We start from the raw sequence: 288,358 nt of genomic DNA, 5'->3' as shown, positions 1-288,358 counted from the left end.
ATGAAAAAGAGTGGTCAATTAAAAAGTATTCAAGAAATTCTTGTCATATATGTGATACACATGATCATGCTACAAAAGATTGTCCAACATTACCTTCATTTAAAGAATGTCTCCATGAACAAGCAAATTATGTTAACAATTATAAAAAACCAATACTAGATCCTTTTTCACCATCATATAATCCTGGATGGAAAAATCATCCTAATTTTAGTTGGAGGAATGATAATAATGCACAACCGTCACAACAATATTTTCAAAATAACCAAAATCATCAAGGTTATATTCCTTATGTTACACCTCCAAGAAAAAACTTTGAATATGTAATTCATGCATTTATCCAAAAGCAAGAGTCTATCAATATTCAAAACAGTCAATCTATGAGTGATTTGAAAGAAACTATTGCAAAATTTGCATCTGCACTTAATATTCATGAAAAAGAAAAATTTCCATCTCAACCTCAACCTAATCCTAAAAATCAAAATCAAGAATTAAAAAATGAAAAAATTGATCAAATAAAATCTGTTATTACCCTTAGAAGTGGTAAAATAGTTAATGATCCATATAGTAATGAAAACAAGGATCATTTAAAATCAAAGAGTAAGGATGATAATCCTGATACTTTTGAGAATGATGATACCTTAAATTTTAAGAATAATATGGTGAATGATAAATCATCTGAAATAGTAAATAAGTCAAATAAACCTCCACCATTTCCTCATGCATTAACAAATCATAAAAAACAAAAAAGTGATTCTGATATCTATGAAGTTTTTAAACAAGTGAAGATAAATATTTCATTATTAGATGCTATTAAACAAGTACCTTCTTATGCAAAATTTTTAAAAGACTTATGTACTGTAAAGAGAAAATTGCATGTGAAGAAAAAAACATTTTTGGCTGAACAAGTAAGTTCTATTCTTCAAAATAATTCTAGTTTAAAATATAAAGATCCTGGTTGTCCAACAATTTCATGTATTATTGGAGAAAATAAAATTAAAAAAAGCTTTGTTGGATGTGGGAGCAAGTGTGAATTTACTTCCTTATTTAGTTTTTGAAAAACTTAATTTAGGAGAATTAAAACACACTTCTGTTACTCTCTTACTGGCGGATAGGTCAATCAAAATACCTAGAGGTATTGTAGAAGATGTGTTGGTTCAAGTTGATAAATTCATATATCCTGTAGATTTTATTGTTTTGGATACACAACCAATAGAAGTATATAATGAAATTCCAGTAATATTGGGACGACCATTTCTAGCAACTTCAAATGCTTTAATTAATTGTCGAAATGGAATAATGAAATTGTCTTTTGGAAATATGACTTTAGAACTTAATGTGTTCAATTTATGTAAACAACCAAGTATTAATGAAAATGAATATGATAATGAAATTGAAACAATTGTGGAAGAAAATATACAAGAAGAAAACTTAAATCAACAATCTGAAGTTTTTTCAATAGAAAGTTTTGAGTCTAAAAATAATTTTAAAGAAGATGATAATACAAAACTTGAATTAAAAGTTTTACCATTAGAATTGAAATATGTATTTCTTGGTGAAAATAAAACATTTTCTGTTGTAATTTCTTCCACTCTTTTGCCAAATCAAGAAGAAGATTTGATTAAATTACTTAAAAAATATAAAAATGCAATTGGATGGACTTTGAAAGATATTGTTGAGGATCGAAGTTGAGTTTAGAGGGGGGGTGAATAAACTCTACTCGTTTTTCCTTTCTTTTGATGAGGTACTAAAATCCTGTTAGAGATAGTAGTTTATCTTGTTGCGTATATCTTCACCTAGATTACAATTATAGGTGCGGAAACAATCTGATGAAGTAAGTGAAAGACAATAATAACAGTGGGCAGTAGTTGTTTATGGAAGTTCGAAGATGAAATCTTCTACGTCTCCCCTTCTCCTGTTTCCAGAAGGTATAACTAAAAGACTTTGGATATTACAGTACAACTCTTGTATACACCCACTTCAGAAGGACTTACACCTTTGCCTACTGAAACTCTTAGTTACTCGACTCAAAAAGTACGTGATACAAAAGGTTCTGAAAAGACACTTTTCAGATTACAAGCTCTTCCTGATAAAGTATAAGTGTTGTAAAAGATTGTGAAGAGTGTAAGAATCAGTAGCACAAGATGATCTTCAAAAGATCAGATATTTTCTATGAAGCGTGTGCTACGTTTCTTTGTGTTGAACTCAAAGTTATCAAGGAATTTCGAGGTTGTCTCGTTGAGTGAAATAGCGTTGATCCTTGAAAAGATATTATGCGTAGAGTTCTCTTTCTGTAAGGGTTTGTTCCATGTATATATAAGCGACTGAGTTCAACGTTTATGATCAGAAGATGTCTTCAGATTTCTGATAGAGTCAGCTTTATTACCAAAAAAAGGTTCCTGCAGAAAAGCTATAAAACAATCAGTCCTGTTTTATACTAAACTCGGTAAAGTGAATTAAATGACTCTGTATAGTATTTAATGCTGCAATTAATACTAGTACTTGGTAACTTTAACGGTAACATTTAAAGTAGTCACGTTAGGCAACATCTTCTACTGATTCTGTTTTTCTATCCTTTCTACTGCTTTTGTTTTACTAGACCAGTAGCTTCTGATTTTCTTTTTGTCTACTGTTTTCTTAAAGAGTGCTGCTGGTCTGCTGGTTTTTATTTTCATCGCCACAATTAATTCATGTCTATCAATTTCCCCCTTTGTGGTGATGCCAAAACCTAAACAGTAGGAAAGCGTTAAATAACAGATAATCAGTTAGCAAAAGGATAATATCAATGAAATTAACACAGTAAATTGTCAATAAGTTCCAATGTCCCTGTAAATGACTTCTTCATCTTGAGGATCCTGAAATCTTCTATCTGAAGGTTCAGCTTCTAATTGCCTTAGTTCTGCTTCAGATGGATCTCTTCGTTTTTCTTCCCCCTTTTTGGCATCAGCGGCAATCACATGGGCCATAAGATCATTCATTCTTCCATACAAGTTTTGAATGCCATTGGTTAACATCTCCAGATACGGAGCTTGAGTAGAGATACGATCATTGAGAGTAGTGAGAGATTGAGTTTGAGAATCAATCTTGGCATCCATTACTTCCATGGAGGTGGAAAATGATCGAATGAGATCATCATGCTCGGTGAGTCGATTTAGTATATCAGTTTGAGCAAGCACGATGTGACTATAATTTCTCGATACAGCTTGTCTGAAAACAATGGTTTCAGCATGCATTTTCTCCACGGATTCCGCCATTTTGGATATTTGTTTGCTCATTCGTTCTCTGAAGATCTGAGCACCACTAAATTCTGATATGCTTTCACGGGACATCCGCTTGACTAAATCAGACAGGTTATTGAGTTCACTTTGCAGAACGTCAATCTGAAACTCCAAATTGAATGATTCTGATTCAGGTGAGGGGGTTCGCGCAAGCATGCGTTGCCTCATTTCAGCAGCGCGAGTGTCCATAAGAGTTTGAACAGGATCAGTGACAATCAGTGCAGTAGAGACTGGATTGGTGGTGAGGGAAGTGGTGTCCATCACAGCAGTAGAAGCACCAGGGTCAGCAGAGGTTTCATCTTGAATAGCAGAGACTTTTGGTTCGGCAGCAATTATGGTAGGAACAATCTCTTCATCAGGAGCAACCAAGTTGGAGACCAAGTTCTCTTCTGTTAGAGCAACGGCAGTAGGTGAAGCTGATTGTTCTGCAGTTATGGGTTCAGATTGCTGGTTCAGAAGAACTTTCATTTCAGCTTGATGAGCAGCAGAAAATTTCTCTAGATTTGGCAAAAGAGATACAGCATCTGATTCTGCCATATGTTGTTCTGCGGTTGGAGAGGGTGATTGTGGCAATGAAGTAGCTGGAACTGCTTCCTGAGTAGTAGGGGACGTGGGAACAATTGACTCAATGACTTCTTCAACGGAAGCCAGTTCATGCACTGTAGAACCCGTAAATCAGTAGACGTATAAGCCATGCATAATTCTAGATTTTTAAATTTAATTGACTTCATTGCATAATTATTTTAAATGCATTTATTTGAAGTTAATTATTCATTATTTCAGTTCCGTAGATTGATTTTTAGCATTTCAGTAATTTCAGTGAGGCCGGACTGGAGTTGGAGTTTTGAGATAGAATTTAAGATTTGAGAAATATTTCCAGAAGTTAATTTAGCTAGCAAGTAAGTTCATTTAAGTTAAAAAGAAGTTTAAGGAATTATTTAAGTTAGTTGAGGATTTTAATTTAATTATTGGAGGTGATTAAGAAATGAGCTCATTTAAGTTACTTAATTAAGGGGTTAGTTCACTAAATTAATTAAAGGATTAGTAAGGCTTTTAAGGGTTATTAAATTACTAGATAATCAATTTTCCCCCTACCATTTATCATGCATTTTCGGCCATACCCCTAGAAGAACAAACTAGGACTTGCCAACTCACCTTTGACCCATTCTTGGTTGTTTAGCATGCTAATTCTTTTAGCTATTTTTCCACCTTAATTAATTAATACTAGACCACTATCCTAACCCTTGTTTGGCATGATAAAATCGGCCACTATAGTCTTGAATCACCCAAGAGATCATTTGATAGCAATTCAAAATTCAAAATTCAAATGCATGAAGACTTGGTCTTGATATGATCCTTATATCTTGCACCATCCTCCTCACCCCTCATAACCACTCCATCACACTCCCTCCCCACCGAAATCAGACCCATATTCAGTAGAAAAAACGTGAATAACAGCTAGGGAGAAAGGGAGAAAAATCGAGAACTAGAAAGAACAAGAGAAGCGCTCCACCTCCTCCGTGCCGCGTCGTCGTCGTTTCGTTCGTTTTCTTTCGAAACGAAACCAGGCATGTCTAGATTTCTTTCAAACCTCAATCAAGTCATATTATAATTTATTTTTCAGTACATGATCATGTTTATTCAAGCAAAAACCGAGATACATGTCAAAACATTTTGGAACAACACATGCAGAATTTTCGTTTTTCCTTGGCAAGCTTCACGATTTCTTTTGGTTTGTGAGTTTCAGGTATTGGATCGACTCCAGGCTCCCAAGGCGGCTTGTATACATGTAGTAGGATGCATTAGGACCATTTTGGTCCATTCAAACCAGCTCCATGCTTGCTGGAAATTCAGAATGACAGCAAGTCCCCATAGGTGCAGAAAATGTTGTTCGAAAATTCAGTTTCTTGTCATGGAGGAAGGATCTGATCTTGGCTGCCCCAAGGGCCTATAGCCATGGTTGGATCACTTCCCTAGCAAGTCTAAGACGTGACTAAGTTGCCCTTTTGGTGGCTTGGTCCATGGTTCATCGGTTTTTAATAAATACATCACAACAGCCCCTATACTCCTTCGGCTACTTCGGTTGGACAGCTTTTGGTTTCGGTTTGTGTTTGCTTGGTGTGGATCTTGGTTGGCCTATGGCCCTTAGCCACGGTTCATATCATGCTCCTAGATGTCTAGATCATGCCATGGTCAATCAAATGGCCACTGGAACGACGCAAGACATCGATCATAGCATAAACACTACACACGCATGCACGTTGCTCTCGGTTGGACCCTCGGTTGAGTTATGGTGTGATGCGGATTGTGGCTGGCCTAGGGCCCTTAGCCATGGTTCAAATCATTCCTTGGGATGTTGGTAAGAGTCTCTGGTCGGTGGTTCACTCCCCTAATGGCCGATAGTCTCGAAACCAACGCAAGTCTTGTAGTTGCGCAGCTGCTGGAAATTACAGCAAGTTGCTGTGTCGGTTCAGAGGCTCGTTCGAGTTCTTGGTTGGCTTTTAGCCCATGGCCTTGGACTGGACAGTGCCTCATTGAGTTAGGGAGGTCATGTTTTCGACCGTTTGTCATTTGGATCATTTTTGAGGTCGTACGAGAATTTACGGTGCAATGTGCCAAATTGACTCTCGAAAGAGCGTTTCGTGTTTTGGCCTCCATTCCACCTAGATTTCGACCCTATCATTTTAGGAACATTATTTTATGATTTTTCAGCGTATTTTAATCATGACTATACGTCGGTTCAGTGTCGGTTCAGGTTGGCTCGGAGTCATGATTAAATGCGAAGTCATTAGGCGTCATAGTCGCATCTTTTGAACGTAAATTGCGTAATTGGTCAAGTTTAAGCTATTGCATATTTTTCATGGCACAGTTAGGTTGCAGCGAGCCTGGGAACGATCCAATCCAATCCAGTTGGTAAAATTACAGGAATTTTCATTACGCCAGTTAATTATTTTACGTGCATTAAATAGAAAATGATTATTTTTGAGATTTATGCGATATGGCTTGTGGTTCATTCACTATGTGGGAGTGTTATTTTATACAGTCGCCAGTGACCGATCAGTTCAGTATGGTACCACCCGGTCGCCAGTGACCGGCCAGCTAAGTTCAGTTTCAGCCTCCCCGGTAGCCAGTTACCGATCAGTTCAGCTTAGTGCAGTGGCCACAGGCGTAAAACATAATCTCAACAGAAAATTTTACCAGATATTTCAGTACAGGCTCCAAGGAGCAAATATTTTTACAGTGATTTTCCAGTTCAATTATGCACGTATTATAATTGCTCAGTACAGATTATTTTCAGTATGCCTCAGGACAGGATATGTTCACTCATGCATATTTTAAATTCAGATTTTTACTCGTTAGATGCGATTTATGCATGCTGAGTCTTTAGGCTCACTAGACTTGATTGTTGTTGGATATTTTTAAATTGTGATTTTTGGCAAACTTAATTTTCTTCCGTTGCAATATTTTGAAATATTGAACTTGATTCACCAGTGATTTTATGAATGAGGCCATTTAAGTTCTTTTAAAAAGAAAATTTTTAATTTTCCGCAAATTTTCAAGAAAGGAGTTTTAGGTCCTTCACATGCACAGTCAAAAGAGATGATGACTGAAGAGGCCTTGTTGGTGATGCAGGAGTACTGAGAACAGAAGCTTTTGGTGAAGCTGTAGTCCGTTCCTCAACTGTCTGGATCTGTAGAAAGTCTGGAACAAGGCCGACTTGATATTCAATTGGCTCGCCAAAGCCCTTTTCTTGATCAAGAAGTTGCTCACTCATCTGTTTCAATTTGTCAGTTAGAATCAGAATGACGTTTTGATCCTGAACAGCAGTAGGAATTGTAAGATCAAAATTTGATTTAAGAATTTTCAGAACAGATTCCAACTTCTGACATTTCAGCTGTTCGAGGATGTAGCTTCTTCTATGCAATGCCTCGATTACATTTTCTATTTTGGCAAGCTGAAATACCCTCTTCTCAGCGTTCATTATTTTCCCATAGGATCCTTTCGTCTTGAAGTAAGCAAAAGAATGAAAAATTCGGACCTTGTGCCACTCGTCAAAGAAATTCATGTCATCATTGGCAGAGCTTTCTATTTCTGCCAAATGAAGATCAACACCTGTGGTCACAGTTGTTCTGAGTCCAAAAAGTTGTGGTTCTTCAATCATCTTTCCTTTGCCTTTGTCGGTTGATGAGATAGGCAAAATGGGTCGAAATGCAGAAGACACCCTTGTTGGTTCTCTAATCACTATTCCAGACATTGGTCTGAAAGTAGAAGCAGTAGATGTTGCTGGAACAGATGCAGCAGCTTGCACTGAAGTAGGAGCATTGGATCGTGCAGATGGAACTACTTCTGGAAACACCTGTCTGATTGGCACTTTTTCAATTTCAGAAATTGCTGCTGTCTTCTTGATTTTAAGAAAAGTCCGTGCTTTCTTTTTGATTGGAGTTGGTAGGGATGGTTGAACATCAGCAGCAGACTCTTCTGATACTGTTTTATCAGAATCAGTAGAGACGATCACTCTTTTCCTTTTAATCTTTCGTTGAGGTTTTTGATTCTCAGAAAGAGTCTCTCCAATCTCCTTTTTCAAGGCAACAAATTCAGCCACAGTTGTCTTGGGCCTTAAAGCGAGTATATTCTTAGCATCAATCATTGTTACCGAAACACCATCCTGTTCACTTGTAAAAGCGAAACCAGCATCCTTGAGGATTTTGCTGATCTGAACAGCAAATCCAGAACTTTTTTTGATGACCATGTCTTTCATGATTCTGAATATGAAATGACTCCAATCCACTTTAGTTCCCTTAGTGATGGCAGCCATCACTTGAACTTTCTCCTTTGTCAACTTTTCGAACGTGCCAGCTTTGACTAATATAGCCTTCGCCACAATATCAGCCAGAATTTGATATTCCATTTTGAGTAACTTTTTGTGGCAAGAAAGAGACAATTCTTCTCCAATGGCTGAGAAAGTGCTAAGAGCAATAGACATTTTTAGCTTGGAAATATCAGATAGTTCAGAAGTACCTGAAAGTGGAAGGAGAAAAGTTGCGCCCAATAGTGCGGCATCAATGGAGATGGATGCATCTCCTTGAAAGTGGACGATCTTTCCTTCATGCACAGTTGCCTTAGCGTAGAAATCCAGAAGAGCATTTTTGTATATCACAGCTGGTGCTTCCAAGAAGTTTCGAAGTCCTAATTTCTCAAGGTCTTGAAACATTTTAACAAGATTCTTATCTTTGACATTGAGAACTGAAGCAAAGTTGACTTGATGTGCATTAAGAGTGTATGCTCCGGCCATTTCTCTACGATGAAAGGATCAGATAAAATTTGCAGTAGATAGAAGATGATTAAGAGAAAGCAGTAGCTGAGTAGCAACAGTTTTGAAACGGTAAAAGTGAAAAATGAGAAGGTGATATTTTAAAATGAATGTACAGCCGTCAAGTAAACATAAGGACACGTGTCAGTATGTTTATGGTTGAATGTTTGGAAAAAAAAAAAACTTGCAAAGTTTGTCAGAGACGTGAATGATTTAAAAATTTGAAATAGGCGGGCTGTCCAGACGGTTACTAAACATAATCAGAAGAAGATTTGTCGTTTTATGATAACGTCTGCTGGAAGTTTCAGAGTGCTGAAATATTTGAGCACTGTGACAAAATCAGCAGACTTGTTGTTTTATCGAAAAGATAAATACTCTATCTGTTTTCTGAAAAAGGTATAAAAATCTTAGTCTGACTAAGATACTGTTCCCCCTCGGTAAATGCAATTAATAAGTGGATATTAAACACCAAACGACTTTTGGCAATCTTTCAATCTGAATCGTTGAAAATGAACAGTCGCAAGAGTCTTTGTGTCTTCCGAAGATTACTATAAATGCCTGCACAACTTAAACGAAGTTAAACATTCATAATCTAAAATGAAAGCTCAATTTAAAGAAGAGTTAGAGTCTGATCCAGGAGCCGAAGCAAAAATGTTCAGAAGGAAGTTTGAAGATGTCATTCTTTACGTAATGATCCTTGGATCAAACTCCTGGAGTTGTAATGTCAACAATCAAAAAGATTTGTTGCTTCCATTTAGTCGGAGGTGTAGCATCGATCTTTTCCAGAGGCTTTCTAATTCAATAAGAGTATATTTCATTATCCCTAAGCTCATGATAGGGATTGGACCAAATAGATCTATATGCAGTAATTCCAGACAACTTGAAGTTGAGTTGCTATCTTTGTTCTTGAAACTAGATCTTATCTGTTTCCCAAGCTGACAAGCAGAACAAACATGATTTTTAACAAAATTAATATCAGGTAGGCCATCAACTATATTCTGCTTTTTGAGATGATTGATTGACTTGAAATTCAGATGATTCAATTTCTTGTGCCATAGCCAGTGTTTATTACTAAGCGAGGCAACTAAGCATGTAGGAGTGTTGACATGATTTGAGTTCCAAGAGACTCTGTAGGTGTTGCCTTCTCTCTTTCCAGTTAATACAGTAGTTTCAGCAGAATCTCTAACTACACATGAGTGCTTCTGAAAAGCTACAGAATAACTATTATCACATAGTTGACTAATGCTAATTAGATTGTAACAAAGGTTGTCAACTAGTAACACATCATTAATGGTTATGTTACCATGGATAATCTTACCTTTACCCACAGTTTTACCTTTTGAGTTGTCTCCAAAAGTTATCTTTGGTCCAGTGCAACTCATTATCTCGGAGAGTAGGTTTTTCTGTCCATTCATGTGTCTGGAACATCCACTGTCCAGATACCATGTAGAGTTACTGATTTCTGTTTTCTTCTGCTGTTCCTGCAAAAACAAATTTTAGTATCTGGTACCCAAATCTATTTGGGTCCAAGCCTTATCAGTCCTTTGGGGACCCACATTTGTACAATTTTTGTACTTCAGGTATCCATGGAAGTGTGTGCAACAAATGGTCTGTTGTTTTTAACATTGTGCATCCTAGTATGTTGTTCTTCCCTTCTGTTTCTGTTGTCCAGCCTGTATCTCTCCTGAACAGGTTTAGAATTATAGTACTGGTAGTTTTTAACCTTCATCGGAGGTTGTCTTCCTTAGTTGAATCCACTCATGATTCTAGAACTCTGGTCAACTTTTTCCTTAGGTTTAACATAGCCCAGACCATAGTGCATTCTTCTGTTCATCTGATTTACATTCATTTCTACTGAAACAGTAGGTACTTCTGGTTTCTGTACCACGCTGGATTTCACAAAGTGAATATACTTCCCTTTGCACATATCCAGTTTTGGCTTAGTATTTGTTTCAGAGGTGCCTTCATTATTACAAAACCCGAGACCACTCCTGTCTCCAGATTGTTTTTGTAACTCTTGCATCTTTTCCAGTGAAATAGAAGACTTGTTCCAAGCATTTACCAGTAGTGATAACTTCTAGTTTTCAGAAAGCATATTCTGGTAATCTGCTTTTGCTCTTTCATTCTCCGTTTTTAATTTACTCATCTCAACTTGTAAATCATTACAGTTGTCTACTTGCAAGCAAGTTAACTTACTGTTCTGATCCTTTAAGTTCTGATTTTCGATCTTAACTTCTTCGAATGTTTGAGAAAGTCTAGAATACTCTTCTACAATGTCATGTAATGCATTAACCAGATCAGTTCGTGTGAATTCGTTAGAATCAAAATCAAATACCTCACCAGATGTCGAAGTTGAATCAGTGTTTGCCATGAGACATTTAACTTCTTCTGCATCACTGTCACTGGAATGACTTTCTGAATCAGATGACTCAGAACTGGAGTCCGCCCATTTGGATTTGCTTTCTTCAGCAATCATTGCTTTTCGATCTCTTCTGGACTTTTTGTCATTCCTCTTGTAATCCTTTCTTTTCTGGTCATCCTTCTTTGGTTTAGGACAATCAGCAATGAAGTGACCTATTTTTCCACAGTTAAAGCATGCCATATCACTAGGTGATGATTCCTTTTTGAAATTGCGGTTGAGACTTTGAAATGTTCTATGATTCTTTCTCATGAATCTGGAAAAATTCTTAACAAATAATGACATTGCGTCATTGCTTATCTGTTCAGCACTTCTCTCAGAAGTGTTCTCTAAAGCAGTAGCAGAAGATGAACTTGGAGCAACTGTAGTAGTAGAGTTAACAGTAGCTGCGAGAGCTTTGGTTGGTGGATTTGCTAAGGGCTCTTCTCCACTTCGAACTTCAAGTTCAAACTCATATGCCTTTAAATCCGAGAACAAGTCGTGTAGTTCTAACTTGTTGAGATCCTTGGAAGCTCTCATTGCCATTGTTTTGACGTCCCATTCTCTGGGTAGGCCTCTCATTACCTTTAATGCAATTTCTCTATTGCCAAAGTCTTTCCCAAGAGCTGAGAGTTCATTGACGAGGCTGCTAAATCGTTCATCAAATTCATTCATAGTTTCTCCAGCCCTCATCTTCATATTCTCAAACTTCTGCATGGCTACAGACAGTTTGTTTTCCTTTGTTTCTTCGTTTCCTTCACAGATCTGAATTAATTTTTCCCAGATTTCCTTGGCAGTATGGCACATCTTGATTTTGCTGAAGGTATTTTTGTCGAGTGTCTTGTATAAAATGTCCTTCGCAACGTTGTCAAGATTGGCTTTCTTCTTGTCCTCACTTGTCCATTCATATCTTGGTTTTTCAAGCATCTGAGGTGCACCCTCAGTAACAGCAACAGCTGTGTTAGGCTTTAATATTTTCAATGGACCATCTGTGATGACATACCACATGTCATCATCTTGTGCTGCAAGATGAGCTTGCATTCTAATCTTCCAATCATCAAAATCATCCTTAGAGAACATAGGGATCTTGCTAAAGTGTGCCATCTGTTGTAGTTTTTCACGAACAAGAATAACCTGCTCTGATACCAATTGTTGAGGATCGAAGTTGAGTTTAGGGGGGGGGGGGGGGGGGGTGAATAAACTCTACTCGTTTTTCCTTTCTTTTGATGAGGTACTAAAATCCTATTAGAGATAGTAGTTTATCTTGTTGCGTATACCTTCACCTAGATTACAATTATAGGTGCGGAAACAATCCGATGAAGTAAGTGAAAGATAATAATAACAGTGGGCAGTAGTTGTTTATGGAAGTTTGAAGATGAAATCTTCTACGTCTCCCCTTCTCCTGTTTCCAGAAGGTATAAATAAAAGACTTTGGATATTACAGTACAACTCTTGTACACATCCACTTCAGAAGGACTTACACCTTTGCCTACTGAAACTCTTAGTTACTCGACTCAAAAAGTACGTGATACAAAAGGTTCTGAAAAGACTCTTTTCAGATTACAAGCTCTTCCTGATAAAGTATAAGTGTTGTAAAAGATTGTGAAGAGTGTAAGAATCAGTAGCACAGGATGATCTTCAAAAGATCAGATATTTGCTATGAAGCGTGTGCTACTTTTCTTTGTGTTGAACTCAAAGTTATCAAGGAATTTCGAGGTTGTCTCGTTGAGTGAAATAGCGTTGATCCTTGAAAAGATATTATGCGTAGAGTTCTCTTTCTGTAAGGGTTTGTTCCATGTATATATAAGCGACTGAGTTCAACATTTATGATCAGAAGATGTCTTCAGATTTCTGATAGAGTCAGCTTTATTACCAAAAAAAGGTTCCTGCAGAAAAGCTATAAAACAATCAGTCCTGTTTTATACTAAACTCGGTAAAGTGAATTAAATGACTCTGTATAGTATTTAATGCTGCAATTAATACTAGTACTTGGTAACTTTAACGGTAACATTTAAAGTAGTCACGTTAGGCAACATCTTCTACTGATTCTGTTTTTCTATCCTTTCTACTGCTTTTGTTTTACTAGACCAGTAGCTTCTGATTTTCTTTTTGTCTACTGTTTTCTTAAAGAGTGCTGCTGGTATGCTGGTTTTTATTTTCATCGCCACAATTAATTCATGTCTATCAGATATAAAAAGTATGAATCCTTTAATTTGTACACATAAAATTCACTTGGAAGAAAATGCTAAAACATATCAACAATCACAAAGAAGGTTAAATCCACATATGAAGGAAGTTGTTAAGAATGAAGTATTAAAACTATTAGACGCTGGAATTATCTATCCAATTTCAGATAGTAAATGGGTAATTCCAACACAAGTACTACCTAAAAAGTCCGGCTTCACTTTTATAAAAAATGAAAAGGGAGAGTTATTACAAGCTAGGATTCCATCTAGTTGGCGTATGTGTATTGATTATAGAAAATTAAATGATGCAACTAGAAAAGATCATTTCCCACTACCATTTTTAGATCAAATTCTAGAAAGAGTAGCAGGAAATTCTTATACTGTTTTCTTGATGGGTATTCGGGGTATTATCAAATACCTATATCATTAGAAGATCAAGAAAAAACTACTTTTACTTGTCTTTTCGGAACTTTTGCATTTAAAAGAATGCCATTTGGTTTATGTAATGCTCCGGCTACTTTTCAAAGATGCATGTTAAGTATTTTCAGTGATATGATTGAAGAATATGTAGAAGTTTTTATGGATGATATAACTGTTTTTGGAAACTCATTTGAAAATTGTCTTAAAAATCTAGAAGAAGTATTAAAAAGATGTGAAGAAAAAAATCTTGTTTTAAATTGGGAAAAATGTCATTATATGGTTAAATCTGGGATTGTTTTAGGACATGTGATATCTGAAAAAGGAATTGAAGTTGATAAAGCCAAAATTGATGTTATTGCTAATTTAACATCACCAAAAACGGTCAAAGAAGTTCGATCATTCTTGGGTCGTGCAGGATTTTATAGAAGGTTTATAAAAAATTTCAGCATAATATCTAAACCAATTTCAAATCTTTTAACAAAAGATACACAATTTGAATGGACTCAGAAATGTGAAAATGCTTTTAAAAAAATTATTAATCTTTTAGTTACATCACCTATTTTACAACCTCCAGATTGGTCTTTACCATTTGAATTAATGTGTGATGCAATTGATTATGCTATAGGAGATGTGTTAGGATAAAGAAAAGAAGGAAAACCTTATGCAATCTATTATGCTAGTAGAACCTTAAATAGTGCTCAAATAAATTATTCAACTACTGATAAAGAATTACTTTCAGTAGTATTTGCATTAGATAAGTTTCGATCTTATTTAATTGGTTCTACTACTATTGTTTGCACCGATCATTCTGCCATAAAATATTTATCAAATAAACAAGATTCTAAGCCAAGATTAATATGGTGGATTTTATTGTTACAAGAATTTGATATTATAATTAAAGATAAAAAAGGAAAAGAAAATGTTGTAGCCGATCATTTATCTAGAATAATGACTGAATCATCTCATAATGAAATACCAATAAATGAAAATTTTCCAGATGATCAGTTGTTTTATGCTACTATTATGCCCTGGTTTGCTAACATTGTAAATTTTCTTGTGACAAATAAAATGCCTTCTCATTGGAATTCACAGGATAAGAATAAATTCTTGATAGAAGTTAAAAAATTTTATTGGGATGATCCTTACTTATTTAAGTATTGTCCTGACCAAATTTTTCGACGATGCATACCCGACAATGAAGTAAGTAATGTTATTAAATTTTGTCATTCTGAAGCATGTGGAGGTCATTTTTCATCCAATAAAACATCTACAAAAATCTTACAATGTGGATTTTATTGGCCGTCTTTATTCAAAGATACGCATTTATTTTGCAAATCTTGCGAAAACTGTCAGAAGATGGGATCAATTTCAAAACGAAACATGATGCCTTTAAATCCAATCATAATTATTGAAATATTTGATAGTTGGGGGATAGATTTTATGGGTCCATTTCCATTATCTTTTGGATATACGTACATTTTAGTCGCTGTTGATTATGTTTCAAAATGGATTGAAGCAATTGCATGTAGAACTAATGATCATAAAGTTGTTATAAAATTTTTAAAAGAAAATATTTTTAGCCGATTTGGAATACCTAGATAATTAATTAGTGATGAGGGAAGTCATTTTATAAATAAATCATTTTCTTCTTTGTTAAGAAAATATGGCATTACACATAAAGTTTCTACCCCATATCATCCTCAAAGTAATGGTCAAGTTGAACTTGCAAATAGAGAAATAAAACAAATTTTAGAAAAAACAGTTAATCCAAATCGAAAAGATTGGTCTTTAAGATTAACTGATGCATTATGGGCATATAGAACTGCATTTAAAACATCATTAGGGATGTCACCATATAGGTTAGTTTTTGGTAAGCATTGTCATTTACAGGTTGAACTTGAACATGAAGCTTATTGGGCAATTAAAGCATTTAATATTAATTTAGATGATGCATCTAAATTAAGAAAATTGCAAATAAATGAACTTGAAGAATTAAGAAATGATACATATGAAAATTCAAAGATTTATAAAGATAAAATTAAAGCTTTTCATGATAAAAATAATATGAGAAAGTCATTTGAAATTGGACAAAAAGTTTTGCTTTATAATTCTCGTTTGCATTTATTTTCAGGTAAACTAAGATCGAGGTGGTCAGGACCATTTATAGTCAAATTTGTTTATCCTCATGGTGCTGTTGATATTGAAAATCCTAAAAATAATGACGTGTTTAAAGTTAATGGGCAAAGACTTAAGCCTTTTATAGAAAATGAAATTCTTAATAATGAGTTTATGCCTTTATATGATCCACAATAGTTGTTTGATATTTTCATTTTGTTTTGCAGATTCTAGTTCATTTTCCGGTTAAGTGGCGGATAACGGTACTCCGTGACTGTTTAAGTCGGTTTCTTCAGTTTTCCCAAAATAATTGAAATATATATAACAATAATAATAATATGGATGCGTGTACTATGAATCTTCGTAAATATTTTTCTTGTTTACCTGATAATGCGTTGAAAAAAATTTATAAAGCTAGATGTGAGCAGCTAAGGTTGATGATGTCATATGGCATACCGAATGATGTCCGTTTTATAATTGAAGCAAAAGTCTGATTGGTTGGGGAAGCAAGTGAATTAATAATAAGACATATGCCAGGATTTGGTAAAAGCACATATGCCAAAAAGCGAAGAGCTAAACGTATAGGTGGATGTCATAAATGTGCAAGGTGGACTTGTAAGAGAAAATGCAAAAATGTTGGAATGACATCAATGAATAGAGAAGATAAAATTTTATTCATTAAGAATGGTCTGAGTAAAGAGCCTTTGGATAATTTTCTAGAGGTTCTTGATACGCATTCTAGTGGGTACGTGCAAAATGAACTTCTTAAACTATGGTGACAATTTCAACAGGAGGAATATCAATATGGACGGTGGAATCATCCTTACAAAGATCCTACTGTAGTAACGCATATCTATTTAGATAAGTAAATATATATACACAATTTCGTCTTGGGAATCTGACGTTAAAAGACCATGTTTGCCAATTTATAAGAAAATTGGATGGGAAGCATATCCTCGACTCATAGAAGGCGTTGAAGCCGTTACTGAACGTAAAATCAGAGGAAGATGTGAGCCACAATCACAACTACGCTGTATATATTTGTTTTAATTTTGTCATTTTTATTTTCTTTTAATAATAATAATTTCCTGTTTAAATATTGATTTTGGCATGTTACGCTTATAAATTCATATGCTGAGATCTAACAATTAAAAAAAAACATATTTCTCAGCATGTCAACGTCCACGGTAAGTAAAATAAAAAATATTTGTGTTTTGTGGATCTAGTGCAGGAAAAGATTCAATTTATGAAAAAGTAGCAGAAAATCTTGGAATAACACTTGCTAAAAAAAATATTCATTTGGTATATGGTGGTGGTGAAGTTGGCCTCATGGGAAAAGTTGCAAAAGCTGCGCATGCAGGTGGAAGTGAAGTTTTAGGCATTATTCCGATTACCTTAGCCAATCTTATAGGACCAACAGTAGGAGAAGAAATGAAAGTGGACAATATGTATGAACGAATTACTCAAATGATTGAACATTCAGATGCTTTCATTGCTTTGCCAGGAGGTTTCGGTACTTTGGAAGAAATATTTCATACTGTTTGTTGGGCACAATTAAATATCCACAATAAGCCAATTGGTTTGTTAAATGTTAACAATTATTATAATAAACTGTTATCGTTTCTTGATGATGTTGTGGAACATGGATTTATTTCATTAGCTTCGCGAATGATGTTAGTTTCTGCTACAAGTGAAGGTGAACTTATTGATTTACTGCAAGGATTTAGTCATGAACCAGATCCATCCTTATATCAACTTAATTGGCCAACATCCAAAAGTAAGAAAAGAAAATTCATGTGATGCTAAACTTGTGATTCAACGGTATGTTTTAATGTTTTTCTTTAAGGTATGAATAATTTCTTCTTCTTCTCCTCTTAGTTTTTTTATATAAAAATTAAAATATATACTTATATATAGTAATAATAATAATAATTTTCAGTTCAATGTCGAGTAAGGTGTCAGAAAATGCACCTGAGACGCATTAGTTAATAATTATTGGAAATTCACAATACATTAGATTTTAATATTCATTATATTCAAAATACAGACTAAAAGAAAAATTAGTTTTTCATATGTACCAATTTATATATATATTTTGATCAATTAATATAAAATATATAATAGATGTGTTCATATATATATATATATATTATTGTATGTGTTTTCAAATAAAATAATTTCTAAAATTTTTATAAGAATATAGTTAAAAGTTATGGTTTGTATGGTTGTTAACATGTATAATTGAAAGAATTCTTTTGTAAAAGTATAATATATACTCACACATCTTTTGTGAGTGAGTGGTGAGAAATGAGAAAACAATTAATAAACTTTTATTGATTATTAAAAAATAGTTAATTAAAAGAATATAACTCCCCTAAAAAAAATATTTATTGAAAAAAGAAAAAAAAAGTAAATATATAACGGACTGCAAAATACTTTATTCATTGTAATTTTTTTAGATTTGATTGATGTACTATCAATGTGTTCTAAAAACATCAATATTGTGTTCAAAAAAAAAACAATAAACAAACAAACAAAAAGATTTGTTTGTGCTAGATAAGTTTCAAAGGTAGTCGGATGTATCCGTTATATAAATGTTTATATATATACATATATATTTATATATATACATATATATATATATATATTTATCATGTTATTGTAAAATTTTGCAGTCACGTTATTTAAAAAAAACAATAAAAAAAAATAGGGATTTTATATTTTGCAAATTTTCCTATTTTGTTTTCAATATTAGTTTAATTAATTGTCTGCTTTAATACTTAGCATTTTTCAATGAGAGTTAATATTCATTCCAACTCCATGAGTGAAAACTAGCTATTCCTTAAACATTTTGACCTGAAAGAATATATGAAGTTGAGGCTTTTACAATAATATTCTTGATATTATACATGTTATGGTGGGTGGTGTGAATTATCTTTTTGACTATATTATTATAAAAAATTTAGAAATTTTAAAAAAAATTATATATATATATATTGTTACTTTATATATTATGTGAAAATAAGAATAATAATAAAAACACATCTAATTATATATTATTATATTAAACGAAAATATATATATATATATAAATCGGTATATGATTTTATTTTTAATAAATATGTTTGTATTTGAATATATAAAAGGAATAAAGAATCTAGGTTGTGATTTTTCGATAAATTTTATTACTAAGGGACTAGTAATAAGATAGTGTGGGGGTGTGATGAAACTTAAAATTAATAATTTATTATATGTTAAAACCTGTATTTTAAAATTTAAGTTTCATTAAAATTATAAAATTATGTTATTTTAGTGTTGTTTGTTTATATTTAATTGTCTTACTAAATATGTTTTATTTTCAGGTTTTCTACGTGTTGGTAAAATAATGATAACTCAAGCTAGAAAATTCAAATGGAGGTGACTCAAATATGTTTGGAATCCTTGAGAAATTATCTACAACTTTGCAGAAGACATGATTGCCTAAAAAGTTCATTAAGATGATCAAATTGTGCAAATATCAAAAGGAGGACAAATTTACTTTTACTATGACCATCATATAGTAAATAAATCATAACTATTTCAATATTTAACCAAATGAGGTGAACCAAGTGGCCAAATTCATCTACAGACAATTTCCCACATGTTTGCCGTTTTGAGCAGAGTCAAATTCGGTGATTAAAGTCGTGGAACAAAGCATTGAAAGAAGGGACATGAAATTGAACTTGGAGGAGACAAAGAATACTATTGCAACTACATTGCATTAATAAAAATTTTGACCCTTTCTCTCATTTGGCCTATAAATAGAGGCCTTGTGCTAGCTTGAGATTCATTCTATCTCATTGAAAAATATAGTGTGAGTGTGTATCAAAGTTCTAAGTTCCAATATATTTTCTTTCATGTTCTCTACTATGAGTGATATTTTAGTGTTGATCAAAAGTAAGCTTATGACAAGCTAAATCTATTATGTCAAGGTGAAGAGGATGCATTTTTGGTGAAGTAAGATTGTTTATATTTTGTATATTCTTTCTTTATTTCTTTTCATTTAGCTAACTTATTTTTATTGTAGGTATAAAAATGAATTATTTGTTGTTATCAATTTACATCAAATGCTTGATACCACACGGGCCTTTAGTTTTGGGACGATTGATCATCCTTGCTTTGTTTACTTTTTATAATATATGCATGATATGTTATAAATAATGAGTATGTGCGTTATTATTATGATAATAACAAAGTTGCATGAATCCAGCAAACATACGATCAAACATGGCGAGCTTTTAAACAAAATTAATGATGAGACCTTTCAAAATTAAAAACCCTCATTTTGAATAAGATTCAAAATTAATATCAAGCCCGAAAAGGGGAATTATAAAGGTGTTTATAATTTCCATATCTTCCATCGACAATGGGTGCATGATGAACGCTACCCGTGTTCAGGGCTCGGCTAATATTATTGGGGGGCCCTGGACACCGGAAAGCTGTGACATCCATCGACATGGTGATGTGAACTACGTGGAACTCCCATGATTTCGGCTCATATTATTGTGGGAACTCATGGCGATCGTCCATTAAGGTTCAACATCGATGAGTAAGGCTTGACACGTAAAGATGAACAACGTCATATTATTGGGTCCTAATGAAACGTGAGTCAAAAGTTTACGTAGAGGGTTGCATGGTGATGCAATTGGAAACTACCTCTTAGGAATTGTGATTGGCTGATATTATTCGGGATCATGGTTTGCTAATTGGATATTACGTACCTACTGAGGAAAGGAGTTACCCGTTTTTACTAGAGGGTAATGAAAAATGTCAAAATAGTAGGAGCGAAAATTTATGAAGTAAAAGTCCATACTTTATATCTTACTAAATATTTAAAATAGTCATTAACATTTATCTGTTTTACTTTTCAGTACGAGTTTGACAATGTCTTCGATTCACAACCCATTATCTGCAATACTCGACAAACACATATTAACCGGACCTAATTACCTCAATTGGCTAAGAAATCTGAAAATCGTCTTGAATTCGGAAAGGATAGCATATACACTTACTGAGTCGCCTCCTGTTAAGGCTCTGACTAGCTGCACTCCTGAGGAATTGCATACTTACAAGGATTGGTGTGACCATGACTAGCGAGCTAAGTGTTATATGCAGGCTTCTATGAATGATGAGCTGCAGAGGCGTTTTGAGGATGCAAAGATTGCTACTGACATTCATTTGCATCTCAAGGAGCTCTTTGGTTAGCAAACACGGCCTCTTAGGCATGCTACCGTCAAGGAGTTAATAACTTTACGCATGCGAGATGGGGGCTTCGGTCCATGAGCATGGCCTAAAGTTGATTGGGCTCGTGGATAAGCTCGTTGGCATGGATCTTACGTTGCCTTCGGAGTTGACCACCGACGTGTTGCTCTAGTCGCTGCCTAGCTCATTTGATCCTTTTGTGATGAATTTCAACATGAACAAGCTGGAGCCTACCCTTGAGGAGTTGGTGAATATGCTTGTTACGTTTGAAGCCACCATCAAGAAAGAGAAGTCGGTTCTTTATGTGGGCTCTTCATCTTGTGCAAAGACTGGTCCACCTAGGAAGGGAAAGAAGCGTTCTTGCAACGTCCCAAGAAGAACGTGCCCTTGAAGAGGCAAGCTCCGAATCCCGTTGTGGCAGCCATACCAGTAAAGTCTGATAAGACTGCTGATGTTTGTCATCACTGCAAGAAGCCTGGACATTGGAGGCATAATTGTAGAGAATATCTTTCCCAGAAGAGTTCTGGAAACGGTATGTTCTATATTGAAGTAAACATTTCAATTTACTCTACTTCTTAGATATTGGATATCGGCTGTGGCTCACATCTCTGTAATGATTTACAGGTGATGGGAAGAAGTAGGAGACTTAGGGAAGGTGAGACCTTCTTAAGGATGGGCAATGGAGTAAGAGCTGCTGCCAAGGTCGTAGAAGATATTTACTTGCTTTTGAACAATGATTTTAAGTTGATTTTAAGAGATGTTTTGTTTGTACCTGATTTGGTGAAAAACATTGTATTCATTTCTATGCTTGATAAAGATGGATATTCTTGTTTATTTAGCAAAGGTGTTTGCAAAATTTACAAGAATGAATGTATGATTGGTACTGGAGAACTTAAAAAAGATCTCTATAACTTAAAAGTGAAAGATATTTCACTAAACAATATCCAAGCAATAACAACAACAAACAAGCGAATGCAAGATACTCTAAATTAGGCACAATTATGGCATGCTCGATTAGGACATATTTTCCTAAGAAGGATGAACAAGCTAGTGGGAGTGGCCAAGTTTGATATGTCTTATATTAATTCTCTCCCAACTTGTGAATCCTGTCTAAAAGGAAAGATGACCAAAAATTCCCTTTAAGGGCCATGTGGAGCGAGCCAAAGTGTAACATACCGTACTTTTTGCTACTTAAAATTTGCAGAAAAATTAAAAATTTTCTTAAAAGAGTAACCAAACTTCAAAGTCGATAAAAGAGCAAGCTCCTTGGTCCCCACCCCTAGTCTCCTCGAAATCACCTCACCTGCATCGATCAAGTCTAGTGAGTCTAAGGACTCAACACGTATAAACTGGAAGTAACAAGTAATAAATAATAAAATCACAAGCAACTTTAAAATAGGAAGTACATACTGAAACCTGAACTTGCATATCAAAAGCTTGAACATACGTACATACATACATAGAAGTGCCATTGTCATAAAAATTTTCTTAAACATCCTTGCATACTTGAACATACTTGAACATACATAACTTCATCATTTTGCGTAGAGGCATGTTTCAAAGCGAGTGACCCATACATAAATACGCCTGATCAGACTAAACCACAGTACTGGACTGACAGGGAAGAACCACTGCCACATACATGAGATCCCAGTTCATGCTTTAACGGGTTGATTGATCCCCGTTCATGCTTTAACGCTTTCCAATCCTGAACAAACCTGTTCATGCTTTAACGGGGTGGATTGATCCCTGGTCTTGCTTCACCGCTTTCCAATCCCATACATAATTGGTCAAAGACATTTAGCATACCTCAAAAACTAAAAAGTATTTTCTTTGCACGTCGAACATACTTACTTGGCGTTGAGGGATTCGTTGGATCTCGTTCGGGACCTTGCTGCACATGCTAACATGCTATCATGAACTTTAAATTCCACAACTTAATCATGCCTATCGAATGCATCACCCAATGAATTACTAACTTATGACCTTCTACAGATGCTCGGGACTTCACTGTAATAAACAACATACTAACCCCCGACTCAACCCCGAAACAAATTTTGTCAAGAAGTATGAATTTTCTCACCCAATAGAAGGTACGGATCTTGCTTAAAACATAGTTCAACGTTCCCAAATTAAACTCCATGACATCTAAATTAACTTTTAGTATACTAGGACATAAAGACTTAATAGTACCCAAAGGAAGCAAGAACACCTTGATTTAAAGCTAAAAATCTGCCCGAAACAGCGCCTAGGCGCTGCAGTGCCAGATTGGCGCCTAGGCACTGCCCTGCAGCGCTCCGGAGCTGCCTGATGCGTACCAGCAGCGCTGCAGTGCCTAGGAACTTGTTGGCACGAACCTGCAGCGCCGCGGCGCCCGCAGTGCGGTGCGGCGGCGCTAGTCCTGCACTAGCACACCCCAAAATTCTGCACACGAGTTCCCTGTGACTTCTAATGCATGCACAACTTAACCAACCCGAGACAACACCTCAAAATTCACATGATCAACCAAATGGACACTCCTAAACACAGCAAGGAACCTCCGATGATTCCCAACGAAGCCTGCAACAAGAAATTCTAAAGAACACGTCATTAACATAATTTTTCAGAAAATGCAGTTTGAGCAATCCCACAAAAATGATCATATCTCACTCAATTTGTATCCAAATAATTCGAATTTTATATCAAATCGAAGGTATCAAAAAGATCTATGTTTCATATGTTTAAAGTGTTCCCAAAATCTTGACCGAAAAAATCTCAGAAATTCAAAATACAGTGAAAAACGAAATTTCAGATCTAAAAACGGTCAAAAATTGGTTCGACAAGTTTATGCTCAAACTTTCACATAACCTGCACATGTTTTCATGCATATTCAACATCACAAAATGTAATATAACGAGATCGATGCAGAAACAACAGATTATACATGCCTTTTGATAATTAAAAGTACCGAAACGACGATACCGACGCGAAGAAAGATGCGAGGTTGATCCGGGACGAACGTGAAACGATTTTCTTTGAAGAAAACACAACAAAACCTTGCTGGAATTTGAGAGGAAGGGGAGGCTGCTGTAGAGTGGAGGAACCCTAGGTTTTCTCTTTTAAAAAAATCTGAAATAGTGTGTAGAGAATTGTGTGTGTGTTTTGGTCGTGTATAAATGTGTGTAAAAGTGTGTGTGTGCGTGAGTTTAGGTAGTAATTAGGGAATAAAAATTGCTTAATTAAAATTTAACAACTAATTAAATGTTAATCAAACACTAACTTTACTAAAAGTCTTTTAATTAAAAATAAAAATGCACATGTACTAAATCTTTAAAAGTTTTAAATTCTTAAAATTACTTAATAATTCAATTAGACTTTAAAAATGCTAAAAACTTATAAATCATTTAAAAATTCCCCAATCCTAACTTAAAATAAATTACCACGTTTTAAAATTACCAAAAATCGTCCCCGGTCTCTTCTCCTCGATCCCGCATCGAATATTCGCCTGAAACATGAAACTCGAGAAAACATTTTAACGTGCATCAAATAAACATGAATAATTTAAAATAATGCAATTTGAATAAATAATGCATCATTAAAATAACTTTTAAATTTTAAATAATGATATAACCATTAAATAAATGCATGGAATTTACGGGTACTGATTTTGGGCACTGCAGTTCCTCCCGCACTTATATAAATTTCGTCCTCGAAATTACATCTTACCGAACAACTCCGGGTAGCGAATTCTCATATCTGCCTCGGACTCCCAAGTGGCCTTCCCACTGATTGGTTAAGCCACCGTACTTTGACCAGCTTGGTCACCTTGTTCCGAAGTCTACGTTCCTGTCTGTCTAGGATTTGGATGGGTCTTTCCTCGTATGACAGGTCTGGAGCCAACTGCAACAGCTCATAACTCAACACGTGCGAAGGATTATCTAGGTACTTCCTCAGCATTGATACATGGAACACATTATGTACCCCGGCCAGATTTGACGGAAGGGCAACACGATAAGCTAGTGTCCCAACTCTGTCAAGAATCTCAAACGGCCCAATAAACCTCGGGCTCAGCTTGCCTCTTTTCCCAAATCTCATAACACCCTTCATAGGTGCTATCTTAACAAAAACGTGATCACCCACTGCAAACTCTAGATCTCTTCTCCTCTTATCGGCATAGCTCTTTTGGCGACTCTGAGCGGTCTTCATTCTGTCTCAAATCTTGACCACCACATCTGCAGTCTACTGAACTATCTCTGGACCAAGTTCTGCTCTTTCACCAAATTCATCCCAATAAATTGGCGATCTGCACTTCCTTCCATACAATGCCTCATGGGGATCCATACCAATGGATGATTGAAAACTGTTGTTGTAGGTAAACTCCACTAGAGGTAGCTTAGATTCCCAAGTCCCCTAGAAATCGATCATACAGGCTCGCAATAAATCCTTCAAAATTTGAATCACTCGCTCAGACTGGCCATCTGTCTGCGGGTGAAAAGCTATACTGAATAGTAACTTTGTCCCCATGGCTGTATGTAGGCTCTTCCAGAAGGACGATGTAAACCTCGGGTCCCTGTCGGACACAATGGAAACTGGGATCCCATGCAACTGAATGATCTCCATGATATAAAGCTCCACATACTGGGTCATGGAGAAAGTCGTCTTCACTGGCAAGAAGTGCACCGACTTAGTGAGTGATCCACTATAACCCAAATGGCATTGGATCCTCTGACTGACTTTGGCAACCCAGTGACGAAGTCCATGGTAATATTCTCCCATTTCCACTCGGGGATAGGGAGCGGCTTGAGCATTCCTACTGTCCTCTGATGTTCGGCCTTCACCTGCTGACAAGTGAGGCATTCAGATACGAATCGACGGATGTCTCGCTTCCTCCCTGGCCACCAATACAAAATCTGCAGATCCTTGTACATTTTGGTGCCTCCTAGGTGAATGGAATACGGCGATGCATGTGCCTCCGTCAGAATATCCTCTCTGATCAAATCAACACTAGGCACCCACATTCTACATCTGTATCTCACAATACCATCAGACACTGTGTAGATTGCACTGTCCTTGGCCTCATCTTTCAGCCTCCATTTTTGCAACTGCTCATCTGAAGGCTGTCATCTACGGATTTGGTCTAGCAAATCAGACTTGACTGTCAGATTAAATAGTCTGGGAGCTCTGCCCTTTGGATAAACCTCTAGCCCAAATCTCTGAATCTCTGACTGAAGAGGTCTTTGTACTGACAACTGTTTGATGACTGCAACCTTTCGGCTCAAGGCATCTGCCACGACGTTAGCTTTCCCTGGATGGTAGCTAATCTTGCAATCATAGTCTTTCACCAATTCTAACCACCATCTCTGTCTCATATTCAATTCTTTCTGCATGAAGAAATACTTGAGACTCTTGTGATCAGTAAATATCTGGCATTTCTCGCCGTACAAATAGTGTCTCCAAATTTTCAAAGCAAATACAACAGCGTCTAACTCGAGATCATGAGTCGGGTAGTTCTTCTCATGCACTTTCAACTGTCTGGAGGCATAAGCTATAATCCAGCCATGCTGCATCAACACTGCGCCTAACCCGAGCTTAGATGCATCGGTGTATATCACAAAATCTCCTTGCCCTGTTGGCATGGCTAACACTGGCGTCGAAATGAGAGCTTGCTTCAAGGTATCAAAGCTCCTCTGACATTCATCACTCCACTCAAATTTAGCATTTTTCTTAGTCAGTGAAGTGAGTGGCACTGCTATCGACGAAAATCCCTAAATAAATTTCCTGTAGTAGCCTGTTAGGCCTAGAAAACTGCGAATCTCTGAAGCATTCTTCGGTTCGACCCAATCCTGGACTGCTGCTACCTTAGCTGGATCAACCTCAATACCGCTACTAGATATTATATGGCCGAAAAACGCTACCTTCTCCAACCAAAATTCACACTTACTGAATTTCACGAATAACTTACGACTCTGCAAAATCTGCAAAATTGTACTCAAGTGTTGACTGTGCTCTTCATGGCTCTTGGAGTATATAAGGATGTCGTCAATGAACACTATGACGAACTGATCAAGGTAAGGCTGAAATACTCGGTTCATGAGGTTCTTGAAAATTGCTGGAGCATTCTTCAGTCCAAACGGCATCACTAAGAACTCGTAATGCCCATACCTGGTCCTGAAGGCTGTCTTGTGCACATCTGCATCTTTCACCTTCAGCTGGTGATACCCTGATCGAAGATCTATCTTAGAGAACACTGTAGCTCCCTGCAACTTAACAAACAAGTCTTCGATTCTAGGAAGTGGGTATTTATTCTTGATTGTCACCTTGTTCAACTCTCGGTAATCGATGCACAGTCTCATGCTCCCATCTTTCTTTTTCACAAAGAGCACTGGTGCGCCCCACGGCGAGAAACTAGAGCAGATATATTCCTTGTCAAGAAACTCTTGAATCTGTTGCTTGAGTTTCAACATCTCAGCTGGAGCTAATCGGTACGGTGCCTTAGAGATTGGCACAGTGCTTGGCATAAGATCGATTGTAAACTCCACCTCTCTCTCTAGTGGAAGACCTGTGACGTCGTCAGGAAAGATGTCTGGGAAGTCTCTAACTACTGACACATCTGATAATAACGGAGTGGGCATGTCAGGTGTGGAAATAACGCTGGCCAAGAAAGCCTGACGATCCTTAGAAATAAGTATTCGAGCCTGCATGCAAGAGATCATGCGAGGGAAACTTCTCTATCTGGCTGGTTCAAATAGAAACTGCTCCATGCCCAATGGTCTAACCAATACTGATCTCTTCTGAAAATCAATCAGGACTCTGTTCTTTGTCAGCCAGTCCATTCCCAAAATGATATCAAATTCTGGCATCGGCAATACTATCAGATCAGCATATACTAGGTGGCCTGCAGTTCAAGATCAATGTCTCTGACCACACTAGTAGCTGACAACTCTTCCCCTGATGGGACTGTTACTGAATAATTCACATCGAGTCCAATAGACTTGACGTCAAGATGACTAGCGAACGATTCTGAGATAAAGGAGTGAGTGGCTTCCGAGGCTATCAAAGCCTTCGTGGATACTCTCTTTATGAAAATATTTCCTGAGGTACGTTAGCACAACACAAAACTTATATCCCCAAAATTCTACATTAACCTCAAGCATCGCAGGAATTAATATCCCAAGCGACTCAAAATAATACTAGCACATTAATAATCCCAAATAAAATTTCAACATGCAAGGCAAAATGATACTGAGCTTAGGTAGAAAACTTTATCGATCAGTAATGTCGTGTCTGGGTTCGCCTCTCCGCATGCATGGCGAACACCCTGCCCTGGGTCGGCTGCCTCCACTGAGGGCATTCCTTTAGCATGTGGTCACTTGCTCCGCACTTAAAACACTTGTCTGACCCATACGAACACTGTCCCGGGTGCTAGCGATTGCACTTCGGCCACACTGGGTACTCTCTCGGCCTCTGGGGAGGCCCCTTCTGCTGCGGAACAGGTCCCTTACCTTTCGGTGGTCCCTAATAAGGCTTCTTCCCTGGCTGCCCCTGGAACGGCCTCTTAAACTAAGGTCGCTGCTGCTGCTGCTGTGGAGCCTGATATGACCTCTTGCCCTGCCTGTCAGCCTCAATATCCCTCTGATCCTGCTCTGTCGCCAAATCTCTAGACACGGCAATTGCATAAGTCATAGGACCAACAACTCAAACATCTCGGCGCAAGATCGGCCGCAACCCATCCATAAAATGCCTCAACTTACTCTGGGCATCATTAGCTATCAGGGGCACAAAGTGACACCCCCTCTCAAACTTCCTGACAAACTCTACAACACTACCGTCTCCCTGTCGCAGGGTCATAAATTCTCTGGTTTGTCTGGATCGTACTTCTTCAGTGAAGTACTTGAAGTAGAATATCTCCTTAAAGCCATCCCAAGAAAGGGTCTGCATGTTTGCTGCCACTAACGTGGTCTCCCACCACAGTCTGGCGTCCCTGGTCAGTAGAAATGTGGCACACCTGACCCTATCTGCATCTTGCAACTCCATAAAGGAAAAAATCACCTCGATGGATTTAATCCATCCCTCGGCTATCATCGGGTCAGTGGTCCCCGAGAACTCCTTTGGGCTCATCCGTCTGAACCTCTCGTATACTGCTTCTGGTTTGGGCCTCGCTTCTGTATTTGCCGCAGCCTGGTTCCCCGCAAACTGTGCAAAGAACTGCGTCATTCCTGCAAGCATCTGTGCCTGCATATCTGGCGATGGATGAGGAGGAGCGTCTCTCCCCTCCTCTCGAGCCTCTCTATCCTCATCCCTTGCTTCTCGGTTAATTATACGTCTAGGAGGCATACTTGTGATGACTCGTATTTCGTATTAATAATTCTAACTGTGATGACCCGTATTTCGTATTCATAATTTTGCGGAATTATTAAAAATTTTCTTTTTAAATAAATAAACTTGAAACGTATAAAATATTTCGTAAAATAACCCAACGGTTTAATATAAACATAGCAGCGGAAACTGAATAATGTTTTAAACAATAACTTAAAATATATAAAAGTTATAACAAGAGTTTGAACATAAAACTGAATAACTAAACGTGAGGTCCTCGGGTTCGTACAACCGTCGATCCGAGCTAACTCACTGGTCCCCGCCCTCAGCCTCTGCATCGTCAGTACCTACATCAATCAAGTCTAGTGAGTCTAAAGACTCAGCATGCATATATCGTGAATAACAAGTAAATATATCATAAAATCTCATGCCATGTAAAGATATCATATCGTAAAGCGTAACGTGAAAAATCGTGTCATGAATAATTATAAATACATGCATAACTGAAAAATCGTACGTAAAATGTTTGCTCGATAGAGCCCTGTTATAAAATAGCATATCATAATTTTCTGTTGAGATAATGTTCTACGCAAGTGGCCCATAACGTAACATAACATAACATGCTCGTCTGATCAGACTAAACCACAGTATACTGGGTGGTAGAGATCATCACAGCCCTTGGACTTGATACCCGTACCCGTACATAAACATAAACCGGTCGTAGGTCACCGGGTGAATTAATAATCCCATAAGCTGCAATCCCATAAGCGTGAAGTGGCCACAAGACATATCGCATATATCTCAAAAATAAACTTTTATATTTTTATGAACGTAATATAAAAAAATTCCTGTGTTATTTTACCAATTGGGTTAGATCTTTCCCAGGCTCGCTGCGACCTAATTCTAACTGAGAACCATGAAAATAAACTTAACTTGACCAACATATCATAACCGAACCGAAAACGAGACAATTACGCCCAACAACTTAGTATCTAAACATGACTCCGTACCAACCCGAACCAACATCAAACCATCGTTTAGTCATTATTAAAATACACCTAAAATATTGGAAAATAAATACCAAGGGATGTAATACAAGAAAAATTGGGCATGGAGGCCAAAATCATGAAACGCTCTTTCGAGAGTCACTTTGGCACATCGCACCGTAAATTCTCATACGACCTCTAAACTTAACCAATTCACAAACGGCTAAAAACATAACCTTCCTAACTCAATGAGGTACTGTCCAGTCCAAGGTCATAGGCTAAAAGCCAACCAAGAACTCGAAACACACCTCTGAACCGAAGCTCAAAGCTGCTGTCCAAAAATTCCAGCAGCAGCAGCAACTATGCTTGCATCGCTTCGTTTACGAGGATATTGACCATTGGGGCTTGAACCACCAACCAGAGCCTCTTCCCAACATCCTAAGGTATGGTTTGAACCATGGGTAAGGCCCCTAGGCCAACCACAATCCAAGCCAACACCTACGACAATTCCAAGCTTCACCCGAGAACACACATGGCACGCGTGGGGGTGTTGCTTGTTTTTGCTGTCATGTATCATTCCAGTGGCCATGTGATTGACCATGGCATGATATAGACATCACGAGAAATTGTGTGAACCATGGCTAAGGGCTAAAAAGCAACCCAAGATCCACACCAACCTCAAAGAACCGAACCAACTCACCCGAAAGGAAATAGAAACCGAAGGGGCTGCTTGTCTTGTTTCTGTCCGACAACTTGGGACATGGCTCAAGCAACTTAGGGCCGACTTGACCACGTCCTATGCTTGCTAGGGGAGGGTCCTAGCCATGGCTACTAGCCCTAGGCCATCCATGGCTCGAACACCATCCTACGCAAGCCAATGACAGCAAATGACATACGAATATGACACTTGTTTCTTGCGTACCGAGTTGGGCACCTAACTTACGGTTTTGGGGCTTGAACCCTTCATCAAACTTGACCCTAACACACCCTGGGACATGACCATAAGCAGCCTTTGGAGCCTAGGAATCGAGCCACCCTGTACATCAACAAAAACAACCAAACCGTGAGGGCATAGGTGGAAGCCGAAAATCTGCACTATGTTATTTCGAAAATGCTAACATGATTTCGGTTTTTGCTTCAAGTTTCATGCACATATGATGTTATAAAATAATAATATGACTTGATTGAAGAGAAAAGAATTATAGAAACATGCCTTAAGTTGTTTTTACAATAGACAACACGATACGTCGGACCGGGAGACACGGGAACGAAAATGAAGAAACCTTGTTATTGTTGTTGTCTTGGCCAAGAATGGGAGCTTCTAAATCTCTATAATTTCGTGCTAGGTGGAGTGAAGAAAGTGGTGAAGGCTTGTGGTCAAATAAGGTGATGCATGGAGGAGTAAATGATGTCAAGTTGGAGGGAAACATGCATGATGAATGGGTGGCCTTTGTTTTGTTGTTGGGGGAGTTAAATGGTGTCAAGTTGGGATTGTGTGGAGTGGAATTGACCGAGAGTTGTCTTTCCAATTGGTGTAGGATTTGTTTAAGTTTTGCTAAGTAGAATCCTAGGTTAGATAAACTTGATTAAAAGGTTAATTATGCATAATCTTGATGAATTAAGAAGCCTACAATTAAATTGATGATTACTTAATTAAAGTAGACTTAAATCCACTTGATTTTATTAAAATAAATTATTTCTTAGCTCGAAATAAATTTAGGAATATTTTTAGATCATAAAATTCATCTCCGGTCCGGTCTCGCGTATATATCTAAAAAGCTAAAATTTGAAATACACGATTTAAAAATCCTTAAAAATTACGTAAATGATTTAAATGCAATTAAATCAACAATTTCTTAAAATAATAACCATTTAAAAATAAATAATAGAAATTATGCACATATCTACGCATATTGGTTTTTTTTTCGGGTACTACAATAATGTTCCAAAAATTACCCAACACGTAAACCCCATAAGCAAGAACGTGATATCAATAGTATAAGATGTTCGTAATCTGAACTTAAAACATGGACATGCTGAAATCATGACTTAATGCTTAATACATAACATAACTCAAAACTTTAAAACTTACAGACTTGAGGTGTGACCTCGTGAGCTTCTTGCGACCAGCAGTAGGCATAACCCTTAACAAGAACATCGCTCTGATACCAATTGTAACGTAACGTACTTTTTGCTACTTAAAATTTGCGTAAAAATTAAAAATTTTCTTAAAAGAGTAACCAAACTTCAAAGTCGATAAAGTAAACTGTACGTCCCAAAAGTAGCTGCAACAAAAGATCTAAAAATAAAGTTTGACAAAAGTATTTGTTTGAAATCTCATAACCAGTAGTGGAAATCAGAGTATTTGACATTTCATAAAAACTTAAAAACTTGGGCGGTCCTCGGGTCTAGCCTCCTGCTCAGTCCAAGCCAGCTCCTTGGTTCCCACCTCTAGTCTCCTCGAAATCACCCTCACCTGCATCGATCAAGTCTAGTGAGTCTAAAGACTCAACACGTATAAACTGGAAGTAACAAGTAATAAATAATAAAATCACAAGCAACTTTAAAATAGGAAGTACATACTGAAACCTGAACTTGCATATCAAAAGCTTGAACATACGTACATACATACATAGAAGTGCCATTGTCATAAAAATTTTCTTAAACATCCTTGCATACTTGAACATACTTGAACATACATAACTTCATCATTTTGCGTAGAGGCATGTTTCAAAGCGAGTGACCCATACATAAATACGCCTGATAAGACTAAACCACAGTATTGGGCTGACAGGGAAGAACCACTGCCACATACATGAGATCCCAGTTCATGCTTTAACGGGTAGATTAGTCCCCGTTCATACTTTAACACTTTCCAATCCTGATCTAAACCCATTCATGCTTTAACGGGGTGGATTGGTCCCTGGACATGCTTTACCGCTTTATAATCCCATACATAATTGGTCACAAGACATTTAGCATACCTCAAAAATTTAAAAGTATTTTCTTTGCACGTCGAACATACTTAGTTGGCGTTGAGGGATTCGTTGGATCTCATTCGGGACCTTGCTGCACATGCTAACATGATACCATGAACTTTAAATTCCACAACTTAATCATGCCTATCGAATGCATCACCCAATGAATTACTAACTTATGACATTCTACAAATGCTCGGGACTTCACCGCAATAAACAACATACTAACCCCTCACTCAACCCCGAAACAAATCTTGTCAAGAAGTATGAATTTCCTCACCAAATAGAAGGTACGGACATTGCTTAAAACATAGTTCAACGTTCCCAAATCAAACTCCATGACATCTAAATTAACTTTTAGTATACTAGGACATAAAGACTTAATAGTACCGAAAGGAAGCAAGAGCATCTAGATTGAAACATAAAAATCTGCCCGAAACAGCGCCTAGGTGCTGCAGTGCAGCGCTGCAGCGCCAGACTGGCGCCTAGGCGCTGCCCCGCAGTGCTGCGGCGCTGCCTGATGCGCACTAGCAGCGCCGCTCTGCAGCGCCTAGGCGCTTGCTGGCAGGAACCTGCAGCGCTGCGGCGCTAGTCCTGCGCTAGCACACCCCAAAATTCTGCACACGAGTTCCCTATGACTTCTAATGCATGCACAACTTATCCAACCCGAGACAACACCTCAAAATTCATAAAATCAACCAAATGGACACTCCTAAACACAGCAAGGAACCTCCGACGATTCCAACGAAGCCTGCAACAAGAAATTCTCAAGAACACGTCAATAACATAATTTTTCAAAAAACGCAGTTTGAGCAGTCCCACGAAAATGATCATATCTCACTCAATTTTAATTAAAATAATTCGAATTTTATATCAAATCAAAGGTATCAAAAAGATCTACGTTTCATATATTGAAAGTTTTCCCAAAAACTTGACCAAAAAATAGTAGCAATTCAAAATACAGTGAAAAACGAAATCTCAGATCTAAAAACGTTCAAAAATCGATTCGAAAAGTTTATGCTCAAACTTCCACATAACCTACACATGTTTTCATGCATATTCAACATCACAAAACGTGATATAATGAGATCGATGCAGAAACAACAGATTATACATGCCTTTTGATAATTAAAAGTATCGAAACGACGATACCGACGCGGAGAAAGATGCAAGGTTGATTCGGGACGAACGTGGAACGATTTTCTTTGAAGAAAACACAACAAAACCTTGCTGGAATTTGAGAGAAAGGGGCGGCTGCTGTAGAGTGGAGGAACCCTAGGTTTTCTATTTTAAAAAAATCTGAAATAGAGTGTAGAGAATTGTGTGTGTGCTTTGGTCGTGTATAAGTGTGTGTAAAAGTATGTGTGTGCGTGAGTTTAGGTAGTAATTAGGGAATAAAAATTGCTTAATTAAAATTTAACAACTAATTAAATGTTAATCAAACACTAACTTTACTAAAAGTCTATTAATTAAAAATAAAAATGCACATGTACTAAATCTTTAAAAGTTTTAAAATCTTAAAATAAATAAATAATTCAATTATACTTTAAAAATGCTAAAAACTTATAAATCATTTAAAAATGCCCCAATCCTAACTTAAAATAAATTACCACGTTTTAAAATTACCAAAAATCGTCCCCGGTCTCTTCTCCTCGATCCCGCATCTAATATTTGCCTAAAACATGAAACTCGAGAAAACATTTTAACATGCATCACATAAACATGAATAATTTAAAATAATGCAATTTTAATAAATAATGCATCATTAAAATAACTTTTAAATTTTAAATAATGGTTTAACCATTAAATAAATGCATGGAATTTACGTGTACTGATTTTGGGCACTACACAAAGGGTTATTGGGTTTGATCCATACCGATGTGTGCGGTTCGATTAGCATCACCACTAAGCATGGACATGCCTACTTCATCACCTTTACCGATGAATTTTCAAGGTATGGGTATGTGTATTTGATGAAATACAAATCTGAAGTCTTTGAAAGGTTCAAAGAATTCAGAAATGAAGTAGAGAAACAGTTGGGACGAAGCATCAAGTCACTTCGATCAGATCGAGGTGGTGAGTACCTGAGTGCCGAGTTCTGATAGTATCTTAGGGAGAATGGGATTCTCTCGCAGTGGACTCCGCCTTCTACACCACAATTGAATGGTTTTTCGGAGCGTCGTAACCGGACTTTTATGGACATGGTTCGGTCTATGATGGGGTTCACGGATTTTCCGCCATCCTTTTGGGGATATGCGCTTGAGACAGCGGCACTGTTGTTGAACAATGTCCATTCAAAGGCATTTGATAAGACACCATATGAGATATGGATGGGTAAGCCTCCCAAATATTCTTATCTTAGAATATGGGGATGCCTTGCTTATGTGAGGCAGACAGTGGGAGATAAATTGGATAGTCGATCCATTTATGTTACTTTGTGGGATATCCAACGAATTCAGTTGGATACTATTTCTATCAACCCCAAGAAACAAAAGTGTTTGTTTCTATGAATGCAACCTTTTTGGAAACGGAATTTCTAGTGGATAGAAAAGGGGAGATGATAGAACTCGAAGAGGTTCGAGAGACACCCACACCCACACCCGAAGAGACAAGAGAGGAGATACAAGCTCCTAGAAGATCCGAGAGAGTCTCGAGACCACCTATGAGGTATGGTCTACTTCTTGAAGAGGGTCATGATGAGCCTGACCATGGATGTGATCCAAGGACCTTCAAAGAAGCGTTATCTGATGCCGATTCATCCAAGTGGCTTGAAGCAATGGAATCTGAGATGAATTCCATGCATTCGAACCAAGTGTGGAACCTTGTTGATCCACCTGAGGGAACTATTCCCATAGGGTGTAAATGGATTTACAAGAGGAAACTTGGGGCGGATGGGAAGATATTGACCTTCAAGGCGCGAGTGGTTGCAAAAGGATATACTGAAAGACAAGTAGTTGACTTTGAGGAAACCTTTTCTCCAGTTGCAATGTTCAAGTCTATAAGGATATGGCTAGCCATAGCTGCATGGTATGACTATGAGATATGGCAGATGAATGTCAAGACAGCCTTTCTTAATGGGGATATTAAGGAAGAGATTTACATGTCTCAACCTGAAGGGTTTATATCTATCGGAAGTGAGCATATGGTATGCAAACTTCAGAGATCTATTTATGGTCTAAAGCAGGAATCTAGGAGTTGGAACCTCAAATTCGATATTACAATCAAAGAGTTTGGTTTTACTAAGAATCCTGAGGAACCCTGTATGTATAAGAAGGTCAGTGGGAGTGCTGTGACATTCCTGGTGTTTTATGTTGATGACATTCTAATAATTGGGAATGATGTAGGAATGTTGCAATCAACTAAAATATGGTTAGCAAATGATTTCTCGATACCGGACTTGGGTGAAGCATTTTTTGTATTGGGAATACAGATCTATAGAGATAGATCGAGAAGATTGCTTGGTTTCACCCAGTTCACATACATTGATACCATCGTGAAGCGGTTCTCAATGGATGAGTCCAAGAGAGGAAATCTACCAATGTGTCATGGCGTGTCCCTATCCAAGTCTATGTCTCCCAAGACTGATGCAGAGATAGCAGCAATGACACGCATTCCGTATGCATCTGCGATTGGTAGCATCATGTATGAGATGATATCTACACGTCCTGACGTGGCTTTTGCACTAAGTGTAGTGAGTAGATATCAATCGAACCCTGGTCTTCCACACTGGAAAGTTGTGAAAGACATCCTCAAGTATTTGAGAAGGACCAATAAGTTGTTCTTGGTCTATGGGGGTGGAGAATTGAAATTGGAAGGCTATACCAACTCTAGCTTCCAAAGCGATCGATGACTCGAAGTCAACCTCTGGGTTCATATTCATGCTCAATGGTGCTGCTGTCTTTGGAAGATTTCCAAGCAAGACAGTACTGCGGATTCTACCACTGAGGTCGAATACATTGCTGCATCAGTTGCAGCAAAAGAGGCTGTTTGGATAAGGAATTTCGTCCAAGAGTTGGGCATCATTCCTAATGGAGTTGCTCTTGTCCCGGTGTTTTGTGACAACACGGGAGCTATAGCTCAAGCAAAGGAGCCAAGGTCTCATCAAAAATCCAAACACGTATTGAGAAAGAACCACATCCTCCATGAGATTGTGGAAAGAGGAGAAGTGTCGATTGACAAAATTGGCTCCACAGATAATGTTGATGATCCACTAAATAAGCCTTTACCTGAACCATTATTCGAGAAGCATCGCGAATCAATGGGTTTGAAGCATATTGGTAGTTGGCTCTAGTGCAAGTGGGAGATTGTTAGAGTAGGTGCCCATCGAGCCAAGTGTTGGCCGAGTGTTCACAATGAAACTCTATGTATAAACAATGTTTATTTTAATAATATTAGAAATTATTGTTTTGTCACATCTTTATCTGTATACCCATACTAGTTGCATAGATAAAGTCCTTGAATATACAAATAGTAGAAAGAATATGAGATGCTCATATGATGAGTATCATGAAACTCGTATTTGGAATACTGAATATTTTAAACAGTTTCTTGTCGATTCAGCCGCCATTAAGAAGGATATAGGTCGCTCGAGTTTGAGACTAGTATCTGCGATGTGAGTACCATGTTTCATTGGTAGGGGACAATGTGATGTCCGAGCATGCCGATAGGTGCTCCTGATAGAGTGCACTGAACAACCCTCCATATAAAACTTTCCAAGTGGTTCTCACTTATCGACTGGAAACGTCCTAGTTTATGGTTGTACACCATTAGTCCTTATGACTCGGGACAACATTGAGACTCTAGGTGCTAGCATTGCACTTTGACTTGTTTACCGATGTGGGGACCCGGGCGCTAACTCATTTTCTTAACTCATCGTTGGGATTAAATGGATCAATTAAATAAACTAAGTCGAATTTTTTTTTAACTGTTGAAAACTTAAGACACAAATGTTCAAAATACTAAAACAAGTTATGTCCCATCTTATTCAATTTACAAGATCAAGTTCAATATCTACAACATGATCAAAGTTACATAACTTGTCAAAATAAAGTTATACAAACTAATGTTTAACAACCACATAACAAGTGTGGAACAAACAGTTTCTACATCTAAGCCCGGATCACCACTCTAATCTCGATCTTTCATGCTCTTCTCGACACTGATCCTGTCCCACCTGTTGTCATGCACACATACAAACACAACAACAGCCGGATAACTCCGGTGAGAAACATATTTCCCAATATAAAAAATATATACATGCATTTCATGCAAGCATATACAAAAGCATATAACATTTGTCAAGCAACATATATCATAATCCATGAAAGCATAAATCAATACAAAGTTTTAAATCAAACTCTTTAACTCTTAATCTATGACTCGACCTTATCTAGGGATCCCGGTTTGAATAAGAACGTAACAAGTCTCTCATCTACCCTCCCATTCGAGATGGTGGTACGTCCTCATTCCCGGACTTAGGCACACTATATCGAGTATCTAAAATAGGAGTCGATCTGCTCCTAAGCGCATCGATATAAACCAAACGTCCAGTGACTTGGCACCTCTGCCAAAGACTCAAATTACATGCTTTGCTACAACTCAATAGACTAAGCATATTAATCTCAAGAATTGTAAATACATCAAAGCAATAACAATATAGTATGTGGTTTGGGGAAACTCAAGCTATCTCTTACTCGAGTTATCTCTACCGATTTAACATTGATTTATACCTCTCTTTTCGTAGTTCCTGGTTGACGCAACAAATCTCAATCTTGCTTTGTTCGTTCTTCGAAGTCTTCAATACCAAATCTGGAATGACATTTTCGAGAAGTACAATATCAACATACACCTCAAAGCAGGACATGGCATTATCAATCTCAATCTAATTACGTTTCGACGGCATAACAGCGCAATCTCGATATACCCGCCAACTCAAATATCAATAGATACAAATCACAACTCATAATCAATAACAAATACATCCCATAATCTCAAATTCTGTACAATCTCATTCAAACATAGGCTGAAAAATGATAACAATTGCATACACTGTCTCTTCTTCGATCTGGTTTCGATTATAGGCTTACCATAATCTCAAGAACACATAATATCAATCAAATTACGATTTCTCCAATACCAAATTTTCGAACCATACAGGAAATTAAAAAAAAACTTACATCCTTTCGAAGCTCTTGACAAGAGAAACACGGAACTAAACTCGGATTGAAAATCGGACGGCCGGATCTTGCACAATCAAATTCTAAAATATGAAAAGCTTGAGGAATTTCTTCATGGAAGTCTCGGTTCTTAGCTACAACTTCTAAATTGGAATGAGGTTGGAGGGGTTTATACATGTTCAAGTGCATGGCAAGACAAGTTTCACCTTTTCATACATCACTGCTCATGCATATGCATGCCCGGTCCTCGCGCATATGCGCGAGACTTTTTGTCTAAGCTCTTGGCAAATCCATCTGCTCGCGCATATACGCGTCTTGCCTCGCGCATATGCGCGAGACTCTCAGTCTCGGCACTCGGACATTACACCAGCTCGCGCATATGTGCGAGACTTACTGTCTCGGCATTTTCTGCTCGCGCATATGCGCATCTCATCTCCGCACATGTGCGCGAGGTCTGCTGGACTCCACACTCACAATATCCTATGCTCTACAATTTCTTTCTCGGAGTTGTCCTTCCATATTCACATCAATTAATCAATTAAATAATTTTAGATTAAATGATATAATCTCGGGCATTACAATTCTCCCCCTCTGAGACATGATTTCGTCCTCAAAATCGCAAGCAATCAAATCATATAAAATAAGAAGACATAACTGAAGCTAAATAAGGAACTCACATTATTGAAACAACTCTGGAAATTTCTGTCTCTTGTCTGATTCTGTCTCTCAAGTAGCTTCTTCAATGCCATGACGACTCCACTGAACTTTCACTAGCAAAATAGTCTTCGTTCTGAGATGCTTTTCTTTACGATCTATAATCTGAAGTGGTTTCTCAAAATAACTCAGAGTTTAATCGAGTTCTGCCTCGTCATGCTGAAGAACATGAGAAGCATCGAGAAGATATTTCCGCAGCATACACACATGAAAGACGTCATGTATTCTAGATAGAAAAGGAGGTATAGCGAGTCGATAGGCACGATTACCTATTTTCTCAAGAATCTCATAAGGACCAATATATTGTGGAGAGAACTTCCCTTGTTTGCCAAATCTGAAAATGCCTCTGAAAGGAGAAATCTTCAAAAATACTTTATCTCCTTGCTCAAATTCTAAAGGTCGACGTCGAATATTTGAATATTTGGCCTGTCTATCCTTAGCTGTCTTCATTCTCTGTTGAATCAGCTTTACTTTCTCAGTCATATCTCGAATCATGTCACGTCCAAGTTCAGGTACCTCGGAGATATCATCCCAATAGAGAGGGGATCTACACTTCTTGCCGTACAACGCTTCAAACGGAGCCATCTCTATACTCGTCTGATAGCTGTTGTTGTATGAAAATTCACAAAGTGGCAAGGAATCTTGCCAACTAGTGCCAAAGTCTATCACTACCGCTCTAAGCATATCCTCCAATGTCTGTATAGTCCTTTCTGATTGTCCGTCTGTCTGAGGATGATATGCAGTACTCAAATGTAATTTCATACCTAGATCTTGTTGTAAACTATGCCAAAAGTGTGAAGTAAATCGAGGATCACGATCTGATACAATAGACTTAGGCACTCCATGCAATCTGACCACTTCTCTGACATAAATCTCTGCCATCTGGTCGTGTCTGTACGTCATTCTGTAAGGAATAAAACACGCTGATTTTTTGGACAATCTGTCAATAACGACCCAAATCACATCACAACCTTGGGAGGATCGTGGTAGCTTCGTAACGAAATCCATGGAAATGTGATCCCATTTCCATTCTGGAATAGATAAGCTATGCAACAGACCTCCTGGTTTCTTCCTTTCTGCTTTCACCTGTTGGCAATTCAAACATCTGGATACAAAATCTACAATATCTGATTTCATCTGTTTCCACAAAAAATGTTTCTTCAGATCATTGTACATTTTTCTGCCACCAAGATGAATACTAAAACGACTACATTGTGCTTCTGTCAAAATCTGTTGTCTCAAGTCTGAATCATCTGGCACAACAAGACAGTTATTCACATATAATACATTATCACGAACCTGATATTCTGATTGATGCCCTGATCTGACTATCATAATCGAATTCTGAATATTCTGATCGACTTTTTGTGTTTTTTTGATACTTAAAATCAGTTCTGGTTCAACTTTAATGGTATAAAGTCTCAGAGGTTGACAATTTGTCTCAACTACTAATCCAGAAAGACAGCATTCTTCAATCAAATTCGAGACACCAATCGTCGATAGGGATAAAGGACATACCTTTCAACTCAGTGCATCAGCTGCTGTATTTGATTTCCCCGTATAATATTTGATTTCACAATCAAAATCTTTCAATAAATCAAGCCATCTACGTTGCCTCATATTCAGTTCGGACTGTGAAAATAGGTATTTCAAACTCTTGTGATCAGAATAAATTTCCAATTTCTCACCATATAGATAGTGTCGCCAGATCTTAAATGCAAGTACGATGGCAGCCAATTCCAGATCATGAATCGGGTTGCGAATCTCATGTGGTTTCAACTGTCTCGAGGCATAAGTAATAACATGTCCTCGCTGCATCAAAACACAACCTAGTCCTCTGTGAGAAGCATCACAATAAACAACAAAATCACCAGTACCTGACGGGATAGTCAACACCGGAGCACTGGTTAATCTCTTTTTCAATTCCAGAAAACTAGATTCACATGCTTTTGACCAAACAAAAGGGGCATTCTTCTGAGTTAGCTGAGTAATCAGCTTAGCAATACTAGAGAAATCTTTGATGAATCGGCGATAATAGCCCGCTAAACCCATAAAACTGCGTATTTCCGGCACTGATGTCGGTCTAGGCCAATTGATCACGGCCTCAACTTTACTAGGATCAACAGAAATACCATCTCCATATATAATGTGCTCCAGAAATACATTTTGTTTCAGCCAAAACTCACATTTCGATAGCTTTGCATACAGTTTCTCAGCTCTCAGAATCTTCAGTACAGTTCTCAGATGCTCAGCATGATCAATCAAATTCTTTGAATAAATCAGAATATCGTCTATAAAGATAATCACAAAGTCATCAAGATATTTTCTGAAATATACGGTTCATCAAACCCATAAATACAGCTGGAGCATTCGTTAAACCAAACGGCATGACTATAAACTCATAATGGCCATACCTGGTTCTGAAAGCTGTTTTTGATATATCAGAATCTCTGACTCTCAACTGATGATATCCAGATCTCAGATCGATCTTGGAATAAACAGAAGAATCCTGCAACTAATCAAATAGATCGTCAATACGAGGCAAATGATACTTATTCTTTATTTTAGCCTTGTTCAATTGCCAATAATCAATGCAGAGTCTCATGGAACCGTCTTTCTTTCTGACAAAAAGTACTGGAGTGCCCCAAGGAGAAACACTCGGTCTAATGTAACCCTTGGCTAGTAAATCCTCTAGTTGATCTTTCAATTCAATTGGTGACATTCTGTATGGAATTTTAGAAATAGGTACTGTACCTGGTATTAGTTCAATGCTGAAGTCTATTTCTCGGACTGGAGGCAAACCCGGAATCTCATCTGGAAAGACGTCAGCAAACTCACATACCACTGGCAAATCTGCCAATGAAGGGCTCGACTTCAGTACATCTACTGAATACACGAGGAATCCCTCTGCTCCTTTTGTAATAATCGAGTCATAGATAAAAACAGATATCAAAGGAATTCGAGCTCTGGAACCCTTACCGTAAAATTTGCATTCGTCAGCCATCTCAGGTCTGAATCTTACAATTTTCTGAAAACAATCTATGGTAGCTCTGTACGTGGTTAGCATATCGATACCAATAATGCAGTCAAAATCAGACAAGCCGAGTACAATACAATCTAACTCTATCACATTACCATCATACTGCAGCATACAATGTCTAACAGACTTCACTGATATAAGACCTCTCCCCAAAGGTGAAGAGACAGATACTACGGCAGATAATGACTCAAAAGGCAAATCATGTATCAATGCAAATCGCTAAGAGATAAAGGTATGGGATGCACCCTTATCAATCAACACATAAGCAGGATGACCACAAAGAAAACAGTTACCTACAACCACATCATTAGGTGCTTCCTGGGCCTGTTTCTCAGTCAATGCAAACACTCTGGCCTGCTGTCTCGGAGGCTGACTATCGGTCTGGCTTCTTCCTGGCCTCGGCTGTGACTGGGTAGTGGGTGGCTGGAAGGAGTGAACAGCAGATGATCGTCTATCCGCCTGAGCCATTGATCCAGATGATTCTGCTCACTGGGATCGTTGAGAACCTCGCTGTGGACAGACTCTGGCAAAATATCTCGGCTGTCGACAGATATTGAAACTACCAAGAACTCCTTGGCATTGCTCTGTTAGATGTCTTCCTCCACATGTTCTGCAATAGACCCCTGTATATATCTGGCCAGAATCGGTCTGTCGTGAACCACTGGAGCTAGATGAACTACTTCCAGACTTCTTAAACTGTTTCCCTCGGGCTTTCAGATTATCTTTCTTCCCACTACTGCTACCACCACTATCAAATCTGGGAGGTGGTTGGTGGAACTGGGCTGAAGGTTGTTGATCTTTCTGTGTCTGAGCAACATACGAAGTTCCTCGTTGTCTGATTAGGCCCGCTTCAGCTCCTTTTGCTCTGTTCAAGGCATCAGCAAAATTATTTGGTCGCCCTGTATTTACCAGTGTAAAAATATCGGGATTCAGTCCATTGATGAACTGATCAGCCACGGCTTCATCATTCTCAGCAACATGAGGAGCAAAACGTAGCAAGGTAGAGAATTTTGCCACGTATTCTTCAATATTCAGATGACCCTGTTTAAAGTTAGCAAACTCTGCACCCTTGTCTTTTCTGTACAATACTGGGAAGAATCGTTGATAAAATTCAGCTTTGAAGATCTTCCAAGTAATTACCGTACCTCGATGCTCCAAAGCTCTCTTGGTTGTGAGCCACCAGCTTTTTGCAACCTCGTGTAACTGGTGCCCAATCAGTCTGACTCTACGCTCATCTGTGTAGTCAAGTGAATCAAACAACATCTCAATATCATCCAGCCAGCTCTCGCAATCGATAGAATTCTCAGTGCCTTTCAAAATCGGCAGTCTAAATGACTGAAATCTCTTCAACAGTGTTTCCATGGGTGTCACTGTAACATCCATCGAATTATTTGATGTACTACCATGTTCTGGGACTCTTTGAGGAGGCATATCTGATTATCAAAATGGTTAGTAGTCAAATCTAACAAATGTGTCTCAGTCCTCCTCTGATCATCGTACTTCTGATCAAGAATCGGTTCTGATTCATTCCCCAATAATACAAGTTTCCAATCAAATCAGATAATCAGGTAAACATGTATTTTCTAAAGCAATAAAACATGCTGTCATACTAGCATATCATTATGCAATCAACATTACAATAAATCGCATGCTAGTATCATAGAATCAAGAAAGAAAACTCAATGTACCCCGCTCACTCGCTTCTATTTCAGTCTAAGGAATGTACGGCTCTGATACCACCTGCTGTGGGGACCCGGACGCTAACTCATTTTCTTAACTCATCATTGGGATTAAATGGATCAATTAAATAAACTAGGTCGAATTTTTTTTAACTGTTTAACACTTTATACACAAATGTTCAAAATACTAGAACAAGATATGTCCCATCTTATTCAATTTACAAGATCAAGTTCAATATCTACAACATGATCAAAGGTACAAAATTTGTTCAAAATAAAGTCATACAAACAAGTGTTTAACAACTACATAACAAGTGTGGAACAACCATTTTCTACATCTAAGCACGGATCACCACTCTAATCTCAATCTTTCATGATCTTCTCGATCATGATCCTGTCCCACCTGTTGTCATGCACACATACAAACACAACAACAGCCGGATAACTCCGGTGAGAAACATATTTCCCAGTATAAAAAATGTATACACGCATTTCATACAAGCATATACAAAAGAATTTAACATTTGTCAAGCAACATATATCATAATCCATGAAAGCATAAATCAGTACAAAGTTTTAAATCAAATTCTTTAATTCTTAATCTATGACTCGACTCTTATCTAGGGATCCCGGTTTGAATAAGAACATAAAAAGTCTCCCATCTACCCTCCCAATCGAGATGGTGGTACGTCCTCATTCCCGGACTTAGGCACACTATATCGAGTATCGAAAATAGGAGTCGATCTGCTCCTAAGCGCATCGATATAAACCAAACGTCCAGTGACTTGGCACCTCTGCCAAAGACTCAAATTAAATGCTTTGTTACAACTCAATAGACTAAGCATATTAATCTCAAGAATTGTAAATACATCAAAGCAATAACAATATAGTATGTGGTTTTGGGAAACTCAAGCTATCTCTTACTCGATTTATCTCTCCCAGTTTAACATTGATTTATACCTTTCTTTTCGTAGTTACTGATTGACGCAACAAATCTCAATCTTGCTTTGTTCGTTCTTCGAAGTCTTCAATACCAAATCTGGAATGACATTTTTGAGAAGTACAATATCAACATACACCTCAAAGCAGGACATGGCATGATCAATTTCAATCTAATTACGTTTCGACGGTATAAAAGCGCAATCTTGATATACCCGTCAACTCAAATATCAATAGATACAAATCACAACTCATAATCAATAACAAATACAACCCATAATCTCAAACTATGTACAATCTCATTCAAACATAGGTTGAAAAATGATAACAATTACTGACACTGTCTGTTCTTCGATCTGGTTTCGATTATAGGCTTACCATAATCTCAAGAACACATAATATCAATCAAATTACGATTTCTCCAATAACAAATTTTCGAACAGGAAATTAATAAAACTTACATCCTTTCGAAGCTCTTGACAAGAGAAACAAGGAACTAAACTCTGATTCAAAATCGGACGGTCGGATCTTGCACAATCAAATTCTAAAATATGAAAAGCTTGAGGAATTTCTTCATGGAAGTGTCGGTTCTTAGCTGCAACTTCTGAATTGGAATGAGGTTGGAGGGGTTTATACATGTTCAAGTGCATGGCAAGACAAGTGTCACCTTTTCATACATCACTGCTCGCGCATATGCGCGCCCGATCATCGCGCATATGCACGAGACTTTCTGTCTCAGCGCTTGGCAAATCCATCTACTCGCGCAAATGCGCGTCTTGCCTCGCGCATATGCGAGAGACTCTCTATCTCGGCACTCGGACATTACACCAGCTCGCGCATATGCGTGCCCTGTCTCGTGCATATGCGTGAGACTTACTGTCTCGGCATTTGCTGCTCGCGCATATGCGCGCCTCAACTCCGCGTATGTGCGCGAGGTCTGCTGGACTCCGCACTCACAATATCCTATGCTCTCCAATTTCTTTCTCGGAGTTGTCCTTCCATAATCACATCAATTCATCAATTAAATAATTTTGGATTAAATGATAAAAATCTCGGGCATTACAACCGACTCTCATGGGGTCATCAGGTGGCAAGGTTGGGTATTTTGTCGAAACATATAGGAGTCGATGCATTGTAGTCGGGGATTCACCGCTTACCTTCGGGTATGGATATCCTATGTGTATGTAGTTTGAAATCTCTGATCAGAGTATGTGATAATTATGAAAGGGGTTTCATAGATTACACCATCAATGCAACTACGACATGACACATAATATCAATTCTTTGACAGCTCTCGATATACTAATAGTTGTCGAATCGGTCGGGATATATGAGATGAAGGGACCGTACTGTACGCTAACCATAATTGAATGGTTCTTGCAGGCACTATCATTTGATACCTAGGGAATCATGTAAGCGATGCTGCTGGGCATTTAACATGATTGGTTGGGTACTATCAGACTTGAGTTCCGACTTTCTTATTATCAAGGAGTTGATAATTAAGAATGGAGCAATTGAGGTATTCTCTTAGAAGGACATGTTTAGTCCCTAATCACATTGAGATGTGAACCCACGACTAGTTGTATCAATGAACCATTGAGGGCCACACAAGTGCTAACTTTCTAGATCCCGTTGAGAAGCTAAAATAGTTCAATGTATTGAACAGCTTATAATGGATTTATAAGCGTAAATAAAAATAGAAGTATGAGTTCTATAAGGAGAATGTAACTTTTAATTTGAGGAAGTGTTCCTAAATTAAAAGTTGGCCAAATAAATAATGTATTTGAAAATTGTGATTTTCATAAACATTATTATGGATTACATTAAATTAATTCAAGTGTTGAATTAATTAAACACTAGTGAACCTAGTAGAGTCCAAATAATTAAATTAATTCAAGCATTGGGCCTTGTAGAGCCCAATTAGACATAATTATTAAACTAGTTGGCTTGAGTAAATCAAGTAAAGTTTAAATGGTCTCAAATGTGTTTGAGACTTTTAAATAAAAAGTCCATGGGCCTTGTAATTGTTACAAGCTGAAGTAGAAAGCATGCAAGGGAGGTGAAGGATTGGAGGCAACTTTTTCAATATCCAAGGCATGGCATGCACATGCTCACTTTAACTTTTTCAAGCACAAAGAAAAACACTCCTCCCTCTCTCCTAAAACAAGTTGGCCGAAATTTTCAAGTCAATTCCCTTCAATTTTAGCTTCATCAATTGTTGATTGAAAGAAAACTATTCTCAAAGAAAATGCCTTACATTTTCTAGTGCAAGTGTGAGGTGGATTTAGCTTGTTTGTGGTGGACTTGATTTTGATCAAGGAGTGCTCAAGGGAGGCTTGTAGATCAATCTTGCTATTGAAGAGCTTAGTTGTTTGACAACTAAGTTAGAGCCATAATCAATCTTTTAAGATTGATAGGTAATTTTCTAAAACACCTTATGTATGACATTTTGTGTTTTATTGTATTTGCTACACACTATAGTCTTTAGGGTGCTTGGTTTTTGCTAGAAAAATAATTTTGAAACTTTCGTTGCGCAAGCGAGCACCTTAAACGATCCCCTTTCAGTGTATACGTTTTTGTGAAAAGTTTGTCATGAAACTCGATCTCCTTTGCATGATTCTCACGTTTTGTGAAAAGTTTGTCATGAAACCGATTTCTGGTCGATTAGGGTCGAGTGTGCTGCTTTTTAAGGTGTCATGATGATGAGAGTCTAGGGTGTGCTCGGTTTTTGGGTGAAGGCCGATGTTCTTTATCCTAGGAGACTAGGGTTCGAAACTTGTTGGTTGAAAATAGGGGAGGCTCGGCTATGGGAGGACTACATCATGCTGAGGTACGATCCAGGAGGGTCCAACCGAGGCTATGGTAGGTCCATAACCAGCTAGCCTCGGCTAGGAATGAGGTGGATCATTTTAGGGTCGATTGTATCCCGAGTAGGGTGTCGCCATGCCTGCTCTTGGGGATTCGAGTGGTGCACATACTTGGCACTGAGGGTTGGGCTTGGGTTGGTCCATGAGTGAGTCCTCGGGCTGGTCATGGTCCTAGGTGGCCTCGTTTTATGCTGGTCCAAGTAGGTAGATTCTAGATTCGAATAACCCAAGTTTGGTGCACTAGGGTTGGAGTTTCACGCACAAATTTGTTTCACAGCAAATTTTGGCTAGGTTTTTGGGCTTCATAGGTGGTCTGGAAATATTGGTTTAGGGGCTGGTCTAGCATAGTTAAGTCATGGTTCGAGTTTGGAAAGATTTGGTTAAGTTTCGGGTTAATTCGGGTTAAAACCAGGACCCCGGTCTAGGTTTTAAGACGAATCGTTTAAGTTTTGGAAACGGACTCGAGTTTACACCTAATGAAAGCTTATAAATATTTTTTGGGATGTTTTAAGAAGTTTTGTAAATTTCGGGTCGAAATTTAGAGGTCCACGGGTAAAACAGTCATTTTGGGTTTCCAGGGGAAAATAGTCATTTTGCACCCGAGGTGAATTTTAGTCCTGACAGCGCCCTGAGCACAAATTTATCATTTTTTTAAATGTTCATGCATCATGTATCTGATGTTTACGTAATTATGAAGAATACGGTGCGCGCTTGGTTTTAAGGAAAATTTACGTATATGCATGTTTTTATTAAGTGATGAATATGATGACTGTTTTTGAAGGATGAGAGTTGGTTGTGACTAATATGATTATATGAGATATTATGAGCTGAGGCCAAGGCTCAGTGGACAGATAATGTTGTCGCTGATTTCCTCGTCGTCGGGTACGCGATTATATTTGATGGATCCATCGAATAGAGATTATACAATTTTGCATATACGAAAGTCACAACTAATGAACTGAATTCAATTAAAAGAAAAAGGTATACGTATATGATGATATTTTGGGGAATGTTTTTACACGTTATCATTTTATACGACGTTATCATTTTATACGACACGTTTACATTTATGCTTTTAAGTTCATGAAATGTATGTTGATTATACTTTTTTTTTTCACTTCTGTGTGCAATGTATATTTTAATGCCCAAGAATTTTATTATTGTAATATGAAATGATTTATTCATAATTGATGTGATCATAGACGGAAAGGATCAGACCGGGGAAGACCGGAGAAGAAATTGTTATGTGCGAGGACTGAGCCCTCGCGCATATGCATGACCCAGCAGGGCGCATATGCGTGAGGTAGGCAGAGAACCTCGCGCATATGCGCGACCAGGACCCGCACATATGCGCGAGTATGGCAGAGAACCTCGCGCATACGCGCCGGAAGGGGACGCGCATATGCGCGAGCTGAGGAAAGGATAATATGCCGAGACCGAATGTCTCGCGCATATGCGCTGAGGGAGGTCGCGCATATGCGCGAGCTGAGGAAAGGATAATATGCCGAGACCGAATGTCTCGCGCATATGCGCTGAGGGAGGTCGCGCATATGCGCGAGACGTGCTGCACATAGATGAAGCCACCTATCCTTGCCATGCATGATATATATATAAATCCTTCAATTCTTCAGATGGGCAAGAAGAGAGAATCGAGAAGATCTTCAGGGAAGCTTCAAAGTTCTTGAAGTCTAGAATTGTGATTTTGTGAAATCCAACCGTCTGATTTTCAATCCGAGTTTGGTACCGTGTTTCTATCGATGAGAACTTCAACTGGACGTAAGTTTTATTACTTTCTGATATGATTTGAAAATATAATATGGAGGAAATCCTGATATTACTGATATTATTTGTTCCTGATATTATTATCGTTGTATAATTGAAGTCAGATTAAAGAACGGACACCGTATGAAATTGTTATGATTTTCAGAATTTAATGTGATTGAGATTGTACAGATTTGATATCAGATTGAGTTTGTTTATCGATCGATTATGAGTTATTGAGATTGATATCTGTTGATATTTTATTGCTGGGTATATTGAGATTGTGCCGTTATGCCGTTGAAACAGAATTAGATTGAGTTCTGATTATATCCAGTATTGATTGAGTTGTATATTGATATTGTACTCCTCAATATTGTCATTGCTAGATTGAGTATTGATAGACTTCGAATTCGAGACTTCGACTTGATCAGATTGATCTACGAAAAGAAAGGTATAAATCAATGTTGAACCGGGAATATACGACTCGAGTTTGATTTGACTTGAGTTTCCCAAAACCACATACATTACTTTATTGCATTGATATTTACAATTGATGAGATTTATATGCTTAGTCTATTGATTTTTAGCAAAGCATGTATTGAGTCATAGGCGGAGGTGCCTAGTCATTGGCGGAGGTGCCAAGTCTTTGGCGGAGATGCCAAGACACTGGATGTTTGGTTTATATCGATGTTGCGTAGGATCAGATCGGTTTCTATTGCGGAGATTCGGTATATTGTGCCAATGTCCAGGAACCGGGATCCCTAGATTAGAGATGAGTCGAGTCTGAAATGATGAGTCAAGAGTTTATTTACAGTTTTATATTGATTCATGTCTTTCAGATTTTGATACATGTTATTGATATCTGTTTCGTGCTTTTATATCTGTTTATATGATTGCATGTATACATGGTTTATACTGGGATTTATATTCTCACCGGAGTTATCCGGCTGTTGTTGTGTTTGTATGTGTGCATGACAACAGGTGGGACAGGATCAGGGTCAAGAAGAGGATGAGAGATCAAGATTAGCATGGAGATCCGGACTTAGAAGTAGATTTGTTTCATCACCTGATATGTAGTGAATGAACAGTAGTTTTTTATGATTTACTTTCGTACAAGACTTGTACTTTAGATCAGATGTTGATATTGTAAATGAAATAAGAATTATTTCATATGTTGCGCACTCATGTATGTTAAAAAAAAAATTTTAGACCCAGATTAATTAATTGATCCTAATGATGATTAACAGTTCGGGTCCCCACAGATATGTATTTGTTATCGCGGTACATGTGTGTTGAATCTTTAGACTCGCTAGGCATGAATGTTGCAGGTGAGCATGTCGATGAGGGGACAGGAGGTGCCGAATTCTGAATAGGTAAGTTGGAAGTGTGCACACGACCCAAGGACCACACTTTTCCGCACATCACGTTTTATGAGTTTGAGTGGACATGAACATTTTGATACGATGATTTGGTTAGGGTGATGATTATCAGGATGTTTACTTGAGTTATTTTACAAACACATATTATGGCCGTATCGGCAATTTTAAACTGCAATGTCTTATTTGTCAAATATTTTTTAAACTGCAGTATTTTATCTGCCATAGGATTACGATTATTCTTTTTTTTAAAAGTATATTTTTCAGTAGGATTGCATGTACGCAAAATATTTCTATGTTTACTTTCGAAAATTGTGAGCTTTACAACAAATAAATAAAATTTTAGCAGCATTTTAAATTAGTAGAGGTCACAGTTCGAGCCCCCTAGGCCGTGTCTCAGACCCACCAGGGTCTGGTCCATGGCTTGGATCGGCCCTTGCATCGCCGGCTCGGCCCCAAAAACCAATCTACTTTCAACCAAGCCGCAAACCCAAGAAACTCGTTCGGCCTATGCTAGAACTCGAGCCTCACCCGACTCCAGCCCCTTGACACCATAATCCTCGACGTATACATCCCCTTAGCAACATAAAATCGGCAGCCCTTTACACAAACTCTAAGAAAAGTGAGGTATGATTAAAAAAAAACATGCATTAATCCACGTTATACCGTACAAAAATGATAGTACATGCTAAATCGAAGAGTTTTTCATGAAAATATACATATATCAGCATACATAGCGTGAATGATGAGAAAAAGGATGATACAAGGCATGCCTTAAGGTATACGAGCTCAAAAACGTGAAGCTATGCGAGTAGGGCTTGCACCGGAGAGGCGGGGATGCGCTTTTCTTGAAAACTAAGGAGGATTTCGAAGGGGGCTGCTGGTTTTCCTTTTGAAAAGCTGATGAATGAGAGGGAAGGGACCGCCACCTTGAGGGATTAGGTTTAGGGTTTAGTTGGGTAGTGTTTAAGTTAAATAAACATGCACTAATGGGCCCTTAATTAAAATTCAAAAGGGATAAAAGGGTTTTGAGCCCAATAAGCACTAAAATAAACCCACAAGCCCAATAACACTCCCGAAAAATATTTCATTTAGGTACGTTTTTGAAAATATTGCCCGAACCCTCAAAAAGTCCTTCGAATCGATAAAATTTGCGTACCGATTTAAAATACGATCCGACCAGTAAAAATACCCAACCAAGGCCCATTTTTGAAATTCTCCCTTAAATACAACTTATATTAAATAATTAAAATTAATTATTCAATAAAAATATTTTTTCTGATTATCTCCAGTCTCCGATACCCTTTCGAGCGCGAAATGCAACTTAAAACCCTAAACGTATGAAACTTTAAAATTGAAACGTATGCCTTTCTTAATGTTTAAAAAGTACTAGAATTTTTTTTATTTTTAAAACCTAAAATGAAACGGCCGACCACTCACATATACTTAAAAATATTTTCATAAAATATTTTGCACCATTTTAAATGTAAAACATCAACCAACTAATATTTGAAAATCCAAAGAAAATAGTCAAAACATGAAATTGTCAAATGTTTTACCAAACCTAAAAAGAAATAAATGTGAAAAGTATCATCCTCTCAAAACTCACTCAAAAGCATAAATAAATGGTCTTAAAAATCTTTTAACGTAAATCGTATTCATAAATCGTGTGCGGAAAAAGTAGATTCGCTGGCCCTCGGGTTATGTACACCTTCAGTCCAGTCAAGTCAACCATCATGACATTCCTAAAACTCACCTGCATCCATTACACCTAGTGAGTCTAAATACTCAACACACCATAATCTTTATAACAAATAATATGTATAAAATCACAAGTAACAGTGAAAATACTTTTACGTAAAAATAATATTTTCATAACATGCATAACATAAACCTCAACCTTTTTCATTTACTTCAATCATAACATGTATCCTTTTCTCATGATCATAAACATATTTCCTTTTTATTGAATTCAGATCTTTAATTGTGACTTTCCTCAATCCTCAAAAGGTCGATGGATCCATCTATATGTAACCATAGTTCTGGGCGCGGGGACATCAGCGACATATACTCGTCAACTGAGCCTTGGCCTATCCTCAATCATATCCTCATATCCTCATTAGTCACAATTATTTCACTTCCTTCAACGTTTCATATTTTCATAACTTTATAAAATCATGCTTAACATATCTTTTTTTTTTCTTTTGAAACGAAGCATGCGACATTTCTTTCATGTCAACATTAAATCATAAAAATCCAAGGACATTTAAAAATCTTAATTTAACATGTCAAAATTCATAAACATTTGAAATAATCATATTAGCATATAAAACAACATTCAGAGCACTGCCATGACGTTTACTAATCCCGGGTGTAAAATGATCGTTTTACCCATAGACGCAAAATTCCACGTTTTTGAATTTTTCATGATTTAATTGACTCTAACATGTCCCAGATAATTATTTAAATCTAAGTTAAGATTCCCATAATTTTATTTAGCTTAAATACTAGACTTTTAAATTAATATTTAATTAATCGTTTTGAAGATGTTTTAATCCCGTAAAATCCCAAACCTTAGAATAAAATTCCTAAATTTAAAACTTAATCTTTTTATATTATTTTAGCATTTATGAACCATGACTCGACCCCCGTGATCCGTGTTTTGATTATTTTTTAACTTTAAAAAACCTAACATGACCTATGTTTGAACCCCTCAAGCCATGGTGCGAAATTCTCGAGCCACCCTAGAGCCATGGTGGACCCCACCCTGACCATCCCCCTAAGGCATCCTACTGGACCCTTGGAACCCTTAGGAACATTCCGAAAGCAAAACCCAAAGCCCCCCAACCAACCAACAGCTTGGCCGAGAACTCCCCACAAGCATGGGCTCCATGTTGTTGCTACTAGGAGCTAGTCAACAAGCCCAACCCCTGAACCAACCTCTAGTGCCTCTCCTTAGAACCCTAAAGAATCACCCTAGCCCATCCCTTGAGCCCCGAACCGAGCCCACCTCCCTACACAAGCTGCGCGATTTGCGCGCTGCACAAGGGCTTCTCGGGTAGGAGTCCTACTCCAGCCCCCATGACTCGAGCCCCAACCTGGTTAAGACTCACCCCTTGCCTGAACCACGTCCCTGGCTAGTCCTGACCACAAGTCAAGACCAAGCCAGCCCATTATACATGAAACCCGATCACCCAAACACCATGACAACAAAATCGACTCCATCTTTTGTTTGCTTGTTTCCTTCGGTTAAGTAGTGTTTAGGGTGTGGTTCTTGGACTCTAAATCATGTAAAAACTTGGTTTGATCATGTCCTAATCATGGCAGCCTCTAAAATGACATAAAACATGAAGTTGGAACATGAAAACATGAGATTATCACATGAATAAACAATATTACGAAAATTTTCATACAAGCATCATGCTTTCCATACAAACATAATTTAAAATATTAGTACGATGTGATAGACGAGAAAAGGAGATGTATGGCGTGTCTTTGCGTTTTAAACGCACGATTATTCGTTGACAACGAAGAACGATGACAAGGAGGGCCTAGGCTTGATAAACCCTTGAAGCTTTGAGCTTTTCTCTTCAAAAAGATGTGTGTGTGTGTGTATCGTGTGATGCTAGGGAGAATTGGTGTGTGCCGTAATTCTGAATTGGGCGTGACTTGTGCAAAGGTCCTCGAACTACTTGCTTGAAAATTTGCGGAAAATTAAAAAAAATTTTTTTTTTAAAGAACTTAATGGCCTCGCTCATAAAATCACTGGTGAAAAAAGTTCAATATTTTAAAATAATTGCAGCGGAAGAAAATAAGGTTTTCCAAAAATCACAATTTAAAAATATCCATCAACTGATAAAAATTGTTTGCGGAAAAACATAACAACTGCTGCACTGAAGTCCTCGGGTGCCACTACTGCCGACCCAAGCTGGCTCACTGGTCCCCGTCCTCGGCCCTGGCCTCATCAGTACCTACAACAATCAAGTCTAGTGAGCCTAAAGACTCAGCATGCATAAATCGCAGGTAACGAGTAAAAATCTGAATTTAAAATATGCATGGGATAAAATATCCTGTCCTGAGGCATACTGAAAATAATCTGTACTGAGCAATTATAATACGTGCATAACTGAACTGGAAATCACTGGAAAAATATTTGCTCCTTGGAGCCTGTACTGAAATAACTGATAAAATTTTCTGTTGAGATTATGTTTTACGCCTGTGGCCACTGCACTAAGCTGAACTGATCGGTAACTTGCTACCGGGGAGGCTGAAACTGAACTGAGCTGGCCGGTCACTGGCGACCGGGTGGTACCATACTGAACTGATCGGTCACTGGCGACCGTATAAAATAACACTCCCACATAGTGAATGAACCACAAGCCATATCGCATAAATCTCAAAAATAATCATTTTCAGTTTAATGCACGTAAAATAATTAACTGGCGTAATGAAAATTCTTGTAATTTTACCAACTGGATTGGATTGGTTCGTTCCCAGGCTCGCTGCAACCTAACTGTGCCATGAAAAATATGCAATAGTTTAAACATGACCAACTATGCAATTTACGCTCAAAAGATGCGACTATGACGCCTAATGACTTCGCATTTAATCATGACTCCGAGCCAACCTGAACCGACACTGAACTGACGTATAGTCATGATTAAAATACGCTGAAAATTCATAAAATAATGTTCCTAAAATGATAGGGTCGAAATCTAGGTGGAATGGAGGCCAAAACACGAAACGCTCTTTCGAGAGTCAATTTGGCACATTGCACCGTAAATTCTCGTACGACCTCAAAAATGATCCAAATGACAAACGGTCAAAAACATGACCTTCCTAACTCAATGAGGCACTGTCCAGTCCAAGGCCATGGGCTAAAAGCCAACCAAGAACTCGAACGAGCCTCTGAACCGACACAGCAACTTGCTGTAATTTCCAGCAGCTGCGACCTAGCTTGCATCGCGTCGTTTGCGAGACTTTTGGCCATTGGGGCTTGAACCACCGACCAAAGCCTCTCCACAACGTCCCAAGGAATGATTTGAACCATGGCTAAGGGCCCTAGGCCAGCCACAATTCGCCTCATTCCAGCAACCACCCGAAAGTTCTCACCGAGGGCCCTCATGCGTGCGTGTGTAGTGTTTATGCTATGATCGATGTCTTGCGTCATTCCAGTGGCCATTTTATTGACCATGGCACGATCTAGACATCTAGGAGCATGATATGAACCATGGCTAAGGGCCATAGGCCAACCAAGATCCACACCAAGCCAACCAACTCGAAGTACATGTGCTGTCAAAACCAAAGGGGCCGAGAGGGGAGGGGGCTGTTTTGACGTTTTTATTAAAAACCGATGAACCATGGACCAAGCCACCAAAAGGGCAACTTAGTCACGTCTTAGACATGCTAGGGAAGTGATCCAACCATGGTTAAAGGCCCTTGGGGCAGCCAAGATCAGATCCTTCCTCCTTGACATCCAAACTGAATTTTCGAATCACATTTCTGCACTTATGGGGAACTTGCTGTCATTTCGGTTTTCCATCAAGTATGGGGCTGGTTTGAATGGACCAACATGGTCCTAATGCATCCTACTACATGTATACAAGCCGCCTTGGGAGCCTTGAGTCGATCCAATACCTGAAACCATCAAAACTCAGAAAAACGTGAAGCTTGTCAAGGGAAGTCGAAAATTCTGCATGTGTGTTCCAAAATATTTTGACATGGATCTCGATTTTTTTTGCTTGCTACAACATGATCATGTACTGAAAAATAAATGATAATATGACTTGATTGAGGTTTGAAAAAAATCTAGACATGCCTGGTTTCGTTTCGATAGAAAACGAACGAAACAACGACGACGCGGCACGGAGGAGGTGGAGCGCTTCTTGTCTACCTTCCTTGAACTCGATTTTCTTGCCTTTCTCCCTAGCTATGGCTCACGATTTTTACCTCTGAAAAGGGTCTTATTTTCACTCAGATTTCGAAAGAAAGGAGAGGGGGAAAAATGGTTAGGAGGGTGAGGGAAGTGGGTGCAAGATATAAGGAAGGATCAAGACCAAGTCCACTCCCTTTGAATTTGAATTTTGAATTATGGTTTGATATCAAATGAGTTGGTGGATGCTTCTAGGAGGTGGTGGCCGAAATATGCATGATAAAATAAAGGGAAATGTTGATTATCTAGTCAACTAATAATCCTTGAAAGCCTTACTAATCCTTTAAATAATTTAGTGAGCTAACCCCTTAATTTAATAACTTAAATGAATCCATTTCTTAATCACCTCAAATAATTAAATTAAATCTTCAAACCTCCCTTTCTAACTTAAATGAACTTAGTTACTAGCTAAATTAACTTCTGGAAATAATTCTCGAATCTTAAATTCTATCTCAAAACTCCAACTCCGGTCCATAAATCATGCAATGAAGTCAATTAAATTTAAAAAATCTAGAATTATGCATGGCTTATACGTCTACTGATTTACGGGTTCTACAATCCTTCTCCCCTTAAATAAATTTCGTCCTCGAAATTAGAACTCACCGAATAACTCAGGATATCGACTCCTCATCTCCGACTCAGACTCCCACGTAGCTTCCTCCTCTGAATGGTTGAGCCATTTGACTTTGACTTGCTTAACCAACTTGTTCCGAAGTTTCTTCTCCTGTCTCTCTAGGATCTGCACGGGTCTCTCCTCATAAGATAAGTTCGGAGTAAGCTGCAACGGCTCTAAATTCAGCACATGCGAAGGATTTGCCATATACTTCCTCAGCATGGAGACGTGAAAGACATTGTGTACTCCGGCCAGATTCGGCGGAAGAGCAACACGATAAGCAAGCGTCCCAACTCTGTCAAGGATCTCAAACGGTCCAATGAATCTCGGACTGAGCTTCCCTTTCTTCCCAAATCTCATGACACCCTTCATAGGTGCCACTTTCACGAAGACATGATCGCCCACTGCAAACTCTAACTCTCTCCTCCGCTGATCGGCATAACTCTTCTGTCGGCTCTGAGCAGTCCTCATCCTATCACGGATCTTGACTACTACATCTGCTGCCTGCTGAACAATCTCTGGACCCAACTCTGCTCTCTCTCCTACTTCATCCCAATGAATAGGAGATCTACACTTGCGGCCATACAGCGCCTCATACGGAGCCATACCTATAGACGACTGGAAACTGTTGTTATAGGTGAACTCTACCAATGGTAAGTTCGACTCCCAACTCCCAGAGAAATCAATGACGCAAGCACGGAGAAGGTCCTCTAAGATCTGAATAACTCGCTCCGACTGTCCATTTGTCTGCGGATGGAAAGCTGTGCTAAACAGCAACTTCGTACCCAAAGTCGAATGCAAACTCTTCCAAAACGAGGAAGTGAATCTGGGATCTCTGTCGGATACGATAGAAACTGGAATACCATGGAGTCGGACTATCTCTCGGATATACAGCTCTCCATACTGAACCATGGTGAAAGTCGTCTTAATAGGCAAGAAGTGCGCTGATTTGGTAAGACGATCTACAATCACCCAGATAGCATTCGATCCTCTGGCTGACCTCGGCAATCCGGTCACAAAGTCCATGGTGATGTTCTCCCACTTCCACTCGGGAATAGGAAGAGGCTTGAGCAAACCTGCTGGTCTCTGATGCTTGGCCTTCACTAACTGGCAAGTCAGGCACTCGGATACAAAACGCCTGATGTCCTTCTTCATCCCTGGCCACCAATACAATAGCTGCAGATCTTTGTACATCTTCGTACTCCCAGGGTGAATGGAGTACGGGGACGTATGGGCCTCTGATAAGATGTCTGCTCGGATAGAATCACTGCTGGGAACCCATATCCTATCTCGGTATCTCACAATACCGTCGCTGACTGTATACAAAACACTGCCCTTAGCTTCATCTCTCTTCTTCCACTGTGCCAACTGCTCTTCTGCTGCCTGACCGCTGCGAATACGGTCAATAAGAGAGGACTGGATAGTCAAGGTAGATAAACGAGGAACTCTACCTCGAGGGTAAGTCTCAAGATCAAACCTCTGCATCTCGATCTGAAGAGGTTTCTGCATCGTCAAATGAGCCATCACTGCGACTTTCCTGCTCAAAGCATCCGCAACTACATTAGCTTTACCCGGGTGGTAGCTAATGTCACAATCGTAGTCTTTCACAAGCTCCAACCAACGCCTCTGACGCATGTTCAGCTCCTTCTGCGTAAAGAAATACTTGAGGCTTTTGTGGTCGGTAAAGATCTGGCACTTCTCTCCATACAGATAGTGCCTCCAAATCTTCAAAGCAAAAACTACGGCCGCTAACTCCAGATCATGGGTGGGGTAGTTCTTCTCGTGGATTTTCAGCTGTCGAGAAGCATACGCTATCACTCTCCCATGCTGCATCAAAACTGCACCTAAACCAAGCTTCGAAGCATCAGTATAAAGGACAAACTCACCGGGCCCTGATGGCATGGCCAAAACTGGTGCTGAAATAAGAGCTTGCTTCAAAGTATCGAAGCTCTTCTGACACTCCTCGCTCCACACAAACTTCACATTTTTCTTTGTCAGTGCTGTGAGTGGAACGGCAATGGATGAGAATCCCTGAATGAATTTTCTGTAATATCCTGCTAGTCCAAGGAAACTGCGGATCTCGGATGCATTCTGAGGCACAACCCAATCTCTAACTGCTACAACTTTCGCCGGGTCTACCTCAATGCCACTGCTAGAAACAATGTGGCCCAAAAACGCCACCTTCTCTAACCAAAATTCGCACTTACTGAACTTTGCGAATAATCTGTGCTTCTGCAATGTCTGCAACACTGTGGTCAGATGCCTGCTGTGCTCCTCCCGATTCTTGGAGTAGACGAGAATGTCATCTATGAACACTATCACAAACTGGTCGAGGTACGGCTGAAATACGCGATTCATGAGATCCATGAAGATCGCTGGCGCATTCGTCAGACCGAACGGCATCACAAGGAACTCGTAGTGACCATAACGAGTCCTGAAAGCTGTCTTCGAAACATCAGCACCTCTCACCCTCAACTGGTGATAACCAGAACGCAGATCTATCTTGGAGAAAATCGAAGCTCCCTACAACTGGTCAAACAGATCCTCAATCCTCGGCAGTGGGTATTTATTCTTCACTGTAACCCTGTTCAACTCCCGGTAGTCAATGCAAAGCCTCATCGAGCCATCCTTCTTTTTCACGAATAAGACCGGCGCGCCCCATGGAGAAAAGCTCGGGCGAATGAACTCCTTGTCGAGAAGTTCCTGGATCTGCTTCTTAAGCTCTGCCATCTCTGTCGGTGCTAGACGGTACGGCGCTTTGGATATCGGAGCCGTACCTGGCATAAGCTCAATGGAAAACTCCACCTCTCTCTCGGGTGGCATACCAGAGACGTCTTCGGGAAAAACATCTAAGAAATCTCTAACAATCGGAACATCTGAGGCTGACTGGCTGGGTTCCTCGGGGACAGATAAAAAGGTTGCTAGAAATGCCCGACACCCTCTAAGCATGAGCTTCCTAGCCTGAACATAAGGAATAATGCGCGGTAAAGAAAAGTACCTGTCCGGCTCAAATAAGAACTGCTCCATTCCAGGCGGTCGGACAAGAATGGATCTCCGCTGGAAGTCTATCAACACTCTGTTCCTCAATAGCCAGTCCATCCCTAGGATGATGTCAAATTCCGGCATCGGTAACACGATCAGATCCGCATAAACAAGATTACCGGGCAGCTCAAGGTCTATATCTCGGATAACATTGGTAGCTGCCATCTCCTCTCCTGACGGCAACACTACTGAAAAGGCTGTATCTAGCCCAATGGTCTGGATCTTGAGAAAGTTTGCAAAGACCTCCGAAATAAACGAGTGAGTGGCCCCTGAATCTATCAAGGTCTTGGTAGCGGAACCAGATATAAAAATTCTCCCTGAAAGAGCGGAGCTCTAAGTTGAATCCCACTACAAGGTCTAAACTTATAGACATGCAAAGGTCAAGGTTCCTCTAGCTTAATTTCCCCGAAATAAATCTGAGTAGAGCATGCAATCCTATAACAGTTCTAGGTTCAAAATCTAAATCCCGATTCCCAAAACACGGAAATTCAAATAATAACTTAAAGTTTAAAGGTACCTGTCAACAACATAGTCTCCGGGTTGGTTTCCGCGGCATGGAGAGCAAAAACTCTGCCTTGGGTAGGCAGATTCCTCTGAGGACACTGCAGCAACATGTGGTCTGGACTGCCACACTTAAAACACTTTCCTGAGCCAGCCATACATGCTCCAGGATGGCGACGTGAGCACCTGGGACAGACTGGGTGCTCCTGAGTCCTCGGGGCTGGGCGTCCCTGCTGCTGCTGCTGCTGGCCTCTGTTCCTGGGCGGTCCATGAAAAGGCCTCTTATTCTGCTGCTGATGCTGATGAGGAGGAGGGCGGTGCGGTGCCTGGACTGGGCGCTTGCCCTGGCGATCCCTCTCGATATCCCGCAGATCCTGCTCTGCGGCTAAGGCCTTGGAGACGGCAACCTCATAAGTAGCAGGGTCAGATACCCTAACATCCCGGCGCAAGATCGGCCGTAAACCCACTAGGAAGTGCATCAGCTTGGCTTTGGCATCATTCGCTATCAGGGGCACAAAGTGACAGCCCCTCTCGAACTTACGGATAAACTCCGTTACCGACATATCCCCCTGTCTCAGACTCATGAACTCGGTGGTCAGCCTGGTGCGAACCTCCTCAGCAAAATACTTGGAGTATAAAACCTCCGTAAAGCGGGTCCAAGAAAGTGTAGCCAATGTCAGGGCTACCGAAGCTCCTTCCCACCATAAGCGGGCGTCTCCATTGAACAGGTAGGTGGCACATCGGACTCGGTCTGCGTCCCCCAGCTCCATAAAATCGAAGATAACCTCGAGGGATTTGATCCATCCCTCGGCAACCATGGGGTCTGATGCCCCAGAGAACTCCTTCGGGCGCATCTTCATGAATCGCTCATAAACAGCCTCGGGCCCTGTCGGCCTGGCTGCGGCTGCGGCTACGGCTGCGGCATTGCCCTCCGCAAACTGTGCGAAGAACTGTGCCATCCCAGCTAACATCTGGGCACTCATGTCCGGTGGGGGCGGTGGAGGAGGTGGTAGGTCTCCCTCCTGTCTACGCTCCTCCCTGTCTTCTCGGCGATGCTCCTCCTCTCTGTTGCGCTCTAAAATGCGTCTAGGGGGCATACTGTTCCAACATAACCCATACGTAACTAACATGCATAATTCCATAATTTATTACTGAAATACTCGAAATCTGGAAGCATGCTGACAAAATAATTCATGCTATAACTGAAATGCTGAACAAAATGCTGAACTGAAAAAACTTACAGACCAAAGGCGTGGCTTCGTGAGCTTCTCGCGGTCAGTAGTAGTGAAACCCTATACAGAACCACCGCTCTGATACCAACTGCAAAGGCCCTCGAACTACTTGCTTGAAAATTTGCGGAAAATTAAAAAAAATTTTTTTTTTAAAGAACTTAATGGCCTCGCTCATAAAATCACTGGTGAAACAAGTTCAATATTTCAAAATAATTGCAGCGGAAGAAAATAAGGTTTTCCAAAAATCACAATTTAAAAATATCCATCAACTGATAAAAATTGTTTGCGGAAAAACATAACAACTGCTGCACTGAGGTCCTCGGGTGCCACTACTGCCGACCCAAGCTGGCTCACTGGTCCCCGCCCTCGGCCCTGGCCTCATCAGTACCTACAACAATCAAGTCTAGTGAGCCTAAAGACTCAGCATGCATAAATCGCAGGTAACGAGTAAAAATCTGAATTTAAAATATGCATGGGATAAAATATCCTGTCCTGAGGCATACTGAAAATAATCTGTACTGAGCAATTATAATACGTGCATAACTGAACTGGAAATCACTGTAAAAATATTTGCTCCTTGGAGCCTGTACTGAAATATCTGGTAAAATTTTCTGTTGAGATTATGTTTTACGCCTGTGGCCACTGCACTAAGCTGAACTGATCGGTAACTGGCTACCGGGGAGGCTGAAACTGAACTGAGCTGGCCGGTCACTGGCGACCGGGTGGTACCATACTGAACTGATCGGTCACTGGCGACCGTATAAAATAACACTCCCACATAGTGAATGAACCACAAGCCATATCGCATAAATCTCAAAAATAATCATTTTCTGTTTAATGCACGTAAAATAATTAACTGGCGTAATGAAAATTCCTGTAATTTTACCAACTGGATTGGATTGGTTCGTTCCCAGGCTCGCTGCAACCTAACTGTGCCATGAAAAATATGCAATAGTTTAAACATGACCAACTATGCAATTTACGCTCAAAAGATGCGACTATGACGCCTAATGACTTCGCATTTAATCATGACTCCGAGCCGACCTGAACCGACACTGAACTGACGTATAGTCATGATTAAAATACGCTGAAAAATCATAAAATAATGTTCCTAAAATGATAGGGTCGAAATCTAGGTGGAATGGAGGCCAAAACACGAAACACTCTTTCGAGAGTCAATTTGGCACATTGCACCGTAAATTCTCGTACGACCTCAAAAATGATCCAAATGACAAACGGTCGAAAACATGACCTTCCTAACTCAATGAGGCACTGTCCAGTCCAAGGCCATGGGCTAAAAGCCAACCAAGAACTCGAACGAGCCTCTGAACCGACACAGCAACTTGCTGTAATTTACAGCAGCTGCGACCTAGCTTGCATCGCGTCGTTTGCGAGACTTTTGGCCATTGGGGCTTGAACCACCGACCAAAGCCTCTCCACAACGTCCCAAGGAATGGTTTGAACCATGGCTAAGGGCCCTAGGCCAGCCACAATTCGCCTCATTCCAGCAACCACCCGAAAGTTCTCACCGAGGGCCCTCATGCGTGCGTGTGTAGTGTTTATGCTATGATCGATGTCTTGTGTCGTTCCAGTGGCCATTTGATTGACCATGGCACGATCTAGACATCTAGGAGCATGATATGAACCGTGGCTAAGGGCCATAGGCCAACCAAGATCCACACCAAGCCAACCAACTCGAAGTACATGTGCTGTCAAAACCAAAGGGGCCGAGAGGGGAGGGGGCTGTTTTGACGTTTTTATTAAAAACCGATGAACCATGGACCAAGCCACCAAAAGGGCAACTTAGTCACGTCTTAGACATGCTAGGGAAGTGATCCAACCATGGCTAAAGGCCCTTGGGGCAGCCAAGATCAGATCCTTCCTCCTTGACATCCAAACTGAATTTTCGAATCACATTTCTGCACTTATGGGGAACTTGCTGTCATTTCGGTTTTCCAGCAAGTATGGGGCTGGTTTGAATGGACCAACATGGTCCTAATGCATCCTACTACATGTATACAAGCCGCCTTGGGAGCCTGGAGTCGATCCAATACCTGAAACCATCAAAACTCAGAAAAACGTGAAGCTTGTCAAGGGAAGTCGAAAATTTTGCATGTGTGTTCCAAAATATTTTGACATGGATCTCGATTTTTTTTGCTTGCTACAACATGATCATGTACTGAAAAATAAATGATAATATGACTTGATTGAGGTTTGAAAGAAATCTAGACATGCCTGGTTTCGTTTCGAAAGAAAACGAACGAAACAACGACGACGCGGCACGGAGGAGGTGAAGCGCTTCTTGTCTACCTTCCTTGAACTCGATTTTCTTGCCTTTCTCCCTAGCTATGGCTCACGATTTTTACCTCTGAAAAGGGTCTTATTTTCACTCAGATTTCGAAAGAAAGGAGAGAGGGAAAAATGGTTAGGAGGGTGAGGGAAGTGGGTGCAAGATATAAGGAAGGATCAAGACCAAGTCCACTCCCTTTGAATTTGAATTTTGAATTATGGTTTGATATCAAATGAGTTGGTGGATGCTTCTAGGAGGTGGTGGCCGAAATATGCATGATAAAATAAAGGGAAATGTTGATTATCTAGTCAACTAATAATCCTTGAAAGCCTTACTAATCCTTTAAATAATTTAGTGAGCTAACCCCTTAATTTAATAACTTAAATGAATCCATTTCTTAATCACCTCAAATAATTAAATTAAATCTTCAAACCTCCCTTTCTAACTTAAATGAACTTAGTTACTAGCTAAATTAACTTCTGGAAATAATTCTCGAATCTTAAATTCTATCTCAAAACTCCAACTCCGATCCGGCCTCACTGAAAATACTGAAATGCTAAAAATCATACTACTGAACTGAAATAATAAATAATTAACTTCAAATAAATGCATTTAAAATAATCATGCAATGAAGTCAATTAAATTTAAAAAATCTAGAATTATGCATGGCTTATACGTCTACTGATTTACGGGTTCTACAACTTGTGTATAGGGTTTGGGGTGATTTTTAACATATTATACAATAATTAAACCATTAATTAAACTTATGCCTATTAAGCATACATCTTAGGCCCATTAGTGCTTAATTAGAGTTTAATTAAAATATTAAAATAGTTTTGTTAAAATAGTTTGTGAATTTATTAGCCGGGTAGCCAAAAAGTTTGTATTTTTTGTTGAAAAACCAACATCGATAAAATTTTACGTCCCGGCGTATATAATCACCTCAAAACACCTTATTTTCAAAAATATGAAAAAGCATCACTCATATTTTAAATAATTAAAATTAATTATTTAATAAAAATATTTTATGTTTTTCAGCCATCGGTCTCTGTTCCTCGATCGCAACTTGAATAACCCTTAAAAATATAGTTTTATGCATAATGATAATGAAATCCTATTTAACATAATATCATGCATGTCACATAATAACTTAAGTAATTAAAATCATTTATTTAGTCATTTTTCATATTCCTAGATTTGCATGCAGTTGAGTTACGTCGTCTTAATTTTGGACCTTACAAAATAACCATGAAATAACACATATCCATGCAATACTCATGAAATAAAATACATAAAAATCTTTAAACACATAATTTTATAAAACCCTAGATTGCATGCCGTCGGGTTACGTCGTTCGATTTTCCTAGACCCTACACTAGTTTTAGGTTTGGTTTCACGATTTACGATTTTACGTTTTGCACCGCGTTCTTTTGGATTTTTAAATAATAAGATTGGTTGTTTTATTTTAAATGGTGCAAATATATGTATATATATAGACACACACATACACACACATATATAAATATGTATGTATGTTCAACCGAATGGTATAAAGAAAAAATATTTCTAGTACATTTTAAAGAAAAACGAGTAGTAAACGTTTTAATAGCATTCAAATCTTTCAGATGATTGGCATAAATCGCCCCAATAAGAGAAGCTAACACCTAAACCATTACTATCCCAAACTCAATTGTCTTTATTTCAAATATGATTTGAGTTCAGAGGAATAGTTTTCCCAGCTAGATGCTTTACGACTTTCCTTTAAAGTTTATTTTTTATGTTCCCTTCTTAGCGAAGGGGTTGCTTGCTAGTTGTAGCGCAAGCGCTAAGTAAGCAAACCACTTTATGTAAAAATTGAGGAAGTTAGTAAAAATCGATACACTGAACCCCAATCAAATCGTAATCGACATCTTGCAAATGGGTAAGTCCAGATCAATTCGTCGAAAGAGAAGCCAACTAAGCCAGATATTACGAAGTGATGGGTTGGTTTTCACTGATACATGTATTGAAACTTCATGAAATTTGTGAATATTCCGAAGTTGAGTGCTAAGGAAAGATTTATATTTAAGTTTTGGTGATCATAAACTAAACCGAGATAACTCAAGCTCATATTAATGCAAACTATTAAACTGAAATAAACAAGATACTAGTACGATGATCAACCTACTATGTTATCAGCTAAACTGAACCGACATATCGAGATTGTGAGAACCCAAATTTAATTAACCAATATTTGGCAAGAATTAGAAATAATTCTTTTAAAGTGCAAAAGTAAAATAATTAAGCCAAATAAATTTAATTGTGTGTTGAAAATATGTATTAGAAAATATCGCAATTATAAACAATATTAAAATATATATCACAGTTTAGTGGCACACGAGAGTTTTTATAAATTGGACCGGGTCACATTTTAGAATTTTTGCTAAATATTAAATACTACATATCATGTATATGTTTATATATGTGTGTATTATTGGATAATGAGGAAAACCTTCACCCCAACGTCACGTCACACCTCTCTTCCCCTGCACCTTGCTTCCTCACTTCATGTCCAGCGCTGCCCAGCTCGCCTCTGGAAACCTTTGAACAATCTTCTTTGAAGCTAGTCAGTAGTCCCTCAGCTCTCCTTGCCCATAATCATTGTAGAAAATCTTCTTCTTACTGCTGCCCTGTTCTGCCGAGCTATTGCTTCGTTTTCTAGCTTCTTGCTTGCCATTTTTATTGGTTCCTTAGAGTGTGTAGAGTTTGTTTCTAGCTTCATTTCAGTTCATAGGAAGCTATTGAAGGTAATCTCTAAGCCTAGAGGTTCAATTTTTGTTCATGGAATTCTTATTGAGTTCTGTTATGAGTTTGCAGCTTTTCTTCTGATTTTCGGGTTTATGTGTATTGTGTACTAAGAATCTCGCTTGTGGTTCAAATAGAACTCGTATATCTATTTGTTAGCTTTCTGTAGCCATTTGGAAAATAGAATTCCAATTAGAAACAGATTTGATATGATTTCTCGCCCAAAATGTGTCCAAATCAAACTCTGTGTTTGAGTTGTGTATAATGGGTAGTGTAATTCAAGCATATGGCCTTTGTGAAGTTGGATTCAGGACCTTTGGTTAAAATAAAAATTGTAGATCTATGTGTTATCTTTGAAATGAGACTCGAATCATTAAATTCCATTAAGAATTGAATAAGTTATGCGCGTTTCACTGAAACTGCTCAGTTACATACTTCTGTCCACGAATTGTGTGAGTAGCATCTTGTTCTTGTTAATTCTGGGATTAATAAACTGCGATTATGAATCTTTTAGGAAAAAGTAGATATTTGAGCTATCTTTCATTTACAATTAGAGTATTTATTTGAGTCAATAATGAATTAGATATGAATTTTATACTTATAAATGTCGAACCAAAATCTGTTACAAAATTAATTTTTCATGGTTTCTGGTTTTGGGCGTATATCATTGTGTAGATTATCAAATCTTTTTCTGATGTCTTCTGATGAAATATGAGATTTTGAGTTAAGATTCCAGCCATGTATGATAAGTATATTTTGGTTACGTTTTGGTTGAGTTATGACCTTAAAACCAAACTTCTATTTGGCCAAGAGTTGAATATTTATTTGATGGAAATAAATTATTTTCCATAGGTTTTAATAGTCAGGAACTCATAACATGTCTCAAGCAATAAAATCAATACGCTATAAAAATTTCCTACAACTAATACATAAAGACATACAAAATCAAAAGCATTCCATTTGATTACCAAAATAATTGAGACAAATTTAAACTCCCAAAATATCAGGTGTGTTACAACAAAATATATTAGTCAATTCCAACCATTACAAAACAAAATACTTTCTTTAACCATCCATTGACAAAATAATCATTTCATCCTTCCTCCAAGCTTGGCATATTTCCTTCTTCCCTCTCGACACCACGCCTTATCAGTCTCGGTTACCTGCATCTGCATCTCATGAACATAACTGAAATGAGTTATAAAAACTCAGCAAGTAGACCTTTAAATAACAAGTACATATACCATAGTGCAAAGAAGAAATCCATACCATTTCTTAACCGTAATATGCCATCAGTCAATAAAATGCGTATATAACAATTATAAGATGACATCTATAGAACAATTCATTTCTTTTCATTCGTATGGCATTGATAGGTCATCAGCCAGTGGTACACATGTACGTCTCAGTCAAAATCAGTCACAGTACATGTCATTATGTTGATCAACTTCAGTCAAGTGGGTTTAGAATTACCATAGATAACACAACAATACCATATAACCATCAAGCCATAAAAACATTAATTGAAACATTTTATCAAACACGTGGTGTGCGTGCTAAAGAATTAGCTCCTTTACTTTGCTCTTGTCAACAATTTCATTTCTTTTCAATATATCATTACATACAATATACATAATCAATTATTTAAATGAGCTAAAATCAATAGAAACTTCATTTATCATATACATAGCTCATGAGATGCATTCAAAGGAAGAATCTACTTACAACCCTATATACAAGTAGTTGCTTAGTTCTTGAGGGATTCTTACAACACAATAATAATAATAATATCATCAATTATTATATTAACAACTTTACCTCAACACCCAAACCAAACAATCCAACATCTTCCCTTCAATCACTAACCCAAGGAAATAAGCTTTCTTACCTTGTTCCTAGACTCTTGAGGAGAAGAACTTCTAATCTCCAAGCAAAGATTAAGGTTTCAATCAAATATTAATGTCTTGGAAAAAGTTGGATTGAAGGAGAAATGAAGAACCCTAGCTTCCAACCCGATGGAGAGAAGAGAATAAATGAGGAAAAGTGAGTAAAAAGTGATCCCATTCGATTTTATGCCATCCCAAACCGGCGGTCACATATTACCGCCCTAGCGCCGAATTTACTGCCCAAAACTCAAAAATTCAGAATGGGGCGCGCTCGGGCGGTCAAATCTTACCGCTCTGCGCACAGCCACATCAAAGATCGCTTCCGAAACGCCTTTTTCTTTCGGAATTAGAAAACGTGGTAAACATGAAAGTTGTAGCCCTATGTCTTGGCCTTCATCTCCAATTAGCCTCATGTCATTTGAAGGTCTGAGTAAATATTTATTCTCATTCTCCCAACATGTGTCATTGTAGGAACGACGATACGCACTACACACTTCGGGGCGCTTTTGGTTTGTCTTCCACAATGATTTGAACAAAACTCAAAACATGAAAGTTATAACCTTATGTCTTATCTTTCTAATGAAAGTAGCCTTACATCAATTGGATCAATATACAAAACATTATGCTAAAAACCACAACTACTGCCACAGTTTCATACCGTTTCAGCACTTCCATTACCTATTTAACTCAAATTCAGCCTTCTATTCTACCCATCCATTATCTATTCCATTCTATAACATTCATTACCATTCATATCATAATGTAAAGCAATAAACCATGACAATAAAAATACCGTAATTCATAATAAAAGACATGAACGATCGGCTATTACAATTCTCCTCCCCTTATAAAAATTTCGTTCCCGAAATTTACCTCAAGACGTAAACAAGTCAGGATAACGTTGCTTCATCTCTTCCTCGGGTTCCCATGTTGCTTCTTCGATTATATGATCACTCCATAACACTTTCACGATCCCAATATCTTTGTTTCTAAGCACTTTAACCTTTCGATCCAGTATTTGTACCGGTCATTCATGATAACTCAAATTTGGCGTTAAGTCTAGTGGTTCGTGACGAAGTACATGAGTTGGATTCGATACATATTTACGAAGTATTGAGACATGAAATACATTATGCACTCTATCCAAATCTGGAGGCAAAGCCACTCGATAAGCTCGCTCGCCAATTCTGTCGAGAATCTCGAAAGGTCCAATAAAACGAGGACTCAATTTCCCCTTCTTTCCAAATTTCATAACTCCCTTGAGAGGAGCTATCTTAACAAACATATGATCACCTATCTTGAATGCCAAAGGCCTTCTTCAAACATCTGCATAGCTTTTCTGTCGAGACTGGGCAGTTTTCATTCTTTCTTGAATCAATGCTACAACATCAACCATTTGTTGAACCAACTCTGGTCCTAACATCTTTCTTTCACCTACTTCATCCCAAAACAAAGGTGAACGACACCTTCTCCCATACAGAGCTTCATAAGGTGCCATGCCAATCGAGGACTGATTGCTATTATTATATGTGAATTCCACAAGAGGAAGCTTCAAATCCTAACTTCCAGGAAAATCAATAATGCATGCTCTTAACATGTCCTCAAGAATCCAAATAACTCGTTCTGATTGTCCGTCACTCTGAGGATGATAAGCTGTGCTGAAGGCCAACTTTGTACCCAAAGCTCTATGCAAACTCTTCCAGAATTCAGATGTACACTGGTATCCCATGAAGTCTAACAATCTCTTGAACATAAGCCTCAGCATATTGATTCATCGAATAAGTTGTCTTGACAGGAAGAAAATGTGATGACTTGGTTAAACGATCAACAATAACCCAAATGGAATTATAACCTTTCTTCGTCTTCGGAAGTCCGACAACAAAGTCAATTGTGATGTGTTCCCATTTCCACTGAGTTATCGGCAATGACTGCAACTATCCTGCAGGTGTTCGGTGCTCAATCTTAACCTGCTGACATGTTAGACATTCAGAAATATACAGCGCAATATCCTTCTTCATACCTGGCCACCAGAAAAGTCGACGAAGATCTTGATACATCTTGGTATTACCTGGATGTATCGAATATGGTGAGGTATGCGCCTCAATCAAAACATCTCATCGAATATCATCGCCGATAGGAACACAGATTCGACCTCTGAAAGTCATCAACCCATCACTGTTTAAACCAAACTCAGAATTTCCTTTCAGCTCAGCAATATATCTCATTTCCAGTAATTGCTTATCATTCTGTTGTCCATCTTTAATCCTGTCATTCAAAGTAGGTCGAATAACCAAAACTGAAAGTCGAGCTATCATACCTTTCTCGACCAAAGCGATCTCATTCCTTTGCAAGTCCAACAATAAAGGTTTTTGAATCATAGAACTCATCAACACAACTCCTGATTTCCGACTCAATGCATCTGCAACTACATTCGCCTTCCCAGGGTGGTAACTAATAGTACAATCATAATCCTTAACAAGTTCCAACCATCTCCTCTGACGCATGTTCAATTCCTTTTGAGTAAACAGATATTTAAGGCTTTTAGGATCTGAGAAAATTTCACACTTTACTCCATACAAATAATGTCGCCAGACCTTCAAAGCGAATACCACAGCTGCCAACTCAAGATTGTGATCCGGGTAATTCTTTTCATAATCCTTTAGCTGATGGGAAGCATAAGCAATTACTTTACCACGCTGCATCAATACAGCACCAAGTCCTTTCTTGGAAGCATCAGTGAACACTACAAAGTCCTCAACTCCTTCAGGAAGTGACAACACTCGAGCCGATGTTAATTTATCCTTCAACTCCTGAAAACTTAGTTGACACTCATTTGTCCATTCGAATTTAACTGTCTTTCTTGTCGATGCGGTCAATGGCAAGGCTATCTTTGATAAATCGGCTATAAAACGACAATAGTAACCTGCCAAACCAAGAAAACTTCGTACCTCAGAAACTGTCGTAGGAATAAGCCACTTTTTCACTGCTTCTATCTTTGTTGGATCCACGGTAATTCCATCTTTAGAAACAATATGGCCTAGAAAAGTCACTTGGTCCAACCAGAACTCGCACTTCTTTAACTTGGCATATAACTGGTTATCCCTCAATTGTTGCAACACAATTCTCAAATGTTCTCAATGAAGTTCTCGAGTTTTCGAATAAACGAGAATATCATCAATAAATACAACGACGAAACTATCCAAATAAAGCTTGAAGACTCGATTCATAAGATCCATAAAAACTAACGGCGCATTTGTTAACCCAAAAGACATTACCAGAAATTCATAATGATCATACCTAGTTCGAAAAGCAGTCTTAGGTATGTCATTTTCTTTCACCTTCAATTGGTGATATCCTGATCGCAGATCAATCTTAGAAACTACCGTTTCCCATTGTAATTGATCAAAAAGATCATCAATTCGTGGCAAAGGATACATGTTCTTAATTGTAACTTTATTGATCTCTCGGTAGTCAATACACAAACGTAGTGACCCATCTTTCTTTTTCACAAACAACACTGGTGCCCCCATGGTGAAGAACTCGGTCTAATAAAGCCCTTATCTAATAGTTCTTGCAATTGGTTCTTTAATTCTTTCATTTCACTCGGTGCCATTCGATAAGGGGCTTTAGAATTAGGAGCAATACCAGGTACAAAATCAATGACAAATTCGAATTCTCTATCGGGTGGCAACCCCAGCACATCATCGGCAAAGACATCCAAATAATCTCGAACAATTTCGATATTATTCACATCCACATCATATTCCTTACTCACATCCATTACTGACGCCAGAAATCCCTGACACCCCTTAACCAACATCTTATTCACCTTCAAGCAAGTAATAAAAGAAGTGTCAAGCGAATTACCTGAACGCTTGAAGACCCTGTTGTCACCTTCCTCTATCGAAAATCGCACCGTCTTTTCAACACAATCTATCACTGCATGATACGATGATAGCCAATCCATACCCAAAATCACATCAAACTCTATCATAGGAATCACAATAAAATCAGCAAATAAGAGTCTCTCACTCACTTGAATAGGACAAGATTTAATCAAACTTGTAGGACAAATCATATCACCCAAAGGAAGCACAATATTAAACTGGAGATGTTCAAATATAGGTGCAATACCCAATGATCTCATGAAAATTTTAGACATAAAGGAATGTCTAGCTCCAGTATCAATTAAAGTAAGGGCTACATTTCCTGAAATCATAATAGTACCTGATATAGCCGACGTATCTGGATTAACACCCTCTTTGGTCAAAGAGAAGATGCGCCCTTGGATTCGTCCTCGGCCCAAAGATTGGGTGCAGTTGATGGCAATGTGACCTGCACCTCCACATTTGTAACATTTGTTGCTCCCTACGAGACATTCACCCCTTGTGTGGCTTGTTGCATTTGGGACATAAAAGCCTATTCATCTCAGATTGAACCACATGAGCTTTACCTCGATGTTCTTCTTTTCCTTTTTCTTTGTATCCCCCTTTCCAACTTTGACTCGAAGTTTGGATCTTTTGATTAAAGCTCTGTCTTCTCAATTGCCTTTCCTTCTCAATCTCTTTCTCGTCATATTCCGCTAAAAGAGCTTTCTCCACGATCTCTTTGTACGTTGTGGCCTTAGACATATTCTGACATCCCTCTTGATCTCAGCTCTCAAGCCTCTCATGAAGTGTTCCCCTCGATCTTTGTCATTCGAAGCAATAAAAAGAACGAACAGACATCCTTCTTCGAACTTCAATATATAGTCATTCACATTCAAGTTGCCATGCTTTAGTTCCAAGAACTCCTTCACTTTCTGTGTCTTGACATTCGTGGAGAAATATTTGTCATAAAATAGCTCCTTGAACTCATTCCATTGGAGGGTTTGAACGTTGACAGTTACCTTCATGGCCTCCCACCAAATGCGTTCAGTCTTGGTCAGAAGAAACACTTCACAACTAACTCGATCATTATCCTCAAAGTGCAGGTAGTCAAAGATTGCTTCAATAGCTTTAACTCATTCCATAGCTATAGGAGGGTACGCACTTCCCACGAACTCAGGTAGATTCATTCTTTTAAATATTTCATACGCTCCCTCTGAATTGGGCTCCTGTCTCACAAGACCTCTACCTCTCCCTTGTACTGGGTTCTGCAATCTAAATAATTGTTGGATCTGATCTCCATGAACTTTGGCTTGCTCCTTGAGCAACTTACTAAACTCATCAACAACTCGTGATGAGGAACTATCTTCTCCCTCTACAGCTTTCCTCTTAGGTGGCATCTCCTACATTGCATCTCAGTTTAAAATCATTTTAAATCATCAACATACCATTAAAGATACTTATCATCATATCAGTACATCAATGAGATGCAGAAATATACATACCGAAGTGTCGCCAATAGAAGAAGTCATGTGCCAAACATTGGTCCGAAAAACGTCTGCTCTGATACCACTAAATGTGACACCCTAACCCATTTTTTTTAAAAATAAACTCTATAATGCGGAAGCTTTAAAAATAAACTTGGAGGAAAGTATGTACTTTAAAAATTTTGGCAAAGTTTCCCCGTAAAAAAGAACTCATAACCTGTCTCAAACAATAAAACCAATACGCTATAAAAATTTCCCACAACTAATACATAAATATATACAAAATCAAAAGCATTCCATTTGATTACCAAAATAATGGAGACAAATTTAAACTCCCAAAATATCAGGTGGGTTACAACAAAATATATTAGCCAATTCCAACCATTACAAAACAAAATACTTTCTTTAACCATCCATTGACAAAATAATCATTTCATCCTTCCTCCAAGGTTGGCATAATTCCTTCTTCCGTCTCGACACCACGCCTTATCAATCTCGGTTACCTGCATCTGCATCTCATGAACATAACTGAAATGAGTTATAAAAACTCAGCAAGTAGACCTTTAAATAACAATTACATATACCACAGTGTAAAGAAGAAATCCATACAATTTCTTAACTGTAATATGCCACAGTCAATAAAATGTGTATATAACAATTATAAGATGGCATCTATAGAACAATTCATTTCTTTTCATTCGTATGGCAATGATAGGTCATCAGTCAATGGTACACATGTACGTCTCAGTCAAAATCAGTCACAGTACATGTCATTATGTTGATCAACTTCAGTCAAGTTGGTTTAGAATTATCATAGGTAACACCACAATACCATATAACCATCAAGCCATAAAAACATTCATTGAAACATTTTATCAAACATGTGCTGTGCGTGCTAAAGAATTAGCTCCTTTACTTTGCTCTTGTCAACAATTTCATTTCTTTTCAATATATCATTACATACAATATACATAATCAATGATTTAAAGGAGCTAAAATAAGTAGAAACTTCATTTATCATATACATAGCTCATGAGAAGCGTTCAAAGGAAGAATCTACTTACAACTCAATATACAAGTAGTTTGAAACGTCTGCCCTTTTTATTGCTTTAAAAGTACTAGAATTTTTTATTTTTTTCTATAAACACTCAATTTTTCGGCATGTTCCCACATGAAAATATTTTTATAAAATATTTTACCCTTTAAAATAAAATACTAACCAACTAGCATTTTGAAAATCAAGTGCAATAGTCATAAAATGAAATCGTCGCATATTTTACCAACCCTAAAAAGCAATAAATTTGAAAGGTATATCCCATACTAAACCTCTCAAAAATCTCTCAAAAGCATAAATAAATAGTCTTAAAATCTTTAACATAAATCCTGAATCATAAAACGTAAATGCGGAAAAGTAGAAGCGCTGGTCCTCGGGTTGTGTGCGCCTTCAGTCCAGTTAAATCATCCGTCAAGACCTCCCTCAAACTCACCTGCACCCATCACACCTAGTGAGTTTAAAGACTCAACACACCATAATCTTGGTGAAAGGGGATCGGTTACGGTGACCGGAAGCGCAACGGAAGTTAAAAATTTTGATTTTTCATCAAGAAATTTCGGCCACCTCTTATTTTGTGTAGCAAATACAACAAACACCAAAAATCATACATATGGTGTTTTGAGAAAATCGTTACCTATCAACCTCTTGAGGTTGATGATGGCTCCAACTTTGTTGTCAAACAACAAAGCTCTTGAATGGGATGGCAATCTACAAGCTCTCCACCTTTCCTTCAAGAATTAGGCCCACCACCAACTTTGTAGATCCACCTCACACTTGCACTAGAAAATGTAAGGCTTTTTCAAAGAGAAGTGACTTGTTTCTCCAACAATTGAAGAACACAAAAATGAGAGAAAAATTTTGAGAGAGTTCCCTTCAAATTTTCGGCCAACACACTTGTTGAATAATGAGAGGGGGAAGACTTGTCTTGGGTGTGGGAAAAGTTGATCCAAAAAAGTTGTATGCCATGCAATATTTTAATCAAAAGTATTCACACCCCTTCACTTCCCAAGCATGCATAACCTAATGAGCTTGTAACATTTTCAAGGGGCCCATGGACTTTTTAATTGTCTCAAACATATTTGAGCCCAATTAGACTTTACTTGATTTTACTCAACTCCACTAGTTAAATAATTATTTCCAATTGGGCTCTACAAGGCCCAATGTTATTTAATTAATTCAACATTTGAATTAATTTGATTATTTGGACTCTATTAGGCCCACTAGTGTTTAATTAATTCAACACTTGAATTAATTTAATTTAGTCCATAATAATGTTTATGAAAATCACAATTTTCAAATACATTATTCACTTGGCCTACTTTTAATTTAGGAAAACATTCATAAATTAAAAGTTACATTTCTCTCATAGAAGTCATACTTCTATTTTTCTCTACGCTTATAAACTCATTTATAAGCCGTTCAACACATTGAACTATTTTTACTTCTCAACGGGATCTAGAAAGCTAGTACTTGTGTGGCCCTCAATGGTTAATTGATACAACTAGCCGTGGGTTCACATCTCCATGTGATTCACACTAAACATGTCCTTATATGAGCATACCCCAATTGGTCCATTCTTACTTATTAACTCCTTGATAACAAGAACGTCAGAACTTAAGTCTGATAGTACCCAACCAATCATGTTAAACGCCTAGCAGCATCGCTTACATGATTCCATAGGTATCAAATGATAGTGCCTGCAAGAACCATTCAATTATGGTTAGCGTACAGTACGGTCCCTTCAACTCATATATCCCGACCGATTCGACAACCATTGGTTTATCGAGAGTTGTCAATGAATCGATACTATGTGTCATGTCGTAGTTGCATCGATGGTGTAATCAATGAAACACCTTTCATAATTACCACCATACTCTGATCAGAGATTTCAACCTACATACACATGATAACACATAGGATATCCATACCCGAAGGTAAGCGGTGAATCCCCGACTACAATGCATCGACTCCTATATGTTTCGACAGAACACCCAACCTTGCCACCTGATGACCCCATGAGAGTCGGTAAACAAGTCAAAGTGTAATTCTAGCACATAGAGTCTCAATGTTGTCCCGGGTCATAAGGACTAATGGTGTACAACAATAAACTAGGACTTTTTCACTCGATAAGTGAGAACCACTTGGAAAGTCCTTTTATAGAGGGTTGTTCAGTGCACTCTACAAGGAGCACCTATCTGCATGCTCGGACATCACAATGTCCCTTACCACTGAAACATGGTACTCACATCGCAGATACTAGTCTCGAACTCGAGCGGCCTATATCCTTCTTAGCGGCGGCTGAATCGACTAGGAACTGTTTAGAATATACAGTATTCCAAATATGAGTTTCATGATACTCATCATATGAGCATCTCATATTCTTTCTACCATTTGTATATTCAAGGGCTTTATCTATGCAAATAGCATGGGTATACAGATAAAGATTTGCCAAAACAATAATTTCAAATATTATTAAAATAAAGATTGCTTATACATAGAGTTTCATTGTGAACACTCGGCCAACACGTGGCTCGACGGGCACTTACTCTAACAATCTCCCACTTGCACTAGAGACAACTACCCATATGCTTCAAACCCATTGATTCGCGATGCATCTCGAATAATGGTCCAGGGAAAGGCTTAGCTAGTGGATCAGCAACATTATCTGCAGAGCCGACTATGTCAATCGACACTTCTCCTCTTTCCACAATCTCTCGGAGGATGTGGTACTTTCTCAATACATGTTTGGACTTCTGATGAGACCTTGGCTCCTTTGCTTGAGCTAAAGCTCCCGTGTTTTCACAAAACACCGGGACAGGAGCAACTCCATTAGGAATGACGCCCAACTCTTGGACAAAATTCCTTATCCAAACAGCCTCCTTTGCTGCAGCTGATGCAGCAATATATTCTGCCTCAGTGGTGGAATCCGCTGTAGTGTCTTGCTTGGAACTCTTCCAAGAGACAGCAGCACCATTGAGCATGAATATGAATCCAGAGGTTGACTTCGAGTCATCGATATCACTTTGGAAGCTAGAGTCGGTATAGCCTTCCAATTTCAGTTCTCCACCCCCATAGACCAAGAACAATTTATTGGTCCTTCTCAAATACTTGAGGATGTCTTTCACAGCTTTCCAATGTGGAAGACCGGGGTTCGATTGATATCCAATCACTACACTTAGTGCGAAAACCACGTCAGGACGCGTAGATATCATCCCATACATGATGCTACAAATCGCAGATGCATAAGGAATGCTTGTCATCGCCGCTATCTCTGCATCAGTCTTGGGAGACATAGACTTGGATAGGGACACGCCATGACAGGGTTCACGATGGTATCAATGTATGTGGACTGGGTGAGACCAAGCAATCTTCTTGATCTATCTCTATAGATCTGTATTCCCAATACAAAAGATGCTTCACCCAAGTCCTGTATCGAGAACTCACTTGCTAACCATATTTTAGTTGATTGCAACATTCCTACATCATTCCCAATGATTAGAATGTCATCAACATAAAACACCAGGAATGTCACAACACTCCCACTGACCTTCTTATACACACAAGGTTCCTCAAGATTCTTATCAAAACTAAACTCTTTGATTGTACTGACGAATATGAGGTTCCAACTCCTAGATGCCTGTTTTAGACAATAAATAGATCTTTGAAGTTTGCATACCATATGCTCACTTCCGATAGATGTAAACCCTTCGGGTTGAGACATGTAAATCTCTTCCTTAATATCCCCATTAAGAAAGGCTGTCTTAACATCCATCTGCCATATCTCATAGTCATACCATGCAACTATGGCTAGCAATATCCTTATGTACTTGAACATTGCAACTGAAGAAAAGGTTTCCTCAAAGTCAACTCCTTGTCTTTGAGTATATCCTTTTGTCACCAATCGCGCCTTGAAGGTCAATACCTTCCCATCCGCCCCAAGTTTCCTCTTGTAAATCCATTTACACCCTATGGGAACAATTCCCTCAGGTGGATCCACGAGATTCCACACTTGGTTCGAATGCATGGAATTCATCTCAGATTCCATAGCTTCAAGCCATTTGGATGAATCTACATCAGATAACGCTTCCTTGAAGGTCCTTGGATCACATTTAAGGTTAGGCTCATCATGGCCCTCTTCAAGAAGCAGACCATACCTCATAGGTGGTCTCGAGACTCTCTCGGATCTTCTAGGAGCTTGTATTTCCTCTCTTGGCTCCTCGGGTGTGGGTTCTACAACTGTGGGTGTCTCTCGAACCTCTTCGAGTTCTATCATCTCGCCTTTTCTATCTAATAGAAATTCCTTTTCCAAAAAGGTTGCATTCCTAGAAACAAACACATTTGTTTCTTGGGGATGATAGAAATGATATCCAACTGAATTCCTTGGATATCCTACAAAGTAACATAAAATGGATCGACAATCCAATTTATCTCCCACTACCTGCTTCACATAAGCAGGGCACCCCCATATTCTAAGACAAGAATATTTGGGTGGCTTATCCATCCATATCTCATATGGTGTCTGCCTTTGAATGGACATTTAATGAAATATCTTTCAATTTTAAGTTATAGATATCGTTTTCAAGTTCACCAGTACCAATCAAACATTCATTCTTGTAAATGTTGCAAACACCTTTGCTAAATAAACAAGAATATCCATCTTTATCAACATAGAAATGGAAACAATGTTTTTCACCAAATCCGGTACAAACAAAACATCTCTTAAAATTAACTTAAAATAATTGTTCATAAGCAAGTAAACATCTCCAATAGCTTTGGCAGCAACTCTTGCTCCATTGCCCATCCTCTAGAAGGTCACACCTTCCTTAAGCTTCCTACTTCTTCCCATCACCTGTAAATCATTACAGAGATGTGAACCATAACCAGTATCTAATACCCAAGAAGTAAAGTTAATTGAAATGTTTACTTCAATTTAGAACATACCGTTTCCAGAACTCTTCTGGGCAAGATATTCCCTGCAGTTACGCCTCCAATGTCCAGGCTTCTTGCAGTGATGACATACATCATCAGTCTTGTCAGCCTTAACTGGTCTGGCTGCCTCAACGGGATTCGGACATTGCCTCATCAAGGGCACGTTCTTCTTGGGACGTTGGAAAGAACGCTTCTTTCCATTCCCATGTGGATCAATCTTTGTACCAGATGAAGAACCCACATAAAGAAATTAACTTCTCTTTCTTGATGGTTGATTCAAACGTAACAAGCATATTCACCAACTCCTCAAGGGTCGGCTCCATCTTGTTCATGTTGAAGTTCACCACAAAAGGATCAAATGAGCTAGGCAATGATAACAGCAACACGCCGGTGGTCAACTCCGAAGGCAAGATCAGATCCATGCCAACGAGCTTGTCCACGAGCCCAATCAACTTCAGGCCATGCTCATGGACCGAGGCCCCATCTCGCATGCGCAAAGTGATCAGCTCCTTGACGGTAGCATGCCTAAGTGGCCGTGTTTGCTCACCAAAGAGCTCCTTGAGATGCAAATGAATGTCAGCAGCACTCTTTGCATCCTCAAAACGCCTCTGCAGTTCATCATTCATAGAAGTCAGCATATAACACCTGGCTATCAAGTCATGGTCACACCATTCCTTGTAAGCCTGCAATTCCTCAGGAGTGCAGTCAGTCGGAGCCTCAACAGGGGGCGACTCAGTCAGTGTATATGCTACCCTTTCCGAATTCAAGACGATTTTCAGGTTTCTTAGCCAAGTGAGGTAATTAGGTCCAGTTAATATGTGTTTGTCGAGTATTGCAGATATCGGATTGCGAATCGAAGACATTGTCAATTTGTAATGAAAAGTAAAAACAGATAAATGTTGATGACTATTTTAAAATATTTAGTAAGATATGAAGTTTGGACTTTTACTTCATAAATATTTGCTCCCACTGTTTTGACATCTTTCACTACCCTCTAGTGAAAACGGGAAACTCCTTTCCTCAGTAGGTACGTAAGGTCCAATTAGCGAATTATGATCCCGAATAATATCAGCCAATCACAATTCCTCAAAGGTAGTTTCCAATTGCATCACAATGCAACCCTCTACGTAAATTTTTGTCTCATGTTTGATTAGGACCCAATAATATGACGCCGTTCATCTTCACGTGTCAAGCCTTACCCATCGATGTTGAACCTTGATGGACGGTCGCCATGAGTTCCCCCAATAATATGAGCCGAAATCATGGGAGTTCCACGTAGTTCACATCACCATGTCAATGGATGTCACAGCTTTCCGGCACCCAGGGCCCCCTAATAATATGAGCCGAGCCCCGAGTACGGGTAGCGTTCATCATGCACCCATTGTCGATGGAAGACATGGAAATTATAAACAAATTTATAATTCCCCTTTTCGGGCTTGATATTAATTTTGAATCTTATTCAAAATGAGGGTTTTTAATTTTGAAAGGTCTCATCATTAATTTTATTTAAAAGCTCGCCATGTTTGATCGTATGTTTGCCGGATTCATGCAACTTTGTTATTATCATAATAATAACGCACATACTCATTATTTATAACATATCATGCATATATTATAAACAGTAAACAAAACAATGATGATCAATCGCTCCAATACTAATGGCCCGTGTGAGCTAAACACGGGCCTAGGTCCAATCCTAGGGTAATGCAAGGGATGCAAATGCAACTATTACATTAGCTTCCAATATTTACATGTCTTCGATCTTCATAATCATCATGGCCAGCATCTTCCAATCTTGATCATCCACTATACTAATATTTACAAATAAATATCCATGGCAAATAGGGATACATCTTATGGGGGTGGGAACGGGCCATAAACCAAGCCCACTTTATAAATTGATAATTATTACAATCATTCAACACAAAATATCCTAGCATACACTTAGCAAATTGGGCTTGGGCTTTTGATCATCCTTCATGCATAATATCACATATCATACACCATCAATTAATTATCAAAATAATTAATTGATCCAATATTATATATCTTGATCCAATCACTAACCGCCGCGATTATAAACTAAATTAACAAAGTACACAAACACCTTTGTCTACTTTCAAATTAATTTATTTATAACCGAATTTCTTGTAAATCACCATTTACTATAAATATTTAAAGTCCAACTTAAAATATTTATTTTATGAGAAAATATTTGTAACTTTTGTAATTTTAAACTTAAGGGCCCAAAAACTTATTTTTCACCAAAAACATTTTGGCCCATTCAAAATTCACAAATATATTAGCCATCCAATGGCCCAACAACTCAAGGCCCATGACACTTTGATAATCCAAAACACTTTTGGAAACCCTAATCGTCATCGCCGTCGTCAGAGCTCCGTCGCCGGATTCCGGCAACAAAAAAATTTTTTTTATTTTAAAAGGGGGGGTTTCGGGCAGCCCAAAGCCCTTGCTGCCCGTTTCGGACAGCCCCTCGGGCAGCTTGGGCTGCCCGAAATGGGCAGCAACAAGCTGCCGATATGTGCCCCAATGTGGCCTTGATTTTGTTGCAAAATTTTGTTCTCATGCGGTTAGAAATCAATCTCAATATAATATCTTGTAAATGCTACACAAAATCGTTACCATAGCTCGGATACCACTTGAAAGGGGATCGGTTACGGTGACTGGAAGCGCAACGAAAGTTAAAAATTTTGATTTTTCATCAAGAAATTTCGGCCACCTCTTATTTTGTGTAGCAAATACAACAAACACCAAAAATCATACATAGGGTGTTTTGAGAAAATCGTTACCTATCAACCTCTTGAGGTTGATGATGGTTCCAACTTTGTTATCAAACAACAAAGCTCTTGAATGGGATGGCAATCTACAAGCTCTCCTCCTTTCCTTCAAGAATTAGGCCCACCACCAACTTTGTAGATCCACCTCACACTTGCACTAGAAAATGTAAGGCTTTTTCAAAGAGAAGTGACTTGTTTCTCCAACAATTGAAGAACACAAAAATGAGAGAAAAATTTTGAGAGAGTTCCCTTCAAATTTTCGGCCAACACACTTGTTGAATAATGAGAGGGGGAAGACTTGTCTTGGGTGTGGGAAAAGTTGATCCAAAAAAGTTGCATTCCATGCAATATTTTAATCAAAAGTATTCACACCCCTTCACTTCCCAAGCATGCATAACCTAATGAGCTTGTAACATTTACAAGGGGCCCATGGACTTTTTAATTGTCTCAAACATATTTGAGCCCAATTAGACTTTACTTGATTTTACTCAACTCCACTAGTTAAATAATTATTTCCAATTGGGCTCTACAAGGCCCAATGTTATTTAATTAATTCAACACTTGAATTAATTTGATTATTTGGACTCTATTAGGCCCACTAGTGTTTAATTAATTCAACACTTGAATTAATTTAATTTAGTCCATAATAATGTTTATGAAAATCACAATTTTCAAATACATTATTCACTTGGCCTACTTTTAATTTAGGAAAACATTCATAAATTAAAAGTTACATTTCTCTCATAGAAGTCATACTTCTATTTTTCTCTATGCTTATAAACTCATTTATAAGCCGTTCAACACATTGAACTATTTTTACTTCTCAACGGGATCTAGAAAGCTAGTACTTGTGTGGCCCTCAATGGTTCATTGATACAACTAGCCGTGGGTTCACATCTCCATGTGATTCACACTAAACATGTCCTTATATGAGCATACCCCAATTGCTCCATTCTTACTTATCAACTCCTTGATAACAAGAACGTCAGAACTTAAGTCTGATAGTACCCAACCAATCATGTTAAACGTCTAGCAGCATCGCTTACATGATTCCCTAGGTATCAAATGATAGTGCCTGCAAGAACCATTCAATTATGGTTAGCGTACAGTACGGTCCCATTAACTCATATATCCCGACCGATTCGACAACCATTGGTTTATCGAGAGTTGTCAATGAATCGATACTATGTGTCATGTCGTAGTTGCATCGATGGTGTAATCAATGAAACCCCTTTCATAATTACCACCATACTCTGATCAGAGATTTCAACCTACATACACATGATAACACATAGGATATCCATACCCGAAGTTAAGCGGTGAATCCCCGACTACAATGCATCGACTCCTATATGTTTCGACAGAACACCCAACCTTGCCACCTGATGACCCCATGAGAGTCGGTAAACAAGTCAAAGTGTAATTCTAGCACATAGAGTATCAATGTTGTCCCGGGTCATAAGGACTAATGGTGTACAACAATAAACTATGACTTTTCCACTCGATAAGTGAGAACCACTTGGAAAGTCCTTTTATGGAGGGTTGTTCAGTGCATTCTACAAGGAGCAACTATCTGCATGCTCGGACATCACAATGTCCCTTACCAATGAAACATGGTACTCACATCGCAGATACTAGTCTCGAACTCTAGCGGCCTATATCCTTCTTAGCGGCGGCTGAATCGACTAGGAACTGTTTAGAATATACAGTATTCCAAATATGAGTTTCATGATACTCATCATATGAGCATCTCATATTCTTTCTACTATTTGTATATTCAAGGGCTTTATCTATGCAAATAGCATGGGTATACAGATAAAGATTTGCCGAAACAATAATTTCAAATATTATTAAAATAAAGATTGCTTATACATAGAGTTTCATTGTGAACACTCGGAAAACACTTGGCTCGACGTGCACATACTCTAACACTTGGTAACAAGTAATATGTAATACAGTCAACATATAACAGTGAAAAATACTTGTACTTAAAATATCGTTTTCATGAAGATGCATAAACTTCAAACATGAACATTTTCGTAAACCTTTTTATGATGCATGAACTTTAAATAGAAATATTTTCATAACGATGCATCAACTTTAAGCATAAATATTTTCATGACATGCATCACATAAACCTTAACATTTTCCTTTCTTTTTCCTCAACATGACAGAACATAATACATTTTTCATGATCATAAACATTTTTCCTTTTCCTTTTCCTTTTTCTTTTCTTATGTTGAATTCAGATCGTTAATTGTGACTTTCCTCAAATCTCAAAAGTCGATGGATCCATCTACATGTAACCACAGTATTGGGCGGCGGGGACATCAGCGACACTCTCACCCGTCAACTGAGCCTTGGCCTATCCTCTTTGGAATAGAAATACGATCATCGGGGCTTCCTCTGGTGCCTTCTCCCATAAGTGGGCTCCCTCTGGGGCCTTCTTCCCTCACGATATTCTCATTCTTACCTCAAACCTCATATCCTCATATCCTCAATGGTAACAATAGAAGTACGATCATCGGACTTCCACTGGGACCATAACCCTCACGATATCTCCAATGTAACCACGTAATAGTCACAATTACTTCACTTCATTCAACGTTTCTTATTCTCATCAATTTATAAAAATCATGCATTACATATAATTTTGTTTTTGAAACCAAGCATGCAACTTGTCTTTTAAATGTCTTCCTTAATTCATAAAAATCCCATAGACATTTAAAAATCATAATTTAATCATGAACATTTCATAATCATTTAAAATGACGTTTTAACCTCAAAATATTTAAAATAACATTTTGATATATTAAATCATAAACATATAAAATTCCCTAAACATTTAAAATATCATTTTAACATATAAAATCCCATAAACATTTAAAATATCATTTTAACATAAAAAATTCCATAAACATCCATAACTATAGAAAATAATGATATTAGCACATAAAACAGCATTCAGGGCATTACCACGACGTTTACTAATTTATAGGTGTAAAAGGACCGTTTTACCCCTGGACGTAAAATTCCTCGAATTTGACTTTTTCTTGAATTTAGTGACTCTAACATGTTCCGAATAATTATTTAAGCCTACATGAATTTTTCCATATTTTTATTTAGCTTAATCGATGACTTTTAATTTAATCTTTAAATAAGACGTATTAACACGTTTTAATCCTGAATTAAACCAAACCTTAATATAAAATTTCCAAATTAAAAACTTAGACTTTTAATAATTATTTAAGCTTAAATATAAATTTTCATAATTTTATAAGTCTAAAACTAGGCGTTTCAATTAACTCGTTAATTAGCGTTTCGTGCGGCGATTAAATCCCGAATAGATCCAAAACTCGTTATTTTGATCCCAAATTTTAAACATAACATTTTAAAGATTTATTCTACCCTTTCAAGTCATGAGACACCCCCGTGGACCCATGGAATCAATTTTAGCCTTATAATTTTCGAAATTGACAACCTAACGAACCCATCGAGCCATCTCCCAATTTACTCGAGCCACTCCCGAGCCACCTTGAACCAAAACCTAGCCAACTCACCTAGGAACCCTATTGACCAAGCCCAGTCCAAAAAACAAGCCCCTAGCTCGCTCAAACTCCCTGGAACCGAGACCCAAAATTCTGCATGTTGTGTGTGTGTTCCTTGATGCAATAGGACTCCTAACCCAACTAGGACTCTCCCAGCCGAGCCACCACCGAGCTCACACGACCCTCACCATCCCTTGACCACGCCTAGACTCAACCCAGACCAGCCCAGCCCCAAGAACCCCAAGCACGAAGCACCTGAATCCAAGGGAACAACCTGCGCGTTCCTCCATCCATCATGCTAACCCCCTTCCAGTCGAGCCAGCGGCTAACCCCTCCACTCCAGCCCCTGCCCCTACCCCTGTCCATGACCCTTGGACCCTGATGGCCCTACCCAGCTCGCCCTTAGCCCCCCTGCAGCCCCCTTCTTCCCGACTAGTTCCTGCGCGTGGCTTGGGGGAGACTCCCACTTCACGTGGACTCTTCCCCAGCCCAAGGCTCGCGCCCCAGCCCTCCTATGACTCTTCCAAGGACCTAACCATGACCCTTAGGACCCAAACACCAGACCTGATCGAGCCCTCTTGCCCCATGCACAACCAACCGAAACTTGCACCTTAAAATTTCAAACAAACCTTCGGCCCCTTATTCTGTTTCTATTCCTTCGGTTTCAGCCTGGTTTTCTTTATTATTTAACATGTTTTTGGCTAAAAACCAACCCATATTAATACCCTATCCATGGCAGCCCCTTAAACAAAATAAAAACATGAATTTGGAAGCAAAAATCACAAGTAATTCTCATGCATGTAGATAGCTACGAAAATAACAATTTGTGTGTCATGTTTTCATTCAAAATATGCTTAAACAATTACTATGGTGTAATAGATATTTGAAGAAAAGAATATGGCGTGCTTTTGCGTATTTTACGCACGAAAAATAGTTGACGATTGCGAAGAACGGAGCAAGACCTTGGCTTGAACTTTTCCTTGGAAATTTCGACTTTTTCCTCTACCAAATTGTTGGTGTGTGTGTCGTGTATTTGGTGATTTGGGAGAGAATGGAAGTTCTGAAAAGTGGGCGTAGGGTTGCATAGATTATGGGGTGTGCTTTACATATTTTATACTAATCAATTCACTAATCAAGGCTTGAGGCCTATTAAGCATAAGTTTAGGCCCATTAGTGCTTGATTAGGATTTAATTAAAATTTTTAAATAGTTTTGGTAAAATAAGTTTGCGAATTTAATAGCCGGGTTGCCAAAAAGCTCGCATTTTTGTTGAAAAACCAACACCGATAAAATTTACGTCCCGGCGTATAAAATCACCTCAAAAATCATTTATTTTCAAAAATAAGAAAAAGTATCACCCTTGTTTTAAATAATTAAAAACATTTTCTATTTTTCAGCCATCGGTCTCTGTTCCTCGATCGCAACTCGAATAACCTTTAAAAATATATTTTAATGCAATCATGTAGAAAAATATAATTTTAAATATGCAAATATGCACAACATAATTAGTTAATGCAATTAAAACATTTAATTAAAATACAAAGAGTTTAATAACTCAAATGCTTGTGGTTCGCGTAGACCTTTAAATTTTCGGGGCGTTACATAGTTGCTTAGTTCTTGAGGGATTCCTACAACACAATAATAATAATAATACCATCAATCATTATATTAACAACTTTACCTCAACACCCAAACCAAACAACCCAACATCTTCTCTTCAATCACTAACCCAAGGAAATAAGCTTTCTTACCTTGTTCTTAGACTCTTGAGGAGAAGAACTTCTAATCTCCAAGCAAAGATTAAGGCTTCAATCAAAGATTAATGTCTTGGAAGAAGTTGGATTGAAGGAGAAATGAAGAACCCTAGTTTCCAACCCGATGGAGAGAAGAGAAGAAATGAGGAAAAGTGAAAAAAAAGTGATCCCATTCGATTTTATGTCATCACAAACCTCAAAACACGCTTTTTAACTTGCTGGGCGCTCGGGCGGTCACATATTACCGCCCTAGCGCCGAACTTACTGCCCAAAACTCAAAAATTTAGAACGGGGCGCGCTCGGGCGGTCGAATCTTACCGCTCGGGCGCCGCTCTGCGCACAGCCACATTAAAGATCGCTTCCGAAACGCTCCTTCCTTTCTTAATTAGAAAAAGTGGTAAACATGAAAGTTGTAGCCCTATGTCTTGGCTTTTATCTTAAATTGGCCTCATGTCATTTGAAGGTCTAAGTAAATAGTTATGCCCATTCTCCCAACATGTGTCATTGTAGGAACGACGATAAGCACGACACACTTCGGGGCGTTTTTGGCTTGTCTTCCACAATGATTTGAACAAAACTCAAAACATGAAAGTTATAGCCTTATGTATTATCTTTCTAATGAAAGTAGCCTCACATCAATTGGATCAATATACAAAACATTATGCTAAAAACCAAAACTACTGCCACAGTTTCATACCGTTTCAGTACTTCTATTACCTATTTAACTCATATTCAACCTTTTATTCTATCCATCCATTATTTATTACATTCTATAACATTCATTACCATTCATATCATAATGTAAAGCCATAAACCATCACAATAAAAATACCGTAATTCATAATAAAAGACATGAACGATCGGCTATTACATCACAACTCTAATAACTAGCGGAAGGGCCAAGTAGTTCTGCAGACTGACACCCCTGACACAGATGTGCAGGGCCGAGAGTGTAACGTGCCGTACTTTTAAACTACTTGAAATTTGCGGAAAAATAAAAATTTTCTTAAATACAAAATAAACTTTCAAATTTGCATTAAAATAAATTTCCCGTCTAAAACATTTGAAATAAAAACAACCACAACCAAATTTTCCAAAAGAAATAATCGTTTAAACATCAAAAACACTTCAAAAAAATCATAGTATTTGAAACAACATGCATAAAAGTATTCATAAAAACATGGGCGGTCCTCGGGTTTAGCCTCCTACTCAGTCCAAGTCGATTCATTGGTCCCCACCCCTCATCTACTTAAAGTCATCCTCACCTGCATCGATCAAGTCTAGTGAGTCTAAAGACTCAACATGTATAAACTGGTAATAACAAGTAATACGTAATAAAACCACATGCATCTTTAAATTAGAGTATACATACTTAAAACTTGAACGTAATAGCATAAACATACTTGAACTTTAACGTAATAGCATAAACGTAGACGTGCCATCATCATAAAACTTTTCTTAAACATGATTGCATCATACATACTTGAGCATACATAGCATCATTTTGCGTAGAGATATGTTTCAAAGAAAATGACTCATACATAAATGCGCCTGATCAGACTAAACCATAGTCTGGGCGGGCAGGGAACGTCCACTACCACATACATGAGATCCCCGTTCATGCTTTAACGGGTGGATTGGTCCCTGGTAATGCTTTACCGCTTTCCAATCCTGATCTAAACCCGGTCATGCTTTACCGGGGTGGAGAGGTCCTCGACCACGTTCGCCGACTTCCAAACCCGTTCATAATTTGGTCACACGACATTTAGCATACCTCAAAAACTTAAAAGTATTATCTTTTACACGTCGAACATACTTACTTGACGTTGAGCGATTCGTTGGATCTCGCTTGGGCCCGCTGCTGCAACATACAAACATGAGTTCAAACACTTATCTTTCATAGCTTAGACGTAGGTACTCGTGCTCACCACCGAAGTAAATAAATAGCATATGACATTCTAAGTCTCTCGGGACTTGACCTCGTGTAGTAATAATCTTACTAAGCCATGATATAGAACCCAAAACAAAATCCTATATTTTTACATAAATAAATTTTAACCATCGTTCTAAACCATGATATAGAACCCCGAAGCAAATAAAAAAAATTTATTTTTATTTTTTTTTTAATTTTTTTTTGAGGGGGGTACACGGACCCCGTGTAGGGGTCCGGGTAGGCACGAAAATTTTGTATTTTTGAAGGAAAAAGGACACGGACTCCGTGTCGAGGTCCGGGAAGGGGTCCGTGTAGCCTATGGACGTGGAAATTCACTAACTTAATGATTTATTCTTCCAACCCAAGCCTAAGGACCATGAACCAACACCTCAAGACTCATCCTAGAATACTATTACATTGATTCAAACCGGTACAAACACCCCAAACATCCCCAAACATCGACAAGAAACTTCAATACAACAATAACCCGTAATTCGACATCGTTTTGCTTCCTACAACTTCTATTACATCCCAAGCCAATCCCGACTCAAACGAACCACCAAATAACACCTAAACACATCCCATAACATACCTAAATGCAGTAGCACAAGCCCGGTGATGCCCAACGAAACCTACAACTCAAAAACTTCAAAACATGATAAACATCATTTTCATAAGATCAAAGGTTTGAACAGTCACACAAAAATAACCATAACTCACTTGTTTCTTGACCAAAAATTTTGAATTAATTATCAAATCGAAGGTATCGAAGAGTACTACGTTTTATATGTTGACAATATTTTCAGAAAACGAACCGAAATTTCACAGGAACCGAATTGAGATCTAAAATATTTCAGAAATCGACTCAATGCATAATCGCTCAAACTTTGCTCATAATAATCAAACTTTTATGCATAACATACATCAAAATATCTACTATTACGAGATCGATGCATAAAACGTAAGATTATACATGCCTTTGGTCTTGAAACGATTGAAGATGACGAATACCGGTGCGGTGGAATACGGGGAAAACGATCGGTTGACGTCTGCTGCGCGATTTCTTGAAGAAAAATGACCGAAAATCTTCTTAGAATTCGTAGGGAAAGGGGATGGTGGCTGCGGAAAAGAAATCGCCTCAAGAACCCTTGGCTTCTCCAACAAAAGAAACGTGTGTGTGTTGTTTATAGTGAAGGGGTGTGTGTGTGAAAACTTGAATGTGTGTGTGGTGTGTATTAAGCCACAAGGTGAGTAAAACGTGTGGGTGTGTTATAGTTAGGAAAAATTTTGCTTAATTGACTAGTTAGCAATCTGATTAATTAACTTACTCATTATTACTTTACAAAAATCCCAAAATTAAAATAAAATACACAATTGATAAACTTTAAAAGTTTAAAACTTAAAATCATCTAAAAAAATTAACTTAAATTTTAAAATGCTAAAAACTTCCTAAATCATTTAAATATAAAATTCTTGACTTTAAATAAAATACCACATTTTTTTTATCGCTTAAATCATCACCGGTCTCTTTTCCCGATCCCGCATCAAATATTCGCCTGAAACATAAAACTCAAGAAAATATTTTAACGTGCATCTTAAAAACATAAATAATTAAAATAATGCAATTTCATAAATCATACATCTCTAAAATCATTTTAAACTTAAATAATTAATTTAACAATTTAAATACATACATGGGTTTTACGTGTACTGATTTTCGGGCTCTACAGAGAGAGTATTTGACACGTCACAACTCTGACACATGTGGTGACAATTGTTTCTATCGTATCTTTGGATCCAGTTTGATACCCGATATTATTTTGTACCCTGCATGCATTGCATTGCATTGATTTCATTGCATGTCATTTATATATGCTGTAATTTATTTTATTTTCGTACTGGGGTTTGACTCATATACCTCGGGACTGCTGTGATTCGTTCTGTGATTCCATAGCAGGTTGTACATGTAGTTTTGATGCAGCTGGCAAAGCGTCTTCCAGTGGAGCCTAGTGAATTATTTTAGTTCAGAGTCCCCGAATATTTATACTATTTATTGAGTCATTTTCCAAGAAAATGCCTCGTGTATTTGTATGGTTGTATCCTTGAATGTTGGATTTTATTTTGGTGTGATCGAGCCTGACCGGCTTTGCATGAGATTGGTATTCTCTTTGGTTTATTGGACTCTATTTTCGAGTATAAACATTTTGTTGTTTTGATTTTTTGATATTCTTTATTTATGTGGAGGTCATGCCGAATTTTTTGTAGGCCCAAAATGATTTTTTTACTCGTTTTCGCTATTTATACTAATAAATCGTGGTTGTTTGATAATTAAAAATTAATCAAGAGCACGTAGGGGTGTCCAAACTTCGGATAAAACCGAAAATCCAAACCGAAAAAATCGAATTCCGAACTGAACCGAAAGCCAAATTTTGTGATTCAGATATAAATGTTAAAACCGAAGTTTATTTGGTTCGGTTTCAGATTATATATGTCAAAATCTAAAAAATAAAAATTTCATTAAATTAATAATTGTTTTATGTTTTTATTTTTATTATATATTTTGATAAGATATTCAGTGAAGAAGAACCATTTTAAACAATTTTTAGTTGATTGTTGTTTGTTTAATTAATTTAGACTTTATATTTAAATATTTTACTAAGAAAACATGTAAAAAGTTAACGTATTGTATTTTACAATATATTTAGATTATTAATTTAAATAATTATACCAAAACAAAATTAACCGACCGAAATAACCGAACGTTTTCATTGAAAACCGAACCGAACCGAACTCAAAGAAAATGGTTCGGATATCGGATTATATATTTTTAAAACTGAAAATCGAAAAAACCAAACTAAAAGACAGAAAACCGAACCGAACCAACTGATGAACACCCTTGGAGCACGGCCCCTCACATAGATGTTCACTATTTCGATCTGATCTAGTATATTAATCAGCACAATTTGAACCAAGCTATTCGAACAGAACAGATCAATTTGAAGGCCGGTCTGTCAACATTCTCTATTATCTATGAGTTTATAATAAACTTTTCAGAAAAAATAGACAAAAGAAGATATGTTGGTTAGTCCTTTCAGCTAGTGTCCAAAGAATTTGAAATAGCCGATATTATATTTGAAAAAACAAAAATGACACGTGGCTATATCAGTATGAATGTTGGACATCAAGTACATATATGAGTACTAGATATATTTGTTGTCGTTACAACACCTATAAATAAGGAATAATCAAGACTAAAGAACTTTCGAAAAAACTACTATTGCTTTATCAATCTTCATCAAGCATTCAAATCGCACAACATACCTCAAAAGATTCATCTTTATGCTGTTCTTGCACACACTCAATTTCCCAACAGATCGATTAAGGATCAATATTGCGCACTTTGTATTCTCACTTTTCTTTTATAAAAGAGTGTTGTTGCATTGTGAGAATCAATTGTAACTGCAAGGTCAATGAAATTCGATCTATGTAACCTGTATGCATTGCAATCTAGAGTTTTATTTAAATGATGTGTTTAATGATTTTTATGCATTTAATGCATGATTATTGCATGGTTAGAGTTTATTGTATGATTATTTTAAAGTTTCATACATTATGATTTTAAGTTGCATTTCGTACTCGAACGAGAAACGAAGACCGGTGATTATCAGGAAGATATTTTTATTGAATGATTAATATTAATTAATTAATTTGAAGTGTTTTAAGGGTATTTTTTGAAAATGGGCATTGGTTGAGTATTTTTACTCGCCAGGTTTCAAAGAACTTTTTGAGGGTTCAGACAATATTTTCTAAAACGTATCAAAACAAAATATTTTTTGGGAGTGTTATTGGGCTTGTTGGGTTTATTTGCTTAATGAGCTCAAAACCCTTTTAATCCTTTTAAAATTCAAGTTAGGGCCATTAGTGTTTTGTTTATTATTTAAAAACTACACTATACTAAACCTAAACCTAATACAACCCTAGCAGCCATCCCTAACCCTCCACCAGCAGCCTCCACGCGAATTTTCAGCAGCCAAAGGCTTGGCCAGAGCTCTTTTTCAAGTAAAGCTTCTCCCTGCCTCTCCGATTCACGTCCTGCGCATAGATATTCAAGCTTTTGATTGTTTAATCGCTAAGGCACGCATGTATCTTCTTTATATCTTCATTCAGACCATATTATTGCTGATATATGTGTAAATAAATGAGGATTCCTTTCGGCTAGCATGAGGGTTCGGTTTTATGCAAGTTTTTGGATTTAAAATGCATTCATGTTTTGTAACTCACGTCTTTTTTGATCTTTGTGCAAGGGGACTGCTGAGAGGGTTACTGAGGTTCTGTTAACGTCGAGTTTTATGTTGTCTAAGGGCTGGATTCGAGTGGAGCTCAAGTGATAGCTTAAGTCGATGGGTTTCTTTCGGTCGCGTTGGTTGTTATTGGCTATATCAGAGGATTCGAGCGCCGCTGCGGTGCAAGAGTCATTCCTTGCCTTGGACCAGACCCTGGTGGGGCTGAGTCATAGTCTGATATGGCTCGGACATAACTGGATGTGACCATGAAACCGATCGAGCAAATGGGAAGGATTTTGAGCAAGTTTTGGGTGTGCCTAGGGTGTACGTGTGTTGTGGCGTGCATGGGGCTGTGTCCTTGAGATGGTTTTGTCCAGGAGGGTCTAGGGTGGTCTAGAAGGTGCTGGTCCATGACTGGTCCTAACTGGTTAGGTCTAGGGTTGGCAAAACGACGAGTTGGTGCGACTAGGGTTTGAGAAGTGCAAGTGCCGATTTTTCCAAAAGCTTGTAGAGGATCTTCGAAGGGTTTAGTGGACTGGTCTAGATGGTTTAAGGGCTGTTAAGACGTGTTTAAGGTGTGGTAAAAGTTGGGAGAAATTTGGTTAGGTTTCGGTTTGATTCAGGTTAAAACCGGGACTTCGGTCCAAGTTTTAAAATGAATCGTTTAAGTTTTGAAACGAGCTCGAGTTTAAGCTAAGAAATGTTTATATCATGTTTTGGGATGTTTTAAGGAGTTTGGTAAGCTTCGGGTCGAAATTTAGAGGCTCAGGGGTAAAATGGTAATTTTAGGTTTCTAGGGGCAAAATGATCTTTTTGCACCTGAGTCGAGATTTTAGTCCTGGCCGCGCTCTGAGCACCATTTGGCATGTTGTATTTAAATGTTTTTGTGTTACGAGCATGATTTTTATGAAATTATGAAAAATATGTTGCATGCTTGATTTTAAGGAAAAATTTCGTTTATGCACGATTTTGATAAGTGATGAAAATGATGAGATTTTGGAAGGATGTGAACTGGTTGTGACTGACGATATATGTATACAATGATAATGAGGTCTAGGCACAGTGGATGGGTAATATTGTCGCTGATATCCGACAGCCGCCGGGTACCACGTTTATTGTAACGTACAGCACTTTAAAATTAATATTACTTACTATTTGCGAAAAATAAAATTTTTCTTGAATAAGTAATAATATTTGAAAATTTAATATAAATAAAATTATTGACCAAATATTTGAAATATAGAAGAGCTTGTAAAAAGTACTTGTTTAAAACCACATAAAGTAATTTCGTTAAAATTAGAGTGAATGAATTGAACATGCATAAACTTCTTAAACACATAAGCGGTCCTCGGGTTTGACCTCCACATAGTCCGAGCCATCTCACTGATCCCCACCTCTCATCTCCTCGTACTCGTCCTCACCTGCATCGATCAAGTCTAGTGAGTCTAAAGACACAACATGTATAAACTGAGAATAGCAAGTAATATAAAATAAATCCACATGCATTTTAAAATAGCACATACTTAATTAAACTCTGAATATACTTAAACTTAGACGTGCCATCATTTTATAAACTTTTTCATAAATGTGCTGCATCATACATATTTAAACATGCATAATCATCATCATTTTGCGAAAAGATATGTTTCAAAACAAGTGACCCATAACATAACGCGCCTGATCGGACTAAACCACAGTATTGGGCTGGAAGGGATCATCACAGCCTTTCGACCGAACGTCCACTCCCACATACATAAGATCTCCGGTTATGCTTTACCGTGTGGATTAGTCCCTGGTCATGCTTTACCGCTTCCCAATCCTGATCGAAACCCGATCATGCTTTATCGGGGTGGAGAGGTCCCCGGACACGTACTTTGATTTCCAAACCCGTAACATAATTGGTCACAAGACATTTCGCATACCTCAAAAACATAAAACATTTTCTTTTTACACATCGAACATACTTACATAATGTTGAGGGATTCATTGGATCTCGCTTGGGCTACTGCTGCACATTTATACTAATACATTATTAATGCAACTTAAATTCCATAGCTTAACCGTACCAATAATACTCACCACCGAATTAATTATATAACTTACGACGTCAAGACCACTCGGGACTTGACCATTTTTAATCATCATACTAGACCATGACATCGAACCCCGAACAGACCCTGATATGGAGTATGAACATATTCCAAGCAATGGAAGACATGAACTTCGCTTAAACCATAATTCAATGATTCCTATTCAAGCTTCAAATCAGCTAATATAACCCTCACCAAGCTAGGCCATAACGATGTATTAGTACCCAAACAAAGCAACAACACTTAAACCTAAAGCTCCTAAAAATCTCGGACCAGCGCCTAGGCGCCTGTAATGTAGCACTGCAGTGCTGGTTAAGCCCCTAGGCGCTGCATTCCAATGCCGCGACACTACCCTACATGAAACGCAGGCATTGCAACGCTAACTCTGCGCGAGCTAGACCCAAATAATTCATCTTCTACCCATTCTCTTCCCTACGACTTCTATTGTAACCAAACTCTTACCGACCCGAAACGAAACACCAAATAGCGTCTGATCACGTCACCTGACATAACAAAATCCTGCAACCAATAAACCTCAAGAAAACATGAAGAACACATTTTGATGACAACACAGCTTGAGCAATCACATGAAAATGATCATAACTCACTCGTTTCTTGTCTGAAAATTACGAATTTACGGTCAAATCAAAAATATCAAAAAGTACTACGTTTTATATGTTGAAAGTTTTTCCAGAACATCGACCGAAAATTCATAGGAGTCGAAATGACAACAGATTCAGTTTTAGAGATCTAAAAATTGTTTCAAAATGGATTCAAAAATTTTCGTTCAAATTTTGCATAACATAACCGGATTTTTACATACAATATGCATCAAAATATTTACTATGACATGATCGATTCAAAAATGAAAAATTATTCATGCCTTTGCGTTATAACTAACGAAGATAACGAATATCGACGTGGTGGATTACGGAAGATGACCGGGAGACGCTTTCTACACGATTCTTGCTCAAAAAAGGATGTTGATGGATTGAAATCATTTGAGCACCCAATACATATGATGCTTCAAAGACATAAATATTCTCAATGAGGTGCAATAGCTCGTGTTCTAAGAATGTATACACTGATAAATTAGATCGAGTTTGGTTACAAACCAAGCAAAAAATACTCGAAGTAATCCTTCGTTAAGAAAAACCGATTGATTTTATAACTTGTGCAACTGAATAACTGAAAATTACATGGGATCAGTTATGGCTTATATCAGTTCAGTTATGGACAGAACTGAACTGATCAAATCAGTTAAGAACAAAAAAAAGTAGTTAAACAGAAATAGCACAAGATATGTTTATGGATGTTCGGAGACTTTAACTGCTCCTACGTCACTCCTTCTACCACCTCGAGTAAGATCCACTAGAAGACTTTGATTTATACAACACCTTGTACAAACTCACGCAGCTTAAGACTTACCCACTGCCTAACTGAACTTCTAGTATAGACTGAAGGAATCACCTTCCAGCCAACACTAGTTTAATGTCTGTGTGTCAAAGACTACATACACAAGTTTTACGTCTTTGTGCAAGACTGTATTTGAGTGGTGTTGTGTGTGTGTGTATGAGAACTGATCTCTGAAAACTACCCGAAAGTGTTCTTTCACACTGAGGGAAATAAGCTTCTAAAACTAAGCTGATAACACGTTGAAGTGTTCCCTCTGGGTTGATTGCTTCTTCAAAGCTGATAAGCATTATGCGTGCCCTTCATCTTTTGATCTTCACCCACTTATCAACTCTCATCATCTTCTTCACTGAGCTTCGGCTTCTATTTATAGGTGTTTGACTGAACGTACAATGAGACTCAGTGAATGAATCCATTGGAGTTTGAATTTGTTCCCACGAATAGATATCTGGAACATTTGGCTTTAAGTGCTACTGCAACGTCTCTTATAGTACCTTGATCGTACAATAGCTTTTGTACTTTTGTGCACGGCTAGAATAAGCTTTTCATATCTGCAAATGGGTTCGCTCCTAACTGATGTTCTAAACTGGTCAGTTGAACTGGTGAGGTGAAATCAGTGGACTCATCGGCTGAACTAATTTCACTGATTCAGTTGAAATGGTCAGTTTGGGCTCTTAATCAGCTGGCCGGGCTTCTGAAGGTCTTCTGCTGAATCACCTATCAGCTGCTCTTAATACTTCATTTGTACTAGTTCAGTTCGATCAATCAGTTGGCACTTTCAGTTTGCGTCTCGATAGCTTCAGTTTAAGCTTGATAACTGATCAGTTTGAAGCCTGATTAGTTTCAGTTTTCGCGCACCTAGGTAAACTCATTAGAAACAAATAAACAAGTTTTGTTTACATAAAAATCAAGATTGCGAACATGAAATGTTCCAAAAATCTACCCCTATTTTGATGATCACAAAACTTGAAAAGTAAAAGCAATTTAAAATAAATTTTAACAGTTAATAGTTCTCCCCCTTGGTGAGAATAAAAACGTTTAAAAACGTTAAAGCGAATAAAAGAATTTTAGTTCGAGGGATAGCAGAAAGAAAAACTCCCCCTTAAGAACTAAATAAAATGATTTGAAAACAATTTTTTCAGTTCGAGGGATAGGAAATTTAAAATCAATTTTAAAGAATAGCTCCCCCTCAAGAACTGAATAAAAAACTCCCTCTCAAAAATATAAGCGTTGTGCGATTTTTAAAATAAGTTAAAGCAATAAACACTCAAGTAGTTAAGACAACATATAAACTAGAAAAATCAGTTCAGTTACATGCAAACTAACTGGATACACATGATGTTAATTTAATCCATTACGCGTCCCTTGTATTAATATAAAGCACACCATCTTATGTAAGGGAATTGATGCTATACTTAGCAAATATCAATAACATCAAGTATCAGTCAGTTTATATAAAATAGAACTTAGTGTACCAACAATTGATCGCCTAGAATGCTTGGAATGCTGTATCGGTTTTGAGTTTCTTTTACAATAAGAACAGCTAATTGCCTTGGACTTGATCTCTGTGCTGGCTAACTGGTCAAACTGATGCAAACTGGACTCAACTGATGCTGAACCGCAACGATCAACTACTAGGATCTGATATGGCAATGAGGCGGCGACACTTATGATGATTAAGCTCCACTTAACTCATCAGTTTCAGCTGGTAGTTGGATTTCGTCTGTTGATCACTTGAACTGGTAAGCTGGCAACTTAAATCTTGTCCGCTGATCTGTTTAGCTATCCTACTATCAGTTGAACTCAAAAATCTTGCACACATCTAAACAAAAAAATAACACAGCAAACATATAAAATATTATCAGAGGGTTTTGAAAACCATTTTAAAACACATTTTAAAAAACAATATCAGTTTTCAAATGTCCTTCTTAGAACAGCAAGCTCTGATACCAATTGATGGATCGAAATCGTTTGAGCACCCAATACATATAATGCTTCAAATACATGAATATTCTCAATGAGCAGTAATAGCTCGTGTTCTAAGAATGTATACATCGATGAATTAGATCGAGTTTGGTTACAAACCAAGTGGAAAATACTAAAAGTAATCCTTCGTTAAGAAAAACTGATCGATTTTATAACTTGTGCAACTGAATAACAGAAAATTATATTGGATCACTTCTGGCTTATATCAGTTCAGTTATGGACAGAACTGAACTGATATCAGCTGAACTGATCAAATCAGTTAAGAACAAAAACAAGCAGTTAAACAGAAATAACACAAGATATGTTTATGAATGTTTGGAGACTTCAACTACTCCTATGTCACCCCTTCTACCACCTAGAGTAGGATCAACTAGAAGACTTTGATTTATACAACACCTTGTACAAACCCACCCAGCTTAAGACTTAACCACTACCTAACTGAACTCCTAGTCTAGATTGAAGGCATCACATTCCAGCCAACACTTTTTTAACGTCTGTGTGTCAAAGACTGCATACACAAGTTTTACGTCTTTGTGCAAGACCGTATTTGAGTGGTGGGGTGTGTGTGTGTGTGAGAACTGATCTCTGAAAACTACCCGAAAGTTTTCTTACACACTGAGGGAAATAAGCTTCTAAAACTAAGCTGATAACACGTTGAAGTATTACCTGTGGGCTGATTGCTTCTTCAAAGCTGATAACACGTTGAAGTATTCCCTCTGGGCTGATTGCTTCTTCAAAGCTAATAAGCATTATGCGTGCCCTTCGTTGGAGTTTGAATTTGTTCCCCCAAATAGATAGCTGGAACATTTGGCTTTAAGCGCTACTGCAACGTCCCTTATTGTACCTTGATCGTACAATAGCTTTTGTACCTTTGTGCACAGCTGGATTAAGCTTGTCATATCTACAAACTGGTTTGCTCCTAACTGATGTTCTGAAATGGTCAGTTGAACTTGTGAGGTGAAATCAGTTGATTCGTCAGTTGAATTGATTTCACTGATTTAGCAGAACTGGTCAGTTTGGGCTCTTCATCAGTTGAACACTTCATCAGCTGGCCGGGATTCTGAAGGTCTTCTGCTGAGACACCTTTCAACGGGACAATCAGTTGAACTGCTCTGATACTTCAGTTGTACTTGTTCAGTACGATCAATCAGTTGGCACTTTCAGTTTGCGTCTCAATATATTTAGTTTAAGCTTGGTAACTGATCAGTTCGAAGCCTGGTCAGTTTCAGTTTCTACGCACTTAGATAAACTCATTAGAAACAAATAAACAAGTTTTGTTAACATCAAAATCAAGATTGCGACTATTAAATGTTCCAACAGATGTAAATATCCAGAAATATGCAAGGGAAAATGTAAAGGCCCGTATTTCGTATTCATAATTTTGCGGAATTATAAAAATTTTTCTAAATAAATAATTATCTTGTTCTGTTTAATTAAAATAAACATGTAAATAATTTTTAACTTTAAAATAACGGCGGAAGCGAATAATGTTTCAACCAACAATTTAAAAATAAACTAACGTAAACATCGATTTAAAATAATCCAACGTATTAAAACTGAATTTGAATAATAAAAAGTGCATACACTAAATCATGAGGTCCTCGGGTTGACTACTGCTGTCTCAAGATCGCTCACTGGTCCACGCCCTCCGTCTCGGCCTCAACAATACCTACAACAATCAAGTCTAGTGAGTCTAAAAACTCAACATGTATATATCGTGAATAACAAGAAAATATATCATAAAATCGCATGCAACTTAAAAATAAAGTATCGTAAGGCGTACGGGGAAAATCGTATCATGAATAATTATAACTACGTGCATATCTGAAAATCATACGTAAAAGCTTTGCTCAATAGAGCTCTGTCATAACATATCATAATTTTCTGGTAGAGATAATGTTTCTAAGCAAGTGGCACATAACATAGCGTAAGCGCCTGATCAGACTAAACCACAGTATATTGGGCGGTAGAGATCAATCACAGCCCTTGGACTGGATGTCCGTACCCATACATAACCATAAACCGGTCGTAAGTCACCAGGCGGAGAGGTCCTCGGTTGCGCCTACCGACTTCCAAACCCATAAGCATAAGGTGGCCACAAGACATATAGCATATATCTCAAAAATAAACATTTTATATTTTTATGCACGTAATATAATTATAACCTTATTTTTACCGGATGAGTTGGATCGTTCCCAGGCTTGCTGCGACTCAATTCTAATATGTGGCACATGCAATAAATCTTAACTTGACAAAAACTTAACAATCGAACTAAAAACGAGACAAATAGAACCAATAATTTGATTTTTACCCATGGCTTCGTACCAACCCAACCCAACATTAAACCGACGTTGAACCATGATTAAAAATACCACAAAATACTGAAAAATATGCATAATAAGTGTAAAACACGAAAATAGGTGAAAGGAGTCCAAAAACATAAAACGCTCTTTCGAGAGTCATTTTGGCACCTTTCGCCGTAAATTCTCGTACGACCTCTAAACTCGACCAAATTATGAACGGGCCAAAAACATGACCTTCCTAACTCATTGAGGTACTTTCCAGTCCAAGGCCATGGGCTAAAAGCCAACCAAGAACTCATACCACCCCAAAAACCGAAACCATAGCCGCTGTCAAATTTCAGTAGTGACAGTTTGTATCTTTTGTAGTGAAATTCCTGAATTTTATGACTATGGGCTTGAACCACCACCCAAGGACTCTTACCAACATCCTAAGGCATGGCTTGGACCATGGCTAAGGGCTAAAAGCCAACCATAAACCAAGCCATTACCTAAGACACTGAAACATCCCAACCGAGAACTCAATTTCTGTGTAGTGATATGTATTGAATTGTTTTATTATCTTGTGTCGTTCCAATGGCCATTTCATCGACCATGGCTCGATCTAGACATGATTTAGTGTTGTATGAACTATGGCTATGGGCTAGGAGCCACCCACAATCCAAGCAACACCCAAAAACCGAACTCATACCCACACCGAAATTCAAAATTTAAAACCGATGAGCACCTTACTTAGTTATTTAAAAATCTTGTGGATCCGTGAACCAAATATTGAAAGGATGATTTGATCACGTCCTAGACATGATAAGGAATGATTCTAACCCTGGCTACAGTCCTTAAGACAACCAAGATTCGAAACCCCACTTTAAACACCCAATGACAGAAACTTGAACATAAAACTGTAACTCATGGAAATGATGGAAATGTTGCTGTAACTTCTTTGTTGTGCTTGTATGGACTTGAACCATTGAACCAAAAACATCCTAACACATTCTAATTTATTCCTAAATGCAGCCTTGTGTGCCTGGAAAACGAGACAACCTCCTGAAGCACCAAACAATTCAAAACCGTGAGTCACCAAGCATAAGCCAAAAAAATCTATGCAGAAACCTTGGTATTGTTGCTGTCAAAATCACGTTTTTGCCTCATAAATCCTGAGCATATGGTGTTTTAAAATATCTATAGTACTTGATTGAAGAGCAAAGAAGCAACATATACATGCCTGGAAATCGTTTTGAAGAAGAACAAACCAATACGACAATACGGCGCGGCGGAACCGAGTTGGATTTCCTTTCTTGTTCTTGTGCTGTTCTTACACGATTAAGCTGCTGATATTCTGATGCATTTTCGAAGGTGAGGGTGTAGGTTTGTTAGGCAATGAAGAAGGGTGTTATAGGAGGTGTTAAGGGGGTAATAATATGCATTTAGTTAGGAGTTACAAGTGCAAGAGTTGAATGGGTTTTTGAATTGTGTCTTCTCCCTTAGTTGCTGATTCCTTTCCTCATTTTGTTGCATGATTTCGTTCAGTTACTAGCATGATGGGTTAAGGAAGACTCTAGGTATATTATTGTGTTTGAATTCACTAATAACTAATGAATTAAAGGTGAGGAATTGTATTCACCTTAAAGGCTAATGAGGTGATTTGAATGAGGTTTACTACAATTTTTGAATTGTCTTAACATAATATTATTACTACCTCTTGCATGGTATGCTAGTGTTTTATTTCTTGCATTTTAAATTCTTAAGGTTTAATACATTCATTATATATTTTTTTTTATGAATGACAATTTAATTTAGAATAGAACATTGCATGGCATACTTGACTTAAAATTTAAGTATTAAAATGTTATGTTTAATTTCTTGACTATTTTATACCTAGATTAATTCATCCTCCATTTATTTACATATTTTTTTTAAGCTTTAATTAAATATTAATCAAAAGAACTTATTTACCAACTTAACTCTAATTAATTTATTAAATCCCAAGGACCTTCTTTTTCTTTAAATTAAATTATTCTTTGACTTAAATTAAATTTAGGAATGTCTTTCTTATTATTAATCTTATCTCTAATTTTCAAACTCCGGTCCGTCCTCGCGTATTTAACTGAAAAATAAAACTAAACTTTTGCTTTTAAAATAAATAGTTATGACTTGCCAAATATCAAAATGAATTAGACCCTTCATATATATATATATATATATATATACATAAAAATCATTTTTAAATTTAAATAGTAATAATTATGCATGGCTTATACATAGTCTGATTTTCGGGTCGTTACAGAAAGGGGTTGAGATGGTGGCTGCTCAAAGGGATCTTAGAACCCTAGCTTTTCCTCTAAAAAAAAAAAAAGAAAACACAAAGTGTATGTGTGTGTGTGCCGATGTGTGTGAGTGTGTGTATAACATGTGAGTGTGTGTGTTGATTAGGGAGTTAATTAGGGGATTAATTAGGGCTAAAAATACTAATATCTAATTAACATGCTAAATAAAATACTAATCCCCCACTAATTACTAGCACCCCTTATGTTAAATAAAATGCACAAATGTTAAATTTTCAAGATTTAAAATCCCCAATTATTCAAATTAGCATTTTTGAAAAGCTTAAAATCTTAAAATCATCTAATAAATTAAATTAGGCTTTAAAGTGCTTAAAATTACATAAATCATTTAAAATACCAATTTTCATGACTTGAATTAAAATACTACATTATTCATAAATCGCCTAAATCGTCACTGGTCTCTTTTCCCGATCCCGCGTTGAATTTCGTTTGAAACATAGAACTCAAGAAAACATTTTAACGTGAATCAAATAAACATGTAATAATTTAAAATAATGAAAATCATAAATCATGCATTGTAAAAATAATTTTAAAAATTAAATAAATAATTTTACAATTTAATGAATGCATAGGTTTACGTGTACTGATTTTGGGCTCTACAATTCCTCCCCCTCTTAAATAAATTTCGTCCTCAAAATTAATTCTTACCAAAAAAATCCGGGTAGCGACTTCTCATATCTGCTTTGGCCTCTCAAGTGGCCTCCTCCACTGATTGATTCAGCCACTGGAATTTGACCAACTTGGTCACTTTGCTCTGAAATCTCCGCTCTTGTCTGTCTAGAATTCGTACATGTCTTTCTTCATATGACAGATCTGGAGCAAGCTGCAACGGATCGAATTGGGTGGTTTAAGGTCTGGTCTCGTGTTACCAAATTGTGGTTTAAGTTTGGAAAGTTTTGGTAGAGTTTCGGGTTGATTCAGGTACCGGGACATCGGTCCAAATTTTAAAACGAATCAATTAAGTTTTGAAACAGGCTCACATTTACATCTAAAAAATGCTTATAAATATGTTCTGGGATGTTGTAAGGAGTTTGGTAAGCTTGGGGTCAAAATTTAGAGGTCTAGAGATAAAATGGTCATTTTGGGTTTTCAGGGATAAAATTGTCATTTTGCACCCGAGTTGAGATATTAGCCCTGGCAGCGCCCTGAGCATCAATTTATCATGTTTTTTTAAATGTTTATGCATCACGTATATGGTTTTTACGTAATTATGAAAATACGTTGCATGCTTGGTTTCAAGGAAAAATTACGTATATGCATGATTTTATGAAGTCATGAATATGATGATATGTTTTGAATGATGGGAGTTGGTTGTGACTAATATGATGACATGACAACACAATGACATGTAAGGCCAGGGCTCAGTGGACGGGTAATGTTGTCGCTATTGTCCTCGCCGCCGGGTACCTCGGTTACACGTAGAAGGATCCATCGACTGACATGATAATACAAAAGTCACATCTGACGAACGGAATTAAAATTAAGAAAATGAACACGTATATGTTGATATGATGATATGTGCTATGATTATTATTATGTTTTGACAGGTTACGATTACGCATACGTTTTTTCATGATCAAGAAATGTATGTTGATTACGGTATTTTTCACTGCTACATGATATGTATATGTATTTGATATCACGGTACAGGTGTGTTGAGTCTTTAGACACATTAGGTGTGAATGATGAAGGTGAACATGAAGATGAGGGGACAGGAGGTGCCGAATTCTTAGTAGGCAGGGCTGGATATGCGCACACGACCCAAGGACCACACTTTTCCGCATATCACGTTTTTATGAGTTTGAGTGGATATGAACATTTTGATACGTTGATTTTTGTTATGGTTATGATGATCAGGATGTTTACTTGAATTATTTTTACGAACGCATTTTTCGGCCGTGTCGGCAATTTTAAACTGCAATATTTTACTTGTCAGCTACTTTTAAACCGCAGTATTTTATCGGGTAATTGGTTACAATTATTTTTAAAAGGCATATTTTTCAGCAGTCCTGCATGCATGCATTTAAATGGGACTCGTGTATTAGCTTTCAAAAAAAAATTAGTAGTATTTTAAATTAGTAGACGTCATAGATCAAGTTGAAGAAAAGAGTACTAGGAGTTTCAGCTCATTAATGTCGTGGAACCGAGCTTAAGTGAGTTTGTACAATTATTATATTGATCAAATCTTCTAGTGGAATTTTTCTCAAAACAGAAGAAGGTAAGACATATAAGCTTACTCTTCGAACTTCTCTAAACAACTTTTAGTCTCTTTATTTCCTACTATTTACTTCTGCTGCTAAGATTAACATATGTGCTGATAAGTGAGTTGAAGAAAATTGAGTTGTTGCTTTTTTATATCATACTCACAAAGTTATCTGAGCAGTTTCTACACTTAGAACATGTTTTTAATAGATCAATTTACTCAATCTGATTAGAATATTGACTTGTGTTAGGATCGATTGGGTGAGTGAAAGTGTTTAAAAGGGGAGGTTGAATAAACACTCTACGATTTTCAAATCTTTTCGATGGGATGAATCAGTTTAGTGATAAACTAAATTCGATAATCTTGTTGTCAATGTCAATCAGTTAACTTAAAGTGCGGAAATAAACTGAAAGACAGATTGAATACTTGAGAAATAAAGAACACAAAGATTTATAGATGTTCGGAGACTTCAAATGCTCTGACGTCACCCCTTCTATCTCAATGATAGGTTTTTCACTAAAAGACTTTGATTAATTACAGAAGTTGTAATAACTCACTTCAGTGGCCAAACTGAAACTCATAGTATCTTTGCAATTTTATCAGTACACAAATAATATATTTTTCTAAGCACAACTGATGTAAAAAGATCGAATATAGTAACAATAAATGCTTGTGCTAGTGCTCGAAATATAGCATGAAAGTTATGAATATGTTGAATAAAGTGTGAGCTTTTTCTAAGTGAGAATGATTTGCTTGTTCTTGTTCTTGTTAACTCGATAAATGTCTCTCTTAACTATCACTATCTTCTTCTCAGCTGATCTTCTTGGCTATTTATAGGATTTGTTCCCAACGGTAATATTGAAAGCGTTTAAATGTCATATATCTATTGAGTTGCCCTGAGTAGACATGTCATCATTCTTCTGAAAATCGTAAATTCTGGCATTCTGATATGTCCTGCTCCCACTACAAGTTGCAGAAGGCTCTTGTACAAATTGTCGGTTGTTGGCTACGCTCTTTAGCTGATGACGTGTCAAGCTAATTTATCAGTTGACTTTATAGCTGATTCGATGAACTGACTGTGTAACTGATTAGCCTTAACTGATAGTTCAGTTCGCTACACAGCTTCAGTTAGCTTTAATCAGTTCAGTTGTCTTCGTTTGTTTAGCGCATTAATTATCAGTCGGGCAACTTCAGTTCAAGTCATTTCAGTTCAGTTACATTCAGTTGAGTTGATCAGTTCTGTAATCTTCAAACGCTCAATTTGTCAAACATCAAAATTCTGATTCCAACAATTTCTCCCTTTTTGGTGTTTGACAAAACTTAGAATTCAAGAAATGATATGAACTGTACCTTGTAGATAAAATAATCTTTCATTTGCAAATAATCTTTCACTGTACAGATTCGTTCAAAGAATGAAAGAATTAAATAAAAGAATTAAAGAATGTCTTCTAACTGATACTCTGCCAAATCAAAGAATGAATGAATAGAGAATGTCTTCTAACTGATATTTATTTCTTGGCTCTTTTACCAGCCGGTTCTTGATCGGTTGGTTGACTTGGTCTCTTCTTTGATTGTTGTTGCTGCTCTTCTCCCCCTTTTTTGTCAACACCACCAACTCGTTTGGATAAAATACGGACTTCTGAAGTGACTTGGGATATAGCATTTAACATTTGTTACTGCATCAAATCAATTCTCTTTGAAATGCTTTTCTGTATGAAATCAATCCGATTGATAAGCATGTCTTGAGTTTTGAAAAGAGCTGGTACTGTCACTGTGTCCTTCTTCAACTGATCTACTTGGAGAAATAAGGAAGTAATATTTTTAGTAACCTGGTGGAGGCTTTTCATAGTATTTTCTTTTATAGAATCAATCTTTAACATGTGCAGCAGTTGGGTTGACTTCATATCAAAAACAGTTGAAATTAAATTGTGCAAACTGGACTGTATTTCTTCAATCATAATATCAGCAGCCATAGGCATCTCACGAGACAGGGTTTCTATTCATTGAAAATAACCATGGCAAACCGTGGTGGTTCAGTCTCAGCTTGAGCTAGTTCATCAATAGTTTCTTCAACTGCTTCCTGATGAGTGTCTTGAGCAGAGGTAGAAGTTTGAGCAACAGTTGAGCTGGTTGGCTCTTCAGTTGGCACTTGCACATCTTCTATTTGGTCTGAGTGCAACTGAGCCATTTCAGCTTGATTCTGTTGTTCAGTCGTAGCAATCAACTGAACTAGTTCTTCAGCTTTTTGGAACACAGCCTCTGAGGCTAGTTGTTCTGTTGTGCTATGGTATTTAACTGATTGATCAGTTATAAGATTCAGCTGGATATCAGTGGCAACTAATTGTATCACTTTCGTTGACATTTTCCAGTGACAACTCTGCATCTGTATACAGCTGAAGACTAACTGGAAGAGATTTTGTAGGAGCAGAGAAAGATGATGGTTGAGCATCTTTAGAAGTAAGAACAGTCACTTTGTAACGCCCCAGATTTGACGACTGTCATCACTGTATCAAACGAGTCTTTCCAGCGTGCTTATGTCCTCACTCACACGCACCCTTGGAAAATTCCCAGGAGGTCACCCATCCCAAAATTGCCCCAAGTCAAGCACGCTTAACTTTCGAGTTCTTATGTGATAAGCTACCGAAAAGAAGATGCACCTTCGTGATATGAATAGTACCAATCAAATCTTTTAAACTTTCTTCAACTGTACAGTCCATTACATTGAACAGTCTAGGAATCCCTCTCATTCCCGTGTTGGATCGGTTCATTCATGTTCACTCCACCTAGAAGCCTGTCAGGAGCCGCTCATTGTCCGTGCAACCTCATGGCACCGGCGATCACCCCCCGCCCTCTTCGGCCCCGGGCCTCACATGCCCACCAGCTTCCGCTTGGTTCGTCCCCCAACCACACCGTACTAAGAGAGGTCGGCTCTGATACCAACTGTAACGCCCCAGATTTGACGACTGTCCTCACTGTATCAAGACGAGTCTTTCCAGCGTGCTTATGTCCTCACTCACACGCACCCTATGAAACTTCCAGGAGGTCACCCATCCCAAAATTGCCCCAAGTCAAGCACGCTTAACTTTCGAGTTCTTATGTGATGAGCTACCGAAAAGAAGATGCACCTTCGTGATATGAGTAGTACCAATCAAATCTTTTAACCCTTCTTCAACTGTACCGTCCATTACATTGAACAGTCTCTGAATCCCTCTCATTCCCGTGTTGGATCGGTTCATTCATGTTCCCTCCACCTAGAAGCCTGTCAGGAGCTGCTCATTGTCCGTGCAACCTCATGGCACCGGCGATCACCCCCGCCCTCTTCGGCCCCGGGCCTCACATGCAGCTCACTCCTTCGCATGTCTTGAACTTCGAGCCGTTGCAGCTCACTCCGAACCTGTCTTATGAGGAGAGACCAGTGCAGATCTTAGATAGACAGTAGAAGAAGCTTCGGAACAAGCTGGTTAAGCGAGTGAAAGTCAAATGGCTTAATCATTTAGAGGAGGAAGCTACGTGGGAGTCTGAGCCAGAGATGAGAAGTCAGTACCCCGAGCTATTCGTTAAGTTTTAATTTCGAGGACGAAATTTCTTTTAAATGTGGGAGAGTTGTAGAACCCGTAAATCAGACTACGTATAAGCCATGCATAATTTCTAGTATTTAAATTAAAATGATTTTTTATGCATGAGGATTTAAATTCTTTTCTTTAAATTTTATTATTTTACGCAGTAGCTTAGTTACTATCTTTTCAGTTAAATAAGTGAGGCCGGACTGGAGTTTGAGTATTGAGATAAAATTTAATATTAAGAAAACATTCCCAGAATTTATTTAAGATAAATAATAAGTTATTTTATTGTAAAAAAAAGTTTAAGGAATTATTTAAGTAATTTGAGATAAGTAGTAAATAAGTTCTTTTAGGTTCAATAATTAATTTATTAATTCACTAAAATATTTAATGGGTATATAAAACAAAAAAGATTTAAAATTCAATAATTAAGAAATATTTCCCCCTCCATTTTATTGTAATTTTCGGCCATCACCTTTTAAGGATTTAATTAATTTGTCAACTCTCCATTTTTGATATCTTTCCTTACCCCTTCATGGTAGAATAATTCCTTCAACTTTAAATCCCCAATAATTATTAATTAAACAATTTTTCTACCCATTTTATCAAGTAAGATTTCGGCCACCTCATTAAAAGATTTGAATTAAATTTGACAACTCACAAACTTTGATTCCTTTCCTTATCCCTTTTCTTGGTAGATAATCCCTCACCTTTGAATCAACTAAAATTATTAATTAAGCAATTATCTACCCATATTTGATAAGCAAGAATCGGCCATCACCCCTATCAAATCATCCCTCAAGCAAATAATATCAAATCACACTTCATTCCTTATCTACCAAACACAAGGATAGAAAGATTCATTTCCTCCCTTTTATCTTGCTAACTTCCTCATTCACCTCTTAGCCATTTCCCTCTCCATTCCACCAAAAATTTCAGAGCATTCAACAAGAAAAATCGTGTGAGGCTTGAGAGAAAGTAAGAGAGAAAAGCAAGCTAGAAAAGCAACTCCGTCTCCGCCGCGCCGCGTCGTCGTATTGATTTGTTTTCGTTTCAAAAAAATCCAAGGCATGTTTATATTATTTCTTTGCTCTTCAATCAAGTTATATAAATATTTTAAAACATTACATGATCATGATTTCCATGGCAAAACCGAATTTGGACAGCAACTTTCAAAGAAAAATCTGCACAAAATTTCGGTTCCCACATGCACTTCACGTTCTTTGTTGTTTTTGTGGTTGCAGGGTTGGCTCGATTTCCAGGGGCTCAAGGCTGCTTTTAGACATGATATAGGGTGTGTTAGGAAGGGAGTTGTCCATTGGTTTCAGCCTCTTTCCCCCTTGCATCACATTTTGACAGCAACTCCCCAGCATGTCATTTTTGTGTCTCGATTTGCATGGTTATTGTCTACGGTGAAGATTCTGATCTTGGCTGCCCTAGGGGCTGTAGCCATGGTTAGAACATCTCCTTGTATGTCTAAGACATGACCAAGTTGGCCTTTCAAGGCTTGGTCCATGGTTCCCTCGGTTTTTAAATAAAACAAGACAAGTGCCCTTCGATCCCCTTTATTTTTCCTGCATGTGTATCTTTCGATTTTGGTGGTGGTGTGGATATTGGTTGGCTTTTTAGACCTTAACCACGGTTCACACAATACCTCATGGGGTCTAGATCATGCCATGGTTGATCCTATGGCCACTGGAATGATACATGACGACAAGAACAAGTGAGACATCCCACGCGTGCAGTTTGGTTCTTGGTGGAAGCGTGGTGATGTTTCTGGTGTTGCTTGGATTGTGGCTGACCTAGGGCCCTTAGCCATGGTTCAAGCCCCACCTTAGGATGTTGGTACGAGGCTCTGGTCAGTGGTTCAATCCCCAATGGCCATTAGTCTCGCAAACGTTTCAAGGAAGCGCAAGCGCTACTGCTGTAATTTTGGACAGCAACTTGGTGCTTCGGTTCGGAAGCTCGTTTAAGTTCTTGGTTGGCTTTTAGCCTATGGCCTTGGACTGTACAGTACCTCATCAAGTTAGGAAGGTCATGTTTTTGGCCGTTTGTGATTCGGTTAAGTTTGGAGGTCGTACGAGAATTTACGGTGCAATGTGCCAAAGTAACTCTCGAAAGAGCGTTTCTTGTTTTTGGCCTCCATTCACAAAATTTCGACTTGTAAAATTTTAGGAGCTTTATTTCATCATTTTAGGTGTATTTTAATCATGGCTAAATGATGGTTCGATGTTGGTTTGGGTTGGTACGGAGTCATGGTTAGAAATTTAGTTGTTGGGCTAGTTGGCCCCGTTTTTGGGTTCAATGACTAAGTTATTTTCAAGGAAAAATCATTTGCATATTTTTCATGTAAGAATTAGGTCGCAGCGAGCCTGGGAACGATCCAACCCATTCGGTAAATTAATACTGGACATTTTATTATATTACGTGCATAATAATATAAAAGTTTATTTTTGAGATATATGCGATATTGCTTGTGGCCATTTCACACTCATGGGATTGCAGCTTATCATGAGATTATTACTTCATCCAGTGGTCACTGACCGGTTCATGTTCATGTATTGGTACAGATATCCAGTCCAAGGGCTGTGATGATCTCTACCGCCCAGTATACTGTGGTTTAGTCTGATCAGACGATTCAGTTCATGTTATGGGCCACTTGCATAGAACATATTCTCAACAGAAAATTATTATATGCTATTTCATGACAGGGCTCTATCACGATTTTCAGTTCAGTTATGCACGTATTTATAATTATTCATGACACGATTTTCAAGTTACATCTTACGATATGATATCTTTTCATGGCATGAAATTTTATGATATATTTACTTGTTATCTACGATATATGCATGCTGAGTTTTTAGACTCACTAGACTTGATTGTTGTAGGTACTGATGAATTCGGGACCGAGGGCGGGGACCAGTGAGCTAGCTTGGGTCGGCAGTAGTAGAAACCCGAGGACCCTCATATCAGTTTATTTATCATTTTTATGCAAACTCATTTTTATCACGACGAATTATTTTAAATTGTTGTTTTGAAACAGATATTTACTTCCGCTGCTATTTTGTTATTTGCACTTTTATTCCGCTGTTACTTTAAACATGGAACCTTTTTATCAGTATACTTTATGAATGAGGCATTTTATTCATTTAAAGAGAAAATTTTAAATTATTCCGCAAATTTTCAAATACGAATTTCGGGCCTCTACACACTTGCTCAGAAATTTGTTTAGCAACTGGTTCATTGGATGACTCTTGCTGAGCTATAGATGTTACAGCCTGCTCCGCTGATGTTGGGCTCTGGGAATTAACTGGTATGTACAGTTGTCATCATTTGTAACGATAAGAGTTCAGAGTCCAGCTACTGAAAAACTGCTCTGTCATTGTAGGAAGTTGGACTGATCGGATCATAATTCTTTCTCACCTGAGCTGCTACTTCAGCTAGTTTTTTCACCCGCATCAGATCAAAAAAATAGGTTCTCCTCTCCAGTGCTTGAGCGATTGTGACAGCTTTAACTGTCTTTAGGACTATTGTATCCAGGGTGATGAACTTGTTTAAAACTGATGTCTTCCTCAAACGCTTGACAAACACTTCAGTCCTATATCTGACCCATTCATCACAAGTTTCCAACTTCGATTCAGAAAACTCATTTATTTCATTCCATACAAGATCGATGTGAGCTTGAATCGGGTTGGTAGGTCTGGGCTCTTCAATGAACTTGACTTTACCTTTTGGATCAGTTAGGACGTGAGAAATGCTCAGCCCTGAGTTGGTGTCATCCACCTTCTCTCGAATGACCACACCCTTAGGTCGAGCAATTGGTAGAACATTTGGTATGTCGACAATGATGGGTGGTGCGCGAAGTCCAACCAATGTCAGCTTTTAACCAGATTCGCTGATAATTTTTTTTGGAGGAGCAGTTGGCTTCGTTTGTTGAGTTTTTCAGCTGATGATGCAATTGGAACTGCTCGAATTGGTATAGTGGTGTTTCAGCTCCAGTTTGCATGCGATCAGTTGGAATAGCTTCAACTTCAGCTGGCTTGGTCTTCTGAGACCTTGGCTTCTTACCAATTTTCGGAGATGGAGTTTTCTCCAATTCAATTTCGCTGACAATCAATTTCCTTTTGATTTTCTTTGTCTTTGCCAAATCCTTTGTTCTGGCCTTCTTGACTGATTTGACAGCTCCCAATCTCCTTCTTGATCTTGATAAACTGCTCAGGAGAGATGTCCAGCTTTGTCTTTGGTTGCTGAGAACATTCTTGGAATTGAAGACATTGAATTGGATGACTTCTCAGCTGAGTCATCCACCAAACCAGATTTATTCAGCAGGTAGTTGAGTGGCACATGAAAACCATTTGATTGTTTGGAAGACCGAACCATATTTTTCAGTATGTTGAAAATGATGGTCGACCAGTTCAGTCTCCTGTCATAACCTGAAATTTTTCAAGGGTGGGGGCAGCAAATGAGCCTGCCTTGACAAAAACACCCTTGGCAACTATGTCAGCCAGCAATTGTATCTGAAACGTCTACCCGTTTTAAAAGTGCGAAAATATTTATATTATTTCTTTTTAAAACTCTCATTTTGAAAATAATCATTTAATTAAAATCGCATGCATGCATTCCTACTTAAAAACATCATTTAAAAATCATCACGAGTAATTACCAATAAAATATTCTGGAGTAAAGACGAGTAAAATCCTAACAACAACTGTAAAATAAAACAGCGTATAAACTCATCGTTTCCTCTCCAAAACCAAAAATCATAATGTGCGGAAAAATCATAGGCCCTCGGGTCGTGTCGCCCACCAGATCTGCCTACTCAGAGTTCGGCACCTCCAGTCTCCTCATCATCAATCTCACCTGCATCACACATGCCTAGTGAGTCTAAAGACTCAACACACCTGTACCAAGAATAACAAGTACATATACATAGCACACAGCAGTGAAAAATAGAATAATCACCACACATTTCGTGTCTGCAGTAAAAATCGTATACGTAAACGTGTCCTGTCAAAACATGGTAATAATCATAGCATGTATAATCGTATCAGCATCTACGTGTTAAATCATGTCATCTCATGTCATCATAAACGTATACATTTTCTTTTAATTGAATTCAGTTCATTAGTTGTGACTTTCGTATCAGCTCTATCGATTGATCCATTTATAAAACTGTGGTACCCGGCGGCAGGGGACATCAGAGATAGCATTACCCGCCCACTGAGCTCGGGCCTCAGCTCATCATATCTCATGTCATCGTATATATATACATTGTCAGTTACAACCAATTCTCATCCTTCAAAAATAACATCATTTTCATCACTTAATAAAAACATGCATAAACGTAACATTTTTCCTTAAAACCAAGCATGCAACATATTTATCATAATTGCTTAAAAATCGTAAACATGATGCATAAACATTTAAAATATCATGAATTTGTGCTCAGGGCACTGTCTTGACCAAAATCTCATCCCGGGTGCAAAATTACCATTTTGCCCTTGGAAACCCGAAAATTATCGTTTCACCCCTGGACCTCTAAAATTGACCCGATGCTTACCAAACTCCTTAAAATGTCCCAAAACATTTTTAAAAGAGTAAACTCGAGTCCAAACTCAAACTTAATTGATCCGTTTTAAAACTTGGACCGGAGTCCCGGTTTTAACCCGAATCACCTCGAAATTCAACCAAATTTTTTCCAACATTTTATCATATCTTACAAACACTTATAAGTCCTAAACCAATGTAACAAAGCCCCTAAACCCACGGCTGAAAACGTGAGTAGCAATCAAAAGAATGCAAGAACATAAGTAGGAACCAAAAATTCTTCATGTACTAAGCTAGATTGGAATTCCCATTCAAGAACACAAACATCAGTATAATAAAACATGTATGATGAGAAAAAGGATGATACAAAGCATGCCTGATGATGTTGCACGCAAGGGTAACGAAGATCGAATGCACCGGGGAATTATTCTTGCAAGAACAAGTACTGGCCGAAGCCCTTCCGTTGCTGGGGGTGTTGAAAACGAGAGTATGCTGTGGGGATAAGGGGTGTCGGCTGATGGGAGAATAGATTTAGGTTAAATGGGTGTTTAGGTACTTAATTAAATAGCAAACACAAACCTAATGGGCCCTAAATTAATTAATTAAAAGAGTTTTAAGCCTAAAAAGTTCAAAAGTAAGCCCAATAAATCCTAGCACACTCCCGAAAAATATTTTGGGTCGGAAAGATTTTGAAAATATTAGCCGAACCCTTGAAAAGTCCCCCGATTCGATAAATTTATGTACTGTTAAAAATAATATCCCGCGGGTAAAAATATCTAATAAAATCTCATTTTTGAAAAATACTTTTAAAACACCTTAAAATAATTAATGAAAATTAATCATGTAATTAAAATATATTTTCTGATAATTCCCCAATCTCCGTTCATCGTTCGGGCGTGAAATGAAACTTAAAAATCATAGTGCATGAACTTTTAAAATTTCATGAAATAATTACTATCATACATGAATTATGCATAAAATGCATAAAAATAATTAAACATCATTTAATGAAATAAAAAAAGCATTTAATGCTTTAAAATAAATTAAAAAAATACCAAAGAAATTTAAGAACTTGCATACATGTGGTTCACATAGACTTTTCAATTTTCGAGACCTTACAATCTCCCCCCCTTAAATTGAATTTCGTCTCCGAAATTCGCTTATCCTTGATAATCACAAAGTTTAAACTTAGTTCTAGTATCCCAATGGTCCACGCTTCCGCGGAGCTACTCTGATAAAATAATAAATCTTAAGATGTCCTTATGTCTCCTCGATCCTAATTATATTGCCTGTAAAAATCCTCGTTTGTGAACCTCAACTTAAGACGATTTATAGTAACTTAGTTTTATTCTACTATGTCCTCTAATTTTGAAATTTGTTTGTCGTAATTCCCAATATTAGAAATGACAGTCCAAACTTATCCTATCTTACTTTCTTTATAATATACCCAAGATGTTCATTGATCTATTATATCTCAATATTGAAATCTTAGCAGCATCCTTTCTTAAATTTATTGAACTCAAGATATGTTAAGGCTTCAAATCCAAGTATTGGCCTTTATGTAGTTCCACTTAGGAGATCTTAGCACCAATTTTTTTTTTTTTTAATGAACTTCTATCTTGGGTAAAATACTTAAAAGTTAAACCTTATCTCAACCCCATAATAATATTAGACTAAGATCCTTGAATCGAATCTTTATCTTACCGCACAAAACTTACATAACCTAACTATTTAGAAGTACATCCCAATATAACGCTGTTGCAAATCTTAAGTTCGAGTAGTGTTAATCCATAAAACCCAAAATATACGATACCTATATTCTATCTAAATAATAAAATCAATCTAGCAACAATTACATGCTTAAACTATTTCCTTTTCAATTACAATAAAGTTGAGACCTAAGACTTTTGGATTTTCCTCATTGAAGCGAATGTCGCATTCTTACGCATCCTTAATACTTAATTAATACTAACGTATAAAACTTAATAAATTCTCCGATAATGATGGACTAACTCTAAATCAACTTCAATTATAACCTATAAATTCTAGAATCCCCATATCAAGAATTTAGATTTCTTATTCGATAAAAATCTTAATATTCATTCATTGATAACCTATGATGAACACAACTCGTTTCTTTTGGTTTTTATTTCACCCAAAATTTTTGTACGAACACCTATTTCATAAACTTAAAATTCTAGCTTACGCAACCCAAATATTATTAGATAACATAATCCCAACACACATATTCACTTATTCTCAAGTTTCTCGATGACTTTCAAAAATTTCTTAAAACCAGGTGTCTACCTCAATTCTTATATGCGTCTATCAAGTAATCAAACCACCGATCATACCCAATTTTTTTTAAGAAAAATTAAATTCCAACAAATGTATAATTTTAACTTTTAAGATCATGATTAAAAATTATGATTCATCAAACTTAAATTTCCAAAATTTTTGTTAGATCCATGTCTACTCTTATAACTTAACTAACTGATCAACTTTATCTTAAATTGTTATCACTCTAAATTCTTAATTTGCTACAGTATTAATTCACTAGCAGTTAAACTTTCAAGCCAAATTTTGATTCGTCTTATAATGCTTTTGGTTACCATTCTTTATAACCTTATAACCCAATTGTTTCAAGGTTCTAGATATCCCTTCAAACATAAATCATCAAATTTCATATCCTTTAAACCGTCGAGCCGAGTGTTGGCCGAGTGTTCATAATGAAACTCTATGTATAAACAATGTTTATTTTAATAATATTTGAAATTATTGTTTTGGCACATCTTTATCTGTATACCCATGCTAGTTGCATAGATAAATTCCTTGAATATAAAATAGTAGAAAGAATATAAGATGCTCATATGATGAGTATCATGAAACTCATATTTGGAATACTGTATATTCTAAACAGTTCCTAGCCGATTCAGCCGCCGCTAAGAAGGATATAGACCGCTCGAGTTTGAGACTAGTATCTGCGATGTGAGTACCATGTTTAATTGGTAGGGGACATTGTGATGTCCGAGCATGCAGATAGGATCTCCTGGTAGAGTGCACTGAACAACCCTCCATAAAGGACTTTCCAAATGGTTCTCACTTATCGAGTGGAAACGTCCTAGTTTAAGGTTGTACACCATTAATCCTTATGACCCGGGACAACATTGAGACTCTATGTGCTAGCATTGCACTTTTCCTTGTTTACCGACTCTCATGGGGTCATCAGGTGGCAAGGTTGGGTGTTTTGTCGAAACATATAGAAGTCGATGCATTGTAGCCGGGGAGTCACCGCTTACCTTCGGGTATGGATATCCTATGTGATATCATGTATATGTAGTATGAAATCTCTGATCAGAGTATGGTAGTAATTATGAAATGAGTTTCATAGATTATACCATCGATGCAACTACGACATGACACATAGTATCGATTCTTTGACAGCTCTCGATATACCAATAGTTGTAGAATCGGTCGGGATATATGAGTTGAAGGGACCGTACTGTACGCTAACCATAATTTAATGGTTCTTGCAGGCACTATCATTTGATACCTAGGGAATCATGTAAGCGTGTGGGGACCCGGGCTCTAACTCGATTCCTTTTGGGATTAATATGATCTTTATTCAAAAATGTGGGTCAAAATTTTGCTTTTAAACATTAAATCAAATGTAACCACTACACATAATATCTTTCTTTATTTAATTACAACACATATAATATACAAGTCATGTCTTACTACCAACACATCACTAGGGTTTAATACAAACCATAAACTACGAGTAGTACAAATCTAGTACAACATCACTAGTGATCTTCTGCGCCCGTGATCACCACGCTATGTCCATCTCTCATCTCTGTCGTGACCCTGATCCTGCCCCACCTGTTGTTATGCACACATACAGACATAACAACAGCCGGAAACTCCGGTGAGAACAAATCCCAGTATAAAACATGTATACATGCTGATACGAAATCATAAAACATGCATGAAAGCAATAACAATGGCTCCATAGTCTATGAAATCGATCTATCTAAACATGCAACTCAAATCAAATCATGTCTTGACTCGAATCGACTCTACTCTAGGGATCCCGGTGTGAACAAGACGTCATTGTCTATCACCTACCCTCCCAATCGGGGTAACTGTACGTCTTATTCCTAGACTTCGGTCAAGTCTGTATCGAATGTCTGCAATCGGAGTGAATCTGATCCGAAGCGTCGATACCACCGAACATCTAGTTTGGCAAGTCTGCCAATGACTCTCCTATCTCAAAGGCTTGAATATAAATCTATAAACAAGGCATCATCATATCAAGAGATTTGAATATAAATCTATAAACAAATCACAATCATATCAAAAGATAAACAATAATTCTAGTATGTGATTTTGTTGGGAAACTCAAACTAAATCTCATTTGAGTTGTGTCTTCCCCAAACAAAACATGAATTATACCTTTCGTCGCACAATGTCTGTCGATGTCGAAGTCTCGATGACGAATCTGTCACTATCAAATCTGAAATGGAAATGTTGATACATATTCTATCAATCTCTAATCTCAATCAACACATATCCAATTCAATACTTGATCTCGGTACAATTTGACGGCATAACGACGTAATCTCTCGATACCGGTCAATCCACCTCTCAACATATATCACAAATTCATAAGTCTCAACACATAATCATCATTATAAGCACATAATAGTACTCAAAATCTGCATATTTAACTCTAAATATGATGGAAAATCATAACAATTGCATATGATATCCGATAATCGACCCGTTTACGAATATATAGTCACTAACTTCACAAGAACACATAATCTAGTGTAATTCACAATTTCCCCAACATCAATATTTCAAATCATGCAGGAAATGAATGAAACTTACATCCCATTAAAGCCTTTGATTAGAGGAGTTCAGAACCGAAATCGGATCGAAATTCGAGTGGCTCGATCTTTCGCAATTCAAAATCTAAGTTATAATGAGAGTTGAGGAATTCTGAACCCTTGCTCTCGTTCCTTCCAGCTGGAGAATGAAGAAAGGACGTACAAGTCATATATATATCTTGCATGTTGAGGGGCAAGTGTCATATTTTTCAAGTAACACGCATGACCGCGGGTGCGGTAGTTCATGAACCGCGGGTGCGCTCAGGCTTCAGCGGTCCATCCAACTTTGCATAAACGTCGACCGCAGGTGCGCTACATATAAGGCCGCGGGTGCGGTGTCATCAACGCGGGTGCGGTTACGTTTGGACCGCGGGTGCGGTGTCATTTCAGTAAATACTTTCCCACTCTCTGTCCATCAACCGCGGGTGCACTCATTCTTGGACCGCGGGTGCGGTGACCCTACTGTAAAAATGGTTAACTTTCTGTCCATGCACCGCGGGTGCGGTGCTTCTCTAGGCGCGGGTGCGGTCCCTTCTTCAAGCAACACTTCATCTTTTCATTTTATCCACATACAATCTAGGGCATTACATTTCTCCCCCTCTTAGGTATTAGTTCGTCCTCGAACGTGAAATCAATTAATCAAAGTATGTACGAACAACAGTAAAGTCAAAAGCTGAATAAATACTCACATCATGAGAATAACTCGGGATATTTCTGTCTCATATCTGCTTCTGTCTCCCAAGTCGCTTTCTCGGTGCCATGACGATTCCACTGGACTTTCACTAGTGGAATAGTCTTTGTTCTGAGTTGTTTCTCTTTCCGATCAAGAATCTGTATCTGTTGTTCAATATAACTCAACGTCTGATCTAGCTCAGCTTCGTAAGGCTGAATGACATGAGAATAATCTGGCATGTATCTACGCAGCATCGATACATGAAAAACATCATGTATCCCGGATAGAGAAGGAGGAAGAGCCAATCGATATGCTCGATCGCCAATCTTTTCAAGAATCTCATATGGACCGATGTTTCTAGGAGACAATTTCCCGCGTTTGCCAAATCTGACAACGCCTCTGAAAAGAGAAATCTTCAGGAATACTCTGTCTCCCTGTTCAAATACTAATGGTCTACGTCTGATATTGGCATACTTGGCCTATCTATCATGTGCCGTCTTCATTCTTTTCTGAATGATCTTCACCTTCTCAGTCATTTCCCGAATCATACAAGGCCCAAGTTCTGGTACTTCAGATATATCATCCCAGTACAACGGAGATCTGCACTTCTTGCCATACAATGCCTCAAACGGTGCCATCTCTATGCTCGTTTGATAGCTGTTGTTGTACGAGAATTCACATAACGGTAGTGAATATTGCCAACTAGTGCCGAAATCTAGCACTACAGCTCTCAACATGTCCTCTAAAGTCTGGATAATCCGCTCTGACTGTCCATCTGTCTGGGGATGATAAGCAGTGCTCAGGTGCAATGTCGTACCTAAGGCCTGCTGCAAACTGTGCCAAAAGTGTGAAGTGAATCGTGGATCACGATCTGATACGATAGACTTTGGCACACCATGTAATCTGACTACCTCCCTGATATATATCTCAGCCATTTGATCATGTCTGTACGTCATCCTATACGGAATAAAACACGCTGATTTGGTTAATCTGTCTATCACTACCCAAATCGCATCACAACCTCGGGATGATCGAGGTAACTTCGTCACGAAATCCATGGAAATGTGATCCCATTTCCATTCTGGAATAGATAGGCTCTGAAGTAAATCTCCAGGTTTCTTTCTCTCGGCTTTCACCTGTTGGCAATTCAAGCATTTAGACACATATTCGGCAATGTCTGACTTCATCTGTTTCCACCAGAACTGTGTCTTTAGATCGTTATACATCTTTCTGCCACCAGGGTGAATGCTGAACCGACTACAGTGCATTGCTGACAATATCTGTTGTTTCAAATCCGAAACATCTGGCACTACAATACGGTTATTCACATATAGGACAAAATCACGTACCTGATATTCAGACTGATGTCCTGATCTGACCATCTGAATTGACTGCTGTATATTCTGATCTGTTCTTTGTGCCTCTTTAATCCTCATAATCAAATCTGGCTCAACTTGAATCGAAGCAAGTCTCAGCGGTCTACTATCTGTGTCAAATGCTAAACCAGACAAACAACAATCTTCAACTAAATTCGAAACACCTATCGTCGATAAGGATAGGGCACAAACCTTTCGACTCAAGGCATCTGCTGTTGCATTTGACTTCCCTGGATAGTACTTGATCTCGCAATCAAAATCTTTCAGTAGATCAAGCCATCTACGCTGCCTCATGTTCAACTCTGACTGAGAAAACAGATATTTCAGGCTTTTATGGTCAGAATAAATTTCAAATTTCTCACCATAAAGATAATGACGCCAAATCTTCAAGGCAAATACGATAGCCGCCAATTCAAGATCATGAATGGGGTATCGAATCTCGTGTGGCTTCAGCTGTCTAGAGGCATATGCGATCACATGACCACGCTGCATAAGAACACATCCTAGCCCTCTGTGAGATGCATCACAATATACAACGAAATCACCAGTACCCGAAGGAATCATCAAGACAGGTGCACTGGTCAGCCTCTTCTTCAACTCTAAGAAACTAGATTCACAATCCGCAGACCACACAAACGGCGCATTTTTCTGTGTCAACTGGGTAATCGGCTTCGCAATACTGGAGAAATCTTTGATGAATCGTCTATAGTACCCTGCTAGACCCATGAAACTGCGTATCTCTGGCACAGAAATCGGTCTCGGCCAACTGGTCACAGTTTCCACTTTACTCGGATCTACAGAAATACCGTCTCCAGATATGATATGACCCAAGAAGACAACCTGTCTCAGCCAAAACTCACACTTTGACAGTTTCGCATATAATCTTTCATTTCTCAATGTTTGCAACACAATTTTCAAATGATTGGCATGCTCATCCAAATTCTTAGAGTACACCAAAATATCATCAATAAAAACAATCACAAATTCATCTAAATACCTCTGAAAGACACGGTTCATTAGTCCCATGAACACCGCTGGAGCATTCGTTAAACCAAAAGGCATGACAATAAATTCGTAATGTCCATACCTGGTTCGGAATGCTGTCTTTGGTATACCAATATCTCGTACTCGCAGCTGGTGATATCCAGATCTCATATCGATCTTGGAATAGATAGATGATCCCTGCAACTGATCAAATAAGTCGTCGATACATGGCAAAGGATATTTGTTCTTTATCGTTGCCTTGTTCAGCTGCCTGTAATCTATACACAATCTCATAGAACCGTCTTTCTTTCGCACAAATAACACTGGTGCACCCCAAGGAGATACACTGGGTCTGATATATCCCTTGGCTAGAAGATCTTCTAGTTGTGCTTTCAATTCCTTCAACTCTATAGGTGCCATCCTATACGGAGCTCTCGAAATAGAAACGGTACCTGGAATAAGATCAATACTAAAATCTACCTCTCGAGCTGGAGGTAACCCTGGAATCTTGTCAGGAAATACATCTGCAAACTCCCGTACTACTGGCAAATTTGCCAATGCCAGGCTCGATTTCAGTAAATCTACTGAATAAATAAGGAACCCTTCTGCTCCTTGCTGCAACAATCTACTCATAGTCAGAGCAGATACTAAGGGAATCCGAGATCTGGAACCCTTACCATAGAATTTCCACTCCTCTGTCATTTCAGGTCTGAATCTGACAATCTTGTGAAAACAGTCTACGGTGGCTCTGTACTTAGTCAACATGTCAATCCCGACAATACAATCAAAATCAGATAAACCAAGTACAATACATTCTAAATCGATCTCATGTCCTTCAAACTGCAGTAAGCAATGTCTAACTGAAGTCACAGATATCAGACCACTTCCCAACGGAGAAGAAATAGACACTACAGTAGACAATGACTCTACAGGCAATGCATGTGTCAATGCAAAACGTTCTGATATGAATGTATGTGATGCACCTGTATCTATCAATACATATGCAGGATAACCGCAAAGAAAATAGTTACCTGCAATCACATCGTCTGGTGCATCTTGGGCTTGCTCTTCCGTCAATGCAAACACCTGAGCTTGTTGTCTGGGAGGTTGGCTCACTGTCTGGCCACCTCTGGCTCTAGGCTGGGACTGTGTAGGCGTGGGCCGGAAGGAATGCACAGACGAAGCTTGTCTCTCAGGCTGAGTCACTGATGCTGATGACCCTGCACTCTGAAATCTCTGTGCACCTCTCTGGGGACAAACTCTGGCAAAATGTCCCTGTTGCTTACATATGTTACATCTGCCCATCACTCCCTGACACTGCTCTGTGGCATGTCGGCCTCCACAAGTAGTACAATATACACCTGTCAGATCTGTACTCTGGCCAGGACCTCTCTGTCTTGACCCACTGGAGCTCGATGAACTGCTCCCTGCTCTCTTGAACTGCTTACCCTTAGCTTCCAAAGAATCTTTCTTCCCACTATCACTGATTCCACTATCAAATCGAGGAGGAGGTGGTGTAAACTGTGTGGCGAACGGTGGCGGTCTCTGACCCTGAACACTATAGGAATCTCCTCGCTGCCTAATCAAGCCAGCCTCTGCTCCCTTCGCTCGATTTAGCGCCTCAGAAAAAGTGTTGGGTCGCCCCGTGTTCACTAAAGTGAAGATATCCGGATTCAAATCATTTATGAACTGATCAGCCACTGCCTCATCATTCCCTGCTACGTAAGGTGCAAATCGAAGTAAGGACGAGAATTTGGCAACATACTCCTCTATGTTCCATTGACCCTGTCTCAAGTTGGCGAATTCGGCCCCTTTGTCTTTTCGATACGACACTGGAAAGAAACGTTGATAAAATTCATCTTTAAAGACTTTTCAAGTAATATCAATACCTCGATGTTCTAAGGCTCGTTTCGCCGTTAGCCACCAATTCTTGGCCACTTCTTCTAATTGATGCCCAATCAGCTTCACTCTACGTTCATCTGTATAGGCAAGTGATTCAAATAACATTTCTATATCATCCAACCAGCTTTCACAATCCACTGCATTTTCTGTGCCCTTCAAGGTAGGTGGATGGAATGATTGAAATCTCTTCAACAAAGTCTCCATCGGTGTCGCAGTAACATCCATCTGAGTACCTGACGTACTACCCTGTTCCGGCACTTGACCTGCAGCTGGTTGTGGTATTCTTCTAGGCGGCATATCTGATTATCAAACAGATTAGGATACGATCTATACAATCTGTCTCAGCCCTCCTCTGATCATATACCTCTGATCCAGAATCGGTTCTGATTCAGTCTTTACAAGTATATGCTGTAAATCAACTCAGATACAATACAACATATAATAGGGAAAGCATTAAATCATGCTAGCATATCAAAAGCAAGGAAGAAGACTCGATCTACCCCGCTCATTCTATTCTATCTCAGTCTACGGAACCTACTGTTCTGATACCACCTGTTGTGGGGACCCGGGCTCTAACTCGATTCCTTTCGGGATTAATAGGATCTTTATTCAAAAATGTGGGTCAAAATTTTGCTTTTTAACATTAATTCAAATGTAACCACTACACATAATATCTTTCTTTATTTAATTACAACACATATAATTTACAAGTCATGTCTTACTACCAACACATCACTAGGGTTTAATACAAACCAAAAACTACAAGTAGTACAAATCAAGTACAACATCACTAGTGATCTTCTGCGCCCGTGATCACCACGCTATGTCCATCTCTCATCTCTGTCATGACCCTGATCCTGCCCCACCTGTTGTTTTGCACACATACAGACATAACAACAGCCGGAAACTCCGGTGAGAACAAATCCCAGTATAAAACATGTATACATGCTGATACGAAATCATAAATCATGCATAAAAGCAATAACAATGGCTCCATAGTCTATGAAACCGATCTATCTAAACATGCAACTCAAATCAAATCATGTCTTGACTCGAATCGACTCTACTCTAGGGATCCCGGTGTGAACAAGACGTCACTGTCTGTCACCTACCCTCCCAATCGGGGTAACTGTACGTCTTATTCCTAGACTTCGGTCAAGTCTGTATCGAATGTCTGCAATCGGAGTGAATCTGATCCGAAGCGTCGATACCACCGAACATCTAGTTTGGCAAGTCTGCCAATGACTCTCCTATCTCAAAGGCTTGAATATAAATCTATAAACAAGGCATCATCATATCAAGAGATTTGAATATAAATCTATAAACAAATCACAATCATATCAAAAGATAAACAATAATTCTAGTCTGTGATTTTGTTGGGAAACTCAAACTAAATCACATTTGAGTTGTGTCTTCCCCAAACAAAACATGAATTATACCTTTCGTCGCACAATGTCTGTCGATGTCGAAGTCTTGATGACGAATCTGTCACTATCAAATCTGAAATGGAAATGTTGATACATATTCTATCAATCTCTAATCTCAATCAACACATATCCAATTCAATACTTGATCTCGGTACAATTTGACGGCATAACGACGTAATCTCTCGATACCGGTCAATCCACCTCTCAACATATATCACCAATTCATAAGTCTCAACACATAATCATCATTATAAGCACATAATAATACTCAAAACATGCATATTTAACTCTAAATATGCTGGAAAATCATAACAATTGCATATGATATCCGATAATCGACCCGTTTACGAATATATAGTCACTAACTTCACATGAACACATAATCTAGTGTAATTCACAATTTCCCCGACATCAATATTTCAAATCATGCAGGAAATGAATGAAACTTACATCCCCTTAAAGCCTTTGATGAGAGGAGTTCAGAACCGAAATCGGATCGAAATTCGGGTGGCTCGATCTTTCGCAATTCAAAATCTAAGTTATAATGAGAGTTGAGGAATTCTGAACCTTTGCTCTCGTTCCTTCCAGCTGGAGAATGAAGAGAGGACGCACAAGTCATATATATATCTTGCATGTTGAGGGGCAAGTGTCATATTTTTCAAGTAACACGCATGACCGCGGGTGCGGTAGTTCATGAACCGCGGGTGCGCTCAGGCTTCAGCGGTCCACCCAACTTTGCATAAACGTCGACCGCGGGTGCGCTACATATAAGGCCGCGGGTGCGGTGTCATCAACGCGGGTGCGGTTACGTTTGGACCGCGGGTGCAGTGTCATTTCTGTAAATACTTTCCAACTCTCTGTCCATCAACCGCGGGTGCACTCATTCTTGGACCGCGGGTACGGTGACCCTACTGTAAAAATGGTTAACTTTCTGTCCATGCACCGCGGGTGCGGTGCTTCTCTAGGCGCGGGTGCGGTCCCTTCTTCAAGCAACACTTCATCTTTTCATTTTATCCACATACAATCTAGGGCATTACAAAGCAATTCTGCTAGGCGTTTAACATGATTGGTTGGGTACTATAACACTTGAGTTCTGACGTTCTTATTATCAAGAAGTTGATAACTAAGAATGGAGCAATTGAGATATGCTCATATAAGGACATGTTTAGTCCCGAATCACATGTAGATGTGAACCCACGTCTAGTTGTATCAATGAACCATTGAGGGCCACACAAGTGCTTACTTTCTAGATCCCGTTGAGAAGTGAAAATAGTTCAATGTGTTGAAAGGCTTATAAAGGAGTTTATAAGCGTAAATAACAATAGAAGTATGACTTCTATAAGTAGAATGTAACTTTTAATTTATGGAAGTGTTCCTAAATTAAAAGTTGATCAAACAAATAATGTATTTGAAAATTGTGATTTTCATAAACATTATTATGGACTAAATTAAATTAATTCAAGTGTTGAATTAATTAAACATTAGTGGATTTGGTAGAGTCCAAATAATTAAATTAATTTAGGTGTTGAATTAATTAGACAACATTGGGCATTGTAGAGCCCAATTAGAAATAATTAATCAACTAGTGGGCTTGAGTAAAATCAAGTAAGGTTTAATTGGTCTCAAATTTCTTTGAGACAATTAAATTAAAGTCCATGGGATTTGTAATTGTTACAAACCCAAGTAGAATTGCATGCTTGGGAGGTGAAAGGTTGGAGAAAACTTTTTGAGTCAATAGGCATGCAAGCCTTTGGGACACACTATAATTTTTAAAACAACCAAGAAAAATGTCTCCCCTTCTCTCCTAAACTACAGTGGCCGAAATTTACATGCCATATTCTCTTTCATTTTTGCTTCTTCAATTGTTGATGAATGCACACACTTCTCAAAGAAAAATGACTTATGTAACGCCCCAGATTCGACGACTGTCCTCACTGTATCAAGACGAGTCTTCCCAGCGTGCTTATGTCCTCACTCACACGCACTCTAGGAAACTTCCCAGGAGGTCACCTATCCCAAAATCGCCCCAAGTCAAGCACACTTAACTTTGGAGTTCTTGTGTGATGAGCTACCGAAAAGAAGATGCACCTTCGTGATATGAGTAGTACAAATCAAATCTTTTAAGCTCTCTTCAACTGTACAGTCCATTACATTGAACAGTCTCGGAATCCCTCTCATTCCCGTGTGGGTCGGTTCATTCATGTTCCCTCCACCTAGAAGCCTGCCAGGAGCCGCTCATTGTCCGTGCAACCTCATGGCACCGGCGATCACCCCCCGCCCTCTTCGGCCCCGGGCCTCACATGCCCACCAGCTTCCGCTTGGTTCGTCCCCGAACCACACCGTACTAAGAGAGGTCGGCTCTGATACAAACTGTAACGCCCCAGATTCGACGACTATCCTCACTGTATAAAGACGAGTCTTCCCAGCGTGCTTATGTCCTCACTCACGCACCATAGGAAACTTTCCAGGAGGTCACCCATCCCAAAATTGCCCCAAGTCAAGCACGCTTAACTTTGGAGTTCTTATGTGATAAGCTACCGAAAAGAAGATGCACCTTCGTGATATGAGTAGTATAAATCAAATCTTTTAAGCCCTCTTCAACTGTACAGTCCATTACATTGAACAGTCTCGGAATCCCTCTCATTCCTGTGTGGGTCGGTTCATTCATGTTCCCTCCACCTAGAAGCCTGCCAGGAGCCGCTCATTGTCCGTGCAACTGATGTCACCGGCGATCACCCCCCGCCCTCTTCGGCCCCGGGCCTCACACCTTACATTTCCTAGTGCAAGTGTAAGGTGGATCTTCCTTGTTGGTGGTGGGCTTGATTTTGAGCAAGGAGTGCTCAAGGGAAGCTTGTAGATCAATCTTGCCATTTAGAGCTTAGTTGTTTGACAACTAAGTTGGAGCAATCATCAATCTTTTAAGATTGATAGGTAAAATTCTAAAACACCCTATGTATGATATTTTGTGTTTTATTGTATTTGCTACACACTATAGTGTTTAGGGTGCTCGGTTTTTGCTAGAAAAATAATTTTGAAACTTCCATTGCGCAAGCGGGCACCTTAAACGATCCCCTTTCAGCTATAGATGTTTGCTTCTTGTTGAGCCATGAAATCATTCTGTCTCCTAGAAACTGGCATGATCCACTGGTGCTTTTATGATCAAGTATAAATCCTGCATAATCTACATCTGAATAGCCAACTAAATTGAAAGATGAGTCCTTAGCATACCATAAACCCACATTTTGTGTGCCTTTAAGATATTTCAATATTCGTTTGGTAGCTGGAAAATGCGATTGTTTAGGGTCTGCCTAAAATCTAGCACACATACAAACAGCAAATACAATATTAGGACGGCTAGCAGTTAGTTAAGTAAAGAACCTATAAACCTATGTAAAGTGGCGTCTCAACTTATATTCTCCCTTCATCTTTAATTAATTTAATCGATGAATTCATGGGAGTATTTTCAGCTGAATATGTCTCCATGTCAAATTTTTTAAGCAGTTCCTTCGTATATTTTGTTTGACTGATAAATGTAACAGTTTCCAATTGCTTCACTTGCAGACCAAGAAAGAACTTCAGTTCACCCATCATGCTCATCTCAAATTTATCATGCATTAACTTGGCAAACTTCTAGCATAATTTGGGGTTAGTTGACCAAAAAATAATATCATCAACATAAATTTGTACAAGTAAAATATGATCTTTCTTTGAAAATTTGAACAATGTTTTATCCACTGTTCCAACAGTAAAATCATGATCAGTTAAAATTTTTGATAAAGTCTCATACCAAGCTCTGAGAGCTTGTTTAAAATCATACAAAGCTTTGTTTAAGTGATAAACATGATCAGGAAAAGAGTGATTTACAAAACCTGGTGGTTGTTCAACGTACACTTCTTCCTGCAACTAACCATTCAGGAATGCACTCTTGACATCCATCTGGTACACTTTGAAGTCTTTGTAGGAGGCATAGGTGAGAAATATTCTGATTGCTTCCAGTCGTGCAACTGGTGTATATGTCTCGTCGTAATCACTTCTTTCTTCTTGCCTATATCATTTTTCTACCAATCTCGCTTTGTTGCACACAACTGAACCATCTTTGTCCTATTTGTTTCTGTAGACCCACTTTGCACCTATAATTGTTTTAGAAACTGGTCTTGAAACTAAAGTCCAAACATTATTATGGATAAACTTATTTAGCTCTTCTTGCATAGCATTTTTCCAGTTGGGATCAACTAGAGCTTCATCAGTTTTTTTCGGTTCAAGTTGAGAAACAAATGCTGAATGAACAAATAAAAAATTTTGGTTTCTAGTTCTTACCGGATCAGATGGATTACCTATCACTAATCCTTGTGGGTGTGATTTGTTCCATCTGTAGTTGAGATTAGTCGGATCGACTTCAGCAACTGGTTCAGTTTGTAACTGAATGTCTCTTTCAGTTTCAGTTGCTGCAGTTTCAGTTGACATTTGGATATCATCTTGTTGTCCCACCAACTGATTGTTAGGAACAATTTCTTGTTCAACCGTTTGATCCACTACTTCTGGTTCTGGTGTTTGAAGGGTATTTCAATTGATGTGAACTCCTGCTTCACTATCATCCTCCAAAATGATTTCTGTAAAGTGATCAGTTAGCTCAACTGAATCAATTGGCTTATCAGTTAGTGCAGATTCATCAAATAAGACATGAATTGATTCTTCTACATTCAAAGTACATTTATTAAACACTCTATAAGCTTTACTAATTGATGAATAACCCAGAAATATTCTTTCAGCAGATTTAATATCAAAAGTTTTCAAATAATTTTTGCCATTATTATGAATAAAACATCTACAGCCAAATATTCTGAAGTAGGACACCACACTTTTCTGTCCATGCCAGATCTCATACGGTGTTTTCAAATTATTTTTATTAATCATTGATCTGTTCTGAGTATAACACGCTGCTTCTGCCCAAAATTTTTGAAATATACCGGAATCAGCAAGCATCGTTCTAGCTGCTTCTTTAAGAGTTCGATTTCTTCTTTTGGCTACAACATTTTGCTGAGGTGTTCTAGCTGCTGAAAACTCATACCTACTTCCAGTATTTTCTAAAAATTGAGAAAAATTTTGATTGACAAATTCAGTCCCTCGATCAGACCTACTGTCTATTCCAACTGATTTTTCATTTAATAATCTTTTTGAAAAGCTTAATCAGTTGTACAGCATTTTGGTCTTTTGATTTGAGAAAAATAACCCAAAAAATTGTGGGGACCCGGACACTAATTCATTTCTTAATCATCTTTGAGAATAATTAGATCAATTAAATAAACAGGGTCTAAATTTTTTATATATACAAATAGGGAAACGTAATGTAATCAATCTGATATACATATCAAAAGTAAAGTACATGTCTTGTACTCAATACATTCAAATCAAACTAGGGTTCAACTACTATATATCAAGTGCTGAAGCCTATCTACTTCTGATCTGGATCTCCACGCTAACTTGTCCTCTCTTATCCTCTTCCTGACCCTGATCCTGTCCCACCTGTTGTCATGCACACATACAAACACGACAACAGCCGGATAACTCCGGTGAGAATATAATCTCACTATAAACAATGTAAGTATGCAGTCATATAAAAACATATATAAAAGCATTTAACAGTTATCAATAACATGTATCAAATCCGAATACATGAATGATGTAAAACTGTAAATAAACTCGTGACTCATCATCTCAGACTCGACTCATCTCTAATCTAGGGATCCTGGTTCCTGAACGTTGGCATAATATACCGAATCTTCTCGATAGAAGCCGATTTGCTCCTAAGCAAACATCGATATAAACCAAACATCCAGTGTCTTGGCATATCCGCCAAAGACTTGGCATATCCTGCCAATGACTAGGCATCTCCGCTCATGACTCAATACACGCGTTGCTATAAATCAATAGAATAAGCATCTCAATCTCAGACATTGCAACATATCGAGGCAATGACAATTAAGTATGTGATTTTGGGAAACTCAAGTTAAATCAAACTCGAATTGTGCAATCCAGGATCAACATTGATTTATACCTTTCTTTTGTAGATCTGACGAAGTCTTGAAATCGCCGCTGCCACTACTCAATCTGGCAATGACAATCGAATATACTGTATCAATATACAACTCAACTCGAGACATCTCCGTCTTATCAAATTCTGACGGCATAACAGTACAATTCGATATATCCCGGTAATACAAAATCAGTATATACCAATTCACAACTCATAATCAATAACAATACAAATCTGATATCAAATCTGAATCAAATCAACTCTGAAAAATCATAAAAATTTCATACGGTATCTGTTCTTCGATCTGGTTTCGATTATACGATGTCTACTATGTCAAGAACACCATATCTGAATCATGTCCGATTCCTTCAATAGCATATTTTCAAATCATATCAAAATGTAGTAAAACTAACGTCCAGTTGAAGTCTTTGTCGATAGAAACACAGTACTGAAGTCGGATTGAAATTTTTACGGGCGGATCTTGCACAAACTTCAAATTCCTAAAATAAAAAGCATAAGGATTTCTGGCAATTTCTCAGAAGCCTTTCTCGATTCTTTCTTACTGATTCTGAGGGACAAAATCGTTTGTAGATATATATACAATGCATGGCTTGGGGCAAGTGGCTAACTCTAGGTGCTGCACGTCTCGCGCATATGCGCGACCTACCTCGGCGCATATGCGCGAGACATTATGTCTCGGCGCGTATCCTTCACAGCAACTCGCGCATATGCGCGCCCTCGCCCAGCGCATTTGCGCGAGGTTCTTTGCAACTCTCTGCCATACTCGCGCACATGCGCGGGTCCTAGTCGCGCATATGCGTGAGGTTCTCTGCCTACCTCGCGCATATGCGCCTTTTCCGATCGCGCATATGCGCGAAGCTCATTCCTCGCGCATACTTCAATTCTTCTTTCGTCTTTCGTGATCTGATCCGTTCCGTCTATAATCACATCAATTTATCTACAAATCATTTCAGATTACAACAATCAAAATCTCGGGCATTACATTTCTCCCCCCTAAGATCTGATTTCGTCCCCAAAATCACAGGCAATCTAATCAGATTCAATAAGAAATGGAGAATCAAAGCTAAATAAGAATACTCACATCAATGAAATAACTTTGGGAATCTCTGTCTCATGTCTGACTCAATCTCCCAGGTAGCTTCTTCAATGCCATGACGACTCCACTGAATCTTCACAAGTGGAATAGTCTTCGTTCTGAGTTGCTTTTCTTTACAATCGAGGATCTGGATCGGCTTTTCGAAGTAACTCAGTGTCTCGTCAAGTTCGGCCTCGTCTGGCTGAATAACATGTGAAGCATCGGAAAGAATTTCCTCAATAACGATACATGAAAGACATCATGTATTCCAGATAGAGAAGGCGCTAAAGCGAGTCGATAGGCACGATCTCCTATCTTCTCGAGAATCTCGTATGACCCAATTTAACGTGGAGACAACTTCCCTTTCTTGCCAAATCTGACAACTTCTCTGAAAGGTGAAATCTTTAAGAATACTCGGTCTCCTGCCTCAAATACCAATGGTCTATGTCGAACATTGGCATATTTGGCATGTCTGTCTTGAGCTCTGCCTTCATCATCTTCTGAGTCAGTTTCACTTTTTCTGTCATATCTCTGATCATATCAGGTCCAACAGGTACCTCAGAAATATCATCCCAATACATAGGGGATCTGCACTTTTTACTGTACAACGCTTCAAATGGTGCTATCTCTATACTCGTCTGATAGCTGTTGTTGTACGAAAACTCACAAAGTGACAACGAATCTTGCCAATTAATGCTAAAATCAAGCACTACAGCTCTAAGCATATCCTCCAGTGTCTGGATAGTCCGCTCTGACTGTCCGTTAGTCTGTGGATGATATGCGGTACTCAGATGTAACTTCGTACCTGGAGCCTGCTGTAAACTCTGCCAAAAGTGCGAAGTAAACCGAGGATCATGGTCTGATACAATCGACTTCGGCACCTCATGCAATCTGACCACTTGTCTGACATAAATCTCTGCCATCTGGTCATGTCTGTGCGTCATCTTGTACGGAATAAAACATGCTGATTTGGTCAATCTGTCAATCATGACCCAAATCGCATCACAACCTCGGGAGGATCTTGGTAGCTTCGTTACAAAATCCATGGAAATGTGATCTCATTTCCATTCAGGAATTGATAATCTCTGTAACAGTCCTCCTGGTTTCTTTCTTTCGGCTTTCACCTGTTGGCAATTCATACATTTGGATACAAATTCAGCAATATCAGCTTTCATCTGTTTCCACCAAAACTGTCTTTTCAAATCATTGTACATCTTTCTGCCACCAGGATGAATACTGAATCGACTACTGTGCGCTTCTGACAATATCTGTCATTTCAACTCTGAAACATCTGGCACAACAAGACGATTATTCACATACAGTACCTGATCATGTACATGGTATTCTGATCGATGCCCTGCTCTGACCATCGCTATCGAGTTCTGAACGTTCTGATCAACTTTCTGAGCCGCTTTAATTCTCAAAATCAACTCTGGTTCGACTTGGACAACATATAATCTCAACGGTTTACAATTTGTCTCAAATACTAATCCAGACAAACAGCAATCTTCTATCAAATTCGAAACACCAATCGTCGATAAGGATAAGGAACATACCTTTCGACTCAGTGCATCAGATGCTGCATTGGATTTCCCCGGATAGTACTTGATTTCACAATCAAAATCTTTCAATAAATCAAGCCATCTTCGCTGCCTCATATTCAGCTCTGACTGTGAAAACAGATATTTCAAACTCTTGTGATCAGAATAAATCTCAAACTTCTCACCGTATAGGTAATGTCGTCATATCTTCAGTGCAAATACGATGGCTGCCAATTCAAGATCATGAATTGGGTAGCGAGACTCATGTGGCTTTAACTGTCTTGAGGCATAAGCAATAACATGTCCTCGATTCATCAAAACACAACCCAATCTTCTGTGAGAAGCATCACAATAAACAACGAAATCACCAGTACCTGATGGAATCGTCAAGATCGGAGCACTGGTCAGTCTCTTCTTTAACTCAAGAAAACTGGACTCACAGTCTTCTGACCAAACAAATGGAGCATTCTTCTGAGTCAGCTGCGTAATCGGTTTAGCAATACTCGAGAAGTCTTTAATAAATCGACGGTAATATCCTGCTAAACCCATAAAACTGCGTATCTCTGGCACAGATGTCGGTCTCGGCCAACTGATCACAGCCTCAACCTTGCTAGGATCAACAGAAATCCCATCTCCAGATATAATGTGACCCAGAAATACAACCTGTCTAAACCAGAATTCACATTTCGACAGTTTGGCATACAATTTCTCAATTCTCAGAGTTCTCAACACAATTCTCAGATGTTCAGCATGATCAATCATATTCTTCGAATATATCAAAATATCATCAATAAAATAATCACAAAATCATCGAGATACTTCTGAAACACAGGGTTCATCAATCCCATGAATACAGCTAGAGCATTTGTTAAACCGAATGGCATGACAATAAACTCATAATGTCCATACTTGGTTCTAAATGCTGTCTTCGAGATATCAGAATCTCTGACTCTCAACTGATGATATCCAGATCTCAGATCGATCTTGGAATATGTGGGGACCTGGACGATAATTCATTTCTTAATCATCTTTGGCAATAATTAGATCAATTAATAAACAGGGGCTAAATTTTTTTTTAAAATACCAGAGTACGCAACATATGAAATAACTCTTATTTCATTTACAAGATCAATATCCAGATCTAAGTACAAGTCCTGTACAAAAGTGAATCATAACAACTACTGTTCATTCACTACATGTCCGGTAATGAAACAGATCTACTTCTGGGTCCGAATCTCCACGCTAAACTAGTCCTCTCTCGTCCTCGTCTTGACCCTGATCCTGTCCCACCTGTTTTCATGCACACATACAAACAAGACAACAGCCGAATAACTCCGGTGAGAACTACATTCCCAGTATAAATCATGTATACATGCAATCATATAAACAGATATAAAAGCATGAAATAAGTATCAATAACATGTATCAAATCTGAAAGTCATGAAACGTTATAAAGCTGTAAATCAAACTCTGACTCACAATCTCTGACTCGACTCTTTCCTAATCTAGGGATCCCGATCTGAATAAGAACATAACACCCACCTACTCTCCCGATCGTGGTGGTGGTACGTTCTCATTCACGGACTCTGGTCTTCTCTGTATCAAATCTCGACGATAGGAGCTGCTCTTTTCCTAAGCAACATCGATACGACCAAACGTCCGGTGTCTTGGCGACTCAGCTGAAGACTTGGCACATCAGCCAATGACTAGGCACATTGATAAGTGCAATTTATTGTACTTTTATTACTTGTTTTTAACTTAGAATTTTGTGATTCTTGAGCAGGTTTTATGTGATTTGTTGTTGTTTTTGTTGTTTTAGTTTGGTAGCTTAGTATGAGAGTTTGGAGTAGTAAAGTTTTGAATTGGAAAGTGAAAAAGATAAAAATTTCCGAAGCTCTAGGTCACCCGCGCTAACAAAGAGAGCGCACCCGCGGTCAATGAAAATCGAATTTCAGAAAATCTGCCGAAGCTGTAGCGCACCCGCGGTCCTTGTTCTACCGCACCCGCGGTCACTGAAGTTCGAAAATAAAAGTTTTCCCCAAAAGAACAGCGCACCCGCGGTCTATATAGCAGCGCACCCGTGGTCTTCGAAAACAGAGTCCGAAAAATCTGTAACTTTGTGGGCTGCGCATGAAAGTTTATGAAAATGGTGTGCTACGATTTGAGACTTGTCTGGACTATAAAAAGGCATCATTTACTTACCATCTAGGGTATTGGGGATCAAAATAAGGAGTGGAGGCTGCTGGAAATTATTGAAGACTCAAGTTCTTCTAGTTCTTGAGAAATCTTTTGCACAAATCCGGGGACGGAAACAGCACTTCAAAATCTTGTTCTAAGATCTTCTTTCTTTTATTTTTCATTTGATATGTCTTGTTTTAGAACTATGTTTTATTGTTTTGCTTGTGTTATTATGAACTAATTTTTATTTCTAGAGGAATGATGGAACAAAACTAGAAACCATGTGTTGGAACCTATGAACTAAGTTATTTAAGTTCTTCATCTTGTTCATTTGTATTGTTCTAATCTTAATGCTTTCAATTTATTGGCCATGAGTTGAATGATTTATATGTTTACAATTTATCACTTGGAAAAGAAAATTATAAACAAGAAAAGAGAAAAATACATCAATGGTATTTATAGAGTTTGGGAGAGCCTATATTGCTATTGAAGCCTATAGAGAATCTAGTGCTTGATGTGTTATTTATTTGTAGATTGTTGATGGGAACATTGCAATAAAATTTTAGATAACCAATATCTATTTAACACTCGGGAGAGGGAGTAGATAACTATAGGATTCTTGGCTAATGAATAAGAAGGATTTTTATAACATAGCTACAAGAAATTACACATGGTGGATAGTTAAGTGAAATCGGACCTCTAGATCTTTTATTCCATTGTTATTTGCTAAAGTTTGGTGTTATATTTTATTTAAAAATCCATTTTCAATTTAGTTATTCTTGCAAACAAATCTTTTAATCGATTTTTCTAAATAAAATCGAGACTATTTTAATTACAAGCATTAATATACATTTATATACATACTCCTCGTGGGATCGACACTTGTACTCGAAAATACATTTTATTACAACTTGACGTTGTGCACTTGCAAGCAATTAAGAAAACACGCAACAAGTTTTTGGCACCGTTGTCGGGGAGTGTTTATTATAAATTTATATTAGTATTGTTACCAATTAGTCTTGATTTTAATTTAGAGCTGTTTCTATTGGATTACATTAAACATTGATTTGATTCTTGTCTTTGTTTGACAGTGCATGCAAAGATCGCCAAATCTTGACTTGCTTATCTTTGATCCTGAGATCGAAAGAACCGCAAGAAGATTAAGAAAGGCAAGAAGAGAAGAGATTCAAGCAATGGCTGACAACAGAGATAATGAAAATCCACCCCCTGCAATACCTATCAGAGATCATTTTAGGCCGGTACTAAATGCTCATTACTCGGGCATAGCACGAGGGACTATTAATGCAAACAACTTTGAGCTCAAACCCGCATTGATAAACATGGTTAAACAGAATCAGTTTGGGGGAGCCGCTACAGCAGATCCTCATCTACATCTCAGAACATTCCTTGAAATCACTGACACAGTAAAGATAAATGGTGTCTCTGATGATATAATTCGATTGCGCTTGTTTCCTTTTTCTCTTAGGGACCAAGCAAGAGGATGGCTCCAATCGCTTCCTTTGGGGAGTATCAGTACATGGCAAGAATTAGCAACCAAGTTTCTTGCTAAATATTTTCCACCTGCGAAGTCTGCATAGTTGAAAATTGAGATAAGTACTTTTAGGCAGACTGACTTTGAGCAATTATATGAGGCATGGGAACGGTATAAGGAGTTGTTGAGGAAGTGTCCAAACCATGGTTTTAAAGATTGGGTACAGATTGAATTGTTTTACAATGGTTTGAATGGACAAACAAGAGGCACTGTGGATGCAGCAGCTGGTGGCACGATATTTGCAAAATACCTGATCAAGCATATGATTTGCTTGAACAGATGACCATTTACAGTTATCAGTGGCCATCTGAGAGGTCTCGAGTAAAGAAGCCAGCTGGGATGTATGCCATAGGTCCTATTACATCACTCACCACACAAGTTTCAGCTTTAACAACTCAAATTGCAGCTATGAATAAAGCTAGTACAACAGAGGTTGAAAATGCATCGGTTGTTACTGAAGAACCACACATTCCTGATGAGGCTCATTATATCAACAATAGGAATTTCGGTGGCTACGGAGGATATCGAGGTAACCCTCCCCCTAACACTTATTATCCTAGTTTGAGAAATCATGAGAATTTTTCATATGCTAATAATAAGAATGTGTTGAATCCTCCACCGGGGTTCAATACATCAAAGGGGGAAGGAAAACCTTCACTTGAGGATCTAGTTGGGACATTTGTTGCTGAATCTAGTAAAAGGATGGCTAGGACTGAATCTCGTCTTGATGGCATGGAAACTCAAATGGGAAATATGGGTGCCACAATGAAATCATTGGAGACACAGATTGGACAATTGGCTAATGCATTGAGAGATCAAAATAGAGGTCAATTTCCAAGTAATACTGAAGTGAATCCAAAGGAGCAATGCAAAGCTGTAACTTTGAGAAGTGGAAGAGAACTAGAGGTGCAAAGTTCCAAGGAGAGAATGGACAAGGAGAAGACAGTTGAAAAAGAGGAAACTGAGGGATCCAAAGCTGAAGTTGAAGTTGAACAACCTCCGGTATTTAAGCCAACTCTTCCATATCCGCAGAGGTTCAAAAAGAAGAAATTGGATGATCAATTTGCAAAATTTTTGGAGATTTTCAAGAAGATTCACATCAACATTTCATTTGCTGATGCTTTAGAGCAAATGCCAAACTATGCAAAGTTCATCAAAGATGTGATGTCAAAGAAGAGGAAGTTGCAAGATTTCGAGACAGTGAAGTTGACCGAAGAGTGCAGCGCCATTCTCCAAAAGAAGTTACCACAAAAACTAAAAGATCCAGGGAGTTTTACTATACCTTGCATTATTGGTGGTACTCAAGTTAATAAAGCTTTATGTGATCTTGGAGCAAGTATTAATCTTATGCCATTTTCTACTTATAGGGACTTGAAGCTAGGGGAGGTAAAACCAACCACTATAACTTTGCAACTTGCAGATAGGTCACTCACCTATCCTCGTGGAATTGTTGAAGATGTTTTGGTAAAAGTTGACAAGTTTATCTTCCCTGCTGATTTTGTAATACTTGATATGGAAGAAGATCAAGATGCTCCATTGATTTTTGGGCGACCCTTCTTAGCCACTGGAAAAGCATTAATAGATGTACACAAAGGAGAACTCACCTTGAGAGTTGGTGGAGAAGCTGTCATTTTTAATATATATCACGCCATGAAGGAGTCAGATGAGGTAAGCACTTGTAAAAGCATTGATGTTTTAGACTCATGTATGTCCTTTGATTGTGCAGGAACTAGGGATCCCTTGGAGAGCTGTTTGATAGGTGCTGCTGGAACTGTTGATGAAGAAAATTTGAGTGAAAGAGCAACGGGTGGCTCTTGAAGCACTGCAGAAAGAAAGGAGAAAAGATGCACCGCATGAAGAGTTTAATGTAAATGAGAAAATTGAGGTAAAAGCACCTTCTCCTGAATTAAAGGAACTGCCAAGCCACCTTTGTTATGCATTTTTAGGTGAAAATTCGACATATCCGGTAATCATCTCTTCCTTTCTAACTTGTACTGAAAAAGAGAAATTGTTGAGAGTGTTGAGAAAATTTAAAACTGCATTTGGTTGGTCTATTTCTGATATCAAGGGGATTAGTCCCACTATATGCATGCATAAAATTTTGATGGAGGAGTCGTATACTCCTTATGTGGATCACCAGAGGAGGCTAAATCCAGCCATGAAAGAGGTAGTGAAAAATGAAGTGTTGAAATTGTTAAATGCTGGAGTTATATATGCTATTTCTGACAGCAGTTGGGTATCTCCTGTGCAAGTAGTGCCTAAAAAGGGTGGAATGACTGTGGTAAAGAATGAAAATGATGAACTAATATCTACTCCTACTGTGACTGGATGGCGAGTATGTATTGATTATAGGAAGTTGAACAATGCCACACGTAAAGATCATTTTCCATTACCTTTTATAGATCAAATGCTTGATAGACTTGCTGGTTATTGTCACTACTGTTTTTTAGATGGTTATTCAGGTTATAACCAGATTGCTATAGCACCGGAGGATCAAGAGAAGACAACTTTCACGTGTCCCTATGGCACGTTTGCTTTTAGGAGAATGCCGTTTTGGGTTATGCAATGCACCTGCCACTTTCCAGAGGTGCATGATGGCCATTTTTGCAGATATGGTGGAGGAAATAATGGAAGTCTTCATGGACGACTTTTCGCTATTTGGTTCGTCGTTTGATCACTGTTTACATAACCTTTCCCTTGTTTTGCAGAGATGTCAAGAAAAGAACTTAGTTCTTAATTGGGAAAAGTGTCATTTTATGGTCCAAGAGGGTATTGTTCTTGGACATAAAGTGTCTTCAAAGGGATTAGAGGTAGACAGAGCCAAAGTGGTTGCAATTGAAAAGCTTCCACGACCGAAGAACATCAAAGGGATAAGGAGTTTCTTAGGACACGCCGGGTTTTATCGTAGATTTATCAAAGATTTTTCTAAGATTTCTAAACCTCTGTGTAACTTGCTTGAAAAAGAGTCGACTTTTATATTTGATGATGATTGTTTGCAGGCATTCGAGAAGATCAAAATGGCATTGGTAACTGCACCGATTATGGTAGTGCCGGACTAGAAGGAACCCTTTGAGCTAATGTGTGATGCAAGTGATTATGCAGTGGGTGCTGTATTAGGCCAAAGATGGGAGAAGATGTTTAGGACGATTTACTACGCAAGCCGCACGATGGATGCTGCACAGCAAAATTACACTACAACCGAGAAGGAGATGCTTGCAGTAGTATTTGTTTTCGACAAATTCAGACCTTATTTGATTGGCACAAAGGTAATCGTTTTCACTAACCATGCAGCTATTCGCTACCTATTCACCAAGAAGGATGCAAAACCACGCTTGATAAGGTGGATTTTGCTATTACAAGAATTTGACTTTGAGGTCAAGGATAAAAAAGGTAGTGAAAATCAGGTAGCTGATCATTTGTCAAGGCTTGAGCTGGAGGAGAAGAAAGAAGAGGGAGCTATACAAGAAACATTCCCTAATGAGCAACTCTTCAAGGTAAATTCTATACTTCCTTGGTTTGCTGATATTGCTAATTTTTTGTCTTGTGGCACCCTTCCTCCTGATTTGAGCTATCATCAGAAGAAGAAGTTCGTCCATGACATCAAGTTCTATTATTGGGATGATCCATTTTTATATAAGAGGTGTGCTGACCAAGTGATTAGGAGATGCGTGGAGGGTATCGAAGCTCAACAAATTTTGGAGAAGTGTCATTCTTCACCATATGGTGGACATTTTGGAGCATCATGAACAGCAGCTAAGGTATTGCAATCTGGTTTTTATTGGCCTAGTTTGTTTAAGGATAGTTATACCTTAGTAAAGTCATGTGATAGATGCCAGAGGTTAGGAAACATATCTAGGCGTCATGAATTACCACTGACAAATGTTTTGGAAGTGGAACTTTTTGATGTTTGGGGCATAGATTTCATGGGACCCTTTCCCCCTTCTTTTGGTAATTCTTATATTTTATTAGCTGTTGATTATGTGTCGAAATGGGTGGAAGCAGTCACCACCAATACTAATGACTCTCATGTTGTAGCAAAATTTGTGCATAAGAATATCTTCACTAGGTTTGGAACACCGAGAGCCATCATAAGTGACGAAGGTACGCATTTTTGCAATAGAATTTTCAACTCACTTTTGGCTAAATACAATGTGAAGCACAAAGTGGCACTAGCATATCATCCTCAGTCAAATGGACAAGCTGAAGTATCCAACCGGGAAATTAAGCAAATACTGGAAAAGACTGTCAACACCAACCAGAGAGATTGGGCTATGAAGTTGGATGATGCGTTATGGGCTTATCGGACTGCATTCAAGATGCCTATTGGGATGTATCCCTATAGGCTAGTGTTTGGGAAAGCATGTCATCTGCCGTTGGAGTTGCAGCATAGAGCATTTTGGGCTGTGAAGAAATTAAATTTTGATTTGAAAGCTTCTGGCGACGTTAGAAAACTACAGTTGAGCGAGATGGATGAATTCCGAAACGACACATATGAGAATGCCAAGATCTACAAAGAGCAAACTAAGAAGTGGCATGAAAAAATTATTGTCCGAAGGGAGCTCAAACCAGGACAACAAGTATTACTGTTCAACTCTCGTCTGAAGTTGTTCCCTGGTAAGCTAAAGTCGCGTTGGTCAGGGCCGTTTGTTGTGGAAACGGTGTCTCCTTATGGGGCTATCGAGTTAAAGTGCAGTGATGGGAGAACCTTCAAGGTCAATGGACAGCGGGTTAAGCCGTACTCTGGGACTGAAGTAAGGAATATCGACAGTGTCAAGCTGAGCGAACCAAACTGATCAGACTAGTGACAGTCGGGCTGAAGACGTTAAACCAAGCGCGTATTGGGAGGCAACCCAAATTTTGTTTATCTTTTGCATTTTGTTTTCGGTTTTGCTTTTATTTTTTTTATTATGATTATTTTTGGTTGTGTACTTTTAGTATAGTGTGTGCTTGTATCTTCCCAAATCTAATGAATCCCAATTGTTTTCTTTTCAGGAATAAAAATTGGAGAAGAGAAAAATTTCCCGAAGGAATACCGCACCCGCGGTATATATTGGATCACACCTGCGGTGTCTCAGAAATCAAATATTGAAAATTTCCCGAGAGCTAAGTGCACCCGCGCTAACAATGAGACCACACCCGCGATCAATGAAGAAAAATTTTCAAGAAATTCCCGAAAGCACACCGCACCCGCGGTATATATTGGATCGCACCCGCGCTAACAATGAGACCGCACCCGCGGTCAATGAAGAAAAATTTTCAAGAAATTTCCGAAAGCATACCGCACCCGCGGTCTTTGTTTTACCGCACCCGCGGTGGTTGATTTTAAAATCAGAATGGGGCAACATTTACGCATAAACGAAGAACACTTCTTCAAAAATTTCTCCTCCACTTCGAAATTCCTCCACTAAAAACACACTCAACACTCAAAGTTTGTTCTTTCAAGCATAAATTTACCACTCCACACCTACATAACTTCAATTATTCCATCCAATACCCATCTTATTCCACAAATTCAACACAAAACCTAGGGTGTGAAAAGGGGACTCGAAAATTTTCAACCAAGGTTTGAATGGAGCTTTGATTTTTTTCTTCAAGAAACATTTCTACACTCAAGGTGAGCAAATCCACAGTACATTTGTTGAAATTCGAAATTAGTGGTGTTATTGGCTATGGAGAAAAAATTGAATTTTAGTGGAATACATTGTTGATATTTTTGATTGTATTGGTGTGTATATTGTTGAGGTGTTGTTATTGTGGATAACAAGTTTGGGGGTGTGAAGAATCATATAGTTTTGTGAATTGGATTAAAGGGGAAGTTGGTGATTTGAAGGTGTTTGATAAAATGCCTCCAAGAAAGAAACAATCCAAGGGTGCATCATCATCTGCAAATTATGATGCAAACAGGTTTTGGGACGAGAAAGCGGAGGAAAACTATGGAAAAATTTTGAACAAAAGCATTATAAAAGAAAGGGGATTTGATCTGAGTTTCCCCCGAACTGAAATTGGATTAATGCTTACTGCTCGGCATTGGGAAGTTTGGCAAGCAGCCACAAGATGCTGTCATTTCGTTGGTAAGAGAATTTTATGCTAACCTTAAGGTTAAGCATGAACAATTGAAGGTTTTTGGTGTGAGGTAAAATGGTCGCTTTTGATGCACATACTATCAATACGCTGTATGGTATACCTCTATGTATGCATGGTGAATATGAAGAATACCGGACTGAGCAAGTTGATTATAATAATATTCTTCAAACAATATGCATAGAGGGAGCGGAGTGGAGAATGAGAGAAGATGTGCATGTCAGCCTAGCCAAATCTGATCTGAAAAGAGTTGCCAAAGATTGGTATTCCTTTATTTCTGCTAGGATTAAGCCTACCGAGCATACCACCACTGTCATCAAGGAGAGGGCAATCCTGACTTTTTGCATCATGATGGGGAAGACAACTGATTTAGGTCAATTGCTTCAGAGTTCGATACTTGATTATGCAAAAGGTAACTCTTCTAGTGGACTCCTCCACCCTTCTCTTATCACTGCATTATGCCAGAATGCGGGAGTGACTTGGGCAGTAAATGAAGAATTGTTAAAGCCGAAAAATGTCATTGTGGTAGTTCAACCACATAGGGCAGTGAGAGGTGAACAAGCTGCGGCACGTCGAGCTGAAGGGAAATTCAACAGAAGAGCTGCAGAAAGACGTGCCCAGGCTCAAGCTCAAGAACCACAAACACAACCGCAACAAGGAAATATGAAAGCTAGGTTGACCCATTTGGAAGAAGAAATGCGAAATCAACTCCAAGACATGGATGAGTTTCGGTTTAGGACTGATACATTTATGGGATATATGATGGATTTTACGTCTGTCTTAGCTCAGCAATTTCCATCAGCTTCAACCTCTGGTAATCCATTTCCACCTCCTCCACAGTGGCCACCCATATACCACCCCCCGGAGTTCCAACCACCACAAGATGACGCAGATGATGAGGATGGCGATGACCACTGACGGTCGTTGCCCGAGGTATGTGTATTCGTCTAACTTTCATAATCATTTACATCGAGGACGATGCACATATTTAAGTTTGGGGGAGAGATATTATTTTATTTTGTGTGTTGTTCTTTTTATTTAGTTTTATTTGAGTGTTTTATTTTTTTTTCTTGTGGGTTTGTTGCTTGTGTGTTTGTAGTGTCATAGTCATGAAATTTTTTATTTGAAATGGCCAATGATGAAAAAAATTTTGTATTGAGAAGAAAGGTCATGCATTTCATTAATGTTCATCAATCAATTTGAAAAATTTAGAGAACAATCATGAGATTTGGTAAATTTGAGACTTATAAATTCTAAACAACTCTGCGATTTTCATTTGATATTGAAATATATTTTTGCACACACATATATGATTGAGGCAATCTTTGATTTTATTTGGGCCTATTTATATTGTTCATAAATATTCATTTGAAGCCCTCTTGAGCCTATATGAGAAAAGAATTGTGTTCTTGAAATTTCTTGGAAGCCAAGCACTTTTCTTGTGAATATATATGTATTTGGTTGATGCATTGAGACATCACTTTTCACGATGATTAGATTCTACTTTGTGTTAGTGAATTGAGATTTTGTCTAGAGCTATCCAAACAACACTCGAGGCGAAATACGGACAAACTATGATTTAGGAATGATTTAGGTGATTTTTTTGGATCGATTGAGCCTTTCAAGCTACCAAATAAAAATAATTTATCATTTGTCACCTCTTTGAGCTTATATGAATTCGAATGGCACACGTTAATATGTGTAAAAGACCCCTATTCGATATCCTTTCAAATATCTCACATTTACTACCCTATTGAATATCTTAAACATTAATTTCCTACCTTCTCAAGGGAGTAAGAATTCAAAGGATCAAAGAAATGAAAATTCTCCTACAAAAGAAAAGAAAAATGAATGATGTTACATTGAAGAAATTGGAGAAATATGGGAGAAAAAAGAGATGAAATGAATAAAAAAATGGAGATGAAAGAAAGAAATGGAGTTTGCAAAAGAGATAAAATTCAACTTACTCCCTTATTTGAATTCCTAATCTTCATTTGTAGCCATGAGCCAAGGCCTAACATTACAAGCATTTCAAATCCTATTGACCAAGTCATAGTTGTCCAATATACTAGTGGAGAGTGGGGAGGATTTAGCCTATGGACAATCGATAAACACTTCCATTGAGTATGAATCTGAACAATTTTACACACACCTCATTGCATCAAATATTTATTTGGTATTCCTTTCTTGAATGAATATGGCTTTGAACCCAATCTTTACCATAAAGGACCTCTTGATTTGTGTTTGTAAAAATTGAAATCGATTGAGAATGTTTTGAAACATGAGTTGAAGAAATTAGAAGTTAAGAAAATTAACCGATTGCATGATTTTATCCGGATGAAAAAATGGTTGGATTGATTTGACTTGTGAATGCATGAAGAGTTGTTAATTTATCTTAGGCCAAGTTCTTTAAAATATTTCATGACTTGTTTGTTAGTGTTGTTTTGTTTTGCTCGGGACTAGCAAAATATTAAGTTTGGGGGAGTTTGATAAGTGCAATTTATTGTACTTTTATTACTTGTTTTTAACTTAGAATTTTGTGATTCTTAAGCAGATTTTATGTGATTTGTTGTTGTTTTTGTTGTTTTAGTTTGAAGCTTAGAATGAGAGTTTAGAGTAGTATAGTGTTGAATTTGAAAGTGTAAAAGATAAAAATTGCCGAAGCTCCAGCGCACCCGCGCTAACAAGAGAGCGCACCCGCGGTCAATGAAAATCGAATTTCAGAAAATTTTCCTGGTGCGCTGTCGTTGTGCCACCAAACTTAAATTCCTACTCTTTAAATAAAACTAGTGTAATGGTGAGCAGGGTCGAATCCACAGGGAACGGGGAATAATTCCTTTCGAGTAAAATGCAAATAAAGGGGGGATTTTGGATATGAATTAAATAAAATACTAGAAATAATTTAACATGCAAGAAGAAATAACAAATCAAGATGAAAAACTAATTAAATGGAAATTAATATTATCAAGCTCGATTCAAGGGATTTCTACTATTCAATTGTATCACTGTTCATCGTCTAACATATATTTATTAATGCAATTACAAGCAATTAACTTTAGAATTATAGGGATAGCCGCTAAAATTCTTGTGTTTTCCTAAAATAATTGACCGAACCCAGCATCCAGTCAAAACTTATTAATAATTAACTGGGCGCGATAGCGTTCCATATTAATTAAAAATAGCATTTTTCGTTTTGTGAAAACAGTCAATCCTAAATCTAACAACCGAGATAGCTACAATTGATAGATCGAGTTTCGTTGATTTATTTAGATTAAATATGCTATGATAGTACAACACACCTAATCTATCGCTACTCATGTACCAATCGTTCATGACAATTACGGATCACTGAATTCATGGATAGCAGTAGAAAATTATATATCAAATTAAATTGTCAGATTAACCGAGATATAACTTTCATATAAATAAATCATAAATCAACGAATACTTGAACAAAACACGAATATTAAATTAAAGTGCAAAAAGCCTCACAGTGATAAATCGAAATAGTAAAAATATCCCTTGAATCAAAAAATAAAACTTAGCCTAAAGATGTGGAGATAAAGTTGAGAAATTCTTGCGCTATTTTTCTTCTCTTGTGCGTAAAATACTAGAAATAATTTAACATGCAAGAAGAAATAACAAATCAAGATGAAAAACTAATTAAATGAAAATTAATATTATCAAGCTCGATTCAAGGGATTTCTACTATTCAATTGTATCACTGTTCATCGTCTAACATATATTTATTCATGCAATTACAAGCAATTAACTTTAGAATTATAGGGATAGCCGCTAAAATTCTTGTGTTTTCCTAAAATAATTGACCGAACCCAGCATCCAGTCAAAACTTATTAATAATTAACTGGGCACGATAGCGTTCCATATTAATTAAAAATAGCATTTTCGTTTTGTGAAAACAGTTAATCCTAAATCTAACAACCGAGATAGCTGCAATTGATAGATCGAGTTTCGTTGATTTATTTAGATTAAATATGCTATGATAGCACAACACACCTAATCTATCGCTACTCATGTACCAATCGTTCATGACAATTACGGATCACTGAAATCATGGATAGCAGTAGAAAATTATATATCAAATTAAATTGTCAGATTAACCGAGATATAACTTTCATATAAATAAATCATAAATCAACGAATACTTGAACAAAACACGAATATTAAATTAAAGTGCAAAAAGCCTCACAGTGATAAATCGAAATAGTAAAAATATCCCTTGAATCAAAAAATAAAACTTAGCCTAAAGATGTGGAGATAAGGTTGAGAAATTCTTGCGCTATTTTTCTTCTCTTGTGCGTGAGTTGTGGGAGATTGGTTGGAGAGAATATCTTGTGTATTCTTCACGTGAGATCCCTTGTGATTGGAAAAAAATCTCATTCTTAAGGCTGCGCCCCATTCTCTGTACGTGAGGTAGGTATTTTGGGTCTAAAAAATTAAGCTAAAAGCCCAAAACATAAAAAACCAATTAAAGACCAATTAACCTAAAATAAAACCTAATCACTAAAAATAAAAAGATACTAGAAAATATCCAAAAAATATAGAGTTTTTTATGGAAAAAACTCTATCTTGTATTTATTTCTTGATATGAAAATTCCTTGATTCTCCTTAGGCAGCTGAGGAGTAGTCACGAGGCGTGGCCACGCCTTATCCAAAAACGACTTCTGAATTTTTTTGTTTAAGTTTTCCACTAATATCATATCGGCAACTTTAATTGTGATATAAAATCACCTTTTTTAGCCCAAATTTATCGCATGAATAGAAAACTTCATCCTACAATAAAGCACACAAAAATATGTCAATTAAGCACGTTAAAAGTGGTAACGATGAGAGATATGATAACAAAAATACAAACTATTAAGAGCCTATCACTGCCGAAGCTGTAGCGCACCCGCGGTCCTTGTTCTACCGCACCCGCGGTCACTGAAGTTCGAAAATGAAAGTTTTCCCCGAAAGAGCGGCGCACCCGCGGTCTATATAGCAGCGCACCCGCGGTCTTCGAAAAACAGAGTCCGAAAAATCTGTAACTTTGTGGGCTGCGCATTAAAGTCTATGAAAATGGTGTGCTACGATTTGAGACTTGTCTGGACTATAAAAAGGCATCATTTACTTACCATCTAGGGTATTGGGGATCAAAATAAGAAGTGGAGGCTGCTGGAAATTATTGAAGACTCAAGTTCTTCTAGTTCTTGAGAAATCTTTTGCACAAATCCGGGGACGGAAACAGCACTTCAAAATCTTGTTCTAAGATCTTCTTTCTTTTATTTTTCATTTGATATGTCTTGTTTTAGAACTATATTTTATTGTTTTGCTTGTGTTATTATGAACTAATTTTTATTTCTAGAGAAATGATGGAACAAAACTAGAAACCATGTGTTGGAACCTATGAACTAAGTTATTTAAGTTCTTCATCTTGTTCATTTGTATTGTTCTAATCTTAATGCTTTCAATTTATTGGCCATGAGTTGAATGATTTATATGTTTACAATTTATCACTTGGAAAAGGAAATTATAAACAAGAAAAGAGAAAAATACATCAATGGTATTTATAGAGTTTGGGAGAGCCTATATTGCTATTGAAGCCTATGGAGAATCTAGTGCTTGATGTGTTTTTTATTTGTAGATTGTTGATGGGAACATTGCAATCAAATTTTAGATAACCAATATCTATTTAACACTCGGGAGAGGGAGTAGATAACTATAGGATTCTTGGCTAATGAATAAGAAGGATTTTTATAACATAGCTACAAGAAATTACACAAGGATTCCATTTCTTAGTACTATGGCCAAAATGAACTCCTGTCCCCAGTCTGTTCAATTACGACCTTATAATGCAATCGCATTCTCTGGTTCAATTGCTATTTTTGTTTCTGTATTCCTGATTTATCCACTAGGGCAGTCTGGTTGGTTCTTTGCACCTAGTTTTGGTGTAGCAGCTATATTTCGATTTATCCTCATTTTTCAAGGATTTCATAATTGGACACTGAACCCATTTCATATGATGGGAGTTGCCGGTGTATTGGGCGCTGCTTTGTTATGTGCTATTCATGGTGCTACCGTAGAAAATATTTTATTAGAAGATGGTGATGGTGCAAATACATTCCGTGCTTTTAACCCAACTCAATCTGAAGAAACTTATTCCACGGTCACCACTAACCGCTTTTGGTCCCAAATCTTTGTGATGCGAATCCTCGTACGAATGAAAGGCAAGCACGAATATAGAAATCGCACCCTCAATTCAATAACAAACAAGGAACGATTATGTTGTCCCGATCTTTTGAAACAAGTAACGGTTTTGTGATATTCACCTCTAAGCGATTATAACTTAGCAACAAATATCAACGATAAAACAATTGAATTTCAAACATGATGCGAACACGGATGGTCAGGCGCCAAGGAAAGCATGGGACCCTTTGGAGTTGCCGGAGGGACCAATCACGAGGGGACGATTGAAGAAGTTCAAGGAAGCGTTGCACGGACTTATGAGCAATGAAGAAGGTCTTACAAGCGAGGTGCAAAGTGCTGGAGGGTTTTTGATGCATGGAAGTGAGTTTGGAAGTCACAAGAACATTATTCAGGTGATAGATGAAGTTGAGTCCAGCAGCATCGGCGCCCGAGCGGTCAAATATTACCGCCCGAGCGCCATACTTACTGTCCGAGCGCGAGTAGTACAGAAGCCTTGGCGCTCGAGCGGTAATATTCTACCGCTTGGGCGCGAGTCAGTTTCGGGAAGAATCCTAGTTTCCTAGTTAGAGTTTTAATTATTATGGCAACTAGATTTTTTTTGTTATCTTTTGATATAAACATATGTTGCACAAAATTTTGGAGGACTTTTCAGATTCATTATTTGATATTTTATCAAAGTTTAGAGTTTTCTCTCAAACTTTTCAAAGCTTCGCTTTGTTATTCAAAAATGAAACTTATCAAAGTTTTTAACTTAGTGGCGTTTGTCGATCGTGCTTGTGCGGATTGTCGTCGACTTGTTCTTCGAAGGTTCGTTATAATCTCGGTTGTTTATCTCGTGATTATTTGTTGCTAGACTTTTCATAGTTTAGAGGTGAAAATCACAACACACACACTTGATTCAAAAGATCGGGACAACAACGATTCTTTGTTCGTCAGTGAATTGAGGGCGCGATTTGATTTTAATCGTGTTTGCTATTCGTTCGTACAAAGATTCACATCATTTGGTATCAGAGCTTAGGTTCATTGAAATTCAAGCAAGTTATCTTGTTATTAAATTTGCAGATCTGTATTATTTCTTCGTTTGTTTTCAGATCTGTTTTGGTCTATCGTTCTTCGTAGATTTTTTCGTGAATCTGTGATTCTCGAAATTTGTTGGTGTCTTTTTTTTTGGGATTTTCGAATAGTACTCAGCAAAAAAAAAAAAAAATCCGAAAATCCACAATTATTTCTTTTTGATATTTTGTTCTATTCCTTTTTGTGAGTCATACACACTTGCCTCACACAGTCAAAAAAAAAATTATTATTATTATTGATCTTCAAATTACTTCTCTACGCAGTCCAAGTGAGTCGATCACATTTGTTCACAAGCTTAAACTTGATTGTTTGATAAATTCAAATACAAAGCTTGAGCACCTTGAGAGGACTCTCGAACTTGAGTGACATTACTTGAGTGTGAGTGAATTTTCTTTGGAGTGATTAGTGAGTATTTGTTGTGAGCAAAAAAAAAAAAAATTTGTGAGAAAAGACGAGTGAATTTCTTTGGAGTGACCGTGAGCATTTGGGTGAGGATTATTTTGTTTGTACTAACGTTTTCTTGCAGGTACAAGTTTGAAATTAGATGGAGAGGGAGGTAGGAGATAGTTCGAACCCGGGGTTGTCTAAGGTTCAAATGGAGGCGTTATTTGGGCATTTTAGTAGGATGATGTCGACCCAAATGGAGTCGTTACATGAAAGGTTGGATAATCTTGAGGTTGGTGTTAGTGGGAGTAAGTCTAAACCTAAGGATTTGAGTAGAGAGGATGAGGAGTATGACTTGGGTGGAGATGAGGAGAGTCAAAATGAAAATTGGGGTAGGAATGAAAGAGGTAGAGGATACGGTAGAGGAAAAAGAGGAGCCGTACGGGGTAGATATGATGTGGATAGGGAAGATGGTAACATGGGTAGCATTAAGATAAAAATTCCATCGTTCCATGGGAAATCTGACCCGGAGGCGTATTTAGAGTGGGAAAAGAGGGTAGAGTTTGTGTTTGAGTGTCACCACTACTCCGAACAAAAGAAGGTGAGGTTGGCGGTGGTGGAATTCTTAGATTATGCTCTCATTTGGTGGGATCAACTAGTGACCACTAGAAGGAGGTATAATGAGAGACCTATTGAATCTTGGGATGAGATGAAGAGGGTCATGAGGAAAAGGTTTGTGCCCAATCACTACTATAGGGAGATGTTTAAGAGGTTACAAACTTTGAGGCAAGGGTTGAAGAGTGTCGAGGACTACTATAAGGAGATGGAGGTAGTCATGATTAGGGAAAATATTGAGGAGGATAGTGAGGCGACCATGGCTCGTTTTCTTTGTGGTTTGAACAGGGAAATTCAAGATCAAGTGGAGCTCCGGCACTACTTGGATCTAGACGAGATGGTGCAAATGGCCATAAAAGTGGAGCAACAACTCAAAAGGCGTGGAGTTGGCCGCACCAATCAAACTGGGGGTTCATCATCTTCTTGGAGATCAAATGCGGTGAAGCGTGAGGAGAATAAGGTGGTGACCAAGCCCAAATTTGAGACCAAACCAGAGGCGCCTAAGCAAGGAGTACAAGGTAAATCTGAAACTCCTTCTAATCGATCTAGAGATGTTAAATGTTTTAGGTGTCAAGGGTTAGGGCATATTTCTAGTGAATGTCCTAATAAAAGGGTGATGATCTTAAATGACTATGGTGAATATGAGTCCCAAAGTGAGAGTGACGATGATGAGATGCCTGCGTTAGAGGATCCTAATGAGGGATATGAGGCGGGTGAAGGTAACAAAACAAGTGCTACTGCCTTAGTGTAGAAATAGTGTTGATTGTGCGAAAGTGAAGGTAACAAAACAAGTGCTACTGCCTTTTTCTATTGGGAAGTATGTGGATGAGGTTTTGTGTGATGTGGTACCCATGCATGCATATCATATCTTGTTGGGTAGACCTTGGCAGTACGATAGGCGGGTGGCACATGATGGATACAAGAATAAGTACTCCTTTGTATTGAAGAAGGAAACCATTGTATTACTTCCTTTGTCCCCAAAGCAAGTGTTGGAGGACCATTTAAAAAAAAAAAAAGAGATGAGGCCGAAAAAAAGAGTGAACTAAAAAGTGAGATGGCCTTTGAAAACAAAAATGAGATGGCTGAAAAAAAGAGTGATAAAAAGAGTGAGATAGCCATACAAAAGAAAAATGAGAGGAAAGAAAAAGAGAGGAAAGAAAATGAGAGGAAAGAGGCCAAAAAGAAATCATATATGGCCCAAAAAAGTGAGTTGAAACACTTGTTGCACACACATGAACCACTTGTGTTGATTCTTTATAAAGAGATCCTCTTTAACACAAGTGATATAGCCGGTTCCCTTCCGAGCATTGTTATTTCACTATTGCTGGAATTTGATGATATATTTCCGGAGGAGCTACCTCAAGGACTACCGCCTTTGAGGGGGATTGAACACCAAATTGATTTGGTGCCCGGGAGTGCATTGCCAAATCGTCCAGCTTATAGGAGCAATCCGGAGGAGACGAAGGAGCTTCAACGGCAGGTAAGTGAGTTGTTAGATAGGGGTTTTGTGCGTGAGTCCATGTCACCTTGTGCGGTACCTGTTTTATTAGTTCTTAAGAAAGATGGCTCATGGTGTATGTGTGTAGATTGTAGGGCAATCAATAACATAATCATTAAGTATAGGCATCCCATACCTAGGCTAGATGATATGTTAGATGAATTGCATGGTGCTTGTATCTTTAGCAAAATTGATTTGAAGAGTGGTTATCACCAAATTAGGATGAGAGAAGGTGATGAGTGGAAAACTGCTTTTAAAACCAAATACGGGTTATATGAGTGGATGGTCATGCCTTCTGGCTTAACTAACGCTCCTAGCACCTTTATGAGGTTAATGAACCATGTCTTGCGTGCATACATAGGGAAGTTTGTTGTTGTTTACTTTGATGATATTCTAGTGTATAGCAAGGACATGAATGAGCATGTTAATCACTTGAGATTTGTACTAATCACATTAAAGGCTGAAAATTTGTATGCTAACTTAAACAAGTGTGATTTTTGTACAAACAAACTTGACTTTCTTGGTTTTGTGGTAAGCTCACAAGGGATACAAGTTGATGAAGACAAGGTAAGTGCTATTCGAGATTGGCCAACGCCTACTACTGTTGGTCAAGTCCGAAGTTTTCATGGTCTTGCAAGCTTCTATAGGAGGTTTGTAAAAGATTTTAGCACGTTGGCCGCACCAATGACGGCAGTGATCAAGAAGAACGTTCCATTTCATTGGGGCGAGGAGCAAGAGAAGTCCTTTAATATTATCAAGCAAAAATTAATTAATGCTCCTTTACTTGTTTTACCTGATTTTTCTAATACTTTTGAAATTGAATGTGATGCTTCAGGTGTAGGTATTGGTGGAGTGTTGATGCAAGGAGCGCGGCCGGTGGCATACTTTAGTGAGAAGCTCAATGGAGCAGCGCTGAACTATCCCACGTATGATAAGGAGTTCTACGCACTTGTGAGGACCCTAGAGACGTGGCAGCACTACTTGAGGCCTAAGGAGTTTGTGATTCATACGGATCATGAATCCCTAAAGCACCTTAAGGGGCAACAAAAGCTGAACAAGCGGCATGCCAAGTGGGTGGCGTTCATAGAGACATTCCCTTACATCATCAAGTACAAGCAAGGTAAGGAAAATGTAGTGGCCGACGCACTGTCACGAAGGTACGTACTAATCTCTACCTTGGAGTCAAAAGTTTTGGGGTTTGAGCATGTGAATGAATTGTATGTGCTAGATGAGGACTTTAAGAGTTTGTTTGAAACTTGTATGCATGGTCCACATGATAAATTTTATTTGCATCATGGTTTCTTGTTTAGAGAAGATAGGTTGTGCATCCCTAAATCATCCATTCGTGAGCTACTTGTGAGGGAGGCACATGGGGTTGGCTTAATGGGACATTTTGGTGTGGCTAAAACTTTAAGTGCATTGCATGAACATTTCTATTGGCCACACATGAAACGTGATGTTGAGCGTGTTTGTGATAAGTGCATTACTTGTAGGCAAGCTAAATCTAAAACACAACCACATGGCTTGTATACGCCACTTCCCGTCCCTAGTGAACCTTGGGTTGATATTTCTATGGACTTTGTTTCGGGGTTGCCTAGGACAAAGAAGGGGAGGGATTCTATATTTGTTGTTGTGGATAGGTTTTCTAAGATGGCACATTTTATTGCTTGTCACAAAACTGATGATGCATCTCACATTGCGGACCTATTCTTTAGAGAAGTCGTTAGGTTGCATGGCATGCCTAGGACTATTGTTTCCGATCGCGATGTTAAATTCTTGAGTTACTTTTGGAAGACGTTGTGGGCTAAACTTGGCACAAAATTGTTGTTTTCTACTACATGTCATCCTCCAACGGATGGACAAACTGAAGTTGTCAATAGAACTTTAGGAACACTTTTGCGTGCTATTCTTAAAAAGAACTTAAAGAATTGGGAAGATTGTTTACCATTTGTTGAGTTTGCGTATAATCGTTGCTTGCATTCAACTACACATTATTCGCCATTTGAGATTGTTTACGGTTTTAATCATTTGACTCCGTTGGATTTGATGTCTTTACCTGTGAGTGAAAGGTTAAATATGGATGGCAAAAAGAAAGCTGAATTTGTTAGGGGTTTGCATGAAAAGGCCAAGGCCAATATTGAAAAGAAGAATGAGAAAAATGCCAAGCAAGCCAACAAGGGAAAGAAGAAGGTGGTATTTGAGAAGGGAGATTGGGTGTGGTTACACTTGAGGAAGGAAAGGTTCCCCGAGAAGAGACGTTCAAAGCTATTACCTAGGGGTGATGGACCATTTCAAGTCCTTGACAGGATCAATGACAATGCCTACAAACTCGACCTACCAGGTGAGTATAACGTGAGTTCTACTTTTAATGTTAGTGACTTGTCGTTGTTTGATGTAGGTGACGAGCTGGATTTGAGGACAAATCCTTTTCAAGAAGGGGAGGATGATGCAAACACGGATGGTCAGGCGCCAAGGAAAGCATGGGACCCTTTGGAGTTGCCGGAGGGACCAATCACGAGGGGACGATTAGAGAAGTTCAAGGAAGCGTTGCACGGACTTATGAGCAATGAAGAAAGTCTTACAAGCGAGGTGCAAAGTGCTGGAGGGTTTTTGATGCATGGAAGTGAGTTTGGAAGTCACAAGAACATTATTCAAGTGATAGATGAAGTTGAGTCCAGCAGCATCGGCGCCCGAGCGGTCAAATATTACCGCCCGAGCGCCATACTTACTGTCCGAGCGCGAGTAGTACAGAAGCCTTGGCGCTCGATCGGTAATATTCTACCGCCCGGGCGCGAGTCAGTTTCGGGAAGAATCCTAGTTTCCTAGTTAGAGTTTTAATTATTATGGCAACCAGATTTTTTTTTGTTATCTTTTGATATAAACATATGTTGCACAAAATTTTGGAGGACTTTTCAGATTCATTATTTGATATTTTATCAAAGTTTAGAGTTTTCTCTCAGTCTTTTCAAAGATTCGCTTTGTTATTCAAAAATCAAACTTATCAAAGTTTTTAACTTTGTGGCGTTTGTCGATCGTGCTTGTGCGGATTGTCGTCGACTTGTTCTTCGAAGGTTCGTTATAATCTCGGTTGTTTATCTCGTGATTATTTGTTGCTAGACTTTTCATAGTTTAGAGGTGAAAATCACAACACACACACTTGATTCAAAAGATCGGGACAACAACGATTCTTTGTTCGTCAGTGAATTGAGGGCGCGATTTGATTTTAATCGTGTTTGCTATTCGTTCGTACAAAGATTCACATCAAAACGAACCTTCAAAGAACTTGTTTTGACAATCCGTGCGAAGAACAATCGACAAACGCCACAAAGATGCAATCTTTGATAAGTTTGATTTTGATAAACACAAAGCACAAGTCTTGCAAATTGAGAGAAATCTCCAATAATTTTGATATCAACCTTCAATGATTTCGTTCATCCCCCTTACAATACATTATATAAACAATAAAAACAAGAAAAGTTGTGTGAAAAGGCTTAAATAAGATAACTAGCAACTTTGACACGGAAGTGCGCCAAAAGACCGCGGGTGCGGTGCTTGTTTGACCGCGGATGCGGTGTAGCTTCGGCAACAGACCGCGGGTGCGCTAATGATTTGACCGCGGGTGCGGTGCAGCTTCGGGAAATTTTCTTAAATTAGATTATCATGGATCGCGGGTGCGGTCCCTGCTTTAGCGCGGGTGCACTGGACCTTCGGCAATTGCACTTGAATAACATTCCAAAGACCTCCAATATTATTCCCATGATTCCCAACCTCTTCTAATTTAGTCATCCAATTTTTAGATCCTCCTTGGTAGTTCATCATGAGTCCTTGAAGTGATTCTTTAAACTTCTTGCTACGTCCCCTCGTTATAGGTCCTTCGGGCAATACCAACGAATCCCATGTTTTCTTTGGTGCTTGATCAACCACGTTTGCATCATTCTCCCCTTCTTGAAAAAGATTTGTCCTCAAATCTTGATCATCTCCTACATCAAACAACGAAAGATCACTAACATTAAAAGTAGAACTGACATTGTACTCACCTGGTAGGTCTAATTTGTAGGCATTGTCGTTAATCTTTTCAAGCACTTGAAATGGTCCATCACCCCTAGGTAAGAGCTTCGAACGTCATTTTTCTGGAAATCTTTACTTTCTTAAGTGCAACCATACCCAATCTCCCTTTTCAAAAACCATCTTTTTCCTCCCTTTGTTGGCTTGCTTCGTATATTGTAAATTCTTCTTCTCGATGTTATTCTTGACCTTCTCATGCAAACTTCTAACGAATTCAGCTTTCTTCTTGCCATCCATGTTCAACCTTTCACTCACAGGCAAAGACATCAAATCCAAAGGAGTTAAAGGATTAAAACAATAAACAATTTCAAATTGTGAATAATTCGTAGTAGAATGCACGCTACGGTTATAAGCAAACTCAACAAATGACAAACATTCTTCCCAATTTTTCAAGTTCTTTTTTAGTATAGCACGCAAAAGTGTTCCTAGAGTTCTATTAACAACTTCAGTTTGTCCATCCATTTGAGGATGACATGTAGTAGAAAACAACAGTTTAGTGCCAAGCTTAGCCCACAAAGTTTTCCAAAAGTAACTCAAAATTTAACATCACGGTCAGATACAATAGCCCTAGGCATATCATGCAACCTAACGACTTCCTTAAAGAACAAATCTGCAATGTTGGATGCATCATCGGTTTTATGACAAGCAATAAAATGTGCCATTTTAGAGAATCTATCAACAACAACAAATATTGAATCCCTCCCCTTCTTAGTCCTTGGCAAACCTAAAACAAAATCCATAGAAATATCAATCCAAGGTTCAATAGGAACAGGAAGTGGTGTATACAATCAATGTGGTTGTGTTCTAGACTTAGCTTGTCTACAAGTAATGCACTTTTCACAAACACGCTCAACATCACGTTTCATATGTGGCCAATAAAAATGCTCATGCAAACAACTCAAAGTTTTAGCCACACCAAAGTGCCCCATCAAACCACCACCATGTGCCTCCCTCACAAGTAACTCACGAATTGATGACTTAGGAATGCACAATCTATCTTCTCTAAATAAAAACCCATTATGCAAATAAAATTTGTCATGTGGACCATGCATACATGTTTCAAATATCTCCTTAAAATCCTCCAACAAATACAACTCTTTCATATGTTCAAATCCCAAGATTTTCGACTCCAAGGTAGAGATTAATACGTACCTCCGTGATAGTGCGTCAGCCACTACATTATCCTCACCTTGTTTGTATTTGATTATGTAGGAAAATGTACCTATGAATGCCACCCACTTAACATGCCGCTTGTTCAGTTTCTGTTGTCCCTTAAGGTACTTTAGAGACTCATGATCGGTATGGATCACAAACTCCTTAGGCCTCAAGTAGTGTTGCCACATCTCCAAGGTCCTCACAAGCGCGTACAACTCCTTATCATACGTTGGATAGTTTAGTGCTGCTCCATTGAGTTTCTCACTAAAGTACGCCACTGGTCGTCCTCCTTGCATCAAAACCCCACCAATACCTACACCTGAAGCATCACATTCAATTTCAAAAGTATTAGAAAAATCAGGCAAAACAAGTAAAGGCGCATTAATTAATTTTTGTTTAATATTATTAAAAGACTTCTCTTGCTCCTCGTGGAATGGAACGTTCTTCTTAATCACTGCCATCATCGGTGCCGCCAGTGTGCTAAAATCTTTTACAAACCTCCTATAGAAGCTTGCAAGACCATGAAAGCTTCGAACTTGACTAACATTAGCAGGCGTTGGCCAATCTCGAATAGCACTTACCTTGTCCTCATCCACTTGTATCCCCTGTGAACTTACCACAAAACCAAGAAAAACAAGTTTGCTTGTACAAAAATCACATTTCTTAAGATTAGCATATAAATGTTCAGCCCTAAGTGTTGTCAGTACAAGTCTCAAATGATCAACATGCTCTTCTAAATCTTTACTATACACAAGAATATCATCAAAATAAACCACAACAAATTTTCCTATGTAAGCATGCAAGACATGATTCATCAACCTCATAAAGGTACTAGGAGTGTTTGTTAAACCAAAAGGCATTACCATCCACTCATATAACCCATATTTGGTTTTAAATGCTGTTTTCCACTCATCACCTTCCTTCATCCTAATCTGATGATAACCACTCTTCAAGTCAATTTTACTAAAAATACATGCACCATGCAACTCATCTAACATATCATCTAATCTAGGTATGGGATGCCTATACTTGATGGTTATGTTATTAATTGCCCTACAATCCACACACATACGCCATGAGCCATCTTTCTTAGGAACTAGTAAAACAGGTACAACACAAGGAGACATGGACTCACGCACAAAACCCCTATCTAACAACTCACTTACCTGTAGTTGTAGCTCCTTAGTCTCCTCCGGATTGCTTCTGTAAGCTGGACGATTTGGCAATACATTTCCGGGTACCAAATCAATTTGGTGCTCAATCCCCCTCAATGGTGGTAATCCTTGAGGTAGCTCCTCCAGAAATACATCTTCAAATTCCTGCAAAAGTGAAAGAACAATGTTCGGAAGGGATCCGGCTATATCACTTGTGTTAAAAAGAATCTCTTTGTAAAGAATCAACACAAGTGGATCATGTGTGTGCAACAATTGTTTCAACTCACTCTTTTGGGCCATATATGTTTCTTTTTGACCTCTTTCCTCTCATTTTCTTTTCCCTCATTTTTCTTTTGTATGGCTATCTCACGTTTTCTTTTAGCCATGTCATTTTTGTTTTCAAAGGCCATCTCACTTTTTAATTCACTCTTTTTTTCGGCCTCATCTCTCTTTTTTTTTTTCAATTGGTCCTCCAACACTTGCTTTGGGGACAAAGGAAGTAAAACAATGGGTTCTTTCTTGAGTACAAAAGAATATTTATTTCTAAACCCATCATGTGTCACTTGTCTATCATATTGCCATGGTCTTCCTAACAAAATATGACAAGCATGCATTGGTACCACATCACACAATACCTCATCATTATACTTCCCAATCGAAAACGCAACCAAAACTTGTTTGTTCACTTTCACTTCAGCACAGTCATTCAACCACTGTAGCCTATATGGTTGAGGATGTTTCAAAGTAGACAAGCTCAATTTTTCAACCATCTCAAAACTAGCAACATTGGTACAACTTCCTCCATCTATAATAAGATTGCAAACCTTGCCATTGACAAAACACCTAGTATGGAATAAGTTTTCCCTTTGGTTAGTTTCTTCTTCCTTGACTTGGGTACTCATTATACGCCTAGTCACTAATGCTTCGCCCACAACTGCCTCATATCCCTCATCAGGATCCTCTAATGCAGGCATCTCATCTTCATCCTCTCCATCATCTCCCTCACTATGAGATTCATACTCCCCATAATTATTCAACATCATCACTCTTTTATTGGGACATTGGCTAGCAATATGGCCAACTCCTTGACACCTAAAACATTTAATATCTCTAGAACGATTAATAGTAGTTTCAGGTTTACCTTGCACTCCTTGCTTAGGCGCCTCCTGTTTAATGTCAACTTTGGGTTTGACCACTACCTTGCTTTCTTCACGTTTAACAACGTTGGAACGCCAAGATGTTGATGTATTACCAGATTGTGTGGTACGACCAACTCCTCTCCTCTTCAGTTGTTGCTCCACTTTTATCGCCATCTGCACCATTTCATCTAGATCCAAGTAATGTCTAAGTTCCACTTGGTCTTGAATTTCCCTGTTCAAACCACACAGAAAACGAGCCATAGTAGCCTCACTATCCTCATCTATGTTTGCTCTAATCATGACTACTTCCAATTCTTTAAGTAGTCCTCAACACTCTTCACACCCTGTCTCAAAGTTTGTAACTTCTTAAACATTTCTCTATAGTAGTGATTTGGTACAAACCTCTTCCTCATTACGCTTTTCATCTCAGCCCAAGTTTCTATAGGCCTCTCATTGCATCTTCTCTTAGTGGTCGCTAATTGATCCCACCAGATAAGTGCATAATCAACAAATTCAACCACGGCCAACCTAACCTTCTTTTGTTCAGAATAATGGTGACAATCAAACACGAATTCAACTCGCTTTTCCCATTCTAAATAAGCCTCTGGATCCGACTTACCATGGAACGACGGAATTTTCATCTTAATGCTACCTATGTTATTATCTTCCTTATTCCCATCATCGTACCTACCACGTAAGGCTTCTCTTCTTCCCCTACCAATTCCTCTACCTCTTCTGCTCCTACCCCAGTTCTCGTTTTGACTCTCCTCTTCTACTCCCAATTCATAATCATCCTCTTCTTCTTCGACTGTACCCAAACCTTTAGGCTTAGATTTATTTTCACTAGTGCTAACTTCAAGCCTATCCAACCTCTCATATAAAGGATCCAACTCGGCCCTCATCATTCTACTAAAATGCTCAAATAACGCCTCCATTTGAACCTTAGACAACCCCTGGTTCGAACTCTCTCCTACTTCCCTTTCCATTTTAATTTCAGATTTTGTACCTGCAATAAAATGTTAGTAGAAATAAAAGATTTTCCTCACCCAAATTCTCACGATCACTCCAAAGAAATAACACTCGCACTCAAATGTTTTTCACTCGAATTTGATAGTTCTCTCAAAGGTGTGCTCAATCTTTTTATTTTCTTTCTATCAAACCAACAAGATTCAACTTGTGAACACTTGCAACTGTCTCACTTGGATTGCACAAAAAACAAGAACGATAGAATAACACAGAACAAATTTTTTTTTTTTTTCGAAAATTCTGGATTATCAAATAACAAAGGATGATAGAAATAATGCAGATCTTAAAATAGAACAAAGGATAACACAAAACTGAAACAGAACGAATTTTTGTTTTTGTTTTTGATAGATATGACAATAGAAACAAAAGTATAATACGGATCTGACGAATTTTTAAACAGATCTGAAAATGATAACTTACTTGAATCAAACAGAACCAGAAGCTCTGATACCAAATGATACGAATCCTCGTACGAATAAAAGGCAAGAACGAATATAGAAATCGCACCCTCAATTCAATAACAAACAAGGAACGATTGTGTTGTCCCGATCTTTTGAAACAAGTAACGATTTTGTGATATTCACCTCTAAGCGATTATAACTTAGCAACAAATATCAACGATAAAACAATTGAATTTCAAACGAACCTTCAAAGAACTTGTTTTGACAATCCGTGCGAAGAACAATCGACAAACGCCACAAAGATGCAATCTTTGATAAGTTTGATTTTGATAAACACAAAGCACAAGCCTTGCAAATTGAGAGAAATCTCCAATAATTTGATATCAACCTTCAATGATTTCATTCATCCCCCTTACAATACATTATATAAACAATAAAAATAAGAAAAGTTGTGTGAAAAGGCTTAAATAAGATAACTAGAAACTTTGACACGGAAGTGCGCCAAAAGACCGCGGGTGCGGTGTAGCTTCGGAAACAGACCGCGGGTGCGCTAATGATTTGACCGCGGGTGCGGTGCAGCTTCGGGAAATTTTCTTAAATTTAATTATCATGGACCGCGGGTGCGGTCCCTGCTTTAGCACGGGTACGCTGGACCTTCGGCAATTGCACTTGAATAACATTCCAAAGACCTCCAATATTATTCCCATGATTCCCAACCTCTTCTAATTTAGTCATCCAATTTGTAGATTCTCCTTGGTAGTTCATCATGAGTCCTTGGAGTGCTTCTTTAAACTTCTTGCTATGTCCCCTCGTTATAGGTCCTTCGGGCAATACCAACGAATCACATGTTTTCTTTGGTGCTTGATCAACCACGTTTGCATCACTTTGGGGTTGCTTTTTCCAATAAACGTTGGTTACATTTCTTTATGTTATTTGTACCAGTAACCGGTTTATGGATGAGTGCCCCCCCCCCCCCCCCCAAACAACATAACAAGAGCCTTTTGGAAACAAAAAAGAATAATCTATTCGAGGGGGAAATGAGAGATATTTAACCCACTTCATTCGTAGACTCTATGTGATCGAATATTTCTTTTACCCATGAGTTCTAGACAAGGTATCAAACCTATGAATCTATTTTATTTGTGATTTTGTGTGAATCTAGAACGAATACAAAAACAGACTACAACTCCGCTTCGAATTCGAATCAAGAAATAATCAAAAATATTGTTTCCAGATATCTCAATTCATCAAATTTCTTAAAGTGTCTCCTTTCGGATTTTAATTACAAGCATTAATATACATTTATATACATACTCCTCGTGAGATCGACATTTGTACTCGAAAATACATTTTATTACAACTTGACATTGTGCACTTGCAAGCAATTAAGAAAACACGCAACACACATCAGCCCAAGGACTAGGCACATCAGCCCATAACTCTACATATCACATATGCTTAACTATAAATCAATAGAATAAGCATAACAATCTCAAACATTGCAACATATCGAGGCAATGACAACTCAGTATATGATTTTGGGAAACTCAAGTTGAATCAAACTCGAGTTGTGCAATCCCGAATCAACATTAATTTATACCTTTCTCTTCTCATTCTGACGAAGTCGAAGTCTCGAATTCAACTCTGTCCATATTCAATCTGGTAATGACAATATCGAATATACTGTGTCAATGTACAACTCAATTCAAGACATGTTCTGATCAATACTCAAATCTAGACATAATCTAATCAATGTCAACTATACAACGATACAATCTCAATCAATAGCGAATCTGATTAATATCAATCTATTGCTGTTTCGACGGCATAACAATACAATCTCAATAACCCCGTCAATCACAACATCACAAATATAATAACACGGCTCATAATCAATATCATTACAACCCATAATCTCAACAATAACAGATCATAATCTCAAATCTGTAAAAGCTCGCAATACCGGCAATACCGGCAATACAATATAAGTATATACGAATCAATAACTCATCTGATCCAAATCTGAATAATATCAATATACCCAGCAATAAATTATCAATCAGATATCAATCCCAACACCTCATAATCGATAACAACACAATTCTGATATCAATTCGGTCTAATCACAATCAAATCAACTCTGAAAATTCATAACAATCTCATACGGTATCTGTTCTTCGATCCGGTTTCAATTATACGATGTCTACTATGTCAAGAACAGCATATATCAATCATATCCGATTCTGGAAGTATCATAATTTCAAATCATATCAAAACGTAACAAAACTTACGTTCAGTTGAAGCCTGCGTCGATAGAAACACGATACCGAAATCGGATTGAAGTTCGGACAGACGGATTGTTCGTAAATCAAAATCTAGTGTCAAGAACTTGATTCTTTCTCGGAAGGATTTTTGCCTCTTTCTCTCGTTTGTTCTGACGCCAAAGGATACAAGTATATATATATATTGCATGATAAAGGGCAAGTGGCTCGTTCTTTGTTCAACACGTCTCGCGCATATGCGCGACCTCAATCGGCGCATATGCGCGAGACCTACTGGTCTCGGTCCTTAGCTTCTCGACAGCTCGCGCATATGCGCGCACCACTTCCGCGCATATGCGCGAGGTTCTCTGGACATGGCATTTAGCTTCTGCACAGCCCGCGCATATGCGCGCACACTTCTCGCGCATATGCGCGAGGTATTCTGCCATTGTCGCGCATATGCGCGGCTCCTTGTCGCGCATATGCGCGAGGTGTTCTATCCTCGCACATATTTCATGTTTTCTTCCGTCTTTCCCAGTATGATCCGTTCCCTCTATAATCACATCAATTTATCTACAAATCATTTCAGATTATGATAATCAAATTCTCGGGCCTTACATTTCTCCCCCCACTAAGATATGATTTTTTCCCCGAAATCACTAGCAATTCAATCAGATATCAAATCAAATATCCATCAGATTCAATAAGGAATGGAGAATAAAAGCGAAATAAGAATACTCACATCAATAAAATAATTCTAGGAATCTCTGTCTCATGTCTGACTCATTCTCCCAGATAACTTTTCGATGCTATAACAATTCCCCTGAACTTTCCCAAGTGGAATAATCTTCGTTCAGAGTTGCTTTTCTTTACGATCGAGAAATCTGAATCGGCTTCTCGAATTAACTCAATGTCTCATCCAGTTCGGCCTCGTCTGGTTGAATAACATGTGAAGCATCAGACTGATATCTCCTCAATAACAATACATGAAAATATTAGGTATCTCCGATAAAGAAGGCGGTAATACGAGTCGATAGATACGATCTCCTATCTTCTCGAGAATCTCGTACGGCCCAATATGTCGTGGAAACAACTTCCCTTTCTTGCCAAATCTGACAACTCCTCCGAAAGGTGAAATCTTCAAGAATATTCAGTCTCCTACCTCAAATACTAACGGTCTATGTCAAACCTTGGCATATTGGCCTGTCTATCTTGAGCTGCCTTCATTTTCTTCTAAATCAGCTTCACTTTTTCTGTCATATCTCTGATCATATCAGGTCCAATCTCAGGAACCTCATATATGTCGTCCCAATAAAGAGGGGATCTATACTCCTTACCGTACAACGCTTCAAACGGTGTCATCTCCATACTCGTTTGATAGCTGTGGGTGTACGAAAGCTCACAAAATGGCAATAAATCCTGCCAACTAGTGCTAAAATCAAGCACTAAAACTCTAAACATATCTTCCAAGATCTGGATAATCCACTCTGACTTTCCGTCAGTCGGTGGATGATATGCAGTATTCAAACATAATTTCGTACCTAGAGCCTACTACAACTTTGTCAAAAGTGGGAAGTAACCGAAAATCACGGTCCACTTCGGTACTCTATGCAGTCTGACCACCTCTTGGACACAGATCTCTGTCATTAGATCATATCTGTACATCATTTTGTATGAAATAACACATGCGAATTCGGTCAATCTGCCAATCACGACCCAAATCGTGTCACAACCTCGGGAGGATCTCGGTAACTTCGTTACAAAATCCATGGAAATGTGATTCTATTTCCATTCATGAATAGGCAAATTACGTAATAATCCTCCTAGTTTCTATCTTTATGTATTTACCTGCTGGCAATTTAGACATTTTGATACAAATTCTGCAATATCTGATTTTATCTGTTTTTCTCAAAAACTGTCTTTTCAGATCATTGTTCATTTTTTGTCAGCAGGATGAACGCTGAATCGACTCGTTTCAAATCTAAAATATTCGGCACACAAAAATGATTATTAACATATAACACACTGTCAAAAACCTGTTACTCTGATCGATGCTCTGCTCTGACTGTCGATATCGAGTTCTGCACATTCTGATCAACTTTCTGAACTGCTTTAATTCTCAAAATCAGCTCTGGTTCGGACTGTACAATATAAATTCTCTGCTGTCTACTATCTGTTTCAAACACGAATTCAGAACAACAGCAATATTCACTCAGATTCGAAACATCACTCATCGATACTGATCTGCTTAACTCATAAAACTGTAATTTCTGACAATGCTATCGGTTTCAGCCAACTGATCACGACTTCAACTGTGTTAAGATCAACCGATATACTATCTTCGGATCTAACATGTTCCGAATACAATCTGTCTCGGCCAAGATTCACATCTCAATAGTTTTTGTATACAACATTTCAATTCTCAGAATATTCAATACAATTTTCAAATCTGATCAGTCATATGCTTCAAATATCTCAGGATATCATAGATATATCTCAGGATATCATAGATGAATCAATCATAGATAAAACGAGCATAAAATCATCAAAATACTTCTGAACACAGGGTTCATCAACCCACAAACCTAGCTGGGGCATCCCAAATAGAAACACTCAATCAGATGTAACTCTCGGCTAGAAATCTTTTAACTGGTCTTTCAAGTCTTTCAATTCAATCAGTACTAGTTGTCCAGTATTTCAAAAATAAGAATTGTACCTGGCATTCATTCAATGCTGGAATCTATCTTTCTGACTGGAAGCAACTCTGAAATCCCATCTGAGAAAACATCAGCAATTTCATATACCACTGGCAAATCAGCCAATGATAGGCTCGATTTCAGTAAATCAACTGAAAACATAAGGAATCCCTCCGTTCCTTTCCGTAATAATCGAATCCTCAACATCGTTCATATCCAAGGAATTCTAAATCTAGAATCCTTACCGTAATTTCCGTTCATCAATCATATCAATCTGAATCTTTCAATCTTCTGGAAAAATCAACGGTAACTTTGTACTTGGTCAACATATCAGTACCGATAATCAAATCGAAATCGGACAACCCAAGTACAATATAATCTAACTCAATCTTATATCTGTCATACTGTAGCATACAAGATCTAACAAATGTCACTGATACAAAACCTCTCCCCAACATAAAAGAGATCAATACTACAACATATAATAACTCGATAAACAAAGCATATAATAATGCAATTCATTCAAGAATAATCGTATGGAATGCATTAGTATCTATCAATACATATGCAACATAACCATACAGGAAACAATTACCTGCCACTACCTCGTCAGGTGTGTCCTGGCCTTGGTTGTGATTGAGGAGTCGTTGGTGGTTGGAAGGAGTGAACAACTGGTGATTGTCTATCAGGCGGTGCCACTGATCCAGATGGTTCTGCTCCCTGAGATCTTCGGGAACCTCTCTGTGGACATACTCTAGCAAAATGTCCCGGCTGACGACAGACGTTTCAACTACCAAACACACCTCGGCATTGCTCTGTGGAATGTCTTTCTCCACAAGTGCTACAATAAACTCCCGTATAACTCGGGCTAGAACTGCTGGAGCTAGATGAACCACTCCCTAACTTCTTAAACTGTTTCTTGTGAGCTTTAAGGAAATCTTTCTTTCCCCCACTACTACTGCCACTATCAAATCTAGACAGTGATTGCAAGAATTGAGCTGGAGGTTGTTGGTTCTGTGGGTGATCAACATACGACATTCCTCGCTGTTGAATCAAACTTGCCTCAGCTCCCTTTGCCCTGTTCAAGGAATCAGCAAAATAATGGGGTCGTTCCACATTTACCAATGCAGATATTTCAGGATTCAATCCGCCGATGAACTGATCAACTACAGCTTTATCATCCCCAGCCACCTGAGGAGCAAAACGTAGTAAAGTAGAGAATTTTGCCACTTATTCTTCAATATTCAGCTGGCCCTGTTTCAAGTTGGCAAACTCTGTACTCTTATATTGTCGGTACGATACTGGGAGAAATCTTTTATGAAACTCAGCTTTAAAGATTTTCCACGTAATCACAGTACCATGCTGTTCTAATGCTTCTTTGGTTGCGATCCACCAACTCTTTGTGACCTCGTGTAACTGGTGCCCAATTAATCTAACCCGGCGTTCATCTAGGTAATCAAGTGAATCAAACAGCACTTCAATATCATTCAGCCAACTCTCACAATCATCAGACGTCTCTGTACCCTTCAGAATCGGCGGTTGAAATGATTGAAACCTCTTCAACATTGTTTCCATCGGAGTTTCTGACACATCCATCTGATAAATCGAAGTACTACCTGATTCTGAAATTCTTCTAGGAGGTATATCTGATTACCAAAAGAATTAGTAACCAAATACAACACACCTGTTTCAGTCCTCCTCTGATCATCTTACTGCTGATCAAAAATCGGTTCTGATTCATTCTCAATAACACATGTTTACAATCAAATCAGATAAACAAGTAAACATGTAGTTTTAACGCAGTAAATCATGCTAGCAATCAAAAGCAAGGAAAGAAAACTCATTCTACCCCACTCGCTAGCTCCTATTTCAGTCTAAGGTACCTACTGCTCTGGAACCTACTGCTCTGATACCACCTGCTGTGAGGACCCGGACGCTAATTCATTTCTTAATCATCTTTGGGAATAATTACATCAATTAATAAACATGGTCTATTTTTTAAAAAAAATACCAGAGTACGCAACATATGAAATAACTCTTATTTCATTTACAAGATCAATATCCAGATCTAAGTACAAGTCCTGTATAAAAGTGAATCATAACAACTACTGTTCAATCACTACATGTCCGATAATGAAACAGATCTACTTCTGGGTCCGAATCTCCACGCTAAACTAGTCCTCTCTCGTCCTCGTCTTGACCCTGATCCTGTCCCACCTGTTGTCATGCACACATACAAACAAGACAACAGCCGGATAACTCTGGTGAGAACTACATTCCCAGTATAAATCATGTATACATGCAATCATATAAAAAGATATAAAAGCATGAAACAAGTATCAATAACATGTATCAAATCTGAAAGACATGAAACGTTATAAAGCTGTAAATCAAACTCTGACTCACAATCTCTGACTCGACTCTTTCCTAATCTAGGCATCCCGATCTGAATAAGAACATAACACCCACCTACTCTCCCGAGCGTGGTGGTGGTACGTTCTCATTCACGGACTCTGGTCCTCTCTGTATCGAATCTCGGCGATAGGAGCTGCTCTTCCCCTAAGCAACATCGATACGACCAAACATCCGGTGTATTGGCGACTCAGCCGAAGACTTGGCACATCAGCCAATGACTAGGCACATCATCCCAAGGACTAGGCACATCAGCCCATAACTCTACGTATCACATATGTTTAACTATAAATCAATAGAATAAGCATAACAATCTCAAACATTGCAACATATCGAGGCAATGACAACTCAGTATATGATTTTGGGAAACTCAAGTTGAATCAAACTCGAGTTGTGCAATCCCGAATCAACATTAATTTATACATTTCTCTTCTCATTCTGACGAAGTCGAAGTCTCGAATTCAACTCTGTCCATATTCAATCTGGTAATGACAATATCGAATATACTGTGTCAATGTACAACTCAATTCAAGACATGTTCTGATCAATACTCAAATCTAGACATAATCTGATCAATGTCAACTATACAACGATACAATCTCAATCAATAGCGAATCTGATTAATATCAATCTACTGCTGTTTCGACGGCATAACAATACAATCTCAATAACCCCGTCAATCACAACATCACAGATATAATAACACGGCTCATAATCAATATCATTACAACCCATAATCTCAACAATAACATATCATAATCTCAAATCTGTACAAGCTCGCAATACCGGCAATACCGGCAATACAATATCAGTATATACGAATCAACAACTCATCTGATCCAAATCTGAATAATATCAATATAACCAACAATACAATATCAATAAGATATCAATCCCAACACCTCATAATCGATAACAACACAATTCTGATATCAATTCGGTCTAATCACAATCAAATCAACTCTGAAAATTCATAACAATTTCATACGGTATCTGTTCTTCGATCCGGTTTCAATTATACGATGTCTACTATGTCAAGAACAGCATATATCAATCATATCCCATTCTGGTAGTATAATAATTTCAAATCATATCAAAACGTAACAAAACTTACGTCTAGTTGAAGCCTGCCTCAATAGAAACACGATACCGAAATCGGATTGAAGTTCGGACGGACGGATTGTTCGTAAATCAAAATCTAGTGTCAAGAACTTGATTGTTTCTCGGAAGGATTTTCGCCTCTTTCTCTCGTTTGTTCTGACGCCAAAGGATACAAGTATATATATATATATTTCATGATAAAGGGCAAGTGGCTCTTTCTTTGTTCAACACGTCTCGCGCATATGCGCGACCTCAATCGGCGCATATGCACGAGACCTACTGGTCTCGGTCCTTAGCTTCTCGGCAGCTCGCGCATATGCGCGCACCACTTCCGCGCATATGCGCGAAGTTCTCTGGACATGGCATTTAGCTTCTGCACAGTCCGCGCATATGCGCGCACATTTCTCGCGCATATGCGCGAGGTCTTCTGCCACTGTCACGCATATGCGCGGCTCTTTGTCGCGCGTATGCGCGAGGTGTTCTATCCTCGCACATATTTCATGTTTTCTTCCGTCTTTCCCAGTCTGATCCATTCCGTCTATAATCACATCAATTTATCCACAAATCATTTCAGATTATGATAATCAAATTCTCGGGCCTTACAGAATAAACAGAAGAACCCTGCAACTGATCAAATAAATCATCAATACGAGGCAAAGGATATTTGTTCTTTACCGTAGCCTTGTTCAGTTGACGGTAGTCAATGCAAAGTCTCATTGAACCGTCCTTCTTTCTCACAAACAATATTGGAGCACCCCAAGGAGAAACACTCGGTCTGATGTAACCCTTGGCCAGTAAATCTTCCAACTGCTCTTTCAACTCTTTCAGCTCAATCGGTGCCATTCTGTACAGAGTTCTAGAAATCGGAACTATACCTGGTACAAATTCAATGCTGAAGTCTATCTCTCGAATCGGAGGTAAACCCGGAATCTCATCTGGGAAGACATCAGCAAACTCGCATACCACTGTCAAATCAGCCAATGATGGACTCGACTTCAGTAAATCAACTGAATAGACAAAGAATCCCTACGCTCCTTTCTGTAGTAATCAAGTCATAGATAACACAGATATCAAAGGAATTCTCGATCTAGAAACCTTACCGTAAAATTTTCATTCTTCAGCCATGTCAGGTCTGAATCTCACAATCTTATGGAAACAATCAACGGTAGCTCTGTACTTGGTCAGCATATCGATACCGATAATACAATCAAAATTAGACAATCCAAGTACAATGCAGTCTAACTCAATCTCATGTCCGTCATACTGTAGTATACAATGTTTAACAGAATTCACTGAAATCAAACATGTCCCCAACGGAGAAGAGACAGACACTATAGCAGATAAAGACTCAACAGGCAATGCATGACTCAATGCAAATCATTCAGATATAAATGTATGAGAAGCACCCGTATCTATCAATACATAAGTAGGGTAACCACATAAAGAACAGTTACCTGCAACAACATCATCTGGTGCTTTCCTGGGCCTGTTCTTCTGTCAAAGCAAATACTATGGCCTGCTGTCTAGGCGACTGGCTAACTGTCTGGCTTCCTCCTGGCCTCTGCTGTGACGGAGTAGTAGTCGGTGCTAGCTGGAAGAAGTGAACAGCAGATGATCGTCTATTTGTCTGAGCCACTGATCCAGCTGATTCTACTCCCTGGGATCCCTGGGAACCTCTCTGTGGACAGACCCTGGCAAAGTGTCCCTACTGTCTGCAGATACGGAAACTATCAATCACTCCTTGGCATTGCTCGGTCGGATGTCTCCCTCTGCAAGTTCTGCAATAAGCCCCGGTATAACTCTGGCTCTGTCGGGAGCCACTGGAGCTAGAAGAACTGCTGCCAGATTTCTTAAATGATTATCCTCTGGCTCTCAGAAAATCTTTCTTCCCACCACTGCTGCCACTTTCAAATCTGGGAGGTGGTTGCTGTGGTCTCGGTACTGAAGGAACATACGAAGCTCTTTTCTGTCTCATCAGACCCGCTTCTGCTCCTTTTGCTCTGTTCAGGGCATCAGCAAAATTATTCGGTCGCCAGTGTTCACCAATGTAAAAATCTCGGGATTCAGCCCATTGATGAACTGATAAGCAACAGCTTCGTCATTCTCGGTCACATGTGGAGCAAATCGCAACAAGGTGGAGAACTTGGCCACATATTCCTCTATGTTCAACTGACCCTGCCTCAGATTGGCAAAATCTGCCCCCTTGTCTTTCCTGTACGACACTGGGAAAAATCTCTGATAAAACTCAACTTTAAAGACATTCTAAGTAATAGTCGTACCTCGATGCTCCAACGCTCTCTTTGTCGTGATCCACCAGTTCTTTGCAACATCATGCAACTGGTTCCCAATCAATCGGACTCGGCGCTCATCTGTGTAATCCAAAGAATCAAACAGCGTCTCAGTATCATCTAACCAACACTCACAGTCAACAGAAGTCTCTGTTCCTTTCAGGGTTGGCGGTTTGAACGACTGAAACCCCTTCAGCAACGTTTCCATCGGTGTTGCTGTCACATCCATCGGATTAGCTGAAGTTCTACCCTGTTCTGGTACTCTTTGAGGAGGCATATCTGATTACCAAAAGGGTTAGTAACCAAATACAACAAACCTGTTTCAATCCTCCTCTGATCATCTTACTGCTGATCAAAAATCGGTTCTGATTCATTCTCAATAACACATGTTTCCAATCAACTCAGATAAACATATAAACATGCATTTCAAAGCAGTAAGGCATGCTAGTAAACAAAAGCAAGGAAAGAAAACTCATTCTACCCCGCTCACTAGCTCCTATCTCAGTCTAAGAAACCTACGGCTCTGATACCACCTGCTGTGGGGACTCGGACACTAATTCATTTCTTAATCATCTTTGGGAATAATTAGATCAATTAAATAAACAGGGTCTAAATTTTTTTTTTATACAAATACGGAAACGTAATGTAATCAATCTGATATACATATCAAAAGTAAAGTACATGTCTTGTACTCAATACATTCAGATCAAACTAGGGTTCAACTACTATATATCAAGTGCTGAAGCCTATCTACTTCTGATCCGGATCTCCACGCTAACTTGTCCTCTCTTATCCTCTTCCTGACCCTGATCATGTCCCACCTGTTGTCATGCACACATACAAACACGACAACAGCCGGATAACTCCGGTGAGAATATAATCCCACTATAAATAATGTAAATATGCAGTCATATAAAAATATATATAAAAGCATATAACAGTTATCAATAACATGTATCAAATCCGAAAACATGAATGATGTAAAACTGTAAATAAACTCGTGACTCGTCATCTCAGACTCGACTCATCTCTAATCTAGGGTTCCTGGTTCCTGAACGTTGGCACAATATACCGAATCTCCGCGATAAAAGTCGATCTGCTCCTAAGCAAACATCGATATAAACCAAACATCCAGTGTCTTGGCATATCCGCCAAAGACTTGGCATATCCTGCCAAAGATTAGGCATCTCCGCCCATGACTCGATACACGCTTTGCTATAAATCAATAGAATAAGCATGTCAATCTCAGACATTGCAACATATCGAGGCAATGACAATTAAGTATGTGATTTTGGGAAACTCAAGTTAAATCAAACTCGAGTTGTGCAATCCCGGATCAACATTGATTTATACATTTCTTTTGTCGATCTGACGAAGTCTTGAAATCGCCGCTGCCACTACTCAATCTGGCAATGACAATCGAATATACTGTATCAATATACAACTCAACTCGAGACTTCTCTGTCTTATCAAATTCTGACGGCATAACAGTACAATTCGATATATCCCGGTAATACAAAATCAGTATATACCAATCCAAAACTCTTAATCAGTAACAATACAAATATGATATCAAATCTCAATCAAATCAACTCTGAAAAATCATAACAATTTCATACGGTATCTGTTCTTCGATCTGGTTTCGATTATACGATGTCTACTATGTCAAAAACACCATATATGAATCATATCTGATTCCTTCAATAGAGTATTTTCAAATCATATCAAAACGTAGTAAAACTTACGTCTAGTTGAAGTCTTTGTCGATAGGAACACAGTACTGAAGTCGGATTGAAATTCTTACGGGCGGATCTTGCGCAAACTTCAAATTCCTAAAATAAAAGGCGTAAGAATTTCTAACAATTTCTCAGAAGCCTTTCTCGATTCTTTCTTACTGATTCTGAGGGACAAAATCGTTTGTAGATATATATACAATGCATGGCTAGGGGAAAGTGGCTAACTCTAGGTGCTGCACGTCTCGCGCATATGCGCGACCTACCTCGGCGCATATGCGCGAGACATTATGTCTCGGCGCGTATCCTTCACAGCAACTCGCGCATATGCACGCCCTCGCCCGACGCATTTGCGCGAGGTTCTTTGCAACTCTCTGCCATACTCGCGCACATGCGCGGGTCCTAGTCGCGCATATGCGTGAGGTTCTCTGCCGACCTTGCGCATATGCGCCCTTTCCGGTCGCGCATTTGCGCGAGGCTCATTCCTCGCGCATACTTAAATTCTTCTTTCGTCTTTCCTGGTCTGATCCGTTCCGTCTATAATTACATCAATTTATCAACAAATCATTTCAGATTACAATAATCAAAATCTCGGGCATTATATAAATCTTGAAAAATCATCAGCAATTACCAGGGTGTATTTACTAGACTCATGACTGATATAGGACCAAAAATATCCATATGCAGCAGTTCTAAGCACCTGAAGGAAGATTTACTACCCTTGGTTTTTTAATGAAAATCTTACTTGTTTACAAAACTGACATTCTGAACAAATTTATCTTTTGAGAAATCAATTTTAGGCAGACCAGTTACAAGATTGTGATTACTTAGATGAGCTATGGATTTGAAATTCAACTGGCTCAACCTTTTATTCCCCAACAAGTTTTTAGAAGATTTTGAAGCTACAAAAAAACTGGTGCATTAGTTTGATTAGTCCAACTCACCTTGTAGGTGCTACCACAACGAATGCCAGTTATAATGATGTCATCAGTTGAGTTCTTAACTGTGCACTATGTTTGTTGAACTAAACTGAAAAATTATTGTCGCATAACTGACTGATGCTAATCAAGTTATACTTCAAATTATCAAAAAGTATGACATCATTAATAATAATGTTACTATGGATAAACTTACCCTTACCCACAGTTCTACCTTTAGAATTTTTTCCAAAACTGATGTTTGGACCAAAGTATTTGATCAGTTGGGATAGCAAGTAAGCATCCCCTGTCATGTGTAACGAGCATCCACTGTCCAAGTACCAAATTGATTCTTTTGCTGATGTACATGTCACCTGCAATCACACACAATGAATAATTTTGGTACCCATATCTATTTGGGTCCTAAAATGATTAGTACTTTGGGAACCTAGACTTTGATCAGTCTGATTGACTTTCCAGTTGATGTGTTCCAAATGATTTTTCCCGACTTGTGTGTGTTTGGTGTGTTGTGTGCAGAAGAAACAAAATGATTTTTAACCTTTTTCAACTGATTGTTCATCTGATATCTTTTCTGAACTGGCTTACAGTTGTAATAATTGTAATAGTCATCCTTAGATTACTTATTTTTATAGCTTAACCGTTTAGGTGACCAGCTTCGTGAATCACTTGAACTCTTGGGCCTATATCCAATTCCATACCATTTAGCCTTGTTCTTGTTTTCCATCGGTTGGACAATAAGTTTACTTGGTTATGCGAATTCATTTACCACAGTTGATTTCACAAAGTTAATATACTTCCCTTTGTGCTCATTCAACTTTGCCATTGTATCACTTACAGAGGTTTCATCATTGCTATTAAAGCCTAAACCAATTTTTTCAGTAACTGATTTTTGTTAACCTTGCATTTCTGTCAGCGTGACTGATTACTTGTTCCTTGCTTGAATCAGATCAGTTTGTTTTGAAATTTCATTTTTCAACTGCTGAATCAAATATTGGTTCTCAATCACTTCAGCTTTCTATTTCGCAATCTCCTTTCTTAGACTAAACAATTCAACTGACTCATCAGTTTCAGTTTTGTTGTCTTGGGGATCAGTTTGCTTAGCTTTGGCTTTCTCAAATGAAAAATCAAGCTTGTGATACTCATTGACCATGTCATGTAGTGTAGAAATGAGTTCTTCTCATGTAATATCAGTTGAAATGAAATAAAATATCTATTCACTTTTTGATTCCAGTTCTGCATCATTGGCCAGTAAACATTTTACTTCATCTTCATCGCTGGAGCTGCTCAAGCTCTCAGACTCTCACTCTTCACTATCAGTCTCTGCCCATTTGTATTTGATTTCTTCAGCTACCAGGACATCATGTTTCTTCTTGAATGATCTTTTTATCATTCTTGTCTTGTCTTCTGAACTCAACTGAATTCTTTCCTTTTCCAGTTGAATGTCGACTGTCCTTCTTTGGTTTAGGACAGTCAGCAATGAAATGTCCTGTCATGCCACAGTTGTAGCAAGAATTTGGCTCTTCCTTTGAATTTTTCTTTTAATATTGTCTCTTGAAATAATGTTGATTTATTCTTATAAATTTTCTAAATTTCTTGACAAATAATGACATCGTGTCATTATTCAGTTGTTCTGCAGTCTTCTCAACTGAACTAGTTGGTTCCAGTTTGATGGCACTTAGAGCAGCTGTGACTGTTGGTGTTGAAGGTTCTCTTTCTCTTGTCTACATTTCGAATTCATAAGCTTTGATATAGGCAAATAATTCATGTAATTCTACCTTATTGAGGTCTTCGGATTCTCTCATAGTCATCGTCTTTACATCCCATTCTTTGGGAAGACCTCGAACCACCTTCAACGCAACTTCTTTATTTTAATAAACTTTCCCAAGTGCATTCAGTTAATTGATAATGTTGCTTACTCGTTCGTCGTACTCATTCATTGACTGTTCAGTCTTCATTTTGATGTTGTCAAATTTCTGTACCGCAACTGAAAGTTTGTTCTCTTTAGTTTGCTCATTTCCTTCTTATAATTGGATCAGTTTCTCCCATAATTTTTTTGTTGTTCTGCACCTCTTGATCTTACTGAATGTAACTTTGTCCAAGGTTTTGTACCGAATATCTTTAGCCACATTATCCAGGTTGGCTTTCCTCTTATCTTCAGTTGTCTACTCTCCTCGTGGTTTCTCGATGCGATGAGGTGCTCCATCAGTTATGGCAACTGCTGTATTTGCCTTCAATATTTTTATTGGTCTATCAGTTATGACGTACCACATGTCATCATCTTGTGCGGCTAAATGAGCCTGCATTATGATCTTCCAGTCATCAAATTCTTCTCTTGAAACCATGGTGATCTTATTGAAAGAAGACATGGTAATCATATTGTAAAGATAGAAAATATTCAGAAACAAGATTAATAGCGCTCTGATACCACTTGTTAGGATCGATTGGGTGAGTGAAAGTGTTTAGAAGAGGGTTGAATAAACACTTTACGATTTTCAAATCTTTTCGATGGGGTGAATCAGTTTAGTGATAAACTGAATTCGATAATCTTGTTGTCAATATCAATCAGTTAACTTAAAGTGCAGAAATAAACTGAAAGACAGATTGAATGTTTTAGAAATAAAGAACACAAATATTTATGGATGTTCGGAGACTTCAAATGCTCCTACGTCACCCCTTCTATCTCAAGGATAGGTTTTTCACAAAAGACTTTGATTAATTATAGAAGTTGTAATAACCCACTTCAGTTTGGTCTTAAACACTGCCAAACTGAAACTCTTAGTATCTTTAAAATTTTATCAGTACGCAACTGATATATTTTCTAAGCACAACTGATCTAAAAAGATAGAATATAGTAACAATAAGTGTTTGTGCTATTGCTCCAAATATAGCCTAAAAACTATGAATATATCTGATAAAGTGTGAGCTTTTTGTAAGTGAGAATGATTTGCGTGTTCTTGTTCTTGCTAACTCGGTAACTGTCTCTCTTAACTATCACTATCTTCTTCTCAGCTGATCTTCTCTACTTTTTATAAGATTTGTTCCCAATGATAATATTGAATGCGTTTAAATGTCATATATCCGTTGATTTGTCCTGAGTAGACATGTCATCATTCTTCTGACAATCGTACTCTGTGGCATTCTAATGTGTCGTGCTCCCACCACAAGTTGCAGTCTGCTCTTGTACAAATTGTCGGTTGTTGGCTACGCTCTTTAACTGATGGCGTGTAAAGCTGATTTATCATTTGGCTCTATATCCGATTCAACGAACTGATTGTTTAACTGATCAGTCTTAACTTATAGTTCAGTTTGCTACACAGCTTCAGTTAGCATTAATCAGTTCAGTTGCCTTTTCGATTGTTTAGCGCATTAATTATCAGTCGGACAACTTAAATCAAGTCATTTCAGTTTAGTTACGTTCAATTGAGTTAATCAGTTCTGTTATCTTCAAACGCTCAATTTGTCAAACTCCGAAATTCTGATTACAAAAACTTGAGCTGTTAAAACAACTTAAGCGATAGGATCGGTTAAGGGAGTTTAAGTGTTTAGAGGAGAGAGGGTGAATAAACACTTAGGATTTTCGATTCCTTTTCCAAATATGAATCATTTCTTTGAAGAACACATCCTAAAATCTTGTTTGTCGAAATAAATCAGCCAACTAATAAAAGTGCGGAATTAAACTGAAATATAGATTGAATACTGAAAGATGTTATAATGTAAAAATGACAGTATAACTTAAATGAACACACGATTTTTATGGATGTTCGGAGACTTCAAATGCTCATATGTCATCCCATCTATCACGAGGATATAATTTTACTAAAAGACTTTGATATATTACAATTGATTGTAATAATTCACTTCAACTGTTCTTACATACTATCAAACTGAAACTCTAAGTCTATCAACACTTATAAAGTGATTAACCGAATCGCTCTAACTGGTAGCCTCAATGATACGAATAAATACAATGAATTTAGAGCTTGAGTGTGCGATCTGTAAACTGAGAAAATACTTGAGAAATTTATCACAATTGATTGAAGATTGTAGCTTGATTGTTTCATGTATTTCACCACCATTCTTCAATTGATTTGATCAGCTATATATAGTCTTCGATCCCAACGGTCGTATTGAATACATTTAATGACAAATATTCGTTGAATTATCATCTAGTTACTTTATCTGACATTAGTACGAGATATTCTGACTGTTTTGTTTTGATGCATCTGTTCTGCTTTGGTACGACCTGTCAGTCTGTCTGCTGATACTTCAACTGATGACGTGGTCAACTGATTAGGAGTCAAGTGATCAGCCGATCAGTTCAGCTGGACATTATCAGTTCTAATTGATGTTCTATCAGTCATTAATACTCCAGTTCATAATGTTTTTCCAATTCAGTTCAAACGAAGTCTTCAGTTAACCTCAATATATAATTTCTTAAATTTATTACAGTCAAGATAATCCAAGGTTCTACATATCCAATTTAAACGCTATGAAATCTTAAAATCTAAAATTAATATTCACAAAGTTAATTATTGACCCAAAAAAATTAATTTCTATATTGGAACATGAAAAATTGATTATAAATTTTATCCAAAATGTTGGGGATCGATGTAGAGTTTAGAGGAGGGGTGAATAAACTCTTTCCTTTACCGATAGATTTTACAAATGGTGCTAGAATCCTGTTAGAGATTGTAGCTGTTCTTGTTCAAGATTACGTCGAGCAGATCACAATAATAAGTGCGGAAACAATCCGATGGAGTAGGGTGAAAAACAGTAATAATAGTAGTTGTTTCTGGAAGTTCGAAAATAAAATCTTCACGTCTCCCCTTCTTCTGTTTCCAGAAGGTATCACTAAAAGACTTTGGATTTTTCAGTACAACACTCGTACACACCCACTTCAGCAGGACTTATCCTTTGCCTACTGAAACTCTTAATAACTCAACACAATATGATTCAATATGACAAGGTTTTGGAAAAGACTCTTTTCCAGTTTACAAACTCTTCTTCAAAAGAATATCGTAAGGCATTTTACTAGAAGAGATGAAGAAACAGCAGTACAAAATGATCTCCAAAGATCAGATGTAAGATATTAAGTGTGTACTGCTTTTCTGCAAGTTGAGCTTGGAAGATAACGATTTGTTCGCGGTTGCTCAATGTATTGTTGGATAGATAATGTGTTTCTTGAAAAAAAATCAGCGTTGTTTTCATCAAAAGGGTTTGATCCATATATATAGATAACTTGAATCTAACGTCTATAATCAAAACGGCTTCTTTGACTTCTGATAGAAACAGCTTTTTTGCTAAAAGTAGTTCCTGCAAAAAGGCTTCAGAACAATCAGTCTTGTTACATACTAAAATAGGTAATGCGTATTAAATGACTTTGTTCAGCATTAATGAAGCATTTAATACTCGTACTTGGTAAAGTAATGGTAACATTTAATATATCAAGGGTATGTTTTGTTTCTAGCAGTGAGTCAAGTTCTGCTTCTGTTTTTTTAAACTGATAAGTACTCGAAGAGTACTGCTTAGTTCAGGCGACAAGAAAAATTCTGTTTTTATATAGTCTTCTGGTTTCACTTAACGAGATCTACTGGTTTTGACTATCATCACCGCAATTAAATTAAGTCTATAAATTTCTCCCTTTGTGGTGATGCCAAAACCTAGAAGTGAGTAAGAAGAAGAAAACAGTTAAATCACAAAAGATAACAATTTTAAACTGAAGGGTAAGTAAACAGTAAATCAGAGTTAAAAGAAAAAATTAATCATCAGTTTCAATGTCTCTGAAAAGTGCATCATCGTCATCATGAGGTTCCTGGCTTCTGAGGGATGATTCTGCTAGATGATGTCTTCCCAATCTACCTTCCTTTGTTCTTACTTCTGTTATGCTCACTGCTTCCCCCTTTTTGGCATCAAGGCGAGTTAGCATTTCATCCATTCGGCCTGACAGACTGATAATGCTATCATTCATCATTTCCAAAAATGAGACTTGATTCGAAACACGATCATTCATAATCTGAATAGACTGAGATTGGGACTCAATCTTGGTGTCAATGGATTCCAGTTTCAAATCAGTAGCCTCCATTTTTGTCGAAATTGATCGAAGAGATGACTCATGATCAGCAACTGTTCGTATAACATCGGATTGTCCAAGAACTATGTTTGCGTGACTGGTCAAGACATTCTTCCTGAAGAGTTCAGATTCAACTTCAAGCTTAGCTAACAATTCTGCCGTTTTAATGACATTACTCGTTATGCGATCTTGGAAGAATTTGGTAGCCTCAACTTCACCAGCATGTTCAAAATACATCTTTTTGATGATCTCTGATATTCTTTCAATGTTCCGTTTAAGCGAATCAATCTCAAATTCAAGATCAAAACGTTCTTCATCGGAGGATGAACTTTTAGCAAGCATGCGCGCAGATATTTCAGCTAGATGTGCAATGTGAGCAATCCGAGTAGGTGACTCAGTAGGAAGAACAGCTAAGGCAGTAGAGGTAGTGGGATCTGATGGACCAGTAGAGATAGCAGTAATCTGTTCAGTAGAGGATCTATCAGCAGCAGCAGAGGATCCAGGAAATTGTCTTTCTTCTGGTTGCATGGATTCGATGGCCTTCGACTGTTCAGCAATTGTATTTTGATCAGTCAAGATAGCTACCATTTCTCTTCGATGTTCAGAAGAGAAGATTTCCAAATTCGGCAGTGACGGAGATTTGGCAGCATCTGATTCTGCTAAATGTTGAGCTACTGGAGAAGTTACCGGTTGGACCATGTCATCAGCAAGGGCTGCTTCTGGTGCAGCAGAGATATCAACAACAATGGATTGAACAACTTCATACATTGAAGCCAGTTCACGGATAGAGATGAGAGAAGAAGAGTCAGTAGGCAATTTGGGAGAGGCAGGAGTACTAGAAACTTTAGCTTTTGGAGAAGCCATGGTTCTTTCCTCAACTGGCTTATTCTGAGCAAGTTCTGGAACAAAGCCTACTGAATATTGAACGGGCTCACCAAACGCCTGTTCTTGAGCAAGAAGTTGGTCATTCATCAATCTCAAGTGTTCAGAGAGAATATGGATCACGTTCTGATCATGAGCAGCAGTTGGAATCCTGGAATCAAAGTTAGACTGAAGAGTCTTTAACACTGATTCCAGTTTTTGTCGCTTAAGCTGCTCAAGAATGGTGCATCGGCTTTTCATCGCTTCAATCACATTCTAAGTTTTGGCAAGTGCAAACACTTTTTCCTCATTTCTGACCATTTTCCCGAAAGCACCTTTTGTCTTGAAGAAGGTAAGAGGATTATATACTCGAACCTTGTGTCAGTCATCAAAGAAAGTCATTTCTTCATTGGCAGAATTCTCAATATCTTCCAGATGAAGATCAACGCCAATTTAAACAAATGATTTGACGGCGTGAACCGGTGGTTTTTCAACGAGTTTACCTTTGCCTTTACCTGAAGATAAAACAGTCAATACGGGTCGAAAAGCAGAAGACCCTGTAGTAGATTCACGAATGACCACTCCAGATGAGGGTCTAAGAATAGGAACAGAAGATGTAGAACCCGTTAAATCAGACTACGTATAAGCCATGCATAATTACTATTATTTAAATTAAAATGATCTTTTTATGCATGTGGATTTATATTCATTCTTTTAAAATTGGTTGAGTTATGATTATTTATTTTACGCAGTAGTTTAGTTTTATCTTTTCGGGTAAATAAGCGAGACCGGACCGGAGTTGGAGTATTGAGATAAAATTTAATGATAAGAAAATATTCCTAGAATTTATTTAAGATAAAGAATAATTTATTTTAATGAAAAAATAATAATGTTTAGGGATTTAATTAATTAATTAGAGATAAGTAGTAAATAAATTCCTTTATGTCCAATAATTTAATTAAAAGCCTAAATTAAAATGTATGACCAATTGAGATAAGTTAATCTAGGCTTATTTTATTTAAAAAATTGTAACTTAACATGCTAGAAATTTAATTTAAAGAATTAGCCATGCATGCAAGATAATTACCATCCTAAATTAAATTTACTATTTCACTAAATTACATAATTAGTGTTTAAAACTTTAAAGTGTTAAAAATTCAATATTTAAGCAATATTTCCCTCCATTTTACTTCAAGAAATCGGCCATGCACCTCCTAAATATCCCTCAAATCCCTTGATATCATATCATTTCCTATCTAACAAACTCAAAGGATAGAAAGATTTTATCTTTCCTTTCAAATCTCCCATCTATTTGGCAACTTCCTCATTCATCTCCTAGTCATTTCCCTCTCCTCATTCTTGAAATTTCAGAGCATATTCAGTAGAAAAATCGTGAGAAGCTCAAGCAAGATAATAAGAGAGAAACTAGTAGAAAGAAAAGAAGACTCTGTCTCCGCTGCGCCGTGTTCGTCGTAATCGTTTGTTTTCTTTCAAAACAAATTCAAGGCATGTATATCTTGTTTCTTTCTCTTCAATCAAGTCATATAATTACTTTTAAACATCATATGTACATGATTCATAGAGCCAAAAACCGAAATATGGCAGCATCATTTCACAAAATCTGCACAGAATTTTTCGGCCACTTCATGCTTCACGGTTTTGGCTTGTTTTTGTGGTTTCAGGTTTTGGCTCGGTTCCAGGCATTCAAGGCTGCTTATGGTCATGTTATTGGGTGTGTTAGGAAGGGATTAGTCCATTGGTTTGAGCCCTTTTGCCCCAGCAAAACCATTTTTTTTACAGCAACTCTCCATGTTGCAATTTATGAGTCTCGATTTGCATGGTTTATTGCCTAAGGTGAGGATTCGGATCTTCACTGCCCTAGGGGCTGTAGCCATGGTTAGAACCCCTCCTTGGCATGTCTACGGAGTGACCAAGATGACCTTTCATGGCTTAGTTCATATTCCCATCGGTTTTAAAACAAAAGAAGACAAGCGGCCCCCCTTCAATCCCCTTTCTTTTCCTGCGTGTGTGGTTTTGACTTTTGGGGTTTGTGTGGATCTTGGTTGGCTTTTTATCCCTTAGCCATGGTTCACACAATACCTCATGATGTCTAGATCAAGCCATGGTCAATCTTATGGCCACTGGAACGATGAAAGATAGCAAGCGAACCAATGCATCACAATACAGATTTTTGGTGTTCTCGGTTTCAAGTTTCGGTTGCCTTGGGTGTTTTCTTGGATTGTGGTTGGCCTAGGGCCCTTATCCATGGTTCAAGCCACACCTTAGGATGTTGGTAAGAGGTTCTGGTTGACGGTTCAAGCCCCAATGGCCAATAGCCTCGTAAACAAAGCAAGGAAGCACAGCAGCTGCTGCTGCATTTTTTTTTACAGCAGCTTGGGCTTCGGTTCAGAGCCTTGTTTCGAGTTCTTGGTTGGCTTTTAGCCTATGGCCTTGGACTGGACAGTACATCATTGAGTTAGGAAGGTCATGTTTTAGCCGTTCGTGATTTGGTTAAGTTTAGAGGTCGTACGAGAATTTACGGTGCGATGTGTCAAAGTGACTCTCGAAAGAGCGTTTCATGATTTTGGCCTCCATGCACAATTTTCGTGTATTACAGCCCTTGATATATATTTTCCAGTATTTTAGGTGTATTTTAATCATGACTAAACGATGGTTCGATGTTGGTTCGGGTTGGTACGGAGTCATGGTTAGATACTAAGTTTGTTGGGCGTAGTTGTCTCGTTTTTGGTTCGGTTATGATATGTTGGTCAAGTTGAGATTATTTGCATGTGTCTCATGTTAGGATTAGGTCACAGCGAGCCTAGGAACGATCCAACTCATTCGAGATAAAAATGTGATTTTAATTATATTACGTGCATAAAAATAGAAAATGTTTATTTTTGAGATATATGTGATATGTCTTGTGGCCACCTCACGCTTATGGGATTCAGCTTATGGGATTATTACTTCACCCGGTGACTCACGACCGGTTCATGTTCATGTATGGGTACGGATATCCAGTCCAAGGGCTGTGATGATCTCTACCGCCCAGTACACTGTGGTTTAGTCTGATCAGACGTGCATGTTATGTTATGTTATGGGCCACTTGCGTAGAACATTATCTCAACAGAAAATTATGATATGCTATTTTATGACAGGGCTCTATCGAGCAAATATTTTACGTACGATTTTTCAGATATGCACGTATTTATAATTATCCATGACACGATTTTCACGTTACGCTTTACGATACGATATTTTAACGTTACGCCAAATTTTACGATATATTCTACTTGTTATTCACAATATATGCATGCTGAGTCTTTAGACTCACTAGGCCTGATTGTTGTAAGTACTGATGATGTCGAGGCTGAGGGCGGGGAGCAGTGAGCTAGCTTGGGTTGGCAGTAGTAGGAACCCGAGGACCTCACGTTTATCATTTACTATTTTTGTTCAAACTCAGTTTTTACTTTGAAGAAATATTTTAAGTTGTGGTTTTGAAACAGTATTTACTTCCGCTGCTATTTTGACATTTAAACCTTTTTATCAGTTTATTTTTATGAATGAGGCAAGTTATTTACTTTTAAAGGAAAATTTTAAATTATTCCGCAAATTTTCAAATACGAAATACGGGCCTCTACAGAAGAAGTGGCAGCGGCAGGGATAGCAGCTGGTTTAGAGACAGAGGTGACTTCTGGTACAGAAGACACGGCTTCTGGAAATACTTGTCAAAATGAGACAGCATCTAGATCAGCAATTGCTGTTGTTTTCTTGATGCGAAGGAGAGTGCGGGCTTTCTTCTTGGTAGGTGTGGCAGGCACAGATGCTCGAATAGGAGCAGCAGACTCCTTAGATACTGTTTTATCAGAATCCGTGGAGGTAAGCACTCTCTGTCTCTTTATCTTCTTCTGAGGTTCTTGAGCCTCAGTTTTTGCATCTCCAACCTCCTTTTTCATGGAAATAAATTCTGCGACAGTTGGCTTTGGCCTTAGCGCAAGCACGTTGTCAGCATCAGCCATTATGACGTAGGAGGCGTCCTGATCAGTAGTAAAATCAAAGCCAGCATCCTTGAGCATTGTGCTGATCTGAACAGCAAAACCAGAACTTTTCCATAGCACCATATCCTTCATTACTCGAAACAAGAAAGAACTCCAATCCACTTTGTACTCAGAAGTGATGACAATCATCACCTGAACCTTTTCTTTGGTTAGCCGATCAAACGTTCCGGCTTTCACCAGCAATGCTTTTGCTACAATGTCAGCGAGCACTTGAAATTCCATCTTCAAAAGCTTCTTAAAACAGGATGGAGAGAGTTCCTCTCCAGAAGCTGAGAAACCAAGTAGAGCAGTAGAAATTTTCTCCTTAGAAATGCTAGAAAATTCAGAAAAACCAGAACAAGGCAGGAAGAAAGTTGATCCCAATAGGACACTGTCGATGGAGATAGATGCGTTCCCTTGAGAATAGGTGATTTTTCCTTCTTGTATGGTTGCCTTGGCAAAGAAATCCAAAAGAGCTGTTTTGTATATAACGGCATGTGCTTCCAAAAATTTTCTGAGTCCGGATTTCTCAATAGATTGAAACATTTTGACAAGTTGTTCATCCTTGATAGTTAGGACGGAAGCAAAGTTAACTTGATAAGCATTCAAAGTGTAAGCTCCGGCCATTTCTGTAAACAAGACAAATTTGAGATAAGATCTGTAAAAGAGATGAGCAAGAGAAATCAGTAGCTAGTAAGCAAGATTCTGGAAACGTAAAAAGTGAAAAGAAATGAAAAGAACGGTTAATAATCAAAAAGTGTACAGCCGTCAGTGAAACATAAGGACATGTGTCAATATGTTTGCGGTTGAGTATTTGAAAAGTTAAACAGAGGATATCAGAGAAAAACTAATGATTTCAAAATTTAAAAGGTAATACAAAAAGAGCGGGCTGTCCAATTGGTTACTGAAAATAACCAGAAGAGGGTTTGTTGTTTTATGATAATATCTACTGGAAGTCATAAGGTGCTGAAATATTTCCAGCACTTGAATACAAAACCAGTCGACACATTGTTTTATCGAAAAGACAAACACCCTTTTTCTTCTGACAAAGTACGAAAGTGACAGTCTGAAAACGATATTGTTCCCCTTAAACTAATGTAACTAATAAATGTGAAGATACGAAATCTGGGGAAGTGACAGATGATTCTTGGTATTCGAGTAGTCAGATAGCCGTCTCTTCATCTCTTCAAGATTCTAAGTGCCTGCAAGTTCACAAACTAAGTCATTTACTTTTATCAAATAAAATGGGTAGAACAAGTAATCTCTCGGAGTCTTCTCCAGAGTCTGAATCAGCAGAGGATTTCCAGAAGCAACTTCCAGCGTCTCGTAAGAAGATGTTTGAAGACATCCTTTTTCAAGATATGAGGGCTGGGAAGAAAATCCCCAGTTTATAATATGAACAATTAGTTAGATTGTTCAACATTATTAGGACTAAGCTGTGGAATCACCTCTTTCACAACCACAATCATTCGAAGAGAGGGGATCCCAGCAGTCCTTAGATAGGTTCCTGCTGAAGTACTTTGCAATGAAGTACTTCAACCTGTTGATATCAAAAAATGTAATAGATAAACATTATGTAATGCTTCTGGTTTTATGAATGAAAATCTCATTTTATCATGTCTTTGTTTATCTACTGCTTTTATTGATTGAATAAATAAATAATGGATAAGAAAAACTCAGTCTGTCTAAACCAGTAGAACGGTTCGGTTGACTTGAGACTCTTCAACTTCTTCAACATTAAATGCAATCTGTCTATAAATAAGATAACAACAAGTGTTATGGAAACAACAATTCGATATGTCGGACTCAAGTAATTTGGATGCCTGTAGCAGTACTCATGTCTTGGTAACACCAGAGACACTTCCTCATCTGGAAGCTTTGAAGAAGACCATTGAAAAATATATCTGGGTAAAGGTCATGTCTTCATGGTTCAAGGTGCAGGATCTTCAGAATGTATATCAAAATGGTTTGACTTCTACTACTGCACAAAGAGCAACAGCAAGGAAGTACAAACGGGAGTTTGAAGTTGATCATGTTTCTGAGCTTGCTACTGATAGAGTTCTGCTTCACTTGATGCTCTGGAAAGAGTGGCATCAGCTAGAAAATATTTCCAGTGCAGAATCCTTTAAAAAGATTAGGAGTCAAAAGTTGAATAACTGGATTTCTGAGTGGCAAGACTCTATAGGAAATGAATTAGATCGTGTAACCTTGTTTCGATTACATTCTAAATAAAATAACAATAGTTGTGACATGTTGTCTCTTTACTCTTCTGCAAATAAATCAATGTTAGTCGAATAACATATAATTGATTTTACCAAAATAATCAAGTTAAATCAATTAAGCCGAGTATATTACGGAAATAAGAAAACTTATTCTCAGGCAGAGGTTTTGTAAAGATGTCTGCTGCTTGTAAATCAGTAGAAACGTATTCCAGACGAATGTTGTTCTTCTGCACATGATCTCTAATAAAATGATGTCTAATGTCGATGTGCTTTGTTCTGGAATGAAGTACTGTATTTTGCGTAATTGCAATGGCACTGGTATTGTCACAGAAGATAGGTGATTCAGAAGCATGAACTCCATAGTCTTTAAGCTGTTGTTGTATCCATAGTATTTGAGAACAGCAGCTTCCAGCAGCGAGATATTCTGCTTCTATAATAGACGTAGCTATGGAAGTCTGCTTTTTACTAAACCAGGAGATCAGCCTATCACCAAGGAATTGACAAAAATCACTTGTGCTTTTCCTGTCTAGCTTGCAACCTGCATAATCAGCATCTGAATATCCAATAAGATTAAAAGATGAATCATTGGGATACCATAAGCCGACATTTTGAGTTCCCTTTAAGTACTTCAGAATACGTTTAGCAGCAATGTAATGTGACTATTTAGGGTTAGATTGAAATCTTGCACAAATACAAACAGCAAACATAATATCAGGTCTACTGGCAGTAAGATATAACAGAGAACCAATAAGACCACGATACTGAGTTACCTCTACTAGAGTTCCACTATCATCCTTATCAAGTTTAGTAGATGAGCTCATTGGAGTGGAAGCAGCAGAGCATGTTTCTATGCCAAAATTTTTCAGTAACTCCTTGGTGTACTTAGCTTGATTTATGAAAATTCCAGTATCAATTTGCTTGATCTGCTGTCCTAGGAAGAATGTTAATTCTCCCATCATGCTCATTTCAAACTGATCATGCATTAACTTAGCAAACTTTGCACATAATTTGGGGTTAGTTGACCCAAAAATTATGTCATCAACATAAATCTGTACTAACAAAATATGCTTATTCTTAACTAGGGTAACTAGAGTCTTATCTACTGTGCCAATTGTAAAATCATGATTGACAAGGAATTGTGAGAGTGTGTCATACAATGCTCTAGGTGCCTGTTTTAAACCGTACAGGGCTTTGTGTAATTTAAATACATGATGAGGTGAGAAATGATCGATAAAACCTAGAGTTTGTTCAACGTAGACCTCTTCTTGCAGTAGACCATTTAGGAATGCGCTTTTCACGTCCATTTGATAAACCTTTATATTTTTGAAAGCAGCAAAGGCCAAAAATATTCTGATGGCTTCAAGCCTTGCTACTGGTGCAAAGGTTTCATCGTAGTCTATTCCTTCTTCTTGTCTAAAACCTTGAGCTACCAATCTTGCTTTATTTCTGACCACAGTGCCTTCTTCATTTAGTTTTTTTCTGAATACCCACCGAGTTCCAATAACGGCTTGATGAGATGGTCTGGGTACAAGAAACCACACTTCATTTCTCTTAAATTGGTTCAGCTCTTCTTGCATAGCTTCTATTCAACTGGGATCCAGAAGAGCTTCTTCAATTTTCTTTGGTTCATCCTGAGAGATAAAGGCAACATGCATATAGAAATATATTTTTCATTTTGAATCTTTTTCAGAAGCTTGATCAGGAGACTACTGGTTTGATCTTTTCCAGTAAGAAATATTACCCATGTAAATCTAGAAAAGTCATCAATAACAACAAGTGTATACTTCATTCCCCCTAAGCTCATGATAGGGATTTGGACCAAACAGGTCCATATGCAATAATTCCAAACACCTTGAAGTTGATTTACTACCTTTATTCTTGAAGTTAGATCTCACCTGCTTTCCAAGTTGACATGCAGAACATACATGATTCTTAACAAAGTTAATATCGGGCAGTCCATCAACTATGTTCTGCTTCTTGAGATTATTGATTGACTAGAAATTCAGGTGATTCAATCTCTTGTGCCAGAGCCAATGCTTATCAGCAAGAGAGGCAACTAAACATGTAGGAACAGTAGCATGATCTAAGTTCCATGAAATTTTGTAGGTGTTGCCTTCTCTCTTTCCAGTTAATACAATGGACTCCGCAAAATCTTTAACTATGCATATGTGCTTCTGAAAAGCTACAGAATAACCATTATCATACAGCTGACTAATGCTAATCAAATTATAACAGAGATTCCCAACCAGTAGTACATCATTGATAGTTATGTTACCATGGATAATCTTACCCTTACCCACGGTTTTACCTTTTGAGTTGTCCCCAAAAGTTATCTTTGGTCCAGTACAACTCATTACTTTTGATAGTAAATTTTTCTGTCCAGTCATGTGTCTTGAGCATCCACTGTCCAGATACCATGTGGAGCTGCTGATTTTGATGATGGAAATAGATTTTTCATTTTGAAAATTTTTCAGATGCTTGATCAGGAGACTACTGGTTTGATCTTTTCCAGTAAGAAATATTACCCATGTAAATCTAGAAAAGTCATCAATAACAACAAGTGTATACTTCATTCCCCCTAAGCTCATGATAGGGATTGGACCAAACAGGTCCATATGCAATAATTCCAAACACCTTGAAGTTGATTTACTACCTTTATTCTTGAAGCTAGATCTCACCTGCTTTCCAAGTTGACATGCAGAACATACATGATTCTTAACAAAGTTAACTTCGGGCAGTCCATCAACTATGTTCTGCTTCTTGAGATTATTGATTAACTTGAAATTCAGGTGATTCAATCTCTTGTGCTAGAGCCAATGCTTATCAGCAAGAAAGGCAACTAAACATGTAGAAACAGTAGCATGATCTAAGTTCCATGAAACTTTGCAGGTGTTGCCTTCTCTCTTTCCAGTTAATACAGTGGACTCCGCAGAATCTTTAACTATGCATGTGTGCTTCTGAAAAGCTACAGAATAATCATTATCACAAAGCTGACTAATGCTAATCAAATTATAACAGAGATTCCCAACCAGTAGTACATCATTGATAGTTATGTTACCATGGATAATCTTACCCTTACCCACGGTTTTACGTTTTGAGTTGTCCCCATAAGTTATCTTTGGTCCAGTACAACTCATTACTTCTGATAGTAAATTTTTATGTCTAGTCATGTGTCTTGAGCATCCACTGTCCAGATACCATGTGGAGCTGTTGATTTTGATTTTCTTCTGTTGTTCCTGCAAACACAGATTTTAGTATCTGGGACCCAGATCTATTTGGGACCAAGCCTTATCAGTCGTTTAGGAACCCACATTTGTACAATTCTTGGTGACATTGTACTTCGGGTATCCAAACAGGTGTGTGCAACAGAAGGTCTGTTATTTCTAACAGTATGCATATTGGAATGTTGTTCTTCCCTTGTGTTTGTGTTGTCTGGCCTGTATCTCTTCTGAACAGGTCTAGAATTATAGTACTGGTAGTTTTTAATCTGCATAGAAGATTGTTTTCCTGAGTTGAATCCTCAACTGGATCCAGCACTCTGGTGAACTCTCCCCTTAGGTTCAACATAACCCAGACCATAATGCTTTCTTCTATTCATCTGATTTACATTCCATTCAACTCGAACAGTTGGTACTTTAGGTTCATATACCACACTGGATTTGACAAAGTGAATGAATTTCCCTTTGCCTTTATCCAGTTCTGGCTTGGTACTAATTTCAGAAGTGTTTTCTTTATTGCTGAATCCGAGACCACTTCTGTCACCGGATTGCTTCTGTAACTCTTGCATCTTCTCTAAAGAAACAGAAGACTTGTTCCATGCATTTACCAGAATAGATAACTTCTGATTCTCAGACTTCATCGTCTGGTAATTTGCATTAACCCTGTCATTCTCAGTTCTTAACTCACTTATCTCAATTTTTAAACCATTGAAGCTATTCTCTTGCAAACAAGTGAACTTACTAACTTGATTTTTTAAGTTTTGATTTTCAGTCTTAACTTCCTCGAATGACTGAAAAAGTCTTGAGTACTCTTCCACCATGTCATGCAGTGCTTTAATCAAATCAGTCCGTGTAAATTCGCCAGATTCAAAGTCAAGTACCTCTCCAGATGTCGAGGTTGGTTAAATATCCACCATAAGACACTTGATCTCTTCTGCATCACTTTAGCTAGAATGACTTTATGAGTCAGAGGACTCAGAACTAGAATCTGCCCATTTAGACTTGCTTTCCTCATCAATAATCGCTTTGCGGTCTCTTCTGAATTTCTTGTCATTCCTTTTGTATTCCTTCTTCTTCTGGTCATCCTTCTTGGGCTTTGGACAATCAGCAATAAAGTGACCGATCTTTCCTGTAGAACCCGTAAATCAGTAGACGTATAAGCCATGCATAATTCTAGATTTTTAAATTTAATTGACTTCATTGCATAATTATTTTAAATGCATTTATTTGAAGTTAATTATTCATTATTTCAGTTCAGTAGTTTGATTATTTTTAGCATTTCAGTTATTTCAGTGAGGCCGGACTGGAGTTGGAGTTTTGAGATAGAATTTAAGATTTGAGAAATATTTCCAGAAGTTAATTTAGCTAGTAACTAAGTTCATTTAAGTTAGAAAGGAAGGTTTGAAGATTTAATTTAATTATTTGAGGTGATTAAGAAATGAACTCATTTAAGTTATTAAATTAAGGGGTTAGCTCACTAAATTATTTAAAGGATTAGTAAGGCTTTCAAGGATTATTAGTTGACTAGATAATCAACATTTCCCTTTATTTTATCATGCATTTTTCGGCCACCCTTAGTGCTAGAAGATTCATTTTCCAACTCACCAACTTTGACCAATTCTTTGCATGTAATTAGTAGGATAATTCTAGGATTTTTGGGAGCACAATTTAATTAAATAAATGGACATATCCTAGTCTAGAATCAAGCTAAATTTCGGCCACCACCTCCTAGAAGCATCCACCAACTCATTTGATATCAATTCAAAATTCAAATTCAAAAGGGGAGTGGACTTGGTCTTGATATGATCCTATTTTTGTGCACCCTTCTCCTCACCTTCATAACCATCACTCCCCCCTCCACCTCCACCGAAAATAAGACCCCTTTTCAGTAGAAAAAACGTGGATAGCAGCTAGGGAGAAAGGGAGAAAAATCGAGAGCCAAGAAAGGTAGAGAAGCAAGCCACTCCGTCTCCTCCGCGCCGTCTCGTCTCTTCTTTTCGTTTTCTTTCGAAACGAAACCAGGCATGTCTAGGTTTCTTTCAAACCTCAATCAAGTCATATTATCATTTATTTTTCAGTACATGATTTTGTTGTAGCAAGCAAAAATCGAGATCCATGTCAAAATATTTTGGAACACACATGCAGAATTTTCGACTTCCCTTGACAAGCTTCACGTTTTTCTGAGTTTTGATGGTTTCAGGTATTGGATCGACTCCAGGCTCCCAAGGCGGCTTGTATACATGTAGTAGGATGCATTAGGACCATGTTGGTCCATTCAAACCAGCCCCATGCTTGCTGGAAATTCAGAATGACAGCAAGTCCCTTAGGTGCAGAAAAATGTGGTTCGAAAATTCAGTTTCTTGTCAAGGGGTTGGATCTGATCTTGGCTGCCCCAAAGGCCTATAGCCATGGTTGGATCACTTCCCTAGCATGTCTAAGACGTGACTAAGTTGCCCTTTTGGTGGCTTGGTCCATGGTTCATCGGTTTTTAATCAAAACGTCACAACAGCCCCTTTCCCCATTCGGCCCTTCCATTTTTCAGCATTTGGTTTCGTTTCTTTTGTGGCTTGGTGTGGATCTTGGTTGGCCTATGGCCCTTAGCCACGGTTCATATCATGCTCCTAGATGTCTAGATCGTGCCATGGTCAATCAAATGGCCACTGGAACGACGCAAGACATCGATCATAGCATAAACACTACACACGCATGCACGTTGCTCTCGGTTGGACCCTTCGGTTAAGATTTGGTGTGATGCGGATTGTGGCTGGCCTAGGGCCCTTAGCCATGGTTCAAATCATTCCTTGGGATGTTGGTAAGAGTCTCTGGTCGGTGGTTCACGCCCCTAATGGCCGATAGTCTCGAAACCAATGCAAGTCTTGTAGTGCGCAGCTGCTGTATTTTTTTGACAGCAAGTATGCTGCTGTTCAGAAGCGTTGTTTGAGTTCTTGGTTGGCTTTTAGCCCATGGCCTTGGACTGGACAGTGCCTCATTGAGTTAGGAAGGTCATGTTTTCGACCGTTTGTCATTTGGATCATTTTTGAGGTCGTACGAGAATTTACGGTGCAATGTGCCAAATTGACTCTCGAAAGAGCGTTTCGTGTTTTGGCCTCCATTTCACCTAGATTTCGACCCTATCATTTTAGGAACATTATTTTATGATTTTTCAGCGTATTTTAATCATGACTATACGTCGGTTCAGTGTCGGTTCAGGTTGGCTCGGAGTCATGATTAAATGCGAAGTCATTAGGCGTCATAGTCGCATCTTTTGAACGTAAATTGCATAGTTGGTCATGTTTAAGCTATTGCATATTTTTCATGGCACAGTTAGGTTGCAGCGAGCCTGGGAACGATCCAATCCAATCCAGTTGGTAAAATTACAGGAATTTTCATTATGCCAGTTAATTATTTTACGTGCATTAAATAGAAAATGATTATTTTTGAGATTTATGCGATATGGCTTGTGGTTCATTCACTATGTGGGAGTGTTATTTTTATACGGTCGCCAGTGACCGATCAGTTCAGTATGGTACCACCCGGTCACCAGTGACCGGCCAGCTCAGTTCAGTTTCAGCCTCCCCGGTAGCCAGTTACCGATCAGTTCAGCTTAGTGCAGTGGCCACAGGCGTAAAACATAATCTCAACAGAAAATTTTACCAGATATTTCAGTACAGGCTCCAAGGAGCAAATATTTTTACAGTGATTTCCAGTTCAGTTATGCACGTATTATAATTGCTCAGTACAGATTATTTTCAGTATGCCTCAGGACAGGATATTTTATCACATGCATATTTTAAATTCAGATTTTTACTCGTTACCTGCGATTTATGCATGCTGAGTCTTTAGGCTCACTAGACTTGATTGTTGTAGGTACTGATGAGGCCAAGGCCGAGGGCGGGGACCAGTGAGCCAGCTTGGGTCGGCAGTAGTGGCACCCGAGGACCTCAGAGCAGCAGTTGTTATTTTCTTCGCAAACAATTTTTATCAGTTGTTGGATATTTTTAAATCGTTGTTGTTGGCAAAACTTTGATTTTCTTCCGCTGCAATATTTTGAAATATTGAACTTGATTCACCAGTGATTTTATGAATGAGGCCATTTAAGTTCTTTTAAAAATAAAATTTTTAATTTTCCGCAAATTTTCAAACAAGTAGTTCGAGGGCCTTTGCAGTTGGTATCAGAGCGGTGGTTCTGTATAGGGTTTCACTACTACTGACCGCGAGAAGCTCACGAAGCCACGCCTTTGGTCTGTAAGTTTTTTCAGTTCAGCATTTTAGTTAAAGCATGAATTATTTTGTCAGCATGCTTCCAGATTTTCAGTACTTCAGTGTCCATTTAAAATAAATTATGGAATTATGCATGTTAGTTACGTATGGGTTATGTTGGAACAGTATGCCCCCTAGACGCATTTTAGAGCGCAACAGAGAGGTGGAGCCTCGCCGAGAGGACAGAGAGGAGCATAGACCGGAGGGAGACCTACCACCCCCTCCACCGCCACCACCGGACATGAGTGCCCAGATGTTAGCTGGGATGGCACAGTTCTTCGCACAGTTTGCGGGGGGCAATGCCGCAGCCGTAGCCGCAGCCGCAGCCAGGCCGACAGGGCCCGAGGCAGTGTATGAGCGATTCATGAAGATGCGCCCGAAGGAATTCTCTGGGGCATCTGACCCCATGGTTGCCGAGGGATGGATCAAATCCCTCGAGGTGATCTTCGATTTTATGGAGCTGGGGGACGCAGACCGAGTCCGATGTGCCACCTACTTGTTCACTGGAGACGCCCGCTTGTGGTGGGAAGGAGCTTCGGTAGCCCTGACATTGGCTACACTTTCTTGGACCCGCTTTACGGAGGTTTTCTACTCCAAGTATTTTGCTGAGGAGGTTCGCACCAGGCTGACCACCGAGTTCATGAGCCTGAGACAGGGGGATATGTCGGTTACGGAGTTTATCCGTAAGTTCGAGAGGGGCTGTCACTTTGTGCCCCTGATAGCGAATGATGCCAAAGCCAAGCTGATGCACTTCCTGGTGGGTTTACGGCCGATCTTGCGCCAGGATGTTAGGGTATCTGACCCTGCTACTTATGAGATTGCCGTCTCCAAGGCCTTAGCCGCAGAGCAGGATCTGCGGGATATCGAGAGGGATCGCCAGGGCAAGCGCCCAGTCCAGGCACCGCACCACCCTCCTCCTCATCAGCATCAGCAGCAGAATAAGAGGCCTTTTCATGGACCGCCCAGGAACCGAGGCCAGCAGCAGCAGCAGCAGCAGCGGGGACGCCCAGCCCCGAGGAATCAGGAGCACCCAGTCTGTCCCAGGTGCTCACGTCGCCATCCTGGAGCATGTATGGCTGGCTCAGGAAAGTGTTTTAAGTGTGGCAGTCCAGACCACATGTTGCTGCAGTGCCCTCAGAGGAATCTGCCTACCCAAGGCAGAGTTTTTGCTCTCCATGCCGCGGAAGCCAACCCGGAGACTATGTTGTTGACAGGTACCTTTAAACTTTAAGCTATTATTTGAATTTCCGTGTTTGGGAATCGGGATTTAGATTTTGAACTTAGAACTGTTATAGGATTGCATGCTCTACTCAGATTTATTTCGGGGAAATTAAGCTAGAGGAACCTAGACCTTTGCGTGTCTATAAGTTTAGATCTTGTAGTGGGATTCAACTTAGAGCTCCGCTCTTTCAGGGAGAATTTTTATATCTGGTTCCGCTACCAAGGCCTTGATAGATTCAGGGGCCACTCACTCATTTATTTTGGAGATCTTTGCAAACTTTCTCAAGATCCAGACCATTGGGCTAGATACAGCCTTTTCAGTAGTGTTGCCGTCAGGCGAGGAGATGGCAGCCACCAATGTTATCCGAGATATAGACCTTGAGCTGCACGGTAATCTTGTTTATGCGGATCTGATTGTGCTACCGATGCCGGAATTTGACATCATCCTAGGGATGGACTGGCTATTGAGGAACAGAGTGTTGATAGACTTCCAGCGGAGATCCGTTCATGTCCGACCGCCTGGAATGGAGCAGTTCTTATTTGAGCCGGACAGGTACTTTCCTTTACCGCGCATTATTCCTTATGTTCAGGCTAGGAAGCTCATGCATAGAGGGTGTCGGGCATTTCTAGCAACCCTTTTATCTGTCCCCGAGGAACCCAGCCTGTCAGCCCCAGATGTTCCGATTGTTAGAGATTTCTTAGACGTTTTTCCCGAAGACGTCTCTGGTATGCCACCAGAGAGAGAGGTGGAGTTTTCCATTGAGCTTATGCCAGGTACGACTCCGATATCCAAAGCGCCATACCGACTAGCACCGACAGAGATGGCAGAGCTTAAGAAGCAGATCCAGGAACTTCTCGACAAGGAGTTCATTCGCCCGAGCTTTTCTCCATGGGGCGCGCCTGTCTTATTTGTGAAAAAGAAGGATAGCTCGATGAGGCTTTGCATTGACTACCGGGAGTTGAACAGGGTTACAGTGAAGAATAAATACCCACTGCCGAGGATTGAGGATCTGTTTGACCAGCTGCAGGGAGCTTCGATTTTCTCCAAGATAGATCTGCGTTCCGGTTATCACCAGTTGAGGGTGAGAGATGCTGATGTCTCGAAGACAGCTTTCAGGACTCGTTATGGTCACTACGAGTTCCTTGTGATACCGTTCGGTCTGACGAATGCGCCAGCGATCTTCATGGATCTCATGAATCGCGTATTTCAGCCGTACCTCGACCAGTTTGTGATAGTGTTCATAGATGACATTCTCGTCTACTCCAAGAATCGGGAGGAGCACAGCCGACATCTGACCACAGTGTTGCAGACATTGCAGAAGCGCAAATTATTCGCAAAGTTTAGTAAGTGCGAATTCTGGTTAGAGAAGGTGGCGTTCTTGGGCCACATTGTTTCTAGCAGTGGCATTGAGGTAGACCCGGCGAAAGTTGTAGCAGTCAGAGATTGGGTTGTGCCTCAGAATGCATCAGAGATCCGCAGTTTTCTTGGGCTAGCAGGATATTACAGGAAATTCATTCAGGGATTCTCATCCATTGCCGTTCCACTCACAGCACTGACCAAGAAAAATGTGAAGTTTGTGTGGAGCGAGGAGTGTCAGAAGAGCTTTGATACTTTGAAGCAAGCTCTTATTTCAGCACCAGTTTTGGCCATGCCATCAGGGCCCGGTGAGTTTGTCCTTTATACCGATGCTTCGAAGCTTGGTTTAGGTGCAGTTTTGATGCAGCATGGGAGAGTGATAGCGTATGCTTCTCGACAGCTGAAAATCCACGAGAAGAATTACCCTACCCATGATCTGGAGTTAGCGGCCGTAGTTTTTGCTTTGAAGATTTGGAGGCACTATCTGTATGGAGAGAAGTGTCAGATCTTTACCGACCATAAGAGCCTCAAGTATTTCTTTACGCAGAAGGAGCTGAACATGCGTCAGAGGCGTTGGTTGGAGCTTGTGAAAGACTACGATTGTGACATTAGCTACCACCCGGGTAAAGCTAATGTAGTTGCGGATGCTTTGAGCAGGAAAGTCGCAGTGATGGCTCATTTGACGATTCAGAAACCTCTTCAGATCGAGATGCAGAGGTTTGATCTTGAGACTTACCCTCGAGGTAGAGTTCCTCGTTTATCTACCTTGACTATCCAGTCCTCTCTTATTGACCGTATTCGCCGCGGTCAGGCAGCAGATGAGCAGTTGGCACAGTGGAAGAAGAGAGATGAAGCTAAGGGCAGTGTTTTATATTCAGTCAGTGACGGTATTGTGAGATACCGAGATAGGATATGGGTTCCTAGCAGTGATTCTATCCGAGTAGACATCTTATCAGAGGCCCATACGTCCCCGTACTCCATTCACCCTGGGAGTACGAAGATGTACAAAGATTTGCAGCTATTGTATTGGTGGCCAGGGATGAAGAAGGACATCAGGCATTTTGTATCCGAGTGCCTGACTTGCCAGTTAGTGAAGGCCGAGCATCAGAGACCAGCAGGTTTGCTCAAGCCTCTCCCTATTCCCGAGTGGAAGTGGGAGAACATTACCATGGACTTTGTGACCGGATTGCCGAGGTCAGCCAGAGGATCGAATGCTATCTGGGTGATTGTAGATCGTCTTACCAAATCAGCGCACTTCTTGCCTATTAAGACGACTTTCACCATGGTTCAGTATGCAGAGCTGTATATCCGAGAGATAGTCCGACTCCATGGTATTCCAGTTTCTATCGTATCCGACAGAGATCCCAGATTCACTTCCTCGTTTTGGAAGAGTTTGCATTCGACTATGGGTACGAAGTTGCTTTTTAGCACAGCTTTCCATCCGCAGACAGATGGACAGTCGGAGCGAGTTATTCAGATCTTAGAGGATCTTCTCCGTGCTTGCGTCATTGATTTCTCTGGGAGTTGGGAGTCGAACTTACCATTGGTAGAGTTCACCTATAACAACAGTTTCCAGTCATCTATAGGTATGGCTCCGTATGAAGCGCTGTATGCCCGCAAGTGTAGATCTCCTGTTCATTGGGATGAAGTAGGAGAGAGAGCAGAGTTGGGTCCAGAGATTGTTCAGCAGGCAGCTGATGTAGTAGTCAAGATCCGTGATAGGATGAGGACTGCCCAGAGCCGACAGAAGAGTTATGCCGATCAGCGGAGGAGAGAGTTAGAGTTTGTAGTGGGCGATCATGTCTTCGTGAAAGTGGCACCTATGAAGGGTGTCATGAGATTTGGCAAGAAAGGGAAGCTCAGTCCGAGATTCATTGGACCGTTTGAGATCCTTGACAGAGTTGGGACGCTAGCGTATCGTGTGGCTCTTCCGCCGAATCTGGCCGGAGTACACAATGTCTTTCACGTCTCCATGCTGAGGAAGTATATGGCAAATCCTTCGCATGTGCTGAATTTCGAGCCGTTGCAGCTTACTCCGAACTTATCTTATGAGGAGAGACCCGTGCAGATCCTAGACAGACAGGAGAAGAAACTTCGGAACAAGTTGGTTAAGCGAGTCAAAGTCAAATGGCTCAACCATTCAGAGGAGGAAGCTACGTGGGAGTCTGAGCGGGAGATGAGAAGTCGATACCCTGAGTTATTCGGTGAGTTCTAATTTCGAGGACGAAATTTATTTAAGGGGGGGGAGGATTGTAGAACCCGTAAATCAGTAGACGTATAAGCCATGCATAATTCTAGATTTTTAAATTTAATTGACTTCATTGCATAATTATTTTAAATGCATTTATTTGAAGTTAATTATTCATTATTTCAGTTCAGTAGTTTGATTATTTTTAGCATTTCAGTTATTTCAGTGAGGCCGGACTGGAGTTGGAGTTTTGAGATAGAATTTAAGATTTGAGAAATATTTCCAGAAGTTAATTTAGCTAGTAACTAAGTTCATTTAAGTTAGAAAGGAAGGTTTGAAGATTTAATTTAATTATTTGAGGTGATTAAGAAATGAACTCATTTAAGTTATTAAATTAAGGGGTTAGCTCACTAAATTATTTAAAGGATTAGTAAGGCTTTCAAGGATTATTAGTTGACTAGATAATCAACATTTCCCTTTATTTTATCATGCATTTTTCGGCCACCCTTAGTGCTAGAAGATTCATTTTCCAACTCACCAACTTTGACCAATTCTTTGCATGTAATTAGTAGGATAATTCTAGGATTTTTGGGAGCACAATTTAATTAAATAAATGGACATATCCTAGTCTAGAATCAAGCTAAATTTCGGCCACCACCTCCTAGAAGCATCCACCAACTCATTTGATATCAATTCAAAATTCAAATTCAAAAGGGGAGTGGACTTGGTCTTGATATGATCCTATTTTTGTGCACCCTTCTCCTCACCTTCATAACCATCACTCCCCCCTCCACCTCCACCGAAAATAAGACCCCTTTTCAGTAGAAAAAACGTGGATAGCAGCTAGGGAGAAAGGGAGAAAAATCGAGAGCCAAGAAAGGTAGAGAAGCAAGCCACTCCGTCTCCTCCGCGCCGTCTCGTCTCTTCTTTTCGTTTTCTTTCGAAACGAAACCAGGCATGTCTAGGTTTCTTTCAAACCTCAATCAAGTCATATTATCATTTATTTTTCAGTACATGATTTTGTTGTAGCAAGCAAAAATCGAGATCCATGTCAAAATATTTTGGAACACACATGCAGAATTTTCGACTTCCCTTGACAAGCTTCACGTTTTTCTGAGTTTTGATGGTTTCAGGTATTGGATCGACTCCAGGCTCCCAAGGCGGCTTGTATACATGTAGTAGGATGCATTAGGACCATGTTGGTCCATTCAAACCAGCCCCATGCTTGCTGGAAATTCAGAATGACAGCAAGTCCCTTAGGTGCAGAAAAATGTGGTTCGAAAATTCAGTTTCTTGTCAAGGGGTTGGATCTGATCTTGGCTGCCCCAAAGGCCTATAGCCATGGTTGGATCACTTCCCTAGCATGTCTAAGACGTGACTAAGTTGCCCTTTTGGTGGCTTGGTCCATGGTTCATCGGTTTTTAATCAAAACATCACAACAGCCCCTTTCCCCATTCGGCCCTTCCATTTTTCAGCATTTGGTTTCGTTTCTTTTGTGGCTTGGTGTGGATCTTGGTTGGCCTATGGCCCTTAGCCACGGTTCATATCATGCTCCTAGATGTCTAGATCGTGCCATGGTCAATCAAATGGCCACTGGAACGACGCAAGACATCGATCATAGCATAAACACTACACACGCATGCACGTTGCTCTCGGTTGGACCCTTCGGTTAAGATTTGGTGTGATGCGGATTGTGGCTGGCCTAGGGCCCTTAGCCATGGTTCAAATCATTCCTTGGGATGTTGGTAAGAGTCTCTGGTCGGTGGTTCACGCCCCTAATGGCCGATAGTCTCGAAACCAATGCAAGTCTTGTAGTGCGCAGCTGCTGTATTTTTTTGACAGCAAGTATGCTGCTGTTCAGAAGCGTCGTTTGAGTTCTTGGTTGGCTTTTAGCCCATGGCCTTGGACTGGACAGTGCCTCATTGAGTTAGGAAGGTCATGTTTTTGACCGTTTGTCATTTGGATCATTTTTGAGGTCGTACGAGAATTTACGGTGCAATGTGCCAAACTGACTCTCGAAAGAGCGTTTCGTGTTTTGGCCTCCATTTCACCTAGATTTCGACCCTATCATTTTAGGAACATTATTTTATGATTTTTCAGCGTATTTTAATCATGACTATACGTCGGTTCAGTGTCGGTTCAGGTTGGCTCGGAGTCATGATTAAATGCGAAGTCATTAGGCGTCATAGTCGCATCTTTTGAACGTAAATTGCATAGTTGGTCATGTTTAAGCTATTGCATATTTTTCATGGCACAGTTAGGTTGCAGCGAGCCTGGGAACGATCCAATCCAATCCAGTTGGTAAAATTACAGGAATTTTCATTATGCCAGTTAATTATTTTACGTGCATTAAATAGAAAATGATTATTTTTGAGATTTATGTGATATGGCTTGTGGTTCATTCACTATGTGGGAGTGTTATTTTTATACGGTCGCCAGTGACCGATCAGTTCAGTATGGTACCACCCGGTCGCCAGTGACCGGCCAGCTCAGTTCAGTTTCAGCCTCCCCGGTAGCCAGTTACCGATCAGTTCAGCTTAGTGCAGTGGCCACAGGCGTAAAACATAATCTCAACAGAAAATTTTACCAGATATTTCAGTACAGGCTCCAAGGAGCAAATATTTTTACAGTGATTTCCAGTTCAGTTATGCACGTATTATAATTGCTCAGTACAGATTATTTTCAGTATGCCTCAGGACAGGATATTTTATCACATGCATATTTTAAATTCAGATTTTTACTCGTTACCTGCGATTTATGCATGCTGAGTCTTTAGGCTCACTAGACTTGATTGTTGTAGGTACTGATGAGGCCAGGGCCGAGGGCGGGGACCAGTGAGCCAGCTTGGGTCGGCAGTAGTGGCACCCGAGGACCTCAGAGCAGCAGTTGTTATTTTCTTCGCAAACAATTTTTATCAGTTGTTGGATATTTTTAAATCGTTGTTGTTGGCAAAACTTTGATTTTCTTCCGCTGCAATATTTTGAAATATTGAACTTGATTCACCAGTGATTTTATGAATGAGGCCATTTAAGTTCTTTTAAAAAGAAAATTTTTAATTTTCCGCAAATTTTCAAGAAAGGAGTTTTAGGCCCTTCACATTTCCACAGTTAAAGCACGCCATATCACCAGGTGGTGTATCCTTCTTGAAGTTCCAATTAGGACTTTGGTAAGCTCGGTGATTCTTTTTCATAAATCAGGAGAATTTCTTCACAAAGAGAGACATAGCATCAATTGCTGATCTTTTCAGCAGTCTTTTCAGAAGTGCTCTCAATAATGGTAGCAGGTACTGCTTGTGGAACAACTATAGCAGCAGCAGCAATGGAATTAGTAGTAGCAGCAGCCACAAGAGCCTTGGTTGGTAGAATTGTTGAGGGCTCTTCTTCACTTCTTACTTCCAATTCGAACTCATAGGCCTTCAAGTCAGCGAACAAGTCATGTAGCTCCAACTTGTTTAAATCTTTAGAGACTCTCATAGCCATTGTTTTGACGTCCCATTCCCTGGGTAAAGCTCTCATCACCTTGAGTGCTATTTCTCTATTGCCATGCTCTTTACCTAGGGCTGCTAGCTCATTTACCAAGCTGCTGAAACGTTCATCAAATTCATTTAGAGTTTCACCAGTTTTCATTTTCAGATTTTCAAACTTAAGCATTGCTACAGATAGTTTATTTTCCTTTGTCTGCTCATTTCCTTCACATATTTGAATGAGCTTTTCCCAAATTTCTTTCACAATAGAACACATCTTGATTTTGCTGAAGGTGTTCTTATCAAGAGTTTTGTAAAGAATGTCCTTCGCAATGTTGTTGAGATTGGCTTTCTTCTTATCTTCGCCAGTCCATTCACTTCTTGGTTTTTCAACCATTTGCGGTGCACCATCAGTAACAGCAACAGCTATATTAGGATTTAAAATTTTTAGAGGACCATCTGTGATGAGATACCACATGTCATCATCTTGGGCTGCAAGATGAGCTTGCATACGGATCTTCCAATCATCAAAGTCTTCTTTTGAGAACATAGGAACCTTGCTGAAATGTGCCATAACTGTTTGTAAATATTTCAGAACAAGAGAAATCTGCTCTGATACCACTTGTTGGGGATCGATGTAGAGTTTAGAGAGGGGGTGAATAAACTCTTTCCTTTACCGATAGATTTTGCAAAAGGTGCTAGAATCCTGTTAGAGATTGTAGCTGTTCTTGTTCAAGATTAAGTCCAGCAGATCACAATAATATGTGCGAAAACAATCCGATGGAGTAGGGTGAAAAACAGTAATAACAGTAGGCAGTACAACAGTAGTTGTTTCTGGAAGTCGAAGATAAAATCTTCTACGTCTCCCCTTCTTCTGTTTCCAGAAGGTATCACTAAAAGACTTTGGATTTTACAGTAAAACACTCGTACACACCCACTTCAGCAGGACTTATCATTTGCCTACTGAAACTCTTAGTAACTCAACACAATATGATTCAATATGACAAGGTTCTGGAAAAGACTCTTTTTCAGTTTACCAACTCTTCTTCAAAAGAATATCGTATGGCGTTTTACTATAAGAGGTGAAGAAACAGCAGTACAAAATGTGTAGAACCCGTAAATTAGACTACGTATAAGCCATGCATAATTCTAGTATTTTAAATTAAAATGATTTTATTGCATGAGTATCTAATTGCTTTTCCTTAAAGTTAATTATTTTATGCAGTAGTTTAAATTTTTATCTTTTCAGTTAATTCAATGAGGCCGGACTGGAGTTGGAGTTTTGAGATAGAATTTAAGATTAATAAATCATTCCCAGAGTTTATTTTAGCTAGCTAGTAAGTTAATTTAAGTTAAAAGGAGGTTTAAGGAATTATTTAAGCAACTTGAGGTGAGTAGGGAATAAGTTCATTTAGGTTCCATGATTAAGGTGCTAATTCCTTAAATTATTTAAAGGATAGGTAAGGCTCTTAAGGTTTAAAAAATTTACTAACTAAACAATATTTCCCCTCCATTTAGTTGATAATTTTCGGCCCCCTTAGTTGATTAATCAATTTTGTTGCCAACTCACCTTTGACCCTTTCCTTGTCATCCTTTAGAATGATAATCTTTTCATTTATTAATCACCCTTAATTATTAATACTAGATCATTATCTTAACCTTGTGATGGCATGCAAAAATCGGCCACACCCCATTCATTTATCCCTCAAAAATCATTTGATATCAAGCAAATTCAAATTTCAAAAGAGAGAAGACTTGGTCATACCATTTGAATCCCTTTATTATTGGATCTCCCTCACTCTCCTAACCATTTCCCCTCTCCCTAATCTCGAAAATCAGTAGCCATTCAGTAGAGGAAACCGAGAGAATAATAGCAAGAAATAATTGAGTAGAAGGAAGATCAAGAAGATCGCTCCATCTCCTCCGCGCTGCGTCGTTGCGTTTCGTTCGTTTTCTTTTCAAAACAAAACCAGGCATGTATATGTTCTTCTCTGCTCTTCAATCAAGCCATATTAATATTTTGAAACATCATACTCATGATTTTATTAAGGCAAAAACCGAAATATTGATGAATCATTTTCAAAAAGGTAGTGCAGATTTTTGTTGCCTTCACTCTATGCCTCACAGTTTTGCTGTTTTTGTTGAGTTACAGGTTGGTTCGATTCTAGGCTTCCAAGGCTGCGTATAGACACGTACTAGGGTGTGTCAAGACCATGTTTGTCCATTCAAACAAGCCCCATGCATGTTAGAAACTGAAAATGACAGTAGCTCTTCATTCTTGCCATTTGAGTTTTGAATTTTTTTGTATTGCTGTCAAAAAGGGAAATGGATTGGATCTTGGCTGCCCTAAGGGCTATAGCCATGATTAGAACCTCTCCTTGTGATGTCTAAGACGTGATCAAGTTGCCCTATTGAGGCTTGGTCCATGGTGGAATCGATTTTTAAATAAAACAACAAGAACAGCCCCTTCGACCCTTTTTAAATTCTGCATGTGTCCTCTCGGTTGTGGGTGTTGGTGTGGATCTTGGTTGGCTCTTTAGCCCTTATCCATGGTTCAAACCATACCCTAGGATGTTGGTAAGAGGTTCTGGTCGGTGGTTCAAGCCCCAATGGCCATTAGCCTCGCAAACGACGCAAGGAAACCAAAGCACAGCTGCTGTATTTTTGTGGACAGCAACTTGCTGCTTCGGTTCAGTGGCTCGTTCGAGTTCTTGGTTGGCTTTTAGCCTATGGCCTTGGACTGGACAGTGCCTCATCGAGTTAGGAAGGTCATGTTTTTGGACTTTTGTGATTCGGATCATTTTTGAGGTTGTACGAGAAATTACGGTGCGATATGGCAAATTGACTCTCGAAAGAGCGTTTCATGTTTTGGCCTCCATTCACCAAAATTTCGGCCTTTGTCATTTTAGGAGCATTATTTCATCATTTTAAGTGTATTTTAATCATGACTAAATGATGGTTCGGTGTTGGTTCGGGTGGGCACGGAGTCATGATTAAATACGAAGTCGTTGGGCGTAATTGTTTCGTTTTCGGATTCAATTACAAACTTTGGTCAAGAAAATCATTTGCATATTTTTTTCATGTTAAATTTAGGTCGCAGCGAGCCTGGGAACGATCCAATCCATGTGGTAAAATAATACAGAATATTTCATTACGCCATTTAGTTATATTACGTGCATAAAAATATAAAATATTCATTTTTGAGATTTATGCGATATTGCTTGTGGCCATTTCACTATCATGAGAGCATTGTATTATCCGGTCGCCAGTTACCGGTCAGTTCAGTTATGTACCACCCAGTATACTGTGGCATTAGTCTGATCAGACGTTCATTACTTCACTCGGTCGCCAGTTACCGGTCAGTTCAGTGCAGGGGCCACTTGCGTAGACCATAATCTCAACAGAAAATTTATGACATTCTATTTTATTCAGGGCTCCAAGGAGCAAACATTTTCACTATGATTTTCAGTTCAGATATGCACGTATTATAATTGCTCATGACAAGTTATTTTCACATTATGCCTCATGACATGATATTTTTACTCCCATGCAACTTTATTAAATTATTTACTCGTTATTTACGATATATGCATGCTGAGTCTTTAGGCTCACTAGACTTGATTGTTGTAGGTACTGATGATGTCGGGGCCGAGGGCGGGGACCAGTGAGCTAGCTTGGGTCGGCAGTAGTGGAACCCGAGGACCTCATTTACAGCATTTGCCATTTTTTTTTATGCTCAAACATTTTATCAGTTGTTGAATACTTTAACTTGTTATTTTGGCGAGTGATAATTTCTTCCGCTGCTATTTTGAACATTTAAACTTGATTTATCAGTTGATTTTGTGAATGAGGCAATTTTGATTATTTTAAAAAGAAAATTTTTAATTTTTCCGCAAATTTTTAAACATGAATTTTCGGGCCATTAGAAAATGATCTCCAAAGATCAGATGTAAGATATTAAGTGTGTACTGATTTTCTGCAAGTTGAGCTTGGAAGATAACGATTTGTTCGCGGTTGCTTAATGTAACGTTGGATAGATAATTTGTTTCTTGATAAAAAAATCAGCGTTGTTTTCATCAAATGGGTTTGATCAATATATATAGATAACTTGAATCCAACGTCTATAATCAAAACGACTTCTTTGACTTCTGATAGAAACAGCTTTTTTGCTAAAAGTAGTTCCTGCAAAAAGGCTTCAGAACAATCAGTCTTGTTATATACTAAAATAGGTGATGCGTATTAAATGACTTTGTTCAGCATTAATGAAGCATTTAATACTCGTACTTGGTAAAGTAACGATAACATTTAATATATCAAGGGTATGTTTTATTTCTAGCAGTGAGTCAAGTTCTGCTTTTGTTTTTCTAAACTGATAAGTACTCGAAGAGTACTGCTTAGTTAAGGCGACAAGAAAACTTCTTTTTTATATAGTCTTCTGGTTTCACTTAACGAGATCTACTGGTTTTGACTATCATCACCGCAATTAAATTAAGTCTATCACAAAGATTTTCAAGTACCAACTTCCATAAAGAATTTATTATTCCTGAGTCAAATTTTCCCTTAAGTCGTAAGCTTAATTCAACTTATTCATTTACAAGTACACTCCCCGTCTAAATTCTTAAGTCATACTAACTCATAACATCCAAAAGAAATCTAATGAAAATAGCAGAAGAGAACATAAAAGTCTACTAACCACAAAAATATGCGTAAGTGTTTATTTTCTACGTACGAATTTAATCGATGGTTAAAACTAGAATTTCGCATTTGAACGAACATCTTAATAAAACACTTAAATCCCTTAAGAAAAATATTATCTTCATTCTCTAGTAACACCATTATATATAGCTTAACAATATACCCAATATAAATACCCAATTGACTCTAATAAATATTTTTTTTAAAAGAAACTTAAAATCTGTTATGTTAAGACCATCGTCATTTCATTAATCAATGAAACTTTAGTAATTAGAGTGATTAAAAAATATGAGATATGGATTAATACTATGGTGGGATAAATAACATTGTGTTTGGTATGATTTTAAAATGATGTATTAATTTTTTAATTTTATTGTAATGACCAAAATGCCCGAAGTGCTAATTAAATATATATTCTTAAAATAATTGGATAGAATTTACATTTATTAAAATTAATTTAAATATATTTATTAAAAATAAATTTTTAAATATGCATTTACTTTAATAATTAAAATAACAATAATATTTTGAATGTTAATGTTAAATAATGTTTAGTAATAATTACAATATTATTGTTTTTTAATAATTATAAATATTCTTAAAATAATTTGATAGATAATTAATTATAAATCCTTTTATGTTCTGTAAAAGTTCCAAATATGAATCTTATATTCATTTTATTCTGGATTTAAATTCTTCCTTTTCTTAGCTCAATACGAGTTGAAGATGGTATATAGGCTGGAAACCAATAAACTCCATGTGTGCGAAAGCCACTAAGGAAAATTTTGGTGTAACAACGCCACGTATCATATTCCTCATCTTGATCCCAAGCCCCAGATGGTATCAGAGCCATGGAAATAGTCTGGATAATAATTTAGCACTTTTTATTCAAATGAATATTTTCGGTTTTAAAGAAACTGTTCAAAACAGTTTAAATGAAGAATATGATTTACCTGATAATTTAGATTTATTGAATAAATGGACTATTCCTAAGATAGAATCTAAAATGATCTATAAGTTAGGAACCTTTGAAAAAATTGGTTTTAAACAAGTAGTTAAAACTACAGAATCATCAGTACCTCTTCATGATAATGAAATGGTTATTAAATTGTTAAATAATAAAGATATTTTGCCTTATAGGAAAAATTACAGATTCATGCATATAGGTTTAATTCAAATAGCTTTTAGACCTTTAACATTAGAAGGACTACCAGAAAGCTTCATAACAGCTTTAAGAGATGGTAGAAATTTGAATTGGAAACAATCCCTTATGGGAATAATTCAATCTAGTCTGGCACATGGTCCAGTATATTTTGATGTTTATCCGAATTTATCTTTATCTTTGTCTGATATTAATATATTAGATTCTTTAACATTAAATGTTAAAACTCATGGATATAATTATACTCCTGGTACAGAAGTCATATGTATCTGTTATCGAATTTATTATAAGCCATTATTTACACTGAATCCTATGTGTAAAAGAATAGATAAAAAATTAAATGAAATTATTCTTATAGAAACTAATTTTAATAGATCTAATATTACAACCCGTAGATCTATAAAATGGGAAGAAATTGAATTTCCAGAAAACTGGATAATTGAACAAGCTGTTCCTAGAAATCCTATAATAAATAGGGATTTACAACAAGTTATTCAGAATAATGAAGGATCTGTTCAAATACAGTTTAATAATGAACAAAGAAGATTAATGCCATCTTCTATCTATACTAGATCAAGATCTAGTCATTCTTTTATTTCGCCTTTAGATTATTTGGTGGATATTCCTCAAACTTCTAGAGCTTCTACTTCTCAGATAAGAGAAGATGTTGAGTCTCCTGTACAAGATACAGTAGATGAATTAATCATTAATCAAAATAATATTGTTCATAAAAGTAACTTTCAAAAAGTTAGAGAAACTGATACAGTTTCAGATATGAATTTTAGTATTTAATGGATAGTAAAACTAAAATTGATTTTACTAAAGGATCTCTTGCTAGAGCAAGAATCAATGCAGAATTTTATTTACCCAAATGGGAATCTTTCAGAAATTGGTACTTTAAAAGTTTTTCTAAAGAAGAGTTTGATTATATTGTTGCGGAATTTTATAAGTATTGTGAAAACCAGAATAAATTGATTCATTTTGTTCCTTGGTTTTTTAAAACATTTATTATAGATTATATTTCTATTCTTGAAAGAAATTATAAACTTTCTTCTGGACAGATTCAAAAATCTGTCTATCCTCCTCAACAATCTTTTATTATAGAAAAGAATAATAAAATTTTAAATTTTACTGCTTTTTCTAAATTATTTGAAAATGATATGTTACAAATAACTGTTAAACATATTAATCAGATAATAGAAAAACAGAATTATACAAATTTGTATCTTACGATAATAGGTGAAGAAATAGTTTCTCTTAAGGATCGTATTGATAAAATTATTCTGGCTATTAATCAAATTAAACCAGATGTTCATATTCAAACTAAAGAAGAAGAAACTAATATTGTTTCTATTGCTACTTCTTCTATTCAATCCCCTCCAGATATCAAGGATTTTAAATTTAAATCTTCTGTTTCTGATATAGAAAAATTATTAGAAGAAAAATTTAAAAATCTGAATTTGAATACTCTTAATGAAGAGTTTGATAATAATGATAATCATTCTGATGAAGAAATTAATAAAATTAAATGGGCAGATAGACCTACACAAACCAAATATTATTATAATAGACCTACTCCCATGGATGTTCTTATTGAAGAACAAGAATATATATTTGCTAATAGTTATAATAGGAAAAATATTTATGAATGGAATATTGATGGTTTTAGTGATAAACAAATTTATAATACTGCTCACAGAATGCTTATGTATAGTACTGTGTGTAAAACTTCAGGCAATACTGATAAAAATATTGCTAAGATGATTATATCAGGTTTTACTGGCCAACTTAAAGGTTGGTGGGATAACTATTTAAATCAATTCCAAAAGGAAGATATTATTAATTCTATTAAGATAGAGAATAATATTCAATCAGAAAATGTTGTTTATTCATTAATAATGACTATGATTGAACATTTTACTGGAAAATTCACTGATGATAGTGAAAAGATTCGTACTTTATTAAGTAATCTAAAATGTAAAACACTTACTGATTTTAGATGGTATAAAGATACCTTTTTATCTCGTATATATGAGACCACAGATTGTAATAATAGTTTCTGGAAAGCTAAATTTATAGATGGTTTACCTTTTCTATTTGCTGAAAGAATTAGAAAAGTATTAAGAAAAGATGAGATTAATATTCCATATGATAATTATACTTATGGAAATTTAATTAATACTTGCATTAAAGAGGGTTTAGCTCTCTGTAATGAATTAAAATTAAATAATCAAATTAAAAGACAGAATTTATTCAAATTCAGATTTTTAAATTTTTCTTCTAATAATTTTTCTATATCAGAAACAGAAGATTTAAATTTAAAATCCTTGATATCTGGAGGTGATTGAATAGAAGAATTAGCAATAGAAACAATATTAGTTTTTCTTCTTTAGTTTGAATATGAACATCTGGTTTAATTTGATTAATAGCCAGATTGGGATCAAGATGAGGATTATGATACGTGGCGTTGTTACACCAAACTTTTCCTTAGTGGCTTTCGCACACATGGAGTTTATTGGTTTCCAGCCTATATACCATCTTCAACTCGTATTGAGCTAAGAAAAGGAAGAATTTAAATCCCAGAATAAAATGAATATAAGATTCATATTTGGAACTTTTACAGAACATAAAAGGATTTATAAAAGATATACCAAAGAAATTAAACAACAGAGGATTTTACCGAGGTCCACCTCAGAATCATAAATTCATAAAAAATCACCCATGAACGCCTTAAACGCCATCTCTCGGCTAAGCAGGCTAAAGGGCTACAACATGAATTTATTATTCCTGGTTAAACTCGAACCTTGTGTTTACCATTTCTTGGTTCATCTCTTTACCTTATGTTCTAACCAAAAACTCTTATATTACATTAAATTCCAATAATTTAAATAGATCTTTTATTATCTCAATTTGATCTCAAGGACAAATAAATATAGATCATGTCATAGTAAGGTAATAATTTAGCACGAATACTTTAGCCTGTCATTCAGGCTAAACTTATGAAAAATAAAAATTTAAAACAGTAAATAAAAACAAAAAATAAAAACAGTAAGAACTTACAAAGTTGTTATCAGAACTTTAAACTTTTATTGATAATACTTCAGAAGGGTTTTTACAAGAGAGAATAGAGGGGAGCAAACTCAACCGTGTCCTTCTAAAGACACAGAATGAACCTATTTATAGATAGAAGAGCCGGACATCAAACCCCGGATTCCATCTTAAAATAAAAACAGTAAATGCTTTATTAAAGCAAATAGTAACATGGTTACAAAATTCAAAAAGTAAAAGTGATATGCCACCCACTTTTTGTCACGATATGTCATGATAAGATGTGATATTCCACCAACTGCAGATTCTTCTGATGATCTTAATCATCTTTAATATTGTCTTTTAAAGAATTTTTCAAAGTCTCAAAAATATCATCGATCTGAGAAAATTGAGGAATATCATCCTCAGGGTCTTGAGCATCTTGCATCTTCATTAGATGAATAAATTGGTTTTCACTAGATTCGGACGCCATAGATTTATCTGATTTGGAATCAGAACCTCCAATATTCTGGAAAAGATCTTTTTTCATTTCTTCAATATAGATCTCAATCATTTTTTCTTTTGAATATATTTCAGAATATTTCTGAGTAAGAATCTTGAAAGGACTCATAGAGGCTTTCTCTTTTTCTTGTTGATTATTAATTTCTTGCTGATATAAAGAAATTTTTTCTTCCATTTGATGAAGAGTTTCATAACCATATGGTTTTCCAGTTTCTGGATCATCTCTCAATAATTTGTCCCAGAATTTTGTGGAACTGACCCTCCATATGCAAGGGATACCTTCATCAGTGTAACCGAATTCTGGCTGCCATTTCCAAATCCATGGGATACCAAATTCCATGAAAAATAGACATAAAGTCTTACCATCGATCCAATGTTCAGAAAATGATTTTTTAATACTTGGAGAAAAATTTAACCAAGTATTCATGGGTTTTATAAAATCTCTGGCAAAATCTTTGCGGATGGACCAAAAAGCTTCCACCAAATTAAAAACCAATTTGGAACTGGGTAATGAAAAACATTTTCACAAATCTTTAAAAACCAAGTATGTTTTCTTTTCTCATTTTCATAAAACAAGGTTTTATTAAAACTTTCAATATAATCCCAAAAATTTAATTTAAAACTCATTTTATGATTTTCAGAATAAAATTCTTTTTCACCCAATGGAGATATACCCCATTCTTCAATAGATATAATCTTCTTGATGATAAACTTTGAGAAGTTATAACTTCCTTTCTGCTGAGTATTACTGAAAAAGTGAGTTATGTCAACACTTTTTGTAGATATCAGAAGATTTTCATAAAATCCTCTTTGCTTGTAAGAACCATATACATATGATGTATTGGTTAAATATCTTTCCATGATAGTCCATGGAGTTTTTTCCCATTGGGTATCTTTTTCTTCTATAAGAAGAATCAATTCTCGATGTTTTGTCTCTGTATATAGAGCTGAATCATTATCATCATCTTTTATGATATTAGCATATGATGCTGAAGATTAAGAATCTGTATTACTTCTCTTTAGTTTCAAGAATTCTTGAAATTCATTGTATAACTCATTATTTTGCTCAGTATTACTGGCTGATGAACTGGATAAGTTTTGGGCTATAAGCCTCTGTTTTCCATGCTGTGCAATGATATTAGGGGGTTTTCCCCTACCTCCTCGCCCTCTATAAGAGGACTCTCCTCTTCCTCGGGAATACATATCTGTAAATGAAAACATTAGGATAAATATTCTCGAGTTAAGAAATCTGGCAAGTGATTATCTTCACCTTTCTTATGAATGATTTCAAAATCAAAAGGAGCTAAATGAGCTTGCCATCTTGCAAACATTTGTTTAGAAACATCATGTTTAAAATCTTTATTAAACATAAATTTTGCAGATTTGCAATCAGTTTTTATAATAAACTTTTGATTATATAAATCATCTTGAAATTTTAAAATACATCTGACAATAGCTAAGATTTCTTTTGCTACTGTGGAGTAATTTTTCTGGGCATTATTCCATTTACCAGAATAAAATCTAATAAGATATTCTTGTTTATTTTGGGGATCTTTTTGTTTTAAGATTCCTCCAAAACCTATATCTGATGCATCTGTTTCCACAATTTTATCCCATTGGGGATTATCAAGCATAAGACAGGGAAGGTTTTTAACCTTTTCCTTAATATTTCTAACAGCTATTGTATGTCTTTCAGACCAAGGTAAAGGATTTTTCTTTAATCTATCATATAAGATAGCAGAATCTTTAGTAAGATCTTTAATATAAGGAGAAAAATAATTTAAACTTCCTAAAAATCTTTGTAACTGAGTTTTATCAGTTATAATATCAGGAAATTTTGAACCAAATTCTATACTTCTCTGTATAGGAATTATTTTTCCTTTTTCAATCATATGACCAAGAAATCTAATATTGGTTTGAAATAAAATCATTTTAGATTTTGAAATAACAAGTCCATTTTGAATAACAATATTTTTAAACATATCTAAATGTTTAAAATGTATTTCAATATCATTAGAAAATACTAAGATATCATCAATATAAACAATTATAAAATTGCTGTAATTATAAAAAATATCATTCTTAATTTGTTGAAATTTAGAAGGGGCATTTTTAAGGCCAAATGGCATTACTGTCCATTCATAATGTCATATTGGAACATTAAAAGCAATTTTATATCTATCAGATTCTTTTACCTGAATCTGCCAAAATCCTGATTTTAAATCAAATTTTGAAAATATGATAGCATTAACAAGTCTATCTAATAAATCTTTTTTATTAGGAATAGGATGCCTAATCCATTTTAGAACCTTATTAAGAGGTTTATAATTTATGACTAATCTTGGAACACCTCTTTCCTGTTCAGAATGTTTATTAACATAAAAAGCAGTACATGACCAAGGAGATTGAGAAGGCTTTATCAAACCTTTTTCTAATAAAGAATGAATTTCATTCTTACATAATTCTAAATATTCAGAATTCATTTGACAAGGACGAGCTTTGGTAGGAATATTCTTTTCATCAAAATTCTCTTCATATGGGAGAGAGATAATATGCTTCTTTCTATTCCAAAAAGCATTTGGAAGATCATTACATATTTCTAATGAGAACTTATTATAAATAAGTTTGATTTTCTCCTGTAATTTAGGATTCTGTAATTTATCATCTATAGTTAATATATTAACTTCTTCTTTTAAAGAATTAATCTGAAAAGTTTTCCTATCAATCTTTTCTTGTAATTCATTAAGAATTCTATAAACAGGTTTAGTTATAAACTTAAAGGAAATAGGATTACCTTGAAAAGTACCTATAATACCTGTTTCATCAACATAAGTTAAAGGATAAATTTGATAAATAAAAGGAAGACCAAGTATAAGTTGGCTAGAAATATCTTTTGCTAATAAAAAACTGGTTTGAATACAGTTTTTATCTTTGCAAATATAAACTTTTGGTAATTTATAATTTATTTCTAATGGTTCTCCTCCTGCATGAGAGAGAGAATGAGTGGTTTTATGAAAATATTTCGTAGGAATTAATCCTTCCTGTATAACATTTAAGTCTGCACCACTATCAATCATAGCAATGAAATTCTTTTTATAAGAATTTTCAATTAATAAAGTTATATTGGTATACCATTTTTGAGATATAATCATGCTTAAAACAGATAAATGTTTTTTATCTGGATCAGGAAAAGAAATATCTTGTAGATTATCAAAACTATCAGAATTATTAACCGAATTATTTTGGGATCAAGATGAGGAATATGATACGTGGCGTTGTTACACCAAACTTTTCCTTAGTGGCTTTCGCACACATGGAGTTTATTGGTTTCCAGCCTATATACCATCTTCAACTCGTATTGAGCTAAGAAAAGGAAGAATTTAAATCCCAGAATAAAATGAATATAAGATTCATATTTGGAACTTTTACAGAACATAAAAGGATTTATAAAAGATATACCAAAGAAATTAAACAACAGAGGATTTTACCGAGGTCCACCTCAGAATCATAAATTCATAAAAAATCACCCATGAACGCCTTAAACGCCATCTCTCGGCTAAGCAGGCTAAAGGGCTACAACATGAATTTATTATTCCTGGTTAAACTCGAACCTTGTGTTTACCATTTCTTGGTTCATCTCTTTACCTTATGTTCTAACCAAAGACTCTTATATTACATTAAATTCCAATAATTTAAATAGATCTTTTATTATCTCAATTTGATCTCAAGAACAAATAAATATAGATCATGTCATAGTAAGGTAATAATTTAGCACGAATACTTTAGCCTGTCATTCAGGCTAAACTTATGAAAAATAAAAATTTAAAACAGTAAATAAAAACAGAAAATAAAAACAGTAAGAACTTACAAAGTTGTTATCAGAACTTTAAACTTTTATTGATAATACTTCAGAAGGGTTTTTACAAGAGAGAATAGAGGGGAGCAAACTCAACCGTGTCCTTCTAAATACACCTATTTATAGATAGAAGAGCCGGACATCAAACCCCGGATTCCATCTTAAAATAAAAACAGTAAATGCTTTATTAAAACAAATAGTAACATGGTTACAAAATTCAAAAAGTAAAAGTGATATGCCACCCACTTTTTGTCACGATATGTCATGATAAGATGTGATATTCCACCAACTGCAGATTCGTCTGATGATCTTAATCATCTTTAATATTGTCTTTTAAAGAATTTTTCAAAGTCTCAAAAATATCATCGATCTGAGAAAATTGAGGAATATCATCCTCAAGGTCTTGAGCATCTTGCATCTTCATTAGATGAATAAATTGATTTTCACTAGATTCGGACGCCATAGATTTATCTGATTTGGAATCAAAACCTCCAATATTTTGGAAAAGATCTTTTTTTCATTTCTTCAATATAGATCTCAATCATTTTTTCTTTTGAATATATTTCAGAATATTTCTGAGTAAGAATCTTGAAAGGACTCATAGAGGCTTTCTCCTTTTCTTGTTGATTATTAATTTCTTGCTGATATAAAGAAATTTTTTCTTCCATTTGATGAAGAGTTTCATAACCATATGGTTTTCCAGTTTCTGGATCATCTCTCAATAATTTGTCCCAGAATTTTGTGGAACTGACCCTCCATATGCAAGGGATACCTTCATCAGTGTAACCGAATTCTGGCTGCCATTTCCAAATCCATGGGATACCAAATTCCATGAAAAATAGACATAAAGTCTTACTATCGATCCAATGTTCAGAAAATGATTTTTTAATACTTGGAGAAACATTTAACCAAGTATTCATGGGTTTTATAAAAACCTCTGGCAAAATCTTTGCGGATGGACCAAAAATCTTCCACCAAATTAAAAACCAATTTGGAACTGGGTAATGAAAAACATTTTCACAAATCTTTAAAAACCAAGTATGTTTTCTTTTCTCATTTTCATAAAACAAGGTTTTATTAAAACTTTCAATATAATCCCAAAAATTTAATTTAAAACTCATTTAATGATTTTCAGAATAAAATTCTTTTTCAACCAATGGAGATATACCCCATTCTTCAATAGATATAATCTTCTTGATGATAAACTTTGAGAAGTTATAACTTCCTTTCTGCTGAGTATTACTGAAAAAGTGAGTTATGTCAACACTTTTTGTAGATATCAGAAGATTTTCATAAAATCCTCTTTGCTTGTAAGAACCATATACATATGATGTATTGGTTAAATATCTTTCCATGATAGTCCATGGAGTTTTTTCCCATTGGGTATCTTTTTCTTCTATAAGAAGAATCAATTCTCGATGTTTTGTCTCTGTATATAGAGCTGAATCATTATCATCATCTTTTATGATATTAGCATATGATGCTGAAGATTAAGAATCTGTATTACTTCTCTTTAGTTTCAAGAATTCTTGAAATTCATTGTATAACTCATTATTTTGCTCAGTATTACTGGCTGATGAACTGGATAAGTTTTGAGCTATAAGCCTCTGTTTTCCATGCTGTGCAATGATATTAGGGGGTTTTCCCCTACCTCCTCGCCCTCTATAAGAGGACTCTCCTCTTCCTCGGGAATACATATCTGTAAATGAAAACATTAGGATAAATATTCTCGAGTTAAGAAATCTGGCAAGTGATTATCTTCACCTTTCTTATGAATGATTTCAAAATCAAAAGGAGCTAAATGAGCTTGCCATCTTGCAAACATTTGTTTAGAAACATCATGTTTAAAATCTTTATTAAACATAAATTTTGCAGATTTGCAATCAGTTTTTATAATAAACTTTTGATTATATAAATCATCTTGAAATTTTAAAATACATCTGACAATAGCTAAGATTTCTTTTGCTACCGTGGAGTAATTTTTCTGGGCATTATTCCATTTACTAGAATAAAATCTAATAAGATATTCTTGTTTATTTTGGGGATCTTTTTGTTTTAAGATTCCTCCAAAACCTATATCTGATGCATCTATTTCCACAATTTTATCCCATTGGGGATTAGCAAGCATAAGACAAGAAAGGTTTTTAACCTTTTCCTTAATATTTCTAACAGCTATTGTATGTCTTTCAGACCAAGGTAAAGGATTTTTCTTTAATCTATCATATAAGATAGCAGAATCTTTAGTAAGATCTTTAATATAAGGAGAAAAATAATTTAAACTTCCTAAAAATCTTTGTAACTGAGTTTTATCAGTTATAATATCAGGAAATTTTGAACCAAATTCTATACTTCTCTGTATATGAATTATTTTTCCTTTTTCAATCATATGACCAAGAAATCTAATATTGGTTTGAAATAAAATCATTTTAGATTTTGAAATAACAAGTCCATTTTGAATAACAATATTTTTAAACATATCTAAATGTTTAAAATATATTTCAATATCATTAGAAAATACTAAGATATCATCAATATAAGCAATTATAAAATTGCTGTAATTATAAAAAATATCATTCATAATTTGTTAAAATTCAGAAGGGGCATTTTTAAGGCCAAATGGCATTACTGTCCATTCATAATGTCCTATTGGAACATTAAAAGTAGTTTTATATCTATCTGATTCTTTTACCTGAATCTGCCAAAATCCTGATTTTAAATCAAATTTTTAAAATATGATAGCATTAACAAGTCTATCTAATAAATCTTTTTTATTAGGAATAGGATGCCTAATCCATTTTAGAACCTTATTAAGAGGTTTATAATTTATGACTAATCTTGGAACACCTCTTTCCTGTTCAGAATGTTTATTAACATAAAAAGCAGTACATGACCAAGGAGATTGAGAAGGCTTTATCAAACATTTTTCTAATAAAGAATGAATTTCATTCTTACATAATTCTAAATATTCAGAATTCATTAGACAAGGACGAGCTTTGGTAGTAATATTCTTTTCATCAAAATTCTCTTCATATGGGAGAGAGATAATATGCTTCTTTCTATTCCAAAAAGCATTTGGAAGATCATTACATATTTCTAATGAGAACTTATTATAAATAAGTTTGATTTTCTCCTGTAATTTAGGATTCTGTAATTTATCATCTATAGTTAATATATTAACTTCTTCTTTTAAAGAATTAATCTGAAAAGTTTTCCTATCAATCTTTTCTTGTAATTCATTAAGAATTCTATAAACAGGTTTAGTTATAAACTTAAAGGAAATAGGATTACCTTGAAAAGTACCTATAATACCTGTTTCATCAACATAAGTTAAAGAATAAATTTGATAAATAAAAGGAAGGCCAATTATAAGTTGGCTAGAAATATCTTTTGCTAATAAAAAACTGGTTTGAATACAGTTTTTATCTTTGCAAATATAAACTTTTGGTAATTTATAATTTATTTCTAATGGTTCTCCTCCTGCATGAGAGAGAGAATGAGTGGTTTTATGAAAATATTTCGTAGGAATTAATCCTTCCTATATAACATTTAAGTCTGCACCACTATCAATCATAGCAATGAAATTCTTTTTATAAGAATTTTCAATTAATAAAGTTATATTGGTATACCATTTTTGAGATATAATCATGCTTAAAACAGATAAATGTTTTTTATCTGGATCAGGAAAAGAAATATCTTGTAGATTATCAAAACTATCAGAATTATTAACCGAATTATTATTATTAGTTTCAATAATTGAAACACGATAATTTAAACTATTATTATTGTGTTGTAAAATTTTTACTTGTTCTTTAAGATTATCAATCTCTTTAACTAAATCCTGTATAGTAACTGGATTCTGTTTACTATATTTCTGTTGAAGAAGATTTTTAACTTCTTTCATAGAGTAAGCTTGTTCCTGTTTAACAAGAATATTATTATTATTATTGCTAGTTGAAGCAGTATTCTCCATTTGATCAATAATTGTGGATTTTAATACTGGATCCTTAATCATTTTAAGAAATTCTATAATATTATTGTTAGTTAACACATTAATATTTAAATCATTGAATTGAGACATTAGTTTATAAAATTCATCATTTTTATCTTCTATATGATTTAAACAAGATTTTCCTTGTATACAATTATTACATTCATTTAAATCATCAGAAATATCTGATTCACTATCTATTATTTCTTCTGAAATATAAGATTCTGAAGAATTCTCAGTTTCACTGTCAGAATTATTATTCGAATCCATTATTATTTTAAATAATATTTCTTTTAGATTATCATCTATATCTAAATTATTAATTTTGTTTTTAGCCCAACATTGATTAGCATAATGACCTGGCTTTTTACATTTTCTACAAATCATTAATTTGTTTTTGTTTTTATAATTTTCTTCTTTCCGTAAATCACGGTTTTCTTTTCTTTTCTTCTTTTTATCTCTTTGCCTATCAGACAAATGTCTTTTCTTTCTATAAAATTTTTCATCTTTTTCTTTAATTTTCTTCTTACCTTTATTAGGTAAGTCCATACCAAATTGATCACAAAATTTACCTAATTGTTTTTTCTCAAGTAAATTCTGTCTTTTAATTTGATTATTTAATTTTAATTCATTACAGAGAGCTAAACCCTCTTTAATGCAAGTATTAATTAAATTTCCATAAGTATAATTATCATATGGAATATTAATCTCATCTTTTCTTAATACTTTTCTGATTCTTTCAGCAAAAAGAAAATGTAAACCATCTATAAATTTAGCTTTCCAGAAACTATTATTACAATCTGGTATCTCATATATACGAGATAAAAAGGTATCTTTATACCATCTAAAATCAGTAAGTGTTTTACATTTTAGATTACTTAATAAAGTACGAATCTTTTCACTATAATCAGTGAATTTTCCAGTAAAATGTTCAATCATAGTCATTATTAATGAATAAACAACATTTTCTGATTGAATATTATTCTCTATCTTAATAGAATTAATAATATCTTCCTTTTGGAATTGATTTAAATAGTTATCCCACCAACCTTTAAGTTAACCAGTAAAACCTGATATAATCATCTTAGCAATATTTTTATCAGTATTGCCTGAAGTTTTACACACAGTACTATACATAAGCATTCTGTGAGCAGTATTATAAATTTGTTTATCACTAAAACCATCAATATTCCATTCATAAATACTTTTCCCATTATAACTATTAGCAAATATATATTCTTGTTCTTCAATAAGAACATTCATGGGAGTAGGTCTATTATAATAATATTTGTTTTGTGTAGGTCTATCTGCCCATTTAATTTTATTAATTTCTTCATCAGAATGATTATCATCATTATCAAACTCTTCATTAAGAGTATTCAAATTCAGATTTTTAAATTTTTCTTCTAATAATTTTTCTATATCAGAAACAGAAGATTTAAATTTAAAATCCTTGATATCTGGAGGGGATTGAATAGAAGAAGTAGCAATAGAAACAATATTAGTTTCTTCTTCTTTAGTTTGAATATGAACATCTGGTTTAATTTGATTAATAGCCAGAATAATTTTATCAATACGATCCTTAAGAGAAACTATTTCTTCACCTATTATCGTAAGATACAAATTTGTATAATTCTGTTTTTCTATTATCTGATTAATATGTTTAACAGTTATTTGTAACATATCATTATCAAATAATTTAGAAAAAACACTAAAATTTAAAATTTTATTATTCTTTTCTATAATAAAAGATTGTTGAGGAGGATAGACAGATTTTTGAATCTGTCCAGAAGAAAGTTTATAATTTCTTTCAAGAATAGAAATATAATCTATAATAAATGTTTTAAAAAACCAAGGAACAAAATGAATCTATTTATTCTGGTTTTCACAATACTTATAAAATTCCGCAACAATATAATCAAACTCTTCTTTAGAAAAACTTTTAAAGTACCAATTTCTGAAAGATTCCCATTTGGGTAAATAAAATTCTGCATTGATTCTTGCTCTAACAAGAGATCCTTTAGTAAAATCAATTTTAGTTTTACTATCCATTAAATACTAAAATTCATATCTGAAACTGTATCAGTTTCTCTAACTTTTTGAAAGTTACTTTTATGAACAATATTATTTTGATTAATGATTAATTCATCTACTGTATCTTGTACAGGAGACTCAACATCTTCTCTTATCTGAGAAGTAGAAGCTCTAGAAGTTTGAGGAATATCCACCAAATAATCTAAAGGCGAAATAAAAGAATGACTAGATCTTGATTTAGTATAGATAGAAGATGGCAGTAATCTTCTTTGTTCATTATTAAACTGTATTTGAACAGATCCTTCATTATTTTGAATAACTTGTTGTAAATCCCTATTTATTATAGGATTTCTAGGAACAGCTTGTTCAATTATCCAGTTTTCTGGAAATTCAATTTCTTCCCATTTTATAGATCTACGGGTTGTAATATTAGATCTATTAAAATTAGTTTCTATAAGAATAGTTTCATTTAATTTTTTATCTATTCTTTTACACATAGGATTCAGTGTAAATAATGGCTTATAATAAATTCGATAACAGATACATATGACTTCTGTACCAGGAGTATAATTATATCCATGAGTTTTAACATTTAATGTTAAAGAATCTAAAATATTAATATCAGACAAAGATAAAGATAAATTCGGATAAACATCAAAATATACTGGACCATGTGCCAGACTATTTATAGATAGAAGAGCCGGACATCAAACCCCGGATTTCATCTTAAAATAAAAACAGTAAATGCTTTATTAAAGCAAATAGTAACATGGTTACAAAATTCAAAAAGTAAAAGTGATATGCCACCCACTTTTTGTCACGATATGTCATGATAAGATGTGATATTCCACCAACTGCAGATTCTTCTGATGATCTTAATCATCTTTAATATTGTCTTTTAAAGAATTTTTCAAAGTCTCAAAAATATCATCGATCTGAGAAAATTGAGGAATATCATCCTCAGGGTCTTGAGCATCGTGCATCTTCATTAGATGAATAAATTGGTTTTCACTAGATTCAGACGCCATAGATTTATCTGATTTGGAATCAGAACCTCCAATATTCTGGAAAAGATCTTTTTTCATTTCTTCAATATAAATCTCAATCATTTTTTCTTTTGAATATATTTCAGAATATTTCTGAGTAAGAATCTTGAAAGGACTCATAGAGGCTTTCTCCTTTTCTTGTTGATTATTAATTTCTTGCTGATATAAAGAAATTTTTTCTTCCATTTGATGAAGAGTTTCATAACCATATGGTTTTCCAGTTTCTGGATCATCTCTCAATAATTTGTCCCAGAATTTTGTGGAACTGGCCCTCCATATGCAAGGGATACCTTCATCAGTGTAACCGAATTCTGGCTGCCATTTCCAAATCCATGGGATACCAAATTCCATGAAAAATAGACATAAAGTCTTACCATCGATCCAATGTTCAGAAAATGATTTTTTAATACTTGGAGAAACATTTAACCAAGTATTCATGGGTTTTATAAAAACCTCTGGCAAAATCTTTGCGGATGGACCAAAAATCTTCCACCAAATTAAAAACCAATTTGGAACTGGGTAATGAAAAATATTTTCACAAATCTTTAAAAACCAAGTATGTTTTCTTTTCTCATTTTCATAAAACAAGGTTTTATTAAAACTTTCAATATAATCCCAAAAATTGAATTTAAAACTCATTTTATGATTTTCAGAATAAAATTCTTTTTCAACCAATGGAGATGTACCCCATTCTTCAATAGATATAATCTTCTTGATTATAAACTTTGAGAAGTTATAACTTCCTCTCTGCTGAGTATTACTGAAAAAGTGAGTTATGTCAACACTTTTTGTAGATATCAGAAGATTTTCATAAAATCCTCTTTGCTTGTAAGAACCATATACATATGATGTATTGGTTAAATATCTTTCCATGATAGTCCATGGAGTTTTTTCCCATTGGGTATCTTTTTTTCTATAAGAAGAATCAATTCTCGATGTTTTGTCTCTGTATATATAGAGCTGAATCATTATCATCATCTTTTATGATATTAGCATATGATGCTGAAGATTAAGAATCTGTATTACTTCTCTTTAGTTTCAAGAATTCTTGAAATTCATTGTATAACTCATTATTTTGCTCAGTATTACTGGCTTATGAACTGGATAAGTTTTGGGCTATAAGCCTCTGTTTTCCATGCTGTGCAATGATATTAGGGGGTTTTCCCCTACCTCCTCGCCCTCTATAAGAGGACTCTCCTCTTCCTCGGGAATACATATCTGTAAATGAAAACATTAGGATAAATATTCTCGAGTTAAGAAATCTGGCAAGTGATTATCTTCACCTTTCTTATAAATGATTTCAAAATCAAAAGGAGCTAAATGAGCTTGCCATCTTGCAAACATTTGTTTAGAAACATCATGTTTAAAATCTTTATTAAACATAAATTTTGCAGATTTGCAATCAGTTTTTATAATAAACTTTTGATTATATAAATCATCTTGAAATTTTAAAATACATCTGACAATGGCTAAGATTTCTTTTGCTACTGTGGAGTAATTTTTTTGGGAATTATTCCATTTACCAGAATAAAATCTAATAAGATATTCTTGTTTATTTTGGGGATCTTTTTGTTTTAAGATTCCTCCAAAACCTATATCTGATGTATCTGTTTCCACAATTTTATACCATTGGGGATTAGCAAGCATAAGACAAGGAAGGTTTTTAACCTTTTCCTTAATATTTCTAACAGCTATTGTATGTCTTTCAGACCAAGGTAAAGGATTTTTCTTTAATCTATCATATAAGATAGCAGAATCTTTAGTAAGATCTTTAATATAAGGAGAAATATAATTTAAACTTCCTAAAAATCTTTGTAACTGAGTTTTATCAGTTATAATATCAGGAAATTTTGAACCAAATTCTATACTTCTCTGTATAGGAATTATTTTTCCTTTTTCAATCATATGACCAAGAAATCTAATATTGGTTTGAAATAAAATCATTTTAGATTTTGAAATAACAAGTCCATTTTGAATAACAATATTTTTAAACATATCTAAATGTTTAAAATGTATTTCAATATCATTAGAAAATACTAAGATATCATCAATATAAACAATTATAAAATTGCTGTAATTATAAAAAATATCATTCATAATTTGTTGAAATTCAGAAGAGGCATTTTTAAGGCCAAATGGCATTACTGTCCATTCATAATGTCATATTGGAACATTAAAAGCAGTTTTATATCTATCAGATTCTTTTACCTGAATCTGCCAAAATCCTGATTTTAAATCAAATTTTGAAAATATGATAGCATTAACAAGTCTATCTAATAAATCTTTTTTATTAGGAATAGGATGCCTAATCCATTTTAGAACCTTATTAAGAGGTTTATAATTTATGACTAATCTTGGAACACCTCTTTCATGTTCAGAATGTTTATTAACATAAAAAGCAGTACATGACCAAGGAGATTGAGAAAGCTTTATCAAACATTTTTCTAATAAAGAATAAATTTCATTCTTACATAATTCTAAATATTCAGAATTCATTTGACAAGGACGAGCTTTGGTAGGAATATTCTTTTCATCAAAATTCTCTTCATATGGGAGAGAGATAATATGCTTCTTTCTATTCCAAAAAGCATTTGGAAGATCATTACATATTTCTAATGAGAACTTATTATAAATAAGTTTGATTTTCTCCTGTAATTTAGGATTCTGTAATTTATCATCTATAGTTAATATATTAACTTCTTCTTTTAAAGAATTAATCTGAAAAGTTTTCCTATCAATCTTTTCTTGTAATTCATTAAGAATTCTATAAACAGGTTTAGTTATAAACTTAAAGGAAATAGGATTACCTTGAAAAGTACCTATAATACCTGTTTCATCAACATAAGTTAAAGGATAAATTTGATAAATAAAAGGAAGACCAAGTATAAGTTGGCTAGAAATATCTTTTGCTAATAAAAAACTGGTTTGAATACAGTTTTTATCTTTGCAAATATAAACTTTTGGTAATTTATAATTTATTTCTAATGGTTCTCCTCCTGCATGAGAGAGAGAATGAGTGGTTTTATGAAAATATTTCGTAGGAATTAATCCTTCCTATATAACATTTAAGTCTGCACCACTATCAATCATAGCAATGAAATTCTTTTTATAAGAATTTTTAATTAATAAAGTTATATTGGTATACCATTTTTGAGATATAATCATGCTTAAAACAGATAAATGTTTTTTATCTGGATCAGGAAAAGAAATATCTTGTAGATTATCAAAATTATCAGAATTATTAACCGAATTATTATTATTAGTTTCAATGATTGAAACACGATAATTTAAACTATTATTATTGTGTTGTAAAATTTTTACTTGTTCTTTAAGATTATCAATGTCTTTAACTAAATCCTGAATAGTAACTGGATTCTGTTTACTATATTTCTGTTGACGAAGATTTTTAACTTCTTTCATAGAGTAAGCTTGTTCTTGTTTAACAAGAATATTATTATTATTATTGCTAGTTGAAGCAGTATTCTCCATTTGATCAATAATTGTGGATTTTAATACTGGATCCTTAATCATTTTAAGAAATTCTATAATATTATTGTTAGTTAACACATTAATATTTAAATCATTGAATTGACACATTAGTTTATAAAATTCATCATTTTTATCTTCTATATGATTTAAACAAGATTTTCCTTGTATACAATTATTACATTCATTTAAATCATCAGAAATATCTGATTCACTATCTATTATTTCTTCTGAAATATAAGATTCTGAAGAATTCTCAGTTTCACTGTCAGAATTATTATTCGAATCCATTATTATTTTAAATAATGTTTCTTTTAGATTATCATCTATATCTAAATTATTAATTTTGTTTTTAGCCCAACATTGATTAGCATAATGACCTGGCTTTTCACATTTTCTACAAATTATTAATTTGTTTTTGTTTTTATAATTTTCTTCTTTCAGTAAATCACGGTTTTTTTTTCTTTTCTTCTTTTTATCTTTTTGCCTATCAGACAAATGTCTTTTCTTTCTATAAAGTTTTTCATCTTTTTCTTTAATTTTCTTCTTACCTTTATTAGGTAAGTCCATACCAAATTGATCACAAAATTTACCTAATTGTTTTTTCTCAAGTAAATTCTGTCTTTTAATTTGATTATTTAATTTTAATTCATTACAGAGAGCTAAACCCTCTTTAATGCAAGTATTAATTAAATTTCTATAAGTATAATTATCATATGGAATATTAATCTCATCTTTTCTTAATACTTTTCTGATTCTTTCAGCAAAAAGAAAAGGTAAACCATCTATAAATTTAGCTTTCCAGAAACTATTATTACAATCTGGTATCTCATATATACGAGATAAAAAGGTATCTTTATACCATCTAAAATCAGTAAGTGTTTTACATTTTAGATTACTTAATAAAGTACGAATCTTTTCACTATCATCAGTGAATTTTCCAGTAAAATGTTCAATCATAGTCATTATTAATGAATAAACAACATTTTCTGATTGAATATTATTGTTTATCTTAATAGAATTAATAATATCTTCCTTTTGGAATTGATTTAAATTGTTATCCCACCAACCTTTAAGTTGGCCAGTAAAACCTGATATAATCATCTTAGCAATATTTTTATCAGTATTGCCTGAAGTTTTACACACAGTACTATACATAAGCATTCTGTGAGCAGTATTATAAATTTGTTTATCACTAAAACCATCAATATTCCATTCATAAATACTTTTCCCATTATAACTATTAGCAAATATATATTCCTCATCTTGATCCCAAGCCTCAGATGGTATCAGAGCCATGGAAATAGTCTGGATAATAATTTAGCACTTTTTATTCAAATGAATATTTTCGGTTTTAAAGAAACTGTTCAAAATAGTTTAAATGAAGAATATGATTTACCTGATAATTTAGATTTATTGAATAAATGGACTATTCCTAAGATAGAATCTAAAATGATCTATAAGTTAGGAACCTTTGAAAAAATTGGTTTTAAACAAGTAGTTAAAACTACAGAATCATCAGTACCTCTTCATGATAATGAAATGGTTATTAAATTGTTAAATTATAATAATAATTATTATTATAATAGACCTACTCCCATGGATGTTCTTATTGAAGAACAAGAATATATATTTGCTAATAGTTATAATGGGAAAAGTATTTATGAATGGAATATTGATGGTTTTAGTGATAAACAAATTTATAATACTGCTCACAGAATGCTTATGTATAGTACTGTGTGTAAAACTTCAGGCAATACTGATAAAAATATTGCTAAGATGATTATATCAGGTTTTACTGGCCAACTTAAAGGTTGGTGGGATAACTATTTAAATCAATTCCAAAAGGAAGATATTATTAATTCTATTAAGATAGAGAATAATATTCAATCAGAAAATGTTGTTTATTCATTAATAATGACTATGATTGAACATTTTACTGGAAAATTCACTGATGATAGTGAAAAGATTCGTACTTTATTAAGTAATCTAAAATATAAAACACTTACTGATTTTAGATGGTATAAAGATACCTTTTTATCTCGTATATATGAGATACCAGATTGTAATAATAGTTTCTGGAAAGCTAAATTTATAGATGGTTTACCTTTTCTATTTGCTGAAAGAATTAGAAAAGTATTAAGAAAAGATGAGATTAATATTCCATATGATAATTATACTTATGGAAATTTAATTAATACTTGCATTAAAGAGGGTTTAGCTCTCTGTAATGAATTAAAATTAAATAATCAAATTAAAAGAAAGAATTTACTTGAGAAAAAACAATTAGGTAAATTTATTGATCAATTTGGTATGGACTTACCTAATAAAGGTAAGAAGAAAATTAAAGAAAAAGATGAAAAATTTTATAGAAAGAAAAGACATTTGTCTGATAGGCAAAGAGATAAAAAGAAGAAAAGAAAAGAAAACCGTGATTTACGGAAAGAAGAAAATTATAAAAACAAAAACAAATTAATAATTTGTAGAAAATGTAAAAAGCCAGGTCATTATGCTAATCAATGTTGGGCTAAAAACAAAATTAATAATTTAGATATAGATGATAATCTAAAAGAAATATTATTTAAAATAATAATGGATTCGAATAATAATTCTGACAGTGAAACTGAGAATTCTTCAGAATCTTATATTTCAGAAGAAATAATAGATAGTGAATCAGATATTTCTGATGATTTAAATGAATGTAATAATTGTATACAAGGAAAATCTTGTTTAAATCATATAGAAGATAAAAATGATGAATTTTATAAACTAATGTCTCAATTCAATGATTTAAATATTAATGTGTTAACTAACAATAATATTATAGAATTTCTTAAAATGATTAAGGATCCAGTATTAAAATCCACAATTATTGATCAAATGGAGAATACTGCTTCAACTAGCAATAATAATAATAATATTCTTGTTAAACAGAACAAGCTTACTCTATGAAAGAAGTTAAAAATCTTCTTCAACAGAAATATAGTAAACAGAATCCAGTTACTATACAGGATTTAGTTAAAGAGATTGATAATCTTAAAGAACAAGTAAAAATTTTACAACACAATAATAATAGTTTAAATTATCGTGTTTCAATCATTGACACTAATAATAATAATTCGGTTAATAATTCTGATAGTTTTGATAATCTACAAGATATTTCTTTTCCTGATCCAGATAAAAAACATTTATCTGTTTTAAGCATGATTATATCTCAAAAATGGTATACCAATATAACTTTATTAATTGAAAATTCTTATAAAAAGAATTTCATTGCTATGATTGATAGTGGTGCAGACTTAAATGTTATAAAAGAATGATTAATTCCTACGAAATATTTTCATAAAACCACTCATTCTCTCTCTCATGCAGGAGGAGAACCATTAGAAATAAATTATAAATTACCAAAATTTTATATTTGCAAAGATAAAAACTGTATTCAAACCAGTTTTTTATTAGCAAAAGATATTTCTAGCCAACTTATACTTGGCCTTCCTTTTATTTATCAAATTTATCCTTTAACTTATGTTGATGAAACAGGTATTATAGGTACTTTTCAAGGTAATCCTATTTCCTTTAAGTTTATAACTAAACCTGTTTATAGAATTCTTAATGAATTACAAGAAAAGATTGATAGGAAAACTTTTCAGATTAATTCTTTAAAAGAAGAAGTTAATATATTAACTATAGATGATAAATTACAGAATCCTAAATTACAGGAGAAAATCAAACTTATTTATAATAAGTTCTCATTAGAAATATGTAATGATCTTCCAAATGATTTTTGGAATAGAAAGAAGCATATTATCTCTCTCCCATATGAAGAGAATTTTGATGAAAAGAATATTCCTACCAAAGCTCGTCCTTGTCAAATGAATTCTGAATATTTAGAATTATGTAAGAATGAAATTCATTCTTTATTAGAAAAAGGTTTGATAAAGCCTTCTCAATCTCCTTGGTCATGTACTTCTTTTTATGTTAATAAACATTCTGAACAGGAAAGAGGTGTTCCAAGATTAGTCATAAATTATAAACCTCTTAATAAGGTTCTAAAATGGATTAGGCATCCTATTCCTAATAAAAAAGATTTATTAGATAGACTTGTTAATGCTATCATATTTTCAAAATTTGATTTAAAATCAGGATTTTGGCAGATTCAGGTAAAAGAATCTGATAAATATAAAACTGCTTTTAATGTTCCAATAGGACATTATGAATGGACAGTAATGCCATTTGGCCTTAAAAATGCCCCTTCTGAATTTCAACAATTTATGAATAATATTTTTTATAATTACAGCAATTTTATAATTGTTTATATTGATGATATCTTAGTATTTTCTAATGATATTGAAATATATTTTAAACATTTAGATATGTTTAAAAATATTGTTATTCAAAATGGACTTGTTATTTCAAAATCTAAAATGATTTTATTTCAAACCAATATTAGATTTCTTGGTCATATGATTGTAAAAAGGAAAAATAATTCCTATACAGAGAAGTATAGAATTTGGTTCAAAATTTCCTGATATTATAACTGATAAAACTCAGTTACAAAGATTTTTAGGAAGTTTAAATTATATTTCTCCTTATATTAAAGATCTTACTAAAGATTCTGCTATCTTATATGATAGATTAAAGAAAAATCCTTTACCATGGTCTGAAAGACATACAATAGATGTTAGAAATATTAAGGAAAAGGTTAAAAATCTTCCTTGTCTTATGCTTGCTAATCCCCAATGGGATAAAATTGTGGAAACAGATGCATCAGATATAGGTTTTGGAGGAATCTTAAAACAAAAAGATCCCCAAAATAAACAAGAATATCTTATTAGATTTTATTCTGGTAAATGGAATAATGCCCAGAAAAATTACTCCACAGTAGCAAAAGAAATCTTAGCTATTGTCAGATGTATTTTAAAATTTCAAGATGATTTATATAATCAAAAGTTTATTATAAAAACTGATTGCAAATCTGCAAAATTTATGTTTAATAAAGATTTTAAACATGATGTTTCTAAACAAATGTTTGCAAGATGGCAAGCTCATTTAGCTCCTTTTGATTTTGAAATCATTTATAAGAAAGGTGAAGATAATCACTTGCAAGATTTCTTAACTCGAGAATATTTATTCTAATGTTTTCATTTACAGATATGTATTCCCGAGGAAGAAGAGAGTCCTCTTATAGAGGGCGAGGAGGTAGGGGAAAACCCCCTAATATCATTGCACAGCATGGAAAACAGAGGCTTATAGCCCAAAACTTATCCAGTTCATCAGCCAGTAATACTGAGCAAAATAATGAGTTATACAATGAATTTCAAGAATTCTTGAAACAAAAGAGAAGTAATACAGATTCTCAATCTTCAGCATCATATGCTAATATCATAAAAGATGATGATAATGATTCAGCTCTATATACAGAGACAAAACATCGAGAATTGATTCTTCTTATAGAAGAATCAGATATTTCTGATGATTTAAATGAATGTAATAATTGTATACAAGGAAAATCTTGTTTAAATCATATAGAAGATAAAAATGATGAATTTTATAAACTAATGTGTCAATTCAATGATTTAAATATTAATGTGTTAACTAACAATAATATTATAGAATTTCTTAAAATGATTAAGGATCCAGTATTAAAATCCACAATTATTGATCAAATGGAGAATACTGCTTCAACTAGCAATAATAATAATAATATTCTTGTTAAACAAGAACAAGCTTACTCTATGAAAGAAGTTAAAAATCTTCTTCAACAGAAATATAGTAAACAGAATCCAGTTACTATACAGGATTTAGTTAAAGAGATTGATAATCTTAAAGAACAAGTAAAAATTTTACAACACAATAATAATAGTTTAAATTATCGTGTTTCAATCATTGACACTAATAATAATAATTCGGTTAATAATTCTGATAGTTTTGATAATCTACAAGATATTTCTTTTCCTGATCCAGATAAAAAACATTTATCTGTTTTAAGCATGATTATATCTCAAAAATGGTATACCAATATAACTTTATTAATTGAAAATTCTTATAAAAAGAATTTCATTGCTATGATTGATAGTGGTGCAGACTTAAATGTTATAAAAGAATGATTAATTCCTACGAAATATTTTCATAAAACCACTCATTCTCTCTCTCATGCAGGAGGAGAACCATTAGAAATAAATTATAAATTACCAAAATTTTATATTTGCAAAGATAAAAACTGTATTCAAACCAGTTTTTTATTAGCAAAAGATATTTCTAGCCAACTTATACTTGGCCTTCCTTTTATTTATCAAATTTATCCTTTAACTTATGTTGATGAAACAGGTATTATAGGTACTTTTCAAGGTAATCCTATTTCCTTTAAGTTTATAACTAAACCTGTTTATAGAATTCTTAATGAATTACAAGAAAAGATTGATAGGAAAACTTTTCAGATTAATTCTTTAAAAGAAGAAGTTAATATATTAACTATAGATGATAAATTACAGAATCCTAAATTACAGGAGAAAATCAAACTTATTTATAATAAGTTCTCATTAGAAATATGTAATGATCTTCCAAATGCTTTTTGGAATAGAAAGAAGCATATTATCTCTCTCCCATATGAAGAGAATTTTGATGAAAAGAATATTCCTACCAAAGCTCGTCCTTGTCAAATGAATTCTGAATATTTAGAATTATGTAAGAATGAAATTCATTCTTTATTAGAAAAAGGTTTGATAAAGCCTTCTCAATCTCCTTGGTCATGTACTTCTTTTTATGTTAATAAACATTTTGAACAGGAAAGAGGTGTTCCAAGATTAGTCATAAATTATAAACCTCTTAATAAGGTTCTAAAATGGATTAGGCATCCTATTCCTAATAAAAAAGATTTATTAGATAGACTTGTTAATGCTATCATATTTTCAAAATTTGATTTAAAATCAGGATTTTGGCAGATTCAGGTAAAAGAATCTGATAAATATAAAACTGCTTTTAATGTTCCAATAGGACATTATGAATGAACAGTAATGCCATTTGGCCTTAAAAATGCCCCTTCTGAATTTCAACAATTTATGAATGATATTTTTTATAATTACAGCAATTTTATAATTGTTTATATTGATGATATCTTAGTATTTTCTAATGATATTGAAATACATTTTAAACATTTAGATATGTTTAAAAATATTGTTATTCAAAATGGACTTGTTATTTCAAAATCTAAAATGATTTTATTTCAAACCAATATTAGATTTCTTGGTCATATGATTGAAAAAGGAAAAATAATTCCTATACAGAGAAGTATAGAATTTGGTTCAAAATTTCCTGATATTATAACTGATAAAACTCAGTTACAAAGATTTTTAGGAAGTTTAAATTATATTTCTCCTTATATTAAAGATCTTACTAAAGATTCTGCTATCTTATATGATAGATTAAAGAAAAATCCTTTACCATGGTCTGAAAGACATACAATAGATGTTAGAAATATTAAGGAAAAGGTTAAAAATCTTCCTTGTCTTATGCTTGCTAATCCCCAATGGGATAAAATTGTGGAAACAGATGCATCAGATATAGGTTTTGGAGGAATCTTAAAACAAAAAGATCCCCAAAATAAACAAGAATATCTTATTAGATTTTATTCTGGTAAATGGAATAATGCCCAGAAAAATTACTCCACAGTAGCAAAAGAAATCTTAGCTATTGTCAGATGTATTTTAAAATTTCAAGATGATTTATATAATCAAAAGTTTATTATAAAAACTGATTGCAAATCTGCAAAATTTATGTTTAATAAAGATTTTAAACATGATGTTTCTAAACAAATGTTTGCAAGATGGCAAGCTCATTTAGCTCCTTTTGATTTTGAAATCATTTATAAGAAAGGTGAAGATAATCACTTGCCAGATTTCTTAACTCGAGAATATTTATTCTAATGTTTTCATTTACAGATATGTATTCCCGAGGAAGAAGAGAGTCCTCTTATAGAGGGCGAGGAGGTAGGGGAAAACCCCCTAATATCATTGCACAGCATGGAAAACAGAGGCTTATAGCCCAAAACTTATCCAGTTCATCAGCCAGTAATACTGAGCAAAATAATGAGTTATACAATGAATTTCAAGAATTCTTGAAACAAAAGAGAAGTAATACAGATTCTCAATCTTCAGCATCATATGCTAATATCATAAAAGATGATGATAATGATTCAGCTCTATATACAGAGACAAAACATCGAGAGTTGATTCTTCTTATAGAAGAAAAAGATACCCAATGGGAAAAAACTCCATGGACTATCATGGAAAGATATTTAACCAATACATCATATGTATATGGTTCTTACAAGCAAAGAGGATTTTATGAAAATCTTCTGATATCTACAAAAAGTGTTGACATAACTCACTTTTTCAGTAATACTCAGCAGAAAGGAAGTTATAACTTCTCAAAGTTTATCATCAAGAAGATTATATCTATTGAAGAATGGGGTATATCTCCATTGGTTGAAAAAGAATTTTATTCTGAAAATCATAAAATGAGTTTTAAATTCAATTTTTGGGATTATATTGAAAGTTTTAATAAAACCTTGTTTTATGAAAATGAGAAAAGAAAACATACTTGGTTTTTAAAGATTTGTGAAAATGTTTGTCATTACCAAGTTCCAAATTGGTTTTTAATTTGGTGGAAGATTTTTGGTCCATCCGCAAAGATTTTGCCAGAGGTTTTTATAAAACCCATGAATACTTGGTTAAATGTTTCTCCAAGTATTAAAAAATCATTTTCTGAACATTGGATCAATGGTAAGACTTTATGTCTATTTTTCATGGAATTTGGTATCCCATGGATTTGGAAACGGCAGCCAGAATTCGGTTACACTGATGAAGGTATCCCTTGCATATGGAGGGTCAGTTCCACAAAATTCTGGGACAAATTATTGAGAGATGATCCAGAAACTGGAAAATCATATGGTTATGAAACTCTTCATCAAATGGAAGAAAAAATTTCTTTATATCAGCAAGAAATTAATAATCAACAAGAAAAGGAGAAAGCCGCTATGAGTCCTTTCAAGATTCTTACTCAGAAATATTCTGAAATATATTCAAAAGAAAAAATGATTGAGATCTATATTGAAGAAATGAAAAAAGATCTCTTCCAGAATATTGGAGGTTCTGATTCCAAATCAGATAAATCTATGGCGTCCGAATCTAGTGAAAACCAATTTATTCATCTAATGAAGATGCAAGATGCTCAAGACCCTGAGGATGATATTCCTCAATTTTCTCAGATCGATGATATTTTTGAGACTTTGAAAAATTCTTTAAAAGACAATATTAAAGATGATTAAGATCATCAGAAGAATCTGCAGTTGGTGGAATATCACATCTTATCATGACATATCGTGACAAAAAGTGGGTGGCATATCACTTTTACTTTTTGAATTTTGTAACCATGTTACTATTTGCTTTAATAAAGCATTTACTGTTTTTATTTTAAGATGGAATCCGGGGTTTGATGTCCGGCTCTTCTATCTATAAGTAGGTTCATTCTGTGTCTTTAGAAGGACACGGTTGAGTTTGCTCCCCTCTATTCTCTCTTGTAAAAACCCTTCTGAAGTATTATCAATAAAAGTTTAAAGTTCTGATAACAACTTTGTAAGTTCTTACTGTTTTTATTTTCTGTTTTTATTTACTGTTTTAAATTTTTTTTTTCATAAGTTTAGCCTGAATGACAGGCTAAAGTATTCGTGCTAAATTATTACCTTACTATGACATGATCTATATTTATTTGTTCTTGAGATCAAATTGAGATAATAAAAGATCTATTTAAATTATTGGAATTTAATGTAATATAAGAGTCTTTGGTTAGAACATAAGGTAAAGAGATGAACCAAGAAATGGTAAACACAAGGTTCGAGTTTAACCAGGAATAATAAATTCATGTTGTAGCCCTTTAGCCTGCTTAGCCGAGAGATGGCGTTTAAGGCGTTCATGGGTGATTTTTTATGAATTTATGATTCTGAGGTGGACCTCGGTAAAATCCTCTGTTGTTTAATTTCTTTGGTATATCTTTTATAAATCCTTTTATGTTCTGTAAAAGTTCCAAATATGAATCTTATATTCATTTTATTCTGGGATTTAAAACACAAGGTTCGAGTTTAACCAGGAATAATAAATTCATGTTGTAGCCCTTTAGCCTGCTTAGCCGAGAGATGGCGTTTAAGGCGTTCATTGGTGATTTTTTATGAATTTATGATTTTGAGGTGGACCTCGGTAAAATCCTCTGTTGTTTAATTTCTTTGGTATATCTTTTATAAATCCTTTTATGTTCTGTAAAAGTTCCAAATATGAATCTTTTATTCATTTTATTCTGGGATTTAAATTCTTCCTTTTCTTAGCTCAATACGAGTTGAAGATGGTATATAGGCTGGAAACCAATAAACTCCATGTGTGCGAAAGCCACTAAGGAAAAGTTTGGTGTAACAACGCCACGTATCATATTCCTCATCTTGATCCCAAGGCCCAGATGGTATCAGAGCCATGGAAATAGTCTGGATAATAATTTAGCACTTTTTATTCAAATGAATATTTTCGGTTTTAAAGAAACTGTTCAAAACAATTTAAATGAAGAATATGATTTACCTGATAATTTAGATTTATTGAATAAATGGACTATTCCTAAGATAGAATCTAAAATGATCTATAAGTTAGGAACCTTTGAAAAAATTGGTTTTAAACAAGTAGTTAAAACTACAGAATCATCAGTACCTCTTCATGATAATGAAATGGTTATTAAATTGTTAAATAATAAAGATATTTTGCCTTATAGGAAAAATTACAGATTCATGCATATAGGTTTAATTCAAATAGCTTTTAGACCTTTAACATTAGAAGGACTACCAGAAAGCTTCATAGCAGCTTTAAGAGATGGTAGAAACTTGAATTGGAAACAATCCCTTATGGGAATAATTCAATCTAGTCCGGCACATGGTCCAGTATATTTTGATGTTTATCCGAATTTATCTTTATCTTTGTCTGATATTAATATATTAGATTCTTTAACATTAAATGTTAAAACTCATGGATATAATTATACTCCTGGTACAGAAGTCATATGTATCTGTTATCGAATTTATTATAAGCCATTATTTACACTGAATCCTATGTGTAAAAGAATAGATAAAAAATTAAATGAAACTATTCTTATAGAAACTAATTTTAATAGATCTAATATTACAACCCGTAGATCTATAAAATGGGAAGAAATTGAATTTCCAGAAAACTGGATAATTGAACAAGCTGTTCCTAGAAATCCTATAATAAATAGGGATTTACAACAAGTTATTCAGAATAATGAAGGATCTGTTCAAATACAGTTTAATAATATACAAAGAAGATTACTGCCATCTTCTATCTATACTAGATCAAGATCTAGTCATTCTTTTATTTCGCCTTTAGATTATTTGGTGGATATTCCTCAAACTTCTAGAGCTTCTACTTCTCAGATAAGAGAAGATGTTGAGTCTCCTGTACAAGATACAGTAGATGAATTAATCATTAATCAAAATAATATTGTTCATAAAAGTAACTTTCAAAAAGTTAGAGAAACTGATACAGTTTCAGATATGAATTTTAGTATTTAATGGATAGTAAAACTAAAATTGATTTTACTAAAGGATCTCTTGCTAGAGCAAGAATCAATGCAGAATTTTATTTACCCAAATGGGAATCTTTCAGAAATTGGTACTTTAAAAGTTTTTCTAAAGAAGAGTTTGATTATATTGTTGCGGAATTTTATAAGTATTGTGAAAACCAGAATAAATTGATTCATTTTGTTCCTTGGTTTTTTAAAACATTTATTATAGATTATATTTCTATTCTTGAAAGAAATTATAAACTTTCTTCTGGACAGATTCAAAAATCTGTCTATCCTCCTCAACAATCTTTTATTATAGAAAAGAATAATAAAATTTTAAATTTTACTGCTTTTTCTAAATTATTTGAAAATGATATGTTACAAATAACTGTTAAACATATTAATAAGATAATAGAAAAACAGAATTATACAAATTTGTATCTTACGATAATAGGTGAAGAAATAGTTTCTCTTAAGGATCGTATTGATAAAATTATTCTGGCTATTAATCAAATTAAACCAGATGTTCATATTCAAACTAAAGAAGAAGAAACTAATATTGTTTCTATTGCTACTTCTTCTATTCAATCACCTCCAGATATCAAGGATTTTAAATTTAAATCTTCTGTTTCTGATATAGAAAAATTATTAGAAGAAAAATTTAAAAATCTGAATTTGAATACTCTTAATGAAGAGTTTGATAATGATGATAATCATTCTGATGAAGAAATGAATAAAATTAAATGGGCAGATAGACCTACACAAACCAAATATTATTATAATAGACCTACTCCCATGGATGTTCTTATTGAAGAACAAGAACATATATTTGCTAATAGTTATAATGGGAAAAATATTTATGAATGGAATATTGATGGTTTTAGTGATAAACAAATTTATAATACTGCTCACAGAATGCTTATGTATAGTACTGTGTGTAAAACTTCAGGCAATACTGATAAAAATATTGCTAAGATGATTATATCAGGTTTTACTGGCCAACTTAAAGGTTGGTGGGATAACTATTTAAATCAATTCCAAAAGGAAGATATTATTAATTCTATTAAGATAGAGAATAATATTCAATCAGAAAATGTTGTTTATTCATTAATAATGACTATGATTGAACATTTTACTGGAAAATTCACTGATGATAGTGAAAAGATTCGTACTTTATTAAGTAATCTAAAATGTAAAACACTTACTGATTTTAGATGGTATAAAGATACCTTTTTATCTCGTATATATGAGACCACAGATTGTAATAATAGTTTCTGGAAAGCTAAATTTATAGATGGTTTACCTTTTCTATTTGCTGAAAGAATTAGAAAAGTATTAAGAAAAGATGAGATTAATATTCCATATGATAATTATACTTATGGAAATTTAATTAATACTTGCATTAAAGAGGGTTTAGCTCTCTGTAATGAATTAAAATTAAATAATCAAATTAAAAGACAGAATTTACTTGAAAAAAAAAATTAGGTAAATTTTGTGATCAATTTGGTATGGACTTACCTAATAAAGGTAAGAAGAAAATTAAAGAAAAAGATGAAAAACTTTATAGAAAGAAGAGACATTTGTCTGATAGGCAAGGAGATAAAAAGAAGAAAAGAAAAGAAAACCGTGATTTACGGAAAGAAGAAAATTATAAAAACAAAAACAAATTAATAATTTGTAGAAAATGTAAAAAGCCAGGTCATTATGCTAATCAATGTTGGGCTAAAAACAAAATTAATAATTTAGATATAGATGATAATCTAAAAGAAACATTATTTAAAATAATAATGGATTCGAATAATAATTCTGACAGTGAAACTGAGAATTCTTCAGAATCTTATATTTCAGAAGAAATAATAGATAGTGAATCAGATATTTCTGATGATTTAAATGAATGTAATAATTGTATACAAGGAAAATCTTGTTTAAATCATATAGAAGATAAAATGGATTAGACATCCTATTAACATTAAAAGCAGTTTTATATCTATCAGATTCTTTTACCTGAATCTGCCAAAATCTTGATTTTAAATCAAATTTTGAAAATATGATAGCATTAACAAGTTTATCTAATAAATCTTTTTTATTAGGAATAGGATGCCTAATCCATTTTAGAACATTATTAAGAAATTCTATAATATTATTGTTAGTTAACACATTAATATTTAAATCATTGAATTGAGACATTAGTTTATAAAATTCATCATTTTTATCTTCTATATGATTTAAACAAGATTTTCCTTGTATACAATTATTACATTCATTTAAATCATCAGAAATATCTGATTCGCTATCTATTATTTCTTCTGAAATATAAGATTCTGAAGAATTCTCAGTTTCACTGTCAGAATTATTATTCGAATCCATTATTATTTTAAATAATGTTTCTTTTAGATTATCATCTATATCTAAATTATTAATTTTGTTTTTAGCCCAACATTGATTAGCATAATGACCTGGCTTTTTACATTTTCTACAAATTATTAATTTGTTTTTGTTTTTATAATTTTCTTCTTTCCGTAAATCACGGTTTTATTTTCTTTTCTTCTTTTTATCTTTTTGCCTATCAGACAAATGTCTTTTCTTTCTATAAAGTTTTTCATCTTTTTCTTTAATTTTCTTCTTACCTTTATTAGGTAAGTCCATACCAAATTGATCACAAAATTTACCTAATTGTTTTTTCTCAAGTAAATTCTGTCTTTTAATTTGATTATTTAATTTTAATTCATTACAGAGAGCTAAACCCTCTTTAATGCAAGTATTAATTAAATTTCCCTAAGTATAATTATCATATGGAATATTAATCTCATCTTTTATTAATACTTTTCTAATTCTTTCAGCAAATAGAAAAGGTAAACCATCTATAAATTTAGCTTTCCAGAAACTATTATTACAATCTGGTATCTCATATATACGAGATAAAAAGGTATCTTTATACCATCTAAAATCAGTAAGTGTTTTACATTTTAGATTACTTAATAAAGTACGAATCTTTTCACTATCATCAGTGAATTTTCCAGTAAAATGTTCAATCATAGTCATTATTAATGAATAAACAACATTTTCTGATTGAATATTATTCTCTATCTTAATAGAATTAATAATATCTTCCTTTTGGAATTGATTTAAATAGTTATCCCACCAACCTTTAAGTTGGCCAGTAAAACCTGATATAATCATCTTAGCAATATTTTTATCAGTATTGCCTGAAGGTTTACACACAGTACTATACATAAGCATTCTGTGAGCAGTATTATAAATTTGTTTATCACTAAAACCATCAATATTCCATTCATAAATACTTTTCCCATTATAACTATTAGAAAATATATATTCTTGTTCTTCAATAAGAACATCCATGGGAGTAGGTCTATTACAATAATATTTGGTTTGGGTAGGTCTATCTGCCCATTTAATTTTATTAATTTCTTCATCAGAATGATTATCATCATTATCAAACTCTTCATTAAGAGTATTCAAATTCAGATTTTTAAATTTTTCTTCTAATAATTTTTCTATATCAGAAACAAAAGATTTAAATTTAAAATCCTTGATACCTGGAGGGGATTGAATAGAAGTAGCAATAGAAACAATATTATTTTCTTCTTCTTTAGTTTGAATATGAACATCTGGTTTAATTTGATTAATAGCCAGAATAATTTTATCAATACGATCCTTAAGAGAAACTATTTCTTCACCTATTATCGTAAGATACAAATTTGTATAATTCTGTTTTTCTATTATCTGATTAATATGTTTAACAGTTATTTGTAACATATCATTTTCAAATAATTTAGAAAAAACAGTAAAATTTAAAATTTTATTATTCTTTTCTATAATAAAAGATTGTTGAGGAGGATAGACAGATTTTTGAATCTGTCCAGAAGAAAGTTTATAATTTCTTTCAAGAATAGAAATATAATCTATAATAAATGTTTTAAAAAACCAAGGAACAAAATGAATCAATTTATTCTGATTTTTACAATACTTATAAAATTCCGCAACAATATAATCAAACTCTTCTTTAGAAAAACTTTTAAAGTACCAATTTCTGAAAGATTCCCATTTGGGTAAATAAAATTCTGCATTGATTCTTGCTCTAGCAAGAGATCCTTTAGTAAAATCAATTTTAGTTTTACTATCCATTAAATACTAAAATTCATATCTGAAACTGTATTAGTTTCTCTAACTTTTTGAAAGTTACTTTTATGAACAATATTATTTTGATTAAAGATTAATTCATTTACTGTATCTTGTACAGAAGACTCAACATCTTCTCTTATCTGAGAAGTAGAAGCTCTAGAAGTTTGAGGAATATCCACCAAATAATCTAAAGGCGAAATAAAAGAATGACTAGATCTTTATCTAGTATAGATAGAAGATGGCAGTAATCTTCTTTGTTCATTATTAAACTGTATTTGAACAGATCCTTCATTATTCTGAATAACTTGTTGTAAATCCCTATTTATTATAGGATTTCTAGGAACAGCTTGTTCAATTATCCAGTTTTCTGGAAATTCAATTTCTTCCCATTTTATAGATCTACAGGTTGTAATATTAGATCTATTAAAATTAGTTTCTATAAGAATAGTTTCATTTAATTTTTTATCTATTCTTTTACACATAGGATTCAGAGTAAATAATGGCCTATAATAAATTCGATAACAGATACATATGACTTCTGTACCAGTAGTATAATTATATCCATGAGTTTTAACATTTAATGTTAAAGAATCTAATATATTAATATCAGACAAAGATAAAGATAAATTCGGATAAACATCAAAATATACTGGACCATGTGCCAGACTAGATTGAATTATTCCCATAAGGGATTGTTTCCAATTCAAATTTCTACCATCTCTTAAAGCTGCTATGAAGCTTTCTGGTAGTCCTTCTAATGTTAAAGGTCTAAAAGCTATTTGAATTAAACCTATATGCATGAATCTGTAATTTTTCCTATAAGGCAAAATATCTTTATTATTTAACAATTTAATAACCATTTCATTATCATGAAGAGGTACTGATGATTCTGTAGTTTTAACTACTTGTTTAAAACCAATTTTTTCAAAGGTTCCTAACTTATAGATCATTTTAGATTCTATCTTAGGAATAGTCCATTTATTCAATAAATCTAAATTATCAGGTAAATCATATTCTTCATTTAAATTGTTTTGAACAGTTTCTTTAAAACCGAAAATATTCATTTGAATAAAAAGTGCTAAATTATTATCCAGACTATTTCCATGGCTCTGATACCATCTGGGCCTTGGGATCAAGATGAGGAATATGATACGTGGCGTTGTTACACCAAACTTTTCCTTAGTGGCTTTCGCACACATGGAGTTTATTGGTTTCCAGCCTATATACCATCTTCAACTCGTATTGAGCTAAGAAAAGGAAGAATTTAAATCCCAGAATAAAATGAATAAAAGATTCATATTTGGAACTTTTACAGAACATAAAAGGATTTATAAAAGATATACCAAAGAAATTAAACAACAGAGGATTTTACCGAGGTCCACCTCAAAATCATAAATTCATAAAAAATCACCAATGAACGCCTTAAACGCCATCTCTCGGCTAAGCAGGCTAAAGGGCTACAACATGAATTTATTATTCCTGGTTAAACTCGAACCTTGTGTTTTAAATCCCAGAATAAAATGAATATAAGATTCATATTTGGAACTTTTACAGAACATAAAAGGATTTATAAAAGATATACCAAAGAAATTAAACAACAGAGGATTTTACCGAGGTCCACCTCAGAATCATAAATTCATAAAAAATCACCCATGAACGCCTTAAACGCCATCTCTCGGCTAAGCAGGCTAAAGGGCTACAACATGAATTTATTATTCCTGGTTAAACTCGAACCTTGTGTTTACCATTTCTTGGTTCATCTCTTTACCTTATGTTCTAACCAAAGACTCTTATATTACATTAAATTCCAATAATTTAAATAGATCTTTTATTATCTCAATTTGATCTCAAGAAAAGTTTGGTGTAACAACGCCACGTATCATATTCCTCATCTTGATCCCAAGCCCCAGATGGTATCAGAGCCATGGAAATAGTCTGGATAATAATTTAGCACTTTTTATTCAAATGAATATTTTCGGTTTTAAAGAAACTGTTCAAAACAATTTAAATGAAGAATATGATTTACCTGATAATTTAGATTTATTGAATAAATGGACTATTCCTAAGATAGAATCTAAAATGATCTATAAGTTAGGAACCTTTGAAAAAATTGGTTTTAAACAAGTAGTTAAAACTACAGAATCATCAGTACCTCTTCATGATAATGAAATGGTTATTAAATTGTTAAATAATAAAGATATTTTGCCTTATAGGAAAAATCACAGATTCATGCATATAGGTTTAATTCAAATAGCTTTTAGACCTTTAACATTAGAAGGACTACCAGAAAGCTTCATAGCAGCTTTAAGAGATGGTAGAAATTTGAATTGGAAACAATCCCTTATGGGAATAATTCAATCTAGTGTGGCACATGGTCCAGTATATTTTGATGTTTATCCGAATTTATCTTTATCTTTGTCTGATATTAATATATTAGATTGTTTAACATTAAATGTTAAAACTCATGGATATAATTATACTCCTGGTACAGAAGTCATATGTATCTGTTATCGTATTTATTATAAGCCATTATTTACACTGAATCCTATGTGTAAAAGAATAGATAAATAATTAAATGAAACTATTCTTATAGAAACTAATTTTAATAGATCTAATATTACAACCCGTAGATCTAAAAAATGGGAAGAAATTGAATTTCCAGAAAACTGGATAATTGAACAAGTTGTTCCTAGAAATCCTATAATAAATAGGGATTTACAACAAGTTATTCAGAATAAAGAAGGATCTGTTCAAATACAGTTTAATAATGAACAAAGAAGATTACTGACATCTTCTATCTATACTAGATCAAGATCTAGTCATTCTTTTATTTCGCTTTTAGATTATTTGGTGGATATTCCTCAAACTTCTAGAGCTTCTACTTCTCAGATAAGAGAAGATGTTGAGTCTCCTGTACAAGATACAGTAGATGAATTAATCTTTAATCAAAATAATATTGTTCATAAAAGTAACTTTCAAAAAGTTAGAGAAACTGATACAGTTTCAGATATGAATTTTAGTATTTAATGGATAGTAAAACTAAAATTGATTTTACTAAAGGATCTCTTGCTAGAGCAAGAATCAATGCAGAATTTTATTTACCCAAATGGGAATCTTTCAGAAATTGGTACTTTAAAAGTTTTTCTAAAGAAGAGTTTGATTATATTGTTGCGGAATTTTATAAGTATTGTGAAAATCAGAATAAATTGATTCATTTTGTTCCTTGGTTTTTTAAAACATTTATTATAGATTATATTTCTATTCTTGAAAGAAATTATAAACTTTCTTCTGGACAGATTCAAAAATCTGTCTATCCTCCTCAACAATCTTTTATTATAGAAAAGAATAATAAAATTTTAAATTTTACTACTTTTTCTAAATTATTTGAAAATGATATGTTACAAATAACTGTTAAACATATTAATCAGATAATAGAAAAACAGAATTATACAAATTTGTATCTTACGATAATAGGTGAAGAAATAGTTTCTCTTAAGGATCGTATTGATAAAATTATTCTGGCTATTAATCAAATTAAACCAGATGTTCATATTCAAACTAAAGAAGAAGAAACTAATATTGTTTCTATTGCTACTTCTTCTATTCAATCACCTCCAGATATCAAGGATTTTAAATTTAAATCTTCTGTTTCTGATATAGAAAAATTATTAGAAGAAAAATTTAAAAATCTGAATTTGAATACTCTTAATGAAGAGTTTGATAATGATGATAATCATTCTGATGAAGAAATTAATAAAATTAAATGGGCAGATAGACCTACCCAAACCAAATATTATTATAATAGACCTACTCCCATGGATGTTCTTATTGAAGAACAAGAATATATATTTGCTAATAGTTATAATGGGAAAAGTATTTATGAATGGAATATTGATGGTTTTAGTGATAAACAAATTTATAATACTGCTCACAGAATGCTTATGTATAGTACTGTGTGTAAAACTTCAGGCAATACTGATAAAAATATTGCTAAGATGATTATATCAGGTTTTACTGGCCAACTTAAAGGTTGGTGGGATAACTATTTAAATCAATTCCAAAAGGAAGATATTATTAATTCTATTAAGATAGAGAATAATATTCAATCAGAAAATGTTGTTTATTCATTAATAATGACTATGATTGAACATTTTACTGGAAAATTCACTGATGATAGTGAAAAGATTCGTACTTTATTAAGTAATCTAAAATGTAAAACACTTACTGATTTTAGATGGTATAAAGATACCTTTTTATCTCGTATATATGAGATACCAGATTGTAATAATAGTTTCTGGAAAGCTAAATTTATTGATGGTTTACCTTTTCTATTTGCTGAAAGAATTAGAAAAGTATTAATAAAAGATGAGATTAATATTCCATATGATAATTATACTTAGGGAAATTTAATTAATACTTGCATTAAAGAGGGTTTAGCTCTCTGTAATGAATTAAAATTAAATAATCAAATTAAAAGACAGAATTTACTTGAGAAAAAACAATTAGGTAAATTTTGTGATCAATTTGGTATGGACTTACCTAATAAAGGTAAGAAGAAAATTAAAGAAAAAGATGAAAAACTTTATAGAAAGAAAAGACATTTGTCTGATAGGCAAAGAGATAAAAAGAAGAAAAGAAAAGAAAACCGTGATTTACGGAAAGAAGAAAATTATAAAAACAAAAACAAATTAATAATTTGTAGAAAATGTAGAAAGCCAGGTCATTATGCTAATCAATGTTGGGCTAAAAACAAAATTAATAATTTAGATATAGATGATAATCTAAAAGAAACATTATTTAAAATAATAATGGATTCGAATAATAATTCTGACAGTGAAACTGAAAATTCTTCAGAATCTTATATTTCAGAAGAAATAATAGATAGTGAATCAGATATTTCTAATGATTTAAATGAATGTAATAATTGTATACAAGGAAAATCTTGTTTAAATCATATAGAAGATAAAAATGATGAATTTTATAAACTAATGTCTCAATTCAATGATTTAAATATTAATGTGTTAACTAACAATAATATTATGGAATTTCTTAAAATGATTAAGGATCCAGTATTAAAATCCACAATTATTGATCAAATGGAGAATACTGCTTCAACTAGCAATAATAATAATAATATTTTATTAAACAAGAACAAGCTTACTCTATGAAAGAAGTTAAAAATCTTCTTCAACAGAAATATAGTAAACAGAATCCAGTTACTATTCAGGATTTAGTTAAAGAGATTGATAATCTTAAAGAACAAGTAAAAATTTTACAACACAATAATAATAGTTTAAATTATCGTGTTTCAATCATTGAAACTAATAATAATAATTCGGTTAATAATTCTGATAGTTTTGATAATCTACAAGATATTTCTTTTCCTGATCCAGATAAAAAACATTTATCTGTTTTAAGCATGATTATATCTCAAAAATGGTATACCAATATAACTTTATTAATTGAAAATTCTTATAAAAAGAATTTCATTGTTATGATTGATAGTGGTGCAGACTTAAATGTTATACAGGAAGGATTAATTCCTACGAAATATTTTCATAAAACCACTCATTCTCTCTCTCATGCAGGAGGAGAACCATTAGAAATAAATTATAAATTACCAAAAGTTTATATTTGCAAAGATAAAAACTGTATTCAAACCAGTTTTTTATTAGCAAAAGAAATTTCTAGCCAACTTATACTTGGCCTTCCTTTTATTTATCAAATTTATCCTTTAACTTATGTTGATGAAACAGGTATTATAGGTACTTTTCAAGGTAATCCTATTTCCTTTAAGTTTATAACTAAACAAGTTTATAGAATTCTTAATGAATTACAAGAAAAGATTGATAGGAAAACTTTTCAGATTAATTCTTTAAAAGAAGAAGTTAACATATTAACTATAGATGATAAATTACAGAATCCTAAATTACAGGAGAAAATCAAACTTATTTATAATAAGTTCTCATTAGAAATATGTAATGATCTTCCAAATGCTTTTTGGAATAGAAAGAAGCATATTATCTCTCTCCCATATGAAGAGAATTTTGATGAAAAGAATATTCCTACCAAAGCTCGTCCTTGTCAAATGAATTCTGAATATTTAGAATTATGTAAGAATGAAATTCATTCTTTATTAGAAAAAGGTTTGATAAAGCCTTCTCAATCTCCTTGGTCATGTACTGCTTTTTATGTTAATAAACATTCTGAACAGGAAAGAGGTGTTCCAAGATTAGTCATAAATTATAAACCTCTTAATAAGGTTCTAAAATGGATTAGGCATCCTATTCCTAATAAAAAAGATTTATTAGATAGACTTGTTAATGCTATCATATTTTCAAAATTTGATTTAAAATCAGGATTTTGGCAGATTCAGGTAAAAGAATCTGATAGATATAAAACTGCTTTTAATGTTCCAATAGGACATTATGAATGGACAGTAATGCCATTTGGCCTTAAAAATGCCCCTTCTGAATTTCAACAAATTATGAATGATATTTTTTATAATTACAGCAATTTTATAATTGTTTATATTGATGATATCTTAGTATTTTCTAATGATATTGAAATACATTTTAAACATTTAGATATGTTTAAAAATATTGTTATTCAAAATGGACTTGTTATTTCAAAATCTAAAATGATTTTATTTCAAACCAATATTAGATTTCTTGGTCATATGATTGAAAAAGAAAAAATAATTCCTATACAGAGAAGTATAGAATTTGGTTCAAAATTTCCTCATATTATAACTGATAAAACTCAGTTACAAAGATTTTTAGGAAGTTTAAATTATATTTCTCCTTATATTAAAGATCTTACTAAAGATTCTGCTATCTTATATGATAGATTAAAGAAAAATCCTTTACCTTGGTCTGAAAGACATACAATAGCTGTTAGAAATATTAAGGAAAAGGTTAAAAACCTTCCTTGTCTTATGCTTGCTAATCCTCAATGGGATAAAATTGTGGAAACAGATGCATCAGATATAGGTTTTGGAGGAATCTTAAAACAAAAAGATCCCCAAAATAAACAAGAATATCTTATTAGATTTTATTCTGGTAAATGGAATAATGCCCAGAAAAATTACTCCACAGTAGCAAAAGAAATCTTAGCTATTGTCAGATGTATTTTAAAATTTCAAGATGATTTATATAATCAAAAGTTTATTATAAAAACTGATTGCAAATCTGCAAAATTTATGTTTAATAAAGATTTTAAACATGATGTTTCTAAACAAATGTTTGCAAGATGGCAAGCTCATTTAGCTCCTTTTGATTTTGAAATCATTTATAAGAAAGGTGAAGATAATCACTTGCCAGATTTCTTAACTCGAGAATATTTATCCTAATGTTTTCATTTACAGATATGTATTCCCGAGGAAGAAGAGAGTCCTCTTATAGAGGGCGAGGAGGTAGGGGAAAACCCCCTAATATCATTGCACAGCATGGAAAACAGAGGCTTATAGCCCAAAACTTATCCAGTTCATCAGCTAGTAATACTGAGCAAAATAATGAGTTATACAATGAATTTCAAGAATTCTTGAAACAAAAGAGAAGTAATACAGATTCTCAATCTTCAGCATCATATGCTAATATCATAAAAGATGATGATAATGATTCAGCTCTATATACAGAGACAAAACATCGAGAATTGATTCTTCTTATAGAAGAAAAAGATACCCGATGAGAAAAAACTCCATGGACTATCACGGAAAAATATTTAACCAATACATCATATGTATATGGTTCTTACAAGCAAAGAGGATTTTATGAAAATCTTCTGATATCTACAAAAAGTGTTGACATAACTCACTTTTTCAGTAATACTCAGCAGAAAGGAAGTTATAACTTCTCAAAGTTTATCATCAAGAAGATTATATCTATTGAAGAATGGGGTATATCTCCATTGGTTGAAAAAGAATTTTATTCTGAAAATCATAAAATGAGTTTTAAATTCAATTTTTGGGATTATATTGAAAGTTTTAATAAAACCTTGTTTTATGAAAATGAGAAAAGAAAACATACTTGGTTTTTAAAGATTTGTGAAAATGTTTTCATTATCCAGTTCCAAATTGGTTTTTAATTTGGTGGAAGATTTTTGGTCCATCCGCAAAGATTTTGCCAGAGGTTTTTATAAAACCCATGAATACTTGGTTAAATGTTTCTCCAAGTATTAAAAAATCATTTTCTGAACATTGGATCGATGGTAAGACTTTATGTCTATTTTTCATGGAATTTGGTATCCCATGGATTTGGAAATGGCAGCCAGAATTCGGTTACACTGATGAAGGTATCCCTTGCATATGGAGGGTCAGTTCCACAAAATTCTGGGACAAATTATTGAGAGATGATCTAGAAACTGGAAAACCATATGGTTATGAAACTCTTCATCAAATGGAAGAAAAAATTTCTTTATATCAGCAAGAAATTAATAATCAACAAGAAAAGGAGAAAGCCTCTATGAGTCCTTTCAAGATTCTTACTCAGAAATATTCCGAAATATATTCAAAAGAAAAAATGATTGAGATCTATATTGAAGAAATGAAAAAAGATCTTTTCCAGAATATTGGAGGTTCTGATTCCAAATCAGATAAATCTATGGCGTCCGAATCTAGTGAAAACCAATTTATTCATCTAATGAAGATGCAAGATGCTCAAGACCCTGAGGATGATATTCCTCAATTTTCTCAGATCGATGATATTTTTGAGACTTTGAAAAATTCTTTAAAAGACAATATTAAAGATGATTAAGATCATCAGAAGAATCTGCAGTTGGTAGAATATCACATCTTATCATGACATATCGTGACAAAAAGTGGGTGGCATATCACTTTTACTTTTTGAATTTTGTAACAATGTTACTATTTGCTTTAATAAAGAATTTACTGTTTTTATTTTAAGATGGAATCCGGGGTTTGATGTCCGGCTCTTCTATCTATAAATAGGTTCATTCTGTGTCTTTAGAAGGACACGGTTGAGTTTGCTCCCCTCTATTCTCTCTTGTAAAAACCCTTCTGAAGTATTATCAATAAAAGTTTAAAAGTCCTGATAACAACTTTGTAAGTTCTTACTATTTTTATTTTCTGTTTTTATTTACTGTTTTAAATTTTTATTTTTCATAAGTTTAGCCTGAATGACAGGCTAAAGTATTCGTGCTAAATTATTACCTTACTATGACATGATCTATATTTATTTGTTCTTGAGATCAAATTGAGATAATAAAAGATCTATTTAAATTATTGGAATTTAATGTAATATAAGAGTTTTTGGTTAGAACATAAGGTAAAGAGATGAACCAAGAAATGGTAAACACAAGGTTCGAGTTTAACCAGGAATAATAAATTCATGTTGTAGCCCTTTAGCCTGCTTAGCCGAGAGATGGCGTTTAAGGCGTTCATGGGTGATTTTTTATGAATTTATGATTCTGAGGTGGACCTCGGTAAAATCCTCTGTTGTTTAATTTCTTTGGTATATCTTTTATAAATCCTTTTATGTTCTGTAAAAGTTCCAAATATGAATCTTTTATTCATTTTATTCTGGGATTTAAATTCTTCCTTTTCTTAGCTCAATACGAGTTGAAGATGGTATATAGGCTGGAAACCAATAAACTCCATGTGTGCGAAAGCCACTAAGGAAAAGTTTGGTGTAACAACGCCACGTATCATATTCCTCATCTTGATCCCAAGCCCCAGATGGTATCAGAGCCATGGAAATAGTCTAGATAATAATTTAGCACTTTTTATTCAAATGAATATTTTCGGTTTTAAAGAAACTGTTCAAAACAATTTAAATGAAGAATATGATTTACCTGATAATTTAGATTTATTGAATAAATGGACTATTCCTAAGATAGAATCTAAAATGATCTATAAGTTAGGAACCTTTGAAAAAATTGATTTTAAACAAGTAGTTAAAACTACAGAATCATCAGTACCTCTTCATGATAATGAAATGGTTATTAAATTGTTAAATAATAAAGATATTTTGCCTTATAGGAAAAATTACAGATTCATGCATATAGGTTTAATTCAAATAGATTTTAGACCTTTAACATTAGAAGGACTACCAGAAAGCTTCATAGCAGCTTTAAGAGATGGTAGAAATTTGAATTGGAAACAATCCCTTATGAGAATAATTCAATCTAGTCTGGCACATGGTCCAGTATATTTTGATGTTTATCCAAATTTATCTTTATCTTTGTCTGATATTAATATATTAGATTCTTTAACATTAAATGTTAAAACTCATGGATATAATTATACTCCTGGTACAGAAGTCATATGTATCTATTATCGAATTTATTATAAGCCATTATTTACACTGAATCCTATGTGTAAAAGAATAGATAAAAAATTAAATGAAACTATTATTATAGAAACTAATTTTAATAGATCTAATATTACAACCCGTAGATCTATAAAATGGGAAGAAATTGAATTTCCAGAAAACTGGATAATTGAACAAGCTGTTCCTAGAAATCCTATAATAAATAGGGATTTACAACAAGTTATTCAGAATAATGAAGGATCTGTTCAAATACAGTTTAATAATGAACAAAGAAGATTACTGCCATCTTCTATCTATACTAGATCAAGATATAGTCATTCTTTTATTTCGCCTTTAGATTATTTGGTGGATATTCCTCAAACTTCTAGAGCTTCTACTTCTCAGATAAGAGAAGATGTTGAGTCTCCTGTACAAGATACAGTAGATGAATTAATCATTAATCAAAATAATATTGTTCATAAAAGTAACTTTCAAAAAGTTAGAGAAACTGATACAGTTTCAGATATGAATTTTAGTATTTAATGGATAGTAAAACTAAAATTGATTTTACTAAAGGATCTCTTGCTAGAACAAGAATCAATGCAGAATTTTATTTACCCAAATGGGATTCTTTCAGAAATTGGTACTTTAAAAGTTTTTCTAAAGAAGAGTTTGATTATATTGTTGCGGAATTTTATAAGTATTGTGAAGACCAGAATAAATTGATTCATTTTGTTCCTTGGTTTTTTAAAACATTTATTATAGATTATATTTCTATTCTTGAAAGAAATTATAAACTTTCTTCTGGACAGATTCAAAAATCTGTCTATCCTCCTCAACAATCTTTTATTATAGAAAAGAATAATAAAATTTTAAATTTTACTGCTTTTTCTAAATTATTTGAAAATGATATGTTACAAATAACTGTTAAACATATTAATCAGATAATAGAAAAACAGAATTATACAAATTTGTATCTTACGATAATAGGTGAAGAAATAGTTTCTCTTAAGGATCGTATTGATAAAATTATTCTGGCTATTAATCAAATTAAACCAGATGTTCATATTCAAACTAAAGAAGAAGAAACTAATATTGTTTCTATTGCTACTTCTTCTATTCAATCCCCTCCAGATATCAAGGATTTTAAATTTAAATCTTCTGTTTCTGATATAAAAAAATTATTAGAAGAAAAATTTAAAAATCTGAATTTGAATACTCTTAATGAAGAGTTTGATAATGATGATAATCATTCTGATGAAGAAATTAATAAAATTAAATGGGCAGATAAACCTACACAAACCAAATATTATTATAATAGACCTACTCCCATGGATGTTCTTATTGAAGAACAAGAATATATATTTGCTAATAGTTATAATGGAAAAAGTATTTATGAATGGAATATTGATGGTTTTAGTGATAAACAAATTTATAATACTGCTCACAGAATGCTTATGTATAGTACTGTGTGTAAAACTTCAGGCAATACTGATAAAAATATTGCTAAGATGATTATATCAGGTTTTACTGGCCAACTTAAAGGTTGGTGAGATAACTATTTAAATCAATTCCAAAAGGAAGATATTATTAATTCTATTAAGATAGAGAATAATATTCAATCAGAAAATGTTGTTTATTCATTAATAATGACTATGATTGAACATTTTACTGAAAAATTCACTGATGATAGTGAAAAGATTCGTACTTTATTAAGTAATCTAAAATGTAAAACACTTACTGATTTTAGATGGTATAAAGATACCTTTTTATCTCGTATATATGAGATACCAGATTGTAATAATAGTTTCTGGAAAGCTAAATTTATAGATGGTTTACCTTTTCTATTTGCTGAAAGAATTAGAAAAGTATTAATAAAAGATGAGATTAATATTCCATATGATAATTATACTTAGGGAAATTTAATTAATACTTGCATTAAAGAGGGTTTAGCTCTCTGTAATGAATTAAAATTAAATAATCAAATTAAAAGACAGAATTTACTTGAGAAAAAACAATTAGGTAAATTTTGTGATCAATTTGGTATGGACTTACCTAATAGAGGTAAGAAGAAAATTAAAGAAAAAGATGAAAAACTTTATAGAAAGAAAAGACATTGGTCTGATAGGCAAAGAGATAAAAAGAAGAAAAGAAAAGAAAACCGTGATTTACGAAAAGAAAAAAATTATAAAAACAAAAACAAATTAATAATTTGTAGAAAATGTAAAAAGCCAGGTCAATATGCTAATCAATGTTGGGCTAAAAACAAAATTAATAATTTAGATATAGATGATAATCTAAAAGAAACATTATTTAAAATAATAATGGATTCGAATAATAATTCTGACAGTGAAACTGAAAATTCTTCAGAATCTTATATTTCAGAAGAAATAAAAGATAGTGAATCAGATATTTCTAATGATTTAAATGAATGTAATAATTGTATACAAGGAAAATCTTGTTTAAATCATATAGAAGATAAAAATGATGAATTTTATAAACTAATGTCTCAATTCAATGATTTAAATATTAATGTGTTAACTAACAATAATATTATGGAATTTCTTAAAATGATTAAGGATCCAATATTAAAATCCACAATTATTGATCAAATGGAGAATACTGCTTCAACTAGCAATAATAATAATAATATTCTTGTTAAACAAGAACAAGCTTACTCTATGAAAGAAGTTAAAAATCTTCTTCAACAGAAATATAGTAAACAGAATCCGGTTACTATACAGGATTTAGTTAAAGAGATTGATAATCTTAAAGAACAAGTAAAAATTTTACAACACAATAATAATAGTTTAAATTATCGTGTTTCAATCATTGAAACTAATAATAATAATTCGGTTAATAATTCTGATAGTTTTGATAATCTACAAGATATTTCTTTTCCTGATCCAGATAAAAAACATTTATCTGTTTTAAGCATGATTATATCTCAAAAATGGTATACCAATATAACTTTATTAATTGAAAATTCTTATAAAAAGAATTTCATTGCTATGATTGATAGTGGTGCAGACTTAAATGTTATACAGGAAGGATTAATTCCTACGAAATATTTTCATAAAACCGCTCATTCTCTCTCTCATGCAGGAGGAGAACCATTAGAAATAAATTATAAATTACCAAAAGTTTATATTTGCAAAGATAAAAACTGTATTCAAACCAGTTTTTTATTAGCAAAAGATATTTCTAGCCAACTTATACTTGGCCTTCCTTTTATTTATCAAATTTATCCTTTAACTTATGTTGATGAAACAGGTATTAGAGGCACTTTTCAAGGTAATCCTATTTCCTTTAAGTTTATAACTAAACCTGTTTATAGAATTCTTAATGAATTACAAGAAAAGATTGATAGGAAAACTTTTCAGATTAATACTTTAAAAGAAGAAGTTAATATATTAACTATAGATGATAAATTACAGAATCCTAAATTACAGGAGAAAATCAAACTTATTTATAATAAGTTCTCATTAGAAATATGTAATGATCTTCCAAATGCTTTTTGGAATAGAAAGAAGCATATTATCTCTCTCCCATATGAAGAGAATTTTGATGAAAAGAATATTCCTACCAAAGCTCGTCCTTGTCAAATGAATTCTGAATATTTAGAATTATGTAAGAATGAAATTCATTCTTTATTAGAAAAAGGTTTGATAAAGCATTCTCAATCTCCTTGGTCATGTACTGCTTTTTATGTTAATAAACATTCTGAACAGGAAAGAGGTGTTCCAAGATTAGTCATAAATTATAAACCTCTTAATAAGGTTCTAAAATGGATTAGGCATCCTATTCCTAAAAAAAAAGATTTATTAGATAGACTTGTTAATGCTATCATATTTTCAAAATTTGATTTAAAATCAGGATTTTGGCAGATTCAGGTAAAAGAATCTGATAGATATAAAACTGCTTTTAATGTTCCAATAGGACATTATGAATGGACAGTACTGCTCTTATAGAGGGCGAGGAGGTAGGGGAAAACCCCCTAATATCATTGTACAGCATGGAAAACAGAGGCTTATAGCCCAAAACTTATCCAGTTCATCAGCCAGTAATACTGAGCAAAATAATGAGTTATACAATGAATTTCAAGAATTCTTGAAACAAAAGAGAAGTAATACAGATTCTCAATCTTCAGCATCATATGCTAATATAATAAAAGATGATGATAATGATTCAGCTCTATATACAGAGACAAAACATCGAGAATTGATTCTTCTTATAGAAGAAAAAGATACCCAATGGGAAAAACTCCATGGACTATCATGGAAAGATATTTAACCAATACATCATATGTATATGGTTCTTACAAGCAAAGAGGATTTTATGAAAATCTTCTGATATCTACAAAAAGTGTTGACATAACTCACTTTTTCAGTAATACTCAGCAGAAAGAAAGTTATAACTTCTCAAAGTTTATCATCAAGAAGATTATATCTATTGAAGAATGGGGTATATCTCCATTGGTTGAAAAAGAATTTTATTCTGAAAATCATAAAATGAGTTTTAAATTCAATTTTTGGGATTATATTGAAAGTTTTAATAAAACCTTGTTTTATGAAAATGAGAAAAGAAAACATACTTGGTTTTTAAAGATTTGTGAAAATGTTTTTCATTACCCAGTTCCAAATTGGTTTTTAATTTGGTGGAAGATTTTTGGTCCATCCGCAAAGATTTTGCCAGAGGTTTTTATAAAACCCATGAATACTTGGTTAAATGTTTCTCCAAGTATTAAAAAATCATTTTCTGAACATTGGATCGATGGTAAGACTTTATGTCTCTTTTTCATGGAATTTGGTATCCCATGGATTTGGAAATGGCAGCCAGAATTCGGTTACACTGATGAAGGTATCCCTTGCATATGGAGGGTCAGTTCCACAAAATTCTGGGACAAATTATTGAGAGATGATCCAGAAACTGGAAAACCATATGGTTATGAAACTCTTCATCAAATGGAAGAAAAAATTTCTTTATATCAGCAAGAAATTAATAATCAACAAGAAAAGGAGAAAGCCTCTATGAGTCCTTTCAAGATTCTTACTCAGAAATATTCTGAAATATATTCAAAAGAAAAAATGATTGAGATCTATATTGAAGAAATGAAAAAAGATCTTTTCCAGAATATTGGAGGTTCTGATTCCAAATCAGATAAATCTATGACGTCCGAATCTAGTGAAAACCAATTTATTCATCTAATGAAGATGCAAGATGCTCAAGACCTTGAGGATGATATTCCTCAATTTTCTCAGATCGATGATATTTTTGAGACTTTGAAAAATTCTTTAAAAGACAATATTAAAGATGATTAAGATTATCAGACGAATCTGCAGTTGGTGGAATATCACATCTTATCATGACATATCGTGACAAAAAGTGGGTGGCATATCACTTTTACTTTTTGAATTTTGTAACAATGTTACTATTTGCTTTAATAAAGAATTTACTGTTTTTATTTTAAGATGGAATCCGGGGTTTGATGTCCGGCTCTTCTATCTATAAATAGGTTCATTCTGTGTCTTTAGAAGGACACGGTTGAGTTTGCTCCCCTCTATTCTCTCTTGTAAAAACCCTTCTGAAGTATTATCAATAAAAGTTTAAAGTTCTGATAACAACTTTGTAAGTTCTTACTGTTTTTATTTTCTGTTTTTATTTACTGTTTTAAATTTTTATTTTTCATAAGTTTAGCCTGAATGACAGGCTAAAGTATTCGTGCTAAATTATTACCTTACTATGACATGATCTATATTTATTTGTTCTTGAGATCAAATTAAGATAATAAAAGATCTATTTAAATTATTGGAATTTAATGTAATATAAGAATCTTTGGTTAGAACATAAGGTAAAGAGATGAACCAAGAAATGGTAAACACAAGGTTCGAGTTTAACCAGGAATAATAAATTCATGTTGTAGCCCTTTAGCCTGCTTAGCCGAGAGATGGCGTTTAAGGCGTTCATGGGTGATTTTTTATGAATTTATTGTTCTGAGGTGGACCTCAGTAAAATCCTCTGTTGTTTAATTTCTTTGGTATATCTTTTATAAATCCTTTTATGTTCTGTAAAAGTTCCAAATATGAATCTTATATTCATTTTATTCTGGGATTTAAATTCTTCCTTTTCTTAGCTCAATACGAGTTGAAGATGGTATATAGGCTGTAAACCAATAAACTCCATGTGTGCGAAAGCCACTAAGGAAAAGTTTGGTGTAACAACGCCACGTATCATATTTCTCATCTTGATCCCAAGCCCCAGTACATTAAATTCCAATAATTTAAATAGATCTTTTATTATCTCAATTTGATCTCAAGAACAAATAAATATAGATCATGTCATAGTAAGGTAATAATTTAGCACGAATACTTTAGCCTGTCATTCAGGCTAAACTTATGAAAAAAAAATTTAAAACAGTAAATAAAAACAGAAAATAAAAACAGTAAGAACTTACAAAGTTGTTATCAGAACTTTAAAAATTTATTGATAATACTTCAGAAGGGTTTTTTTTAAGGCCAAATGGCATTACTGTCCATTCATAATGTCCTATTGGAACATTAAAAGCAGTTTTATATCTATCAGATTCTTTTACCTGAATCTGCCAAAATCCTGATTTTAAATCAAATTTTGAAAATATGATAGAATTAACAAGTCTATCTAATAAATCTTTTTTATTAGGAATAGGATGCCTAATCCATTTTAGAACCTTATTAAGAGGTTTATAATTTATGACTAATCTTGGAACACCTCTTTCCTGTTCAGAATGTTTATTAACATAAAAAGCTGTACATGAACAAGGAGATTGAGAAGGCTTTATCAAACCTTTTTCTAATAAAGAATGAATTTCATTCTTACATAATTCTAAATATTCAGAATTCATTTGACAAGGACGAGCTTTGGTAGGAATATTCTTTTCATCAAAATTCTCTTCATATGGGAGAGAGATAATATGCTTCTTTCTATTCCAAAAAGCATTTGGAAGATCATTACATATTTCTAATGAGAACTTATTATAAATAAGTTTGATTTTCTCCTGTAATTTAGGATTCTGTAATTTATCATCTATAGTTAATATATTAACTTCTTCTTTTAAAGAATTAATCTGAAAAGTTTTCCTATCAATCTTTTCTTGTAATTCATTAAGAATTCTATAAACAGGTTTAGTTATAAACTTAAAGGAAATAGGATTAACTTGAAAAGTACCTATAATACCTGTTTCATCAACATAAGTTAAAGGATAAATTTGATAAATAAAAGGAAGGCCAAGTATAAGTTGGCTAGAAATATCTTTTGCTAATAAAAAACTGGTTTGAATACAGTTTTTATCTTTGCAAATATAAACTTTTGGTAATTTATAATTTATTTCTAATGGTTCTCCTCCTGCATGAGAGAGAGAATGATGGGTTTTATGAAAATATTTCGTAGGAATTAATCCTTCCTGTATAACATTTAAGTCTGCACCACTATCAATCATAGTAATGAAATTCTTTTTATAAGAATTTTCAATTAATAAAGTTATATTGGTATACCATTTTTGAGATATAATCATGCTTAAAACAGATAAATGTTTTTTATCTGGATCAAGGAAAAGAAATATCTTGTAGATTATCAAAACTATCAGAATTATTAACCGAATTATTATTATTAGTTTCAATGATTGAAACACGATAATTTAAACTATTATTATTGTGTTGTAAAATTTTTACTTGTTCTTTAAGATTATCAATCTCTTTAACTAAATCCTGAATAGTAACTGGATTCTGTTTACTATATTTCTGTTGAAGAAGATTTTTAACTTCTTTCATAGAGTAAGCTTGTTCTTGTTTAACAAGAATATTATTATTATTATTGCTAGTTGAAGCAGTATTCTCCATTTGATCAATAATTGTGGATTTTAATACTGGATCCTTAATCATTTTAAGAAATTCCATAATATTATTGTTAGTTAACACATTAATATTTAAATCATTGAATTGAGACATTAGTTTATAAAATTCATCATTTTTATCTTCTATATGATTTAAACAAGATTTTCCTTGTATACAATTATTACATTCATTTAAATCATCAGAAATATCTGATTCACTATCTATTATTTCTTCTGAAATTTAAGATTCTGAAGAATTCTCAGTTTCACTGTCAGAATTATTATTCGAATCCATTATTATTTTAAATAATGTTTCTTTTAGATTATCATCTATATCTAAATTATTAATTTTGTTTTTAGCCCAACATTGATTAGCATAATGACCTGGCTTTTTACATTTTCTACAAATTATTAATTTGTTTTTGTTTTTATAATTTTCTTCTTTCCGTAAATCACGGTTTTCTTTTCTTTTCTTCTTTTTATCTCTTTGCCTATCAGACAAATGTCTTTTCTTTCTATAAAGTTTTTCATCTTTTTCTTTAATTTTCTTCTTACCTTTATTAGGTAAGTTCATACCAAATTGATCACAAAATTTACCTAATTGTTTTTTCTGAAGTAAATTCTGTCTTTTAATTTGATTATTTAATTTTAATTCATTACAGAGAGCTAAACCCTCTTTAATGCAAGTATTAATTAAATTCCCATAAGTATAATTATCATATGGAATATTAATCTCATCTTTTCTTAATAGTTTTCTAATTCTTTCAGCAAATAGAAAAGGTAAACCATCTATAAATTTAACTTTCCAGAAACTATTATTACAATCTGGTATCTCATATATACGAGATAAAAAGGTATCTTTATACCATCTAAAATCAGTAAGTGTTTTACATTTTAGATTACTTAATAAAGTACGAATCTTTTCACTATCATCAGTGAATTTTCCAGTAAAATGTTCAATCATAGTCATTATTAATGAATAAGCAACATTTTCTGATTGAATATTATTCTCTATCTTAATAGAATTAATAATATCTTCCTTTTGGAATTGATTTAAATAGTTATCCCACCAACCTTTAAGTTGGCCAGTAAAACCTGATATAATCATCTTAGCAATATTTTTATCAGTATTGCCTGAAGTTTTACACACAGTACTATACATAAGCATTCTGTGAGCAGTATTATAAATTTGTTTATCACTAAAACCATCAATATTCCATTCATAAATACTTTTCCCATTATAACTATTAGCAAATATATATTCTTGTTCTTCAATAAGAACATCCATGGGAGTAGGTCTATTATAATAATATTTGGTTTGTGTAGGTTTATCTGCCCATTTAATTTTATTAATTTCTTCATCAGAATGATTATCATCATTATCAAACTCTTCATTAAGAGTATTCAAATTCAGATTTTTAAATTTTTCTTCTAATAATTTTTCTATATCAGAAACAGAAGATTTAAATTTAAAATCCTTGATATCTGGAGGGGATTGAATAGAAGAAGTAGCAATAGAAACAATATTAGTTTCTTCTTCTTTAGTTTGAATATGAACATCTGGTTTAATTTGATTAATAGCCAGAATAATTTTATCAATACGATCCTTAAGAGAAACTATTTTTTCACCTATTATCGTAAGATACAAATTTGTATAATTCTGTTTTTCTATTATCTGATTAATATGTTTAACAGTTATTTGTAACATATCATTTTCAAATAATTTAGAAAAAGCAGTAAAATTTAAAATTTTATTATTCTTTTCTATAATAAAAGATTGTTGAGTATGATAGACAGATTTTTGAATCTGTCCAGAAGAAAGTTTATAATTTCTTTCAAAATAGAAATATAATCTATAATAAATGTTTTAAAAAACCAAAGAACAAAATGAATCAATTTATTCTGATTTTCACAATACTTATAAAATTCCGCAACAATATAATCAAACTCTTCTTTAGAAAAACTTTTAAAGTACCAATTTCTGAAAGATTCTCATTTGTGTAAATAAAATTCTGCATTGATTCTTGCTCTAGCAAGAGATCCTTTAGTAAAATCAATTTTAGTTTTACTATCCATTAAATACTAAAATTCATATCTGAAACTGTATCAATTTCTCTAACTTTTTGAAAGTTACTTTTATGAATAATATTATTTTGATTAATGATTAATTCATCTACTGTATCTTGTACAGGAGACTCAACATCTTCTCTTATCTGAGAAGTAGAAGCTCTAGAAGTTTGAGGAATATCCACCAAATAATCTAAAGGCGAAATAAAAGAATGACTAGATCTTGATCTAGTATAGATAGAAGATGGCAGTAATCTTCTTTGTTCATTATTAAACTGTATTTGAACAGATCCTTCATTATTCTGAATAACTTGTTGTAAATCCCTATTTATTATAGGATTTCTAGGAACAGCTTGTTCAATTATCCAGTTTTCTGGAAATTCAATTTCTTCCCATTTTATAGATCTACGGGTTGTAATATTAGATCTATTAAAATTAGTTTCTATAAGAATAGTTTCATTTAATTTTTTATCTATTCTTTTACACATAGGATTCAGAGTAAATAATGGCCTATAATAAATTCGATAACAGATACATATGACTTCTGTACCAGTAGTATAATTATATCCATGAGTTTTAACATTTAATGTTAAAGAATCTAATATATTAATATCAGACAAAGATAAAGATAAATTCGGATAAACATCAAAATATACTGGACCATGTGCCAGACTAGATTGAATTATTCCCATAAGGGATTGTTTCCAATTCAAATTTCTACCATCTCTTAAAGCTGCTATGAAGCTTTCTGGTAGTCCTTCTAATGTTAAAGGTCTAAAAGCTATTTGAATTAAACCTATATGCATGAATCTGTAATTTTTCCTATAAGGCAAAATATCTTTATTATTTAACAATTTAATAACCATTTCATTATCATGAAGAGGTACTGATGATTCTGTAGTTTTAACTACTTGTTTAAAACAAATTTTTTCAAAGGTTCCTAATTTATAGATCATTTTAGATTCTATCTTATGAATAGTCCATTTATTCAATAAATCTAAATTATCAGGTAAATCATATTCTTCATTTAAACTGTTTTGAACAGTTTCTTTAAAACCGAAAATATTCATTTGAATAAAAGTGCTAAATTATTATCCAGACTATTTCCATGGCTCTGATACCATCTGGGGCTTGGGATCAAGATGAGGAATATGATACGTGGCGTTGTTACACCAAACTTTTCCTTAGTGGCTTTCGCACACATGGAGTTTATTGGTTTCCAGCCTATATACCATCTTCAACTCGTATTGAGCTAAGAAAAGGAAGAATTTAAATCCCAGAATAAAATGAATAAAAGATTCATATTTGGAACTTTTACAGAACATAAAAGGATTTATAAAAGATATACCAAAGAAATTAAACAACAGAGGATTTTACCGAGGTCCACCTCAGAATCATAAATTCATAAAAAATCACCCATGAACGCCTTAAACGCCATCTCTCGGCTAAGCAGGCTAAAGGGCTACAACATGAATTTATTATTCCTGGTTAAACTTGAACCTTGTGTTTTAAATCCCAGAATAAAATGAATATAAGATTCATATTTGGAACTTTTACAGAACATAAAAGGATTTATAAAAGATATACCAAAGAAATTAAACAACAGAGGATTTTACCGAGGTCCACCTCAGAATCATAAATTCATAAAAAATCACCCATGAACGCCTTAAACGCCATCTCTCGGCTAAGCAGGCTAAAGGGCTACAACATGAATTTATTATTCCTGGTTAAACTCGAACCTTGTGTTTACCATTTCTTGGTTCATCTCTTTACCTTATGTTCTAACCAAAGACTCTTATATTACATTAAATTCCAATAATTTAAATAGATCTTTTATTATCTCAATTTGATCTCAAGAACAAATAAATATAGATCATGTCATAGTAAGGTAATAATTTAGCACGAATACTTTAGCCTGTCATTCAGGCTAAACTTATGAAAAAAAAATTTAAAACAGTAAATAAAAACAGAAAATAAAAACAGTAAGAACTTACAAAGTTGTTATCAGAACTTTAAACTTTTATTGATAATACTTCAGAAGGGTTTTTACAAGAGAGAATAGAGGGGAGCAAACTCAACCGTGTCCTTCTAAAGACACAGAATGAACCTATTTATAGATAGAAGAGCCGGACATCAAACCCCGGATTCCATCTTAAAATAAAAACAGTAAATGCTTTATTAAAGCAAATAGTAACATGGTTAAAAAATTCAAAAAGTAAAAGTGATATGCCACCCACTTTTTGTCACGATATGTCATGATAAGATGTGATATTCTACCAACTGCAGATTCTTCTGATGATCTTAATCATCTTTAATATTGTCTTTTAAAGAATTTTTCAAAGTCTCAAAAATATCATCGATCTGAGAAAATTGAGGAATATCATCCTCAGGGTCTTGAGCATCTTGCATCTTCATTAGATGAATAAATTGGTTTTCACTAGATTCGGACGCCATAGATTTATCTGATTTGGAATCAGAACCTCCAATATTCTGGAAAAGATCTTTTTTCATTTCTTCAATATAGATCTCAATCATTTTTTCTTTTGAATATATTTCGGAATATTTCTGAGTAAGAATCTTGAAAGGACTCATAGAGGCTTTCTCCTTTTCTTGTTGATTATTAATTTCTTGCTGATATAAAGAAATTTTTTCTTCCATTTGATGAAGAGTTTCATAACCATATGGTTTTCCAGTTTCTGGATCATCTCTCAATAATTTGTCCCAGAATTTTGTGGAACTGACCCTCCATATGCAAGGGATACCTTCATCAGTGTAACCGAATTCTGGCTGCCATTTCCAAATCCATGGGATACCAAATTCCATGAAAAATAGACATAAAGTCTTACCATCGATCCAATGTTCAGAAAATGATTTTTTAATACTTGGAGAAACATTTAACCAAGTATTCATGGGTTTTATAAAAACCTCTGGCAAAATTTTTGCGGATGGACCAAAAATCTTCCACCAAATTAAAAACCAATTTGGAACTGGGTAATGAAAAACATTTTCACAAATCTTTAAAAACCAAGTATGTTTTCTTTTCTCATTTTCATAAAACAAGGTTTTATTAAAACTTTCAATATAATCCCAAAAATTGAATTTAAAACTCATTTTATGATTTTTAGAATAAAATTCTTTTTCAACCAATGAAGATATACCCCATTCTTCAATAGATATAATCTTCTTGATGATAAACTTTGAGAAGTTATAACTTCCTTTCTGCTGAGTATTACTGAAAAAGTGAGTTATGTCAACACTTTTTGTAGATATCAGAAGATTTTCATAAAATCCTCTTTGCTTGTAAGAACCATATACATATGATGTATTGGTTAAATATCTTTCCATGATAGTCCATGGAGTTTTTTCCCATTGGGTATCTTTTTCTTCTATAAGAAGAATCAACTCTCGATGTTTTGTCTCTGTATATAGAGTTGAATCATTATCATAATCTTTTATAATATTAGCATATGATGCTGAAGATTGAGAATCTGTATTACTTCTCTTTTGTTTCAAGAATTCTTGAAATTCATTGTATAACTCATTATTTTGCTCAGTATTACTGGCTGATGAACTGGATAAGTTTTGGGCTATAAGCCTCTGTTTTCCATGCTGTGCAATGATATTAGGGGGTTTTCCCCTACCTCCTCGCCCTCTATAAGAGGACTCTCCTCTTCCTCGGGAATACATATCTGTAAATGAAAACATTAGGATAAATATTCTCGAGTTAAGAAATCTGGCAAGTGATTATCTTCACCTTTCTTATAAATGATTTCAAAATCAAAAGGAGCTAAATGAGCTTGCCATCTTGCAAACATTTGTTTAGAAACATCATGTTTAAAATCTTTATTAAACATAAATTTTGCAGATTTGCAATCAGTTTTTATAATAAACTTTTGATTATATAAATCATCTTAAAATTTTAAAATACATCTGACAATAGCTAAGATTTCTTTTGCTACTGTGGAGTAATTTTTCTGGGCATTATTCCATTTACCAGAATAAAATCTAATAAGATATTCTTGTTTATTTTGGGGATCTTTTTGTTTTAAGATTCCTCCAAAACCTATATCTGATGCATCTGTTTCCACAATTTTATCCCATTGGGGATTAGCAAGCATAAGACAAGGAAGATTTTTAACCTTTTCCTTAATATTTCTAACAGCTATTGTATGTCTTTCAGACCAAGGTAAATGATTTTTCTTTAATCTATCATATAAGATAGCAGAATCTTTAGTAAGATCTTTAATATAAGGAGAAATATAATTTAAACTTCCTAAAAATCTTTGTAACTGAGTTTTATCAGTTATAATATCAGGAAATTTTGAACCAAATTCTATACTTCTCTGTATAGGAATTATTTTTCATTTTTCAATCATATGACCAAGAAATCTAATATTGGTTTGAAATAAAATCATTTTAGATTTTGAAATAACAAGTCCATTTTGAATAACAATATTTTTAAACATATCTAAATGTTTAAAATGTATTTCAATATCATTAGAAAATACTAAGATATCATCAATATAAACAATTATAAAATTGCTGTAATTATAAAAAATATCATTCATAATTTGTTGAAATTCAGAAGGGGCATTTTTAAGGCCAAATGGCATTACTGTCCATTCATAATGTCCTATTGGAACATTAAAAGCAGTTTTATATCTATCAGATTCTTTTACCTGAATCTGCCAAAATCCTGATTTTAAATCAAATTTTGAGAATATGATAGCATTAACAACTCTATCTAATAAATCTTTTTTATTAGGAATAGGATGCCTAATCCATTTTAGAATCTAATTAAGAGGTTTATAATTTATGACTAATCTAGGAACACCTCTTTCCTGTTCAGAATGTTTATTAACATAAAAAGCAGTACATGACCAAGGAGATTGAGAAGGCTTTATCAAACCTTTTTCTAATAAAGAATGAATTTCATTCTTACATAATTCTAAATATTCAGAATTCATTTGACAAGGACGAGCTTTGGTAGGAATATTCTTTTCATCAAAATTCTCTTCATATGGGAGAGAGATAATATGCTTTTTTCTATTCCAAAAAGCATTTGGAAGATCATTACATATTTCTAATGAGAACTTATTATAAATAAGTTTGATTTTCTCCTGTAATTTAGGATTCTGTAATTTATCATCTATAGTTAATATATTAACTTCTTCTTTTAAAGAATTAATCTGAAAAGTTTTCCTATCAATCTTCTCTTGTAATTCATTAAGAATTCTATAAACAGGTTTAGTTATAAACTTAAAGGAAATAGGATTACCTTGAAAAGTACCTATAATACCTGTTTCATCAACATAAGTTAAAGGATAAATTTGATAAATAAAAGGAAGACCAAGTATAAGTTGGCTAGAAATATCTTTTTCTAATAAAAAAACTGGTTTGAATACAGTTTTTATCTTTGCAAATATAAACTTTTGGTAATTTATAATTTATTTCTAATGGTTCTCCTCCTGCATGAGAGAGAGAATGAGTGGTTTTATGAAAATATTTCGTAGGAATTAATCCTTCCTGTATAACATTTAAGTCTGCACCACTATCAATCATAACAATGAAATTCTTTTTATAAGAATTTTCAATTAATAAAGTTATATTGGTATACCATTTTTGAGATATAATCATGCTTAAAACAGATAAATGTTTTTTATCTGGATCAGGAAAAGAAATATCTTGTAGATTATCAAAACTATCAGAATTATTAACCGAATTATTATTATTAGTTTCAATGATTGAAACACGATAATTTAAACTATTATTATTGTGTTGTAAAATTTTTACTTGTTCTTTAAGATTATCAATCTCTTTAACTAAATCCTGAATAGTAACTGGATTCTGTTTACTATATTTCTGTTGAAGAAGATTTTTAACTTCTTTCATAGAGTAAGCTTGTTCTTGTTTAACAAGAATATTATTATTATTATTGCTAGTTGAAGCAGTATTCTCCATTTGATCAATAATTGTGGATTTTAATACTGGATCCTTAATCATTTTAAGAAATTCCATAATATTATTGTTAGTTAACACATTAATATTTAAATCATTGAATTGAGACATTAGTTTATAAAATTCATCATTTTTATCTTCTATATGATTTAAACAAGATTTTCCTTGTATAAAATTATTACATTCATTTAAATCATCAGAAATATCTGATTCACTATCTATTATTTCTTCTGAAATATAAGATTCTGAAGAATTCTCAGTTTCACTGTCAGAATTATTATTCGAATCCATTATTATTTTAAATAATGTTTCTTTTAGATTATCATCTATATCTAAATTATTAATTTTGTTTTTAGCCCAACATTGATTAGCATAATGACCTGGCTTTTTACATTTTCTACAAATTATTAATTTGTTTTTGTTTTTATAATTTTCTTCTTTCCGTAAATCACGGTTTTCTTTTCTTTTCTTCTTTTTATCTCTTTGCCTATCAGACAAATGTCTTTTCTTTCTATAAGGTTTTTCATCTTTTTCTTTAATTTTCTTCTTACCTTTATTAGGTAAGTCCATACCAAATTGATCACAAAATTTACCTAATTGTTTTTTCTCAAGTAAATTCTGTCTTTTAATTTGATTATTTAATTTTAATTCATTACAGAGAGCTAAACCCTCTTTAATGCAAGTATTAATTAAATTTCCATAAGTATAATTATCATATGGAATATTAATCTCATCTTTTCTTAATACTTTTCTAATTCTTTCAGCAAATAGAAAAGGTAAACCATCTATAAATTTAGCTTTCCAGAAACTATTATTACAATCTGGTATCTCATATATACGAGATAAAAAGGTATCTTTATACCATCTAAAATCAGTAAGTGTTTTACATTTTAGATTACTTAATAAAGTACGAATCTTTTCACTATCATCAGTGAATTTTCCAGTAAAATGTTCAATCATAGTCATTATTAATGAATAAACAACATTTTCTGATTGAATATTATTCTCTATCTTAATAGAATTAATAATATCTTCCTTTTGGAATTGATTTAAATAGTTATCCCACCAACCTTTAAGTTGGCTAGTAAAACCTGATATAATCATCTTAGCAATATTTTTATCAGTATTGCCTGAAGTTTTACACACAGTACTATACATAAGCATTCTGTGAGCAGTATTATAAATTTGTTTATCACTAAAACCATCAATATTCCATTCATAAATACTTTTCCCATTATAACTATTAGCAAATATATATTCTTGTTCTTCAATAAGAACATCCATGGGAGTAGGTCTATTATAATAATATTTGGTTTGTGTAGGTCTATCTGCCCATTTAATTTTATTAATTTCTTCATCAGAATGATTATCATCATTATCAAACTCTTCATTAAGAGTATTCAAATTCAGATTTTTAAATTTTTCTTCTAATAATTTTTCTATATCAGAAACAGAAGATTTAAATTTAAAATCCTTGATATCTGGAGGGGATTGAATAGAAGAAGTAGCAATAGAAACAATATTAGTTTCTTCTTCTTTAGTTTGAATATGAACATCTGGTTTAATTTGATTAATAGCCAGAATAATTTTATCAATACGATCCTTAAGAGAAACTATTTCTTCACCTATTATCGTAAGATACAAATTTGTATAATTCTGTTTTTCTATTATCTGATTAATATGTTTAACAGTTATTTGTAACATATCATTTTCAAATAATTTAGAAAAAGCAGTAAAATTTAAAATTTTATTATTCTTTTCTATAATAAAAGATTGTTGAGGAGGATAGACAGATTTTTGAATCTGTCCAGAAGAAAGTTTATAATTTCTTTCAAGAATAGAAATATAATCTATAATAAATGTTTTAAAAAACCAAGGAACAAAATGAATCAATTTATTCTGGTCTTCACAATACTTATAAAATTCCGCAACAATATAATCAAACTCTTCTTTAGAAAAACTTTTAAAGTACCAATTTCTGAAAGATTCCCATTTGGGTAAATAAAATTCTGCATTGATTCTTGCTCTAGCAAGAGATCCTTTAGTAAAATCAATTTTAGTTTTACTATCCATTAAATACTAAAATTCATATCTGAAACTGTATCAGTTTCTCTAACTTTTTGAAAGTTACTTTTATGAACAATATTATTTTGATTAATGATTAATTCATCTACTGTATCTTGTACAGGAGACTCAACATCTTCTCTTATCTGAGAAGTAGAAGCTCTAGAAGTTTGAGGAATATCCACCAAATAATCTAAAGGCGAAATAAAAGAATGACTAGATCTTGATTTAGTATAGATAGAAGATGGCAGTAATCTTCTTTGTTCATTATTATTAAACTGTATTTGAACAGATCCTTCATTATTCTGAATAACTTGTTGTAAATCCCTATTTATTATAGGATTTCTAGGAACAGCTTGTTCTATTATCCAGTTTTCTGGAAATTCAATTTCTTCCCATTTTATAGATCTACGGGTTGTAATATTAGATCTATTAAAATTAGTTTCTATAAGAATAGTTTCATTTAATTTTTTATCTATTCTTTTACACATAGGATTAAGTGTAAATAATGGCTTATAATAAATACGATAACAGATACATATGACTTCTGTACCAGGAGTATAATTATATCCATGAGTTTTAACATTTAATGTTAAAGAATCTAATATATTAATATCAGACAAAGATAAAGATAAATTCGGATAAACATCAAAATATACTGGACCATGTGCCAGACTAGATTGAATTATTCCCATAAGGGATTGTTTCCAATTCAAATTTCTACCATCTCTTAAAGCTGCTATGAAGCTTTCTGGTAGTCCTTCTAATGTTAAAGGTCTAAAAGCTATTTGAATTAAACCTATATGCATGAATCTGTAATTTTTCCTATAAGGCAAAATATCTTTATTATTTAACAATTTAATAATCATTTCATTATCATGAAGAGGTACTGATGATTCTGTAGTTTTAACTACTTGTTTAAAACCAATTTTTTCAAAGGTTCCTAACTTATAGATCATTTTAGATTCTATCTTAGGAATAGTCCATTTATTCAATAAATCTAAATTATCAGGTAAATCATATTCTTCATTTAAACTGTTTTGAACAGTTTCTTTAAAACCGAAAATATTCATTTGAATAAAAGTGCTAAATTATTATCCAGACTATTTCCATGGCTCTGATACCATCTGGGGCTTGAGATCAAGATGAGAATGTAATTTTTAATTTATGGAAGTGTTCCTAAATTAAAAGTTGGCCAAATAAATAATGTATTTGAAAATTGTGATTTTCATAAACATTATTATGGACTAAATTAAAATAATTCAAGTGTTGAATTAATTAAACACTAGTGGGCCTTGTAGAGTCCAAATAATTAAATTAATTCAAGTGTTGAATTAATTAAATCATATTGGGTCTTGTAGAGCCCAATAGTAAAATAATTATTCAACTAGTGACTTGAGTAAATTCAAGTAATGTTTAATTAGTCTCAAATTTTTTTGAGATAATTAAATTAAGTCCATGGATTTTTAATTGTTAAAAATCAAATAAAAATGCATGCATGGGAGGTGAAGAGTTGGGAGACAACTTTTTGTTTAACCAAAGCATGGCATGCAAAAGTTGGACACTACTTTTTCACATACTAAGACAAGTCTCCCTCCCCTTCAATCCATCATGCAATGGCCGAAATTTGGTGGCTACTCTCCCTCATTTTTCTCTCCATTTTGTTCTTCAATTGTTGAAGAAAGAAAATACTTCTCAAAGAAAAATCCTCATATTTTTCTAGTGCAAGATATGAGGGGATCTACCTCGTTGGTGGTGGGCTTTATTTTAGAGCAAGGAGTGCTCTTTGGAAGCTTGTAGATTTCTCTTGCCATACAAGAGCTAAGGTGTTTACACCTTAGTTGGAGCCATTACATCAATCTTTGAGATTGATAGATAAATTTCTAAACACACTATGAATGTCATGGTTTGTTTTGTATATGCTACAACACTAGAACATGGTGGCCGAAATTTTCTTCTTGTAAAATCGAAAATTTTCTTGCTTCCGTTGCGCATTTGAGCACCTAAAATCGATCCCTTTCAGTTTGAAGGTGTGAATTGAGCTTGACTATATTCTCTTGAATCGAAGTATTTATCAGCAGCGTTAAAAAAGAGAACAATGGAGATGTAAGGTGTGGGAGAGCCGAATAAAGGAATGAAATCCTATTCCTGGCTAAATTTGGAGATGTAAGGTGTTGGGGAGCCGAATAAAGGAATGAAATTCTATTCCTGGCTAAAATTGTAAAACACATGGATTTGAATCTGAAATGAAAGGTTCTAACACAGTCCTTTTATTACTGTATTCCAATTCAGGCAAAAAGAAAAAAAGAAGCCGCTGGTGATTACTGATTGCAGAGGAATAGAGGAGAGTAAGATTCACACTAACATGCCGATTTAAATCTCTGATAATGGTTGACAATAGATCCCTCAGTCATTTATGATGCTAGGACTACCCACACACACATACACGTTCAGGTTTTATTTGAAACAATGTCTAGAACGTGGCGTTGTTACACCAAACTTTTCCTTAGTGGCTTTCGCACACATGAAGTTTATTGGTTTCCAGCCTTTTCCTAAATTACAGGAGAAAATCAAACTTATTTATAATAAGTTCTCATTAGAAATATTTAATGATCTTCCAAATGCTTTTTGGAATAGAAAGAAGCATATTATCTCTCTCCCATATGAAGAGAATTTTGATGAAAAGAATATTCCTACCAAAGCTCGTCCTTGTCAAATGAATTCTGAATATTTAGAATTATGTAAGAATGAAATTCATTCTTTATTAGAAAAAGGTTTGATAAAGCCTTCTCAATCTCCTTGGTCATGTACTGCTTTTTATGTTAATAAACATTCTGAACAGGAAAGAGGTGTTCCAAGATTAGTCATAAATTATAAACCTCTTAATAAGGTTCTAAAATGGATTAGGCATCCTATTCCTAATAAAAAAGATTTATTAGATAGACTTGTTAATGCTATCATATTTTCAAAATTTGATTTAAAATCAGGATTTTGGCAGATTCAGGTAAAAGAATCTGATAGATATAAAACTGCTTTTAATGTTCCAATAGGACATTATGAATGGACAGTAATGACATTTGGCCTTAAAAATGCCCCTTCTGAATTTCAACAAATTATGAATGATATTTTTTATAATTACAGCAATTTTATAATTGTTTATATTGATGATATCTTACTATTTTCTAATGATATTGAAATACATTTTAAACATTTAGATATGTTTAAAAATATTGTTATTCAAAATGGACTTGTTATTTCAAAATCTAAAATGATTTTATTTCAAACCAATATTAGATTTCTTGGTCATATGATTGAAAAAGGAAAAATAATTCCTATACAGAGAAGTATAGAATTTGGTTCAAAATTTTCTGATATTATAACTGATAAAACTCAGTTACAAAGATTTTTAGGAAGTTTAAATTATATTTCTCCTTATATTAAAGATCTTACTAAAGATTCTGCTATCTTATATGATAGATTAAAGAAAAATCATTTACCTTGGTCTGAAAGACATACAATAGCTGTTAGAAATATTAAGGAAAATGTTAAAAACCTTCATTGTCTTATGATTGCTAATCCCCAATGGGTTAAAATTGTGGAAACAGATGCATCAGATAGGTTTTGGAGGAATCTTAAAACAAAAAGATCCCCAAAATAAACAAGAATATCTTATTAGATTTTATTCTGGTAAATGGAATAATGCCCAGAAAAATTACTCCACAGTAGCAAAAGAAATCTTAGCTATTGTCAGATGTATTTTAAAATTTCAAGATGATTTATATAATCAAAAGTTTATTATAAAAACTGATTGCAAATCTGCAAAATTTATGTTTAATAAAGATTTTAAACATGATGTTTCTAAACAAATATTTGCAAGATGGCAAGCTCATTTAGCTCCTTTTGATTTTGAAATCATTTATAAGAAAGGTGAAGATAATCACTTGCCAGATTTCTTAACTCGAGAATATTTATCCTAATGTTTTCATTTACAGATATGTATTCCCGAGGAAGAGGAGAGTCCTCTTATAGAGGGCGAGAAGGTAGGGGAAAACCCCCTAATATCATTGCACAGCATGGAAAACAGAGGCTTATAGCCCAAAACTTATCCAGTTCATCAGCCAGTAATACTGAGCAAAATAATGAGTTATACAATGAATTTCAAGAATTCTTGAAACAAAAGAGAAGTAATACAGATTCTCAATCTTCAGCATCATATGCTAATATTATAAAAGATGATGATAATGATTCAGTTCTATATACAGAGACAAAACATCGAGAGTTGATTCTTCTTATAGAAGAAAAAGATACCCAATGGGAAAAAACTCCATGGACTATCATGGAAAGATATTTAACCAATACATCATATGTATATGGTTCTTACAAGCAAAGAGGATTTTATGAAAATCTTCTGATATCTACAAAAAGTGTTGACATAACTCACTTTTTCAGTAATACTCAGCAGAAAGGAAGTTATAACTTCTCAAAGTTTATCATCAAGAAGATTATATCTATTGAAGAATGGGGTATATCTCCATTTGATCAATAATTGTGGATTTTAATACTGGATCCTTAATCATTTTAAGAAATTCTATAATATTATTGTTAGTTAACACATTAATATTTAAATCATTGAATTGAGACATTAGTTTATAAAATTCATCATTTTTATCTTCTATATGATTTAAACAAGATTTTCCTTGTATACAATTATTACATTCATTTAAATCATCAGAAATATCTGATTCACTATCTATTATTTCTTCTGAAATATAAGATTCTGAAGAATTCTCAGTTTCACTGTCAGAATTATTATTCGAATCCATTATTATTTTAAATAATGTTTCTTTTAGATTATCATCTATATCTAAATTATTAATTTTGTTTTTATCCCAACATTGATTAGCATAATGACCTGGCTTTTTACATTTTCTACAAATTATTAATTTGTTTTTGTTTTTATAATTTTCTTCTTTCCGTAAATCACAGTTTTCTTTTCTTTTCTTCTTTTTATCTCTTTGCCTATCAGACAAATGTCTTTTCTTTCTATAAAATTTTTCATCTTTTTCTTTAATTTTCTTCTTACCTTTATTAGGTAAGTCCATACCAAATTGATCACAAAATTTATCTAATTGTTTTTTCTCAAGTAAATTCTGTCTTTTAATTTGATTATTTAATTTTAATTCATTACAGAGAGCTAAACCCTCTTTAATGCAAGTATTAATTAAATTTCCATAAGTATAATTATCATATGGAATATTAATCTCATCTTTTCTTAATACTTTTCTAATTCTTTCAGCAAATAGAAAAGGTAAACCATCTATAAATTTAGCTTTCCAGAAACTATTATTACAATCTGGTATCTCATATATACGAGATAAAAAGGTATCTTTATACCATCTAAAATCAGTAAGTGTTTTACATTTTAGATTACTTAATAAAGTACGAATCTTTTCACTATCATCAGTGAATTTTCCAGTAAAATGTTCAATCATAGTCATTATTAATGAATAAACAACATTTTCTGATTGAATATTATTCTCTATCTTAATAGAATTAATAATATCTTCCTTTTGGAATTGATTTAAATAGTTATCCCACCAACCTTTAAGTTGGCCAGTAAAACCTGATATAATCATCTTAGCAATATTTTTATCAGTATTGCCTGAAGTTTTACACACAGTACTATACATAAGCATTCTGTGAGCAGTATTATAAATTTGTTTATCACTAAAACCATCAATATTCCATTCATAAATACTTTTCCCATTATAACTATTAGCAAATATATATTCTTGTTCTTCAATAAGAACATCCATGGGAGTAGGTCTATTATAATAATATTTGGTTTGTGTAGGTCTATCTGCCCATTTAATTTTATTAATTTCTTCATCAGAATGATTATCATCATTATCAAACTCTTCATTAAGAGTATTCAAATTCAGATTTTTAAATTTTTCTTCTAATAATTTTTCTATATCAGAAACAGAAGATTTAAATTTAAAATCCTTGATATCTGGAGGGGATTGAATAGAAGAAGTAGCAATAGAAACAATATTAGTTTCTTCTTCTTTAGTTTGAATATGAACATCTGGTTTAATTTGATTAATAGCCAGAATAATTTTATCAATACGATCCTTAAGAGAAACTATTTCTTCACCTATTATCGTAAGATACAAATTTGTATAATTCTGTTTTTCTATTATCTGATTAATATGTTTAACAGTTATTTGTAACATATCATTTTCAAATAATTTAGAAAAAGCAGTAAAATTTAAAATTTTATTATTCTTTTCTATAATAAAAGATTGTTGAGGAGGATAGACAGATTTTTGAATCTGTCCAGAAGAAAGTTTATAATTTCTTTCAAGAATAGAAATATAATCTATAATAAATGTTTTAAAAAACCAAGGAACAAAATGAATCAATTTATTCTGGTCTTCACAATACTTATAAAATTCCGCAACAATATAATCAAACTCTTCTTTAGAAAAACTTTTAAAGTACCAATTTCTGAAAGATTCCCATTTGGGTAAATAAAATTCTGCATTGATTCTTGCTCTAACAAGAGATCCTTTAGTAAAATCAATTTTAGTTTTACTATCCATTAAATACTAAAATTCATATCTGAAACTGTATCAGTTTCTCTAACTTTTTGAAAGTTACTTTTATGAACAATATTATTTTGATTAATGATTAATTCATCTACTGTATCTTGTACAGGAGACTCAACATCTTCTCTTATCTGAGAAGTAGAAGCTCTAGAAGTTTGAGGAATATCCACCAAATAATCTAAAGGCGAAATAAAAGAATGACTAGATCTTGATCTAGTATAGATAGAAGATGGCAGTAATCTTCTTTGTTCATTATTAAACTGTATTTGAACAGATCCTTCATTATTCTGAATAACTTGTTGTAAATCCCTATTTATTATAGGATTTCTAGGAACAGCTTGTTCAATTATCCAGTTTTCTGGAAATTCAATTTCTTCCCATTTTATAGATCTACGGGTTGTAATATTAGATCTATTAAAATTAGTTTCTATAAGAATAGTTTCATTTAATTTTTTATCTATTCTTTTACACATAGGATTCAGTGTAAATAATGGCTTATAATAAATTCGATAACAGATACATATGACTTCTGTACCAGGAGTATAATTATATCCATGAGTTTTAACATTTAATGTTAAAGAATCTAATATATTAATATCAGACAAAGATAAAGATAAATTCGGATAAACATCAAAATATACTGGACCATGTGCCAGACTAGATTGAATTATTCCCATAAGGGATTGTTTCCAATTCAAATTTCTACCATCTCTTAAAGCTGCTATGAAGCTTTCTGGTAGTCCTTCTAATGTTAAAGGTCTAAAAGCTATTTGAATTAAACCTATATGCATGAATATGTAATTTTTCCTACAAGGCAAAATATCTTTATTATTTAACAATTTAATAATCATTTCATTATCATGAAGAGGTACTGATGATTCTGTAGTTTTAACTACTTGTTTAAAACCAATTTTTTCAAAGGTTCCTAACTTATAGATCATTTTAGATTCTATCTTAGGATTAGTCTATTTATTCAATAAATCTAAATTATCTGGTAAATCATATTCTTCATTTAAACTGTTTTGAACAGTTTCTTTAAAACCGAAAATATTCATTTGAATAAAAAGTGCTAAATTATTATCCAGACTATTTCCATGGCTCTGATACCATCTGGGGCTTGGGATCAAGATGAGGAATATGATACGTGGCGTTGTTACACCAAACTTTTCCTTAGTGGCTTTCGCACACATGGAGTTTATTGGTTTCCAGCCTATATACCATCTTCAACTCGTATTGAGCTAAAAAAAGGAAGAATTTAAATCCCAGAATAAAATGAATATAAGATTCATATTTGGAACTTTTACAAAACATAAAAGGATTTATAAAAGATATACCAAAGAAATTAAACAACAGAGGATTTTACCGAGGACCACCTCAGAACAATAAATTCATAAAAAATCACCCATGAACGCCTTAAACGCCATCTCTCGGCTAAGCAGGCTAAAGGACTACAACATGAATTTATTATTCCTGGTTAAACTCGAACGTTGTGTTTACCATTTCTTGGTTCATCTCTTTACCTTATGTTCTAACCAAAGATTCTTATATTACATTAAATTCCAATAATTTAAATAGATCTTTTATTATCTCAATTTGATCTCAAGAACAAATAAATATAGATCATGTCATAGTAAGGTAATAATTTAGCACAAATATTTTAGCCTGTCATTCAGGCTAAACTTATGAAAAATAAAAATTTAAAACAGTAAATAAAAACAGAAAATAAAAACAGTAAGAACTTACAAAGTTGTTATCAGAACTTTAAACTTTTATTGATAATACTTCAGAAGGGTTTTTACAAGAGAGAATAGAGGGGAGCAAACTCAACCGTGTCCTTCTAAAGACACAGAATGAACCTATTTATAAATAGAAGAGCCGGACACAAACCCCGGATTCCATCTTAAAATAAAAACAGTAAATGCTTTATTAAAGCAAATAGTAACATGGTTACAAAATTCAAAAAGTAAAAGTGATATGCCACCCACTTTTTGTCACGATATGTCATGATAAGATGTGATATTCCACCAACTGCAGATTCTTCTGATGATCTTAATCATCTTTAATATTGTCTTTTAAAGAATTTTTCAAAGTCTCAAAAATATCATCTATCTGAGAAAATTGAGGAATATCATCCTCAGGGTCTTGAGCATCTTGCATCTTCATTAGATGAATAAATTGGTTTTCACTAGATTCGGACGCCATAGATTTATCTGATTTGGAATCAGAACCTCCAATATTCTGGAAAAGATCTTTTTTCATTTCTTCAATATAGATCTCAATCATTTTTTCTTTTGAATATATTTCAGAATATTTCTGAGTAAGAATCTTGAAAGGACTCATAGAGGCTTTCTCCTTTTCTTGTTGATTATTAATTTCTTGCTGATATAAAGAAATTTTTTCTTCCATTTGATGAAGAGTTTCATAACCATATAGTTTTCCAGTTTCTGGATCATCTCTCAATAATTTGTCCTAGAATTTTGTGGAACTGACCCTCTATATGCAAGGGATACCTTCATCAGTGTAACCGAATTCTGGCTGCCATTTCCAAATCCATGGGATACCAAATTCCATGAAAAATAGACATAAAGTCTTACCATCGATCCAATGTTCAGAAAATGATTTTTTAATACTTGGAGAAACATTTAACCAAGTATTCATGGGTTTTATAAAAACCTCTGGCAAAATCTTTGCGGATGGACCAAAAATCTTCCACCAAATTAAAAACCAATTTGGAACTGGGTAATGAAAAACATTTTCACAAATCTTTAAAAACCAAGTATGTTTTCTTTTCTCATTTTCATAAAACAATGTTTTATTAAAACTTTCAATATAATTCCAAAAATTGAATTTAAAACTCATTTTATGATTTTCAGAATAAAATTCTTTTTCAACCAATGGAGATTTACCCTATTCTTCAATAGATATAATGTTTAGTGATATTACAATATTAGTGTTTTTTTTAAAATAATTATAAATATTCTTAAAATAATTGAATAGATAATTAAATATTTATAATTATAATTTTATTTATTAAAATTAATTTAAATATATTTATAGAAATATATTTGAAAATATTACGATAATCATTAAACAAAATAAATTAGAATTTAATAAATATTTATTTTTATAAAAGAATTAATTAACAAGATTATAATTTTAATATTCATATAATAAAAATATATGAAATTAATTTATAAAAAATATAATAAAAACATAAATATATTAATTATTAAATTCTCACTAATTTTAATTTTCATATTATATTGAAGAAGATAATTCAAGGGTATTATGGTCAATATACAATCTTATCATGATCACTATTCAAGAATTATATATTATCACACCTTTTGAGGAGTGATATTTAATCACACAAATTACATGAATAGTGCGGGCTTTCAATCATAATCAAGGACATGCAGACTAAATAAAAATATAACCAAACGCGAGATAAAGAATGATTATATAATAATCATTCTCTGATCGCTACCAAACATAGCCTAAATCTCATAGTCCACATAACCTAACATCTATAAAATCATATATTATTTACTTAATAAAAGTTACTACAAAATCCCAATGCATATTTCTAATAAGTCTCATAATACAATATAAATGTCTTCCGACAACAACTATACTCGTAATCACCAATTAGAACCTGGAATCAAATTTTCATAATCTCTAAAAATAAATATTTTACAACACTACCAATTATTTCTTATTAACTTTAGACAATTCACCAAGTGTCCTCATCTTTATAAGGTTTATCGACCAAATTCTATAATAGAGGTTTCTGGACCATAGAAATCATAGCAATCTCAAATGTCAATCAATTTAACATAATTTATAATTATTTTACCTACTTCCAAAAATTCACAACTCATATAAATTCTCACATAATATTTTCTCAAAATCATATAAACTGAAATTTACAAAAATTATACGAACTTTAATATTCTTAGTTTGTAATCCATGATTTTCCATAACATTAATTCAATAGTTTTATGTCTAATAAGTCCAATTTATAAATTAGTCTTTGTACACTTAAATTTTATTCTTTTATCCAACATCTGTAATTTCTTATACACAAAAAAATATCACTTCAAAGGTCTATAATGACAAATATCAAATAAGTCATTCTAGTGCTAAATTTTTACTTTCTCTACAAAGTCTTGAGCCTAATGTTCTAACATAAGCAAATATCATTTATCGTTTCTCTCCTTCCATCATCTGATCCCTCAAATGTCTTGCTAAAATTTTAAAAATCTAAAATATAGACTCCCCACACTTTCAAAATAATAGTTATCGCTGAACAAAATTTCTTATGTTTTACGATAAAACCCAAAATAAAAATATTGCTGATTAAATATTATTTTTAACACTTATATCCTTTGTTTTTCACGATATACACTTATTCCACATGTAATAAAATTCTAAATCTCTATAATCCACAATAATACCCAAAAAGTTTTAATTCGACAAATGTTACTTTCTCATAAAGATCACTAATACCAATATTTCTAAATAACCTTAAACAATTCCTCGAGTGTTTTCATTTCTTATAAAGTATAGCATCTAATTTTTTTTATACCGTACTGGTTTACTTCCAAATACCATAATTCTTAAAAGACTTTTAAGGACAAATATTCTTACACTCCCAAAACATGACAACTATTCAATTTCTTATATCAATCTCCAACGTAATCTATTAATCAATCATATACTATTAGTATAAAAAAAACATCTACTCTAACAAACCTATAAGATTAACTATTAAGGTCATAGCCAAAACTTATTTAATAGACTGGACATAAAAACTCTAAACAATACTATAGTGTCAAACTAGAATCCAATCACAAACACATGCTTGTATAATTTACTTATCCATTCCAAATTTCATGACCTATGTGAATCAAAACTTAATTTCACAAAATATGCTAACTTAAACATCAAATTCCATAAACTTAATTTGATAACTTGATAATATGAATTATTACCTCATACCAAAGATCATTCAAATTCATTTTCAAAACTAACTCAAAGAAATATTTTTCCAAATAATATAAATGCTCATACTTTATTACCCAAAGGAAAAATCTTAATAAATAACTCTAGTATATCTTCAATCTTAAACTAATAGAATTTTTGAAATATACACTTATTTCCCAAACTTAATAACCTTGTCGCTATAAGGTAAAAAAAAATCCATTTCAATCATATAAAGAAAGGGGAAAAATGATATATATCCCAATTAAACGATTCCAGACCATACAAAGCAGTCACTACTCGATCAATACGAGGGCATAATTGTATTTCCGTCCCAATACAACTCGTAACCAAGATGCGTGACAATAATATTTATATAGCATGCTAAATGAGATTCAAATCTTTAATCATGCAACTTAAGAAACTCATACTTTAATGCTTATTACGTTTAAAATCGTAAAAACTTACAGACTTGAGGCGTGACTTCATGAGCTCCTCGCAACCGACAGTAGGTACAATCTTTTACAAGAACACCGCTCTAATACCAACTGTAACATCTCGTAAGAAAATAACTAATACTACTTTAAAATTTGCAGAAAAATAAAATTTTTCTTATTTAATACCCTCGCATTCTGAATTAAATAAAATGTTTGACTAAATTCTTGAAATTAGTCCAAGTATGAAAATATTTCCAGGGTATAAAAATATCATTCATAACAACTAAAAGAAATATTATTCGAAAATGAGCATCTGAAAATATTTGTTTGCCAACAAAATTTTGAATAAATAAAATTAGAGTAAAAAGTTTAACGTGCATAAAATCCTTTCATAACAATAGCGGTCCTCAAAAGCATCAACATCTGCATCGATCAAGTTTAGTGAGCCTAAAGACTCAACAAACATAAACCATGAATATCAAATAGTACTTAATAAAATCACATGCATTTGAAAGTAACGTGTACAAAATAAAAGCTGAGCATACGTAAATATAAGCGTTCCATAACTGCATAAACATTTTCATAAAAGTGCATCCATCATAACATATATAATCATACT

The sequence above is a fragment of the Primulina tabacum genome, chromosome 3 (assembly GCF_025594145.1).
Source record: "Primulina tabacum isolate GXHZ01 chromosome 3, ASM2559414v2, whole genome shotgun sequence".
Classification (NCBI taxonomy): Eukaryota; Viridiplantae; Streptophyta; class Magnoliopsida; order Lamiales; family Gesneriaceae; genus Primulina; species Primulina tabacum.
Note: the sequence above shows the minus strand (reverse complement) of the source record.